We start from the raw sequence: 277,500 nt of genomic DNA, 5'->3' as shown, positions 1-277,500 counted from the left end.
CACAATCATAACTCTTTTCTTTTGGGTATAGCCATACTTTTATTAGACAATCAAAGGATTGTGGGGATGTAATAAATTATAATAGTTTTATAATTTTTGTCTAAATAGGCCTATATATTCCCCCCCCCCCCCTCTCAGTATTACCTTTGAAATGGTTCTAACTGGAGTCTTGCCGTCGTGTCAATTTAGTTAAAGGACCACTTCACCACTTTTCAACATCTCTTCATATAATTGGTCCTCACTAATGTTCATGATAAAACACCACCATTTTTTCCTACTCAGTCTGTGTCTCATAGGAGGGCTTTGGGCATTCGGACACCCGTCCACCAGTGACATCATCATTAGGTAGATTTTTTTTTTAAACAAGATTTGTTTTAAAATATATTTAGATTTGTATGATCGTGAGAACGATGGCTTCAACTTTTGCATTGCAACTTTTCAGGAAAAGAAAGCCTGCCGTTTCTATTAGCTTGGATTCACCATAGATGATGTCACTGGTGGACGGGTTTCTGAACTGCCCACAGCCTTCCTATGAGACACAGACTGAGTAGGAAAAAATGGTGGTATTTTATCATGAACATTAGTTAGGACCAATTATAGGAAGAGAAGTTGAAAAGTGGTGAAGTGGTCCTTTAAGTGCACCCAAAAATAATTATAGAGTTGAAATATAGTATACCTGCTGCCTAATGATGTGATTTATTGTTCTACAGTTGCCAGGGCAAACAAATCCCACGACACCCTTTTCACCCGGTGCCAATTGCCTAAATTGTAATCCTATGTGCTACTCTCCCTCTGCCAGCCTGAGGAGAGCCCCAAACTGAGGTAGGACGTAGCGCGTGGAAGGAACACGCTACAACCAGATCCTTTCCCCTCCATCAGGCTGACCAGGGTCAGGCAGTATAGAGACCAGGATTACTGCATGTTTTTTGTGAGGGTACTTACCGTAGGGGACACGGGGAGAACATACAAACTCCACACAGAAAGGCCCTTTCACCAACCCCACCGAGGGTATGGGGTATTTGCTATTTTCAATACTTTTGTGCGACGCTCTTGTATGATGAAGTAGGGCGTTCATTTAGGAAAATACAAAAGTTGAAATAGGGAGATACAAGGTACCTCCAATACCTCCAATTTGAATGATGATACAAACCTCGGGCCCTCCGTGGGTTCTATACCCAAACAGCTTTGAAAGCGAGACAAAGCTGTTTCGCAAAGCATAGACCCGCACCGGTGCGCTGTGAAGACATTACATTTGCCAGAAATCTTTCCCTTTTTTTTTTCTTCTTCCCTTTTTGCCATGTCAGCCTCAGGACAAAAATGTCTGTCTATACACAATGCTCAAAACTTATTTCACGCACTCCAGTAATCCTACTCGGTGCGACTGTGTTGCTTTTGATGCCAAGTTTAAGTTGTGTTAGTAAGAGCCTTGGGGTTCCCAGTGAGCCATAGTCTGCTTTTAGATGTCCGTCTAAAATCGGGTTATAACTGGTCTAAAAGTGAACGTTTTTTCAACGGCTAAGCTTTGCCTAGACGTTTATTAGCTGTTTTTAATCGTCTATATACACTGTCTATATCTTAGCTGTTTTTAAGTGTCTAATAGAGTATATAGCTGTTAAATTACATTGTTTCAACGTCTAGGCTTAGTCTAGCCGTTGAAAAAACGTTCACTTTTAGACCAGTTATAAATGGGTTTTAGACGGCCGTTTAGACACATTCTAGACTAGAGGTCCAATAGGCCGAAAAATGCTCAGTGGGTTGCATAACCAGCTGGGCATGACATTGTCCTTCTGTGCACTGAGGTCAGGAAACAAAAAGTAACAATACCATTCACTCATTTAATTGCATACTAAGTCTCAAACATTTTAGCCCATAAACCAGTGGAAACAAAGCATATTGGTGGCACAGTGGTTTAGCCTGGTACCAAGTGTTATTCACATTGTATTGTCATTCAGCAGACTGTGACGGGGATGGTTTACCCAACAGTGGTTAGCACTAAGGTCCTTGGTACCCGGAGTAACAGTTCGCAACTTTCCTCCGGGTAGACTCCTGTTTCCTTCCACACCAATACATACTCCTGTGTCCTTGAGCAAAGTACTGGTAATTCCATAGGCCTATATATTTTTTGTATCCGTAAATGAATGTCCTACGTGATCAGATCATACTACAGCATCACACAAAAGCATTACAAAAAGCAGATCTGCAAGCTCAAAACATGTCAGGAAACGACACGATTTCAGCTTGTGATCTGCTACTTTTGAACCCTGAAAAGTAACCGTTTTGAACACATGAGGTTTCCACCGAACAGAGATGATATGTTGAAACTACGTATATAAAACAAAATCAATGCCTTGTGGGTGGACTGTGGACCGTGGGTGGGTGCCACAAACATAACAAACCCATACATGATACCTCTTCAAACCAGATTTCCAGGCCTGAAAATCTGGTCTATCTAAAAATAATCTAATCTGATATCTGTGCTATATCTTTATTCTTGAGAACCATCGTTATCTTCTTCAAATTATTGGTGTGTGTGTGTGTGTGTGTGTGTGTGTGTGTGTGTGTGTGTGTGTGTGTGTGTGTGTGTGTGTGTGTGTGTGTGTGTGTGTGTGTGTGTGTGTGTGTGTGTGTGTGTGTAAGCAAAGCAAAGCAAAGTTACTATATTTACCCAGGGTATCTGGGCTAAGCTCAAGAACTTGTTTCCAGCCAGGCCCTGCTCATAGAACATTTCATGGTAGTGGTTCAATGCCTTGCTCAAGGGCACTTCAGCGGTGGTAATTTTAACGTGTCGGACCGCTGATTCGAACTGGCGACCTTCCGGTATCAAGACCGCTCCGCAGTGTGTGTGTGTGTGTGTGTGTGTGTGTGTGTGTGTGTGTGTGTGTGTGTGTGTGTGTATCACCGAGGACCCTCAGATGCCAAGTGAGAAGTCGGTACAACAGGTACAACGGGTACTCTGACAACGGGCACAATGGGAACAACAGGGGCTCTGACAGTGTACAAAAAAAAACTAACAAACTAACAAAAAAAACTAACATCACATACTTAAAATACTCTGATGACACTAGCCTGGAAACCAGACAAATCTTCCACAGAAAATATGTACATTTTACTCACTCCAGAGTTGTGGGTGACCAAACAGAGCCCACAATTCAAAGTGAGACTTTTTTTTCTGTGAAATTGGAATCCGTTTGTAACCGCCTCTCGGAAATGAATCTTCCACACCGAAGTTCTAGACTAATATCTACGCAGTGATATTAGTCTGGCCATGCCAGGCTATGATGACACTGCCATTCTCTGACTGTTTCCTGACAATAACTCTATTACGGACTACCAGAACAATATTTCATTTCACACAGTGGCTCAGTGACATGACAACTACCTACAGTAGAGTTGAATGTGGGTGGACAAAACAAAATAATTGGTCACTAGCACAACCCATAGTAGGACTGAAACTAGTCTTCTTCATTCATGGTAAAACAGTAGAACAGGTTGACAATTTCACATATTATCTTGGACTCACTTTGGATTAGATTCTGTTTTGATCAACACATTACATCTATGCACACACTTTCCCAGCAAAGACGAAACATGGCTCGTCTTAGTTCTACCACTGGATCTCTTCTCCACTAGTCCCTCCCATTTTAGTATAGTTTTTATTTGTTGACAAAAGTGTCAACATATTTAGTCATAGTTTTAATCAACATAGCATAGTTTTTCTTTAGTTTTTCTTTTGTTTTCATCAGTGAAAAAAGTTACATAATTAACACTGAACAACGACACTTACTCGGTGTCAGTGATGACGTAACCAAAGACATCGTCGTCGCTTTGAACGTCCAGCTGCAGCTCGGGGACGTGCATGGTCTTCTCGTGGGGCTGCTCGTACACCACCGCGGCAGGAGGGGGCGCCACCTCTTTAATCCAGCCCTCCACCTCAGACACCTCCTCCACCGTCTGGGTGGTGTCCTTCTTCTGCACAGTCACCTCCGCCTCGCTGGTTCGGCTCTGCACGTTCTCCAGGCCGACTGTGTGTCCTCTGGCGGTCGGGGTTTCGACCGCCGCCGCCGCTTCCTGGTTTCTGGGGTCGGGGGTCAGCGCGGTTTTGTCCAGGTACGCCAGGAGCTTGCTGAACAGGTTGTTGTTGTTCTGGGCCTGAAACAAAGGGGGAAAACAAATAGGTTTGAGGTGTGGTTTGAAGAATAGGTAATAGGCTCCAAGCACAGCAGCCATATCGGACAGTAATTGGGCCTCCTCCTTACTGTGTTGCCAATGATGCTAATGAAGGCTGGTATTGTGCATGTTGGCACATATGGAAACACTCTGCTACACTAGTGGGTCTCAAAGTGTGGCCCAGGTTCCCTCATGGTTCATTCCTTGAGGGGGTTCCAAATGGCCCATGACCGGTATGTTACTCTAAGAGTGTACAAAAACAAATGGAACCTTAAGGGTTGAAATGTTTGGGAACCACTGTACTACAGTATAACAGTAAAAGGACTAGAGCCTTCATTAGAATTATTGATGCACCTACATTATGAAGACAGTAAGGACCAATTCCTTTCCAGTAAGGCTGCTGTATGGAGCTGATGTATAGAGCCTATTTACAGTGGTGGACAATAATGAAGTGAATTTGCTTGGGGGACTGTACTTAAAAGACCACTTCAGCCATTTTCAACCTATCTTCATAATGGTCCACACAAATGCTCATTATAAGATGGCGTCTCATTGGTGGACTATGGACAATTCAGAAAGCTGGCTACCAGAGATATCACCGACAGGGATTCCAAGCTAATATAAAGTACAGCCATTCTTTCTCTATGGAAAGTTAGAATGCTGTAATAGAAGCCATGATCTTGCTGATCTTTTTTTTTTTTTTTTTTAAGCTTAATAACTTTCAGTTCACTACATTTCAAAGAGACATATTGCACATTTGACAACTACACTACATTTCTAGGAAGTGAAAAAGCAGCCTACATTATGAACACTACTATTTTACACGCTCACAACGTGGCACATTATTTTGACTTCGATTTCGGACCGGACAATCATTACTCAAATGATTATTTCCATTGTCTTTTGGGTACAGCCATACTTTTAATAGAAACAATTTAAAAGCTATATGGATGTAATAATTATGTTATCATCTGTCTAAAAAATGTTTTTCTTTTTTCATCAATATCATATTAACTGCAGCATCAGAGTGTTGCAATCTAAGTAAGTGCACCCGGAAATAATGATGTGGCTCATTGTTCTAGTGCTGCTGGCCACACAGATAATTGCTAGTCATGTCAGAGTATCAATGTAGTAACAATGCAGCATGTATTTAAAATGGCTAACCTATATAATAAAGATCTATTTTTAAAATGGCTAACCTTCCATATAATAAAGATCTATTTGTATAACATTTCATGTAATAAACATCTAGGCTATAGAACAGTGGTTCTATAGCCCCAGGCGTCAGGCGTCCCTTTAGGTTAGGGCAGGGTTCCCCAATTCATTTTCCTCAAGGGCCATATTTTGACTAGGGAACCAGGCTGGGGGCCGAGTCCGCACGCACGAAAAATTGGGTTTTTAATTTTTTCATTGGGGAACCCTGGGTTAGGGGCTCTGGGGGGATAGTTCACCACACGTGATGTCACACATGTGTATCACGTGACCGAAAAAACCCGAGTCTTCCCCTGCCTGTGGGGGCCAGTGGAAAACCCCCACACAATGGAATCCTATGCGACGACGCGTTTTTCTAACTTTTCTTCACAGATCTATCATGGATTATTTTCCGGCATTAGGACACTCGTGCACGCTATTCTAAGGCACCCGTGCGTGGAATGGAGCGATGTACAAAATTGGGTGATTCTTCAAAGGTTAGTGAAAAACACATACATGAATTGAATGGAATCAATTCCATTTGTGGACTCTCAGAGTTACAGTAGACACGCATGAGGGTCCCTTTGGTTCCTGACTACCAATCATCGAGGTAGATGATTGTGGACCCCTGGAACACTCCTTTAGGACCCTTGGGAGTCCCTGGACCCCACATTGAGAACCTTTTGGTATAAACAACAGTATAAAAATCATTGCAGCATCTCTATGGTGCAATATGATGAAATATCGCAACATCTTTGTCCTGGGAGTCAGTAGCCCTCTGCTGGGCTCTTCAGACGTTAAGACGGACTGGAGAGCCTACATGAAACGTGCCTGGATCTTCCGGCTCGGCAGCTCGATGGGGTGACATCAAACACCCCGCAATTCTTTTGAAAATTGTTTTTCTGGAGTGCAGTTTATCCTCCACACAGAGTATATTTACGTTGGTGGGTTCGAGCGGGCTTTGACACGTCTTTGAACCGCTTATCCGCATGGAGGTCAAGAGTCTGACGATGGAGGTCTTACCTTATCCTTAGAGTTTAGTTGCTCGGTGTCTGTGTGGCGCTCTGTTGACAGACAGACAGACAGACAGACAGACAGACAGACAGACAGACAGTTACATTTCCATATATTGGGTACAGTATAATCTGATCGCAATAAACAGTTCAGTGATACCACAGACAGAAGAAACAATGTTTTTATCTCGCCACTGTCTATATTGTAAGGAGCATTTCACAGGTCTATTAACACTGTAGATCGGATTTTGTAGATCGGCTACAGTACCTCCTAGGAATTGATGCACTCACTAGATTGGCCCGACCCCAGAATATGGATGCAGGGATTACATTATTATTTTTGTTTTAATGCAATTAAATATCTGAATGCGAATTTTATATATTCATTACTATCATTGTGCTTTGCCTAAAACCTAAAACCACGTCATATACCTTGAAGCTGTGGCTCCTCTGTGTTGGCTGTGGGAACACTCTTCACCTCCTCCTCCTCCTCCTCCTCCTCCTCCTCCTCATCTCTCACCACGTCCTCCTTCCCCTCCTTCTCCTCCTCTTCCAGGTTTCTGGCTCGGGGTCTGGCCTGCTCCTTTTCCACCACCTGCAGGGAGGGATGTAATGGGGATTGATGTGTGTGTGTGTGTGTGTGTGTGTGTGTGTGTGTGTGTGTGTGTGTGTGTATATATATATTAGTGGTGCGCGGGCCGGCCCGTTGCCCGCAGGTCCCGCGGGGCGGGAGGACGGGTCAAGATTTTCAGCGCAATTATTGCGCAGCGGGTAGGGCGGGTCACCCCCCCTTTCCCCCCAAAAAGGAGAAAAAAAGCATTCCGGTGCCTGCTCTCCTACTCCTCCTGCTGAAATCATCAGCTTGTGCTGTTGCTCATCTTGTGCTTATGAAAGTCTGAACCTGGTCAGCGCATCTGAATTAAATCTTTCTTAATTGAGCGCGTGACCGTGCAGGCGTGCACAGTGCGCACACACAGAATTATAGGATCTACAAGCTCACAATGCGTCGTAGGCGACGCGTTGTGAGCTAGTGGAGCGGCTATTTTGGGTGTGTGGTACCACCGCTGCACAACAAAGTCGAAGTATAGGCACAATCAAAACTAAAATGAGAACATGCAGAGATTCATTCATTTCGAGTGGAGAGCTACACTGCATGCTGAATGCTGAGTGAAGTGAACCGTTCCGAAACAGATAGGCGGCGGCCTATGTCATGTCACGTATGTGTATAAGTGTTGGGCTTAAGTTTGATATGTTCATCCGAGGGACCGTCATCCCTCTCCCTCTCCCTCTCCCTCCCTCTCTCTCTCTCTCTCTCTCTCAATCAAGCAAATGCGATTATGCATGCGATGTGAAACTTAATATTAAAGCGCAAATAACATGCATTTTAAAACTGCTTTTAATATTTAATATCATATTGTCTATGTCCCTCAAACTTATTTATAATGGTTTGAACCTCAATCACCACTCTGATATAACCAGGCCTTGTCATTTATTTCTGGACTTTGAAAGCAGTTTTAGCTGCAGTACCACAATGTCCTGAGGTGGTGGGGGTGCTGATATGCAGATTATTTAATATTTGAGTCATTATAATACTGATGCTAGATAAAACCAGGCTTGTTTCCATTCCATGCCAGCTTGGAAAATCAACAATGGTGGACATTGTAAACAAAGTGAAAATGCAAATTTGGAACGGAAGAGGAGGAATTATACAAAGTAGGGTGACATTGATGACATCACGATGAGGCCAAAATCAGTTGAGCTGTTCCTGAGAGCAATTTCCATTAAAACACCAATATGATATGAAAGCCTGATTGTTCAAAATTGGTTATTTGTGGGGATAGAAAACACATATGGGAGCCCCAAAAACACACAAGAAATTGAAAAAGTTGAATTTTATGTTATAGGTCCTTTAATAGCGCTTTTTTGTTTTTGCGGGCCACGGGGCGGGCGAGTTGTTGATTAATATATTGTTTTGCGGGTCAGGTTGGTGCAGGCTGGCTCCTGTGGCAGGACGGGACGGGCGGGTTATGCAAAAAAGCCGGCCCGCGCAACACTACATATATACATCTCGTTGCTGTCGGACAGAAACCTCACAAAAGGTCCATAAGCTCGAAATGTGGTGCAAAGCGATGCGTTTTGAGTTTGTAGATCTGCTACTTTTACTATTGTCTTTTACTAATCGTGAAAAGTAACATTTTTGGACATATTAGGTTAACCCGCCAGCAATGATCCGCCTTTTTTATTGCTTTTCGATTTCAGACAAGAATAGACTTATTAGTCATGTAAGACTTCTAGGACAAAAATGAACAAACACAAGCAATTTCAAACATTCAAGAGAAGCAAAGAAAATTTAAAAACAAATACAAAGCAGAACGAAAAGAAAAGAGAGACAAAAGCCATCCATCCATCCATCCATCCATCCATCCATCCATCCATCCATCCACCCTCTCATCCATCCACCCTCTCATCCACCCACCCATCCATCCATCCATCCATCCACCCTCTCATCCACCCACCCATCCATCCCCCCACCCATCCACCCACCCATCCATCCATCCATCCATCCACCCTCTCATCCACCCACCCATCCATCCCCCCACCCATCCACCCACCCATCCATCCATCCACTCACCCACTCACCCACCCATCCTACTGTATACCTGCAGGGCATCAGCGATGATGCTGGACAGCTGGTCCAGGTCGTGGGCCGTCAGGTCCTCCATTTTCACATGCTTTCTGCCCACATTCTGCACCACGGTCTGGATGAACCGCTCTGCAGGGAGGAGGAGGAGGAGGAAGGGTACACTTGAATTATTCACCCAGGTAATTATCCCTCTACTGTGTCTTCTTTGAGTTAGTTTTTAATGGAACTAAAGAGACAATGAAGACAGCACAGTCTCTATCAAATGAAACATATCAATGATAGTAGCAACACTGTTAATAGCCCCTACTGTAGCTGTCTTGTTTATTGTGCCGTGGCTCTGTGTCTGTGCACCATTTCAACAAGCACAAATACAACATGATAAAAGCATATCAAACCTAAGTAATTTCTAACCATGAGTGCTCCAATTTGTCAGTTAAAATGATCAACTCCAATGAGGGAAGCTAAATGATCAACAAATCATTTTTTCTAGCACATTTCAAGATAATGGCCGGTGTAGCAGAGCTGAAAGTGTATTCCCCAAATTAACATGTGTAAGACAGACATGTTCATGCTGTCTACAATGCTGTACCGAAACATAGAAAAATCACTTCAAAGTCTGTCTCCTGTCCTGTTAGAAGTATCTGTCAGTCAGATAGTTACAGCATTTAGGAGGGCTTTCTTCCTACCAAAATGTCCTTGAGAAAGATACTGAACTGCAGTTGGTGCCTTGCATTGTTCACTCCACGCTCAGTGTGCGTGCGTGCGTGCGTGCGGGCGAGTGCATGGCCACACGCGTGTGCGGTATGTGCGCACGTGTGTGTGTGTATGAATGAGAGAGAGAGAGCGAGAGAGAGAGAGAGAGAGAGAGTGTGACAGTGAATGTAAAATGCATTCTAAAGCAGTTTGGAGAAATGTCCTTCATAAATGCAGTCCATCTACAAATTACCAGCCTCCTAGGAATTTATTTCACTTAAAGTAAAATTACATTTTGATAGAGGTTTGGGCTGTAGTCACTTTGCCATGAAGTACCTCCAATTATTGTTGAGATGTCGTCAATAGTTTTTCTGTTGATAGTTGGATAGATATATTCCACAAATATTGCACAGTGAAACAGCTCTAAAAGTCCTTTTAGCACATAAATGAACACAAACAAAGCTGTTTCATATGTTTCATATTGATATGCGATTAAGCATGTGATTCATTTGTATTAATTCATTACAAAGCCTCTAATTAATTACATCATTTCGAGTCCCAGCCCGAATTGAAGCCAATTGAAGATATATCACCAATATATAGGTTACTTACAGATAGTGGCATCATGAATGATACACAACAACACAAACATCTACCAAAGCTTCATTTGACACCATCCAGATTCAGCCAAATAATGAAACAATAATCCACAGAATATAAACACCTACCATCCTCAGAATATAAACACCTACCATCCACAGAATATAAACACCTACCATCCACAGAATATAAACACCTACCATCCACACAGAATATAAACACCTACCATTCACAGAATATAAACACCTACCATCCACACAGAATATAAACACCTACCATCCACAGAATATAAACACCTACCATCCACAGAATATAAACACCTACCATCCACAGAATATAAACACCTACCATCCACAGAATATAAACACCTACCATCCACAGAATATAAACACCTACCATCCACAGAATATAAACACCTACCATCCACAGAATATAAACACCTCCCATCCACAGAATATAAACACCTACCATCCACAGAAGAGAGCGGCTGCTTGACAGTGGGACCTCGACTTGCTGGCACATTCTGAAGCATTAGTGTCTCTTTGGCAGGCCCAGAACCGTCAGGGCTGCTACCGTAGACCGGTCTGCTGCGAGGGGCCGGTGCGTCCTGGATCTCCGGGGTCTTCATACCCCCCTGCTGGAGGTCCAGCTGCCCCAAGAGGTACTGCCTCAGGGCAGCCACGAGCAGGTCCCCCTCGGCCTCCGCCCCCAGAGGACGAGGTCTGTCCTGGCGAGAAGACTGGGGTTGGAAGGAGGAGGACATGCCGGGGGAGAAGCTGAGGGAGGATGAGGACTTTTGACCCCCACCCGGGGCCTTGGACCAGGAGGGGTGGTAGTCTGCTCCAGCGCCTGACTGGAAGCGGTCACTCTGTAAAATGAAATGGATGTGAATCCATGTTAAAGCATAATGCTAGTAATAATTTCCACGTACCCAGGCTTTATTTGCCCTGGGTGATGGGAGTGATGAATGGGCAGGGAGGATGATAAGCCATTATCGGCCCTAGGGAGGATACCAATCAGTACAAGCAGAAGTACGGCATTGCTGAACTGTGCGTATATCTATTCTACGTCCGAGCATAGACATGGTAATGCCCCGCCTGCCTCTGATTGGCCTACCGACACTGCCCGTCTTGCCCCAATGGTCTCACCAGACTGTCCTCCGAGACGTGAGGTTACTCCGTGGTGGGAATAATTACAAGTACAAGAGAATGACAGCTTGGCACGCGCAACAGTATCTTGTAACTTATATTTTTGTAGAAGAGGCAAACTAATATTGTTTATGCCGTTTGCTTTGATTGAATGTTTGATTGAACATGTATTTGTATGATTTGATTTGGTGTGTTCTAAATTAAATGGCACACACACACACACACACACACACACACACACACACACACACACACACACACACACACACACACACACACACACACACACACACACACACACACACACACACACACACACACAGTAAGTAACACTGTGAGTGTGTAATATACAGTATGGTATATACACTAGACCATTAATTAACTATACTAAACATGCAATAATGGCAACACAAGCCCAACATTATCATAACAATACAGATAGAAAGCGCCCAGATTTCACATTAATCTTCCTCAGTGTTAATCATACCTCTAAATGACTCCCATGGAGAGCACACACCACACACACACACACACACACACACACACACACACACACACACACACACACACACACACACACACACACACACACACACACACCCCCCCCCCCCCCCCCACTGGTCCCATGAGCCTCCGCCACCTCTAACCCTCTATAGGGGGGTGGGGGGGTGGGCAGCCCCTCATTTTTTGCCCAACCCCTCTAACCGTACCTCCCCAATGGAAAATACTTTAATTATGAGGTACTTTTACTTTAATTGAGTATGTCCATTTTCCAATACGTTATAGTTCAACTCCACCACACCTTATAGGCAAATATTTTAAGCTACTTGTTACTTTGCCGACAACTTAACAAATGTTATAGCGATTTCTTTTTTTATTATTTACTATAGACCTACTAGATTCCAAGAAATTACATCTGGCCACAAAAGATCACAGGATCTACTGAATGTGTCAAACTGACATATTGAGCCTATGACACAGTGTGGCTTCCCCCCAGTAGGCTACCTTCACATTCAGTAGATTCCAATACTAAGAATACAGGCATTGTACTTGTAACACAGTATTTCTATATTGTGGTATTGCTACTTTAATGTAAGTAAAAAAATTAAAATCGGAGTACTTCTAACCCTCTCCATCTCCCCTTCCACATCAGCGGGGAGGGGGGTTGGGGCTTTCAGCCCGTCCCCTCTAGCCGCCCCCCCTCCGTGACGGACATGACAGGCGGCCAATCGGTGGCAGAGTTATTAATTAGGGGTGTGAACTCCTGAACCCTGGGCTGGTATAATTGGAGTCATAAGACCCCCGCTGGGAGAGACCATCAGTCACACACGCGCACACGCACACGCACACGCACACACACACACACACACACACACACACACACACACACACACACACACACACACACGATTGGAGAAACCATCAGTCCTCTGATCTGGATGTTATACCAACCGCTGTTCATGAAAACACACAATAGTGTGCGTGCGTGCGTGCGTGCGTGCGTGCGTGCGTGCGTGCGTGCGTGCGTGCGTGCGTGCGTGCGTGCGTGCGTGCGTGCGTGCGTGCGTGGGTGTGTGCGTGCGTGCGTGAGTGCGAGTGTATGTGCGTGCGTGCGTGCGTGCGTGCGTGCGTGCGTGCGTGCGTGCGTGCGTGCGTGCGTGCGTGCGTGCGAGTGTATGTGCGTGCGTGCGTGCGTGCGTGCGTGCGTGCGTGCGTGCGTGCGTGCGTGCGTGCGTGCGTGCGTGCGTGCGTGCGTGCGTGCGTGCGTGCGTGCGTGCGTGCGTGCGTGCGTGCGTGCGTGCGTGCGTGCGTGCGTGCTAGGCTGCAGGCTGTTTATTCAGACACCTGCTCTTCATTTATACAAAGTAGACAGTTACATCCTCGTCAGGCAGAAACCTTATATCTCCATGTTTCAACTGTTTAATGTTTTTTGCACAACATAATGCTAGTCTACTTGATCATACAAGAGTGCTCACATCTTGATTATTACCACTATTATTATTATATTGTTACTATCTATTATACATTTGAAAAGGTGTGCCCAATGCCCACACCAGGAAAATAAAGTCACCAGCTACTACGTCACTGACACGCTGCAACACGCTGCAACACACACTGCAACAACACACTAACACGACACAGTCTTACCCTCCGCGTCGATCCACGGCTATCTCCTCATGTCGCGCCGCACGGCCACACTCAACAACACCCGCGTAAAAACTGTCATTGCACTGCCACTACAGCCGCCTCCCGTCCACACTCACAAACAACAGCAATATCAATAATAAACACAAACACGCCACAAGCACCGACACCCCCGCCTAATTTGTTGCCACGTCTATGAAAACAAGCACAGAAAAAATGCCATTCAACACGCTACTTACAACTCGCTTACAATTCGCAGACCTGGCAACACTGCATCCCGTGATTCCACTCTTTTCATTGGCTGCGCCGCCAACATTGTCAAACATTGTTGCCACGTCTATGTAAACAAGGCCGCAAACCCTGACTTCCTACAGCCTACAGCCTATACTTTCACACACTACCACTCGCTTACAATACGTGGACCTGGCAACACTACATCACCCCTTCCCAATGGCTCAAAACCCCACCACGTGACCCACGTGTGTTTCGTGTTACCTTTCACACTTCCGGAAACACTACCGGGAGTTACACGGTACACACACACACACACGCACACACACACACACACACACACACACACACACACACACACACACACACACACACACACACACACACACACACACACACACACACACACACACACACACACACACACACACACACACACACACACACACACACACACGTGCGTGCGCGCGCGCACACACACACACACACACACACACACACACACACACACACACACACAGTGTACAGCCTGCCGGCAACCAAAAGTAGAAGAAGACGAAGAACAACAACACAGGTTCTACACTGATTCTAACTTGGATGGAGAGCGCCGCGATTACATACACAGTTACAATCATGCAAACACGACCGCGTCGACACCTGGCGAACCGAGGCGCATATATGGATAACAACAACAACACTACACGCACACGCTGCAACAACGCGCTGCAACACAAAACGTAAGTCACGTATGTAACTATGGTTCTATGAATCCTGGATGACTGCTTAACACTGGATGATTGGCGTCCAGTGTTAAGCACTGCCTCTGGCAGTCAGTAAGGATGAAATAGAACAGCTGTGTACAACGCAGTGTCACTGCAGACACGTGTGTGTGTGTGGTGTGTGCGTGCGTGCGTGCGCGGGGGGGGGGGGGATTTTGGATCGCCTCGCGATGCAGCTGAAATGGCACACACACACACATACACACACGCCACAAAACGCTAATAATAATAATACACAATTAGAACACTACACTAATCATAACAACAGTACAGCACAGTACAGTACACATGAGTACAGTACAGAAAGAAAGCTCACATCAGAATATTAATCCATGTAATAATAATAACAATAATAAAACATAATAACACAACACTAATAACTATAATATCAACAGTACAGAGAACAGTACAGTACATCAGAATATTAATCCATGTAATAATAATAATAACAATAAATAAGCACACAACACTAATAACAGTACAGAGAACAGTACAGTACACATGAGTACAGTACAGTACAGTACAGTACAGTATACTGTTCCTGCGCCTTGCCATGCTCTCTTTCAATCATAAGAATAATAATAAATAACAACACTACACTAATAACAACAATAATATCAACAATACAGCGAACACTACAGTACACATGAGTACAGTACAGTACCGAAAGCAAGCTCACATCAGAATATTAATCCATGTAATAATAATAATAATAATAATAATAAATAATAACACAACACTACTAACTATAATATCAACAGTACAGACAACAGTACAGTACAGTACATCAGAATATTAATCCATGTAATAATAATCATAATAAAAAAACACTAATACAACAGTACAGAGAACAGTACAGTACAGTACACATGACTACAGTACAGTACAAAGACTTACAGTACAGTACAGTACAGTATACTGTTCCTGCGCCTTGCCATGCTCGCTTTCATACGCACATACACAAAACCAAACAGGGCCACTCAGCCAGCTTGGCAACTTTGCGCTTTCCAAGCAAATGCATAAATGAAAACATCATGGGTTGCCATTGCCTTCTTCCCATTTGCGACGCATCGCGTTAGGATGAGCGGGCCGAAGGCCCGCGAAATTCTAGTTACTTACAATTACTTTTACATTTTTGCTGTTAAGGTGAGATTCACTTCATAAACCCTACGTGGTTATCTAAATCTCACCTGCAGAACTCAACATTATGTTGTTGTTACAACTTAGTTATTTTTTTAAAAATGCAAATAAAAATAAAATATATACTAGGGTATGTACACTCCACCAACACTCCGACAAGACCCACCAAAGCTCCCCAGGAATGGTCTCACCTTGCTGGGGGTTTTGGGGACGGCAGGGACGGCTGTCTTGGGGAGGAGACCCAGACGCTGGAGGTACATCTGGAGGTTTCTGTTCAGCTCCACCTCCACCGGCTTCACCCTCTGGTCAGCCGGGTCCACCGCCTCTGCTACCAGCCTGGAGGAGAGAGACGGGTGGAGGGAAGAGGGGCAGAGAAGCTCAAAGCTCTATATGTGACCAAACTTGACACACAGTAAGTCATTGGAGTTGTTTTGGTTTATTGGTTGTTCAGTTTGACCAACCACATATAACAAAAATAACAACAACACAAATACAACACCGTGCAGGAAGTATAAATATAAATATATTATATAAATACATACGCTGCTGTATCCTCTTACAGATATATTCAATATGAGAGGACCATGATAAGGTGGCGTCTATCATCACCCCCAGATATTTGTAAGATGGAACTTGTTCAATAGCTGAACCCTGGATTGTCACCGGTGGTGTCTTATCATGGAAGCAGGAATTAAGCTGCACGTGAGAGCACTCTACGGCCCCATCATGCTGGGCAAATCGGCTTTGGCAACAAACGTGTTCCAAAGATTCTCTCGGCGTCACATCAAGGCCTACACGTCTCCTTGCTACAATTACACACATGCACGCAGCCACGCACACACACCTGTCATTTAATATGCCAGGACTAATTTGCACCTGCTTTTAGAGGCATAATTCTCCACGCAACAACTGAACCCTAGCTGTGGTAAACCTTAATGAATAGTCAACCACACTCCTCAAATATCCCCCTGTTCTTTGAACACACACACACACACACACACACACACACACACACACACACACACACACACACACACACACACACACACACACACACACACACACACACACACACACACACACACACACCTGCTGTCAGTGTTGTAGATGCGTTGGTGGTCCTTTGGTCTGTATGGAATCCTCCTGAGTTTAGACAGCTCCCTGGATAGAACCTGCTGCGTGCGTTCATCCTCCCAGGTCAGCCCTGAAACACACACGCACACGCACACACGCACACACGCACACACACACACACACACACACACACACACACACACACACACACACACACACACACACACACACACACACACACACCATTGTTACACCCGGCCATGTCCAGAGCAGCAGGTTGTAACTGTCTGTCTGTCTGTCTGTCTGTCTGTCTGTCTGTAGATTGTAGAAATGCATTTTTTTTGGCAAATTTAGTCTTATAGTTAGTTTTAGAACGTAAAACATAATTTTGCACCTTTTGACCTACCTAAACTGGTGTATGTAATATGCCAAGGTTTACCTTGTATTGATCTACATTTTTATTATCCTGTATAAGTATAAGCATACGTTTTTCCCTCTCTCTTCATTTATTCTTTACTAAATGTATTATTAATATTATCTATGCTGCTGCATTGTCTGAAGGAAGCCAAACACAAATACGTTTTACTCGATACATGTACACAAGGTCAAGATATAACACTATAGCACAACCTTAAACCTTGAAACATAGCGAGGCCCTGATAGCAACAAAGACCTTTCACTTAATTGGCTAAAACATGTCTAGAAGAAACCAAAGTTCTTGCAGCCTTGCAGCCTTGTTTAGTTACAGAAAAGAACCGGAGTCTCTTTTGTTTCACTGTGATAATCTCAGAACACATCTGCAGAACGCTGTTCATGCTTCTGTCTTCAACTGTGAGGCTGTGAAACCAGCGGATGAAAGAACAGCACAGAAGACTCAACACACGCTTGATAAAAAGATTGCACGGAAAATAATGTTGTTTCTGTATAAGGTTATCTCTGCTGCCCTCACTTCACAATATATGGTCATCAAAACTATTTGTACCGTATGAGACAATTTCCACACTTTATTGTGTATGAAAGGTCACACATCACAATCATATTTCTTCGCTAAGCAGAAATAATTTCAGTAAATGAAGACAGCATTCACAGTGTGTATTCAGTCAGCAGAGACAGAACATCCTCTGAGAGGTAAGTAAGTAAGACGGAATTAAATGGCTTATTGTCGGCGTCTATCCGCTTTACAGCACTCTAGAACAGTGCTTTTACTATTTGTGCCCAAGGCAAAGCAAAGGGCAATTCAAAATCTCTATATCCTTACAAAATAGCTTCTATAACAGTGGTTCTCAAACATTTTATGTCAAGGAGCCCTAAATTGATATGTAGGCCTATTTGGTTTAGATTTATATAAAAAATGCAAATGTATTCGACATTTCTTTTCGATATTGTGACCTTCCGAGCTCGTAGTTCATCAATTTGGTGAGTATGTTATAGTTTTTTCATTAATATAAAAAATATGTATCTAAAGTTCTAATCTAAAGTTTAAAACAAATTGCAGTTTAGGAAAAAGTAATAGGCTATATTTGCCTCTAAAATGTAGTGAAGTGGAACCATTAAGTATCAAGACATGGAAATACTCAAGTACCTTGGAATTGTACTCAAGTAAATGTACTTAACTTTCTAACCACTGGCTACACCAGCCGTTGCATTATTACGCTGAGTCTGCAGTTCCCAGGACTGAACCCATGACCTCGTGATTTAAAGGCAAGTTTCTCTAGCGACTAAGCTACCTGGCACGAGCAGCCATATTATTAAGGATATCGACACTTCAATCTTTAGTCAATGTCAGCATTTGCTCTCCGAGTGGAAAATAAGTCTTGTGATTCAATATTTATTTTCAGTATTCAATATTTTGTCATGGATTTATTTGAGGGCGTTGCCTCAGTGCATGCATGTGTACAGTATTGGTGTGTTGTTGTGTATAATGCTTAGGTTTAGGTTGCTAGGTTTTTGGTTTACCTGGCATTCTAGTTTCTAGAGGAACTACACAGCACTCTCTGCGTTCTGTGTACAGTATATGTTTACCTTGTTTGCTGTAAGTGCCTCTGGAAGAGCGTCTGCTAAATGCCCACGTTGTAAATCATACTCATACATGTAGGTCCAAAAGTGTTACTTTTCAAGATTCAAATACAAATATATATTAATAGCAGCAGATGTTGTGGATCTGCTACTTTAGAATATCTTTGTGTGACACTAGTAATTTACAAAGAAAAACACAAAAAGTTAGAATATGGAGATCGAGGCTTCTGCCCGACTGCAATGAAATTGTATGTTGTGTCCTAAAACACCTTGGGCTCCATTTTCGTTACCGCTAAACCCCTTATCCCTAAACTTCTTTGCCTTTTTTGACTATTTTGTGAAACATTTTTGAATAGTTAAAATGGCCAGTCTACAAGCTCACAACATGTCAATGTAGAGGCTAGCTGAACTATTCAAAAATGTTTTTCAAAATATTAAAAAAGGGCAAAGAAGTGGAGCCCCTTGTGTAATCAAGTGACTGGGGGAAACATCCCATCCCGTCAGGCAGAAAACGGATCCCCATTTGCCAACATTTTAAATGCTCCTCTCTTCCCTGTCAATTAATGGTGTACATACGTTATGTTGGCATACTACAGTGTCACAAAAAGGTAGCAAAAATAGCAGATCTACAAGCTCAGAACGTTTTGCAATGTGACATGTTGTGAGCTTGTAGATCTAAGAATTTTAAGGGAAAAGGGTTAAGCGTGTGTGGGTTTTATAAATATTTAACCAATGCAAAGTATTAACACGATCTTGTGACTAATGATAACTTCATTGGATCCATTGGAACAGTGGATCCAGTGGAAAAGATGCTTTTTTATTCTTATTTTCCTTTAGCTGAACAGTAACCGTTTGGGATACAAGGTTTCCACCTGACAATATACAAATAAATGGATTTTCTGCAAATTGTGCTGAGCGTGCGCTGGTTTGCCTCCCACTGTGAACCCATTATGGTTCCTCAGTAGGGGAGAAGACGAGGCAACAGCAAAGTGTCCTTGGAAAGTCTGCGGTTTAGTGACTCTGACTCAGCAAAAAAATTAAAATAAATATACAATTCATCACAGGATGAGAGGCCTGATGAGCAATAGAGAATAATAAATGTGAATATACTCTCTTTTTTTTAACAAACTTTCCTTCTAGTGTTTGTGGTCCTTAAACATCTATGATCTACATGATTAGGTTGTGGGTTTGTCTCCACCCGCGCATTTTTTTTGTCACGTTTTATTTCTGAATACCAAAAAAATCATCTTCTTCAGTCCTAAGTTTAAAATGAGGAACAATGGAAGTCACCATAACATCATAATAATCACTACAGAGACAAAACATGCCAACAGACACAAAGTCACTGATTGTTTTTCTGTTTTATTATTATTATTACGCCAACTGTACTGCCTAATTCATGATTAGTCCTACAGTGTTGTCCCACACGGCCAAAAATGGCTGATCTACGAGATCGCAACACGTTGTGATCTTGTAGCCCGGCTACTTTCAGACTTATCAACAACTAGTAGAGCCAGAAGATCTCTCACGGGATGCTTTGCTTGGGGCATCACACGTCATGCTTTCCTATGTTTAACGTGCATCCAAACATGGCATTTTGGCAGGCAAATGGCGGAGCCGGCGCCAAAACGCCAGATGGGACAAGAGTGGAGGAGCTCCACAAGACGAGCAACCAAGACATTCGGCAGATGGGGGGCTGGCATCTGGGAAAAGATACAAGGCAATGAAGGCATGCACACTGTCTGTGTCTTCCAGATGAAAAGATACAAGCCATGCACACTGTCTGTGTCTTCCAGATGAAAAGATACAAGCTATGCACACTGTCTGTCCCTTCCATAGGTTATGATGTGACCGACGTAAAGACACTTAAGACACCACCCCTTCCCTCAAAAAATGCAAATCATTCATGGCTTCCTTTAAAACACGCCTGAAAATCCACCTTTCAGCAGGCCAAAGGGATCGCTCCTCTCTTAGACAAGTGACCACCCCCTACCTCTTTATAACCCCCTTCCTTTTTTCCTCAACCTGTAGGCCTACATTTTATTTCTTTGGTGAGGATTTGATTTTTGTTGTCATTTATGAATTGAATACCCAGGACCTGAATGCATATAAGACAGGAAGACTTTCTTTCCGGTGCTATCCTTTTAAACTTAAAAAATCACACCTGTGTGAACTGAGCGGTGCAACTATACATAGTTACTGTTATAGTTACTGTTCTGTACTGTGCTCTGTACTGTATTGTAGTGTATTGTGAGAACTAACAGAGGAACATCCAGACCCCAATGAACGCGCCTAGGGCGGCGGCCCGGTTCCGACGAGCCTTTCCGCGTCCGAAACGCTCGAGAAATAAAATCTGTGGTGTCTCAACCGGACTCTGGGCGCATGTAACCTTAAACCGTGGCTGGTCTCGCGAGATGCAGAAGGGAGAAGTCTCCCCTCGGCATTCCACTCATTTTCAACATTTTACTATTAATCATTAATATACCTTAGAGCTGTTGTGTGAAAATAATAAAAAAGTTCCCCCATTCTGTGTTTCCTAGAACTAGAGGTCTGAAAAAAATCATTAACATGGTGAAACACATCTTGATGATGTCATCAAGATGTGTTTCACCATGTTAATGATTTTTTTCATAATTACAGTTCTAGGAAAGACAGAATGGGGGGACTTTTTATTATTTCCACACAACAGCTCTAAGGTATATTAATGACAGTCAAATGTTGAAAATGGGTGGTTTTCCCCTTTAACTTCATCGCATGTCAGTGTCGCGAGCAAACGTGAGCCGATCGACAATACCACAATGCATTACTGATACAATGCGTTGTGGGCTTGTAGATTAGCTGTGTTTACTATGGTGACACGACATTCTAAATCCTACACGGCTTGTGCTTATAACCACTCCCCGCTTCTGTGGTCAACGTGGAAGTGCCTCTCGCCTACAACAACTGTGGACAGTTTTTTGGGTTTGAACTTGAGCCACGTGAGGCAACACCAACCGAGCAATAAGCAAATGAGTTGCCGTGACCGAATGTTGCAAACAGAATAGTAAAACATGTTCTCGCGAGAGCGTTTGCCCCGACTGACACTCAAAGTGGCTACTGGTCAACTTCCATAACAGCACGGGCTTGAATCTAAACCATACAACTTTATTAACATCCCCATCGCCCAGGACGAAGTTCTTTGTCCTTTCTATTAGTAACACCCGACACCCAAAATGAAGTTTTATCCAAAAGACGACGTCTATTGATATGAAAACGGATCGCATCGCTCCACAGCCCGGGAGCGCCTGTTGTGCAATCCTCGATGTTGCGCAACAGTGTGACGTCATCGAAAATGTTCCCCCCATGTTTAGCCGACGACAACGAAAATCTTAAAACGTTAATAACTCGTGATCTAAATCATCCCATCTAATTATCAAAAAAGCTTGTGTGTTAGACGGTCCTCCGCTGTCTAGTCGCTAGTCGCGATAGATTTATTCTTACCTCCCGTTGTTGTCGATCGCATCGAGAGTGCTTTGACTATATCTAGCTGCTACAGCCACATCCGGAACAACATCCGGTCCGTCGGTAAAAGTGCTCCGTTAATTTAATGGATTAAATAACCCCGGGCAATTAAGGTGTTAACAGTTTGACTGCGGATCACACTAAACCCGTCTTTTTTCCCCATTGTCTTTCCCTGCGGAATGTTTGTTTTGTGTATGTTTCGCATCGCCGCGGTGGTGGAATCCCCGATTCAAACACAAACAATGGGACTATTTTCAGGTGGATTTTCATGAAATGGAGTTTCATTTGCAACGCCGTGATTCTTCAAAGGTTAGTGTAAACACCGGCAGGGAATGGGAGTTAGATATTGATTTATAACGCAGTAAATGTGTTAAAATAAGGCTATAGAATAAACTAAACTAAAGTTAGATCGAGGGCAAATGAGATTGGAGAGTGGATGAACTTAAATGTTTGCTAAATTTTTCTTACAATACATTATTATTATTATAATATTATATATATTTTTGCATGACCCCCCCCCCCCCCCCGGTGGGCCGAGCCCCCACTTTGACAAGCTGTGCTCCAGACGTTAGCCAAATGCCATACAAGCATCATCGCTGCCAAAAAAAAAAGCATCCGAGTCAGAGCTATCAGAGACAGCTGCATGCACGCTGCGCTGTGCCAGCATCCTCCATCAAACCACCATAAAACCCTGGGCATTAATGGCCGCTGTGATGGCGAGGAACGCGCGCGTTAATGGCCACCGACAGATGATGAGTGACACGGCGGCTTGATAAACGCCAGGGCCCCTGCCAGGGTGTTCCACCAGCGGCTCCCAACCTGTGGGCCATGAGGATATCGTGACTGGAAAAACCAAAATTATGATAATATATGAATTTATATTGAAAATAATTTGTAAATAAAATGTGATATTTTTTTTATTTTTTTTAAGATATTTTTTGCGGCTTACGCCTTTTATTGTTTTCTTTTTGAAGAGACAGACAGTAGGCTGACAGGAAACGGGAGAGAGATGGGGGAAGACATGCAGTAAAGGCCGTGTCGGGCTCGGGAGTCGAACCCGCGGCACACTGCGACTGGATTACCAGTCGGGTGCCCAGACGGTTACGCCACCGCCTGGGCCAATAAATGTGATATTCTTCTTTAAAACATTGGAAAATAAACAGAGTTATAATCCTTATACGGATAAATTGGAACTATATATACCTATCTTTTTATGTATATCTATCTATTCACGTGTTGTTCTGAGAAATATGGATTGCCAGGGTTAATGTGTTACAATAAGACGGAGGCGTTTGGTTCCAGACAGAACTACTATATACTGTGGCTGTGCATGCTTCAGGGATGATCGCAACGCAACCTTGGTTTGGTTTCTACACTCGCAGACTTTAAGGCGACCCTCATCTCGTCTACAGGGAGGAGGAGGAAGATGGAGAGGAGAGGAGATGAGGATAAATATGCAGAGATGATGAGGAGGAGGAGAGAGGGAACGGGGTGGTGCATGTGTGGGCGGTTATGAGGCTCAGAACAGCGGCATGAGCCTGTTTGAATATTCTAAGGGCCATTAGTGTTCCGAGCGGTGTGTGTGTGTGTGTGTGTGTGTGTGTGTGTGTGTGTGTGTGTGTGTGTGTGTGTGTGTGTGTGTGTGTGTGTGTGTGTGTGTGTGTGTGTGTGTGTGTGTGTGTGCGTATATGTGAAGCTATAACAGACAGACAGACAGAAGTGAGTAAGCAAATTATGCAAGCACTAAAGATGGAAAAACAGACAGACAGAAAGAGAGCAAACTGTGTTATCTTTCTCCAGCTGTGTGTGTGTGTGTGTGTGTGTGTGTGTGTGTGTGTGTGTGTGTGTGTGTGTGTGTGTGTGTGTGTGTGTGTGTGTGTGTGTGTGTGTGAGTGAGTGTGCACGTCAGGGTTTTTAAATGCAGATGTGAGTTGTGCCCCTCTAATGGTCTCTCCAGACAGCCAGAGCCAACATCTCATTTGCATAATTCATTTCTCCTCACAACTGCTTGATAAATGCTCCTAAATTCATCTCACCTCTCTCTCTCTCTCTCTCACCCTCAATCTCTTTCTCCCCCCCCCCCGCCTCTCTCTGTGATATCCCAACATATCTCCCCCCTCTATCACCGAGCGCCTGCTTTGCCCAAATCAAATGGGAGGTGGTTTTGTCTTTCGGTTTCAATTGGTTTGTATATTTTTCACTGAAAGAGCATCAGAATTGGGTGCAAGCAGAGAACAGACAGGGAGAGACACGACCTGAAACAGCGTATACACAGGTGTATTGGTTAGTGGTTAAGGCACATATCACCTCTCTCTCTCTCTCTCTCTCTCTATCGAGGTGGTCTCCCTATCTTCCGTTGACACATTTAAACCCATAGGGCAGTATTATGCATGTCTTAAGTACCAGGTCTTATTACTTAACTTAAGACCTGGAGGCGTAATCAATGCCATTTGGCTATTCTGAGTGGCCAAACAGCATTGACCACGCCTCCAGGTCTTAAGTTAAGTAATAAGACCTGGTACTTAAGACACGCATAATACTGCCCATAGTGTCAGGTAGGACACCTACTGGTTGATAAGTAGTACTGCCTGAAGCTCATAGAGTAAATATTTGCTCTGGATAGCATGACCGCTTTCTTGGAAGAGCGGTAGAAGTCTCATGGCCTGCCACGTGGGAGACCTGGGTAGAAAGTCAAGCCCACAACACGTCACATAGCGAGCTTGTAGATAAGCTATTTTATACTTTTGCAAATGTTTGAAATTATCCTTTTTGTATTTTACTCGTGCTTTAAAGATTTTGCCTGAAGGAGAGAGCTTGTTGATCTGCCATTTGTTTTAATTTGTTTTTTGTTTATTAATTTTTCATTTCCTGAAATGTAAGCATTTTTGACATAAGAGTTTTCCACCTGACAGTAACGGAGTGTCTTCGGAGGAGCATGAAAGGAGTGTGGAGGCTTTTAGTAGCATTCTGTTCTAAGTAGGGTTGCCAACCGTTATATAAAATAAGGAATTGTCCCTAATTTGGAAACAATGGAGTTAAGAGGTTTAATTTGTCTGAAGCGCCTTTTACTTCTTTTCATTGGTTCAATATTTTTTTAACCAACACACAGACGTAAAGGGTGTTCAATAGCACTGATTTATGGAGGGAAAACAAATCTAAGACCTAAACAAATTGAGTTAGGTGCATGGTTTCTTCCCGACAGCAACAACTATATACAGGTTGTTAACAATTTACGTATAGACTGGACCTCTCTCTGTATGCTTTTATTTTTCTTTACAAAAAATATCTGCACTCACAAAAGCTTCACGTTGCGACGTATGTGTTGAGCTTGTAGATCTGCAATTTTAGAATTTTGGCTAAAGTGTCTCCGCCCAGAATATGGATACCGGGGTTCCAAGTGGTTAATATAATATACAAAAAACGGTGTAGAGTGAGATCGTATATTTCTCTGGGCGTCCCTTATTTGAATTGTTGCAGGTAGTTGGCAACCATGGTTGGAAGCACTGCAGAAGTGTGAGCTGACAGTTAAGTTACTGTGGAGAAACGGTAGCATTGGTATTTCTTGGGGGGGGGGGACTCATTGTCATTCACTGTAAAAAGCAGCATGATGTAACTTGCTGAAATCCCAGTCTGTCTTCAGCAGTATAGCTGGCAGGCCCGAAAGACGGGTGTCTGTCTCCCTCTGCAGGCCATAGCTGGTATAACTGCAGTACAACATGTCAGCACAGTTCCCCTAAAATGTTTGTTTTCCGACTCTGCCAAATTGCCAATGCAGAGACTCTGATTATGTCTGATACTCTGATTATGTCTGATACTAAGTGCACAGCCAGAGTCTTGGTACTGTAAATGTTTTTGATTTGGACATTTATTTATTTTCTTTTGTGTTAAAAGGTTAAAGCTTTCAATTATTTAAGTATTTTAATACCTACATTAACCACTTACAATTTTGGCCATTTGAAAATAGCTGATCTACAAGCTCACATGTTGGGAATCGCTGCTATAGTATGTGTGTGTGTGTGTGTGTGTGTGTGTGTGTGTGTGTGTGTGTGTGTGTGTGTGTGTGTGTGTGTGTGTGTGTGTGTTCAGTCACACGGGTCTTCCGGTCTCTCAAGCAGAAAATGCATTTCCAGGTGCGTAGCCAATTTCATCCAATCAGGAGAGAGAACCCGACGAAGAGTATTTACCAGCTTGCGTTCCATGCAGTTCCAATTTTGTCTGCCAAGGTTGTGTTTGTTTATTCGTTTCATCACTTCAGATTCCACTTATTTATGCTGTACGAGTTCTCTCTCCTGATTGGATGACAATGGGGAGACCCCTGTTACTAAGCAAACTCTATAGCAGTTATTACAATGGGAATATAGAGCTGTTTAAAGGTATACTTTACCCAATTTATTTGTTGCTTTTGTCACATTTCCCAAGCCAATAATCCAATATTTGACTAATTGAAGTCAAACATTCTCTTTGAACCTGGGTCATCAGTACGCCTCTCAGTGATTACACACAATTGTTTTAAAGCTGCTATAAGCAATAATATGTCAAATCTTTAATGACCTTTTTTTTTTTCAGACAGCCAGAAATGGGTAGAACGCTCCCAAAAATGTGTTTGTCTCTGTGACACATCTAGGGGCCACAATCTGCATTCAAAGATTTTCCTATAAGCTTTGTCATATTTGCCTGTCTGCTTCCTGATTGGTTAGTCATTGCGACCGTTTTTTTTTTCTTCGACCAATGACAAAGCTTCTAGGAACATCTTTGAATGCAGATTGCGGCCCCTAGATGTGTCACAGAGACTACATTTTTTTGGGAGCGTTCTACCCATTGCTGGCTGTCTGAATACCAAAAAGAAAAAAAAAGGTCATTAAGACATAGTATTGCTTATAGCAGCTTTAATATAATTTATATTATTATTTTATATAGTCTTGCATTGGTCTCCTAGCCACAGTGGAAAAAAGGTGAAGTCAAATGCTGAAGTATTCCTTTAACACAGATTCTAAGGCTTCAAACTGCTGCAAAGTGGGAGCGACGTTTGGTCTTCTGATAGCAAGTCACCAAGACATTTTTTGCTTGATGTTGTTCCATTTGTTTGCTTTCATGTATTCTGCAGGCCAGCCTGGCCAGGCAGATCCTTTTTGAATGCTTCCCCAGAAAACACTGATTGAATCTGCAGCCTCCAAAAGGCTTGCTAAACTTCACATTCGAACCGAAATATTATCAAATTAAATGTTGGCTAAAACTGACATATTTCTATCGTTTTGATACTGATGCATTTTAAAGGCCGATACAGATATGATGAAAATAATATAGACAAATAGACAAATTTGGAAATTATGTTAATAATAATAATAATAATATCTGGGATTTATATAGCGCTTTTCTTAACACTCAAAGACGCTTTACATGTGTTGGGGCCAGGGGGGGAACAAGAAAAAAGACAACTTTAATAGAAAAAAACAATTATAAGAATAAAACCAATAAAACAATGCATATAACAAGTTTTAAAAACACATCAGCGACCGAAGGTCACAGGTAATTATGAAACCTTGCGTCTTTGTCACCTAACCCACAATCCCCGTCACGACACTCGCAATTCCCGTCACTCACCCCAGGCAAGCCCCCGGGTCATCGTGACATCAGCCCCCTGTGTGTGTGTGTGTGTGTGTGTAAAGATTATCCAAATAGTGAGGTGTGAGTGTGTTTGGTCAACAGTTTGTGTGGGAGGTTGATTGGAGTGTGTACATGCATGCGTGCACATGCGCGTGAGTGTGCACGTGTGTGGTCAAAGGTTTGCGTGGGAGGTTGATTGATGTGTGTGTGTGTGTGTGTGTGTGTGTGTGTGTGTGTGTGTGTGTGTGTGTGTGTGTGCACATGTACCTCTGCTGGACAGCTTCTCCAGTAGGACTCTGAAGTGTTGGACCACAGCAGGGGACACATCATAGGTGACCGTGTCCTTCACTGGGGCAGAGTGACACCTCCCAAACATGCCATCTGCACACAGCAACATGGAGACACATGTCAATGCTACAGTACTGTACGCCTCATACTGTAGGAAACCACATTGACTCATGCACTGGATTTATACATTTAGGCTACATGTAAAGTTGTTGTTTTTGCCTCGTTTGCACTCTTCATTTCTATAATAACTTGTACGTATCTTGTTATCAATATTCTACTGTTGTCTTTGTCTATGCTGCTGCATTGTGGAAGCCAGACCAAAATAGGTTTCACTCTTGTATCTGTACACAACATGTAACACTTACAACCTTCAACCTTCTTTTTTCGTTTTTTTTTAAGCAATCATTTATAGACAGAGTGTTTGTTCAGTATCAGGGTCTCCTCTGTCTCTCCAGCTCTTTAGTGAACAGATTAACAGAACATGTATTATTCAGGTTGGGATACAAATTGTATCCAATCAGGTGAGAGAACTCATACAGGAACAGGATAAACTAGTGAGGGCCAAAATAAATGAGCAGACAAGTGGAACACTAAAACATTGAAGATGAATGGGTGCTTTTTTGTGCCCTAAAGACGTGGAGACCGTGTTACTGAGCAAAGATGATTATTATCAGCATATAGAGCTTTAACTTATTTAGAACGTTGTTTTTGTTTAACCAAAACATGTCACTTAGTACATATTTTAACAGCATTGACTCATTAATCTGTGTTTATAACATTGACTCACTTGCTGTATTTATATGAAACATATGAAAATGTTTCATCACAAATTCAGCAAATGAATGCATGCAAGCGTGCATGCGTGAGAGATATGTGGCCTACTCGTTTATTTTGGTTTGTTTCCGTAGACCTGCATGATTGATTATTTCTCTTCTCTCACTGTGACTGTGGCAACACTTAAAATTTCTAGTTTGTCTTTACTTTGAGTAGTTTGTGATCTCAGAGTGTGTGGAGCATCGTGGGATCGGAGCCACTCATATAACACAATATATTGTAATAAATAAATGGTTTAATCTTGTCGGGGGTTGAATTAAAGCAGTGGTTTCAACCCTTTTCATATCAAGGTCCATTATTTATTCAGCATATGAGCCACGGATTTGATGAGATTTAGCCTCAGACCCAAGACTTTTAGAATATCTTATTGTCGTTGGATAAGATTTTGTCCACATTTGTGGTACCATTAGGAGATATAACATTGATCAAAATAACAATTCTTCTACATTCTCATTGTGTAGACTTGTAAATTATCTAATGATAACAATAATTGAACTCTTGAGAGCGTGAAATTAAACCAAATAGACCCATAAGGGTCCATTTGATTTCATTTTACACTCTCAAGAGTTAAAGATCTACTGTATAAGGGTCACTGGTGGTCCCCAGACCAAGGGTTGAAAACCACTGAATTAAAGAAATCAATGTGTGGAATGTGGATAAAGATTTAAGGTTCAATGTTTTCATTATCACATGCACTAACAATGCAGCTGATAAAATATTGCAGGCAGGAACATTCAAGTTAGACATAACAAAAGCTAAACAGCAAACAGTTATAAAAAATAAAAGCATCACATGTTTGAATGATGGAAGGTGTTCACGGTTTGAATAATTTGAGTGTTAGTCCTTTAGCAATATGGACCTCCCTATCCTCCCTCTTGCATGCATGTGTGTGTGTGCAAAACAAACACTACCCCTTTAAAACAAACACACACACACACACACACACACACACACACACACACACACACACACACACACACACACACACACACACACACACACACACACACACACACACACACACACACACACACACACACACACACACACACACACATGGTTTCTCTGTAAATGAAACTACACTGCACTCAGTCTGTTTCTCAATCTCTCAGACAGTCAGTTGTAAAATGGCACAGCAAGGAGTTCAACTGCACCAGGAAAGGTTCTGCTGTTCTATCTGTTTGGATCTACTGAAGGATCCAGTGACTGTTCCCTGTGGACACAATTACTGCAGTAAGTGTATTGACGGATACTGGAATCAGGATGATCAAAGAGGGAGATTCAACTGTCCACAGTGCAGACAAATGTTCACCCCAAGACCTGTTCTGAAGAAAAACACCTTGCTGGCTGACATGATGGATGTACTGAAGAAGACAGGACTCCAAGATATTCCTCTTGATAGCTGCTATGCTGGACCTGGAGATGTAGCCTGTGATTTCTGCACTGGGAGAAAACTGAAAGCTGTGAAGACTTGTCTTCAGTGTCTGGTCTCTCACTATCAGTTTCCTGCCTTTAAGAATCACAAGCTGGTCACAGCCTCCAGCAAGCTTCAAGAGAACACTTGCTCTCTTCACGACGAGGTGAAGAAGGTTTTTTGCCGTACTGATCAGCAGTGTATCTGTTATCTGTGCTGTATGGAAGAACACAAAGGTCACGATACGATCTCAGTTGCAGCAGAAAGGACAGAGAGACAGAAAGAGCTTGATACGAGTCAGCAGAACATCCAGCAGAGAATCCAGGAGAGAGAGAAAGACGTGAAGGTGCTTCACCAGGAGGTTGGGTCTATCAATCACTCTGCTGATAGAGCAGTGGAGGACAGTGACACCATCTTTACTGAGCTCATCTCTTCCATTGAGAGAAAACAATCTGAGGTGAGGGAGCAGATCAGAGACAAGCAGAAACGTGAAGTGAGTCGTGTTGAAGAACTGAGGAAGGTTGTGGAGCAGGAGGTCACTGAACTAAGGAGCAGACATGCTGAGCTAGAGCAGATCTCACACACAGAGGATGACATCCATTTTGTGAACAGTCCCACCTCCCTCTCAAAGATCAGTGAATCTCCATACCCAATTAGCAGTAATATTCGTCATCTGAGATACTTTGAAGATGTGACTGTGGCTGTGTCAAAGATGAAGGACAAACTAGAAGACATTCTCAAAGAGGAAGGGACAAATGTCTCAGGGACGGTGAACAGAGTGGATGTATTATATTCAAGACTACCAGAATACAGGACCAGAGCTGAGTTCTTACAATATTCATGTCCAATCACACTCGATCCAAACACAGCAAATACAGAACTATCTCTGTCTAAGGGAAACAGAAAAGTACAACTCTCACAACAGAACAAACAATACTCATATCCATATCACCCAGATAGATTCAGTGCATGGAAACAGGTTCTGAGTAGAGAGGGTCTGACTGGACGCTGTTACTGTGAGGTAGAGCGGAGTGGGATCAGTGTTTATACATGTATAGCAGTCTCATATAAAGATATCAGCAGAACAGGGGGAAATGTTGACAGTGGATTTGGATACAATGATAAATCTTGGTCTTTACATACTTCAGATTATCATTCAACAGGAGATTGTGTTTTCAGACACAGAAACATTGTAACTAAAATCCCAGGCCGTGTGTCCTCCAGAGTAGGAGTGTACCTGGATCACAGTGCAGGTACTCTGTCCTTTTACAGTGTCTCTGACACCATGACTCTCCTCCACAGAGTCCAGACCACATTCACCCAGCCTCTCTATGCTGGATTTGGCCTGAATTCTGGTACTGCCGAGTTGTGTGATCTCCAGTAGATCATCATCGTGTTTGAATCTCACAACTCCTGAATATTTTCTTTATAATTCAATTAATCTTCTGTTTTTCTCAAGGGCAGCATTCTCAACTTCCAAACTTTTAACTCTGCCATTTATCATTATGCATATCTCCTCTATATCCACATGATATACATATTTGATGGAGGGATCTAGGCTTTCTTAATTGTTTGGAACTATATGTTCTTTTGTCTTTGTTGTTTTTCTCTTTTTTTATTTGATGTAATCATAGTGATGTACAATTAATGGTTGGTAGCAGCATCAACTAGAAGTTTAAAAAAAAAAAAGATAGATAGGGGCAGGTATCAATACGATTTAAGTACAAAGTAAAATGAATATAATCATGTAAAACCATAACTAAAATGAAATAAATAAATGAAATTGTATGGTTGTATGTGTATTGTGTTTGCATTATTCTTTCATGACAGTACTTGAATCTGCGCTTACATTCTTTACGGTTTTAACTGTTTTAAGTAGACAAGCTTGGACACTGTTATAATTGACAGTATCTTGGTTTGACCTGTATATGTTGTCAGTATGTGACTCTCTCTCATCTGCATTTTAGTCAACTCCAGAGTGTGTCATGCATGGCGCTGCCTGGTGTCATCTTGTTCTCTGACCTCACTACTTGCTTACAGAGGATCAGTGTTGGACAAAGTACTCAACCCAAAGTATACTCCTAGTATTGAAAAGTACAAATACAAAGAAATTTCCGTCATTTTAAAAATGTAAAAGAAAATAGTGAAAACAGCAGATCTTCACGCTCACAAGGTGCCACAATGTGATACATTGTGAGTTGTGAACTTCTCCACTGCACCTGATTATTGCAGTGAATGTGAATGTTGTGCACACTGCCGGTAGGCCAAGGAACTCAATCCAAGAATATGTTTCCAATCTGTCACCAGGGCAATGAATTCACTGTCCCATGCTATGTGAGATAAGTCTTCAAAGTGGAACTAATGAGGTGCAAGCAGTCTATCAGCTGTATGGGCTCTACTTCAGCACGTGTGTAATAACTTTTACATGTTCTCAGAAAGGGACAAACACTCACAAAGTAACAGCAACCACACAGCACACAGACAAAGACACAGACGAGACAAAGACACAGAGATAGACACTAAGAGATCGGGGGCACTGTTGATTTTCTGTACATACAGTATGTTACTATAGGTTATTGAGTGGTGCAAACCACTCCAACAACTGGCTTTGTACCCGTGTACCTGTGTACCCATGTTTGTTCGTACCAAAAAAACGAGCATGGTTGCTATGGTTAGTGTGTGACGTCACTGACATAGCTGATCAGACTATATAAGACCTAGCACCACTCAGTTCACACGGGTGTGATTTTTACAGTGTACTTGTGCTTAAATTAATACATAACTACACTGAACCTAGGCTATAACATGCACATGTTGATCCATATTACTGTTGATACTGGGCATAGGCTACAAACCTATACTGAATGCCCATGTACCTACAATCACATGTCTTTCCTGATAGTGATGACCCAGATAAAAGCAGATAAAAGCCTGCAGGCACTAAAGGCCGGTTCTTGGGTAACTGCCGCTCCAGGCTAGCTCTCTAGTAGCCTCGGATGCTAGGTTAATTCACTCAGGCAAACGAGTGATAGAATATTGATCATCATTCCTTTCACCACCAAAATATATATTTTTTCTTCTACTACATATTGCACACTGGTACCTCTAGAGCAGTGTGGGGGCTGATATATTTATGTGTTGTGTATCGATGTATGAGTGTTTGTTTTAAAGATTAAAGAGGGTGCTTTAGGAATTGTAAACATTTCCATGCACACAAGAATGTAACCAGAGAGCAGTGAATATCATCAGACATTAGCAAATAAAAAAACTGATGTTATAATCTTGACAGGACAGAGGAAATTCCAGGACTATTAAGAGCTATGTTGATCGGCTAAATTTGGCTTTGGGGATATAAATGTAAATATAAATTTGCGCTGTTGTGCCTTGTGCACATCCATCCATCAATCCATCTTCAACCGCTTATCCATAGTCAGGTCATGGGGGTAACAGCTCCATCAGAAAGCTCCAGACTTCCCTCTCCAGAGCAACATTAGTAACTTAATTTTGGGAGATCCCGAGGCGTTCCTAGACCATTTTGGAATTATAATCCCTCCATCTGATCCTTGGTCTGCCCGGGGGTCTCCTTCCAGTGGGACGTGCATCGAGGACCTGCCTAGTGCCCGAACCACCTAAGCTGGCTCCTTTCCAGGCGAAGAAGCAACTCTGAGTCTCTCTTGTGTGACTGAACTTCTCACCTTGTCTCTAAGGGAGATGCCAGCCACCCGTCTGAGAAAACTCATTTTGGCTGCTTGTATCCGTGACCTTATTCTTTCAGTCATGACTAACCCTAACCCACACTTCATGACCATAGGTGAGAGTAGGAACGAAGATTGCATGGTAGACAGAGAGCTTTGCCTTCTGGCTCAGCTCTCTTTTCGTCACAATAGTGCGGTACAGCGATTGAAATACCGCCCCTACCGCTCCGATTCTCCGGCTGATCTCCTCCTCCCTTCACTCGTGAACAAGACCCAGAGATACTTAAACTCCTTTTCTCCGTTTCCTGATATGAAGGCAGCCTAGTGGTCTGAACATCTATTCCTTAAAAATAGCCCATCTACAAGCTTGCGCTTGTGCGCTTGTTGATCGGCTGTTTTCAGCAAAGAGATTTGGTGTAGCGGGAAAAAGGAATGACCTAGTTTAGAGCCGTGGGGGACTCCAGGAGTATGGTAGCCTTGCGTAGCCATAGCCTTCATCTGCCTTTGCAAAGCATATTGCCGCAGGAGGATTAAGTCTGGCCCCTCTCAATTGTGAGAGGACTTCACGGCTGAAGTGGTGACGAGCAAACCAGAATTGTCTGGAACCAGGCTATAACAAACCAGGGCCCAGTATGCAAATATGGGGCGGAGCCGCGGGACATTGTGGAAAAAAATCTAATGCTGTGAGGGACGAGACTAATATCCACACACTCACATGCAGTGATATTAGTATCGCTACGAGAGGCTAGGAGTAAGGGTAAGGTACAAACATCTCAGAGACAGTGACAGTGCACCATCGATGCAACAGGGCCCAGCTGCATAATGGAACAATTTAGCCTGGTCCTCTTGCCTGTGGTCTGTTACCATGGTGACTTTCATCGTTCAGTGTTTGTGGCCATTGCAGCTAATCAGGGGGTAGTTCAGTAAGGTGTGTGTGTGTGTGTGTGTGTGTGTGTGTGTGTGTGTGTGTGTGTGTGTGTGTGTGTGTGTGTGTGTGTGTGTGTTCATCTTGGTTTGAAAAGAGCACCTGGTTCTTAAGCCACATGATGTTGCTTTTGTTTACTTTTCAGAATGATGTATGTAAAAGGTTACATGGAAATACCATGGACACAATATTTGATACATTTACTTCTTTTTTTAACCCATTTGTTCACTCTTTTTGTAATTGAGAATACAAGAGTCCCAGGTGACACCTAGAGGAAATGAAGAGCAACTTCTCACATTTTGTTTGTCATGAGCCTTAGATGCCAAAATCTTAGCTTACTAAAGTGAGACCATTAAAAAATGATACACTGTATGGCTTAAAGTGGCACTATGTAACTTTTTTAATTAATTTAATATACTGTCCAATATAAGTAAAACATTTTACCCAAATATGTAAAGTCATGTAATCATTCTCTTAAAATAAACTTACATTTATACAATGTTTTATGAATGAAAGTGAATAATATACAATAAAAAGACCCTTCAACTTTATCTTTCATTGACATTATAAGATGGGAAAAGGGCAGTGTTTCTAATGTTGTATGACCTTACTGCTGCCCAACTCTACACAGTGGACATGTGTGACTGATAGCTTATCACACGGCACAGCCAAGCCTAAAGCTACATCTGGGTTAAACAAATAGGTCAAGTACCAACCTGTTGATCCTTCCACTTATACTCAAGGTCATGGAAATTAATCAACTAAGTCAACCTTCGTTGACTTAGGACCAGAGTGCTTCTACATGTTTAATCCACCGAGTACAAATAAAATAAATAATTGTTGTCGGGCAGAACCTTAGTAGGTTCATAGTTCTTCTTTGTATTTTTCTCATAAATTAATGCCCGATTTTATACTTTTTATCACTCAGAAGTGGCAAAACATGTACGGTTTTGATATAAAATAGGTAAAACTATTAAATATATCTACATTTACAGTACATATATTTCTGCTGCTATTTTAAGTGCTTCATTGCCTTTCCTACTAACCATGCATCTTATGCAATTGTATATTATTTACTCTATTGCAAATTATGGGAAATTGTACAACAAATATTTCACCAAATGTTTTATGTTATTATTTTTTTACACTGAACCTATAAACCTGTGTGATGTTTATGTTTATGTTAAAGTCTCAGCAGTGACCAGCAGAGGGAGTAGAAGCAGATGGTTAAAGGGGTTAGTTCAGATTTTTGGACTTAAAGCTGTAGGAAATACTCCCGTGGTGGGAGTTCTGGTCTGGTTTTGGTGAATATTAAGTAGTTCTGGTCATTTGGTGGGGGGCAGTGGGGGGGGGGGGGGGCACTCATTAAAAATAAATTAATCCACAAAACGATATCGTCATTTATGAATGAAATTCAAACCAACCAATTTCTAAACAACTCCATAGATCAGATAGATAGATCATGAAAGCACTGCCTGCTGATCAATCCCTTCCTTGGATTCCCCGTGCACCAGATCACGGCACGGTAAAATCCTTTGGCTTTCCCTGATGATTAAAGTACCGTGTCTCACAACATTGACAAACGATCTGTATCAAAATACCACAAAGTCGATAAGACACCCGAGACCAGCCAAAACACAGACAGAGGGACCAGCACAACAGTCAGAGAAACAAGGTTGATACAGACCTCAGACCACCTTAACACTAGAACACTAAACTTAATTTTTGTCAAACCATCACTAAAGTCTAAACACGGGTACATTTTACTCAACGTAATATATTCCATACAAAATATTTTTCATCAAAATATATTGAAGTACTGAATCAGTGCCTCAAGTTGCCATGTATTGCTACATGGCAACTTGAGGCACTGATTCTTTAATATTTCAGCATGACTTTTCACAAAAAAACGAAAAATAGATCATGGGAGGGCCCTATCATATGGGGTCAAAACCGGTGAAAAAAGTGGGTATTATTTTAAAAATATTCCTAAAAAAAGAATAATGGAACTTCTCCTTTGGTGACGGCCCACCCTCTATCACTAAACATGGGTGAAATTCACCCGAACACCTGCGTGTAGAAAAAAACAGGGATGTGGGCAGGGAAACAAACCTACCTTCTATGATGTCACTGAGCATCATGAAGGTACTGAAAGACCCACCCACCTCAGACATCAGCAACATTATGAAAATTACAAAAATATAATTGTCCGGTTGAAAATCACCCACGTTTAGTGTTCTAGGGTTAAAACACAGATAGAGAGCCAAGCAGTCAGAAAACCGATGTCGAAACAGACCTCAGACCAGTCAAAACACAGACAGGGAGACCAGCAGTCAAAGAAACGAGCTTGATACAGACTTCAGATAAGCTTAAAACACAGAAAGAGCTCCACCTGAAATAAACAGACCTGTTGTGACCATGTTCTCACACCCCAGGATGACACACGCACGCACTCTGTCTTCCGTTGTTGACGTCTTGTCTCCAATCAGAATTAGATCAAGAGGGCATTTCAAAAAGGGCGTGGCATGAACAGGAAATTTCATCCAGGCTGAAACTAAACACACAGGAAGCGGGTTCGGAGGAACATGCGGCCAGTGGCGAAGTAGCTGTAATGTCACACTTTTCCTGCTTTCCGATTGGTTGCCCCGCTGTGTCCCCTATTGAACCACTAACACGCTTAACGCTTAAGTGGTCTGATTTGTTACATTAAAAGTATACACAATATACTATATAGACATGATCTGTTACAAGTAAAAGACCTGTATCCAAACTTTTACTTGAGTAGAATTATTGGCATCAAAATATACTTACTAAAGTAGAACTACTAAAATTAGACGCTCTGCAAGCTCACAATGCACAACATATGTTATCCAATAGCCGAATGGCTTTCCATTAATCTTATATTAAAATGTTCTAATGGTTGGGTGGGTCGGTCAGTGGACCCCCTGCGGCCCCCCATCCACCGTCAAGTGCACATACATGGATATCAACAGTGCGACATACTGTAGGTGTGAGGGATCCTCTAGTAATGTAAATCTGCAAAGTAACTAGTAACTAAAGCTGTCAAATAATGATGGAGTGGAAGGTATACAGTATGGGTAAATGGAAATAATACAGCAGGATACGTACAGTTGGGTGCCACCGATATTGACCCTTATCATTTGACCCATTTAGGCCTGACCTCAAAATTTTAAAAAAATCCTTCTAAATCCTCCAGTTTTCTGAAATAAATATTTTCACGATTTTTCAAAAATAGCAGACCTACAAGCTCGTAGCTTGTAGATCTGCTATTTTTCAATAGCTAAATTATAACATAATGTTTAAAACATCAAAAGGGGTTCCCGCCCAAAATGGGTTAACTGTCCTTTTGCACAGATCACGCAAAACTCAGCAAAAAGAAAAGGACAATATCGATGGCCTCCAACTGTATGTACTTTTCCATCATTGGATTACACCTTCAGTGCCTGCCTGTCCACTCTGACATCTCAGATGCTGGGAAGCGGTGATAACAGGGAACATTACCAGATGAGAACTCGCCAGTAAACCGATACGTATTGAGCGATTGACAGACAGAGGAGGGAGGGAAAAAAAGCTTTTCGGATTAGAAACAGTAGGGCTAAAAATAAACCTCATTATTCTCAATCAGAAATATTGGGGAGGGACGGAGAGAGAGACACACACAGACAGACAGACAGACAGACAGACAGACAGACAGACATATCAACGGTTTTAAGTCTAGGTTAGCTTCATACTGTACACGACCCCCACAGGCAGCAGTGTGTGTGTGTGTGTGTGTGTGTGTGTGTGTGTGTGTGTGTGTGTGTGTGTGTGTGTGTGTGTCCTGGGCATGACGTTAAACTGCTCCGTTGTAACTACCATCGTCAATGTAGTAGATGCATGGATGCATTTGCAATTTCTGTGGACTATGTAACTTGCATACAAGAAGGCACTATTCACCAGTGGAATCTACCAACAGTCAACGCTACCTGATGGCCCCTCCCATGAACAGCTTACTGGGAAGAGAGGCAATATACAGGCCTGACGGCCTTCCAGTGGTATGTCCGTCCGCTGTCGGACTAACCCCGGAATAGCAATGGGTGGACTTCCAGGCACATGCAGGAGAACAACTACAGAGAGCGCTTTAACACCAAGCAACAGTGCAAGACTAAGAACTTTGTTTCATATGGTGATCCAGCCTAGGACATACCCACAGACTGGTTGTCAGAGGCTTTCGACAACAAACAAAGTGTGCCATCTCTGCTGCCCTATATGGCGGAGCTGCCACTGCTTGTGCCCATGGAGTGATGAGTCATGTGTGTTGTATCATGAGGACATACATTGTGAATGTAACCTTTACTGCACCTAAAATATTTGTGTTCCTGTATGCTTTCCCTGTGTGTGGACATAAATAAATTGTTAAACTGTGTGTGTGTGTGTGTGTGTGTGTGTGTGTGTGTGTGTGTGTGTGTGTGTGTGTGTGTGTGTGTGTGTGTGTGTGTGTGTGTGTTCTTACCATTGACACAGATCTCGTACGGCATACACAAGTCGTTCTCAAACTGGCAGCCTGAAGAGAGGACAGAACAGCTCGTCAATGCAGGTTATCGGCCATTTCTATTCTATCTACCTATTTGAGTTTAAAATTAAAAGAGTACTGTTACCTTTTAGGCTGACACATGAGTAGCTATTCTTTAATCAAATGTATTCAGTCAGAATAAGAGTAAAGGTACCATGGGTCCTTTCATTTATTTCAATTGTATGTATTTTATTTAAACTAGAGTGGTGCCCGTTGGGCACTGGCCTACTTGGAACGATGCAAGTTGGAAATGCATGGCCCACCCAGTAATTATGTCTTTGTCCCTTGTTCCCTGTTTAAGATATTTGTATTGCTTTCACCTTTTTTCTTTTTATTGATAGAGGGATAGATGAAAGTAGGCTGACAGGAAATGGGGAGAGAGATGGCGGGTGACACGCAGTAAAGGCTGCCGTTTACATTTAACATTGAGTTTATTAGAAAAGATTAAGTACTAAGCAGAAAAGACAATGGAAATACATTGATTTAGACAAAGCAAAGTTTTGAAAACCTATACGATAGGATGCCTGATCTATTCTAGTTACCCATTTGGGTATTTAATTTACGGAAACACTCAAGAAAGTGAAGGTACCTCAAAGTTGTTTGAGAACTGCACTTTCCACCACCCTGTATTCATCCCTGCCTTCTGGTCATTACAAGCTGTGCTCTCTGAGAAAGGAACTACATTTCCCAGGATGGCATCTGTCTGTTCACATCAGGCACCAGCTCGTTCCTGATGAGGCCAGCCAATGAAGGAAGGGAAATCGGTCATCTTGGGTGGAGGAAGCGCTTGAAGGTTCAATTTGGAATTTCATTGCATAATGCCTTTGACTTGTTTCACTTTCTTAACTCACTTCAAAATACACCATGTGCCACGTCTACAGTACATCCTCCCAAATTCTTCTGTGTTAAGGGCGATGACTAATGCAAACACAGACTGAGAGACTAATCCTTAGGCCCACAGTAAACGCATAGATCTAGTGTCTAGTATAGGCTGGTATAGACTTAGGGATAGCTGTTGTTTAACAACAGAACTGGAATAAATGTTGTGTGCTCTGTGAACAGCATACGTATACTGGACGGACGGACGGACGGGCTCTGTAGCTCTGAATGTCACGGGAAGAGAAAGATAAGATGAAAGGGTGATAGGAAGAGAAGAGAGCGAATGATGACAGGCTGAGAGGGTGCTGAGCTGATAAAGGGGGATGGTTTACCATAGTGAGACAGAAGAGAAAAACATAAATGGAGGGAGAGATAAAACATAAAGGAGCACACACATAAAGCACACACACCTCTTTAATTGTGTTTGTGTGTGCGGCGTGCACTCACAACTCTACTCAAACCTTATTTATAAAGTCTAAAGTCAACGAACAAAGCAAAAAGGAAAGCGTAAATTAAAAACGATAGACAAAACATATTGCACAAATGAAATGCAAAAAACAAGGTATTGCGAAAACAGTACAAAACTCAACTTGAATTGAAGTCCAATGATATTTTTCATTATTTATTTTTACGATGGCAGTGGTTCTCAAAGTGTTGTCCAGGGACACTCTGGGTCACTTGAGGGGCTTCCAAATACTGTAGACCCTTACAGGTCTGTAACTTAGATGTCCCGATACCATTTTTTTTAGACCAAGTACAAGTACTTACTTTTTAGTACTCGCTGATACCGACTACCGATACGAGTACGTTTTGTTTTTGATGAGTAACCACTCATTTTACTCACTTTATCTCCAATTTCATTTCATAGTCATGCCTTGTACTTAAAATACTAATAATAAGTAATAATACTGTTACTACAATAATAATAGCCTGAAACGATTTAGAGAAAATATCTAATTCCAAAATGTTCTTATTTTTCCTTATTAGCAATAAAACGTTTTGTTCTATTCAGACACATTCTAGTATTGTCTACCTTTCATCGATTTCAAGGGAAAAAATTACCTTGTATAGCTGACTTTCTTTCATTATGCTTGAGGCAAAAAAAAGTATTGATCCGATAGTGTCGCCCGCCGCATATAAACATAGATACAGATGGATCTACACTTGTCAATTGTCATTTATGCTTGTAGATTGGCTGTTTTGGGCGATTTGCTCGAGTCAATCGAATGTTTTTGATTCCGAGTACTGTGTACGAGTACTTGAGTTGAGGGTGGTATCGGGCCCAAGTACCAATACTGGTATCGGTATCAGTACATCTCTATTCTCTAGAACCTTATAAGTCTGTAACTCTGAGAGTGTACGAATGGAACCAAATGGACCCTTGGCTATTCTGAGAGTTATGCAGGGTTCTTGAAATGAAAACAATTGAGGTTTATGCTGCTCTAAGGTCTGGGCATATTGAATATGGAGTTAGTTATTCCAGAGCCCATGGGCAGCCACCACAAAAGCTCAGTCACTTCTGAATTTCGTGCGTGCGCGCGCGCGCGCGCGCGCGCGTGCGCGCGCGCGCGCTCGCTCGCACGCCTAAATAGTGACCGCCTAAATAGTGACCGCCTAAATGAACGATTAGATTGAGGCTGTATGTGTTAACCTGTATGAGAATGAAGGGAGATGAGTGAGGTTGAAGGTGGAGAGACCGTGCGTGCGTGCGCGCGCACGCACGCACGCACGCACGCACGCACGCACGCACGCACGCACGCACGCACGCACGCACGCACGCACGCACGCACGCACGCACGCACGCACGCACGGTCTCTCCACCTTCAACCTCACTCATCTCCCTTCATTCTCATACAGGTTAACACATACAGCCTCAATCTAATCGTTCATTTAGGCGGTCACTATAGGTGGGAGGTCTTATACTGTATGCCGTTGCAGGGTTCATGCAATAACTTATGCTCGTATGCTTCTGGGGTTTGTGATCTCTGTCATGCTTGTGCAGATAATATGCAGTATTGTATAGGGGTGTGCCAAATTGCCAAATCGCACGCACGCACGTAATGTTATGGCAGATTCATGTGAGCACGCACGCACGTAATGTTATGGCTGATTCATGTGTTTGTGATCAGAAATGCTGTGCAACTTGTTGCTTCCTATTGTACAAGTTGGTATGGATTGGGCTCATGATTCACAATGCAACACGTTGCAACCTGCAACCACAGAATCAGAACTGCACCGCCCTCAATAAACTGATCACTCAAGAAGACTCTAAAAAAAGTGTAATCTGCCCTTTTTTTCTTCTTTCTAATTATTTGTTCGGCCCAAAAAATTGTGTTTATTGTCATAATTTGTCAGCTGCCGAGTTCGCTTTGTCCGAGGCTTAAAGGTCTTTAAATAAATACTTTCTGAAACGTCCATGGGAAAAAATGAATGGGAAATTCTGGTGCCCTGAAAGGGGGCGGGACTGCAACGCTCTATGGTACCCAAGTACCTTTGTGTAGGCCTACCTCTATTTGAGAAACACTGGTTTAAACGACGCTAAAGAAATCATGTAGCATGGACATCAAGGTTCCCCACTCCATAACTAGTCCAAACTAACCCAAAATAAGTCCTGTTCTCAAAATAAGTGAACGTAGTTTAACTCTTGATAGTGGAGCGCCCCCCCTCCTTTCTCTGCAAATATACCATTATGATTCTACTGTACTGTGCTGCATCCTAATATGTTTTGCATGTATTACCGATGAATTGAATGCAATGGACCACAACGGAAACAAAGCCCCTGGGGGTTTTTGTTTTATCATTTAACATAACATTTGACTGTACTAGACTGTACTGTTTAACAATACTGTTAATAAATCATCAATCATTCAGATATACTGCAGACTCAGGTACAGTAGCTGTTTAAACTACACTACATTAATTGCGTTAACGTTCAGATTCAGATATAGACCCAGGTTCAGTATCAGGGTCACGTGTTCAAGTTGATGCCTTCTCCCTCATCCAGCCTCACAGTCCCTGGTTCTATACAAACAGTCCACACTGCCAAAACACACATGGCATGGAGAGTGGAAAGCCAAAGCCATGATAGTGAGTGCTACAGGTACGCTCTAGTGGAAGTACACTTTAATCACATCACTAGGCCATCATACTATATCCACACACAGCACACGACCAAGGGCCAAGCAAGATCTCTGCAGTATACTGGTTTCTGGTACTCTTTCCGTAATGCTTTGCTTTTATATGATGGGGTAATAAAACAGCTAGCTGCAACAATGCAAAAAGTAATGGCACAGGTAACGACAGAAATTGTCACAAAAAATAGTCTGAAGAAGAGAATGAATGGGCTCAAAATGTCACCCTATAAATCAAGTGTAGTAGCGATAGTTCAGTTTGGCATGGAAAAGGCAGGAGGTGTACGCGATCAGCCCCACTCTTCGTCCCACATTCTAATTCGCTCTATACACACCCATGACGGTCAGAAGGTCTCTCCACCTTCAACCTCACTCATCTCCCTTCATTCTCATACACTTACAGGTTAACACATACAGCCTCAATCTAATCGTTCATTTAGGCGGTCACTATAGGTGGGAGGTCTTATACTGTATGCCGTTGCAGGGTTCATGCAATAACTTATGCTCGTATGCTTCTGGGGTTTGTGATCTCTGTCATGCTTGTGCAGATAATATGCAGTATTGTATAGGGGTGTGCCAAATTGCCAATATATCGATATTGCGATATATGGCGATACTTCCTCCGGCGTTAAATAATCGATACACAACACTGTTACATATATCGTGATAAATCGTTGATGAAATAAAAAGGGCCCAACTTTACAATACAAAACAAGTTGGTGATGAATACCTGAAATCGGTCGAGGTTCATTGCATGTTATTATGCTCAGCACTTTAATATGCCCATCTTATTTTATTTGTTTCTTGTCAATTACATTTTCACTACATATTTTAGTGATGGATTGATTAGGCAAGAATCTTGTACGTATTGTCCACAATAAGTATTATTATTGGTACTTATTGGTACTTATTGTGACACAACTAATCTTGTAAGATTTTGGAATAAACACCATTGCCATTATGGTTATTTATTCATTTGCAGTTACAGATAGTGTGATATATCATTAATGAAATCTCTTGTAATATATTGAAAATCGCAATATCGCAATATAGCGAATACCGTTATATTATTGTTATTGTTCGAGGGCCTAATATTGCCACAGATATCGTATTCTGAGGTACCCATATGGTCCCACCCCTAGTACCGAACCTATGAATCCGATGGGTGCGTACATTACCAGTCGGCTAAAAACCAGCACTGTATAGGTCCACAGACAAATTCATATTTTGGGGGGCCTTGATATTAAAAGGTTTGAGCACCACTGATATAGCAACATATGTTTTTTTTTTTGAAGGCATTTTGTAGAATCGCCCTCAGGTCTAATGGTTGAAGAGGTCTGATGTGTTGCTACTACTCTCTGATCTTGGCACACAAATATAATACCTGCACTATTTTTACAGAAATATAGTTGTTATGAATTGTCATCTATTGATTTTCATGTCAGTGGGAGTGTATATTACAGGGAATGCACCTGGGTAGAGTTACACCAGGCCAGCTGTTTTTAAATTACATGCATAACAAGTTCACACTACGGATTCTGAGTAATCAACTAGGCTACTATAGTAAGTAACCAACTAGCTACAAAATGTGGTTGCACTGATTGTCAGCTATCGGTATGCAACTATGCATGCGTATATTGACAGAAACATCTGAATAATTGCATTCCACAGTTATACTACAGACAACAGAATGCTACCATGTCAAATGCATCCTGCCCCTGTTGCCCCAAAACAATAAGCACAATCATGTCCATACATGTATGTGTCATACTTCTCAACAAAATACATTGGCATCCATATTTGAATGACTATGCCATCTAATGGGCCAAATTACTATTTTCTTAGAGTCTTAGAACACCAGCTAAAGCTATGCTGTGGTTGAAATATTGACTCTCTTATGTAATATAGGGGGCATACCCTATACTGTGCTCGCAGCGTACGTTCAGACGTGCCCAGGTAGAAATCGATGCAAAGTATGAGATTATGAATTTATTTATGGATCTGGGAGGATACAGGATGTATTAATATCACAGGGTCACATGTGTCTGTCTCCCACCATGCCATTCTCAATCAATAACTGTAGACTAATATGGAAAGCATTCAGCCTTATTGCTTTCTGGTTCAAGTACAAATGAGCTGATTTGCATAGAGCATCGATAATGTGTGTGTGTGTGGCGATCTGTTTACAAGTTGCCCAAGTGTAAACAAATGTCAGCCTTGGATACACATCCTGGTACAAATCCTTGGTGCATTTACCCATTTGACCTGTAGCCTAAATGTAACCTTACCAAATGGACCCATTTGTAGGCTACACTCTTGTGTCAAATTAATTAACACTGAGGATTTGACTGTGTACTATGCTACCATATTTGTAATAATAATAATAATAATAGCCTGCATATTAGGCTAGTGATAACAACAACAACAACAAATAAATAATAATAATAATACTAATAATAATAATAGGATACAGATGCAGCCAGCGCTGCAGTCAAAACACCGGCAGCTAATAAAATATTGACACGGCTCCAAATGATAGCAGCATGGCCTGATGTGCGCAACACGGTCCCATAATATTTACGAGAGATATCAACACGCGCGTCGTTTCGCTGTCGTTCCCCCGATTAGGGTAATTAATAATCCCGTATTGTTCATAACGCAGTTTAGAAGACCGACTCACCGATGGTCCTGTCCGCGGAGGCAGGGCAGCAGGACGGGGAAGAGAGAAGGAGGAGGACCACTGCCAAGAAAATAGCAAACGGATCCATGTTTTCTTGTCTCTGCGCTATTATCATCAATCCATCTCTTTACAAGTGATTGTTTTTCTTCCCTCGGTTCGTTTCGCAGATAAATAAATAAAGCCGGGAGGAGTGAAGCTACGACCAGATTGATGGGTGTTATTAAAAAGGGAATCCAGGCCGTTCCTGGCCGCTCCTGAAGCAGAATAGGCTAGTGTGCTTTCAGCACTACGAACCGACGAACAGCAACCTAACCCCGCCCCCTCTCTCCTCCCCACGGACCCCACCTCTCATCTTCTCCTCTCCTCCTTCCTCCCCTCTCTTCTACTTGGAATAGACTGTATGCTCCACTCCCCCCACACACACCCTCCCCTTCTTCTCCCTCGACCCTCATCTGTCTTCATCTCCTCTCGTCTCCCCTGATTATCTCCTCCTTTTTACCGCTCCTCTCCCATGGAAAGTCTCCCATGTTCAGTGAGAGGTGAAGCAAGGCTCAACCAACAGTGTTGGCCAATTCTACAATTTGATGCCTTCTAAATCAGTAGTAACCAACTTTCAAGATTTTTCAAAAAAATTCAAAAATAGCAGAGGTACAAGCTCTTCGTACCACCCTCCCACGCTGCAAGCTTGTCTGCTATTACAATGCAATTATGGCAATTATGGTTTGACCCTAAAAAATTTGCAACAGAAGGTTTCTCAACTGTTTTGTGTAGTATTAGGTGTCCTTAATAACATACTAAAAGTTTACCAAAGTTTGACCATGCGAAAGGTGTTATTTTAGCATAATATGCATAATATGCCCATAACATCCTATATAAGGCAAAAAAGTCCAAATTTCATCATTCTTTAAGTAACATGTGACATATGAAACTAGGGTGTTTGCATGATTCTGAATCCATTCCAAGCATTAGTTTTGCACAAAAAACACTCCTTGGGAGGAAAACGGCACATGGAAATAAAGGCAGATATATTTCTGAGCACATTTGGTCAACTGGATATGGCCTAATTTAGCCCAAGGAGTGTTTTTTGTGCAAAACTAATGCTTGGAATGGATTCAGAATCATGCAAACACCCTAGTTTCATATGTCACATGTTACTTAAAGAATGATGAAATTTGGACTTTTTTGCCTTATATAGGATGTTATGGGCATATTATGCATATTATGCTAAAATAACACCTTTCGCATGGTCAAACTTTGGTAAACTTTTAGTATGTTATTAAGGACACCTAATACTACACAAAACAGTTGAGAAACCTTCTGTTGCAATTTTTTTAGGGTAAGGTGCCTTTTTTTCATATATGCCCTCACCTAAGATGCTACCCCAGGTTTTAATGGGTTGACACTTAAACCTAAATCTATACTTAGTGAAATAGACCTGAGTTACAAGTGCAACTGCACTTGATCGTTTCACTCTACACCAAATCTCTTTCCCAAAAATAGCAGATAGACAACGTGTTGTGTTGTGATCCGTTGTGTTGCCGATCTACAAGCTCACAATGTGTCGCAAATTGTGATACACTGTGAGCTTATACCGGTATAGATGTGCCATTTTTGGCAAAACGTTCCCCCCCAGAACAGGGATGCTGGGGGTCAAGTGGTTAAAGTGTGTCAAGTCAACAGTGTCCACTGTCCATATAACAGGGTCAGAAGAAGGACAAACAAGTCTTCCATGTTCAGATATATACAATATCAACAGTGGCAGCCTATGTCATTCCTTCCGATACCATGCAATTAATCACATGATGATATCATTTAAATTTGATGTCAACTTTTTCTGGATCGGGGACCACTTGAAGATCTCAAAAACATTCTCGGCCCACCCATCTGACCACCCATATTATGGGTGGTCCGCATGTGCATTTTTAGAGAATGTTTATTTGAATGATGAATCAATTGTGTTCATTCATGGCTTGAATCAATGCAACTGACATTACTATATATTTGTAGCAAAATGACAATTTATCTTTCAGGGTTTTAAAGAAAAAATACCATTAGTATTTTTACATATACTTTTGTATTATCAATGAGTGTTTTGCCAGGTTGGGAACCGGTGACCGCTGTTCTATTCTACATGTTATTCCCACCGAAATGTACATTTCAGAATATATTATGAGCATTCCCCTCATACATACAGTACATATCTTCATGTATTATTGATAGTGGATGTAGTGTGTCTTCAGCCAGAGAGCAAACACTCAACATAATCACTTGTGACAGTCAACTTCTCTGAACATATCCTATATAGTATATACTGTACAATGTACATGCTTGGACCCTCTGCATGCCTGTCAAGGTGTGAGTTTCTCCACTTGGTCAAATACAATGTCAAAAATGAATAAATTACCAGTGAATAATTGTGTTTACTTTTTATTTATACCACCATCATGAATTTTTGCCTAAAAGACAAGTGCACGTATACAATTCACACAGTATAGCATTTCATGGTATCATATCACTAAATGAATGATCATCAACCATGTAGCGCTGCGTGATGCGGATAGTATCACTGTATCACCCATATTAACACTGCACTGCAAGCTGAAAAGCAGACATAACAGGCTGATATGAAGATATATGAGTTTCATTTTCAAACTTTTAACCAACCTTTAACAACTGGGAAACAGTGTTTCAAACTTTAACCAACCTTTAACAACTGGGAAACAGTGTTGTCCGTTTCTACCTGCATTTAGATGGCGTCCCTTTGTTGGGCATGTCATTATGGATGAAATGAAATGTATAAACGGTTTCAAAAATAGCAAATCTACGACTACAAGCTCACAACGTGGTGCATAGGTAAAGATTTCCCTATTTTCACTCTTTGTTTCACAACAAAGCTTATAGCACTGGTTCTTTCTTAACGTTGGACCAGGGGAGCCCCAGGGTCCTTGAGGGAGGAAGTTAAAACACCCATGCATGCCCCATTTAGGTTTTTTTAGCTACTCAAAAATTGCCACAACAGAAGATCTGCTATTTTTGAAAAATATTTTCTTCTTGGGGGTCCCTGCCAAACTATTTTCAAATTTGGGTCCGCAAGCCAATTGAGCCAAATACACAACAATGTGGGGGTCCTTGACATGAAGTTGTTTGAGAATCACTGGTACTGAAGGGCTTCAGCCATTTTCATCTTATCGACATATAATTGGTCTACACTAATGCTCATTACTGTATAAGTTGACTTCATGTCTGTGTCTCAGAGGTGGGCTGTGGACAGTGTGTGTGTGTGTGTGTGTGTGTGTGTGTGTGTGTGTGTGTGTGTGTGTGTGTGTGTGTGTGTGTGTGTGTGTGTGTGTGTAATTGCAAGCAGTAACTGGTTGCATACAATGCATAAACTGGGCTGTATACATTGAACCAAATGTGTACACTAAAAACTAGAAAAAGTGCCCTTCTGGGCACAGGTCTCCACCAGGAGGATAGGAGTGTGTGTGATGTTTGGCAAAATGTTTAGGAGCAATATAAACGTGTGTGTGTGTGTGTGTGTGTGTGTGTGTGTGTGTGTGTGTGTGTGTGTGTGTGTGTGTGTGTGTGTGTGTGTGTGTGTGTGTGTGTGTGTGTGTGTGTGTGTGTGAGACGCAGCTTGGCCTGTTGTAGCGCCACCATGAAGCTGATTTGAAAACTGTCAAGTGGCATTTCTTCCTCAGCCTAGTGGGAATATACATGCACAGTTTCACCACAATCGGACACTGCGTTGAGTAGTTGTGGCGATTTGTACAAAACGGGTACAAAGCGGGGTACTCCTGAAAAGTTTAGAAGCCAATCGTAGCCAATGAGGGTGGATTATGAGAAATCAAACAAACCCGTCTTGATCACATGACTATGGAGAGCATGTGTACCGATTTGCGTGACATCTGGATAAAATCTGAAGGAGTAATATTAGAAAATGTATTTTACATATGTCGGCCTCCTGGTGGCGCTATAAAGAGCAGATGTGAAACATTCCAGGCAAAGGTTTTTCCTTGGCCTATGGGAGTTGGCATACAAAGTTATCCACAGATCCGTGCAGTTAGAGGTAAAAACACTTTTCGGCCAGTATAGCGCCACCATGAGGCTGAGTTGAAAATGTTCATGTGGCATGTCTTCCTCGGCCTAGTGGGAATGTGCGTGCACAATTTCACGGAAATCACACGATGTGTTCATGATTTGCAGCATTTTGTTTGAAACTGAGCACTCCTGCGAACTTTGGAAGCCAATCTTAGCCAATCAGGATGGAGTCTGAGAAATCTGAAAGACCCGTTTCGTTGAATGGCTCTAGAGAGACTGTGTACCAATTTGCGTGATGTTTGGACAAAATCTGTAGGTGTACTGTCCAAAAACTAGTTTTGCACAAAGCGGCCTCCTGGTGGCGCTATAACAGGCCATTCTGGAAATTTTGGGGCAGAGGTTCATCGTTGGCATCCAGGGAGTGTGTGTGCAAAATTTGGCATCGACCGGGTTAACGGTGCCGGAGATTAGCTGTTCACAGACGGAAGGACGGACACACACACACGGACACATGGACGGACGGAGTGCAAAACATACTCTCTCCCCATGCCTTCGGCCTGGTGGAGACAACAACAACAAAACTACACTGTCAAGGGTTTCACAGTGTAGTATTGGTGTCCAAGATATTAGATAACAATTCCTATCAAACTGGACCCTTCAAAGCATCGGCGGAACTGTAACACACTTTCACCAGCAGGTGGCGGCAAATATCAAATAACCACAGTGGCGATCACCAAGACGAGCCCTGACGTAGGCTACGTCTCGGCTGACTCGGATGTTTACATTCTGAGGAGACAAAGGCACACAACAGGGGCTACCACTTAGCTGTTATTACTCTGTTTGAACTTAAAATAGAATCAAGGATTCTAATATGACTTTGCTGCAAACACTTAAGTCCTTGATCGACCAGCGGCTCTCTGTGGCTGCTGGAGAGATCTTTGTGATGGTTGAGAGCGTTCTAACAAAATTCGAGCAGCAGGCTTTCGGCTCCAAACAACACATCGAACACCATCGCACACTACTGGATATAAAACTACACAGAAACACTAGCTTAAACCCAGCAGGTTGGTACCGTACCGTACAGTCACACATCCCTACCTAGTACCTACCCTAGGTCTGGTCCATGGAGAAGTCCTTGGTTAGGACCAGAGCTATACATCCCCATTACCAGTCTGTAGTGTACAGACTCAGACTGTACACACGTCACACGCAGTTTAGTAATTTGGTTCCATTTCTCAGAGATTCGAGTTTGGGTTCCATGGCCTAATATTCATACAGTGAATATATCCTACCATCCTAGTGATACATACAACACTTCATGCTTCTCTGCTATATTCTTGTAGCTGCGTACTCACTCGAGGGCGTCCTTGAAAAAGAGCTTGCTCTAAATGGGCTTCCCTGATAAATAAAGGAAACAGAAAGAAAGACTCACCTAATGAATAGCTGCAACTTGTGTCAGCTCTGGTCATCTTGTTTCATATCCATTAGAAAGCTGGGGAAGAATAGAAAACCATGCATTTTGTCCAATATCTCCACTTCTCCATGAGATTCACATGGACAACAGAACATTCTCTGCATGTGTTACTGATTAATCACACCTGCTGTCTATAACAGCCATAGATGAGATAATGTGTTTTGTAAACAGGACAAATAGCTGGACATTGATATGAATTCACGATTCCTAATGATACAGAGCAGCTTTGTTTTGATTAATATTGAGATCAACCAGCTATTACTTTGCTGCAGGCTATTTATTCGTGAATTGTATTGCATCTTGATTCTTCCACATAAGCTGCACTGTAGCTCCAAATGTCTGTAAGCTGCATGGCTCTGCCACACTGCACTAGTCATCTAGTCTAGTAGTACAATGGCTCTCAAAGTGGGGTCGGGGGCCCTTGAGCAGGTTCCAGGGGCCGGGGTCACCAGCTAAATAATAAACATTTTCCGGTCAGGATACCAGTTTTATCCAATCAGGAGAGAGAACTCATACAGGATAAATAAGTGAAATTGTAAGTGATGACACTAAACTGAAACAAAATTGGTACTGGAAGTCTGAAACAGAATAACTGATAAATGAGTAGGCTACTCTCTCCTGTTTGGTTGAACATTTGCAACCCACCTGAAAATGTATTTTCTCTTAATAAAGAGCTGGAGAGACAGGGGGACCCCTGTTTTTGAACAAACACTCTATAGCTATGGATCCTATAGCCTATCTGAATATAATATTTAACATAAAAAAAAGTTTTGTTTTGACCAAAACATATCACTCTAACCTACCTTTTTTTCTTTCTTGTGTACACCCTGTGTATAAAGAGGTTTCCCCTGAAGAGGAGAGGAGCCATAGTCTGGTCCAGGAGAAAACAGAGCAACATAAGGAGCTACATCAAAGACCAGAGGAGACATTAATCGTTAGTAAGCCGTGGAGCTACATTCTCTCAGGTAAAACAAAAGGGAAAAAAGGTACCCATGTAAAACATATTTGGGTCGATTTCTGGTTTACCCGGGCTTGCCATGTGTGAGCTTAAACCGGTTTGATTTTATGTGAACTGTTTAAAGCACAGGCTTTACCTTACCATGATGTAACTCTTAATATTGGTAATAGACCGTATCTTCAATAGTTGTTCCGTTGATAGAAAATTGATAGTCCAAAATAATCTTCCCTTTGGGTTACATTGTGCAGATTTGTGCCATAAAACAGTCACTCATAAAAGTCAATATATTAGCACAGAAACGAATGCACACAAAGCTGATTCTGCCAACGTATAACATTACAAAATCCGGCACGGCATTTATTGCGACTGTAGGTCGCAGTTTACTATGAAAACCTGTATGTCAGTCATGTCACGCCTTGTGTCACGCCTCCATATATGGCCACGCCTCGTGACATCACGCCTCACGACATCACGCCTCGTGACACTGACGGCACTGAAGATCACGACACTGACCTCATAAAACCCTAGATAGCCATACATGGAGATCACCTAGATCTGTATGCAGATCACCTAGATCTGCATACAGTATATGGAGCCGGCCAGCAACTCTACATCTGACCTCAAACCTTAAACCCTTAGATCGCCATATATGGAGCTGACCTGTTCTGACATTCCATATGTTGACCCTCCCCACCCATCCTTCCTCTTCGATGTCTCCCTTTTGACTGATACCTGTCCATTCAAACTCTAGACGGGCCTGCCCCAAAGTTATTAGCAGAGTTCTCAACAGGCCCGAAAACTAAGGCCCAGCCCTACCTGGGCCCTCATCAAATCCTGTACACTCAAGACACTGCCCCCGCTGCCACCCTTAGATCTCCATATATGGAGCTGACCTGTTCTGACATTCCATTTGTTGATCTGACCTCATCAAACCCTGTACACTCACGACACGCTCCATATATGGCCAGTACACTACAGAATTCATTCCATATGTTGATATGAGCCCCCATGCCAAAGTGCCAGCGGCAGCGCTCACCCAGCAGTCTGCCGTCATCGGTCATCCACGCCCTCAGTGCGTCTGGTGTATTTATTCTTTAATAAAACTTTAAATGTGTTGCCTTGAATTAGGAAAATAGTTCAATTCTTCAAAATAGTATACCGTAATTTCCGGACTATAAGCCGCTACTTTTTCCCCATGCTTTGAACCCTGCGGCCTATACAACGGTGCGGCTAATCTATGGATTTTTACAGCTAACGGCCACTAGGGGACCTTCTAAATCTATCTCTATGGCCGGCTATGGCCTCTATGTGGCTTATAGTCCAGTGCGGCTTGTATATGTACACATTTGTTTTTGAGTGGTGTAAACCACTCCTACGACTGGCTTTGTTAGTTTACGTGTCTGTCTGTCTGTCTGTCCGTGCGGTCACCCAGTTCACACGGGTGTGATTTAATTACGTCAGACATTACGTCAGACCACAGCTGATCAGTCTATATAAGACCTTACACACTCTTTTTTTCCCCCTAAATTTAGCTGGTGTGGCTTATATTCAGGTGCGCTTTATAGTCCGGAAATTACGGTAATCAACAGGAAGTTCATAAAAAACAATATATGCCATGTCAGGTTATGTAATGTTACCCGTTTTGTTTGGTCCGTTTGTTTGTGTTTGCTAGAAACAGTGACTTTCAGATAGTGTGCCCGCTTTCAGAGTGGGCACACTATTTTGTTTATACATTTTCAATCAACGGAGCAACTTTTGAAGTTATCATGCTAATCTGTTATGTCATGGTAAAGTAACTACAAAGACAAGCCAACTGTAAACAGAATCAGTATCAGTTTTGTCACATCAAAGTGGGTGAAATTCATTTTCGTGCAAACTGGCCATTGCGTGAATATTACACCGTCACCTGCTGCTTCACAAGAACAATGTTGGCATGAGAGATTGACACATATTATGACTATAGGACTATACACTTCACTATATAGTTCACTATACAGTTCAAACATTCAATTGTTGGTTTCCTCTCATTTTCTTTGCTGTAGACTCCATGCTTTCCCCTGAGCAGCAGGAGAGGAGCTCCAGTCTGGTCCAGGAGGAACCAGAGCCACCACAGATTAAAGAGGAACAGATGGAGGAGCTTCTTCAAAGACCAGATGAGGCTAATGATTCAATATTGACATTCCCAGGAGTGACGAGTGAAGATGATGATGATGAAAACAGAAAGACAGAGCCTCTAGCCAGCACCTCAACTGAACACACGAACACGCAACCTTATGTAAAGGGATTTAATCTAAAGGACAATGCGGAGAAACATATTAGGACTCATACAGGGGAGACGCCCTTCACGTGTACAGTTTGTGGCAAAGGCTACAGTCAAAAGTATCTTCTAAACAGGCACATGAGGGTGCATACAGGGGAAAAACCCATTTGTTGTACAGTTTGTGGCAAAGTGTTTGCCTATATGGGGAATTTAGAAGTACACATGATTACTCATACGGGGGAACACCCCTTTAGTTGTCCAATTTGTGAACAAAAATTTAGCCGGAAAGATCATGTGAGGAAGCACATGAGTTCTCATACATGGGAACAGCCCTTTAGTTGTACAGTTTGTGAACAAAGATTCAGACGAAGAGAGAGTCTGAAGAGGCACATGAGGACTCATACAGGGGAAAACACCCTTTAGTTGTACAGTTTGTGAACAAAGATTCAGACGAAGAGAGAGTCTGAAGAGGCACATGAGGACTCATACAGGGGAAAACACCCTTTAGTTGTACAGTTTGTGAACAAAGATTCAGACGAAGAGAGAGTCTGAAGAGGCACATGAGGACTCATACAGGGGAAAACACCCTTTAGTTGTACAGTTTGTGAACAAAGATTCAGACGAAGAGAGAGTCTGAAGAGGCACATGAGGACTCATACAGGGGAAAACACCCTTTAGTTGTACAGTTTGTGGCTCTGAAGATATAAGGATTCATCTCTCTCTCTACACCAGGGGTTCTCAACATTTGTGTCTGGGGACCCCCGGAAATGCTTTGGCCATGTCTCGCGACCCCCCGCCCCGCACCAGATATAATCATTAAGGGAAGTTTATGCATGTACTATGTGTACTATGTAAACTCGTCATTTCCATTTTCCAGCCATTCAGTTTTTTTTTTTAAATAATTTGGGGACCCCCCAAAATAATTTGGCGAGCCCCCTAGGGGTCGCGACCCACGGGTTGAGAACCCCTGCTCTACACCATCCTCAGACAAGCCCTGCAGCTGCGTTTCCAGTCATCTTGATGAACCATAAATTTGGCCAGCTAGTTTTTCACACCAGCATTTTTCTTTAGCCCATCAAAGTAGTAATAGGTTGGGCGGTTTAGAAAAAATTAAACCCCAGTTTACTATCACCCAAAACTCTGCGGTACTCGGTTTTACTGTTTAATTCATTTTAACGTGGCCATGCGGCCCGCATTATTGACTGTAACTTTTTTTATATTTGTATCTGTCTATCACAAGATGGCCCCTTTCACCTGTCTAGAATAAAGAATTGGATCTCAGTGATTTCACGCATTACATACATATCTTGTATGGTGTCAGAAACAAGTCAAGAACTAACCTAAAATGAATGTGTGCATAAACAATGAACGACACTTGGGATGTCAGTCAAGAGCATGGCAGCAGAAAGACGCGTGTCATCTTGGCTGTTCATATTATGACCTGCCTCGCCCTCGACACAGTCACACAGTCAACCCTGCTCGCACTATACAGACAAATGTACTATACGAACTTGTCATAGGGCGGGGCCGTGCTCCGAAAATAGCATATCTACAAGCTTACAGCTTATGTCGCAGGCGCGCTTATAGATCTGCTATTCAATGCACACGGTACACACACAAACACAGACGGATGTATTAATGGTTGGAAACTATTTTTATATATCAACAAATGTAAAAATCACCTACCCAAAATATATTTATATAATATATTTTGTTGAATATAGTTTGATTGCCTCTTGCACCTGTGCAGACTGTATATAGACTATAAGTATAATTATTTCTAATCAGGATGATAATGGCATGTCATAGATCGTAATCCAGAGGAATCACATGACCTGACAATAGCAACACGTCAAAATCAAATAAGTCATTTGTTTCTGTTGATTCTCATTATTTTCTGTATGGAAACAATATTTTTGTTGCAGTCAGTGGATCTGTATGCTTCTATGCTCATTGCTCAGACATACATCCACCTTGATGCTTTTCGTCTGTCATTATTAACTGCAACTTACAAGGTTACTGGTAGAGAAATGTGAGCAACAGTGTGTCCTGATTTGTCAGAATCTGAAAAGGCATTTTCATTACTACAGAATATCCATTATATGGCATGCATGTAATAATATTGCAATAAAGTGCTGACAAGGTGCTTGCTGTGTGTTGTTTAGACTGTCACATTATAGTGCATATTTGAAATGTAGGTATCGGATTACTTTGATTACTTACATAGTTACATTATACATTGTACATTCTGTCTTTAAAATCTTCTGTAAAGGCAAAGATATCTTACGTTGGGGAGGGAAAAAACATACGGGTCCTTTATGTATACACTATCATTACTATATTATCGCTGTCGGGTGGAAACCTTGTATGCCTCCAAGGAAATGAAAAAAAAACGTTCTAAACGTTCTAAAAATAACGTTCTATTGATTCAACGTTATTGGTGCCATTGGTTTGACATTCATAAAACCCACAGACACACATAACATTCTAAAGTTGTACAAATGCACATTGCATGAGTTTGTAGATTGACTATTTTGAGAAAGCCTGATCGGGACCATTACAAGCAACCCAATGCTATATGTAAGTAGCATCTCGACTTGATCAATCATAAGCACTATATAAGACCAATTGGCGTGAATCTACGCGGGTAGAACAAACAAGCCCTAATACCACCACTTTTACAGAACTACACAACCCTTTGTAGAGGGTTTATTTGTCACTCACTGATACAGGTACAGTGAAATTATCATGATGGCACTGGCAGGATGGCAGCATACACAGACCTTTTTTTTTTTTTTACGGTCGCGGCCCACCGGGAATATGCCCGGTACGTCCTATGGCCAGTCCAGCCCTGTCTGCATGTTGGGGTGGGAGGAGGGGTAATTAAGATCTGCATGTTGGGGTGGGAGGGGGATATGATCGGCAGGTTGGCGTGGGAACCAGGGTACTGCTAAAATAAAACAGTAAACAATAGAACATTTCGGTAAATTATTTGGAACAGAATGTGACAGATTGTGACATAGGCTAAACTACATGGAAAATATAACATGTATTACAAACTCATATTATCAATAAATCTTATTGGAATAATTATTAACAAATGACGTCGGACAAGTTTGTTGAAATACTATCAGACATACTGTATCCAGATCAGCAAGCTTATGATGAGCATGGATGAATTAAGGGAACAGGTGATGATTCTGTTTACGTGTGACACCTGGTGGCAGAAAAAATAACAGCTGAATTTGTGCAAAGGGAAATAAACAATACACAGACAGACAGACAGACAGACAGACAGACACATAGATCACATGCCAAAAAGGAGTCTATGAAAGATTAGTGTTATTGTTGAAGTCATTTTGTTACCTGAACAGAACACCAACAGTCCTTGCTCGTCATCGCCCCAATGACTGGTTCCTCCTACTAACCTGACATCAGGTTCTACACAGACAAGAGAGTTGTATGTATATGTACGTACGCACGCACGCACGCACGCACGCACGCACGCACGCGCACACACGCACACACGCACACACACACACACACACACACAGTTTATGTACAGTAGCAGATACAAGATTGCTGTGTGTCTCACAGGCAGAAGAATCAGACAATGTTTCACATATTTATAGCTCATTGTGTATATTGCGTATAGCTTTTTTCTTTTTGGGCTTCATGTACCCCATCTGAGCTTCTGTTGTTTATTATATCAGATTAAATAGTGGGGGATTGACCCCCCCCCCCGGCCTGGAACTCATGACAGCTGCTCAAGGTTATCTATCTGTCAGTGGTGTGCAGTGTAGTGAGCAGGCCCCAAATGCACATAGTTCAACTTAAAGGGTTTATTTAAACAAGAACAATCCTGAAAAATGGCGCAGGAAAACACAAACTCCGGAGACAGATAAAAACATAAAAATATGCAAGACACAGGCCAAATGCTACCATTCAGAAGACAGACAAGGGAAAGGATACCATTCATTTTCAACTGAAGCCTGCAGCGACATGAAGATACAAACTGATGTTCAACACTTGACGAGCTATAAACGCTATAAAGCTGCACTGATATGAACGAAAGGGTGGATAAAGGATGGAGGAGGCCAGATTGCCACCAGAGGAACAGCAGGCTGTCTGTCTAGTAATGTGTCAAAACAAATGTAAACTATAAGGGCTTCCCAAAGAGTTATCCTAATAGCTGTCTCTTGCTGCTTAACACAAGGTGTTCCGAGCACTCATATGGCGGTTGATGGCTAGGATCGGTTTTAGTGGATGTCAGATGAGCTTACCTATCTGCCGGGTCCATGTTTGAGACTTTGACCCAATTAGGCTGATTGACTGGAGGTAAAGCAGCTCAAGAGCAAAGGTGTTTATTATGAGGCAAACAAGTTAAAAAGGCTTAGGAAAAAAATTAAACAAAGACAGGCACAAGGTCAAATACGATTACTAAAGCTATCAAATGCTGTAATTGTAGTGGGGTATAATAAATTAACACTACACCTACCATCAGTTCCCAGGACTTCCAGCAAACTTGCATCACCAAACCAAGCTAATCGTCATACACGGAGTTGGCAGTGCCCAGATTTGAACCCATGACCTTTTGTTCCAAAAGTGGTAGCTCTACTTACTGTGCTATTCAGACACAATCTGTTGTTCTATTGTTAACAGGTCCAAAGTTCACATGTAGAACTTTGTGCTTTTTTTTGGCATGGCCATTTTCTCAAATGCGAAGGCCATTCCACACCCGCAAGCTTGACACAAATGAAACATGGTTGAAAATTAGAACAGCATTGGTGCCCCCATATTAAGCAAGGCAGTGTGCCATATAGCAGTAAGGTCTTAATTTCAAGGACCCCCATAACTCTGCAAAACAGACCTTTTGCCTTTGACATCTTTGAAGTATTGACATCTTTTTGGGTTAATTATTAATCGAGAATAGCTTTATCGTACTTAGCTTCCCCGTTGCTAGGCAACGCTTGCTTCCGCTGTGGTTGGTCAATGAAATGTTTCCCCTCTGTCCACTTTCATTACAAGTGGACTGTTTGTCTCCACCAGGCCGAAGGCATGGGGACTTGTTGTCTCCACCAGGCCGAAGGCATGGGGAGAGAGTATGTTTTGCACTCCGTCCGTGTGTGTGTGTGTCCGTGTGTCCGTGTCCTTCCGTCCGTCTGTTACCAGCTAATCTCCGGCACCGTTAACCCGGTCGATGCCAAACTTTGCACACACACTCCCTGGATGCCAACGATGAACCTCTGCCCCACATTTTCCAGAACGGCCTGTTATAGCGCCACCAGGAGGCCGCTTTGTGAAAAACAAGTTTTTGGACAGTACACCTACAGATTTTGTCCAAACATCACACAAATTGGTACACAGTCTCTCTAGAGCCATTCAACGAAACAGGTCTTTCAGATTTCTCAGACTCCATCCTGATTGGCTAAGATTGGCTTCCAAAGTTCGCAGGAGTGCTCAGTTTCAAACAAAATGCTGCAAATCATGAACACATCGTGTGATTTCTGTGAAATTGTGCGCGCACATTCCCACTAGGCCGAGGAAGAAATGCCACATGAACATTTTCAACTCAGCCTCATGGTGGCGCTATAACTGGCCGAAAGGTGTTTTTACCTCTAACTGCATGGATCTGTGGATAACTTTGTATGCCAACTCCCTAGAGGCCAAGGAAAAACCTTTGCCTGGAATTTTTCACATCTGCTCTTTATAGCGCCACCAGGAGGCCGAAATAGGTAAAACACATTTTCTAATATTACTCCTTCAGATTTTATCCAAATTTCACGCAAATCAGTACACATGTTCTCCATAGTCATGTGATCAAGACGGGTTTGTTTGATTTCTCATAATCCACCCTCATTGGCTACGATTGGCTTCTAAACTTTTCAGGAGTAGCCCGCTTTGTACCCGTTTTGTACAAATCGCCACAACTACTCAACGCAGCGTCCGATTGCGGTGAAACTGTACATGCATATTCCCACTAGGCTGAGGAAGAAATGCCACTTGACAGTTTTCGAATCAGCCTCATGGTGGCGCTACAACAGGCCAAGCCGCGTCACACACACACACACACACACACACACACACACACACACACACACACACACACACACACACACACACACACACACACACACACACACACACACACACACACACACACACACACACACGTTTATATATTACTCCTACACATTTTGCCAAACATCACACACACTGGTGGAGACCTGTGCCCGGAAGGGCACTTTTTCTAGTTTTCTCTGAATTGAAGCTCAGATTGAGATGCCTACAGGACGTCGATGTGAGGAGCTCAATAAATAAATATGTGTTTACCTCACGCTTGCGGTAATGCTTCTGATGAAAGCAAAAGTATACAGCTGTAGATGAAAGCTGACTGCTGAAATGCTAGTCTCACAACATAATTGGTGACCAAAATACACAACCCAACCTGTTGTTTTTTAGCTCTAGTGAAGAAATGAAGGAAAAATTATTTCAGCTCATATCTTTTCACTCTTATGTTCTTATTAGTCAATATTTAGCCTGTTTAAAGCACAGGTTTTACCATTGGTAATAATACCGTATCTTCAATAGTTGTTCCGTTGATAGGGGAAAAAAAATCTTCCCTTTGAGTTACATTGTGCCATAAAACAGTCACTCAAAGTCACTCTTTTAGCACAGAAACTAATAATGCACACAAAGCTGATTCTGCCAATGTATAACATGCCATTCATATATTTATTCTTTAACCCATTTAGGACGATTCCCATTCTAAACTCGCCTTCTAAATCTGAAAATGTTCAAATATTAATTCAAAAATTACAAAAACAAATTATGCTGCCAATATTATGTCGCAATTGTAATGTGTTGACTAATTGCATTAGGAAGAAGATATTCAATTCTTCAATAGTTCAGTTCTTCAACTTAACGAAAAGGAGATGGGGTCTCCAGGGAATGTGGTTTAGAGTGGCGCAAGGTATGGAAGTGTGTCCCGTTTAGAGGACAGGGAAATAATCCAGACTTTCCCAGTTGAGGGTATTTATTACAGCTGTGGTCTGAAACATACAATATAAATGCATATAAATGCATCTCACTAAATATATAAAACAATAATAATAACTAACAAAAATCATACAAAAATGCTGTAAATGTAAGCATAGTACACAAAGGAAAATAAGGACTGTAGAACTAGCAACAATAATCACACATTGATATAAATAAGGTAACAATAACATCACATACGGTAGATTCCCATTAATATGGAAAACAAACAGCATATACTCTATGAGGTACTATAGAACAAACAGTTTGCTGGTAATAAAAACAAACAAATTGAATAAACTACATACGGTTTAAACAAAGACACAACATCGAACAAACTGCAATGTCTACTCTGTACTCTTGAAAACATACCTTTGTGCATCTACACACAGCAAATAATAGAAGACCGTAGCGTAGCACACGCCACACAGCAGAATTGGAATGAGAGCAGGAGCTACAGCTGGTATTTATAGATTTACTCAAATAAGGAGCACCTGTGATCAGAGTGACTAGCAATGAAAATGAACCAATCAGAATCGGGAGGCAATAAACACATTATTAGTTAAGGGCAATGCACACAATTAGGTCAGGGCCGTGTGGACTTTCTAACAAGGTAGTTCACATTGTAAAAAACAAAAAGAAAATATATGCCGTGTCGGATTATCCGTTGTCAGAATTGGTTGGTTTCTGTTTGCTTGTTTGCTAAAAACAGTGACTTTCAGACCTTGTTTTACCATGCAATGTAACACAGCAGGCACATTATTTTGGTTTATACATTTTTAATCAACAGAGCAACTTTTGAAGTTATCATGCTAATATGTGGAGTTATATCATGGCAAGGTAACTACAAAGACAAGCCAATTGCCAAACTAGAACTGAATATATAAACTGCTTCACAAGAACAATGTTGGTGTGAGAGATTGGCCACATATTATGGACTATACACTTCACTAAATGTACAGTTCAACATTCAATTGTAGGTTTACTCTCATTTTCTTTTGCCTAGACTCCATGCACCTCACTGTATGTTTCCTCTGAGCAGCAGTAGAGGAACTACAGTCTGGTCCAAGAGGAACCAGAGCCACCACAGATTAAAGAGGAACAGATGGAGGAGCTTCTTCAAAGACCAGATGAAAACTTGGACGAACTAAACTGTCTTTTACAATATTGAACATTTTGGAAATTAGAGAGAAAACTAATAATTAATACAATGCAGCTTTAGGCTACATGAAACAATATTTTCCAATGGACATCAATGTTGCAGTAGAGAGACCTCTATGTAAATGCTGTTTGACTTAAAGGAGATGCAAGTTGTTTTGTTTGTTTAATAATATTGTTTTGTTAAAATAAGTGTTAAATAGCTATATTCTGATACTCATTTGTTCAGTAACAGGGTTCTCCCAGTCTCCTGCTCTTTAGTAAAACAAAACATAAATGTTCAGGTGCCAATAGAATCTGTGAAGGATCTAGGATAGACGAGTGACATTGATAGTGATGCAACACAAAGAATGAGCAGACAGAAGTGTAATTGGACACTGAAGTTTATCCGATTAGATTTTAGGAAAAGCAAAACAAAATACATTACTGTTCTGATCTATAAATTAAGAACCACATACAGTAAGTGAGTTCCTTACGACTACTACATATTTTCTGTTATTACTCATTAAACTATTACAATATAAAAATGTGTCTTTTTCTTGCATAGATTTAATAGAAGCTGTACAGAAAAAGTTAAACCTAGACGTATTGTAAAGTAAACGTGATTTAAAAATGAAATAAAATACGAATGAAACATTCAAAACTATACAAACCTTGCGCCGAACAGTCACGTGATTTAAAAAAAAAGATATTTAAATTTATCATGAAAAGAAAATGTCCATCATACACTCAACCTGAGTTGGCTCTGAACTTGGACCTCTTTTTTATAGTAGGATCATTGTCATGGTCATCCTAGCTTAGAATGAATGTTCATACATTTTTGTGATATCATGTGTCAGATCAGTTGTCTTGTTTGTCAGTTTCCTGTTCAATTGCCACATTGCATTTGCCACAAACTTAAACAAAATGTTTCCCCCAGTATGAGTCCTAGTGTCTTTTCAGGTGATCATTCCAAACATTCTGTAAAAAGGCTTTCACCCTCTATGAGTTGAGTCCTCATGATTTTTCAGAACACCTATGTGAGTACAGCCTTTGCCACACAGTGTACAAGTAAAGGGTTTTTCCCCTCTGTGAGTCATGTGTTGTTAAGCGCTCCAATTTGACTAAAGCCTTTGCCACAAACTTCACAACTAAAAGGCTTTTCACCAGTGAGTCCTTGTGTCTTTTCAGATTACCTTCGTTGCTACAGCCTTTCCCACACTTGTTTACAAGTAAAGGGCTTTTCCGTCATCATGTGTTAAAGCCCTCTTATTTGAATACAAGTAAATGGTGTTTCTCATGCATGACTCATTGTGTGTTGCGGTAGAAGGGTTTTTCCCGTGTGAGTCATCATGTGTTGTTTAAGCCCTCCCATTTGACTAAAGCCTTTGCCACAAATTTCACAATTAAAAGTGTGAGTCCTTGGGCTGTATTTTGCGTGTCTCAAGTACCAGGTCTTATTACTTAACTTAAGACCTGGAGGTGTGATCAATGCCATTTGGCTATTCTGAGTGGCCAAAGAGCATTGACCACGCCTCCAGGTCTTAAGTTAAGTAATAAGACCTGGTACTTAAGACACACAAAATACAGCCCCTTGTGTCTTCACAAGCTTTGTTGCTACAGCCTTTGCCATAATTGCTACAAGTAAAGGGCTTTTCCACTGTATGTGTCCACATGTGTTCTTAGTTCACCCATTTGACTGCAGCCTTTTTCACAATTAAACGGTTTCCCCCCTGTGTGAGTGATCATGTTTTGTTTTAACCAATTTAGGACTGAGAATTTAGCAACAAGAACCCGTTCTGAATGGACACAAGGTTTTTTCCCCCCTGTATGTGTCCTTATGTGTATTTTTAGTACAGCCTTTGCCACACATTGTACAAGTAAAATTCCCCCCTGTTCCCCTGTATTCCCTGTATGACTCCTTATGTAAGATTGTAGTGCATCCTCCCGGCCACAGCCTTTGCCACAAACTTTCCAAGTTAACGTTTCCCTGTATGAATCCTCATGTGTGATTTTAGATTACCCAATTGGCCGTAACCTTTCCCACAGACTTTACAACTAAAGGGCTTTTCCCCTGTGTGAATCTTTGAATGCATTTCCAGATGCCCCTTTCGATTAAACATTTTGCCACACACTGTACAAGCAAAATGTTTCTTCCCTGTGTGACTCCTCTTGGAGTGAGTTTGTTCTGATGATTTCAAGTCCTGGGACAGCTCGTTACTCGTCTCCTTACTGTCATCACTGTCATCAGTATCGGATTCAGAACAGGATGAAGAGGAGGAGTCCTCTACGTCAAGTTGTGTTTTCATGTTATCAGTTGAGGTGCTGGCTTGATACTCTGTCTCTCCATTTTCATCATCTTCACTCTTTACTGCAAGTAATGTCATCATTGACACCTGAGCCTCTCCTGGTCTTCGCGGTAACTCCTCCTGTTCCCCACTAACCTGTGGCATCTGTGGCTCCTTCTGGACCTGACAGATGGAAAGCTCTTCCTTACACACAGCAAGGTCTAGGAAAAATATGAAAAGCATTGAATGTTTTCTTTTTCTCTTTCCAAGTTGTTCTCCTTCACAATCTTAATTATTTTCAACACAGCAGCTTGACCAAATGATCTCTCAAGCCAGACTGTTGACTCACACAATCTTCAAATGCTTCCGTCATGCAGTATGTGCAAAAGAAGCACTGAAAATGATTAGGGAGTAACGCTTGCTCGAGATCTGGGAGGATGGTAATGATGAGCTGATGTGTTTTTTCTAAGGCTGTCAAAGTTAACGCGTTAATCGTGAGTTAACGCAAATGTCTTTTAACGGCGTTAATATTTTTAACGCGCGATTAACGCGGGTGAAGTTTGAACCTTTCTGCACTCCGTAGTTTGGGGCAGCTGCTGTGTGTTGTGTGTGCGAGCACGCGTGTGCATGCCCGCCACGCCGGTCGCATGCATGCAGCACTGCTTTAAACAACACAAGTTTATCTCCAGATTTTGAGGAAGCAATGTACTGGACTGACGTCGAAGCCACAAGTCAACAAACCCCCGTTTGCCACAAAATGGATATTAAAAACACTATTTCGAATCGCAAGTTCAGCTTCAAAGCCCTGCGATGTGGTTATCGACAGGACAAACGTAATCTACTGTTGATGAGTTGACTTGACTACGTCTAGTTTATCACTTGTCGGGTCAACTGCAGCACACAGCCACACACTGACACAGCCGCCTGCTCGCTTAGTAGCCACGCTGCGGCTGGTTAGTTTGTTGAGGAGACTGGATAACTCGAAACTTTCATCAGCAGTTGATTGATTGATTGATTGAAATATTTATTAACAGTTTGCAGAATTACAGTACAATTCAAGCACAACTCAATACAAAGACTGTTAACTGTGAGTGGACGACCCAATAAAGCATTACACTTGTTTACAAGAGGGTCCAGAGACATACAAATATACACTTCTATAGAGCCAAAGAGCAGAACGGGAATTCATCATAAAGGAGGTAAAAAGGGAAAAGAAACATATACAGTGAGGGGAAAAGGGGTGGGTGGGTGGGGGAGCGATTCAGATTTTACGGGGGCCAGTTTCAAATTGCAGCCGTCCGTAGGTGCCCTTTGAGAGCGTATTTGAAGGAGTCAAGGGATTCGCATGTCTTAATGACTGTTGGTAGGGCGTTCCACATTTTGGTGGCATAGGAGCGAAAATAATTTAGTCCCTTGTTTGTGCCGAATCTGGGTTGCACATGGTTTGTTGCACTCCCTCTGGTGTTGTGGGTGTGGACTTCGTTAACATTAAGGAAGTATTTGGACAGGTACATGGGTATCTTGGTGGTGTATCGAATCTTGTGGACCAGACCCATTGCAAGATGCTGTACTCTGTCTTCGACCCTAAGCCATTCCAGTCTGTCAAAATTGGCAGGGGTGAGGTGGGTTCGGGGGGGTGAGGCCAAGTAGGAGCCTGACAAGTTTGTTTTGGGAAGTCTGGAGCCTTGTTTTAAGGGCCTTTGAGGTGCTGTGGTACCAAGAGGTGCATGCATAGTCGAAGAAACCTTGTACGAGGGCTCCTGTTGTGTTTTTGTTGACCAGTGAGGAGATCCTGTAAAGGAATCTTGTTCTTTGGTTGACTTTTTTTATTACGTTGGTGGCCATTTTATCACCGGAAAGATTAGCCTCCAGGATGGAACCTAGGTAGGTAATTTCATCTTTACGTGTGATAATATTGTCACCCACTCTAACCAAGAAGCCATCTGCCTTGCTGAGATTACTATTGGATCCAAAGAGAATTGATTCAGTTTTTCCCAGGTGTGAAGATAGTTTGTTGTCAGCGAGCCAGGTGCAGATTCTACCGCGTTCAGAGCTGAGGGCCTTTTCAACCTGCAGTTTGTTCCTGTCCGAGACCAGCAGTGCTGAGTCATCTGCGAACAGGAACAAGTTGCAGTCACAAGCTGATGTCATGTCGTTTTGTATATATTATGAACAGTAAAGGCCCTAGTATGCTTCCTTGTGGAACGCCACAGCTCACTGGGAGGGGACAGTGTTCCGTTCACCTCCACCATCTGTTCTCTCCCCTCCAGGTAGGATTGCATCCAGCTCACTGATGTGCTATCAAAACCAATTGCTTTTAGCTTGTTAACCAGTATGGAGTGGTTCACGGTGTCAAAAGCCTTTTGGAGGTCCAGCATGACCATGCCGCAGTATTTGCCAGCATCCACCTCATGTTTGATGTGGTCGCTCAAATAGAGAAGGCATGTGTCAGTGGAGTGGGATGTTATGAAACCAGATTGGAACTCGTACATTAATTTATTTGTGGCAAGATACTTTTCAACCTGTTCATAGACTATTTTTTCCATCACTTTCGAGATGGAGCTTAGAATAGAAATAGGGCGGTAGTTGCCGGGGTCTTTCTTGTGCAGGGGGGTTACTTTGGCCAGTTTGAAATCTTGGGGGACCTGTCCCTGTTTGATGGAGAGGTTTACTATGTGGGTGATGATTGGAGCTATAGAGATGGCTGAGTCTCTGAGAAATTTGGACGGAATGTTGTCACGGCCAGTGGCCTTGTGGGGTTGGAGGGCACTCAGTTTTTTAAGTACCTCCTCAGTTGTTACCATTGCCATTTTAAAATCATCTTTACAAACACCTAGGTTTTTGTAGAAGGCAGTGATGTTCTACACCATTCTACACCAAAACGCCCAGAGTGGGAGGGCAGTTTGTTAATCAGCGTTGTTGCAATGTTTGTAAAGAAGATGTAGCCAGTAGAAGTAGTAGAAGTAGTTGGCTACATCAAGCTTGTCAGTGATGAGGGTGTCGTCCGATTTGATGTTGATGTTTGTAAACCTGGTTTTTAGTTTCTGACCGCAGCCTAGTTGGTTGTTTAGTAGCTTCCAGAGCTCCCGATGATTGTTTTTGTGACTCCCATGTGACTCCCATTGGAATTGCATTGTGGCAGCCATTAATCACAGACGGAACACAGAACATTAGTTTGATACATGTATGAGGCCTGAGGGGGTTAGTAATGGGGCGAGTCGGTGCTGTCAGAATAATGAGCCGGGCCCTGCAGCAGCTGCTGCTGGCTGTGGTGGCTAATGATTCAGCCTCGTTCGTTGTTTGTTTACAGTGGAAGTGGATTTATTTTTTTTAGAGAGAAATAAGCGACAAGCTCTATGAAAATTGAAAACAAGCCCAAAAGAAGCCAATCCACAGAACGACCAGTTTAAATCTAACATTCATCAAGCTATATTCTAAAAAAAAAAACGTGACATTCTTTGAATATTAAAACAAAACAAAAAAAACCATTTTAACACATAATCTGGTATAAATGCATATTAATGCGAGGGTCCTTGACATGAAAATAGTTGAGAACCACTGGTTTAAATAACAGTAGGAAACAAGTCAAAATCAAAATTAATCAAATGAATTATGCCGCTGCATGCCTGAGAGTCCCCCCTAGCCTCCCCTTAGTAGGCAAAGCCTGTTGCCTACTAGGGGAAACACTGAACATGAATCAAGCATCAACATGCTGCTCAATGTACATGTCACCAACCTGGATCGGCCAGTGGCAGCTGTCTCCGCTGCAGCATCAGCTTCTCCCTCTTCACGTTCAACATCTCCTGTTGGAGGTCGTTCGCCCTCTGAAGGTGGGCCTCCATCTTCCGCAGCACCCCAAGCTTTTCCCTCTCAGAGGCCACCAGGGCCTCGCTGCAGGTGCAGCGCACCAGTGATGGCCGTCTGACGCCTGCCCGCATGACGATGGTCCGGCCTGCTGCCGCGGGTTGGCGCCTGGGGCGTGGCGGCGGTGGGGTGCTGTCTGGACCCGGCATGCTGCTGTTGCTGGGGGCCGGGGAGGTGTCCCGCGCTGCTTTGGCCCCGCTCGCGGATGGTTGTTCATCATCCTGCTCTGCCTCCTGGTCGTCCATCTCCCCAAACGCATCTATACCGCCATCAACCCACCCGACTTCTGTTTTGCCGATGATGGCGATGACCCTCTCCTCGTCGGCGGTGAGTTCACCACCAGCGGCCCGGCCATCTCTCGCCTTCTTTTTTGCGTGGCTGGATAAATCCTGCCACTTCTTTCTTACCCCCTTCCAGGGCCGCAGGCCACAGGGACTGGAGGGGGCCATGGATTTGGCTATATCCTGCCATAGGCAACGCTTGGTGTAGGTGTCGTCCTTGCCTTTGCTGCCGCCAAATAATTTGGCCCGGTGCTGTAGGACCTCCTCCAGCAGGACGGCAACTTCTTGTTGCGTGAACGCTGCTGTCCGTGCCTTCTTGGTGTGACCCAGGCTTGGACTGTTCCAGTCTGGATTTAAAATAGTTCATGGAATAAAAATGATTAAGTTAATTTCAGTTCATTCCTGAAGCGTTACAAATGATTAAAAAGTGCCTTTTAAAATAACATTAATTTAAGTCATGTGAAATCCTACTATAAATGCGCCACGTCTCTGTGTGTCTGTCTTTCTGTCTGCGTGTGTGTACGGTAGAGCCCTGCACAGGCCCAAAATATGGGCCCTGGCCCAGCCCGGGCCCGCGGAGTTAAGGCCCGGCCCAGGCCCGTTGTGGTACCGCCGTTTTAAAGCCCGGCCCGAAGCCCGACACTTTTTTCTAGTGAGTCGCTGGCCGTGCATTCACAGTGCGCGCAGCACAGCAAGCAACAGCTGAACTGTCAATCAGCAGCGCTCTGCATGCTCTCGCGCTGCATGATAAAAAAATACTTATAACTGAAGAACACTTACATTTTCTGCACTGTAGGCTACTCCCTGCACTATTTAAATTGTGACTGCTTGTTGATCAGAACGGCATTATAGCCGATCTACAAGCTCACAACGCGTCGCCGTCTCAGGGTGTGTGTGTGTGTGTGTGTGTGTACGCAGCTGCAGTCAGTGCAGTGCATAACTAATTAGAAGGATTAATTAGAGGATGAGTGCACAGCACCGTAGCACGGACACTCTAACAGACGGAGAAGGGAGTATAAATGTTTTATGTCCGAAGAGAATTCAACGCGTTTGTTAAAAGTCTTTACCAGATTTTTGTGTGCTAACTGTGAATCTAACGGCACGTGGGCCCGGCCCTGGGCCCGTTGGTCAGGGACAGAGGCGCTTTCTTTAACTGATGATTTCCTTTCTTTCATAGAAGTGTATACCTTGATGTAAGTTATGTAACCAAGTCTTGGTCCTTTGTCTGGATTTATCCTGGTAGCACTTTCGTTTGAAATGTACCTAATAGGGATGTGCCGATGAGACATTTTGGCCGATATCGATATCCGATATAATGAATTGCTGTTATGGCCGATAACATAATACCGATGTCGATATGATCTCATTCTGTATTAAAAAATTATAATAATTGTGTCCATTCTGAAAAATACATGTAACAGGGTATCTGCACTGCAGCAAGTCAGATTTAACTTAAATACCTTTATATTGTGAGCTTGTAGATCTGTTCAAGCTGTTACTTTGGGCTTGTTTATATGTAAAGACAGACCGATTAATCGGATTGATTCATTAATCGGTCTGATTGATTAATCTAACCGATGCCGATTAATCTAAAAACAACTAAATCGTCCGATACCGATGTGTTTGCCGATTAATCTCCCATCGCTAGTACCTAATTCTACAAACTGTGAATAAAAATTTCAATCAATCAATCATCGATCAATTATATGCCGAGATATAATATGCTACATACATTTTCATTGTTATATCATATTTGAGGGATGATAACACACAGTCAGCTACTATTATGACATTGCATACAAATTCATGAATGCAGACATTGCAGTATTGATACTTATAATTAGTAAAACATGTGAGTACTCCACTTGAAACATTCCTAAATCACAAAAAACATCTTATTCTCATCCTGATTAGATAAAGAACAAGCTACAACTTGATTTGAATCCCAAAAAGACAACCTCTGAGTTTAATAGATATATGCATCTCTATGGGCAGCAGACGGTTAGCTGAGTGGTTAGGGACCGTCTACAAAGTGCATCACCGAATAGCCGACTTTACGTTTTGGCCTATAACTCTTGAACCGTAGGTCGTAGAATAAAAAAATCGGTAACACTTGCTGACTATACAAATAATGATTAACTAACCTTTAAAGGGATAGTTCACCATTTTTTAACTTAAGTTGTATGAAATACTTGCCATTAACCCATTTAGACCGTAGGACGTGTGGAGCCGTCCTAGCTAATCCAACCGCTGGATTGCGAGGACGTGTACACACGTCCTAGCGCATTTTCATTGATTATCAAAAATTCACCAAAATTAAATAAATTGATATTTTACCAGGGGAAGCCTCCTAGTGGTGATGGGGATGTAATCACGAGATGTGACCATATATGGAGGTGTGAACCGACGGACGGACAGAAAGGTTTTGCAGGTTTTCACAGTACGGTCGCAGTTACACTAATTACACCATTACACTTATTACACTATTACACTAATTACACTATAACACTATTATACTATTACACTAATTACACTATTACCCTAATTACACTAAAGGTGACTCCAGACAGAGGAAACTTGTCCAGACCAGTCAAAGACTACTTAAAACTATCATATTGCAACAGACTAGCATTTTTTATCTGCACAAAGACAGTCTGCCGAGTCTGCCGACGAAAGATTATTTTCCACCCCTACCCGCCTTTGAGCACTCATCGTGGGCATAGATTTGGCTGATAAAAGTAGATCTATAAATTAAACCATGAAAGCCGAAACATGTTTAAATGCTTAACTAATGCTTAACTAATTACTTAAGGGTGCTCCCCCCCCCTCCCCCCCCCCCCACCCCCTTTTCCCTCACTGGATATGTTTCTTTTCCCTTTTTACCTCCCTTATGATGAATCCTGTTCTGTTCTTTGACTATATAGAAGTGTTTATTTGTACGTCTCTAAATGTTTTGATGAATTGAACAAGGTGGAGCTGGTGGACCCTCTTGTAAACAAGTGTAATGCTTAATTGGGTCGTCCACTCACAGTTAACAGTCTTTGTATTGAGTTTGTGCTTGAAATGTACTGTAATTCTGCAAACTGTTAATAAATATTTCAATCAATCAATCAATCAATAAGGGTTAGTTAATCATTATTTCCGTATAGTCAGCAAGTGTTAGACATTTTTTATTCTGACCTACGGTTTAAGAGTTATAGGCCAAAGAAAGTCGGCTATTATAGCGCCACCATGAGGCCAACTTGTGTAATTATTTTTTGTTGTGTAGGCCTCTGGACTGTAGGCCATACGAATTCCGAGAGAAAGTACCTGAAATGGAGTTTTAGATTTTCCTATTCAAGTCAATGGGGAAAATGTATTCACTAATAAATGTATATAAATTAAACGTTTTATTTCACAAATGAATGCTGTATGTAGTACAATCATAAGTACACCATTGATGTGTGATGTAAATATCGCGGTAATACACTGCATATAAATAAAGTTATTGAATATTTTCACTTTCGGAAGTTTCGGTGATGCACTTTGTAGACGGTCCCTAACCGCTCAGCTGCACGATGCATTTAATCTATTAAACTCGGAGGTTGGCTTTTGGGGATTCAAATCAAGTTGTAGTTTATTCTTTATCTAATCAGGATAAGAATGAAATGTTTTTTGTGATTTAGGAATGTTACGTTCCTGAGCTATTGAGCCCGGAAGAGCGAATCTGTGAATCTCTTTCCATCTTCACTCAAGCGTAGCGTAGCCTATATGATATACTCTCGTCGTGTTGGGGATTCAAATCAAGTTGTAGTTTGTTCTTTATCTAATCGGGATAAGAATGAGATGTTTTTTGTGATTTAGGAATGTTTCGTTCCTGAGCTATTGAGTCCGGAAAAGCGAATCTCTTGCGAATCTGAATCTCTTTCCATCTTTACTCAAGCGTAGCATATGATTTAGACTCTCGTAGATGTATTTACTATTTATCGATTCTGACATTTTCTTAGGCCATCTCTGCTGCACAATAATCTTATATCTAACCATCTTCTCTAGGTAACTTACTTGTCACAGCAGCATCATGTGCAGATCGGTGTTCATCTCGTAAAGGCCTACGAGACATTTTTTTCCTTTAATGCTCTTTGTTCCACACCACGCTGAAGAAGCTGTTTCAAGCCGAATCGCCTATAACGCTATTGTAGTAAACACACACCAGTGTCAACGTCAAGGGAGCCAGGATAGGGGAGCAAGGATAAGACTTCCGGTGGCCGAGCTCTTCAGAATAAAAGTGTCCACTAAAGTAAACAAAAACGATTAATTTTTAATAATTAACGGCTCTTTGGGGTTGTGACATACGCACAAGTTCGGAGAGATGTCCTCTACACACCACACTATCCGGCGAACACATGTGTGTCTCACAACAGCTGCCCCGAAAAGCCTTTTGTTCAGCGTCCACTATAGTGTGGAAACGTAATTTTCACTCACTGGAAGGCCTGCCACCTTTTCTGTTAAAGTTAAAATCTCTCTTTTTATGATTTAGACAATATTTCTAAATTCTTCAAATTACATAGATAAGAATGTAATCAAATACAAATAAAAACCTAGGCCTATATTTAAATCAAATCAATCATCAAATCATGACATGTAGTCCTACAACATGAACACAGTATAAATATTTTAGTAGATTTGTATTTTTGTTAAATAGGTTAGATTGTTCTATAAACCCCACACCCCACAGTACGTAGGCTACAGTAGGCTATGTGCTAACTGCTAAGTGCCAAATCAGTAAAAACCTGTTAGGACACATATATAAGTACTCTAGTACTCATTAATACAAATAATAAAAAATACAAAATAAAATTAACCTCTCTTATTCTGAGGGCCTCATCCTTGCTATCTCACAACACGGACGTAAACAGGAAGTCTAATCCTTGTTTACTTTACGGAGCTCTATGAGCAAACCGCGATAGAATCAGTCCTCAAATATTTGGAATCACCACTAGATGGCGTAGCGGTAGTGCTGCCGGCATCACTCCAATATGGCGGTAACAGGCAACGCTTTGTGAGAGGCTGTAAGGGCTCCAAATTGTTGTAAAAGGAATGGGACAGCACTTTGAAGATGAGTCCGCCATTCATGACACTATTCATGACACTAAACTGTCCTTATTCACAGCCAGTGCTTTAAACATGTAACCAAAAAGGTGTAGGCTGAAGCCGAGGCTTTATGCCTACCCTATTTGAAGAGTAACTTTACAAAACTACATAGAGCTTAGTTCAACAAAAATAAAATCAATATGCATCAGCAGATTTTAGCATGAGATAACCCAGAATACAGAAAGTGTTCATGTCCATCTGCTTGGCCTATTAATATGATGGCCTATTTTAGTATTTAAGCTGATCTTTTTATTATTAGTTTTGTAAATACACTTTCCTGTGTGATAGGGGTTGTAATGTTGATTATAAATTGCATTTCCATATTCTTTTACTTTGCTCATTAGTAATTTCTCATCATGTTTCCCTTATTATTATTATTATTATTATTATTATTCAATATACAGTATCCTAGTATCCTTCCATTTCGTCTCCTTTTGAGAACAGTGAGAATGCACTATTGTTTGTTGACATTCTAACCGCGATTCATAACTAATTTGCATATTTAAATGATTGACTTTTGGAGGCTTCCTCTCATTCCCCTGGTAACACTATGAACTGTGGGTAATTCTTTTGCCAAAGTCAGCCAAAGTCACCCTTACATTCTGAATGTTACTAATTTCTGCTTTGATCCATTCATAAATATGATAAATGGGTAAATAAATATAAAGTAGAATAGGATTAAAACAAGTTCTTGTTTTGTACAGCATGACCTTTTAATGTTTTTTAAAGCAACCGGAACTTACGTCATCACTGGAGGCACTGTGGGTCTGGGCACACCTAAGATTCCATGCGCGGACAAAAGAAGCTGCTTTTGCGTCATTTCCGGGTTTTTAGACGGCTGGTGGATGGAAATGAAGCTCCACCCACGCGGCAGATTGCCGCGTCGGCCAGAATCCGGAAGACTGCTGGAAGACTGCTGGGCGAGGCATGGGGATCAACATAATGGAATGAATTCTGTACTGGCCATATATGGAGCGTGTCTTGAGTGTACAGGGTTTGATTAGGTCAGATCAACATATGGAATGTCAGAACAGGTCAGCTCCATATATGGAGATCTATGGGTGGCAGCGGGGGCAGTGTCTTGAGTGTACAGGGTTTGATTAGGTCAGATCAACATATGGAATGTCAGAACAGGTCAGCTCCATATATGGAGATCTATGGGTGGCAGCGGGGGCAGTGTCTTGAGTGTACAGGGTTTGATGAGGGCCCAGGTAGGGCAGGGCCTTAATTTTCGTGCCTGGGCGCAAAACAGTAAACAAATAAAGCAACCTAACCTTGCTTTTAAACCTCTAACTATACCTAACCCAAGACCAAATCAAAATAGCAATAACTATAATCTAATCTAACTGTGGTTGTGGTTGGAATCAAGGTGAGTCAAACTGCTTGCTACCAGTCTTCACCAGGCACATGCAGAACAACTGATGATGATAAAGATGAAGTGAAGTGACCCTCTTAAAGGGTCACTTCACCCCTTTTGCAACCAGATCTTATTTTAATGATGTTTGGGAGACAAGAAACACTTTCCTGGGGTTTTTATGTGGGTAATATGTGTTTTTAGATATTTCAGTATTTCAAAGTGTCCGTGGGCTCCCTGATGTCATGGACACTGGGCTCACTTATTTCCTGGACTACATGTTGTGTCAGTAAGACAGCCCTCCCCCTATCCACAAGGAGGAGCAGTGGACCAAAGCATTATGGGAATTGTAGTCCAGGAAGGAAGTGAGCCCAATGTCCATGACATCATGGAGCCCATGGACACTTTGAAATACTAAAATATCTAAAAACACATATTACCCACGTAAAAACCCCAGGAAAGTGTTTCTTGTCTCCAAAACATAATAAAATAAGATTTGGTTGCAAAAGGGGTGAAGTGGCCCTTTAATATGCATTAGCGAAGACCAATTATACAAAGATAAGGTCGAAAATGTGTCCAGTGGCTGGACACTTTTAATGACTGGACTCCAGTCATTCTTTCAACCCTTTTACTTTGCCACCAGGAAGCTGCAGCTTCCTTTTAATGCTCTCGAAGTTGCCCTGGTTGAGCCTAGGCTGGATTTAAATGCAAGTAAAACGAAATTCATGTTGTTCATTCGGGCTAGTCCGACCTTAGAAAACGTCATCAAGTGGCTCTACAAAAGAGAGGGTCTCAGAATTAAATTACCTTGGCATCTGGCTTGATGAGAAACAAACTGACTTTTAAATTTCACATTGATTACGTTATCTCCAAACTGAGACAAAAAATAAATGGTTTTCTCTACAGAAATAAATCATGCTTTCCTGCATCCAGTAGAAAAACTATTATTGAAGCCATTTTTCGCTCAGTTTTAGTTGGAGACATTATTTATAGAATTGCTGCAATCAATTTAAAGCACCTCAACACTGTATACCATTCCACCCTATGGGTCACTGCTCACTGGCAATGTTAGCTGTGGTACGCATCATTGAACACCTTATGAGAACGCAGGCTTATCCATATGAGAGGCATGATAAGCAGTGGTATCTGTTTATTTTTAAAGCCCTCTCAGTAATGCTCCCTCCTTGTATTTGTTATATGTTAGATCAGAACCAGCTAGTAGATAAAGTAACTGCTTTATGTAATTATTACATTTTTGGGTGTGTGTGTGTGTGTGTGTGTGTGTGTGTGTGTGTGTGTGTGTGTGTGTGTGTGTGTGTGTGTGTGTGTGTGTGTGTGTGGTGAATTCCCTCAGAGCATGCCATTTCGAATAAATGGGTAATAATAACACAAGCGAAAGTAAAGTGTAAATGCTGAGTGTGTGTGTGTGTGTGTGTGTGTGTGTGTGTGTGTGCGTGTGTGCGTGCGTGCGTGCGTGCGTGCGTGCGTGAATTACCTCAGAGCATGCCATTTCGAATAAATGGGTAATAACACAAGTGAAAGTAAAGTATAAATGCTGTGTGTGTGTGTGTGTGTGTGTGTGTGTGTGTGTGTGTGTGTGTGTGTGTGTGTGCGTGCGTGCGTGCGTGCGTGCGTGCGTGCGTGCGTGCGTGCGTGCGTGCGTGCGTGCGTGCGTGCGTGCGTGCGTGGTGAATTCCCTCAGAGCATGCCTGTTGGAAATATTTAAGATAAGGGAAGACTCGAAGACCAATTTGTTACATATAAAATGCAGAAGGGACAATTAATGATTCACTAATGATAAAAAGGACTGTATAATACTGTAAAAATACTTTTAAGAAATAAATACTCTGCACCACAAATCTAGGCAGAGAGCCTCTAACAATTGGCAAAAATGGTTATTAAACCATTTCAGATGACAAAGTTAAGAATTAGCTTTAACAGGAATACTATCCATATCCAAATGTTACCTTAAGCAGGAAATACTCTTTAGAAAAAATACCTTTAAATACCCAACAGGGAGACCAAATACCGTGCTGTATTTACCTTACAAATGAGTGGATAGCCCTTTAAATCTTGAATGACAGCCACGGTACCATAAAAAATAGAAGGATACCTTAAAAACGAATTGGAGACAGATGAAACTAGAAAAAGTGCCCTTCCGGGCACAGGTCTCCACCAGGAGGATAGGAGTGTGTGTGATGTTTGGCAAAATGTTTAGGAGGATGTTTTTTTTTATTTGTTTTTGCAACAATTTTCTTCATTTTGTTGAGGAAATGCAGAGCCAGATCACTCATAGCATCTCTAAGGATAGAATTCTGGATGAGCAGGACATGTGCAGCATTTTGTACAAAACGGGCCACTCCTGAAAACTTTGGAAGGCAATCTTAGCCAATCAGTGTACAATCTGAGAAATCCAACAGACTCGTCTTGATCCCATGACTACAGAGATCATGTGTACCGTTTGCCATTTCTTCATACGCCTTTGATGGCAATTGGATGATTTGAGGCATTTTGTTCCAAAAATGTGTTTTGCAAAAATCAACCTGTTGGTGGCGCTATAACAGGCCAATGTGAAAAGGGTGGGATATATTCCTCAGCCTAGTAAGAAAATGTGTGAAAGATTTCACGTAAATTGCATGCTGCGTTCATGATTTGAGGCTTTTGTTCAAAACGGGGCAATCTTGCAAACTGTGAAAGCCAATTATAACCAATTAGGATGGAATATGAAATATGGGACAGATCCAACTTGAGCACATGACCATAGAGATACTGTGTAACGATTTGTGAGATTTTTGAACAGAATCTGGAGGAGTAATATCAAAAAATGTGTTTTACAAGAGTCGGCCTCCTGGTGGCGCTATAAAAGGCAGATGCGGAAAATGCAGGTCAAAGGTTTGTCCTCGGCCTCTGGGGAGTGTGCATGCAACATTTCACGCAGATCGGTGCAGTTTTAGGTAACAAATGTGAAAAGCTGCCTCATGGTGGCGCTATAACAGGCCGTTCTGGAAAATGTGGGGCAGAGGTTCATCGTTGGCATCCAGGGAGTGTGTGTGCAAAGTTTGGCATCGACCGGGTTAGCGGTGCCGGAGATTAGCTGTTCACAGACGGACGGAAGGACGGAAGGAAGGACGGAAGGAAGGACGGACACACGGACGGAGTGCAAAACATACTCTCTCCCCATGCCTTCGGCCTGGTGGAGACAATAAAGTTCTGAGAGGAAGTTTAAGGTTTTAACTGTAATTTTTAGTAGGTAATAAAGTCAATTTACATAGAGAATGTGCTACATGGTTCAGATAATAATAATAATAGTACAATACATCACTATAATTTAGAGTATTCAATTGTTCCAATATGGATCCGAACTGAACCTGAACCCCCCTTCACAGTATGTCCCAGGCATTGATACTGTAGATCACGTCAGTTGTTGATAAACGTTCATTGGCTGAATAGATAGTTCATTTCCGCAATATCCCACGGTGGTGCTGGTTGTCGAGCACTCATTGGACCAGCAATGGATGATGAGACTGGTAACATTCTTTCCCTGCTAGCTGTAAACTTTCGACAGAGAGAAATACTCCTATCTACTTTCTCACTAGGCACCACGGTCAAATACATGTCTCAAATCAAAATAGGCCTCTCAGTATGCGAGTTAACTTGCCTGGGGACAGACAGTATGGAGACCGAATAAGGAGTCAACAAGATATAAGATATAAAATCTGAATGTGGCGTCAGGAAATCCATAATATAAGTATGATAAAATAATATAAAGGATAAGATGAACCACCCTGTGTAAACAGGCAGTAGGCTATGAGTAAAATGATGATATGAAGAATAAGGTGACAATATGACCTATATGAAACACGGTCTGGGCCAATGTTCTATCCAAGTGGTCAACTTGACATGATGTGTAAACAACATGTCAGAATTTATCTAACAATGCCATTTTTTATAAATGGGTAATAACACAAGTGAAAGTAAAGTATAAATGCTGTGTGTGTGTGTATGTGTGTGTGTGTGAGTGTGTGTGTGTGTGTGTGTGTGTGTGTGTGTGTGTGTGTGTGTGTGTGTGTGTGTGTGTGTGTGTGTGTGTGTGTGTGTGTGTGTGTGTGTGTGTGTGTGTGTGTGTGTGTGTGGGTGGGTGTGTGTGTGAGTGAGTCAGATATCATCAGAGAGGGGCTTGATCAGGGATGTATTGCATCACTATACTGTATAAAAGAAGTGTAATAAAGGGCTTGTGGAGAACAGCACTCGTCTCTTCTTCCATCACAGAATACAGTAAGTCACCAGTGGTGAAAAGTAACTATAAGTACATTTACTACAGTTTTGAGGTATTTCCAAATGTCTGTATCTCAGAGCCAAAACTCGTACTTTTACTCCACTATTGTTTGAAAAGTTTAGTTATATAGTTACTTTGGAGATTTTAATTTTGATTAGAAAACATACATGATTAACCACTTCAACCCTACATAATGGCCATTTGAAAATGAGCTTGTAGATCGGCTATTTTTTTAAGATTGTGTACACATTTTGAACTTGTGAAATGGAACATTCTGCAATATGATTACTTTTAGTACTTATAAGCCTTATATACTCAAGTATATTTTGTATTTGTATTTTATTTATTTTATTTTTTATTTAAGTAAAACATTTGAGTACTTCTTCCACCACTGTAAGTCATCATACAGTAGAAAGTTCCTGTAATCGTCGATCTGCAGGGAGACTCTTCTCTGAGGAGTAATAATTTCTTTAATGTGTATTTTATTTGAAAGTCTATTATCCCTTTAACCGTTTAACAAAGATCTTGTTGTTTTAACCAAAACATATCACATAGCTGATCTACAAGCCAATGTGAGGCATTGTGGGCTTGTAGATCATCAGCTATAAATCACATAGCTGATGTACAGTATACAGGGTTAGTGATTAAACAGATTTTGACGACATAGATTACCGGTAACTCATTTCGCTGCATGGGGACCCCCTGGAACCCCTCAAGGAGCCCCCGGACCCCACTTTGAGAACTACTGACTTAAATAACTAAATCTACCCCATGCTGCTTATAGGGCCTTAAGTCATGAAGTCTGCCACTAGGTCTATATTTGAGTAGTCTGCATGCACTGGGTCTATATTTGAGTAGTCTGCATGCACTGGGTCTATATTTGAGTAGTCTGCCACTGGGTCTATATTTGAGTAGTCTGCATGCACTGGGTCTATATTTGAGTAGTCTGCATGCACTGGGTCTATATTTGAGTAGTCTGCATGCACTGGGTCTATATTTGAGTAGTCTGCCACTAGGTCTATATTTGAGTAGTCTGCCACTAGGTCAATGTATGAGTAGTCTGCCACTGGGTCTATATTTGAGTGACCATTTTTCGTAATTTTGCAGGCCTGCACTGGCCACTTGGCGTACAGGGCATATGCCCAGTGGGCTGCCCAATGAATGGGCCGGCCCCTCCAGATTTTCTTTTCTTTTTTTTCCTTTTGCTTTATATTTTGTGCACATGGAGGGATGTTTTTCTGTATACAAGTGGTGGTATTAGGGCTTGTTTGTTTGTGGGTGCCTCGACAGAGCGGGGCGGTAGAGATCTGCTATCTGTGCCAGTTGTGGTGTGCCGGTCTGGGCCAAATGTCAGGGCCGAAATCTTTTACCCAGTCCAGCCCTGGAATTTTGTCATTTAAGCTTCCTTTCATTGTATAAGATTGCAGTCAAGTAAGGTGTGGTTTGTGAATCAATGGCGGTTGGTGTTTATCTATATGTCTCTGTGGGGTAATTATAGTACATGGTTATCAAAAGGTGGACAGCACACCGGTCCTGTGAGGTGCCAGCAGCCAACAGGAAAATACTAATAATAATGAAATAAACGTATAGCCTTAGCCGCACACTCATCAGGCCCGAGGGAAGTACTTTACACTGGCAGGGGCTGAGCGTCTAGTAGGGGGTGCGCGTGCGGTAGCGCGCGCCGCAAGTTTTCGCGCATTTTCACATGGAATTTCATGGATTTCCACACGCAAGTTATATGAACAAACTCATCATAAAAAGGCATAAGCCTATTTAGGCTACACATGGCAAGGCGCCGATATCAAAACAAAATATATCAATTATAGCCCTATTATACAACAGACGAGCTGACAGCGCAGCGCGCTTGGGCTCGGCGACCCAGGTGTTGTATCGTCATCATTCATCATAGATTCCTCCCCGTTAGCCCCTCTTGGAACCCTCGCAAAAGGTTTCTGACATTTGGAAAGGTAAACATCCAAATGTCAGAAACCTTTTACGAGGGTTCCTAGAGGGGCTACCTCCCCGTCAGAATCTAATATCTAACATTAAATTGCAGCAGCATTCAGCATCAGCAGTTCAGTTGGCACGGCGGCCATAGTAATTAGTAAATACTATATTATTTCTCACTGCAATAGTGACTATTAGAGAAATAATATAGTTAAATAGTAAATGCTTTACCTTAAACCCCAAATGTGCTCTTGCGCTCCGGGGTGGTTAATTCCCTCATCATGGCATTTACTGTATATCCAACGTGTGTTACGTGTCCAGAATGTCATTATGTACGTGAGGGTAATAGGCCTACTAATAACGGTAGTCGCCTGGCTCATGGCTGCAGGGGCATGGCTGAACACTGCTGCAGGTGCTGCTGCTGCTGCTGCTGTTGTTTTTATTATTGTCCTCCGACAACTCCACGACAATGTCCTCTTCAACGTTAGCACTCGTCCCCTGCTGAACACTGCTACTGGTGCTCATGAAGGGTTCGTGAACTAGACTTGATTTGGGCTTGGACCCACCAAAGAAATCACTCATTCTCTTCTGAGCCATGTTGACAACAACAACACACACAGTCAGGCTAACCGGAGAAATTCAAATCCGTGCGCCCCGTGCGTAAAGGTAACCGGAAATAGCGTCAGCAGGAGAGCAGAGACGATGATAAAAAAAGTCACAAGTGTAGTTTAAGAATACTATTTATTTTATCCTCCAACCAGTCCACTTTTTATTTATATAAATAATAACGTGACAATGTGACATTTCTATTATTCAAATATATCTTTTTTTTTTTTCTCCTGTTCGAGGGGGGGCTGTGCCTGGGGGGAGGGGGTGCTTCAGCCCCCGCAGCACCCCTACTTCCCTCAGCCATGACACTCATAGCTATCTACCAATGCAAACGTTTTATTGTGGACACAAAGATAAGACCAACGTTTCGGACTGGTTGTGTGTGTGTGTGTGTGTGTGTGTGTGTGTGTGTGTGTGTGTGTGTGTGTGTGTGTGTGTGTGTGTGTGTGAAGACAAATTTAATCAAATAAATGCAATTAACAAGTGAAAATAACAGATACTGCTATTCTATGAGGCAGTGGTGGCCGAACGGTTTGCGGAGCGGTCTTGATACCGGAAGGTCGCCAGTTCGAATCCCCAGACCGGCATGTTAAAATTACCACCGCTGAAGTGCCCTTGAGCAAGGCATTGAACCCCAACCATGAAATGTTCTATGAGCAGGGCGTGGCTGTAAACAAGCATCTCGAGCTTAGTCCACTTACCCTGGGTAAACAAAGAACTTTGCTTTACTTTGCTTTTTAGCTCCCGATGTGTCACATTGACGCATTGTGAGCTTGTAGATAGGCTATTTTAACTAATTCAGCTCCCAGGAAGACAGGAAAATTATCTTTTGGGTCTCGAGCTAAAACATTTGAGAACCACTGCTTTAACATTTGACAGTAATATAGGCACTATTGCATGTGTATAACTGAAGTGTCTCTCTTTTCTGTTCAGGTGACTTTTCATCATTCATCAATCATTCAGCACTTCATTCACCACCAGCTCTACGTTGAATGCGATCGAGTAAGTACCAGTCATACCTATCCACCTTGGTAGAAATAAACACATTACTTAAAACAAATAACAGAGCAATTCATAAAATGTAGGGACAAAATCACATCCGTGTGAAGTGAGGGGCGCTCTTATCATTATACATCATCATTCATCATCTCATTCTGGCCAATCACAATTTACACAAACCCAGAAAGCTGGGCATAGGAGGGGCTAGCGCCCCTCAAAAATATACACATAACACTAGCATACATGAAACTTGTATTATGGCTTTATCTTCCCTTTTTGGTGTGTGGGTGGGGGCAGCCGGGAACTGTGTGTCTTCCTTAAAAACATGTTTTAAACGGAGTAGCTGTGGCGACTGTGGCTCAGGAGGTAAGAGCAATGATCCATGGGTCGTCCAATGATCCATGGGTCAGCGGTTCGAATCCCGGCTCCTCCTGTCTACATGTCGAAGTGTCCTTGGGCAAGACACTGAACCCCAAATTGCTCCCGATGTGCTGGTTGGCTTGCATGGCTTCCGCCGCAATCGGTGTATGAATGGGTGAATGTAATGCACAATCTATGTAAAGCGCCTTGGATAAAGGCGCTATATATAAATGCACCATTTACCTTTTAGCTGCAGCAACAGTTAGGTTTTAAAAGAGCAATGACCCCCTTCCCAGCTTATACAGATACAATAGGCAAACAACAAATGGCCTAAAATAGGTTCAAAGAGTGGAATAGGGGATGTGAAATATATTTTTAACTAGAAAGTAAGGTCCCTGTGTTGATAGGTATGTAGTTAGATAGGGTTAACTGTTAAGTATCAACGTAGAGTAGGCTCAGGGGATTCAGGATTTCCCAATGGCCTGCCTGCATGTGTATACTGATTTAAGGCATGATTTGAGGCATTTTGTTCAAAAACAGGCCACTCCTGCCAATCTTAGCCAATCAGGTTGGAATATGAAAAATGAATCATAAAACCCAGTACTTTCTTTTTAAGATAAACGCCAACTTCAGGTTGATTTCGTTAGGCTTGGACTGGATCTGTGGCTCCGGATCCACAGATCCTGAAACAGTGACATCAACAGGAAATACCCCCCCCCCCCCCCCCCCCCAAAGACAAAAAATAATAATTAAATTATGAAAAGTTGTAGGCCTACTAGGTTGTGTGATGTAATATAATGAAACAATCTGCATTGATAAGTAGAAGATAAAAATAAATAATAATAACCATGTTGTGCCATCTTCTCTCTCACTTTCCCCTCCGACCCTCCCCAATGTTTATTATCAGGAATCTTCAGGATGGCCCTTAAAGATTACCCAATTCCAGATCTGGATGTGACCATGCAGGAGGCAGGCCGTGTCCTCCAGCTCACTCTGCATCCTGACCTTTACCCCCAGTTCATAAACACACTGGGTCAACAGGGAGATGTCCTCCAGGAGGTCCAGCAGAAACTGCAAGTCTCAAACTCAGGCAGGGAAAACTGGGTGACCGAACAATTCAAGAGTGGGATCCTGTCATCGACTGCACCCCTGCCAACCTCCACAGCCCTCCCTCTGGTCTTGTCCCCCTCTAGGGCAAGGAAAGAGTGTACTCAACTGGAGCGGGCGACCACTCTGCTCTGGGCAGTGGCGAAACTGATCAGCAAGCCCTCGATGGTGGAGAGCAATGTGTCAACTGAGCGCACGCAGCAGTTTGAGGTGTTCGCTGCGAGCCGCATTCCTGGCAAAAAACAAGATGAGATTAAGGTATGTTTTTGTCTTTTTGTTTGTGTTTGTTTGTTTGTTTGTTTTCATTGTTCTAAGCTAATATTCACATTGATATACATGTTGTTAATCACCTTATTTTTTATAAAACACAATTTCCAGGTGTACCCAGACAGCCTCCATGCCATCGTCATCTGCGCTGGAGGGGTGTTCCCTATCGACATACTCTGCCGGAGCAGTGCTGAGGGGCCGATGTCAGCTCTACCATTCCATGATATCTACAACCAGGTTGCCTGCGTGATCAATCAACCCAGAGAGGAGAATGGGAGCAACACCTCAGCCATCTGCAACCTTTCTGCCCTGGAGCGCAAAGCCTGGGCTGCACTCAGGGATGAGATCTTGGAGCAAGGAGGGGCCGCCGCAGCATCTCTTGGGGTGATGGAGAGCGCTGTTGTGGCTCTTTCCCTTGAGGACTGTAACTCGCCGACCGGACTGGCCGATACTCTGAACACTGTCAGACTGGGAGGAGGAGATGGGCACTGTCTGAGATACTATGACAAGGTATATGATGAGACCTTATTGCTCTCTCTCGCTCTCTCTCTCTCTCTCTCTCTCTCTCTCTCTCTCTCTCTCTCTCTCTCTCTCTCTCTCTCTCCCACGCACACTCACACAGAATCTGAATTATTTGTATTATTAGGAGGCATGTTTGGACATACAAGGGATGAGCAGCAACGGAGACACGCTAACCTGTTTACTGTTCTCATGACAGGTGGTGAACCTGGTGGTGTTCAAGGACAGCACTGCAGGCATGGTGTTTGAGCACAGCGCTGTGGATGGAGTGGTGGCTGCGCTCGTCTCTGAGTGCATTTACCATCTCTCAGAGACTATTGACCTGAACCTCATCCATGCTGACACAGGGAACAGCGGCGGGTCTGTTGTTATAAATAAGTGTAATCCTATTTTCCCTTCTCCTCTAGCCTTCCCGTTAAAAGGCATTAGCATCCCCAACCCGAGCCCTGCCTTAAAAGTGAGCAATCCAATTGTTACTTTCGATCTTAATTCTTTCCCTGACGTCTTTTCCACGATCCGTGGACAGAGAGGCCTGTATGAAGCCTGGATCAACTTCTCTTTGCAACTGTCCTTGAGGCAGACTCTTGGGGATGCCAACAGTCATATTCTTATCACGCCCACCCACATGCGCCACTACAAACATGGCCGCTGTGATCCGACATATTCTGTCACCATGTGTTCCCGTCAGCTTGTCGATGCTTTAGCGTCCTGTGTAGGCACCGATAATATGCCTCACTATACCACTGACCTCCTGTGCTTGTTCCACGCTGCCTTCCTGGAGCATAAGAAGCTCATCAAAGCCACCAAAAGTGGACATGGAGTTGGTCCTCACCTTGCTGCCCTGCGTTCGTCCATCACCTCTGACAACCCACTGAAGAAGTTCCTGGAGCCGTTTAGCTGCCCTTCTGTTTACCTCACAGGTAAAGACTTGGTGGAAGGTGCCGACTGTGGAGTGGGGAATGTCTATGCTAAAGACCAGCTGGCCGTAATGTACATAGGGAGGAAAGACAAGGTGCGGATGGTTCTTAATGCAAAAGGAAGCTTTGCCATGATTCTAGAGAAGCTTCAAGAAAGCCTGGAGATAAACCTGAAGCTAGTGATGCTCCTTGCCGTTAGGTACGCCATTGCATGCGAGATGGGGGCCCTAGAGTGTCTACTCCAACAAGTCCAAGAAGGGCCAATAAACAGAGACAAAGACCATCCTCTAGTAGGCCAAAGACCAGCTGAAGCAACAGCCAATACTGATACTGCCTCCACCATGAACCCAAAATATACTCTGATGATCCATGGTGGGGCTGGAGAGGAGATGATGCTGAATGCCAAAGTGGTAGGCATTATTGAATTTGCTCTTCAGACAGCACTGGCCCTTGGGGCACAAGTCCTTCAGAAAGGTGGCAGCAGCCTGGATGCAGTCCAGAGGTCAGTGGAAGCCTTGGAGGACTGTTTCCTCTTCAACGCTGGAAAAGGCTCTGTATTCAACAAAGATGGCAAACATGAGATGGAAGCAACCATAGTAGATGGCAATGGCATGAATTCTGGATCTGTGGCTTGTATGCAGAGTGTCAAGAACCCTATAAAAGCAGCCAGGCAGGTAATGGAGAAAAGCACACACTCACTCATAGTAGGAGATGGTGCTGAGAAGTTTTTGCACGGCTTAGAGGAGATGGGGAATCCTATGGAGCCTGACTATTTCCACACTGATGTGCGTCACAGGCAGTTAACTGCAAAGCTCAGTGGTAGCAGTACTTCAAAAAACAACCATCCTCAGACAGTTGGAGCTGTGGCCTTGGATTGCTATGGCAAATTGGCTGCCGCCTCATCTACAGGTGGGTTAGTCGGGAAGCTGAAAGGGCGAGTTGGGGATACAGCAGTGGTTGGGGCAGGGATATTTGCTGATGACAAGCTAGCTATTACCTGCTCTGGAGATGGAGATGTGTTTCTGAGGCACACGGTTGCACAGAAAGTGGCTAGTCTCTACCACCACAAAGGCTATGGTCTTAGGCAGGCGTGCAAAGAAGTAATGACTGAAAATCTGACAGGGAGCTGTGGAGGAATCATTGCTGTGGATGCCAAAGGTGATGCCGTGATTGAAACCAATGCCAGTGTGATGTTTGTGGCCTCCATGATTGATGGCATTTCACGAGTGGAAGTGCTGAGGCCCAGGACAACCTTCTCTGACGTGATCTGGGAGAATGATGATCTAGTAGCCTACCTACATGCCAACCCTTGGACACCAGGAGCTACCATTTTGACTAGAAAGACTCTTAATGGGCCAAACAGTATCTTCCAGTTGGCAGCACCTGATTTTGTGGCCATGCTCAAAGGAGCAAGAGTTGTCTCAAACCTGCTATGCGAGCGACTGGGAGTACAGCGCTGTGCACTAGTTTTCAATCCAACGCCTGACCAGCCAGCCCAGATTAGAGTGCTCCCACTTCATGGCCTTGAACCCAGTTGGCGTCCCCTTCTGGCTGGAGAGGAAGATTTTAAGGCACATGACCCTGGCTTCTGCAGCTCAAAGAGTGGACCTCGCTGGGATGATGACGTACTGGACCAAGTTCAGGCCAGGATGAAGAGCAAACTGCCAACTCCAAAGGCATCGCCTTGCTATGATTTCTTAGGAGATGCTTCCCACGACGGCCTGTTTGCTCGAATTATACGTGGAGAGGAGCAACAGTGGCGAGTGTGGGAGGACAATGAGCATGTTGCGTTCCTCACTCCCTACCCTAACACCCCTGGCCTGACTGTCCTAGTGCCACGCACGCCACTAACCAGTGACGTCTTCAGACTGGAACAAGAAGACTACGTCGCACTGATCCTTGCCGCTCATAAAGTGGCCCGGCTACTCGAGGAGGGGATGAGGGCTCGAGGTGTTGCAATGATCTTTGAGGGCTTAGAAATTGACCATGCTCATGCAAAACTCATCCCTCTGGCACCTTGCCCAGATGGAACTAAGCCAACTCCATTGCAAACGGAATACTTTGAAAACTACCCTGGTTATGTGTCATCCCTGGATGGCCCTGCAGCTGATCCTGAAGCCCTTAAGGAGATCCACTCTAAGATCACCCAATGCAGAGCTCCTCGATCATGGGAAGACCCTCAGACCCATTCCATGCTTGCCATCAAGAGCCAGTGGTACCGCAACTTGTTCCAGATTCAGAATACTCTCTTCCACAGCACAGTGGAATATTTCCACAACATCTGCCACTTCTCCTATGCTCTGACTCCTCTCACCACTGATACTATCTCCTCCCCTATGGGTTTGGGATCTGACTCAGAGCCTGTGTTAGTAAACATGCTGGGCCAGGATGTCTACCTAGCTGACTCCATGCAGTTTGTGCTAGAGTACTTCCTTCGCTTCCAGGAAAACCTGCCAGGGACCTACTACATATCTCCAAGCTTCAGAGGGGAAGACCCTGACGCCACGCACCTGAACCAGTTCTATCACGTTGAGTGTGAGCTGCTGGGTGACATGAACAACGCCATGCAAATTGCAGAGGGATACGTGACTCATCTTACCACTGTCATGTTGAAGAAACACTCTGATATCATCCTCAACACTGCCGGAACTCTGACGCATGTCACAGACATGCTGGGTAACCTGGATGGGAAGACACCGCTACCAAGAGTCACTCTGGACCAGGCTATTCCTATGATGCCCTCTGCTGACTGTGTGGAGTGGGTGCAGGAAGGCCAGCCCCGATTTGGCAGGAAGCTAACCCGTAAAGGTGAGCGTGTGCTCATAGAGAAGTACGGGGGCGCAGTTTGGCTGACAGAGATGTACCACCTGGGAGTTCCATTCTACCAGGCATATGTGGAAGGCACAGAACGATGCAAGGCCAAAGCGGCTGACCTTCTGCTGGGACTGGGAGAGACTCTGGGTCTTGGCGAGCGCCATTCCTCTCCACAGATGGTGCAGGAGGCCCTCAGACATCATGCAGTTCCAGAAGAGACTTACAAGTGGTACATTGACATGCGCCAGGTCATACCACTCGTTACCAGCGGCTGGGGCATGGGCACAGAGCGCTACCTGTGTTGGCTGCTTCAGCATGATGACATCAGAGACATTCATATCATTCCCAGGATGAAGGCAGTGAAGTATTTGCCCTGAGCCACAATACTTTGGGCAATCCCATGTGTCCCCCAAATACAGTGACAATGGGAGATGAATGAGTTGGCCTTTGAGTGCTTCCATGTGATTATGTGATTACTCACTTTTATTCTCCACATGTCCAGAAGATGCTTCAAAATCAATATACAATTGTCCACGTTAATCCCACGGAGTCGTTCATTTGTTTTGATTTGAACTATCATTGTTTTTAGATTTTCATTGATTTGAGCAGCAATTTCATTAACTTTATTTTTATATTTGAGGGGAGCTGGCCCCTCCTATGTCCAGCTTTGATTGTCCTAACACTAAATGCCATTGACAATGAATGGCCAGGTTTGAGTGTTTGTGCAAACACATTACTTTTTCTACCATATGTTATGAATGTAACACCTATATGTCCTTTGATAAACATCTGATCATTATAACCTGGCCAAAATTAAATCATTTCTATCCACCCCTGACCTGACAAAAGTCATACATGCATTTATCTTTTCACGCTTAGACTACTGCAACTCCTGTATACCTGCCTTACAAAAACATATATTCACCGTCTTCAATTAGTACAGAATGCTGCTGCTCGCCTGTTAACTGGCTCCAGGAAATTCTACCATATCACCCCCATTTTAGCGTCCCTGCACTGGCTCCCAATCTCCTTCAGAATCTCCCCCTATGTCCCAACTTGCTCCCTGAGATCCTCAACCAAAGAGCTTCTTGATCCTCAAACTTGTCGGCTAAAGTCCAAAGGAGATCAGGCTTTTAGCACCATCTAAACTTTGGAACACACTGCCCTTAGAGATCAAGCGCGCTGAATCAGTTTCCTCTTTTAAATCCCTTTTGAAAACACACTTTTATAGATTAGCCTTCACTGCCAATCTAATACTTTAGTATTTTTATTTTCTTCCCTGCTGCTTATTATATTTTGTTTATTGAAATGTCTTCTGCTGCATATTTTGCTGTTTGTCTAGATATAAAGCACTTTGTAATGCAAATTTGAAAGGTGCTATATAAATAAAGTTTTATTATTACGTATATAAATCATTGTAATCAGTGCAATAAAATGTTATCATACTAATTAAATAAATTTATGTTAAAAATACACCTAGTCTCATTTTTAAAGGTCATGGAAAACATCTTCAAGTTATATTTGAGAATGTCATCTCTGGCGGGTAAAAACCTCATATGTCCAAAACACTTTTCAGGATTCAGCAAAAAGCTGAGGTCATAGATCTGCTATTTTTGTGTTGATCTGCTATGTTTGCTACTTTTGCATAACAGAGATTTTAGTAATAAATAAATAAATAAATAAATAAGGAGAAACAAGGTTTACTTGTATTATAAGGATAAGCAAGAAAGAATACTTTAAGAATAAATTAGATAAGAACAAAAACAATATTAAAGAGATATGGAAAATATTAAACAGTATTATAAGAGATGGTGCCAAACAAAACAGCTTACCTAAATATTTTGTTGAGAATGACATTGAAAACTACAATATGGAGGAGGCGGCAGATCGCTTCAACCATTTTTTTGTTAATGTGGGCCCTGATCTAGGCAGAAAAATTCAGGATCGAGGATCAGATGGTGAACATGTGGGGGGAATGGTTGATAGAAATCCTTGCTCAATGTTCTTGAGTGAAGTGAAGGAAATTGAAATTTTGGACATAGTCCAAAACAGTAAAAACAAAACATCTACAGACTATAATGATATTGACATGTCACTGGTCAAACAGGTCATTGGGGGGATTTCTAGGCCATTTACACACATATGTAATTTATCATTCCAAACAGGTTCATTTCCAGACCAAATGAAAATAGCAAAGGTCATTCCTCTATATAAAAATGGGAGCAAACATCACTTCACAAACTACAGACCTGTCTCATTACTGCCACAATTCTCAAAGATATTGGAGAAACTTTTTAATAGCAGACTAGATTCATTCTTGGACAGATTTAATATACTCTCAGAGAGTCAATATGGTTTCAGAAAGAACAGATCAACATCTCAGGCATTGATGGAATCCATAGAAAAAATCACAGACGCAATTGATAATCGGCAGTATGCAATAGGAATATTCATTGACCTCAAAAAAGCTTTTGACACTATCCATCACAACACATTAGTAAAAAAACTGGAGAAAATTGGTATCAGAGGCATTGCAATAAAATGGATTAAAAGTTACTTGGACAGACGGCAACAATTTGTGAAGCTGGGCACCTATTGCTCAAATTGTCTGGAAATTACCTGTGGTGTCCCCCAGGGGTCAGTACTGGGGCCCAAACTCTTCATTCTTTATATCAATGATATCTGCAAAGTATCAAAGCTGCTGTCACTAGTACTTTTTGCAGACGACACTAATGTATTTTGCTCTGGTGATAATCTGGATAAACTACAGGTTGACATCAATGAAGAATTAAGTAAATTAAAGTTATGGTTTGATTACAATAAATTATCTTTAAATGTGAGCAAGACGAAGTTTATGCTATTTGGTAATCACAGGACAAATACACAGGTACATATAAATATTGATGGGATAGCTATTGACCGGGTCCATGAAAATAAATTTCTGGGAGTGACAATAGATGACCGGCTTAGCTGGAAACCACACATTACTAATGTTAAGTACAAAGTTGCTAGAAGTATAGCAGTCATAAATAAGGCAAAGCAGGTTCTCGATCTCAAGTCACTTCACACTCTCTACTGTTCATTAGTATTACCATATTTTAATTATTGTGCTGAGGTTTGGGGAAATAATTATAAAAATTCAGTTCAGTCGCTAGTCATACTACAAAAAAGAGCATTAAGAACCATTCACAAGGTCAGCTATCTGGAACATACAAATTCTCTATTTTTACAGTCAAAACTGCTAAAATTCACTGACATAGTAGCTTATCAAACAGCAATAATAATGTATAAGGCTAGGAACCACAATTTACCAGCAAACATTCAGAATTTGTTTCAAGATAGGGAGGGGGGTTATAATTTGAGGGATAATTTTAATTTCAAAACGTTAAACAGAAATACCACAATGAAAAGTTTTTGTGTTTCGATTAGGGGTGTAACACTGTGGAACAATTTGAGGGATGAGCAAAAACAATGTTCTAGCATCAATCTGTTTAAAGTAAGGTATAAAAATATGGTTTTCACAAGATACAGGGAGGAGGAAAATGGATAATTCAGGTGCTTATGTGTTTAAAATGGATATTTTTGATATGTATGATGGATATGTGTATTCAATTTATGTTTATACTATGTATTCGTATGTACATATACAGTTTTCATATACAGTTTTCTTTTCGTATATAAAAATTAACATATTAATTTTGATATTGAGTTGAAGCACAGAAGTCAGCGAGTAATTATTAAATTACAGAGGGGTGGGAGTTTATAAGTTTTTAACTTCTTCTCACTCCTTTTCGGATATGCTTTTTTTGTCTTTTTCTTTGTTTTGTTTTCTTATATTTTAAGCTATTTATTTTAAGTGTTTTTCCTTGTAATTAGGAAATACAAAACTGTTCTGTTTTATTTATTTTATTGCATATTCGAAATAAACATGACAAACAAACAAACAAACAAAGGTTTGCACTGAAGACAGGAGTCTCAGAAGACCATTGGGCATGGACCATGCAGAAGTCTGACTTCAGATTAAAGTGGATGAGGACAAAGAGAATGATCGATGTTCCTATTACTTGATCAAACAAAATATTCCTATTGTTCCAGATGTAGCATTTATTGGGGGAAAAATATGTTTATCTTTTTATGACATTGACAGAATTGTTTCTCTATTTTAAAGTCACATAAAAGTACAAGTTTAAGACCTCCAATCTTAGTTACTGTAGGTATAAAGTTCCAAACTGAAGTAGGGTTATTAAGGAACTGCTTAATCCAATTAGCTTTGAAGGTATTATTAACCCCACCAGTATCATAAGTATTAATTACACCAGAGTTCTTCACATAATGAGTCTTATTCTTCCATATAAAATTGAACAGTAATTTGTCAATTTGTCAAACGGGATCTGATGTAAATCACAGTTTACATTACGGTCATTCCTATAGTATCTGATGCCATTTGTGTCCCCATGACATAATACAGCATGCAATAATTCCAAAAAGCGTATCTTACACTATTAAAGCTTCCCTAGCATATACACAATGATTTGTAGTGTGATGCTAAAATCATGTTTTTTAAATATAACTAATCAAATTCAATTCTTATTTTATAGTCTCACCAAATGTTAATGGGGGGACAAAATAGCATATATTTTTGAGAAGTATACTGTAAGTATCACTGTTTAATTTGCCTTTTTATCAATGTTTGTTGCGTTACTGATGTGGTAAAGCAGTGACATTTCCACCCTAACTATAGAGGAAATTGATACATTTTTGAAAATGGTTGATAAATATATAAAAATTCTTACTCTGTGTTCTGTTCACAATGTGCTACCATATGCTAGTGGCCATCTTTAGCTTAATGTCTCCCCTGTTATATGCAGTGTTCATGGGCAATATTACTCAAGAGTAATGTTACTTATGACATGAGGAAAGGAGGCAGCAACTCAGACAGTTTAAGCCCTTATATTATCAGGGTGCAAGTCAAAAAGCGACAAAGTTTCGATGTATCAGTCACATCTTCGTCAAGTCATAGCCCGATATTTAAGAATAAGTGTCACCAATCAGCCAATAGAGGGTATGCGCATGACATCAACAAACCAGGAAGTTATGCAGGAACGCCTATCGAGTGGCAAAAACTACTTTCTGGCCTTGACAGCCCATACATCCAAACAGAAAAGTCCTATCTGATTGCAGTAAACATCATTAAACAATGTTAAACTCAGTTTGCATGTTGCTTTGCCACTCGATGGGCCATTCACTTTAAGCATGCGCATACCCTCTATAGGGTATGCGTGAGCCAAATATAGGCTACTTTATATTCAAAACCTATTATTTTTCAATCGATTCAATGGTGAGCTGGTGTGCACAAAACAAAATAAAACTAAACACAATTAAATAAATTAAATAACCAAGGTCAGCACTCGTTCCCTGGAGGCCATGGCATGGAGAGGCCACGCAGTCAGTACTCCTATAGCTGGTCCATGGGGCAGCTAAATCCACTAAACGATCAGGAGCCAACAAACAGCATTTGATTGATTGGATTGAAATGTTTATTAACAGTTTGCAGAATTACAGTACATTTCAAGCACAAACTCAATACAAAGGCTGTTAACTGTGAGTGGACGACCCAATTAAGCATTACACTTGTTTACAAGAGGGTCCAACCTTGTTCAATTCATCAAAACATTTGGAGACGTACAAATAGACACTTCTATATAGACAAAGAACAGAACAGGAATTCATCATAATGAATGCTCCGCATGAGAGTCATACGAAGCTATATAGTATACCGGTAGCCTACAACAGGTGGGGGGAAACAAAGCAGCCTATCCCAGGGTGGGATTCCCACTGTCAGATATACCTGCAAAATAAGAAACAACTTAGATTGGCTCATAACTTTGACTCATAACTTTACAATTACAAAAACACATTAGACCATATACTGCATACCGTCAATGACACTCTTGCACCTACAACCCCAACGCACCACCAGACAAACCTAAGCCAGCCAGCTACTCTGATGGCTGGGTGTGGCTCCCTTTTATTCAGTCAGCAGCCAGGTGTCTCAGCTGTCCTGAATATGGGCGATTGCATGGAATGTCACATGACTAGGAAAGCTCAACCCACTACATATAGTTACTGCCCAACACTGTTTATATGTCCAAAATGTGTCCCCATGAACTTCCCCCCTGTTACAGTACTGTGTAGCCTAAATATTGGCTATGGAATTGGAATAATGCATGGATTAAGCTGTTTTTTCCGACAGCTGAACATTTCAGAAAAAAATTAAAATATTTTGTTTTGAGTAGTTACAAACAAAAACGGGTAAGTAAGTTTTATTTAGTTTAGGAATATTGAGCAGTGAGCACAGTGAACACACACACACACACACACACACACACACACACACACACACACACATACATCAGGCACGTGCAGAGGGGGGGGGGGGGGGCTAGGGGGGCTTGAGCACCTGCCCTTTCTCAAAAAATAAATAAAAAATAAATAAATAAATAAAAGAAACGTTTTTTTTTGCCACATAAGGACATGTGGTGTGGGGGGCCAATACGATCTTATGTGGGGGCCAATAAGGGCTTGTGGGGGGCCAATAAGGGATTATGTGGGGGACCAATAAGGGCTTGTGGGGGAAAACAAGGGCTTATTTGGGGGCAAATAAGGGCTTGTGTGGGGGGGCAATAAGGGCTTATGTGGGGGTCAAAAAGGGCTTGTGTCGGGGGCCAATAAGGGCTTGTGTGGGGCCAATAAGGGCTTGTGTGGGGGCCAATAAGGGCTTGTGTGGGGGGGAAAATAAGGGCTTGTGTGGGGGGCAAATAAGGGCTTATGTGGGGGGGGGGGGGGGGGGCAAAACAAGCTTATGTGGGGGGGCAATAAGGGCTTGTGTGGGGGGAAATAAGGGCTTATGTGGGGGGGGGGGGGGGCAAAACAAGCTTATGTGGGGGGCCAATAAGGGCTTGTGTGGGGGGAAATAAGGGCTTATGTGTGGGGGCAAATAAGTGCTATTGGCCCTTCAAGACGAACATTTGACAAGTAATGATAAATTCCACTATCATAATGAATTATCTTTTAATCTAACTAATTTTTGTTTCAGACTAATGAGAACATATTGCTTATTTTACTGTCCAATGACATGAAATGGCACAAGGGAAGGACTCCACAAAAAGACCACTCCACAAAAAGACACGCTACGCGCGCGCAGCCGCGCACACATGTGCCCTTTTCTGAAGTTTGAGCCCCTGCCCCCCCAGTGCTCTCTGCACGGCCCTGACATACACACACACACACACACACAGACACACAGACACACGCACACACACACACGCACGCACGCACGCACGCACGCACGCATGCACGCACGCACACACACACACACACACATACACCATTTTGTCAGAAATGTATAGGCCTATAGGCTATGTGTTGTAATAATAATCAACATCTAATCTCATTGCCTCTGAGATATAGTGCAGTAGAAGTAAAATTATTGAAAATTGCGTGCGTGCGTGCGTGCGTGCGTGCGTGCGTGCGTGCGTGCATGTGTGTGTGTGTGTGTGTGACGTCTGTTCATCACTGTCACAGCTTTTATTTGGCGTGTTAGTGCGGCGGTTAAGCTCTTATATGGAAGGTATTGTGCATTTTATGACTAAAGCATGAAACTTTCAGAATATCATCTACACACCCCAAGGTTTGATTTCAGACGTGGAACCACTTTCTGACTGACCTCTGGTGACCTTGAGGGGTCATTGACCTCAGAATTGCATTTTTGCACGTTTTGCTCCATTATTTTCCACTATAATAATTATTTATGTTTGTTAAATGGAAGTTTTGTTCTAATGAATGACAACTTAAACCTCAATAGTCTACAGAGATGGTGAAGCATGTCAACCTTTATGATATAAATGCTATGACATTGTAATAACATTAAAAACATCTAGGAGAGCCGTTAAGCTCATATATGGAAGGTATTGTGCATTTTACGACTAAAGCATGACACTTTCTACAGTGCTAGCCCAATAAAATAAAGATGCAGCTCTTCACACAGCTACAAAAAGGACTGTATGAAGAGGTATAAGGAATTGGTGGAGATGGTCAAAGCCAAGAAAGCTGCACAGGAGCTTTTGGCAGCGAAGAGTAAAAAATGACAAGAACCACAGAAGAGATAGTTGTCGTTATTTTAACATTATTGTATTGGTTTTTAATGAAGTTATGGAAGAAAAAAATACAGAAAGACTTGATTGATGAGTTTGCTTGGTTTTTATATCCAATGAATATCGTTACAGTATATTCAAAGGTGCTATAGGGCATAGCAGTGGTGGTCATTTTCTGGTTCCATCGCTCTGGATTAAGAGCGTCTGCTAAATGCCTAAATTGTAAATTGTAATCCAGACTCCATTCATGTTCTGGTTCCATCCATCCAGACCCCATTCATTTTTCACATTTCCAAACATTTCCAAACAATATATATATCAATCATTCTAAGCCTATGTAATCAAGCCATCCAGGATCCTGGTAATTAATGACCATAAATTCAGTGAAAAACAAATGAAAAAACCTCAAAACAAATGCTATTATAAAGGCTAATAGTATATTATATAATTACATATTTAAAAATAAATCACAGAATCAAATGTTTTATCGTCATGATTCAGTAGGGTCCTGGATGGCTTGATTCTATAGGCTTATTCATTTTTTATATAAATATTCGTAGAAATCTCTATGGGAAAAAAACAATGGGGTCTGGAACGATGGAACCCGAAAATGGCTGCCAATGCTACTGTACGCCCTATTCATCTCATGATTTTGGTTTTGGGGGCAGTATATGGCGAGCGTTCAGGGTTCATATGTTTTGGGGGAAGTAACTGTTGGATACTCTTAAACCTCCTACCAGGTGGCAGGAATTTAAGGAGATGTTTGGAGATTATATGGTACCATTTCTGTCATAACACTTGCTACCAGTGACATCGATGGAGAATCCAAGCTAATATAAACTGAAGACTTTAATTTTTGGAAAGTTAGCTATTATAGAAGTCATTGTTCTCACATTAATACAAAATCAAATTAAAACATTTAAATGTTCGAAATGAACAAACCTGCCTACCGACAATGTCACCGGTAGGCAAGTCTCTGAACTGTCCACAGCCCTACTCTGAGACACAGACTGAGTGGACACAAATTGTACCATAATGAGCACTAGTGAGTTCACTTAGAACCACAACCTCACACTCAATGGTCTTTTACCACCATCTTCATCATCTCTCTCCTCATTTCCTTCAGCCTCTTTATCTTTGTGTATTAGACCTTATATTAATCATATTGGAAAATTCTGTTTTCTGCTTCAATTAGGTTATTGCTGCTCAAGGCCGTCAGACCTTTGAGGTCAGGGGGTAGTTGGGGATTAAGGGTCTTGCTTATGTATACCTCGACACATTGCCGGGGCCTGGAATTGAACCTGGGACCTTCTGTTTCCCAGGTGGCTCATTCAGCTATGGCCATCCTTCTTGTGAATGGGTTGTAGAAGTTCCAACAGGAACTGTATTGAGAGACTATAGGCATGGTACTTTCTCACGGGGTAGGAGAGTAAGGAGACAGTATCACATTGACATCCTAACAGGAAGGAGGACAAGCACAAGCATCTGATAACACTCAATGCCTGCTTTTATCACAGACATGCATGACATCAGAGTGTGCATCATGCCTTGCTTTCAGATTCCAAGACGTCCGATCTACCTCATGAGCCACTGCTGCCCTGTCACATTAGACATGTCATAAAATAGGCTGAAAGACGAATTATTATATACTTTATGCAAATTATGCAAATGAGGAACAATTTCATAATTTAGTTATGGCAAGAGATTAATAACATAATATAGATGTAGACTCTAAAACAACCTTGATATGTTGACTAAAAGCAGTAACACTGATAGCTAATTCCTAATTTGTACCTATGTTTTACATAATTTATGCCAATTATGCTAATGAAGAAAGGGTGTATGACTTCACCATAATAACAGATTAATTTCTGGATATCACAAACATAGACTTTGACTCTTAAGTCATCTTTCAAAGTTAAATGGATGCAAAATGATAGCCATTTCCAGTTAATTTGCTCATTAAGCAATTGATTTGCTCATTATGCTAATTACTCAAATTGTCCAACATATAACTTTTTGCAAACAATCATCTGCTAGCCTATAGATGACATTTTAATCATAAAAGGAAACAACATTTATGGGTTTAACATGGGCCCTATGGCCCATGTTAAACCCATAAATGTTTACAGCATGGTTTGACAGCCCAAAATGTGTACAGCCTCTGACAAGTTCCAGATGTAAATTCAGAAGTGTTTCCATGTCTAAAAACAAACTTCATGGTATATAGAAACACTGTAGAAAGTGTCATGCTTTAGTCATAACATGCACAATACCTTCCATATATGAGCTTAACCGCCGCACTCTCTCTCTCCGCACTCTCTCTCTCCTAGATGTTTTTAATGTTATAACAATGTCATAACATTTATATCATAAAAGTTGACATGATTCACCATTTCTGTAGACTATTGGGGTTTAAGTTGTCATTCATTAGAACAAAACTTCCATTTAACAAACATAAATAATTATTATAGTGGAAAATAATGGAGCAAAACATGCAAAAATGCAATTTTGAGGTCAATGACTCCTCAAGGTCACCAGATGTCAGTCAGAAAGTGGTTCCACGTCTGAAATCAAACCTTGGGGTGTGTAGATGATATTCTGAAAGTTTCATGCTTTAGTCATAAAATGCACAATTGGTTTGGTTATCCGCCGCACTATGTGTCCGATTCTTCCCAGAAATGGTTATCCATATTACACAAGTGAAAGTAAAAGTGTTGGATGACTGGACATGTAGGCTACGTGTGTGTTTGTGTGCGTACGTAGTGATTTGAATTCCCTCAGAGTATGCCATTTCCAATAAATGGGTCCTCACACAAGTGAAAGTAAAGTATTGTGCGTGCGTGCATGCGTGCGTGTGTCAGATATCGTCAGAGAGGGGCTTGATCAGTGATGCTATTAATAGCATCTCTATACTGTATAAAAGCAGCTGTTTCATAAAGGGCTTGTGGAGAACAACACCCTCGTCTCTTCTTCCATCACAGAATACAGTAAGTCACCATACAGTAGGAAGTTCCTGTAATTGATTTGTAGGGAGCGAGTACTTTGAAAATACCACCGACATTACTCATAACGGTAGCAAATTAAATTTCACATTCACTATGTCTAATAGGACAACAATATGAATACGCTTTTTGATTTATTTTTCTTGTCATCCTTTGACCAATGTGTAGGCCTATAATCTATCACCATTTATTGATGATTTTAACATCAGTTTGGTGTAGGCTATCCATCCTTTTTTGGATTGTTTTGAATTTTTGTTTTTTTCATGTCATATGAAAGCAGGGAATCATGACATATTGGTTGTTCAGTTTGACCCACCAGTTTTGGAGATGTGGCTTATAGAGTAATGTCTTGCAGAAAACAGCGCGTTGAGAAAACAGGCTTGAAAGGTTAACTTCTGTGGACTCTAACATTACACCTAGTTACATGATTAAGCATTTATTTCATATTTACATGTCGATTTCAGCTCTGATATTTATTTCAGACATGCTCTAGAACCGTATATGAAGAGTCTGCCTGTGCTATTAACTCATTTTGGATAAAATTACCCTCTCAGGTGACAAAACTGAATACTAATACCTGTAGGCTTTGGAATATGACATTGGTTTAAGATTGCAGTTATTGAACTCTGCGTTCCAAATATTATTCACATGTCCGTGTTTTTCTGTTCATCACTGTCACAGCTTTGGCCAAGCGTCTTCTGCTCAATATTACAAGCTCACCTTTGGCTGATAGCTCACAAGCATGGATGTAAGTCACCTTCAGTGGTGGACAATAATATAACTTCTGGTAAAATATATGTAATATAGTATACACACATGTATATACATTTTGGACAGTCACTTACCCAAACAGGTGTATTTCTGTACTTAAACATTAAACATTTTGAATGTATTCATTTAACACATCAAGGTCACTGTTGGCCATTCTCTGAACGAGGTAGAGGAGCAGCACATCACCAGTAGAAGAGTCATAGTTCAACAATGCCTGAAGGAGAACAACATCACCACCTGCACGCTGGTATGAGCCTTTCAGCCATAACCTTCATTTCAACTCAGAGGACAGAGGGGCAAGCCCTCATTTACAACAATGTTGAAAGGTCACAATAATGGAACACAATCCAAACCCATTAGAGATGAGAATGTGAATCAGGGTAAAATTACAGTGTACAGTACTAGGCTAGTACCTATAACAGTTCACCTAAAACAAAATAAATAAATTGAAACAGGTGTAAAAGTGGACCATTGCTCTGAACTGACCAAAGGATGACAAGGACATGATTTTTAAAGTATTTTGAGGCTCATTCAAGAGGTTGGGCTATTACTGACAGAATGTGTCTGTTCGAGCATGAAGAACCTTGAGCAAAGGTCACTGGAGTGGGTCAAATCAGTCGTTCACAAACATTTTTGCTTAATTTAGCTGTTTAGGGGAAAGAAAATCCCCTTTACCCAAACTAGAGAACATAGACAAGCTCAAGAAAGAAAGAATAGAAAGAAAAAAATGTATTTGGCTACAATGTGTCTGTTGTCTTTACAGGATGAGGTTCCTAACATTGCTTTAATAGCCTCTGGAGGGGGCCAAAGAGCCATGGTGGGACAGCTGGGATCACTGCTTCAACTGGGAAGAGAAGGACTGTTAGACTGCATGCTGTACCTGAGCGCTGTCTCTGGATCTACCTGGTACAGAGAGAGAGAGAGAGAGAGAGAGAGAGAGAGAGAGAGAGAGAGAGAGAGAGAGAGAGAGAGAGAGAGAGAGAGAGAGAGAGAGAGAGAGATTATGTTGCTCGATTGCTTTTTGCTTTTTGCTTTCTTCTGCCACAAGGATTTCATTAGGCTAAATCATGTAGTAGTATTTCCTCTCTTCTCCTCTGCCAGGTGTATGGCCTCCTTATACAAGCACTCCAACTGGTCCTCCCAGCAGGAGGCTGTGACAGGTGCCATCGTTGAAAGGCTGGGCCATTCCAGCAGCGTGTCTCTGGAGGAGACGTTTGCAAAACTGAATAAATACTTCAGCCAAAGTGACAACTACTCCTTGACACATCTGTGGTCTGCGTTAGTGGTCCCCAAGTATGTGAAAGAGGTCAGCCAATCAACTACAACAGGAATTTAATTGAAACATTAGTTTGTATGTGCTGTAAGGCCTGTGTAACATGAGTTCAGCTACAATGTTGCAGTTTATTGCATAACTTGTATGTCCAAACGGTTCCTTTTTTGAAAGGAACAGTGAAAATAGCCAATCTACAAGCAATCATGTTACCTTGTAGATTTCCTATTTTTTTAAAAGAAACTAGGAGGAAGTCACATGAAGAGGCCCCAGGAAGCAGCCCTGGACCCTACTCTACCCACTAGAATACTGTCAGGTTCACCTTTGTTTGTCAAACCACAACCTCTGGTTTCGCCTGAAACCTTATGCTGTTTAACCGTTTGGTTAAACTAGACCATGTGCCCGTCCTATAGGCCTACATGGGAACAGATCTGTCTGCCTACAGTATGTGTCTGAAGAATGCAAACTGACTGTGAAAAATGGACTGGTTAAGTAATCAAATGGCAGGTGTGGGGTTGCCATGTTGTCAATTGGCTGAGGCGGCGGCTGATAATTAGCCCTTCTATTCGCTAAGTCCCTCCCCAACCCGTCCTTGTCCAATAGGTACGTTAGCAGCGAGGAGACAGGGCAAGCTGTCCTTAAGCAACAAAAACATGGTAATACATCATATACATACAAATCGTCATCATGAATCATATGTAAGCTAAGAACCAGTGGAAACAGTGGAATATCTATATAATTAAACTATAGTGCTATGTCTACATAAAATATGTAAATGCCATCTAAATAGTAAATACATACAGTTTGAGAACTCATTGGTTTAATTACAGTACATATTGATTAACGCTACACTGACAGGACAATGTTATTTCCGTTCCCAAAACCTAAAACCACACATATCTACCATTTATCGACTATTACGTTGCTTGCTCAAAGGTAAGCTACACTTAGCTACAGTTTGTTTTCTGTTTAACAATGTTAATGTGATACTAATCTCTCATAAATCTTTGAATGCTATAGTACAGAGATTCTCTAGCTCCACTTTGCAAAAGTTGTACACAGGAAGCTGTCATCTCTTTGTCATTTCCGTGAAAAAAAGAAAAACAAATAATAATTACATTGTTTTACTATTATTTTTATTTTCCATTTCTGCTGAGCAGCAAGCTATGTAGGTTTTGACTGATTTGGTTTCCACTTTCCGGTAGGATTTATTCATGCGACTGCAAAGGCTTGGAAGTGGGGGAGGCAAGATAATCTGCTGTATTTTCTGCACATTTTCAGCCTGTATATTATTTTTAACAGATGTAGAGGTGAAAAAAAGTGCACTACTTGGGGACCCCAGGTAACTAAGTAGGGTTTAAGGATTAAGTAGTAAACGTGGCTAAAGTAACAAATGTATTCTATCATAATTACATGATTGGATGTGTGTGTGTGTGTGTGTGTGTGTGTGTGTGTGTGTGTGTGTGTGTGTGTGTGTGTGTGTGTGTGTGTGCGCGCGGGCGCGTGCGTGCGTGCATGCAGTGTGGTCCGTGCGTGCCTGCATGTGTGTGTGCGTGCGTGCATGCAGTGTGGTGTGGTCCGTGCGTGCGTGCATGTGTGTGTGTAATACTTTGATGTAATACTTTGATGCACAATGTGTTGATTGATATCCTCTATGTACAGCAGAGAGTACTTTTCTGCAACTCCAATAATGCCATGAAGTGTTCAGCCACTTGTGTTGTTTCTCTAGATGGATGAGCATGTTCTGTCAGCCCAGAGAGGACAGCACAACATGGATCCTTATCCTATCTATACTATTATTGACAAGAAGATCAAACAAGAACAACGACAGTTACAAGGTAAAGTATCATTGCTCTATTCCCTGTTTGTGTGTGTGTGTGTGTGTGTGTGTGTGTGTGTGTGTGTGTGTGTGTGTGTCTGATAGATTCAGAGGTTCTTTTTTCAGACCTCTGGTTTGAGCTGAGTCCTGGTGCGGCGGGGTATTCCATCGCTGGGTTCTTTGTGGACCAGGCCCACTTCGGGAGCCAGTTTGACAACGGGAGCCTGATAAAGAAGCAGCCAGAGATGGACATGCTCTATGTGCAAGGTCACTCCTCGTATACACAAATAATTGCGGGTTGATGATACAATTGTGTTTTTTGGCATTGAACATTGGCACATGTAATTATAAGGGTAATAATAATAATAATAATAATGACAAAAAACAATGACAAACAAAATGACAAATAACTTTAATATAGAAATGACTGACATAAAATAACTTTGTACTTTCTAAAGCAGAAATAAGCGATCTAAGCTTGTAGATCGGCTATTTTCCTTTTCTTTCTTTTTTTCATATTGGAAAATGAATAGAAACGATTAGGCTATATGCATTTTGATTATCTCAAATAATTGCGATCAGGCGATTATGAAAGGTTGTGCCTAACAAGAGACACTCCACCATGGTCGACTTGATTTTTTTGCTTCTTTTAGGAATAATGATGTCTCTATCTATTATTGGCAGGAATGTGCAGCAGCTGCTATGCCGATGAGGTGGAAACATGGAAAGACATAAACGAGTGGCTCATCTCCTTATGGCACTCTTCCACATGTATGAAATTATTCTCTCAGTAATTTGGTTAATTTGTTAAATTTGAGCATTTTACTCACTCTTTCTCTCTCTCTCTCACACACACACACACACACACACACACACACACACACACACACACACACACACACACACACACACACACACACACACACACACACACACACACACACACACACACTTTTTCATCTAGACGAAGAGTGCAGCTGCCAGAAGTGTGAAGCGCTCCAGACGCTGGTGGAACTGAATATTCGAGCCTTAGGAGAGAAAGATCTTTCAGATGTAGCCCAAAAAATGAACAAGTTGCTTGAAGGTAGGCTACTGTACTCCATGCAGGCTTATAAGGCTCACTGAAAGCCTTCTGTGATTTACAAACTATTTCCATGCGGTAGTGCACAGCTAAAAATGTCAATTTATTTTTAAGGAAAAAATAAAATGAAATAAAAAACGTGAACACAGTGTTTAAAACCACAGGGCAAGAGGAGGTGGTCACAATATTTTAGACATATAAATCATATTAAACGTATAAAACAGATTATTCATAGATTTCATATCGCTGGCTTCATTGACAGCACTATCATCAGTGTTGTAGGCCTATAGGCCTACATTTTCTTTTTATTTGTTAAATTTGTTAACATTATTATTATTATTTAACAGTTAACCTTTTAAAACCTTTTAACCGTTGGCTGCCTATCTACTTGGTCTGCTCTTTTTTTCCCATGTACAATTCTCTGAAAATAGCTGATCTGCTATTATCAGCTAATGTGCCCCATCTCACAAAGACATGGCAGACCCCCTGTAGTTCCCGAGAACCCCCTAGGGGTCCCGGACCCCTTATTGAAGACTCCTAGGGGCTCCATCTTGCGGCAGGGGCCCTTTTTCCTTAATTTGGGGATTTAGTATTGTGTGAGAGGTGTGGCCCCGTAAAAATTGTTATCTTGTGCCACAGCCTAAGTCCCTAAAACACCTCCATTACCCCTTACGTTATGCATAGGTGTGGTTTGGGCGTTACAATGATTAAACCAATCACTGTGCCACCTGCCATTGCCTTTAAGAGATCCATTATTCATTTAACATTATGCCCAGTGATTTACACTATGGCCGATGGCCATGAAAGAGCGACACGTTGCTGCCTTGAAATATAGCCTATTTATATTTGATACAGCGGCCGGGTTGTTTTGTGTCCAGTAGCTCCAACACAGCCTCACTCGTGCAAATCTAATAACTTCTTTGACTAGACAATTAAACACAATAAGCACAAGGAATTGACACTGCTGATTATAGTAAAATTCCAATCACAGAGATTTGTGGAGAATTAAGACAGAACGAGACCTCTGAGCTGTGAATGTTGTGCAACATGACTCAAGCCGAGGCAGCTCCAACTCATGTCTCACAGTCTCAGATTCAGGAGCGCATTCTTTTATCAAACAGAATTCGCATTATGGGTGGTTTGAAGAGGCACTTTCCATTGTCCTAAACCTGTGTGCATAAGATAGCAAATATAGGAAAGCGCATCAACACGCCTACAGACACACCCCCACCCGCAAATATAGGAGTCGGCAAAATGAATAGTGGGTTGTGTGGCCGCAAGATAATGGTTATGCATAGTGGAAGCTCCTAAATGCATAATTCATGGAAAATGTTTATTACTTTAGGATAACGCATGGCATAAGATGGAGCCCCTAGTGTAATATGGTTGTACTCGATCCACCAACCCGATCCACAGCCAGGGGGTCCAACCGTAATCACAGTCCATGGAAACCTGTGAAATGGGAGGCACAGAAACTTTCCATTTCCACTCATATTAGGTGTGTGTGTGCATTTCTCTCTGTAGGCCAGGTGGACAGGAAGGTCAATGCAGCGTTTTTAGACCCAAACAATATGCTGACATTGAAAAGACTGAAGGACAAGCTGAAGGAATACACAATGGAGGTGTGTGAAGGTTTCTCCAGCTGGAACAACTCATACGAGAACTGTAACATTCCTGCCAGTGAGTTGTTCTCCCTTGCCTTTTTAAACACTTGAACACTTTTACTTGGAGATTAATTATTGTCATACAAATAATTTTAGTTTAATAATTTAATTGTGTTTTTTGTTTGTTTGTTTGTTTGTTTGTTTGTTTGTGGCAACATTTTGAATATCTACGTATTTCTTTAAAAGCCAGCGCTATAACTCTTTTAACTTTCACTTGTAGTTGAGTAATATTTGACCATGGAGTATCTACAGTATACTTTGACTCAAGTACTGCAGTTGAACTGGTATCCATGTGATTGTAATTTCAGGCTGGTGGGCTGTAATCACAAGCACCATAGCATGTGCAGCACAGTGGAAGTGGGGAACCCAATACAACTTCCTCTACAACATGACAGGTGAGACAATTAAGAGAAAGAGTATTACAGTTTAGAATTAACATTAATATTTTTTAAACTTTTTGACCTTTTATTTATTTATTTTATTTATAGGACATCATTTTTATTCCACGATTTTGTAACCATTTTTTCACCCCTGTGCCAATTATCTAATGTGATCCTGGGCTCTACACACCCTCCACCAACCTAGTCCCCATATATGGGGGACATGGGGAGAGCAACGGACTTGAACTCATGCTTCCTTCATGCCTGAGTGTCCAAGTTGCTCCTTTACACCTGACAGGGGGGAGTTTCCCTGGTTGGACGTAGCGCGTGGAAGGAACACGTTATTCCAACCAGTTTATCTCCCCTCCATCAGGCGCCCCGGCTGGCCAGGGGGAGGCAGTTTAGAGACCAGGATTACTGCATGTTTTTTGTGAGGGTACCTACCCTAGGGGACACGGGAGAACATGCAAACTCCACAAAGACAGGCCCTTTCGCCAACCCTGCCTTCGGGTATGGGCACTGATGACGCTGAGGAGGAAACACGCCGCCAGCACCCACAGCGTCCTGAGCGGAAATCGAACCCAGGACCTTCTAGCTTCTAGCTAACCTTTTGTTTTGATTGGTTTTTAAAGTGGTAGTTTAGTTTTTGAGTGGTGCAACCACTCCAAGGAACAGCAATGTCCGTGTTAACCTATGTGACTATGTTTCTGTGTGACTCATGTGTGACTATGAGTACCAGTAGGGGCAAAAGTGGAGCTGTTGTGCCAGAAACAGAGAGAGAGAGATAGTGCTGCACTGTTGCCTGTAAGCTTTAGTTTAGTTTGTATTCGTTTTAGTTATATAAATGCACCATTTATTTAATTTGCGTTTTGGGGATTTTTCTTTCCCTATTCTAGTTTCAGCTATTTTGTTAGTTTTAGTTAACTATAATTACCCCACTGGAAAGAGCACAGAGAACAACCATACACATGCAAGCAGGTTTGGTCATTCCCATTGTGCTCATTAACACAAAGGAATCCCCCTGTTCAACCGGTAACAAGACAACTCACCCCTTTTCCGTTTTCCTCCCGGAATTTTCCCCAGTGAGGGGTGGGAGAGGCTGGACAGTAGACGGCTGGACTTTGAATTTCTCTAACTATAAACATTCACGACAGCAGACAGCCTAAGTACAAATATATTTATGAAAAGCTACTACAGAAGTTGTTGTAGGCTATGTGGGTATTAAAGTAGATAAGACGCGTCAAATGGAGTCTGTACGGCTGGAGATAAACGGACACATGACGTCGGTGGGAGAGCAGATTTTGTGTGTTTCTCTAACTATAAACATTCACGACAGCAGACAGCCTAAGTACAAATATATTTATGAAAAGCTACTACAGTGAAGTCTGTTCACAGAAGTTGTTGTAGGCTATGTGGGTATTATCTGACGAGGTACCATTTGAGTGGGAAAAACCTTACATATACTAAATAATACTAAATTGTTTATAGGGTCAATATAAGTAAAATAATATAGCCTTTCCACAGGAGTATCTTTTTATATTTTTCCAAAAAGAATACAAACAGCCAATAGCATATTACAAAGTTATCCCCCTCACTGGGGAAAATTCCGGGAGGAAAAACGGGCAGGCACCGGGGTGAGTTGTCCAGTATTCGTTCAACCCAGAGATAAAGGAGAATAATAACTAGATTAGACTAAGACTATACTATTTCAGATTACTAAAATAGGACTGAAACTAAATGGTGTGTTATTCAAAAGACTAAATAAATCAAAACCTTCGTGAAGGAAGGGTGGAATTTAGAGACTCACCATGCCTCTCAGCCATTATAAAATACCTGGTAACCTGAGACCTCTTGTGGCTTATTGCTTTAATACATTGAACTCTAAGAAACTACAGCTGTCGAAGTAGAGCCCAGCATCCTGGCAGCAGAAACCAGGGACTATATGGATGCTGGACTGATGCTGGACTCTCCCTACTTCTCTGTCCTTCGACCAGAGAGGAACATTGACCTCATCATTTCCCTCGACTTTAGTGAGGACCCCATGGAGGTAACACACACAGTCAGTTACAAAGTGCATGTACGTAACATTGTCAGTCACATACAGTTTATATCACATACTTGTTGTGGCAGCGGTGGCCGAACGGTTTGCGGAGCGGTCTTGATACCGGAAGGTCACCAGTTCGTATACCCCGGACCGGCACGTTCAAATTACCACCGCTGAAGTGCCCTTGAGCAAGGCATTGAACCACTACCATGAAATGTTCTATGAGCAGGGCCTGGCTGTAAACAAGTATCTGATGCTTAGTCCAGTTACCCTGGGTAAATATAGTAACTTTGCTTTGCTTTGTCAGACACAGCAGACATAGATAACGGAAACTGCTTGGCCAATGGCCCTAAACTGCTAAAACGTCTTGGCCCTCCTTTTGGAGAGGCCGGCCATTTGTAAGCCCCTCACAACTAACTTTATTATGTGGGACATAGTTTGTTTAAGCTATTTATTCATGACACAGTTAGCACATAGTTATTTTGAATAACATATTGATATCTTTAATTAACTAAGTTAGGCTACGTTTTCATTCTGTTGCTTATACAGTCGGTGAAAGGAGCGGTTGAGATGTCCAAGGAGATGGGTATAGCTTTCCCACATGTTGTTATACCCAAAGACGCCAGTTCAAGGCCAGAGGACTTCTATGTGTTTCCGGGAGACAGAAAATCACCAACTGTGGTCCATATGCCCCTGTTCAACATCATTAACTGTGGCGGTAAGTTGGTAACACTTGCATTTCTATTTGTACATATTAGGGATATCACAATCGTGGAATTTTACTTATTTCTGTCTTCGTAAAAAACGAATTAATTTCTGTTATTTATTTAATATTATTTATTATATTATTTATTTTTACGTTTATTTAACAGGGACAATACAAAAAACAATGTATCAAGTTGTAAAAACATGAAACTGTTGCATTGTACAAAGGGTTTGTAGCCAAGGCTAATTTGCAACCCCAGTCCCCATTTTCAAAACATAATCCCGCAATAAAAATATCCATAAAATAATTTAAGAAATTCTGAAAATATCAGATCTACAGTACAACGTGCCACGCCTCGTTCTACTGTAGGTTGGCTACAGTATAATCACTATTGAATAGTGCTAAAGTTGTTCATTCATAATAGATTGTGGAAATGTGGGTCCCGGGGAGACACCAAATGTAGAGGTTTGGGAACGAAAGCATTAGATCAACCAGTGTAAAATATTTTTTCTTCAACCTTCTCCTCATGTCTGTCTCTCAGATGATCTTGAGGAGTGGAAAAAGAAATACACCACCAATCAAGGAGCCTACAGTCCTGAATTAATCACTGGACTGATGGAAAAGGCAGCTGTGAATGTGAAAAACACCAAGGACAAGCTGTTGGAGCAGATTGAGCGGGCCGTGCATGAAAAGGTCCAAAAACATGGACAGACATAGGCCTAGTGAAATGTGTCTTGCCTTCATCCACAGTTGTTTAATTTCCTATTTTAATTGACTCTCACTATGTAATCAATGAAAATCGTGCTATGCCAAATCTAGCTCTAAATCAATATTCCTTTGTGGTAAAAAATGTACTAACTGCTAAAGCATTCCTGACAACCACAACAGTGAATATCTCTTAACCAGGACCCAGAGGCTCTCCATCTCAACTGGGTTCTCCTCTGTACCCACTTACCAGTTGGATCAAACAACCATGCTTGTGCAAAGTCCTCTATCACACAAGCCCATTTCCAGAGCGCTGTGTGTGCGTGTGTGTGTGTGTGCGCGTGCTTGTGCGGTACCTCTCATTCGATTCGGGTCGGTGTGGTAGATAGGAACAGTCTCCCAACATTATGAAATGAAGTTGTGGTCAAATGTACATACATTAGACATTAATGAAGGATTTGTTTCATGCTTGAACATACTATATAACTTTCACCTTGGAAGAAGTATTTACTTTAGTCACATACTTTCATTTTTGTCCAAATATGCACATTTTGCATGAGCATTTTTCCTTAAGTTCCTGTGTACAACACAAAGATGACCTAGACTTTGTAACTTTGGGATAAAACCCTCCCTCATCCTGGGTGAGTGTTTTCTTTCAAGAACAGGGACGAGATCGTCAGACTGGCTTCAATTTATTGGGCCCTGGTAGAGCCACTGAAGATCCAACAACTGAAATTCAAACTATATTACGAATCAATAAATAAACACTACATTTTCTTCATGGACATTTAAAACAAAACTGCCTACATATTTGGCTTAAATATAAGGAGCCTCTCCCCAAAGTAGAAACAAACAAAAGAAATATTTTGACACGAAATAAAGATCATGGATTCTCTACCATGATCTACACTAAAGTTGTTAACAGGCATTTTGTAATTGTAACAGGCAAATCTTGACACAATGGAGAAAAAAAAATAAGAGGAAAGTTTGACTTTTGACACAAAAATGATTCTCTGCTCAACAAATGCAGATTAAAAGGCTAGTGTGTGTTAAAAAGATTCTACCAACTAAAATGACACCGTTGAAAGAAAACGATCTATACATTTGGCAGGATAGTGATGATTAACTTTCCTTTTCTTCTCCCAGTTTCACTTTTTAAGCATACAGCAGCTGTACTTCAATTACATTTCTGTCCTTTAGGTTGGTACTTTTATCCAGATTAATTTATAGACTTATTAGTCAGATTCTTCAGCTCTCAAGGTCTCTTTGAACCATTCATTTTAGGATTACAGACACGCCTCTGTCCCCACTACAAGTCAGCTGTAGGGAAAAGTAATGTAATTGTCACTAATCAGTCATTTAAAGGGATGAGTTCTTCATAAGACGAACATGTTCATTGAATGGGGGTGTGGTTATGTCCAGTTGCTTTTCTGAGCCATGCATCCTGGTTCAACTGGTAGAGAATCTATTATCTTTGGTTTCCCACTGTAACACTGGTCCTGCACACACATGCGTGGACACACACACTCCGAGTAACAAACATGGCAGAACATGACCTTTCTGAATGACAAGTGTAACTGACCATTTAACATGCTGCATCAGACACAGACAGAACACATGGTAACACTAGACCTCTGGAATGTGTTGTATAGAGCTTTGGTCCAAGAAGAATAGACCCTCCTCTCTCTCTCTCTCTTAACATGTTATTGGACCTGTAGTTTGAGGGGACAGCGATCACAAAGATGACACTTACAGTTTGACACTTGGGACAAACAAGCAGCAATAAATTAATTGATCAAGTGCGGGGATTCGATAGATTTGCGTAGCCAGAAGATCAAAGATTTAACCCGACCGACGTCTGGGGAAATCAATTGCTGTCAGGCAGAAACCTTATCTCCATATTATTTGTTTTTTCGTAAATTAACGCCCTACTTGATCATACAAGTGTCATACAAAAGCATAAAAAGTAGCAGATCTGCAAGCTCAGAACGTGCAGTGAAGTGGCACATTTTGAGCTTGTAGATCTGCTACTTTATTTTATTTTTAGAGGTTTCCAGCCAACAGAGATGATTATTGAAGTGGTTTGGAAGCCAGAGTAAACCAGCAACAACAAACCAATGCTTACCGATTTGAAAACCAATCCTACCAATTGCCCACAAATCCAAGTCATTGTATTGGTTCTGCGATGCAGCTATTCTTCTTTAAATTTCCAAATTCAGTAGCCGGAGATCTGATCACCTGGCTACGCTAGACCGGGGCATTTGATTATTTTGTGACACACGTTGACAGGATATGGGAAGGGTGGTTCGGTTGCTGGAGAGTAACAAATGAAGAATTTTCCTGGGAGCTACAATTCAGTGTGCGGACATCCCTTCCTTTTTCGGTTGCTGGAGAGCACAGTACATGTAGTGCCGGATTTATACTTAGTTGCACACACTGACAATAGCTGATCTAAGAGCTGACAACACATTGTTGCAACGCGTTATGTACTGTAGATCTGTTATTACCAGACTCCGACATCCATGCGCACGCAACTATGTACCGCATAGTTCAGGCTTATAGCAGCTAGTTTGTTCAGAAGTTAAGCGAGCATGGGACAGGGATTCCATGACTTGTGATACACACGTTGACAGGACTTGCCTTGGGGTGGGGAGAGGGATAGAGGTGGATTAGGAGACAGAGAGTACCGGAGTCCTGGCATCACTCCCGCTGCTCCCTGGTTCACGGAGGTAGTTTCTCTATTGAAAATCCCCATGGAGAAATCTCAGATCGTGGCATAAAAGAACTGTGTTCCAAAAATAAACAAATCAGCCGGGTGATTCTGTCAGGTATGTGACTACCGGTATGTGTCGTTAATGATATTGAGTTACATTTGATAAAGACTGTGTGGATAAATTAGTACTTCTAACACTGTCAGCTGATTCTTCATGTTCATATTAGTAAAATTGCCCCGGCTGATTTGTTTAATTTTTGTAACAGTTCTTATCTGATGCAATATATTGTATCTCTAGAAAAAAGATCTGTGACCCAGGGGGATTGAGGCCTCTATCGACAGTGATGTATGTCAATTTTGGGTGCTAGCATCATGCTTCTTCAGTAGCCCAGGTCCAGTTGGACATGGGGTGGGGGCAGTGGGGGTTTAGGGGACAGTCATTCTGAGGAGCTAGCGTTACGCCTGCTCAGTAGCCCAGGTCCAGCTGTATTCTGTGTTCAAAGACGGCGATGAGCAGCATGATGCAGAAACCCAGCAGGATGCCGGCGTTCTGGAGCAGGAAGAAGCCACAGTGACTGAAGCCATGGTCGCCCGCGTCGTTGTGTAACATCTCTGGTACCTGCACGGCAACACACAATATCACACACTGATTATATCTGTGTAACATCTCTGGTACCTGCACGGCAACACACAATATCACACACTCATTATATCCCTGCTGTCGGCCAGAAACCCATTATCTCTATATTGAAACTGTTGTGTTTTTCCATAAGTTAACCCATTTAGGCCCGACCTCAAAATTAAAAAAAAATCTTCTAAATCCTCCTTCTTTTAAGTTGTGTTCGCGAAATATTTCGCTCTAAGGGAGGTTTTCCCTTCAAAAACCTCCCATAGAGCGAAATATTTCGCTCAACTTACTTAAACCATGGTTACTAAAGTAACCTTCATGTTTTCTGAAATAAATATTTTCACGATTTTTCAAAAATAGCAGACCTACAAGCTCGTAGCGCGCCACTCGGTGGCGCGCTATGAGCTTGTAGATCTGCTATTTTTCCAATAGCAAAATTATAACATGTTTAAAGGAGCATTCAGTGATTTGGGTGATTTGGAAAACCACCCAGTCCGCCCCGGTAACAAAATGTGCACATGCACACGCTCTGCAGTGGGGGGAAGTGCAACAACATGTGCAACAAGGCCCGCCCCCACACATGATTGGAGGAAGGCCCCTCTCATCCTGATTGGATGAAGGCTTTGCCACCCGCCACCAAAACTGAAACTAGGGTTTTTTGACCCCAGGGGCTCACTGGGGACAGGGAGGAACTCCTTATATGGTCAGCACATTCTATAGTAGGAAGGATTATCCAAATAAAATAAATAAATAAGTGATATTTGAATGAAGTGAAATCACTGAATATACCTTTAAAACACCAAAAGGGGTTCCCGCCCAAAATGGGTTAACTGCCTACTTCATCATCCCACAGCATCATACAAAAGCATATAAAGTAGCAAATTCACAGGCTTGACACACGGCACGAAGCGATGCGTTTTGACCTTGTAGATCTGCTGCTTTTGCTACTTTTGAATTTGCATCCAGAAAAGTATCAGTTTTGGACATAACTGGTTTCCACCTGACAATATGCTATAAACATACTAATTATATGAATTACTAATTATTATGAATGATTCATTACTAATTATTACTTTAATCAGTAATTAAAAGGTTAAAAACAAAAGGTTTGGGTAGTGATCATTGCTATAGAATGTTCTCAGGTGGGTCACCATGAATGCTGTTGCAAGAAATACAGTAAAATGCAAGTGATATGAAATAAAAAATATATATATTCTACTTAATGGCACTATGTTTCTTAATAAACAACATGGGTTTTGACTTTTGCATCATATCTTTTGACCATCACTGTTGTGAATGTTTGATAGTAGTAGGCCTACAGCTGAGCAGGCTCTGGTAGGATCTGATCCTAAGGTCCCCATGCGTTACTATCAACCACCACAAGAGGTCAGACTTTGACAACTTTTGTGTCAATCTCAGTAACAGACTCCACTTTGTTGATGTACTTAGACACTCAGCTTGTAGATCAGTGATTTTTGCATACATCTTTGCAATAAAAATAAAAAACTGTATACGGTTTATGTCTAATCCTTCCATTTGTATTTATGATCTAATCTCTGCTTCAGTTTTGGTGGAATCACAGGTTTCAGTTCCTGGCAGCTCAGCAGCTGTATAAAGGCTGAACACACGTGCGTGCGTGTGAAGTGTCCAGGTGCATTTGAAGGCCACAGGCTGAGATAAGTACTGTCATACTTGTACAGTAAGCGTGAAGGGTTAGAGTTAGACAAAGCAAAACATGCTATCAAAACTGGTTCTGATGACTCAACACTTTATACTGTGAGTGTGAGTTCAAGTAAAGGCTATTAGACTCAGATTCAACTAAAGACTATAATATAAGACCATTTTAATACTGGCTAGAATGCTCCCTTTATTCAGGCATGTCTGAAGGTCTCGTACCAAAACGTTGCTAATTAAATAAAACCATTTCTGTATTGAGCAAGTGAGGCAGTTTTATTCAGAATTTAAATACAAAGTGGTTCAAATAATAATGTATATATAACATATAATTAAAGTGTGCTCACCATATCCACCAGGGCCACATACAAGAAGAGCCCTGCGGTGAGTGCAAAGATCCACGTGGCGATGTTCTCGGCGTAGTGACCAATCAGGATGCCCGTCACCAAGCCCAGGTACGCCATCATGGCCGACAGCACGTTGTACAGGATGGCCTGACGCACAGTCATACCCGCCTTCAACAGCACCGCAAAGTCACCTGGGAAATGGAGTCCAAGCGTCAACCTCAACATGTCACTCTGGACAGTCAAAGTGTCATCAGGTTATGGTTATCACAAGGCAGACAGTCCGTCTTTAGCCAAAATCGACCAGTCGGGGCAAAACGTTAATGGTCGCGGGTCTTGGGTTGAAATTAAACACTTGCAACTGTTTTGGACATGTCATTATAGGCGAAGATGTTACAAAATAGCCTAGATTGGTCAAGGTCAACACATTGTGAGCTTGTAGACCAGCTATGACTTATCTACTATATATATATATATATATATATAAATTCTACACTCTACACTAGTGTTCAACGTAAGAAAGATACTAATTGATGTATGATTACTGTATATTAATTACTAATTGATGTATAACCAAAAACAATATGGCATGCAGAGCTCCTCTTCTTAAGTGACTCATGTAGCCTACCTACTATTCAAGGCAAGAGAAAGACACGTTAAAAGCAATGTGGAACCAAAGCTAACGAGCGAGCAGAGCTGCACTTCCGTATAGAAACCACAGAAGCAGTGACTCACCCAGTTCATGGGGTAGCTCGTGACAGAAGACGGCCACAGACGTACTGAGACCACTGGACAAACCTTCAGTGAATGCAGCGCCTGGGGAGAAACCACATGTCACCGTCATTGTCTTTTCTTTCTGTAGTGCAGGTGATAGTTTTTTGGTTAAAACAATACATTTTGCGTAAGGGAGTTAAAGCTCTATAATATATTGTGATATCATTGCAACAGTGTTCCAACCGGAAAATGTATTGTGTTGACATTAGCGCTGGAGACTGAGAAACCTCTGTTACTGAACAAACACTATTAGCAGTGTAGTGTAGTGTAGTGGTTCAGACGGACCTATGTCCAGGTCGTAGACTGTCACTGATCTAAGATCAGACTTTAAAGCATTGCTGTGGTTCATATACAGACCTATGGCCAGGCCGTCGCTGAAGTTGTGCAGTCCGTCTCCCATGATGACCATCCAGGCCAGCGTGGCGACTCCGGCCTGCTGGAAGTGCTGCTGGTTGTACTGCTGGTTGTGGCTGTGGCTGTGAGGGTGGTGGTTCTGGGAGGGGTTACCACAAGGTTAGTATGGTTAAATACAACTAACCGCAGAACCAAAACTACAATATAAACTGTATATAACTAATAAAACATTTGAACTGAATACATGCATCTGTATTGTGTTACATTAATTTGTTTTTGTCAATATTTCATACATAGATAACATTGTTGTCAATATTTCATACATAGATACCAAGCCTAAGATTTTGGGTGGATATGAATGTTTTAACTCAATCTGAGCCACCATTGACTCCAGCGCTAGCCCTCCCGTGCTGACCGGCTGCTTGTATTTTGAAGACCCCCCGAGACCTCCAAAATGAACCGGAAGGAAAATCACCTATACTCAAATCTGCGACCGTCATTTCTTAAGTCATCCGAAGCATTAATACTGTAACCGCGAAGTAGCGACGATTTATAAATGTGGACATCCTGGTTTAGATCAAGCACCTCAATCTGACAAAAGACTCCGAGAAAAGGGTGTACAAAAAACAAAATCACTTTCAAAGCAAAAAGAAAATAAAAGAAAAAAAGAAAACTAATAAATAAAACTAGGAATACAAATTAATGAAAAATGCTAAACTATAAGCACCTGGGAGTGGTGATGGTGCAGGATGTGGTGGTAGTCGTGGTGATGGTGGTGGGCGGGCCCCGCCGCCGGCCCCACCGTGTCGTGGAAGTGGGAGTGGCACTTGTTCTCGCAGTCATCGCCCGTGTAGGCGGGGCCGCCGCTCGCCCCGCCTGCGGCGCCGGACGAACCCGCCCCTGGCGGAGCCAGCATCACCTGCTCCTCCTCGGCCACGCTCGCTCCGTCGGCGTCGTGGAGGCAGGCCACCGAGGCGTCACCGTTGAGCTCCACGTCTGGGAGGACGGGTCAATTACAACACATTAGGTCCAGGATCAACGTCATTAGTACAGTTTAACCACTTTGAACCTGGCTTTTTTGAGATGTGTCTCTGCAGAGAGGTAATTGCAATAACGTCAAAACTACAATTTAAGAATGTGGCGTCCAATCTCTAAACCAGGGATCTTCAACAGGGGGTCCGGGACCCCTAGGTGGTCCTCCACATCATTGTGTGATAGGATTCTGGGGGGAGTGAGGGGAACATTAGCCAAAAATAGCCAATCTACAAGCTCACAATTATTTTTGGTAAAGAGGTTAGGTGTAGAAGGGAAAAAGCGCATGCCAAGTATAGAACCAATGGTCCAAGTTTACCAAGTATTGAGGCTTTAAGAGGTTAAATAATGTCTGAAAATACACATTAACATTAATTACTACAACGATGATAGTGCTGTCAAACAAGTCATTAAATCTATGAAAAAGTTTAATCTGCAACATAATTATATACAATAAGTAGTGGGGGGTCCCTGCTTCATCTCTCTCTCAGCTATGGGGTCGGCTGAAAAAAGACCCCAAGTTGAAGACCCTTGCTCTAAAACCGTCATCATTATTAATACGGTATCATGATACCTTCAGTGTGCTTGAGGTCATTCTCCTCCAGCGCTGGAAGCTTCTCCAGATCTCCTTTGTCATGCTTCTAAAATGGAAGACAATTATGCTTCATGAACACCTCGATCTCGCATCATCTTATGCTCACATTTACAGAATATTTAGTTTATATCAAAAACGATATTGAGAACCAATAACAGACTTAAAACCAAATATTTGAGAATCCTTTTTTATAATAGACTACATAATCGACTACATTGATTAGCCTGATTAGGTAACCCTGTATTACATTTCATTGAAAATCTACAAGCTGTGAACTTGTAGATCTGCTACACAATACATCCTTTATAATTTGTTCATGAATCGGAATTGAGGCAAAAGTTTTTTTTACAATGCAACTTATGTATAATATATCGTCTGTCAGGTGGAAAATTCATAAGTACAAAACTGATACTTAAAGATTGAAAAACAAGTAAAAGTAGCAGATCGATAAGTTCAAAATGCGTTTCGAGCTTGTAGATCTGCTAATTTTGATGCTTTCGTGAGCCGCTGTAGTATGATCAAGTAGGGCATTTATTTTAGATACAAAACAAATGCATGGAGAATGGAGATAAGGCCCGAGAGCAACGATATAGTCACTCTACTCATTATTAGGAATATCTACACGCTCACATGTGACATGTTGATGCTTGTAAACGGACTATTCGTCACACAGCAAAGCACATGGAAGTGCTAAGTGTTTAACATGACCGTGAGCAGCGCAGACTGACCTTGTGTTTCTTGTCCTTGTACATCTTGCCCAGCGTCAGGAAGTGTTCAATGAGGAACATGACGTAGACCCCCGACAGCGCCGTCAGACCCTTCCACACACCGTCCAGATTCTCCTCATGTTCTTCATGCGCCGCCAGCTCTATCCCAGAATCCTCCTGGTGGTGGTGGTGGTGACCACCCTGAGACTGAGCCTTTGTGGGGACAAAAAGAAGATTCTTAAAAACAGCGTTAAAGGAGCCTCAGTGTCAATTGTCTAGTGAAATCCTGGGAGCTACACTCCCTCTGCCAACCTGGGGAGAGCAACGGACTGACCTCATGCTTCCTTCAGTGCATGAGAAGTCCAAGCCGCTTCTTTTCACCTGACAGGGGAGAGTTTCCCCGGTAGGAGGTAGCATGTGGAAGGAGCACGTTATTCTAACCAGTTCCTTTCCCCTCCATCAGGCACCCCAGCTGACCAGGGCCCCCATGCTAGCGTAAGCTTAACCAAAACAAGATAGATAACAGGTTTCTGCCCAACGACATCGATTTATATTTCTCGTTAACCGTGCTTGGTGTGAACCACGCTTAATGAAGAGGGAACTCACGTGGGGGATGAGGTGAAGGAAGGCGTCTCCACTGAGCGTGCCCACCGCCAACGCCACCAGGAAGCTGACCAGGAACTTGAAGAAGACGCGGTTCATCAGAGGGATGAGGACCACACCCAGCAAGGACAGCAGACTGATCACTGTGATGGACAAGAAGCCCCCCGCCCATGCTGCAACACACACACACACACACAACACACCACACACAAACTTAACTTAGCCAGCTAGTAGGCATGTAGAGAAGTGTTTCTCATTTATTTTTGATTTCAAGCACCCCAGTGTGATGTAAATCAGGTAACACATCTCCATTTGATACCATCAATCTACATTGTAAAATCCTCAGTGTTAATTTAACTCGGTGTACAAATTGAACCAAATGGACCCTGGTTTCTAAATATTGGCCATTTTGATCCTGCCAACTAAATGTAACCAAATGGACCCGTTATGGACTGTTGGTGTCAGGTAGGACACCTAGTGGTTGAACGGTCCAGTATATCTCCGCTGGACAAGCAGGGGTTCCCTCTTGGATCAGCAGTAGAGGTTTGGACGCCACAGGAGACCTGTGTTTGTATCCCTCCGAGTAAAACTTACAGATTGTAGCTTTACATTTCACCCAAATACAGTAAAGGCGGGTCTTACCGATGCCGATGTTTTTACTTCCGTCAACACCGAGGTGGTCACTGGTGTTGTCATGGTGATCCGAGTGGTCGTGGTTACCGTGGAGGCTGTGATTGTGGTGATGATGTGTATGGTCTGCGTGGGGACGAGAACAACAGAAAGGATATGACACATACTTAAACGTTTAAGTAAAAAAAATAAAGTAAAACACACAATTTGGGGGCATCTTTGTGAACTCAAGTTGGGTGGACAGACCTTTCCCTGTGCGTTCAGGCTTCTCTCCTGTGCGTTCAGGCTTCTCTCCGTGCACCAGACACGACTTGGTGTCTATCTGGTTGAGGAGGGCTGGACACAGGAAGCTGAAGTCACTGAGGGACAGAACAGTCTCCTTGGACATGCCGTGAGACGTCAGGATAGTGGACGCATTCATGCACTGGGGAGGAGAGACAAAATAAACCATGCATCACATTAGTCCATTTGTTGCTGTCCGACAGAAGCCTAGATGTTACATTTTTCACCTTTTTTGTTTTTGATTTTCCGTAAACCAATTCCCCACACTGTACAAGAGTGTTGCACACAAGTAGAGAAAATAACCAATCTGCAGTCTACTGCCAGTCTACTGCCTACTGCCATTTTACACATATTTAACCAATGGAGATTAATATTAACACGAGCTTGTGACTAATAATTATTACACCGGATCCAAAAGGAACGCAGGTTTTTCCCTGAAAGTAACGGTTTTGAACATGCACTGTATTTTGCCTTTTGGGGTAAAAAGGAGTACAGTTTCATGGAATTATAAATGTTTACCTCTGTGACGTTCAGCTCGTGGTCATGGGCTTCATGGTCAGCGTGGTCGTGATGATGTCCGTGGTCGTCGTGGAAACTGTCCAAGTCTCCGTCCCCCAAGGCCGCCCCTCTGCCTCCCCCTCCCGTCACATCCAGTCCAGAGGTTCCAGCCGTGCCACTGTCCTGCTCAGCCGCCAGGGCGCCCCTGCGGCGGCGGTGCTGATGGGGCGGGTGTGGTTGGGGGAGGGTGGAGTAGCCGGGGGTGGTGCCGAGCTCCTGGGCCTCTGTGGTGCTGCTGGTCCTCTTGTCGTACAGGTTGTAGCGGACGTCGGGGTTCTCCGCCTTCTTCCCCGGAGCCACAGCGTCCTCCTGCGTGGGCACCTGAGCCGTCGTTAACGGTTGAGAACCATGAAATTAAGCTTGATTTCACTACAGGGGGATGGAAGCATGTTTTCAGCAAGACATTTCAAGTACTGAATACTACTAGATTTTCTGGCCACTAGCAGCCTGAAAATCAAGTCCTGCATTGTGCTGATCAGAGCAATAATCACAGAGAGACATGGCCATTTGTAGCGTTAAACACTGCTCTAACACTGACCCCTGGGCTGGGGGCGGGGTGCATGTGGCGCCACCGGGGTCCTCTGAACAGTGTTTGTGCCAAGTTTGCTGTGAATCGGAGCAACAAAACAGTTGCCCCAAGAAAATCGCTAAGAAAACAATCGACAGTTGTAGCCCTAATTAAAAGGTGTTGAACTGGCCATGGTGATTAAATGGGGTGTAAAGAAGCACCTTGGGGGTCTTGGGGGAGAACTTCCCGGGCTCCGAGGCGTTGTCGCGGCTGTGTTTCTGGCGGTGCGTGTCGTTGCTGCCATTGTGATGCTGGTGATGATAGGCGTGATGGTGGTGATGGTGGTGGTGGTGATGAAGGTGGTGGTCGTGGGGCGTTTCCTGGCTGGGCTGCTCGTGGTGTTGAACCATGACCTTCCTGATGCGGTCCAGACCCACACTGTGCAGCAGCCTCTTCAGACCCTCCAGAGAGATGGTGCCGTTCTCACCGTACCTGTTGGGAGGTCAGTGATTGGTTAGCCTAGGGGACCACAGGCTTTTTGTTTTCCAAAGAAAAACCAAGAGCCTGGGCGAATGAGCCAAATCTGGTCTAGGAGGGCAGGAATCTTGTATTTCGCTAACCAATAAGCAAACTTGGTGACGTCATTGTTCTCCGCTATGTTCGACCGGGAGGGGGAGGGGAGGAGGAGGGGGCGGCACACAGATCGGTGAACCAATAGTTCACCGATCTGTGTATTCGAGGTCGAGTCAAAGTCAAAGTATAAAATAATGCTTTCCCGGTTTTAACATCAAATAAAAAAAGCCAAAGGTTTGTTTACAGTACGCTGTGGAACTCAAACATTCAAACAACTGGACAAACAGTGCAACAAACCACGACAAAAAATTGAAAATATCAAAATAGATGATAAATAGGAGGTGTGGGGCCAGGGATACGAACACATGGCATTGTCTCACAAGAGACAAACTCGCCAAAGGAGTGAGCCGTGTGCAATGCTAGGGGCAGGCCAGACTTATTTGAATTTAGGTGGAGACATGATTTTAGCTCAACTTTATATGGGGCCATTATCCACAAGCTCACACACAGCTATTTAAGTATAAAACAGGGCTTGAGAAGTCAATCCATTCGTTGATTTTAATAATCGTTTAATAACTTTTCCTCTTCTACTGTATGAATATGTGATGTTTGTCTGTATGTCTGTTTTTAGAGCACTGAAACAAATTCCAATCAACTCTGTTGACATGGCAATAAAGTATTGAATCTTTATCCGAGGCAAAACTTTGAAATAATAGCAGCCCCTTCTCCTTGTTTCTCCACCGCAGTCAGACACCAACCTACCGGTTGAATAACTCCTCCAGGTGTTGTCGCTGAGTGTTTTCGGCTTTCTGGCTGTCCTCCACAGCGGAAGCCATCTGCACTGCCCCCATCCCCGCCTCGGATGGGGAAGGAAGTATACAAGTGCTACAGGCGGTGGTCCTCAGGGTTGTAGCAGTAGTAGAATCACTACCAGTACTACTGTTCAGGCATGCTAAGAAAAGTGCAAAGAGGTACAGCAGGACAGATCTCCTTGTCCTCTCCATCATCCTTTGGATAAAGAAACAAACACAAAATTAATTTCAGGTCTCAGTTTAATCAGTAGGATTGTCACGATTATGGCATTTTACTTTTATTTGTTGTTGAAAATTGGATCATTGTGAATAAAAAATACATTCGTTTGGCTTTTAGGCTTCGTAAAAAAAAGAAAGTTGTACCAGGGAGATATTGACAAATAAACTTGAATATACAATCATAATAGTGGAAATAGCCATCACAAACTCACGCTGTGAGCTTGTAGATCTGCTATAGAGGCTATGGGTGTGACATCATCGTACCCGGATGTCCACCGTAGACATGTTATGAGCTACTTTCTGTCAAGAAATTCCGTGCTGTTGGGAGTGTCAAGAGTCTCAGATCAGTGAACCAATATTCTCTAGCGGTTGCTCAAGTTGTTTTTATTTTGTTGTTACCTCTGTAAAGCCCCCCCCATGTAAAGGGTACTCAGAAAAGCGCTATATAAGTTTGAGATATTATTAGACCAGAAAGCAGGCTGGTCAGTGGCTAGGCCAGGCTATGGTTCACCCAAAATATTATGTATTGTCTCCACCAGAGGCCAAAGGCATGGGGAGAGAGAGTACGTTTTGCACTCCGTCTGTGTGTGTGTGGGTGCAAATTTTGCACGCACACTCCCTGGATGCCAACGATGAACCTCTGCCCCAAATCTTCCAGAATGGCCTGTTATAGCGCCACCAGGAGGCCACATCCTGACCAGGTGCCCCGAGGGGCACTTTATCTAGTTTTCTATCAATTACACACCCCATGAAGCCTTGAATTCATAGATATTGTTTTTGTTTTTGTAGCATTCCTAAGCCAATAATTTCATGACCCTCAAATGGAGGCTCCGCCGGTCATCAAATAGCTCAAGAATGCAACATATACTAAAATCAGGGGTGCCCAAAAGGTAGATTGTGATACAATAATCTCCATGAATTCAAGGCTTCATAGGGTTAGGAATTGATAGAAAATAAGTAATGTTTTGGGTGAACTACCAGTACTCCTTTAAGAGCAGAAAAGACAATTTAATCACAGTTCCAGACAATATCATCTAGTCTTGTATCAATGTCACAATATTATCCATATTACTGTATATCCACACTAAGTGTAGGCTATATCCACACTAACTCTATCAGTTGTTAGTGGGCCACAAGTTTGTCCTCAATAAATTAATCAATGAATATTGAATACCCAGTAACTCGCGGTCGGCTGTGTTATGGTGTCAAGAACTTGAGTTCATATTTTAACAGTATTCATGTCACTCACTGTAAATATTTTACCAACCACCTGTTTCTTTTTTTCTAACCCAACCTCCTGAAATGATGACCGGTAAAATGTCACAGTGTACAGTACAGCAGATAAGCCTAGCAAGCAGCTGCAGCAGTACACATAATCGTCAGCATTTTGGCAGGTGGTGATTATAATAATTTTTCACAAAGTTCAGTCCAGCCAGGTTGTTTACAGTTCTGTTGAGCACTTATAAAGGCCGACAGATCATGTTTTGTGCAATAAAAATAGACAATCTACAAACTTGTGAGCTTGTAGATCTGCTATTTTCACTATTGCTTTTGAAAAAATACAAATAAGAAAATGTACTATATTATAGGAAATTTGGGGCATGTTCAATTCAATTAGCCTTTGTCTTCGAGGAGAAATTTGTCTTGGGCACCAAGAGACAGCATTATACATTACATACATACATACATAGATACAAACAGTTCATAGTACAAAAAATAATTATCCTACCCACACTGTGCAAATATATCAAGAGGTTCAAGTATTACAGTATTGCACTCTCCCATCATAAGGTCTTCCCTGTTACCCCAGTAGTTAGTTATCTGTTATTGAGTGCTTTGATTGACAGTGGAACAAAGGAGAATTTATATCTGTTGAGCTTACAGTATGGTGATCTGTACCGTCTGCCAGACGGCATCAAATCAGGAGGATGTGGTTTGGGTCTCGGGTGATTTTGAGGCCCTGCTTCCTCACTGTACTCTCAAATATCTCTTGAAGAGAACATGGGTGCTGCATACCTATCATTTTCCAGCCCTCTTGACTAGGTTTTGAAGTTGGGATTTGAGTTTGACGTACAGGTTACCAAACCATGTGGTGATGCCATAACGGATGATGGATTCTATGTTTGCCCTATAGAACAGTAGCATGATGTGTGTTGCCACGTCAAGGACCCTGAGCCTTCTCAGAAAGTGCATGCACTGGTTAATTCGGGAATAAACGGAGTCAACTTGGTTGGCCCAGTTTAACTGAGAGTCAAAAGAAATACCCAAGTACTTATATGAGGTCACCTGTTCCACACTCTCCTCGTGAATGAGGATCGGGCTGTGATCCCCCACAGACCTTGGATCGAAGACGATGTCCTTTGTTTTTTTAACGTTTAAAATAAGGTTTTGCTCCTCACACCACCTTACGGACCCTGCTATCTCTTGTTTATATAAGTCAATGTTGGAGGATTTTTTTAATAAGCTAACTATGAACAGAAATGGCAAACTTACACAGCCTTGGGGGGCTCCCGTGCTTATGGCCTGTAGGTCAGAGAGTAGAGTTGATCTTGACCTGCTGTTGCCTCTCTATAAGAAAATCACAGTACCATTTAATTATATAAGGGTTGACATCCATTTGTTTCAGCCTGTGTAACAGGGTCTGAGGGAGAATAGTATTGAATGCCGAGCTAAAATCCATAAACAATAATCTAGCATACGCTGAGGGATCCTCAAGGTGTTTTAAGAGCAGATGAGTAGTGGAGTGCAAAGCGTCATCAGTACTTCTACCTCTATTGTAGGCAAATTGGTGAGGCTCTAAAAGCCAAGGTGTTCTGCCATCTCACATAATTTACCTACCATGATACGTTCTAATGATTTCATTACTATTGATGTCAATGCTACTGGTCGGAAATCATTATTTTCCTTCGGACCGGATTTTTTAGCAACAGGAATAATAATAACAGCTTTTTTCCAGATAGCAGGAATGCTGCCTGAGTCTACTGACAGCTGAACTAGAGGGCTCCACGCTGGAGTTAGCTCCTCAGCAAACATTTTAAGGAGAAAGGCAGAGATACAATCGGGCCCACTAGACTTCTTAATGTGCAGTTTTTTAAAAACCATTTACCACATCCCTCGGCTCAATTTCTATTCTATGCTTAATCGGGTCACACACTACTGTAGTTAGCAGCTCTCTACATTCTGTAACATTCTTTGTAGGATCAGAGTCAAAACGTTTATAAAAGCAGTTGAATTCATTGGCCTTTTCTAATTCATTATAACATGTCCTTTTTTGCAGAGTTTAAATTGGTCATTTCTTTGGCAGAGTCCCACAATTCTTTCGAGCTTTTATTAGAGAAAGCCTCTCGGACACGTATGCTGTGCTGTTCTCTAGCTTCCCCATTCTTTTTGTACTAGCTTTAATTCCATCTTGTTGTTATTCCGAAAGGCTTGCTTCTTCCTCCTGATGCAGTTCTTAATATCAGGGGCAGTGTTGGGATAGTTCACTTTTTTTATGAACTAGTTCAGTTCAAAGTTCAAAATTTTAAAAAGGAACTAGTTCCGTTCATAGTTCATAATTCAACATTTTGAACTAAAGTTCATGGTTCCAAAAAGTGAACTATTAGTTCTTTTTTTAGTTCTTTTTTTTTTCTTCAATACATTGCTGCAAGCTATTTGTCAAAAAATATTGCCACAGCCCATACAGAACCACAGACAGCAATTATTGTATCCGTTTTAACGTGAGTCTAAGGAGGAGCCGTCCTCCTCCGGCTCTTCTTCCATTGACTCCATGCTGCTGCTTGTTTGTTGTGATGACGCATTTGTTAGTGCGACTGTGCGAGTGCGACACGGGTGACAGGCAGTCGCTGTGCGGTTGCCAGGTTGGTTGGTTTTTTAGCAGGATTTTCGAATGGAAGGCTCTAAGAAAATCTGGCACCCTCTTTAAATGAAATGAAATGAAATCTATATTTACCCAGGGTATCTGGGCTAAGCTCAAGAACTTGTTTCCAGCCAGGCCCTGCTCATAGAACACATTTCATCGTAGTGGTTGATGCCTTGTTCAAGGGCATTTCAGCGGTGGTAATTTTAACGTGTCGGACGGCTGGTTCGAACTGGGAACCTTCCGGTATCTAGACCGCGCCGCTATCCGTTCGGCCACCGCTGCCACTTAAGACTTGAACGGTGTTATGAACGTGACAAGCTGCGTTCACAAACACCCAGAATGAACGCGTTCACAACAACGTTCAAAATGCGGAAATGCAGTACGTTCCGTTCACGTTCTCCCATAAAACGAACGCGTTCGTGAACTTTCGTTCTTTGAACGCGTTCGGGTACATCACTGATCAGGGGTGATGTAGTCCTTGTTATTAGGGTTTTGATTGATTGATTTATTAACAGTTTGCAGAATTACAGTACATTTCAAGTACAACTCGATACAAAAACTGTTAACAGTGAGTGGACGACACCATAAAGCATTACACTTGTTTACAATAGGGCCCACCATTTTCAATTCATCAAAGGGTATACCTTGATGGTCTTTTTTGGAAGGATCAGTTGACAAAAGTGAATATACACCCTGTGATTGCCTCTGCAGTACTACTGTCGATGTTATTTTCCTGAAAAACCTCCCAGTCTGTGGCAAAGAAGCAGCCGCTCAGCTCCTCATTGTTGTTCTCCTTTTTGGGCATGTTAAACAAATACCTCAATGTGCTATATTGAATTGAATATTCTCACCTTTTAACTTCTGAACTTGATATATGTTTGACCAAAGCAGTGAGCAAGCATATCTCTCGCTCTCTAAAATATGTATATAATACAAAAGAGAAATGTTCCAAGTGCTATACGCACTGTAAATGTATATGCCTAAAAGAAAAGAAATGTAAGAGTTGATAAAGATTTTTTTTTAAATCCCTTGAAAATGCAAACATCTGGTGCATCTGCTCCTGTTAAAGAAAAGCTTAGTATAAGTCGGCCTATGCATGTCGTAGACATAGGTATAGAGACTAGTAGAGATTACTTAAAAACACTGTAGTCTAGCGCAATACAGATCTCTACTCTGCATCTTCATAACAGAACAGACAGCAGGGCTTTGGGCCTATAGTGTGGCCATGACACAGGCCTGCCTGGCGCTTATTAACCATTTTATCATGAACAACGTTAAGTAACACCGTTAAAAACAACCATAGCAAGAAGACAACAAACAGGACATGTTTGTGTTTATAAACAGCGCATGTGGAGCGACAGCAGCACGCTGCTTCGGTGCACTCTGCACTAGGAGTTAATGTGCCGTGTGCATAAGAGAGGGAAGCTTCAAACACACCCGGTGTAACGAGCACATTGGTGACCTGTCGAAATCCGTGACTTGAGTGTCGCCGTTTGCCCGTTCCCGCACATTCGCGATTTCCCAGTAGCACAGCCACAGAAGAGTACGAAGATTCACGATAAAAAAGGTGGAAAATGTGAGTAATTCTGAAATAAGAAATATGTTCAGCAGACAAAGAGCTTTTGATGACAAATACAATTCTGAGGATTGGCCCAATGCTTTATGGTGTCGTCCACTCACAGTTAACAGTTTTGTGTAGTGAGTTGTACTTGAAATGTACTGTAATTCTGCAAACTGTTAATAAATCAATCAATCAATCGCTCACCTTAAGCAGCCATCTGACAAAATGGCATTTAAAGACCAAACAATAAACATGGTTGATGGTTACCGAGGCTTAGAAGACAAATACAAAGAAATAACTCCAAAGAAACAGTGCCCCCTGGCCAAAGAAACAGAAAAACCGTGCCCCCTGGGCCTGGCATCACGGAATTCGATAGGTCTTGACATTCGGTGCAACTGCTGCCACTGCCGGGCAGACGGTGGCGTGCTATCCCCGGGACTGTTGCACTGTTCATTAAACAGCGGTGAGCATTAAAATGAAAGCAGGTGAAATAACGTGAAAACAACGTCCAGTGGACACTCACGTGCTGTCGTGTTCCTCTTCTATTCCCACGGAACAGCGTTATAACGCCGTTAATGTTCACTCCAGTTCACTCCCTGTCTGCCAATGCAGGCTAACTGCTACAGCTAAGCTTCCTTGAAGAAGGGAAGGGCTCGCATCCCATTGTCCGGACGGATGCTGACGCTGTGATTGGCTGGCTGGTGGTTCTCACACTGATGTATTTGAAGACCATGGACCTATACTATTAGTTCTCTGCTAGGGAGCACCGTTTGAATTGATTCTAAAATGTTAGTATTTTCAAATGTTGCACTGTTTTTAGCTGTGTGTGTGTGTGTGTGTGTGTGTGTGTGTGTGTGTGTGTGTGTGTGTGTGTGTGTGTGTGTGTGTGTGTGTGTGTGTGTGTGTGTGTGTGTGTGTGTGTGTGTGTGTGTGTGTGTGTGTGTGTGTGTGTGTGTGTGACGGCAAAACAACTTCAAATGGAGTTTTCCAAGATTTTCCCAGAGAACAAAATGATGAATGCGTCTCAAGGCTACTCATCTTCAGGCTTGCCACTTGCAGACGTAATACTTTCAGTTATTGATTAATAAGCTATATTGTATTATCGATAATACATTTTCAATTCTCTTATTTGTGATGTTTTAGCTCTATTTTCTAGAAGCTATGCTACTACTGTTAACTCTTAATTTCATGTATTTTGCTCTTTGACTTTGTCTTAAAGTGAAAACTTAGAGTAAATGTCAATTAACCTAATTACCCACCCTACCTTGAACCAACACCAGGGTAGCCTACGGGCAAGTAAATAGAGTGCAAAGAAACAATTATGTGTGCCTCAAAGAAACACCGCAGGTACCACATCAAACCTAGCCTCTGTGTAAACAACATAATGAATGTTCTCAATGTGTTGTGTAAAGCACTTTGAATTACCTTTTTGAAATGTGCTCTAGTACAAATACACTTATCACTTCAAATGTTATTGGATTAGCTTTTTTTGGTCACACTGTCATGCTATTCTTTTTTTCTGCACCATCCAGCAACCGGCCAATCACAGCAAACCAGCGAACCCCCTGGCTATGGGATCTAGATTCTACCTTGAAGGAGATGCTGGGATGCTGATGATGAGAGAGAGGCACGTGATAGAGCTTCATTGCCAACCATGTGACTGGTCAGGTAGCTGTTGCCTACATACATTAGCATTATGTAAAGGACCCCTTCGCCAATTTTCAACATAATCTTACATTACATTTTAGTTTAGTTTAGTTTATTTGCACATACATTGAAACCATATAATGAAACAAAATGGAAAAAGATGGAGCCATACATTTAAATGGAAACATGGGTCAACATTGCCATGTCAAAACTCAAAAAAAATATATTTTTTGCCACTGACATATAATAAATATTACCAGACATAATATTACCAGAAACACATAATAGAGAAAATACGTTTTAACCATAAAACACACATTTCACTTTTGAGGAACAGTGGGAAAGGAGAGACACCCGCACACTGCCACTTGCTGCGTTCAGAGCATTTTATTAAAGCAACGTTTCGGTCTTGCGACCTTCCTCAGGCTTAATTCAAGAATGGGCTGACATTGTCATTAAATACATTTCAGACAGTATAAACAACCAATCAAAATGCATGTAACTTTTGAGGAACAGGAAAATTGTCCTCACAATATGTCTATTTCCCAAATTACTTTACTATACTTCTGCACGTACGCATGCATGCATGCACGCACGCACGCACGCACACACACGCACACATATGGACAAGCAGAATGTAATTCTTCAAGCTCTGCTCACTCCACCCGTAAAGACAACAGAAGGGTCAGATCAGGGTGGGGTGGTTGTTTGTTTTGGATGTTTGGAGACTAGATAAGATAACCTTTTGAAACAAGCAGTGGTGGAAGAAGTATTCAGATTTATTTTATGTATTTTTGCTTTTCGACCCCTTTTCTCCCCAAATTAGTCATTATGACTATTATTGATCTCCTCTTCACACATATTGTTGTGTTGTCACTGCTTGTGCTAATGAGGAGCCCCCACCGGGAGGACCTAGAGCCTCCATCCCAGTCCTCCCGCCCAACACTCCCTGCTGATAGGGTCCGCCCCAGCCTGTATAGAGTATGCAGTAACAAATAATATCACCCTCCCCGCCCGCGGCTTAAATTCTCTCCCCCGAACACGGGCCAATTGTGTTCGTATCTATGGATGCTGGCGCTTAGTGGTTAAAGGACAAATAGTAAAAGTACTTGTTATGCAGAACGTTTTCCAAATGTGACCAAAAGATCTACAAGCTCACAACGCATCGTGATGCAACTCGTAAGCTTGTACTGTACATTGGCTATTTCCCAATAGCTGCAGTATTTAAGTGGTTAATGTATGTTTTGTTTGTTACTTTATAGCGCCTTACATTTGTCGTTACTTTATAGCACCTTACATTATGTTACGAGGCAAATTTGACATTATCAGTTTCCATCAGAAGAGATTGAAAATAAGTTTATACTTGAACTTTTGGCAAAAATAGAGAACTGCGAACGTTGTTAGACTCCATGCCTAAACCATCTACGTAGAGGACTTCTTTCCATTGAGTCCCCAGACTCCCCAAGCAGTTGGCAAGTTGTCCCCTGCTAATACAATGTGGGTAGCAGTTCCACACTTCACATCCCTAATATGGTTGGTGCTTAAACCACTGAAGCTCCTGGCTATAGTACTTGGAAGGAGAATCAGGAAATGGTAGGCAGCCTTACCCCCCAACGACAGGCAGCTTGTGTGCAAGGCTGGTGGGGTCGTTTTTTCTAGTATCCATAGACCAATTATTTGTTTACAAACATTGGGACTGGGCGCACGGGTGACTGTTTCATGTAATCAATTCCCAACAGATCTCCAAACCTGTTGTTTTGGGGAGCGCTGGTTTCAGTCCATTCAACCTCTTGTGAGTTGGCTAGTGAGGTGCACCCTAGGAGACATTTATACTTCAAAGCCCAACAGTATTGCGCACAGAGAACAGCTGATATACAAGCTCACATCACATCGCAGATGCGACTGTTGTGAGCGTAGAGGTCTGCGTGCGCGACACCATTGCGGGACGAAGCATAAATTATACTTGATGGGCTGCAGGTGCGCGTGCAGCCGTGCACAAATAGGCTCTGCTGCCGTGATCATGAGCGCACCTCCCGTTCTTATGACAGCGACTGGAGGTGTGGTTTTGAGGACAACTGTTTTGAATTGCTATTATTGTTCAAACACAACATAAACCAAGGATTATATATTTCAAGGGCGAGAGATCACAATAAAAATCCTAATCATTCTTCCTGCACACAAAATAACAGCATCTGAAAGTTTGATGGGGCATACACGTGAGTGCAGTTAGAACTTTTCCATTGCATCTTATGAGAGGTGGTGTTCTTCTGCTGCCTTTATGCGCGCGCATGCTGTTTCTTATCAGTGTGAAGTCTTCTGATAAGGCGTCTATAGCCCTGCTCTGCCTGGCCCACCTTGACAAGTCACCAGTGATATGGCGCACACGCCTCCTGGTGTCCAGCAGAGAGAACTGCATGGCTGAACTGGTGGTCATGTATAAGGTGTACAGTATATGTTGGAACATGCAGGGCTGCTGCTACCAGAAGGGAGATCGCAAGCCAGTTAAGTGGAAAGCGTGCCATCCCAGAGTGGCTGTCCACACACCCCTCACACAGGAGCAGAGCTGCTCAGCTGGAGCACCTCGTAAAACCGGGTGAGGGAGAGCTGTGCCTGTCCTGCTCTCCCCGCCACAGACTCACCTCGCGCCGCCTTCCCCAAGAGTTTCCACCTGTTGAGTGGGTTGAGTCCAAGTCGACTCAGAGGTAGCCTACTTGAACAGGTCAAGTCCCCATCCCAATGTTTTTTTCTTCAAATCAACTAGTCTCTTGGTTAATGCCATGCAAATAATGATCACGCATTGCCATGCATGCATACAATTGTTTCTTACTTTCTTCTCTCTATGGCTCTGCCTGCCGCAGTGTGTGCGTTTAAGTGCAGACATGCAGTAATCCAGTCTTGAACACTGATCAATACGGATGTTACAATTAATGAACAGGAGGTAATTTCAGTCTTCCAGCAGGTTAACCCTCACAAAGCCACCGGGCCAGATGGGCTCAAGGGAAGGGCCCTGAAAGAATGTGCCATCCAATTGGGACCCATGTTTACCAAACTATTCCAAATGTTTCTCAATATCAGCTTTGTCCCCCAGGCTAGTTTTTTATTCCTAGGATAGCTCAGGTTTAGGAGCGCTCGTTTTACCACTCTTTTACTACCGCGGATTTTTTAATAGTTTTTGGATTAAGGTTGGTGAGGGGTACGTTAATAGTTTTTGGATTAAGGTTGGTGAGGGGTGCGTTGCTCCCCTGCTTGCGGTTATGTTTAGGTTAGAGTTAGAGATAGGGTTAGTACTAGTCATAGAGAGTACTAGTAGGCATAAACACTTGTGTGCGGTCCAAAACACAGCCCAGCGCTTCCTACTCCACTGACAACCAATCACAGCGCTCCAAATTCCCTCCCATCATAGGAATAAAAAACTCGCGTCCCCCAGGCCTGGAAAACGGCAACCATTGTCCCTGTGCCAAAAACGGCACGAGCAAAAGTGCCAAATGATTTTAGACCGATCGCCCTCACTCCTCTATTAAGCAAATGCATGGAGCGTGTAGTGAGTAAGGAGCTCTCACTGCAAACAGCTAAGTGCATGGACCCCATGCAGTTTGCTTATAGAGCCAGTCGAGGTGTAGAGGATGCCACTCTAACTTTATTGGACAAAATACATAGTCATTTAGACAAACCCAAAACATACGTCCGTGTCCTTTTTATGGACTTCTCGTCTGCTTTTAATACGGTCCAACCCCATTTTCTCCTAAAACGCCTGTGTGACCTGAACGTCAGTAGCAATCTCATTTTGTGGATTAGGGAGTTCCTGAGAGAGAGACCCCAGCGAGTCTGTATTAATAACACTCTGTCTGACTGCCTTGTCTTAAACACTGGCGTGCCACAGGGGTGCGTTTTATCCCCTCTGTTATTCTCCCTATACACAAATGAGTTGAAATATAACAACAAAGACTTCTCTCTCATAAAGTACGCTGACGACATGGCCCTGGTTGCCTGCCTGCAGGACGTTTCCAGTCCCTCTTACTCCCAGCACATCGACCGTATTGCCACCTGGTTTGACAGCAGCTTCCTTGACCTTAATGTCACTAAGACCAAGGAGCTGTGTTTGGGAGGGGGGTCAAGAGCAGAGGGCTCAGGGTCCATCTTTAGGCCTGTTACTATGAGTGGGGAGGAAGTGGAGCAGGTCAGTGACTTTAAATATCTGGGAACGACCATAGACAATAAACTCACCTTTCAGACCAATGCAGATAACATCTACAAAAAGGCAAGGCAGCGGCTTTATCTTCTCAGGAAACTGAGAAGTTTTAATGCCAGTAAACACACCCTGACCATGGTCTATAGATCACTCACTGAGAGTGTTCTCACTTTTAATATCGTGTCCTGGTTTGGGAATCTCTCAGTTAAAGATAAAAACAAGCTCACCCAGGTAGTCAACCAGGCAAGTAAGATCATTGGAGATAAACAATTGCAACTTCAGGACATATACAACCGCTCCATAACCAAAAAAGCAATTCAGATTTACAATGATTTTACCCATCCTCTTCACTCTGAATTTGACTTGTTGCCATCGGGCAGGAGGCTTAGGGCAAAATTAGCAAAAAAGAAGGGTTACAAAACTTCGTTTGTGCCAACTGCTGTGGACATTTTAAATAAGAAAATGTTTAAATAGTCTAATCGCCACTGCTCATGATCACTGTTGTTATGTTAATGTGAATGCATTTTTATATAGTATCTTAATGCACCTGTGTACTTTTTGTAATGTTTTATTGTTGTAACTGACTGCCGGTGTGCCAAAGACAAATTTCCATTTTATGTAAATTTAATGGACAATAAAGTTTTCTTTATCTTTATCTTAAAGCTATGGTGACACCTCTGTGTGGCCCTTAATTCCCATCATGATGGCCATGATGATGGCTGTTTTTAGCCCAAGGAGTGTTTTTTGTGCAAAACTAACACTTGGAATGGATTCAGAATCGTGAAAACCCCCTAGTTTGACATGTCGCATGCTACTTAAAGCATAATTAAACTTAAAACATTTTGCCTTATATTGGTTGTTGATGGTACCCCAACTTTCAGCAGCTGTCAAAAAGTCCCCTAGGGTGATTGAATAGAAACCAATGTGGGATATGTTAGTAGACAAACACATTGGTGAAGAAAGTACTTGGTAAGAAATGTATTCCCAGATTTGACATTATTCTGATAATATTCCCTGACTACAAGAAGAAACGGAAGAGATAGAAAAGAGACATAGAACAGTGGTGGACAAAGTATATGCAACCCATCAAGAATCAAGAAGGTTCTATTTGTCACTAAAGTACCAAGCAAACAGTGAGCATGTTGTTGGAACTAATATACGGTAGGCCTAAGGTGGCACCGGCACTATGTAATTTTCTATGTAGAGTAGATTATACTCTATACAATATAACATTTACAATTGTGATGGTTATAATTCTATTGAGACATTTAGATTGTGTCAAAGGTCATGTCGCTTAGTACTGTGCAGGATCTGACATGGACTTTGACATGAAGGTCAAGATTCAACATAGTTACTAGAGATGGGATTTATGGCTCTTTGAAGGGAGCCGGATCTCTGGGATCCGTTCCTTTCAAAGAGTCGTTCAAAAGACTGGCTCTTTTGAACGACGTTCCCGATGGGGGGGGGGGGGGGGGGGGGGTGTGGGGAGGGGTGGGGGGGGAAGGGGGGCAAAAAAACAAAACTGTCTGCCCAGTGTCCCCCCCAGTGCCTCCCCAGTACCTCCCCAATATCTGCCCAGGGCCTCCCTAGGGACTCCCCACTCCCCAGTGCCTCCCCAGTGTCTCCCCAGTGCCCCCCCCCCCCAGTTGAAACCCCCCTGCCCCCCTCCTCCTCTAAAAAGGAACGGCTCCCTACTGTGAACCGGATCCCATCGTTCCTTTCAAAGAGCCGTTCAAAAGATCCGACTCGTTCACGAACGTCACATCTCTAATAGTTACATAGTTACATAGTTCAGCTTTAAGTAAGAGAGAAGACATATAATAATATAAAATCACACTCATGTGAAGTGAGGGGCGCAAGATGTATTTATATTGGCCACATCTTGCGTCATAATAAACAATTTACGTGTGCTCTAAACAAAAAATCCCATAAACTTGGCGGCCATATGATGTAATCTTCACACACACACACACACACACACACACACACACACACACACACACACACACACACACACACACACACACACACACACACACACACACACACACACACACACACACACACACACACACACACACACACACACACACACACACACACACACACACACACACACACACACACTCTCTCTCTCTCTCTCTCTCTCTCTCTCTCTCTCTCTCTCTCTCTCTCTCTCTCTCTCTCTCTCTCTCTCTCTCTCTCTCTCTCTCTCTGAAAAACATAAGATCATGTCTTAGACAGGTACATTAGCTTCTCAATATGCAGCAGTTCCAGAAGTGTACAGGTGATCTACATACTGTATTCAACTGTGCATGTATCTAACCACATCACAACACAGTGTGTGCATGTAGATCATCATTTTCAAAAATGTTAGACAACTTCTGAACAATGTTAGTACTACTAATGTTAATTTATTTGGTACAGTATGTATATTTTGATGCCAACACTTTTGCACGTTTAAGTCCAATCTTAAATACAGGCCTTTTACTTGTACTTCTTCCACCACTGCTGAAAAGTGATTCAGTGTGAGTTGGTTGGTGTCTGTCTGGTGGAGATATGGCATTGAACCCGAGCCGTCTCTCTGTGACACTATAATCGCAGTGCCACCCTGCCACTCGGTTGGGTGGCACTGCTGAAAACAGTAATTATCTCTGGGATTTTGTTTCTGCTGTGTGGTGCCAAGTAAGACAGCAGAACAATAGGGTAACTGTCGAGTGTTGTGCTGTTGAGAAGAGAGGGCCTTCTTCATTGAAGGCCGGCGCCACTTCACAGGGTTTTATTAATTACCAGGCCAGCTAGTTTATTTACACTGATTAACTCAACTATTCACCCATCTACAGTATCTGTCCCTGTGTCCATCTTTCAGTCGTTCTGTCTACCAATTTATCAGTCCTTCTAATTTCTATCCTCCTCATATTCTAGTTATCTGTCCTCCCATCAACCCAAGTGTCATTCATCTTCTTCAACTGCTTACAATTTCAGTCGCTCGAGATCTTGTATTGTTTGAGTAACTAGTGAGTTAATAGTTATTTTATAATTAGCTGTGGCAACCTACAAAAATGACACATTTTCAACATAAAAACGTTCACAGAATTAAGAGAATAACAACAGACTTTAATTGACGACTGCTTACTGTACTGTATGTCAACACTGCTAAGTATTGTGCTCTGACGCTATAGTTGAATTCAGTTTGGTTTTATTATAGTGCCAAATTTACAATTTAGGCATTAAAGGTAATATACATCAAATGCAAACTGTGTATGCCTCAGTAATCTAGGGTCATAGGTAAACCAATAATCTATAATCTATCTATACGTACACATATGTACATACAAAACTCCCCTTTAAAGAAACATTGAGCAGAACCTGCAGGCTCTACAGTGGGCAGACATCTGCCTTGACCATGTTGGGGGGCTAAAGCTATAATCCGAGTCATTGAGGGGTTTCCAGGGGGTACCCAGTTAGATGATTGATCATTAGGAATAGGAACTAAATAGCCATGGTACCCAGGCATAGGAACCAAATACTGTACTGTAGGTCGGTGACTCTGAGTGTACCAATTGAACCAATGGATCCTTTACTTACAGATCCATGTGGTCCCATTAAAGTGAGCCATGTCTGGTTGGAGGTAGTTCAAAATGTTCAAACATGTTGTGTATTTCTGTAATGTCAATGCAGCAATGCATTGATATTAAAAAGAAAGTGTACTTTGTACTTTTGAGCACAAATGTTTGAGTAATATTTGACCAGGCGTACCTATACTTTTACTCAAGTACTGGTGTTGAGTACTTCATCCACCACTGCTGAATACACAAACAGGCAGCATTCATGTACACCACAAGGCGGCGGTGCATCACAACAGAAAACCTCTACAGGGCATATGTTGCAATATGACAGAATCTTAATACATGCATTTCATTCACACGCCAAAGACATACAGCAGTTAAGGACAGGTTACAGGACAAGGAAAAACAAAAGTACAGTTGATAGATACAGCATCCATCCATCCATCTTCAACCGCTTATCAACGGCTCCAGACTTCCTTCTCCAGAGTAACATTAGTAACTTCATCCTGGGGGATCCAGAGGTAGTCCTGGCAAATATCGGAGATATATAAACCCTCCAACTCTTCCTTGGTCCCCCCAGCGGTACGTGCATGGAGGATCTCCCTAATGAGATGCATCCCCTAATCAGATGCCTGAACCACCTAAGCTGACTCCTTTCCAAGAGAAGAAGCAGCAACATATACTCAGAGTCTCTCCCGCATAGAACATAGATACAGCATAATACATCATGTTCAGGGCAACAAAGAAATGTTTACCATCAAGAAAAAAAATATATACTGTACGTACGTATCTCTTTAAGAATGTAGCTATATACTGCTGTAGATTGGCAGACAGACTCAGCTGTATTGTAAGTGCAGTGTATGTGCAAGGTTCAAGCTAGCTTATGCTATTAAAAAATATATATCTTTGGTTAAGAAATGTAACACAGATATTATGTATGGGGTCGCTGCAGCACAATTGCACAACATATTAAAAGTATTAATTTGGGAGTCCTTGACATGAAAGTTTGAGAACCCGCTGTTGCCCAGCAGTATTGGGTGAGGAGGGGCTTTCAGGTATACTGCATAAAAACAAATATAGCAACCAAACAAACAAACAAATCTTTACTCATGGCTCATACAAATGTGTCTGCGCCCATTGTTTGGGAAACACTGAGCTCCGTACATTTTGTCTGGAGCAGGGTTAATCTGCCATGGGTGCCGATGTATTCATTGCTGCTGGTTGTAGTGGATGCTGATAAAACAGTGACCAGTGATGTCTTGGTTGTCTCGTTGTACGTGTCTTGGTCAGTCAAATGCAAGGAGCTTCTGACAGTTCTTAGTGAAATAGTCACTTAAAGGGACACTTCACCCCTTTTGCAACCAGATCTTATTTTAATGATGTTTGGGAGATGAGAAACACTTTACTGGGGTTTTTATGTGGGTAATGTGTGTTTTTAGATATTTTAGTATTTCCATGATGTCATGGACACTGGGCTCACTTACTTCCTGGACTACATGTTGCCTCAGTAAGACAGCCCTCCTCCTATCCACAAGGAGGAGTAGTGCACCAAGGCATTATGGGAAATGAGATCATGGACACTTTGAAATACTAAAATATCTAAAAACACTACATTACCCGCATACAAACCCCAGTAAAGTGTTTCTTGTCTCCCAAACATCATTCAAACAGGATCTGGTTGCAAAATGGGTGAAGTGTCCCTTTAAAATTAAATAAAAACACGTGGAATACTGTACATCTAAGCTATTGTCCCAAATCTCTCAACCCATAGTCACTTAAAATAAAAACGTGTGGAATACGCTAGTTCTAGCTCCAATCGGAACCTCTCCCTCCGCTGTAAAGCAAAGCAAAGCAAAGTTCTTTGTTTACCCAGGGAAGTGGACTAAGCTCGAGATGCTTGTTTACAGCCACACCCTGCTCATAGAACATTTCATGGTAGGGGTTCAATGCCTTGCTCAAGGGCACTTCAGCGGTGGTAATTTTAACGTGCCGGTCTGGGGATTTGAACTGGCGACCTTCCGGTATCAAGACCGCTCCGCAAACCGTTCGGCCACTGCTGCCCCAATAGCAGAGAGGTTCCAAATGGGGCTAAAATAGTCCCAAATCTCTCAACCCATAGTCACTTAAAATAAAAATGTGTGGAATACTGTATATCCAAGCTAATCCCAAATCTCGCCATCTCTCCAAATCTCTCAAAACATTCACTCAAAATAAAACCTGTAGAATACTGTACATCCCAGCAATAGCCAAATCTGTCAAACCATAGTCATTCGAAATAAAAATCTTTATACTTCCTGGCAAGTCTCAAGTCTCCCCTTAATGGTCAACACTCAACAGACATTGATGCGACAATCAGCTAAATATGGGGAGCTTGCTTGGAAAGCCTCTCATCAAGTTTCATGTTAGGCTCTCAAAAATAAAATGTATTAAATAAAAACACTATATGTAGTGCAATAGGCTATATGTAGTAGAGGTCCCTGTTTCATGTCGCTCCGCTAAGATGATCCTTAAGAACATTGAATGTCCCTGCCTTCTTGTTGAGCTTGAAAGATCCAGAAGCAATGATGAGTTTGGTTTGGATCAGGGGTCCTTTCTCACGAGGGTCTTATCAGCGATCCTGACACGGCTGTCATTCTTCTCAGTGTTACTGTATGGATTAGGGTTGCAACAGTTAATTGAACCAATCGATTGATTGTTTAAAAAAAATGTAATTGACCTATTCTAAGTGAAACATTTCAAAGAAACAAAAGGAATAAAATCTACAACCTTACACACAATAACAATTATAAGTGAAAAGTGTTATTAAAAAAAAGTTAAAACAAAATATCTAAGTAGTGTAAAGTGTAAAAAAAGAAAATAGCTGATCTACAGGCCCACAGGTTGTGAGCTTCTAGTTTCACTATTTTTGCACGCCGCCGCTGTGCAACAAAGTATTAAAATAATGCTTGGTTAATCGCTTCGTTGATTCTAATTCTATTTTCAAAACTGATGGGTCAATCGAACTAAAAGTTTGCTATGATTCTCTGCTTTCATGTGAAATTGAGAAACACAAATGCTTAAGGACTGTCTGTTCATTAAATCCAGTCACATACAAAAAATTATAATAATGAATCCAACAAAGTAATCGATGATACAAATCTAAAGAAAATGATCCATAGTTGTTGCAGCCCTAACTATTTGGAAGCCAGCATCACATTTCTGGGGGGAACATTAGCCAAACATATCCAATCTAAAAGCTCAGGTTTGTAGATCGGATTTGGTGTAGATGGAAAACGTGGTAAAAGTCCAGTTGCATAAACTCAAGTCCAGTTGTAAGTGGATTATACTTACTCAGCCGATACGGCCCGCCTTCGTCTCCTTCTCCTCACTTGCTTCTTTGCTGCGGTCCTTCTTGCGGGTCTCCTGCGACGCCTGATGGACTTTCTGCGTCTGCGGGTGGTTTTGGCTGCAGCTGCGCGTCTCCTCCTCCTCCTGGGCCTCACGGACGCAGCACGTCTGGTCCTCCTCCTCCTGCGTCTGACCGTTCTCTTGGGACCCGCCGCCTTCACGGTTCTCCTCCTCCTCCTCCTTGCTTCTGCCTTCGCTGGGAAAGCAGCAGCGTAAACTGGAACCACATCCATTATTCTCTCTGACGCTTAAATACTTACTAAATTAATTGGAATTAAATTAATTAGTGTTGCAGCTATCAAATTAAGCAATTGGTTACTTCAGAAGCAGAACTGTGATAATGATCAGACTTGGCACATTGCCCTTAATATAGTACCTGGAGGCCACTCTATGACGTCACATATTTAAGTTTGAGTTGGTTTTACAATTAAAAGATTCAAATTGGGGTTAGACTCCAATTAAGCACATACGTATGAGGTTAGTTTTAGAGGTTGGGGTTACGATTAGACATTTAGATGTTAGGTTTAAGGGTTGAGATTATATTAGACATAGAAGGTTATGTTTAGTGCACTGGTTAGGCATGTCGAGGTTAGGTCACATTCTAATTGTCACATTCTAGCTGCTGAAATAAACTTCCCACGTGGATCATTGTTCACACGTGGGGCTCTATTTTGCGTGTCTTAAGTACCAGGTCTCTGGCTTTGGCCACGCCTCCCGGTCTTAAGTTAAGTCATAAGACCTAGGGCCCACGAATTCAGAACATGGATGTTTTAAAAAGGATTATATTTCTTGTCCATCAGAGCAGTGAGGTCACAGTCAGCTTCTCTCTACTTTTGTATGATATTGATAGCAATTTACAACCAGAATTTAGGGCCAGACGCTCTTAGTAAAGAACAAAAAAACATGGTAATACATCAAATACATAAAAATAGTCATCATGAATCATATGTAAGCTTAAGAACCTAAAAGTGTAATGAAACTATATGTGTATACAGTACACTATAGAGTGCTATGTCTACATAAAGTGCTACATAAAGTGCTATTTAAGTTACATACGTTGAGCCTATGCATACGCCCCTGTAGCTGGTCGAGACTAGGGCAAGTACTACGGCAACTGCTATGGGCTAAGATGGAGTCTGAAGAGGTGGGTTTTCAGACTACGGCGGAAGATTGGGAATGAGTCTGCAGTTTTGATTGCAATGGGAAGTGCATTCCATAGTTTTGGAGCCAGAAGGAAGAAGAGTTTGGGGCATCCCAGTGTTTTTAGCGAAGGTACTTCCAGCTTCCCTGCGTCGGCTGATCTGAGCGCACGGGAGGGTTTGTAGGGTCCGATCGGACTTGCAAGATATGGAGGTGCCATACCTTTGGTTGCTTTGAATGCCATGAGCATCAGAGTTTTGTACTCTGTGCGGGCAGCGACTGGGAGCCAATGGAGAGAGCGGGGGTTACGATTAGACATTTAGATGTTAGGTTTAAGGGTTGAGATTATATTAGACATAGAAGGTTATGTTTAGTGCACTGGTTAGGCATGTCGAGGTTAGGTCACATTCTAATTGTCACATTCTAGCTGCTGAAATAAACTTCCCACGTGGATCAGTGTTCACACGTGGGGCTCTATTTTGCGTGTCTTAAGTACCAGGTCTCTGGCTTTGGCCACGCCTCCCGGTCTTAAGTTAAGTCATAAGACCTAGGGCCCACGAATTCAGAACATGGATGTTTTAAAAAGGATTATATTTCTTGTCCATCAGAGCAGTGAGGTCACAGTCAGCTTCTCTCTACTTTTGTATGATATTGATAGCAATTTACAACCAGAATTTAGGGCCAGACGCTCTTAGTAAAGAACAAAAAAACATGGTAATACATCAAATACATAAAAATAGTCATCATGAATCATATGTAAGCTTAAGAACCTAAAAGTGTAATGAAACTATATGTGTATACAGTACACTATAGAGTGCTATGTCTACATAAAGTGCTACATAAAGTGCTATTTAAGTTACATAAGTTGAGCCTATGCATACGCCCCTGTAGCTGGTCGAGACTAGGGCAAGTACTACGGCAACTGCTATGGGCTAAGATGGAGTCTGAAGAGGTGGGTTTTCAGACTACGGCGGAAGATTGGGAATGAGTCTGCAGTTTTGATTGCAATGGGAAGTGCATTCCATAGTTTTGGAGCCAGAAGGAAGAAGAGTTTGGGGCATCCCAGTGTTTTTAGCGAAGGTACTTCCAGCTTCCCTGCGTCGGCTGATCTGAGCGCACGGGAGGGTTTGTAGGGTCCGATCGGACTTGCAAGATATGGAGGTGCCATACCTTTGGTTGCTTTGAATGCCATGAGCATCAGAGTTTTGTACTCTGTGCGGGCAGCGACTGGGAGCCAATGGAGAGAGCGGAGAAGGGGAGTGACAGGCGAGCTGCAGCATTTTGGATCAATAGGAGAGGCTTAAGTGCGCATGTCGGTAGGCTAGTAAGGAGGGAGTTAGAATAGTCAAGTTTTGACATGACTGATGTCTGGATAAGGAGCTGTTCTGACTCCTGGGTGATCAGGAGCATCAGGTTTTGCACTGTGATTTGATGTGCACACCAGTGCTTATTTCATGCTGGAGCTTGGCTCTGGAACCTCTCTCATGCGCTCCGGTAGGCCTACCTATAGACCGATTCAGAAACGGGTCTCATGGTCGCAGGCAACGTATTTCCTGTAGGCGGAGATGACATATCTGCGGTTTCCCCGCACCTCCTTCTACTACAGTGAATGGAAAAGTGACTGATGTTAGTCTGCCTCAAACGTTACTCTTTTACCTGCTTTTTACTAACACTAACATTACAAAGATGCCCAGAACATCGGGATGAACCTGTGTAGTTTAAACTGAATGTCAAAATGTCTACCGCGGTGGCTGAGACCAGAGCCACAAGGCTGCTGTACTTTAGACCTCATACTAAGCATTAAAGTATGAGGTATAAAGTACAGCAGCCTTGTGTTCCTAAAACAGAAAGATTGGGTATTGGGTAAGACTGACGTTATGTATCTTTCAGGACCTTTCACTGCTTTGTCTCAACCATTACTATATGGCTTACTATACGGCATGTAACCACCCAGAACATTGGATGAACCTGTGTAGTGTATGGCTGCTCCAACAGTAGTGGCAACATTCAACTTTGGAGAAAAACGGAATGTCAAAAAATACACCGCGGTGGCTGAGACCAGAGCCATAGAGTAATGTTTGAGACGAAGCAGTTTAACGTCAGTCTTACCCAATACCCAATATTTCTGAACACAAGGCTGCTGTACTTTATACCAATATTCGGAGGGGGTAAATCCCCTCCAAATTACTTACACATGATCACAGGTGACGTGACATTGTAATTGGCTAGCAAAATTAGTGGGAGGGGCCTATATAAACAATTGCGGCAACCACACTGCAATTTTTCTAGTTTAGTTCCTTTTAAAGTCAACTAGGCTTCTTCCTGGTCATAGCTATTTCCAGTACGATTCCAAAATAACAATGGGCCTCATGCGCCAACCGTTCTTAAGAAGTTCTTAAGAGGAAATTTGTTCTTAGACCCACTTAGGAAGTTTTTAAGAAGGTTTTGGGATCCCTCAATCTTTTCTTAGCTGTGATTTGTTCGTAGGTAAGAACAGAATCTACGCACACTGTGGAGCACTCTTAGGGTGCCTTTTTCGTTCTTAAGTGCAATCTGAAAACATAAAGGAAAAACAGCGCCATCTGCATGATGCTCAAAGTTTGGTCTGAGGACCTCAAGGGGTCCTTGAGGAAGTTCCAGGCAGTCCACAGCAAAATATGGAACATTTACCACTTTAATCCCATTTTATACTTTGAAAATAGCCAATCTACAAGCTCACAAACGCGTCCCATTACTGCCCATTTTGAGCTTGTAGATCGGCTATTTTCGAAACATTTTGATAAATCTTCAAAACATTTCCCTAGCAGAAAATATTTTCATATGGGGGTCTGCAGAATGCATGTCAATTTGGGGGTCCTTGACATGAAAATGTTTGAGAACCACTGGTTTAGAGTTTACACCCCAACCCAACGCACCATACCCAGTTACCCACCACATAACCCCCACCCCATGCACCCACCATCACCCCCCCCCCCCCCAAGTTGACTATTGTGAGATAAATAATGAAATACATTCATGATTATTGAAAATATTGAAATATTGAAATATTGAAATTTTTCTGTTCACTTCAGTACCTCCACAGTATTATTGGAGTCTGGTGTTCCACCATATTTAGACTTTAGTTTAGGTATTCTTGACTTCACTCAACTTTATTTCTATGTGTGAGGTCCTGTGATTTCTGTGTGCTGCAATCACACACAGGTGTGACTGCAGGCAAGGCCATGGAGTCATGCAAAACCACTCCCACCTGGGTGAACACAGGTAGGAAAGTGAATTCCCAATGCCTTATATGGGATTGGTGGGGCGGTTCCCTATGGTAATTAGGATGTTAATTAGGATATGTGGGGCGTCTACCTATGATCATTTGAATGAACTGGCACACCCCTTCAAGTTACGAGGATTTGGATTCATCATCATAAGAACATGCTTACGAACAATTCTGCCTACTTAAGAACGTTTCATGAATCTGACTGGACTTCTCTTAGGAATTCACTTAGGAAGAAATGTAAGAGGAAAAGTTAGGAACTTATTGGCGCATAAGGCCCATTGTGTCCAATACCAGACAACTGGTGGTGTCTACCATATTGATTGACAGGAAAATAGCTGAGGAGAAACCAGCTGGGGCAGTGGGAAGGCATCCTTTGGTTAGACATTGGTTAGACATAAGGTTGGTGAGGGGTGCGTTAAGACGACTGGATTAACGTTGGTGAGGGGTGCGTGGACACGACCGGATTAAGGTTGGTGAGGGGTGCGTTAACACGACCGGATTAAGGTTGGTGAGGGGTGCGTTAAGGGTTGGAATAGGCAACGTGGGCCATGGCCGGTGTGAAATTCCTGCCCTGGTCCAAGGAAGATTACAGAAGGAAGTGTCATGGTCACGTGACTGCTGCGCCATGACACTTTCATGGGAGCCAAACCTCGCACCGGAAGTTACATGAATACAAAGCAGTGAATGGAGCAAGCTTGGCCAGCTCATAACAAACATTATTTATGAACCATTGAGACCTGTGTCATATAATCGGTTCAGGGATATAAAAGAAGACATATCGCAGTTTGTTTTGTAATCACTTGCTTTTCGATGTGCACAGTGTATACATCACGGGTGCCCACACATTTTTGACGTGAGAGCTACTTTCAAAATGACCAGCTCAACAATATCTACCCACCGGAAAAAAAATGATACCATTGCTGAAAATAGTTTAAATATAAATATGTAATGTACCTGAGGGGGCTTTGGAATATAGCGGAGCTATAAGACAAATGCACTTGGAATGGGGAAATAGAGGGGGAAGAAATGGAATAAGTAGGGGTTTTTTGTATTTAATTTGTAATGCTTCCAACGTTTTTGTGCACAGCAACACTCTTTAATACTGTCCAATAGGATGGGGTGAAATTATGACAGGCAGTTGCTGCTGTCAAATTATGACCAGTCAAAAACACTTTGTTTGAAATAGATACTCATGCTTTCTAAGGTGTGATTTGGGGCTCTGACGATGAATACAAAATTAATATCAACATCCTAATACTGTCCAATCTTTAGATATCAACCACCCATCTTTAGAACAGAAATTCTCATTCTTCTACTGCCACCAAAATGTGGAATGCCCTGACACCCTCCCTTAAAAATGTGGATCACAGGCTTCTTTCAAAATAGCTGGGGTCGCACTTGGAAAGATTCGGCTTTTGGCGACTAGTTTTTTAATTTTGGCGTGGTGTTAGGTATGGGTATAATTATTTCAAAAAGCTGTGCAAACGTATTGGGAGCGCCCCCTAGTGGTCTGTTTACATAGACTCAAATATTAGACACTCATACGTATGGTTGAAAACCAAAATAGCAGCAGAGAATGGAGCAAGCTTGGCCAGCTCATAACAAACATTATTTATGAACCATTGAGACCTGTGTCATATAATTGATACAAGAGATTTTAGGAAAAGCAAATGAGCTTGCGATTCTCATAATTTTAATAATAAGCATCAACAAACTATTCCACATGAACAATGTTGGTAAAACTAATTGAGGGGAAATACATATATTCATATGCATAAATAAAATATATTTTTGAAACTATTCCACAATATTGGTTAAACTAATATATGAGGGGAAATATAATGTGACCAGTCGGTCACAGCACTTCGTTCAGGGTCTGAAGTCGTTCAGACTCGGCAACTTGCAGCGTTTCCGCGTGGGTGGAGCTTCATTTCTATCCACCAGCTGTCTAAAAACCAGGAAGCATCTTCGTGAATCTACTGTGTGGATGCACCCATACACACAAAGCTGTGCATAGCTCAAAAAATAAATAAAACAAAATTAGTTAGCAAGAAATTGTCAAGAAATTTTGATTTTGGTGCTGTTTTTTGTTCTTACGTTTCCAGAAGCTGCTCCTCTAGTGTTGTAACCGACCGACATACAGACAGCCAATTTGCTCAGACACTATGATGTAAATTCTCCATTCATTGTTAGTTTCATTTATTCATTGGTTCGTTTGTGTTAAGACAGAATCTACACTAAAGCCGTTTATAGAAGGGGACAAGGCTTCAAGCACACTCTAGCAAGGATTAATTTAAAAAGCCATTATTAGGCCTACTCAACAGGCTCTACATTTTAAAAGCGTGGCTGGACAGACACAGCTAGTTCAGGTCCTCTTATTTCCCCTGTGACCAAAAGGGACCAATCAAGTGGTTACAACACCATTGGGGCTCTGTGCAAAAAAGAAATACACCATAATATATGGCCACATATTGTGACAACTTTACATACAGGCCTACACTGTAACATTGCATTTTTGAGTGGTGCAAACCACTCCAACAACCAGCTTTGTCCGTATGTGTCTATGTGTGTGTGTACCTGTACGTGGGACCCAAAAAAATGAGCATGGTTACTAATATGGTCACTGACATTACGTCAGACCACAGCTGATCAGTCACTGATAGTAAGCCATATAGTAACTCACCTAGAATGTCATGAGATCTAGATCATACATCATGAATGATACATCATCACATTCCGGCCAATCACAATTGGTGTCCTCAATACATACATTGCTCAGCCAATCAAATCATCGCTATGGGGTACACACAGACACACAAAGCTGGGCATAGGAGGGACTAGCGCCCCCTCAAAAAAGGTTTAAAAAAAACATTCAAAAAGTGTGAAAATATCCAATCTACAACACGTCGCAATTTCAAGTGAAAAGTGTAAAAAAAAAGTGTGAATAAAAAATAGTGAAAACAGCTGAACTATAAGCTCACAACAAGCTCACAAGTTGTGAGCTTCTAGATCGTCCATTGTCACTATTATTGCATGCCGCCGCTGTGCAAAGTATAAAATAATAAATAAATAGATGGTTAATTGATTCGCTGATATAATAAAACAATTTCAATTAATTAATCAAACAAATTAATCAATGGGATTAGTCCAATCCATAGTTGCAGCCTCTAATATGGATGCTTACTCCTCAGCCGATACGGCCCGCCTTCTTCTCCTTCTCCTCGCTTGCCTCTTTGGCGCGGTCCTTCTTGCGGGCCTCCTGCGACGCCTGGTGGACTTTCTGCGTCTCCTGGTGGTTTTGGCTGCAGTTGCGCGTCTCCTCCGCCTCCTGGGCCTCACGGACGCAGCGCGTCTGGTCCTCCTCCTGCGTCTCTTGGGTCCCGCCGCCTTCACGGCTCTCCTCCTCCTCCTCCTTGCTTCTGCCTTCGCTAGGGAAGCGGCAGCGTAAACTGGGACCACATCCATTATTCTCTGATGCTTAAAGACTTAATTAATTTAAACTGAATTAATTAATGTCGCAGTTATCAAATTCAACAACTAAACACTTCAAAAGCAGAACTGTAATACGACTAGACTCAGTGCAGTGCCCATTAATATAGTACCTGGAGGCCGGTCTATGACGTCACACATTTTATTTTTGTGAAAGGCTTACAAAGTTGGGGTTTGAGTTGGAGCACAGAGGTTAGTTGTAGAGGTTAGGATTAGACATTTATGGTTAGGTTTTGATTAGGATTAGTTGTTGCATGTGTAGCCCCCAGCCAAGACCCAGCCCATAACAGCCCTGTCAATCGGGCTCAGCCCTATTGGCACGGTAGGTTGCGCGTTGGTCTGGCGTAGTCGGCAGGACGTGGAGCGTGATATCCTCGCGTGAGGAACATGAGGGACATCGTGTGTGGCGGTCCGCGTGTAAAGTGAGAAGCGCAAGGACGCACTTCAAATACTGGGGGGGGGGGGGGGGGGGGTGATTGTAGCCCCCAGCCAAGACCCAGCCCGCAACAGCCCTGCCAATCAGGCTCAGCCCTATTGGCATGACAGGTTGTGCGTTACGCATGCATCACGTGTTTGTGTTTTCACGTGTTTCTACTGAATATACTGTATCTATAATATGTACACGTGTGTGTGAACACACTGTCAGCTGATTCCAGTGTTTTAGCAGTGTGTAGCTGACAGTATGACACGCAGGTGTGAAAATGACACCGTTTTATTACAGGCGTTACATTACAGGGAAGGAGCAGTGAAGTGTGGAGAGGCCAGCTGTCTCTTCTATAAAAAATCACACGCGTGTGAAGTCAGGGGCGCTCTTATCATCGTACATCATCCTGCATCATCTCATACTGGCCAATCAGAATGCCTGTTGCCACAAATGTACGTCATATTTGGCGGACATTTGACCTAATTTCCCCTTTCATTGTCGATGGCAAATATGAGACGTGTGGGGACAAGATGGCGTAAATTGTCCCTTCATTGTCAATGGCATTTAATGTTTGTGTTGCGGACATTTGGTGTGGACAAAAGCTGTATATAGCGCCCCTCAAAAGATCATACCTGTGTGAAGTGAGGGGCGCTTTTATCATTATACATCATCATACATCATCTCATGAACAACTGAATTCATGTGATTGGTTAGCCGATTTGCTCGTCCACATATGACGTAAATTTTCCCTTGATTGTCAATGGCATTTAATGTTTGTGTTGCCACAAATATACGTCATATTTGGCAGACATTTGACCTACTTTCTCCTTTCATTGTCAATGGCAAATATGAGACGTGTGGGGACAACATTTACATCATATTTGAGGCACATATGACCTAATCTCCCTTTTCATTGAACTGAATTGAACTGAATTTATGTGATGGTTTTCTCGTCTACATGACATATATTGTCCCTTCATTGTCAATGGCAAATATTGAGACGTGTGAGGACTAAAGCTGTATATAGGAGGGTCTAGCGCCCCTCAAAAAAGGTTAAAAAAACCTGCCAAGTTTGTTTCAAAATCAACATATATTGATGAGACAATCAGCTAAATATGGTGACCTAGCTTTGAAAGCCTTTTGTTGCATGCATGGAAGGCTTTCTCAAAAATACAAAAGAGAAATAATAAAAATCACACCCATGTGAATACTAATAGCTTTCCTGCGGATCTAGTACAAATTGATTGGTTTTGTATTCCCCTTATACCGCCTGTGGACGATGCTTTCCGTTTCTTTCATGAATCATGACCATTTCCTTTGATTAACAAACACGCTCACCTTAAGAAGGTCCGATTGAATACCGGTAAGAACAGTCTAATATTTGGTTCCCCAGGGATCTTGCCGACTCAATTCATGACAGAAATAGGCAATGGTTATTTGCCAGAAGGTCTAGGTCCAAGTCCTCGCATGATTGGCTTCTTTTTCGTATTCTCAGAAATATGTGTTAAGCTCTCACAAAGAAATTGAAGGCAGAGTACTATTTATTTCTCACCTGATATTTCCGGAAATCACTAAAATATTTGGAAACAGTACTGTATATCTCTGCAGCAGAGGGGAGTTGCTGGCCCCCCGCCAAAGTTGCGGAATCTATTATGTGACAAAAGGTTGAGCTGGGCACAAAATGCCCCCTCCTCGCATCAAGGTGCTCAGGAGGCGTCATCTTCAACTCCAGAACCTGACGTGAATTTTGATTGAAATTGTTCCCCTATTCTGGGCTCTGATATTATTATTATTATAATTATATATATATATATTATATTATATTAGGATTTAAAACGCCATGCAGTCAGGGTTCAGATCCTGTATTGTCACAGCATGCCTTTCTTTCTTAGATGACACTAAGACTGCCTGAGATAAGTAATTTCTTGCCGCGGCCGTGATTATTGGCGAGTCTGAGTCAAGACTCATTCGATAGGTACAGACAATACTGCGAGAGCAGGCAGGCACATCAGCTGCACTCCGTTACTTAACAACATAGCTGACTATAAGCGCCAGACAGCTCTCTTATAATGTTAATGTGAATGGGCTCCTCATAATATACATATCATACATTTATTTCATTGCATGGTAGTGAGTCGTGACTCCTGAGTGGATGGGGAGAAGAGTCCCGAGTCCCTTCGTCCGAGACCAAGTCAAGACCAAGTCAAAAAAAAGAAAAAGTGCCCTTCTGGGCACAGGTCTCCACCAGGAGAATAGGAGTGTGTGTGTGATGTTTGGCAAAATGTTTAGGAGCAATATAAACGTGTGTGTGTGTGTGACGCGGCTTGGCCTGTTGTAGCGCCACCATGAGGATGATTTGAAAACTGTCAAAAAGTGGCATTTCTTCCAAAACCTAGTGGGAATATGCATGCACAGTTTCACCACAACCGGACGCTGCGTTGAGTAGTTGTGGCGATTTGTACAAAACGGGTACAAAGCGGGCTACTCCTGAAAAGTTTTGAAGCCAATCGTAGCCAATGAGGGTGGATTATGAGAAATCAAACAAACCCGTCTTGATCACATGACTATGAAGAGCATGTGTACCGATTTGCGTGAAATTTGGATAAAATCTGAAGGAGTAATATTAGAAAATGTGTTTTACATATGTCGGCCTCCTGGTGGCGCTATAAAGAGCAGATGTGAAAAATTCCAGGCAAAGGTTTTTCCTTGGCCTCTAGGGAGTTGGCATACAAAGTTATCCACAGATCCGTGCAGTTAGAGGTAAAAACACTTTTCGGCCAGTTATAGCGCCACCATGAGGCTGAGTTGAAAATGTTCATGTGGCATTTCTTCCTCGGCCTAGTCACTAGGCACGCACATTCCCACTAGGCCCTAGTGGGAATGTGCGTGCACAATTTCACGGAAATCACACGATGTGTTCATGATTTGCGGCATTTTGTTTGAAACTGAGCGAACTTTGGAAGCCAATCTTAGCCAATCAGGATGGAGTCTGAGAAATCTGAAAGACCCGTTTCGTTGAATGGCTTTAGAGAGACTGTGTACCAATTTGCGTGATGTTTGGACAAAATCTGTAGGTGTACTGTGCACAAACTTGTTTTGCACAAAGCGGCCTCCTGGTGGCGCTATAACAGGCCGTTCTGGAAATTTTGGAGCAGAGGTTCATCGTTGGCATCCAGGGAGTGTGTGTGCAAAATTTGGCATCGACCGGGTTAACGGTGCCGGAGATTAGCAGACGGACGGACACACACACACACGGACGGACACACGGACGGACGGACGGACGGAGTGCAAAACATACTCTCTCCCCATGCCTTCGGCCTGGTGGAGACAATTACGTGCAAGACCGAGACGAGACCCAGTAAATTCAAATGTGGACGAGACCGGACTAGAGTACTACAACACTACAGTTTACGTAGCGCAATATATGTAATGGTCGCTGTTTCATATTTCTCCCAGCTAAAGAGGTCCATGGTTTGAAGAACATTGAAGGTCCCTGCGTTAGCCTTCGAGTTGAGCTCAAATGATCCAGAAACTCATGATATGTTTGGTCTGGAGCAGGGGTGCTTTCAGGGGTCTTATAACAGTGATCTTAAAGAAAAATAGCAGTTATTTTAGTCTAGACTTGTCCTTTAACGTTGTTCTGCTCAGAACGTTGTTCTACTCAGCGTTGTACTGTATAGAGTTGGGGTGCAACAGTTGATCAAACTAATCAATGTAATTGATTATTTAAAAAAAGATTATTGATAATATAATAAAATAATTAACAGTCAATCCCTGTTTTGAGCATTTCATTCTAGGGGAAAAGTAAATTTACAAAATAAACCATTACAAAAGGGTGAAAATAGGGTGAAAATATATCTACAACCTCACTACATGTCGCAATAATAAGTGAAAAGTGTAAAACTAAAAAGGTTCAAATAAAAAATAAACATAGTGAAAATAGCCAATCTACAAGCTCACAACAAGCTCACAAGTTGTGAGATTCTAGATTGCGTATTTTCACTATTTCTGCTCGCCGCCGCTGTGCATAAAAGTATAAAATAATGCTTAAATGGTTTATCGATTTGCTGACATAAGAATTTTAATTCATTCATCAAACAAAGTATAATGGATGGAAAGTAATCGATGGGATTATCGAAGAAAGAAAATAGTCCATAGATCTGCCATTTTCACTATTATTGCATGCTGCCGCTGTGCAACAAAGTATAAAATAAAAAATAAATAGATGGATAATCGATTCACTGATATATATATATAATTTAAATAAAAATAATCAAACAAAGTAATCGATGGGATTATCGAAGAAATAATCCATAGTTGCAGCGTCCAATATGGAAGCTTACTCCTCAGCCGATACGGCCCGCCTTCTTCTCCTTCTCCTCGCTTGCCTCTTTGGCGCGGTCCTTCTTGCGGGCCTCCTGCGACGCCTGGTGGACTTTCTGCGTCTCCGGGTGGTTTTGCCTGCAGCTGCGCGTCTCCTTCTCCTCCTGGGCCTCACGGATGCAGCGCGTCTGGTCCTCCTCCTCCTGCGTCTGACCGTTCTCTTTGGACCCGCCGCCTTCACGGTTCTCCTTCTCCTCCTCCTCCTGACTTCCGCCTTCGCTGGGGACAATCCAGCGGAAACTGGGACCACATCTGCCATTATTCTCTTATGGATAAACAATTAATTAATTTAAATCGAAGTAATTTGAACTGGTTGAGGAAATAACTATGTCTGAAACACAACTGTAAGAATTACCAGACGTTGCGTGCGTGTAGTTATATAGTACTCGGAGGCCACTCTATGACGTCACAAACATTTTAAGGGCCTATTGTATTTGTCTGTTTTTACGGGGCCAGGCCCGAAGGACCTATGATCCCTTGTCTGTTTTTTCTTCTTCTTCTCTTCTTCTCCCTTTTCTTCTTTCTTCTTCTTCTTCCGCCAAATTGTAGTTGTGGCTTAACCGTGCAGTCGGTTTTCACAAAACTTGGTAAAGGGCTATATGCCAAACGGTGAGGACGCAAAGCCCACAACCATTGACCAAAGGGTGGCCCTATAGCACTCAATTGAAAACTTTGAACAGGCATAGCTCTGTGAACCGTTTGACCGTCAGCAATAACCCTAACCCCCAGAGCAGAGAATAAGACATTACATGAACAACATAACTTTCAATGCATGCCATATACCACATAGATACTATAATCACAGAACCACCCAAACAGAACTAGATACCACTCATAGTACAATCCATAAATCACGTTATTATAATCACAGAATCACCCATTCCAGAACTAAATGCCACAGGGAGGAGGCAGCGGAGGTGGAGGGAATTTGAACGCTGACATCTGAACAACCTCTGGACACAGTGGCATGCTAGCGGACACATGTCGAGTGAACACAGCGTAGTGACTGCTTAAAAGGACCACCTGATTGTATTGTGGGCATGAGTGAGTTTGCTTGCAGCGAATGAGAAACAGACAGACTGATTAGTGGGAGTATATATGAATCAACTAATAGCGACTGAATGGGGAGAGATAATTAGAAGTAACCTCCATGTCTTAATGAACTATCGATGCGCTGGATTTTCTATGGCTTATTGTGTTTTTGGAGACTGGCCGCGTCTGTCTGTCTGTCTGTCTGTCTGTCTGTCTGTCTGTCTGTCTGTCTAAGTACAAACAGCTGCAATACCACTGGGTGACCTAAAGTGGCAGCCTAAAAGGGCCATTCACACTGCGCACTATAACTATAACTGCAGCTAGCCAGTGGTGTTGTTGAGCAGCCTGCACTGCTCAGTTCATGCACACAGGTATGATCTTTTTCTCATTGCTTGGCCCCGTCTTATCGCTGCTTGCAACTATATTACTTTATTGTATTGATTTATGGTTAACAGGGCTTGACATTAAGGCTTGTCCTGTTGTCCAGGACAACTAATACATATTTACAAGTGCATTCAAAATGGACTTGTCTGATGGACAAGTGACTCTTGGTTTCACTTCTTCTGTGAAGCTCCTAGCAGCCAACAATATTGTCTGACATTATTGTCTGGCTTTCCTAATAATCACCTTTCCAATATTGTTGTCCACCATTCAGTTTCAGGAAAACCGAACCTCGTGTTATTCTGTGGCATATTTCTTTACTTTCAATGGGAAAAAAACGACACTGTAACTTATTTATTTTAAAAGGATACTTCCCATCATCACGCCTTTATTTGTGCTAAACGAGCAATCATTATGGCTCTATGATTACATGAAACATTTAAAAATGTAAAATCAAATCAAGAATATGAAAACGATTTTCTCAAACGATACGCCATTGAGTAATAGACTGCCCCCGGTCTATTGAGAAACCTCAGAATGTATGTGATCTTATCTCCCCCAATGTATGTGATCGCATCTCATCCCAACTCCACCGACCCGGTGGGGAGTTGGGGAGATACGAAGGTACTAGGTGGCCGTTCGCGTCGCCCTGTTTGCGCAGCTTCTCGTTTTTGCATTGACTTTGTATGTAATTGCGCCGCTCTAACTATCCAAGTCTGAACGCACCTTCAGTCAAATCACTTCAGAATTAATTAGGGGAAATTGGTAATCAGCACAGGTGCAAATAATGTTCCTAATAAGTAGCTGTTCCTTCACATAAAATACACTCTATTACAATATAGGCCTACTTATCCAAAACCAGGCCTGGACTGACCACTTGACACAACGTGGTGACCAATGAATGGATGGCCAACCAATTGAAATCTACCCGTGACCCATCCGTGGGTCCCGGGTGGGTCACGACCCAACATTGCTCTATAGAGGGTATGCGCATGCATAAAGTGAATGGCAAATCGAGTGGCAAAGTGAGTTTAATGTCATTTAATGCAATCAAATAGGACTTTTTTTGTTTGGATGTATGGGCTGTCAAGGCAAGAAAATCGTTTTTTGCCACTCAGTAGGCGTTCCTGCATAACTTCCGGGTATGATGATGATGTCAAGCGCATACCCTCTATAGCAGGAGTTCTCAACGGTTTTGTCGACCAAAAAAAGAAATACTTTGGCCATGTATCGCGACCCATGCCATAGGTCTGTTGTTGTAGCTGTGTATTTGGAATACATGACTTGTACGTAAGATAAGACATTCTAGGGGTATTAACTTGTAAACTGAGACTATTCATCTAATATTCTCTGTATTCACCAAAACCAACTTAGAGTTAGTTGATTTAGTATGTGTGTGTGTGTGTGTGTGTGTGTGTGTGTGTGTGTGTGCTTGTGCTCCGGACAAGTGACCTTTGTGCCCAGACAAGTGAGTGGGAAATTGACTTGTCTGAAGGACTGAGTGCCTCAAAAGGTAATGTCAAGCCCTGGTTAAAATATTTATAGGGGTTAGGATTAAACATTTATAGCCTGGGTTTAGGGGTTAGAGTTATGATCAGGCAATGTATAGGTTAGGTTAAGAGTTAGACTTTAGAGGTTAGGTTTAGGGGCTTGGAGTTATGCCTGGTTTATACTCAGTTACATGTTGGTGTCACACACCAAACATAGCAGATAGTTTAACACATTTAGGAAATCGGTACTTAGCTGGGTGGGCAAATTCTTCTTGACTGGTAGCTTTATTAGTATTCATCACCTCTTAAAGTAATAGCCTGCTGTCAAACGGGAAAGCGCCTTCCCTGGAGATCATCTTTATTTAATCTCTCCCCTCTCCCTGGGGTGTCTGCACCAGTGGCCACCCATAGATACTTCATCTTTATTTAATCTCTCCCCTCTCCCTGGGGTGTCTGCACCAGTGGCCACCCATAGATACTTCATCTTTATTTAATCTCTCCCCTCTCCCTGGGGTGTCTGCACCAGTGGCCACCCATAGATACTTCAAGCGCCTATGTCGTGTTTGAAGTAATAAATACAGTGGTATTTAAGACACTATTGGTAGATTTTCAGGTTTAAATAATTGCATTCAACATACTTATAATGCATTATAAACTCATAAAAACTCAACGCTTTATAACAACAATAAAAAACAAACAAAGCATGTTACAATTACTTATCAAGGTCAAATATTATAATACTTAATACTGGGCACGTTTTTGGCAAGGATCAAAGTGTATAATAATTCTCATATAGTTGTAAAACATTTACACATCCAATAGTTCTTTCTTTCTTTCTTTCTTTCTTTCTTTCTTTCTTTCTTTCATTATACTGACTGTTATAATGCATTATAGAGTGAATACCTACTGTACATAAATGGATGCCCCCTTAGTCAGCTGGTCCAGGGACATGAAACGCAAGCACAACTACCAGACGGAAAACCCACTGGACTTAACCAGATTATACGAAAACAAAAAGAAAGATACCTGACATACTGGAAAGAGAAAATTAAAGCAAAATGGAATTCTATCTAGCACTAAAAAGAGAATATACATTGGCTGAATACAGGTCTGACTGTGAATGGTAAACTGTCCAAATCAAGGAAAGCCTTGACGAGGTACAGACTCGGGCCTCTTTCACACGTACCAAACACCAATCAAGCAAATGTTTGGTCGTTTTTTTAGGCCACCACAATGCTTTTACAATGGGAGTCACATGGTTTGACCAAACATTTGTGTTTGATTGCTGATTGCTGGCGGTGTTCTGCCCCTCCCCCCTCATCAAACAAAAATGTTTGATCAAACAATGTGACTCCCATTGGAAAAGCATTGTGGTGGCCTAAAACACAAAAGAACTACCAAACATTTGCTTGATTGGTGTTTGATACGTGTGAATGAGGCCTGTGAACACAGCTGTTTGGATAATTATGGGTGTGCGAGATTTGTACTCATAATGAGAAATTATATATTGGGTCAGATTGATTGGAGATTAAGAAGCTCCTCTAGGGTGAGAGAGCCAGTCCCCACATTCCATTCCACATTCCATTGGGGGTTTTACAGCCCTTCTCCTGTTGGAAGACAGGCCATTATTGACTCCTCTCCACAGGGAAAGTCAACCCATTTAGAACATACAGTAATGAAGTAACCTAATTCCTCTTCAATTGTTTAAATGTGTTCTAATAACCTATGTTATATTGGGTTGGTAAAAAGGCTAAATGATAAATACCTGTAATAATCTAAGCAGTTTAAAGTAGTTAGACATTACAGGGACTGTAATAGGAGCTGCTGTAGCCAGAGGTGCAAGCTGGATGGTCTGTGGGATCTGATTGGCTGAAAGTGTCAGTATGGAGGTGGGATCAGTCAGAGGGCTGCATTGACTATTCTGTATGGCACAAAGTGTAAATTAGATTCACCATACCATCGAACGTGAACATGTCTAGGCAGAGACCAGCGGTAATTATATGCTATAATGTATTATGCGATTATATAATTGTACATTATTAATAATTGATGTAATATGATGTTTAGATGGTAACCAAATGTCATCTGTGTTCTTGTCTCCCCATCGTTGATCAATTACCATCTGATTAACGATAAGGTAGAATTAAAACCACATGATTAACTAAGTCTGAGAAACAACCATGACAAGCTAAACTGTACTATAATCTGGGAGATTAGAGTGCTCAAATGATAGTAAACCCTACCGACAGAGTTAGGATAGAACTACAGACCAATAGGACCTGTAATCCAGATTCCGGGGTTACTGTGTTCATCTTGAGTTGGGGGGAAGTGTGAACAGATCGTGTGAATGTATGATTGTAAGTGTTTAATTAATATGAATTAATAAAAACCCTATAAAATGCACGTTTGAGTTCATCGAATATAAGCTATCATTGGGAGCATTTAGTTCAACTGTGCGTGTTAGTCCTTTAACTCTGCCTAGTACCAGGGCTGGTCGGAGCCTCGGCCCAACAACGCCAAATAACCGAACAGTTTTAATTCGCTGTGCACTAAAGTGCACATCGTATGGCCACTAAAGGGCCTAATTTATACCGATTTAAGAGTTTTGTACCGTGCGCTGGGATCAGCGCACAGTTTTAAATCGGGGTAGGTCACTGACGTGACTTGATTTAAAAGAAAGTACCGTGCGCTGGGATCAGCGCACAGTTTGGAATCGCGGCCGGGCGGTTTGACTAGTAATAGCCTATAATCTAGACATATTGCTAGTGTAAATCGCTGCGTGCAGCGACAAGATCTGTACCGTGCGCATCAGCGCACGGCTTAGATCACGGCCGGGCGGTTGGAAGCATAATATAGCCTAAACTGAGACCGTTTGGACATATTATGGTTTCAATCGCTACCGCGTTTAAAGAACTTTAAATTAGTGGTCACTAAAGTGACCGCAATTTAAAGGCAGTTGTGCTGTGCATTGGGATCAGTGCACAGTAATTCGCCGCCGAGCGAAAGTTAATTCGCCGCCGAGCGAACTGTTTGAACCATAGAGCCACTAAAGTGCCTGGTTTGAACAGAGAGAAAGTGCCGCTGGGACCAGCGTGCAGCTGTACACGCGCCCGGGCATATTTAAGATATAATATAGTCTGAACCGAAACCGTTTGACATATTACAGTTTAAATTGCTACCGCGTTGTAAAGGGCTTTAAATAGCAGTCCCTAAAGGGATCTGCAATTTAAAGTTGTTGTAATTCAGAATATAGTTCAACTGAGACGGTTTGACTTTATTCAGTTGCCGTGCTGTTAAATTAAACAGCGTAGATCGGTGTATAGTCACTAAAGTGACCACAATATAACAAAGATAAATTACAGTGTGTTGGGATCAGCACACAGAGTTGAATCGTGCCACACTGATAACCACAGGATTAAATCAGACAGAATTGGGGCCGAAGGACGGCACCCCGTTTGATTGTGGTTGTCTGGTGTGACGTGTATTCAACTGAAATTCAAGCCGTGCGTTGATAGCAGCGCACGTGAATGCGAGGCCGCAGATGTTAGTATCCATAGGTTTAAATCAAACTATAAATGCTGCCGTGACGGCATGCCGTTTTGATTTGTGCTACTAACTGAGCGGCACCGTTAAACTGTTTTCATGTGGTTATGGGGCCATGGGAAAAACAGCTGTTAAAACCGTAAGCCACAAGTGACTGCGGGTTTAACAATAGTTTGGGAGTCATTGTTCGATAAGGCAGAGTTCTAATCGACGGTCAGTTTAGGAAACTGATTATTAAAGACTATTTGTAACCAAACATAAAGTTTAATTGAGACCGGATAAGACACCGGTCGTTTAAACCAAGAGAGGTGCTTTCTATAGTAACCACAATAAAAGTGTTTTCCTGCTGGGTGTTGGGCACCAAGGAGAACGGCAGTTTAGTGCATGTGAGGGGGGGGGGAATTCCTCTTTCTGTCATGCAATGTCCCAATGTGCTGAGACAGTGCAGGGGGACTGGTAATTACTGTCATGCGGTATAATCTACCAAAGTAGTAATTAATAGCGGTGATAAATGTTTAGAACAAAATAGGGTTCTAAACTCAGCATTAAAGGCGATGTAATAATCTTACAAGTCAATAATGTTTAACGCTGAAAGCATGCTTTGAAGTGCGCATAAAGGAAGGGCGTGTCTATAATAACTGTTGCGTGACGCATCTAGCAAAACCTGTAATCCAGGTTTAACGGAAGGCTAAGAGTTTGACCGCCCACGGCCAATATAAATCTATATACTTATATTATATATAATCTATATAATATAAAAGGGTTATAGTATAAAAAGGTTTATTTGGTGAAGGTATTTAACAGGGAAGTATGGGCTTCTCTGAGTACAGAGTCCGCTAATTAAAGCTGGGCAAAAAACTAACCATTTACTTGAGTGAATGAATGATTTGTGAAGTCAACTAAACCACTAACCCAGTCCAATTAGTTCCTGTACTGTTTGTTAAAGGGAGGGACAGAGGGGGTGGAAAAATGGCTTCTTTAAATGGGCTACAGTTACAGAGCTCACAGGCTCAAGCTATGTTTGATAGCACAACCTATAGGGTGGATCTTTGTATGGACAGGGGTTCATCCAGTGAGATAACTGAAAGTTTTGCTGAGCTGGACAGGGTGATGGACGCTGTAATAGACGCGTCGGTAGATTACGAGATGATCCTTCAGGAACAAAACGAAGATAGACTCGCACACATAGAAAATGAATTACTGAATTTATATGTTAAACAGTACAACAGTGAAAGATACCGTTTGATCAGGGCTGCTATCTGTCAGGAGAATGACAGGGTAGCCAGAGGTGTCGTCACAGCAGGCCTCTGTGAGTGTCCTGCAGAGAGCAGGAACATAGGAGCCCCAGAAGAGAGGGGCATCCAGCCCGCAGACGCAGCACCAGACGTCACGAGACGTGACATCACGGACCCTTTCGCCGGCGCAGAGACGGGCGGAGCGGAGACGGTGCCAGCGGGGACCGGGACCGCCCCAGAGGGGCGAAGAGACAGGGCTGCCAGTCATCCGGGCTGGGAGCAGATGGAGCCTGTCACAACGGAAGAGCCTGGTGCCTGCAGTATCCATGCAGGGAAGCCAGAGCCCTCTACCGTGGGCAACGAACCCACGACAGGACAAGCCCTCAGTCAGCACCGTAGCAGGCCAAGAGCAGCTACGGGCAGAGCTGAGGGAAACCAACGGGCGGCAGACGTCGCACCTGTGAACCACGCAGTTCCGCAGCCTTCGACAGAGGAGGAATGGCCGAACATCGAAGTGGGACCGACAGCAGCAGCAGAGCTGTCAACGGGAGCGGAACAGGCGAGCGGCCTTCCGGAGCTGGAGGCTGCCTACGCCTCACCGTTCATCATCAGAGCCATGCCCGCAAACGTTGTGGGCAAGGCCGACGGGTCGTCGATCCTTCTCACCACAGAAACGCCGAGCGTGATTGGTGGCATTGCCATCATATGTCCACGCGTTCAAGAGGCGGTGGGGGAGGTGCATGACACACACGCCAAGCACCCTGGGGTGACTTTCGTGAGGGGTCACCCGAAGATTGCCCCCGTGAAGGGTGGCAAACCAGGAATGGCAAAGTCCAGTCTGGTACAGAAAACCGCAGTGTCGACACATTTGTTGTGTCGAGTGTGTAAAGCGGCTGGAAAGGCCACAATGGCTCCTGTCCTTTTAGATCCTAGCAAAGGAAAAAGATGGGGGTGGGTGGGCGCTTTCATGCCAGCGAGATCAGAACTGGGTCAGAAAGAGTAGCATGTGAAATGCTTCTCTACCCATTTTGTTCCTACAGCAGGGAACAATGACAACAAGATGTCACACAGCACACACACACACACACACACGCACACGCACGCACACACACACTCAAACACGAGATGTGTGTCTACCAGTGCATATAAATGTGATGATGTATGTGGGTTCATTATATCTGTACTAGACAACAAGTTAGCAGATAGGTGGATTTAATTTGTGCCAATTAAGTCCCCAATGGACAAATGTGAAAGAATGCTGGTAAAATGATTATGTTTCCTTCGATTGGGAGGGGGGAACACTGTCTATCAAAGTGCAAGTGGGTTTTGTGCGTGAACGCGTGGGCGCGCGCGCACAAACTATCACACACACAGGCACAAAGACTGCATGTGTGAAAGACACATAATGTGGTTAAAATGTTGCAAGGGTTTGCAATTTTCAATTGGGTTGCTTTTGTTAAAGTCAAATTAAAAAATCCAAAGAAGTAAATGACACCAAGTTGTTATTTTGTTAAAATCACAATTTGAAGTTCCTAACAGGAAACTACCAGGGGTAATAAACTGCTTTGTTTGAACATGTGTTTACCAACTGGGCCCCATTCTGCAACCAAAAGAGTCGTTTCAGGTGGGGGGAGCGCAGGAAGAATGTTTTCTTAAAGATAAGGAACCAGTCTTGTGTGGAAAATAAACTGTCCTTCTTCCTCAAACCAAGGGGGTTGTTTAGATAAGTCTGAAGCTTTGTCCAGGCAAACAGCCATAAGGTTAAACGGACAGAGGTGACCAAAAGTTCATGTCAGTTAGGTAACCCCTAACTGACATGACATGAAAAAGCTTCTCTCCTACAAAGTGGAGATGCACTGCACCACATTAATAGAAGTATACATAAGTTTGATTAGCTGTAACTGAATTTAATACTTAAGGGTGCGTTGGGATAATTACAAAAAATGTCCACAATATCGACGCATGTAAACCTTTTATTATTTTCATTGTTTTATTGATTTATGCAGTTAATGGGTTGTGTTTTATTTTAATGTGTTTTTCAAAGTTGTATAATGTTATAACTTCAGTATGTGGATCCCGTATTATTTAACAGGTTCCGAAATTACTAAAAATGGCATGCGCCCAAATATCAAAAAATAATATTTCCGAAAAAAATTAATACCAAAAATAATCTTTCAGTTTATGGAAAATGAATAACCATATCAATTTTCATAACTGAAACGTGAGGGGTGTTTGGATAATTATGGGTGTGCGAGATTTGTACTCATAATGAGAAATTATATATTGGGTCAGATTGATTGGAGATTAAGAAGCTCCTCTAGGGTGAGAGAGCCAGTCCCCACATTCCATTCCACATTCCATTGGGGGTTTTACAGCCCTTCTCCTGTTGGAAGACAGGCCATTATTGACTCCTCTCCACAGGGAAAGTCAACCCATTTAGAACATACAGTAATGAAGTAACCTAATTCCTCTTCAATTGTTTAAATGTGTTCTAATAACCTATGTTATATTGGGTTGGTAAAAAGGCTAAATGATAAATACCTGTAATAATCTAAGCAGTTTAAAGTAGTTAGACATTACAGGGACTGTAATAGGAGCTGCTGTAGCCAGAGGTGCAAGCTGGATGGTCTGTGGGATCTGATTGGCTGAAAGTGTCAGTATGGAGGTGGGATCAGTCAGAGGGCTGCATTGACTATTCTGTATGGCACAAAGTGTAAATTAGATTCACCATACCATCGAACGTGAACATGTCTAGGCAGAGACCAGCGGTAATTATATGCTATAATGTATTATGCGATTATATAATTGTACATTATTAATAATTGATGTAATATGATGTTTAGATGGTAACCAAATGTCATCTGTGTTCTTGTCTCCCCATCGTTGATCAATTACCATCTGATTAACGATAAGGTAGAATTAAAACCACATGATTAACTAAGTCTGAGAAACAACCATGACAAGCTAAACTGTACTATAATCTGGGAGATTAGAGTGCTCAAATGATAGTAAACCCTACCGACAGAGTTAGGATAGAACTACAGACCAATAGGACCTGTAATCCAGATTCCGGGGTTACTGTGTTCATCTTGAGTTGGGGGGAAGTGTGAACAGATCGTGTGAATGTATGATTGTAAGTGTTTAATTAATATGAATTAATAAAAACCCTATAAAATGCACGTTTGAGTTCATCGAATATAAGCTATCATTGGGAGCATTTAGTTCAACTGTGCGTGTTAGTCCTTTAACTCTGCCTAGTACCAGGGCTGGTCGGAGCCTCGGCCCAACAACGCCAAATAACCGAACAACAGCCTTGCAATAGAGAAAGGCTGCCACAGACAGACTATGTACCCACTGCACAAAAAATGTGGTGGAAACCGACTTTTTAACCACCTGCACACTATACCAAGACATCAGAGACACCTGCACACTATACCAAGACATCAGAGACACCTGCACACTATACCAAGACATCAGAGACACATACTTCCCCTTCCCACCACCTGCACACTATACCAAGACATCAGAGACACATACTTCCCACAGACTAGCCGGGCTGGATCACGTATCCAACAACGATAATTAGCACACACCCAAAGTGAGTTTGAAAACATGAGCAACGACATGTTTCATACAGGAAGGTTAGCCAATGGAATACAACCACCCTAAGGACTACTTTCTGTACCGAGTAGCCCTAGACCTACTGTACTGTGAGCTTCGAGATCTGCTGTTTTCGGCCGTTCTCTGCACACAACACCTTCACACAAGCTGCCGTGGTCATGGGACTGGAGGTGGGGTTTGGGGGAGAAATGCTTTGAGAATCTCTATTATTGTTTACACGCAAGTTGACACAACATAAACCAAGGTATATATTTCAAGAGGAACAGATCACAGTAAACAGCCACCCCAAACCTTCTTCTTACACACTGGGATGAAAACAGTATCTGAAAGTTTGATGGGATGCATTTATAGACGTCAGTGCAGTGACCACTTTTACTTTGCACCTAATGAGCGATTTGGTTTATTTTGCCCTAACTCTGAGCATACAAATGGAACCAAATGGACCCGTAATTTGTTTCCATTTGTACACTCTCAGAGTTATGGGGGTACTTGAAATTAAAAAGTTTGGGAAACACTGTGCTACACAAATAGAATAGAGTATAGTATATACTATATATAGTATATACTATAGAATACTATAATTAATTGGTAAGACCTGTGTGAACAAAGTAAGGAAGAGGCCCAATTTCTTTCCAATATGGCTGCTATATACAACACGGTGTACACCCAAAGTTGTACATCGTGTTGATAAATGAGGGCCTATATGTTTTAAGTGGTTAAACTGATTTAGATCCAATAATAACTATACTTTAGCTGCATGGGGACCCCTACAACCTCTTCAAGGACCCATGGGGGTCCCTGAACCTCATTGAAAACCACTGCTCTAAGCCAGTCATTCTCAACCTGCGAGCCGTGGGCACCAAATAAATAGGGAAAACCACTTACTTTGGATTCATAAGATAATATAAGAAAAAACGTTAAAATAATAAAGAAAAAAAAAGTTCAATTGATCAAAGCCAGCACACAATCGATATAGGTTAATAAGTAAAATAAAAATGCTCTGAAAGGGCACTCTTGGGAGTTTTAAGTGGGGCCCTGATCCAGAAAAGGTTGAGAACCCCTGCTCTAAGCCAATAAAAAGCTAGAGTCTAAACGTAACTGTGCCCTCTACTTCCATGTTGGGAAATTCTTAAGGCCAGTCACACCAATGCTTGTAACTCCTTGGAACAAAACAGTTTCAAGGCCAGTCCAAACCAATGCAATGCCTTGCAACTGCCATTGGGGATAATGGCTGCAAGTAGTTGCAAGTAAATTGCATGTTGCAAGGAGTTGCAATGGTATGGACTGCCCATAGCACAGCACACATGAAACAGAGAAAGTTAAACAAAAATAACTAGAAAGATGTTCTCCTCAGAGCAAATATCGCCCCCCTGGTGGGGCATTAACAGGGCAATCTGAATTTTCAAGGGAATCGGACGCTGCGTCCATATGAGATTTGAGGCATTTGTTCAAAACGGACCATTTCTGCAAACTTTAGATGGCTCTCTTTAGATGCCAATCAGGATGGCATATGAAAAATCTGTCCAATTTGCTTCATGTTTGGACAAAAAGGAGTAATATCAAAAAATGTGTTTTGCCAAAATTGGCCTGCTGGTGCTGTTATAATAGGCAGATATGAAAGGGTTGGCATGTCTTCCTAAGTTCCTGGGCGTAGTAGGAATGCTTGTGCAAAGTTTCACGGCAATCGAATGCTGCGCTCATCATGAGACATTTTGCCACTCCTGCAAACTTTAGATGGAAATCTTACCCAGTCAGGATGAAGTATGAAAAATCTACAGATCTTTATCTTTATCTTTGTCTTTATCACGTGACAATAGAGATGATCTGTACCGTTTTGCACGACGTTTGGACAGTCTATGTGAGTTACATTAAAAAAAAAGTTGGCAAAAAAAACGCCTCCTGCTGCTATAACAGGTTGATGTGAAAATGTGGGGCAGAGGTTTTGCTCTGGCATTCAGGGAGTGTGTGTGCAGTTTCACTGCGATTGGCCCAACGGTTCCGGAGATTTAGCTGTCCAGAGTAACGGACAGGGGGCAAAACATAACACAATTATCAAGTTAAAACGTAGACTTTTGTGGTTAAAGTTACAACTTAAAGTAAGAGTTTAAAACTAAAGATGAATCTGCTTATTCACCATTTTGGAAGTAATTGAGGGGGTTTACTGAAGATAAATCACTAGTGAGCCTCGACATGAAATTCTCACCGGATTCATTGAATTGGTCAGGATGTGTGGACCCATCCATTGTCTCCCTGGATAGTGATCCCTGGCGGCTCATCTCCTTCCTTGACATCCTTGACACCCTTCTCCTTCTCACTTGCTTTTTTGCCGCTGTCCTTCTTGTGGGCTTCCTCATGGGCTTCCTGGCGGCCTTCTTGCGACGCACAGTGGACCTTCTGCGTCTCCTGGTGGTTGTTTTGGCTGCAGCTGCGCGTCTCCTCCTCCTCCTGGGCCTCACGGACGCAGCGCGTCTCTTGACGGTGGTCCTCCTCCTCCTGCGTCTGACCGTTCTCTTGGGACTCACCGCCTTCACGGTTCTCCTCCTCCTCCTCCTTGCTTCTGCTTTCGGTGGGGTAGCAGGGGTAACTGGTGACAAATCTGCCATTATTCTCTTATTAAAATTGGAGCTAAAGAATGAATGAAATTATCACCTCTTAACACACTGAACTATATAACTATGACAAGAGACTCAGCGCAGTGTCCTTTAATATAGTGCTTGGAGGCCACTCTATGACGTCACACTAATTAATTTCTTTCATTGTTTTGGGGTTAGGATCAGACATGTAGAGGCTAGGTTTAGGGGTTAGGATTTGGCTTTCATATGTTTAGGGGTTAGTGTCAGGAATAGGCATTTATAGGCTAGGTTTACGGGATGGACATGGAGTTATGCATGATTTCTGACTCAGTTGCATGCAGATCTACTGTACAAGCCTACAATGCCTAACAGCATGACCCGTTGGTTGTCGTGTTGGTTAGACATACTAACAGTCCGACAGGCATTAGCCTGACAACACCGTTGCTGAGTCCCAACATGCATGGCCAGTTACAACTAACCCATGGCCCGGTTAAAACTCACTTGTGGCTCCCGACATGTGTGGCAGGTTAAAACTAACCTGTGGTTTCCTGTGAGGTTAGGTTTAGGGTTGGGTTTTGGGTAGGGTGTCGGACATTATATTGCCTGTCGGACTGTTAGTACGTCGGACCAAACACATGCAACCGTTGAATGTAGATCAAGTTTCAGTTCAGGACAAAAATCACAACCATCATCATTCAACATCATACATTATCTCATTCTGGCCAATCACAATTTGCGTCCTCACTTTTGTCTTCAATGTTTGTAACCCTGAAAGTTGGACAAATTGCCCTCAAAGCTGAGCACTTTGCGTCCTCACTTTTGTCTTCAATGTTTGTGTTTACACAAGCCCTCAAAGCTGGACATAGAAGGGGCTATAGTGCCCCTCAAAAACTGATTTGCAAACTTTTCAGGAGAGTTGTACAGTATGAAAGAGTCTCAAATCACAGCAGGTGCATTTATTGACTGACAAATACATACATACAGTCATACACCTGTACACAGTTAATCACTGCTACCATGACTGGTGCATGTAACCCAGATAAAATGAGTGTTTATCACACACTTTTTTTCCCTGCTAGGGCCGCCACCCTGGTATCGTCCCTTCTCGTTCGAAGGATGGTGCCCCATGCATATTTGGAGAAAATCTTTTGTTGTCCCGTTACCTTATAAATACGATCCAGTTCCAAAATAGAGCTGCGAGACTAGCATTCAGCTTGGATTTTGATTTGACGTCATGTGGCAGCCAAGTCTATGGACTTTTTATATTTGCTTTTAGACATTCACTGCCAGGTATTAATTACTTCATTAATTATTCCGCCACTGCCAGTGTTTTTTCGGTTGAAGACGCTTATTTTGAAGGCCCACGGTTCCGGAGACCAGAGGATATGAGCAGAGTGGGGAGTGGAACGGAGAGATTTCGAATTGAGCACTGAGTGGGTTTTAAAATGCGTCTGAGTGGCTTTGAACATCATCAAACAGAATACCATCAAACACAAATGTTTGGTCAAACCATGTGATTCCTATTGGAAAAGCATTGTGGCGGCCATTACAAAATAAATACGACCAAACATTTTGTTGGATGGTGTTTGTGTGTATGAGGCCTGGGGGAGCCCAGGTTAGAACTGGGAACCTTGACGTTCCCATCCGGTCACTCTATCCCTTATTTTTGTTTAAATAAAATACTAGATTTGTCAGTGTGTTGACCAAGTGTAGCAAAGTTGTGGGCCATTTCAAGTACAGCCCAGCAAAACATAACGGAGCTGAATGCAGAGGATCTGTCACTCGGACCGAACCAGGAACCACTTCTCCAGGATGTTCCAACGAGGTGCAATTCCACGTTGGAAATGGCCAAGCGCTTGATACGCAATCAAGCTGCAATAATAGCCACCCTAGATAAACAGAAGCATACAGTAAACGTGTTATGCTGACACCACCAGAATGGGGCCCTGCCGGTAACCCTGTCATCATATATATATATATATATATATATATATATATATATATACTGGGGACCTCAGGCAGGCAAACTCAGTGTCCTCTTTTAAATCTCTTCTAAAAACTCAATCGCACAGCCTTTTTTATAAACTGTTGCACTGTTTATACATGCTTTGTGATTGTTACTGTATCTTTTATTGTTGTTTTTATTATTACTGTTAAGCACTTTGTAAACTTGTTTTTGAAAAGGTGCTATATAATTAAAGTTATTAATACCTTATTATTATTATATTACATACGCCTTGACCCCAGAAATGATGCAAACCAATTTGTGTGAGTTTTGGACAAGAAAGTTTGAAGAAAACAAACAAATGGCAGAAAATATATTTACTTGTGTTGAGCACCATCTTGGCATTGCAGAAGGTGTACACATAAAACGGAGAGAAAAACTAAGAATGAACAGAAAAAGCAAACATTGCAAATTACATTCATTTTGGAAATACTTGTATATATAATAACGCTACAAGGGTTAAATAACTCTCATAAACTGTGATTAGCACTGATCTGGTCATTGGGTAGATTCTAGCCCCATATGTGCCCTCTCCATGAGCGTAGTGCTGAGGGAACATACTGGGGCTAGGTAGATTCATGTCTAGCATTTGTTTCAAGGCAAGTATTGATCTCTCTCTCTCTCTCTCTCGCTCTCTCTCTCTCTCTCTCTCTCAGGTTTGAAGCTCGAAGAGATAAGACAAACAGCTAAAATGATTAAAACTCACGAAGCAAATATGGAAGCCTATAATAACTTTGACTTTGAGGTCACAATCCAAACGCCATATAAAATAATTCTAGATGGATTCTCCACCAACTGTCAGCAGTGCAACACATCATGCTGCTATCCCTGTCCTTATGGCAATAATGATAAAGATAAGAGAAAATGCCCTGCAATGGACCCAAATGGGTACTGCAAAAAGTGCCCAAATAAATGCCACTGGACTGTACATTTTAATCAGAAGTATGTTTGGGAATACAAATCTGTCAGAGAAAAGCGAACAGTGACAGAGTTCAAAGAAAAATATGACAATGCTAAAAAGGAAAAGAATTCTGCTAAGGTCAGTATGGCTAAATTACAATCTGAATATGATGACCTGAAGAGGCAAAGTGTTTAACCCTAAAACCAAGTCCATTTACTCACTTACTTAAAAAAAAAAAAAAACGATTTGTTTTTATTTTTTCTGAATATTGAGATGTAATAAAGTAAAAATGAATATAAACGAATCATTCATCATAAAGCATATTCCTGTTGTATTTTTATGTTAGCAGGACAAAACGGAAAGTGTTTCTGAACATATCACATGGTCAAGTCGACCCTGTATCTGTCTGTCTGTCTACTTTTATTTTGTCAATATAATTGTAACATAGGCTTACTAGTTTTTTGTAACTTTCCGTGGTTTCCATGGGGGAAAATACAATTTTAATACAGAAATGCATTGATATTGGGGGGGACAAAAATGAATTTTGTACTTCAACTCAACATTAACTGAGCAACTTTCACTTATAGTTGAGTAATATTTGACCAGGAGTATCTTTACTTTGACTAAAGTACTGTACTGGACTGGTGTAGAGTAGTTTGTCCGCCAGACCGCCACAGTCACCACTGCTGAATACACAGACATGCAGCATTAATGTAAACCACCACTAGGGGGCGGTGCATCACAACAGAAAACCTCTGGTGTCCAAATTGTGCCGTCAGTCAGGATTGATTGAGTGATTTATTGACAGTTTGCAGAATTACAATATATTTCAAGTACAACTCAATACAAAAACTGTTAACTGTGAGTGGACGACACCAAAGCATTACACTTGTTTACAATAGCGCCCACCATTTTCAATTCAAGTACGAATATGCACAACTATATAGATAGAGCGTCGCAGTCTGGAGCCTTGTTTTAAGGGCCTTAGACAAGGCACTCAAAACGGTAACAAGACAACTCACCCCTAAAGCCACTTTTGGTGAGTTGTCCAAACAACTCACCCCTAAACGTGAAGACATCTCACCCCTGCTTTTTTAGGGGTGAGATGTCTTCACTTTCCGGGGTGAGATGTCTTCACTTTTGGCCACTTTCGGGGTGAGATGTCTTCACGTTTAGGGGTGAGTTGTCAGGACAACTCACCAAAAGTCTGACTGAATATGTAGCCTTTGAGCTATACTTTACTGAATATTTCACAAGAATATAACACAAGAGTCAAATGTACGGTCAAATGTAATGTAGTTTATTTAAATATAGAAACATTGTAAACAAAGTTCAAACAGCAGTTTGTACAAAAAATATAAAAAAAAGGTAAACATCAAAAGTTTAGAAAAACATCAGTTTGTACAAAAAAATATAGAAAAAAGTTAAGTATAGAAAAAATGTAAACTAAAAAATATAGTAAAAAGTTGTCATAAAAAAAAAAAACATCAGTTTGCTACAAAAACACTAAAAAGTTGTCATATCTACAAAAAGAAAGAAAAAAGGTGTGCAGTGCAGTGTGCAGTGCATCTTAAATTGTTGAAAATGTCTTTAAACAAAAGATCACCATGAATTCAAGGCTTGTGTGTGTGTGTGTGTGTGTGTGTGTGTGTGTGTGTGTGTGTGTGTGTGTGTGTGTGTGTGTGTGTGTGTGTGTGTGTGTGTGTGTGTGTGTGTGTGTGTGTGTGTGTGTGTGTGTGTGTGTGTGTGTGTGTGTGTGTGTGTGTGTCACCGTGTGTGTGTGTGCAAACTTCTGAAGAAATGTGAACTGAACCCCTCTCAATTTGGTTACTCCAGATGGCTGTCACTTTTCTCACATGCTAATGTAACTAGCAGTAGCTGCGCATTGTCCGAAAGTTCGCTTCGTTTGGCAGGTGTGAAGGCTCATTCGAATCCTAATGCGCAGCAAAGAACCGCATTCTACTCCTCCCAAAAACGGGGGTTTCACTTCGCTTCCAAGCGCACTTGATTTCGATTCGGTGCAGGTGGGAATGCAATCCGTAGCAAATAAAGGAAATGAAGCAAACTATCATGTGGCGGATAAGGAGCTAAACACAGTTGGAGACGGAGAAGGGATATTCATTTTACGCAGTGCAAAGATGTCCCGTTATCATGTGACGTGGTCAAATAAGGAGACCGAATTAAGCCCTCATCGAAATATGAGGACGAGCACATTAATCTATTGCTTAAGGAAACACATAAAAAACACTGCAGTGTACTGTCTGTCTGTCTGTCGTGCGTGTCTGTCTGTCACTGTGTGGGGATCCGAGTGGAGACTTTCTTCATCTTGTTTAAATATAAATACTTCAAAATTAAAACACATGTTTAGCTCAGCATGATCTATAAACTGTATAGCTAACATGGAATATGCATAATAATTGTGATCGGATCATCAATGGGACTCTGGGAGTAGGCTATCTATACTATTGTAAACTTCGGATCATTTTGCGCTCCCGTCTCCGCTGTGCCTCGTTCATGTGCCCAAAAAAAAGAACAGTGGCGCGCACACACACACACACACACAGTAAGTCTCCGACGACACACTGCATCCGTTACTCTCACTTTACGTGAAAAGTCTATTTTTTAACATCGGCTTCTGAACACATTGATAAAATTCCCTGCTACGTTTCCTTGCTGCGCCTGACACAGCCAGTGTGAAGGCAAACCGCATCAAATTAAATATGCAAGAATCCAAATTCTCCGCCCATACGCATTTGAGTCTACCGAAGTATTAGGTGAGAATGTGACCTAATTAGCAACTTTGTACAGCCGTCAGACTCTGCCTTTGAAACGCAAACATTATCCACAAACGACCCCCCCCCCCCCCCCCCCTCAATGCTGCATAGAGAGAGAGAGAGAGAGACGCTCTACTCCTTACAAGTGTTTCACCGGATTTTACTGTTAAATAAATAAATAATTAGCCGTGACTGCGCACGTCTGTAGGAACCGATAGTTAGATCCGAAATTGAATTATGCCTACTGTAATGGGTGCCACGGAAAGTACAGACAACTCACCCCGCAATGTCAGAAAGTGAAGACAGCTCACCCCGGAAAGTAAAGACATCTCACCGGGGTGAGATGTCTTCACTTTCCGGGGTGAGCTGTCTTCACTTTCCGGGGTGAGCTGTCCGGGGTGAGCTGTCCGGACAACTCACCCCGACATGTCAAAAAGTGAAGACAACTCACCGGGGTGAGATGTCTCGTATTCCTTAAAACAAGGCTCCAGACTTCCCAAAACAAACTGGTCAGGCTATTACTTGGCCTCACTCCCCGAACCCATCTCACCTCTAAGGCTTAGAGGTGCTGTGGTACCAGGAGGTGCATGCATAGTCGAAGAAACCTTTTACCTCGTTTACATATTAGGAACAGTAAAGACCCTAGTATGCTTCCTTGTGGAATGCTACAGCTCACTGGGAGGGGGAGGGGGGGGGGGGGGGCAGTGTTCCGTTCACCTCCACCATATCTCTCCCCTCCAGGTAGGATTGCATGAGGAACGGTGAGGAACCTTATATAGAGGGGCACCAACCACATATAGCTCTAAAGCAGCGCCTGACAGCGTGTCGCAGGTTCAATTCCCGAGCCCGGCGACAACCTTTGCTGCGTGTCATGCAAGCCCTGACTCTCTCCCCTAGTCCTGTCACTCTCCACTACCACTATACAAATATAGACAGAAAAAGACTAAACTAATCTTAACCCTTGAACATTTTTTGAGTGGTGTAAACCACTCCTACTGGCTTTGTTAGTTTACGTGTCTGTCCGTACCAAAAAATAAATGAGCATGGTTGCTATGGTCACCCAGTTCACCCGGGTGTGATTTCAGCTTTGTTAGTTTACGTGTCTGTTCGTACCAAAAAATGAGCATGGTTGCTATGGTCACCCAGTTCACACGGGTGTGATTTCATTACGTCAGACATTACGTCAGACCACAGCTGATCAGTCTATATAAGACCTTACACCACTCAGTTCACACGGGTGTGATTTTTTTGTTACACCATCACTAAACACGGGTATAACACGCACATGCACACGAACATGCACACGCACACACACACACACGCACACTACTTGCATTCCAATGAGCTGCAGGTCTTTGTGGATAAAATGTCATCAATCAACATGCCACAGAGGCAGTGACACAGCAGTTAGTGTCCTCACACGTGACTGTTGAATTCATAAAAACTTTACTGGAGGAACTGTACAGTATATGTACTGTAATGTCAGCAATGTCTTATTACTTTGAAAGTAGGCATTGGGTTTATCAAATGGCGTGAATTTTATGGTGTGGATTTCATTGGAATAAAAAAATCGAATTGTGTAGATGTATCCACATGGGAATGTTGTGGCTCAAATATGGATCTTCAACCTGGGACATCATGTGTGATTCTATGACATCAGTGACCTACAGTATGACATATCCACTTAAACCTGCATTATGTTGTTTTTTGTCTGTTTTTGTGGGGCACTAGCCCCTCCAATGCATGGCTTTCGGGAATTTCGTTGTAGGCCAGCCACATTTGGAATTTTAATGTTTGTTTAGAGCCTAATTATAAATATAAATTCCCTGTCCCCAGCCAAGTCTATGGACTTTAATGTTTGTTTAGAGTAAATTATGATGTGATTTGTGCCAGCCAAGTCTACTTTAATGTTTGTTTAGGGTGAATAAATTATGATTTAATTTGTTTGTGCCAACCTTAGTCTATAGAATGTTTGTGTGTGTGTCTCGCATGAAAACATCAACATGCCCCCAGGAATCTGGGCGCCCCTCACTTCACACAAGTGTGATTTTGCTCTTCATTACATAGTGTAAGAGCCATGCATTGAGCCATCTTGTTGTTTTGCTGACATCACTGCAGTCAATCAAGGCCAAGGTTGGCAGGGTTACAGGGTATCAGGCGCAGGTGTTTCCAGTGGCAGAGGCAAACCAGTTTTTGTCCAAGGATACAGATCTTAAGAACACAGTCAAAAAACGGTTTGCCTCTGCCAGTGGCAAGAACCTTGGCCTTGATTGACAATGCCCTGCAGTGAAGTCACCAAAAGAACAAGATAGCTCAAATGGCTCAAATAGCTTATACACAAGTCACTGATACGGGGATCAAACGTGCGACCTTGGCGTCCACACAGCGTGCATTTCAATGTAGTTTTGTGTTGCCAGACTGTATTTTCAAATGCAGATTGTGGAATAGTTGTCTGGCTATGCGAGACTAATTTCAACTAGAAAAGTAGTAATTTTGAAAAATTGCAAAGTCAATTAGCCAATTAGCTACTACAAACGTTATGCAAAGCTTGGCCAATCACAGCGGAAGTTAGGTAGGTTACTCCGGAAGAATAATAAAGTGTGACCAATAACTATAGTCTGGTTGACTAAGACATCCACTGTAACAAAGGCTTACTCACCTTCACATTATATGGTTGCACAAGTACTGTAATCGGCTGCGTATGTCGGTGGTGTCCTTCGGCCAATCAGGGACCAAGTATGTATTGGTGGCGTAGCTCGGCCAATCGGGGACCAAGAACAGCGATCGCTGGGTATGTATGTCGGTACATTCCACCAGCCAATGAGAAACCACTGTTCTCGATGACGTAACTAAAGTATGTTTTCAAATGTCAATAGGGTGTATGTATCGGCTGGGTATGTGTGTATGTCGGTGTACTCCCCCGGGCAATGAGGGACCACTGACCACTGCTGTATTTCAAACCTAGACAGCAGCAGAGAGCTTTAGGACTCAGAGCAGCAGTCGTACCAGCAGTGGTGAGCGCACCTCATGGCACGCTCTGCTTGCGCACAAGTAGGCCATACATGGCCTACTTGTGTGCAATGCGCAAGTTGTCAGCTCGACAACTGCATTTCTAGTTTGATAGGTCGTCAGAGTTACCCACCATATATGGAGCTATCCGACGTATCTTACTAACCATATGTATGTATGACATCACAATCTCCATATTCGGACACCGAGCTGTTCTAGAGCTTCATATACAGTATGGAGACGACAGAGACATCTAGTGCTGAGATCAGGCCAATGGCTCTGGATCAGGCTAATGCAGAACTCCATTATGGAGACGACAGACATCTAGTGCTGAGATCAGGCTAATGGCTCTGGATCAGGCTAATGCAGAACTCCATATATGGATATAGACGACTGGCATCGCCATCGTGACAAGCCTCCAGCTGACTGGCATTGTCATCGTGACAAGCATTCAGCCGAATCCCTTTTTAAAGAGTGGTTATTATTAGCATTGAGGTTAGAGGCAAGCAGTAGTAGTTTCCTTCAACCTTCCGTCACCTCGAGCAACCTTGATTCCATCACTTTTCGTACTATAGCTAGGATATTTGGCCAGGGTGTCAGGGATCAGACGTCCCGGTTAGGTTCTTACCAGTGCAGACACCAGTGAGGCGGGTTCTAAACTCGGACAACCTTTCCCCCATTTGAGTAGTATATTTATATCATCGGTTTATCTTTCATGATAAATAAAGAATATAACTACAACAATGTCGTTGACCTTTGTTTTTAGATCATTCAAAACTGGAGTTTCAAAGGTGGGAGTTTGCCAGTATGTGCAATCCTTACACACAGGCTGTCACCTCCTGGCTGCTGAGAAAGCCCCCCTGATGAAGCTGAGGAAGAGCACGGGATATCCCTTCATAAACTGCAAGAAAGCACTGGAGAAGTTTGACAATGACATAACGCAGGCTGAGAATTGGTTACACGATCAAGCTCAGAAAGAAGGTTGGAGCAGAGCAAACAAGCTGGCGGGTCGGAAAGCAAAAGAGGGTCTGATTGGTCTTTTTGTAGGAGACAAAGCTGCAGTTATAGTGGAGGTAAACTGTGAGACAGACTTTGTTGCACGTAATGAGAAGTTCCAGCAACTGGTTAAGGATGTGGCATTTGGCGCCATGGATCACCACCGGACGAAAGCTCGAGGTGAGGCAGGATATGTAAAGAATATGTTAGCAGCTGATCAACTGAGTAAACTTAGTGTCACTGAAGGAGCTTCACTGGCTGACCAGGTGGCTCTCACAATAGGTAGTCTGGGTGAGAACATGGCAATGAAGCGGGCTGTGACAGTGGGGGTCCCTGCTGGATGGCACATTGGCTCTTATGTGCACGCCAGTGTGACTGGCCAGAGTGACATGGCCATGGGCCGCTATGGCGCCCTGGTGATGTTCCGTGGTGGAAAGGAGGGCTCCCAGGAGGCCCTGGGGCATAAGTTGGGTCAACATGTGGTGGGGGAGTCACCTCTGTCCCTGGGCAACATGGACGATCTGCCTCGTGGTGAGCGCGAGACTCGCCTGCTGGCCCAGACCTTCCTCCTAGACCCCAGCAGGACAGTGGCACAGTTCCTCAAAGGACAGGAGGCACGAGTCCTGGACTTTGTCCGATTTCAATGTGGCGAGGCGGCCGCAGGTGAAGGAGCAGAATGAAAGGATGCAATGATGTGTGTGCAGTGATTTGTTGTAACTTATTATTATTATTATTATTATTATTATGATACAGTATGCAGATGACCAGAATCTTTCATACTAATATGTACCAACACTTGCTGGATTAAATCAATCAGAGGCAAACTGTGTTCTTAAGATCTGTATCCTTGTGCGTTTGACAGTTTATTAATGCTGATGTATAGGACAACGGCTACAGAGAGAATCAATGATTCTTTAATATCAACTCTATGGAAACGTTTTGGATATCAGTTATTGAGCACACGTCTGAACTTCCTGGGCAAACAGTAGCACCTAAAGTATTAGCCCCATATGGAACCTCTCCCTCTATATGTAGCTCCGATCTACTGACATTGGTCGTGACCGGCGAATATTTTCCACTTTTTCCTCCCCCAGGGGTCCTTGAGGGAGTTCCAGGGGGTCCCCAGCTAAATGATAGTTTGGAACCAAATGGACCCTCATGGGTCTGTAACTCTGAGAATGTACACTCTCACATTTGTACACTCTCAGAGTTAAATTAACATTGATTTTACAATTATAAATTGGGGGTCCCACTCCCAGAGATAGAAATGTCTGTAGACTAATGCATGTCAAACTGGGGGTCCTTGAAATTAAACGGGTTGAGAATCCCTGCTATAGAGCCGTAAAATTCTTCTCTTATATGGGGGTCCCTGGCATAAGAAGGTAACTTTTCTCTCCCCTCTCCTCACATTCACCCAGGGTCATTTCATTGAAGCACGCTGCAGTGAATGCACTTCATGTGGTATTGTAGTTGAAGTAAAGCACGTGGTTGGTCCACGGCTATACAAATACCAGGAGCGCCTCCGCTCTTCTGTTGGGAGAAGATCCAGCACAACTCTCTATGTTGTTTCAGATGGAGACCATGATGACTCAATGCTGCTTGATGCATCCAGGGAGGTTTTTGGACCGATGGGTTGCTGTTTTTGCATTTATTTTTATTTACAGGGACAGCTTAGAGCAGCAGCACTCTCCACAGGGGCTGACAGACAAAGGGCTTGAAAGGGGACAAAGGCGTTGCCAGGAAATTGAGGGCAGGCACTACCGGACCCAATTACTAATTAAGCAATATTACACGAGAGTGTTACTGTCATTAATGGCACGCCTGCTTTGCTGAAGGAACGGGCCGAAGCGAGTTCCGTAAGCAGCGCAGAAGTACCATTGAGTTCCGTAAGTAGCGCAGAAGTACCATTAATGACCCTTGAGTGTAATATTGCGATTATACAACAGTTACCCTTAAAACTAAGACTAACAACTAACAAATCTTATTTTTTTAATGACAGATGTAGCCACTACGACCAAAAATGTCCCAAGAAACTAACTAGCCTAGCAACACATTCGGCTGCACTCTGGGAGAGCAGCACAGCTGATGTCTTTGTTTTGATTAGATGTTCCATGATGCTGGTTTAAAGCACAGCTAAAAGGCAGTTTCAACCAATCAGATTGCTTCCTCGAAGCGATCTGTTGTATAAATAAGTTTCCATTGGGTAGATCTCATTTGACACACAGAAAGCGAAAGAGAGACAAAGAAAAAAAGGTTGCATGGAGACAGTTTGGCTTGGGACTGTGATATTGCTTTAACACATTTTTCTCACTCCCCCTGCCCCACCATTTTGAATAAAGACAGACTTTCTGTTGACTGTCAACCTGTTCTTTTCACACCTAGGCAAGCCTCTTGCAAGCCAGGCTGAATTCTTACTGTTACTACAGTAGGCTGCCACATTTGTGTGTGATACAAATATTTTGTCCAGAGAATTGGAGCAGGATGCAGGAGCGCTGTTGCAGTCGCTGTACCCCACAAAAAGAGCGCTGCAGAGCCCAAAGGCAAAGTTCTCAACCTACCGGTCAATCTTCCAACTCTCTCACCTATGGTCATGAAATGCGGGTCATGACCAAAATAACACAATCAAAGATGCAAGCTGCTGAAATTGGTTTCATTCCGGGAAGGCGTGTCCTACCCATCCATTGCATCATGATGAAGTCAGTCATGGCCAAATAGAAAGGGATGGGGGGACAATGGATGTGAGATAACAAATTAACAAAATGTGAAAGATATTCACACAATGAAATAGATGCACAATAGTGTGAATGGATTTGCTTAGCCTACGGCCAAACAAGGAATGTGGCAAAGTCGAGTGCTTTGAGAGATTAGCCACAGACACAGAAAGAGAGGCAGACAGGCAGGCAGGTCACCGACCGACCCACCCTAACCCAACATCCAAATCTGTCTCACCCAGATGTGCTGAATCCATATAGGTTAGCATGGGTAACGTCCCCTAAACACTGTATTGAAGATCCGGATCGGTGGATGGTCTTCTTGCTAATTGAAAAGAGGGAAGCACCCACAACTCCACTGTCACATTCTCTTGGAACATTTTATCGGGTGCACGGTCAGGAAACACTTTTAGAAGAAGGAGAATACCAGCACTCACGGAGTCCTTTATAAGGCACTTTATTGTTTCATTTTTAACAGGGAAAGGTAAGCTGCAAGCAGCAACACAACGACACTTCTTGCTAATTGCTAAGAACTTAAATACTATAATATCAACATGAAGTTGACATTTTTCTTTTTGAAATGCCCTACTGGATTATATTGTCAGAATCTTCTTTGTGAATTCAATGAGGAGACCATTTTAAGATAACTTTCTGATCAATGTTGAAGAACTATATCTTCTATATCCCAAAATGTTACCCTATACTGTTGTGATAGTAGAATTTTTATTATTTATTTTATAGTATTGACACTAGGGATATCAAAAACCCAGCAATTTGTGATGCTGTAATGCTTTAAGCCTAAATTATGCTCCATTGTGCAACTATTTTGTGTGGTGAAAATTTCCGACCTACAAGCTCCCAGCACATCACATCTGCAACTGAGCTTGTGGATTGGCAATTGTTACTGCTCAACACCATTGTGTGCTGAGGTAGAAATCAGGCATCAGCCTAGAGGCCACGTAACTGAAATTAAAAAGGAACTGAACGCATGCAACATCCTCCAGGGTCATATAGTTATAATTGGGATCAATCGATCAATATTGTTTTTTAGCCCATGTCTTCTAGCATTGTACAAAACGTTTGTGTGAACTGTGTTTTTTCTTATCCCAGTGAGAGTGCTCTCAGCCACTCTTAAAACATCAGAAAAGCAAGAAAACTGCTGAATCCCAGATAAGAACACAACTCCAAAATTGCCCTGAGGGGCACAGGTCTCCACCAGGCCAGATCAGGTTGTGGCCTCCTGGTGGCACTATAATAGGCCAATGTGAAAAGGGTGCCATTTGTTCTTACACCATTGATGGCAATTGGAGGCTTTGAGGCAAAATGTGTTTTGCAAAAATCCACCTGTTGGTGGCGCTATAACAGGCCAATGTGAAAAGGGTGGGATATATTCCTCAGCCTAGTAAGGAATGTCTGAAATATTTCACGTAAATTGCACGCTGCGTTCATGATTTGAGGCTTTTTGTTTCAAAAGGGCCAATCCTGCAAACTTTGAAAGCCAATGTTAGCCAATTAGGATGGAATATGAAATATGGGACAGATCCGTATTGAACATATGACTATAGAGATAGTGTATAACGATTTGCGGAATATTTGGACAGAATCTGGAGGAGTAATATCAAAAAAATGTGTTTTTCAAAAGTCGGCCTCCTGGTGGCCGAGATAACAGGCCATTCTGGAAATTTTGGAGCAGAGGTTCATCGTTGGCATCCAGGGTTAGCGGTGCTGGAGATTAGCTGTTCACAGGCGGACACACGGACGGACGGACGGACGGAGTGCAAAACAGACTCTCCCCATGCCTTCGGCCTGGTGGAGACAACAAGCAACAAAATAATAGAAAATCTGTTCTTATATGGATTATATTATATTGTTCTTTTCTTAGAGGAATAGACAGATTCTTTATAGTCTGCAGTTGCCTTGTTTTTGATCTTTCCTTCAAAATATTTTTCTTTGTCATGTTCACCTAGCCATCAAACAAAGACACTCACTGCTTTTGTTTTATCTGCTGTTGCAAAATGAACCTCACATGTCATTTGTAATGTTTGTAGTTAGCCTGAGCAGGCTAAATTAACTGCATGAGCATAACTCTCAATTATGATAAAGATAATTCAACTTGTGTGTGGAGTTTAGTGGGGGGGGGGCATGTGGGCTTCAAACAGGAACTAATTTCCCCGGGGCGCTGTTCTCCTTTAAAGCTTTGCTCCTGTGCCGAAAAAAAAGGGAAATACGTTTCCGTCCATCTGTCGCGGTGCTGTAATGCTAATTGAAAAAGCTGAAAGCTCTGCTTTCGCATTCAAACACAGCCCTGTCGACATTTGCGGCCAGCCTGTTCAAAATGAGACGCTACATTAATCTGGTTAATAATATGATGGCAACGCAGTCGGTCACTGTCTAGGCTGAGAGCAGTGATGGACAAAGTATACTGACAAGTATTCCAAAGTACAAATGACATTTTCTTTTTCATTATTATGAATGCATTGCTGTACTGAAATGTAGAACCTTTCCAAAAGAAGGAGGGACAAAATACATTTTCAGAAATCTTCCAATATACTGAAAATGGTTGATCTAAGCCTTGTGAGCTTGTCGGAGTGCTATTTTCACTCTATTTGGATTATATTATTTTGTATGTTTGGGTCCCAAGAATCCCGTCCTAGAAATGTGTAGTGGAGTCAAAAGTACAATATTTCTATTCGAAATAGACAGCAGAAGACTCAAGGCGCTATAACTGATCCTGATGAGCAGGTGCGTGCCTTGCATGGTGTCCTCCACGGGTGTGTGTGTGTGTGTGTGTGTGTTCGTGTGCGTGTGAAGGCGCGAAGGCGCTATAGAAATACAAATATTTAAAATACCCTGGATTTGATTCTGTAATAATACTTTTGTTGAACCCAGTGTCGCTAATATTGCTATTGTGGGGAGAACATTCGGCAAAAATGACTTGTAGATAACTTGTAGCTATTATCGCCAAAGAGACTCAGGCCCTCATTAATCAACATGATTTACACCCAAAAAGGGTCGTATGCCGGAATCGCCACAATTTTCTGCATTTATCATTTGATCGTGACTTTGGACTTTGACGTAAGCCACGCTAAAATTCACGCTGTCGTTGCCTTTTCTGCACCTGTTTTCTTACGTATAGACAAGCAAAGCAGCATTGTCTGAAATGCTGACAGGGATCTAAAGTTATGTATTCACTCCTAATAGCTATACAACTAATAAATAATACATGTGAAGAAAAAAAATTTGTAAGGCATACATTGATGATGTGTAATATGAAATTGGTAGCATATTTCCAACTGTACAAGCAATTAAAACTGCTCAATTGAAAACAATGTTAAGTTAGATGCTTAATCAAACAGCTGCTTTACTGGTTCTGTTAAAACATGCGAGCGCATATGTAATCGAGATTCTATATTTGTAGGGAATCGTCAGTGAAGCCTTATATAGCTTAAGGATCTGTATCTCTCCTTAAGGGCTGGGGAGGGGAGCTGCTGGTCATGCTTGAGTCTAAATAAAGTCTATCTTTAGATACCTCCTTTCTTATATTTCTAATGATTACTAGTTAGTACTAACGCTAGGTCTTCTATTCTCTACACCTCATATAAGGGTTATATGCAAGCCCCCAGTGAGGCTCTTCAACGTTGAGGGGGGGGCTGCAGGCGGACCTGTGGAGTTATGACGAGGAAACCCCGTGCAGCTGGGGGTTAACATTGCCGTTTGCCGTTTGCACTTCCGCATATTGGACACCAAATTTTGGTGCAGTCTCTATCCTTTTAATACTCTATGGTTATATGACGTCATGCTGTGACGTCATGCTATCATCCGTTCCCGTGGCAACAGCATAATGCATATGTGTGAGATGATTTCGCCCACTGGACAGCAGCGGGAGATCAGACGCCTAGAAGTAATCCCTGTGATAAAATTGTATTTAGATTTTGGCATAAATGGACGCTCACGCCTATCTTATTTCCAAGTGACAACAATGACATGCATATAGCCTGCCTATTTGCAATGATATAGGCTAAGTTAGGTACTTAATCGTTCACCTATTTAAATAAGTGCTTTAACAGTCACTCAGATAAATTGCAGGTCCAGATCATCAGACCTACAGTAGGCTGAGCGCTTATGCGAGAGCATTTCCGGGAGGTGGGACCCAGCGGGGGCGATGCCTCTGTTTATATATCTTATCATGGACAGTGAGGTCTCCAAACGTATATACAGTACGTCTGGTGTTATACTGTATGTAGGTCTGCGGTAATGATAGAAACCACACGCTCTAAACCTTTGCGCAGTGCAGGTGATATCTTCACACTGTGGATTTGGCCACCAGGAGATCGGAGATATAAACATCCACGGCACCCAGCACACACCAGCCTTCATCATCCTCATCCATATGTTTATGTATTCATTCATCAATCAGTAATTACGCCCTAAATGTTGATTATGAGTGTCTGGCTGCCTTGTCACTGTTGCCAGCTAGCTATCTGTTATTAACGTGGCGTCACTCACAGTCACAGCAGTCCGACTCACGGGGGTCGCTTTAACGTGCAGCTTGTGCACTGCGCACTTCTTAATAAAGAGCTGGAGAGACTTGGAGACTCCTGTTTCTGAACAAATACTCTCTATAGCAATGAGGTCTATCGGAATAATGGAGCTATTTAACACTTATTTTAACCAAAGAAAATCACTTACCCTAATAGTAAAGAAAATGTGTAAAACATTTAATTGACACTGATGAAAGTGCTGTCAAGCAAGTCAATGAAGCCCTATGAAATCTATGAGAAAGTTGAACCTGCAACACAGTCATTAGTCTGACACCCTATACCCAAATACTAACCTAACCCTAACCGCACGCGGACGCCACGGGTGATTTGTAACCCACAGCACGGGCGATTTGTAACCAGCAACGCATGTCGGGAGGGTGATTTGTAACGGGCCACGGGTGATTTGTAACCCGCAGCACAGGTGACTTTTAATCCGCAGCACGTCCCTGCTTCACCTCTCTCAGCTAAGGGGCCCTTTGCCTGAAAAAAAAAAAGGTCATTGTGCTTTCAGAACACGATGCCTTGGCCTGGTGTTGCCCTCAGGGTAAATCCAAGGAGCAGCTGGCTGTCTGACAGTTTGACCTTCAGACGAGTTTGACAGTGATATGCCTCCATGTGAGGAGAGGATTTAACCCATTCTTAAGCCATTCTTAACACTTCCAGTGCGCCAGAATCTTTCAAAATGAAGGCGCTACAGTGCCCAGCAGATGAGGCAGATTTTACTCCCGCCTTCCATTACCCCCCCACACTGGGAGGTATAATGTTCCATTACCTCGTGCTGTCACATCTGATTCGCGTTTATATTCCAAACGAGATGCTTGGTTAAGTCAGAAATGAGGACAGAACATCGCCGTTCTGATCAAAACCATGGACAGCGACGTAGAATAGACCGGTTTGTGGGGCCGTAAACAAGGAAGTGAACGGTGATCCGGTTTTATAGAAGACCCTAAGACGTCCCCACACGTCTTGAGCACTTAAGCTGCTCATTTACTGTCAGATTGTTTCAGTCTGTGTCCCTTCCCTCAACCTGAAACTGTTCTTGATTGTCATTATGGGAACCCATCGGCAAAAAACAGCGCCCTATGCCCACATTTGGAAATTGTATGAGTCAACAGTCTGTCTCGAGAGACTACTTGATTGTAAACCCGAAGCTCTCGCCCCTATCCCGTGCATGCAAGGTCTAATAAAGCAACCATGTCTCTCAAAAAATCTGTTTTTCAAATTATACTATAAAGTAGGCCTACTTGGGGGGACACTTGGGTTTCATAACAACAATAATAATAATACTAAGCACTAAGCGCAAGCACGCACACGTGGCGGTCACAATCGATCGTGCCGCTGTGTTGTTCAAAAGATCAAAGCTTACCAATGCAACTTTTATTGATCTGACCTCATACACGTTATGGAGTCAATTCACTGCTGAGCCATCAGAACCCACTTCATTTGCTGTACATCATCATAAAACAAACAACCTGTGTGTGTGTGTGTGTGTGTGTGTGTGTGTGTGTGTGTGTGTGTGTGTGTGTGTGTGTGTGTGTGTGTGTGTGTGTGTGTGTGTGTGTGTGTGTGTGTGTGCGCGCACGCGTGTGAAAGAACTAAATAACCACAACTTAAGTGTAGTAGAATTTGAAGAATTGACATTGTGACAATTGTGTGAGGGTTGTGACAGAAGTGTGAGGGTTGTGAACTGGGTGAGACACACCCGGACTGTCGTTGGTTAATGTGTCAAGTGGTGATGGCAAGCAACTGTCTGTCATTGACAATAAGTAGTGAGCTGTCCATCAGAGGCTGCCAATGAGACAGCATGGTGAAATTCACAACATGTGGATGTGAGGGTGCCTGCACTAACAATGATGGCGAATAACCTAGTTGTGAGGTAGTGGCCTACATGGGGATATGCGTAATGAGTCAAGGAAGGGCGACTGTGGCTCAAGCGGTAGAGCAGGTCGTCCAATGATCCATGGGTCGGCGGTTCGAATCCCGGCTCCTCCTGGCTACATGTCGAAGTGTCCTTGGGCAAGACACTGAACCCCAAATTGCTCCCGATGTGCTGGTTGGTACCTTGCATGGCTTCCGCCGCAATCGGTGTATGAATGTGTGTGTGAATGGGTGAATGTAATGCACAATCTATGTAAAGCGCCTTGGATAAAGGCGCTATATAAATGCACCATTTACCATTTAAGGAATCCAAAGAAAAGAGATTTTTATTTTACAACCTACGATTCAAGAGTTATAGGGCGAAACATAATGTGGGCTGTTATAGCGCCACCATGAGGCCGGCTGATGTAATTCTATAATTTCTATTGTAATTAATTATTGTAATTATTATGAACCTCCCCTACAAGTGTTGTAACTTTAGCCCTTACAGTTTCCGAGAAAAAACTTCAATGTGAGTTTTTGCATTTTCCCATTATAAGTCAATGGGAAAATTTGCCTGCTTAAAATGGAAGTTTGGATTGCTCTGTTTCATTAATGTGCACAAATCAAAGCTGGAAACATTTGTTACAGTACTTATGAGGATTGTATTTGAGGATTGTGTTTATCTGTGAAAAAATCACACCCGTGTGAACTGAGTGGTGTAAGGTCTTATATAGCCTGTCTGACGTAATGAAATCATGTCTGACGTAATGAAATCACACCCGGGTGAACAGGGTGAACATAGCAACCATGCTCACTTTTTTCTGCACAGACTAACAAAGCCAGTTGTAGGAGTGGTTTACACCACTCAAAAAATAATGCAGTTCCCAAGTTGTGACCTACAGTATGAAAGTCACGATAACAGCCTATGGCCCACCGTGTAATATGATGGAAATTCTCCATTCATTGTCAATGGGAATTTAATGTTTGTGTAGGACGAAAATAGACGATTTGCTCAGACACATATGACGTAAATTCTCTGTTCATTGTCAATGGGAATTTAATGTTTGTGTAAGACGAAAATCTACACTAATAGCTGAATGTAGGAGGGGCTAGCGGCCCTCAACAATAAATGAAAAAATCACACCCGTGTGAAGTGAGGGGCGCTCTAATCATTGTACATCATCATACATCTTCTCATTCCGGCCAATCAGAATTTGTGTCCTCACCTTCGTCTTCAATGTTTGTGTTTACACAAACACTCAAAATTGTCCATTCATTGTCAATGGCATGTAATGTTTGTGTTTTTTTGTGTTTACAATGAATCTACATGGTTAGAATGGAGTTTGAAGTTACAATGGGTCTTTTTGTATAGGAAGGGGGTGGGGCAGCTAAAATGAATATCCAGTATCTAAATGATGTATCAAGCAACTGACATAAGCCTGAGTAGACTATAACATTACCAAAACAAAAGTTTTTTTTAATGTAAAATATCCCTTTAAGTATGTCCATGGGTTTTATGGATAATGAACCAATGAAAAGTACCAAGAGCTTGAGACTAAGCCTACATTGGATCCATTCCTTCCAGTTCCTATAAAGTAATGGTTTTGGACATACCGGTACAAGGTTTCCACACGACAGCAACAATCCTAATAACCAAATCCCCTGCAGTTACTGAACCTATACGAGACTGAACTTCCAATGTCACAACTTTATCGTTCTGTCTAATATCACGTTTACGAGCTGACATTTTCGATTGCCACATTAAACTGATTAACGTGGCATTTATGCATTTTTTATGGCTGGTACATTTTATGAACTTTCATGTCTCTATTCATTTTTATAAATTCTTTTCACAGTGCATCGGCTGCAAGGACAAGCGATGCACAGGGGTGTGTGTGTGTGTGTGTGTGTGTGCGTGCGTGCGTGCGTGCGTGCGTGCGTGCGTGCGTGCGTGCGTGCGTGCGTGCGTGCGTGCGTGCGTGCGCGGTGTGCGTGCACATGCACTGTGGGGTTGGGGTTGCGTGTGCCTGGGTTATTAAAACATTATTACAGTCATTTGTCTATGTCAACTGTACGTATATAAAATGACCCCCTCACCACTGCACTGCAGTTTCCAATAGAGCAATATTATTGGATATTTACACAGTAGTGTAAAGTACATTCGCTCAAGTAAAGAAGTGCAATTTCAAGGTACCTTTTACTTTACTTGAGTATTTACATTATGTTTTGCTTCACATCTCGGAGGCAAGTTTTACTTTTTACTCAAATTTATTTGACAGCTATAGATGATTAATTTCTATCTTACCACACTAATTAAAGCTGCACGCTCCCGTTTATACACGCGTCTTTGTTCGTCTTCTCCTACCAAACCTCAACGTTTGCACATCTCACCATGCACAACACCTACAGCATGCCTGTCCAGACATAACACACTATGTTGCATCCATGCAACTGTCATAATTACAGTACAGTTTGCATTTGCATGAAATACCCTGTTCTTGCGCAACATTTCACAGTGATGCAAATAACATCACATTTTAGGCCACACCCGTTACACTGCACACACACACACACACACACACACACACACACACACAGCGCAGCAGGACAGTATGGTACAGTACAGCACAGTATGGTACGGTACGGTACAGTACAGTATGGTACAATACAGTACGGTATGGTACAGTATCGGTATAGTACCATACAGTACAGTACAGTACAGTACAGTACAGTACAGTACAGTACAGTACAGTACAGTACAGTACAGTGGCCACCTGGATGGCGTGGCGCTAGAGTGAGACCGGCCGAAGGCCGGTCGAATTCTAGTTGAGATAATTCAATCTTCAAAATTATTTGAAAGTAGCAGATTTACAAGCTCACGTGTTGTGAGCTTGTAGATCAGCTCTATTCAAATACCTGAAGCATGAAATAGGCGATTGTATGAATATCAAACGGGATAAGTGCCAAGGCGCAGCCCTGGCAGAGATCAACCCCCACAAAGACAAATCTGTTTTTACTGCCGAGCAGAGATTGGATGGCCCTCTTTTAAGGTCTCCTTCACCCCATACTCCTGTCCTTTGGCACCTCGCACAGTATCTCCCTGGGGACCTGGTCATATGCCTTATCCTTATAGTACATAGTCTGCCCATCGTTCCACGGCCAGGACAAACCCTGCATTGTTCCTCCTGATCGTGGATCTGAGCTTAGACTCCAATACCTTGGCATAGACATTCCCAGGGAGCCTGCGTAATGCGATGCCTCTATAACTGGCACACACCCTCTGGTCCCACTAACCCAACTCACCACCCTATGGTGATCCGTTTTTCAGTTGAGCTCTCTTCACTGGGGTGTCCAAAACGTGTGGCTTCAAATCATCAGATGATGCAAATCATCAGATGATGCAATTACACAACCGATCATTGACCTTTGGCGCTCTGGTACTAGGCACACTTGTGAGCATCCTTACATTTGAACATGGTGTTGTTGGTACATGTAGTAGAAATTCCTCTGAATATTCCTCAGTATTAGTTGTTCAATTAACAGAACAGTGTACTTTTTGGAAGCTGAGAATGTTGTCCTTGAGAAAAAAAATTAACAAAAAAACACACTAATCGTCACATTATTGTGGAGTCATGAGACGAAGAAACCCAAAGTCACACAACTCAGCAGTGCTATCATAACCTAACCAAAATGCAGCATAGACGGTCTGGGTGAAGGTGGTCTGGACTCTGTGGAGGAGAGTCATGGTGTCAGAGACACTGTAGAAGGACAGAGTACCTGCACTGTGATCCAGGTACACTCCTACTCTGGAGGACACACGGCCTGGGATTTTAGTTTCAATGCCGCCGTGTCTGAAAACATAATACCCATTACAACACTGCAAAGACCAAGACTTATCGTTGTATCCAAATCTAATGTCATTGCTCATCCCTGTTCTGCTGATATCTTTATATGAGACAGCTATGTCAACATGGTGTCCACTCCACTCCACCTCCCAGTAACAGCGTCCAGTCAGACTCTCTCTACTCATAACCTGATGAGATGCAGTGAATCTCTCTAGGTGACGAGGATACGAGTGTGGTTTGTCTATCCACGTTACTTTTCTGTTCCACTTAGACAGAGACAGGTATTCATGTGCTGTGTTTGGATCCAGTGTGATTGGACATGATGAATATTGTAAGAAGTCAGCTCTGGTCTTGGGTTCTGGTAGTGCTGATAGTAAAACATCCATTCTATTCACTTTCTCTGAAATGTTTTCACCTTCCTCTTTAAGAATGACCTCTAGTTTGTCCCTCATCTTTGACACAGTCACAGCCACATCTTCAAAGTATCTCAGAGGACGGACATTGTTGCTGACTGGATGCGTAGATTCAGTGATCCTTGAGAGTGAGGTGGAACTGTGTAGAAAATGGATGTGTTCCTCTATGTTTGAGAGCTTCTCCTGCCTCCTCCTCAGGTCAGTAACCTCCTGCTCCACACACTTCCTCAGTTCTTCAGCACGATTCACTTTACGTTTCTGCTGGTCTCTGATCAGCTCCCTCAACTCAGATCGTCTTCTCTCAATGGAAGTGATAAGCTCTGTAAAGATGGTGTCACTGGCCTCCACTGCTCTATCAGCACAGTTATTGATAGACCCGACCTCCTGGTGAAGAACCCTCACGTCTTTCTCTCTCTCATGGATTCTCTGCTGGATGGAAATGTTCTCCTGAAGCTCGTTGGAGGCTTTAACCAGCTTGTGATTCTTGAAGGCAGGAGATTGATAGTGGGGCTGGATGTGAGTGTCACAGTAAGAGACCAGACACTGAAGACAAGTCTTCGCAGATTTCTGTTTTCTCCCAGTGCAGAAATCACAGGCCACATCTCCAGGTCCAGCATAGCACTGATCAGTTGGAACGAGTTGTAGCTCTGTCTTCTTCAGGCTCTCCACCACCTCGACCAACATGTTGTTTTTGGTCAGGACAGGTCTTGGGTTGAACACTTGTCTGCACTGTGGACAGCTGAATCTCCCTCTTTGATCATCCTGATTCCAGTATCCCTCAATACACTTACTGCAGTAGTTGTGTCCACAGGGAACACTCACTGGCTCCTTGAGTAGATCCAGACAGATAGAACAACAGAAATGTTCCTGGTCCAGTTGAACCCCTTGCTGTGCAATTTTACAACTGACTTTGCCTGGCATATTGCGTACTAAATTAAACCTAATTTAGTTTTTTGGACGATTTAAAGGACAATTTGGTTGTGATGACATTGCTTGATGATGTCATTAAGTCATATCCTTCCATAAATTATGCAAATATTTGCATCTGCTTAGTTTTACTGTACATATGCGTGCGAGTAAGTGGGCGAGCGTGCGTACAATATGCGTATCTTCAGAACAATTGGACCGATAGTCTTCAGACTATAGCCGTGTGTAAACCAGAGGGAATGTGATGCCTGGTGGGAAGTCAGTTGGATCAGCGGTTCTCAAAAATGATCTAGAATCTAATCCTCATCAATATGATGTCATAGTGCTAACGTCATATCATGGCCTCCAAGTATACCGCAGTAAGCACTCTGACAACAGGTACAACGGGTATTGCGAACTTGCGAAGGGGTATGCATCACAAATGGGCATTGCACTATGATGATTCAAGTGTGTGTGTGTGTGTGTGTGTGTGTGTGTGTGTGTGTGTGTGTGTGTGTGTGTGTGAGTGTGTGTGTTTGTGTGTTTGTGTGTACACAAGCGTGCGCGCTTGTTCTACACGTTGTTTCTATACATTCCACAAATCTTTGTGTTTTTGTTTGTCTGTGCTTTGCTCTTGCTTAACTTTCCGTCCGTATAGCACTTGCCCTAGCCTCGACGACCTTACAGGCATGCGCATATGTTCAACTTATATGTAGCTTGATAGCATTGTTCATGTAGACATATAGCACTCTATAGTGTATACACATAGTTTCATTATATACAGTAGATAATATTCCACTGTTGTGTTATTAACTTGCGTATGATTCACGATGACTATTTTTATGTTTTATGTTTTTGTCCTTGCTTACTGTAAATAGCTCTGGATTAAGAGCGTCTGCTAAATGCCTAACATTGTAACTATGCCCTGATGTAATCAAGGTGACATCATTCTTGATCAAACATGGATTTCAGACACTTTCATCAAGATAAAGCTTTGTTTTAATATATTGCATTCAGTTTGGTGGCATGAACTGTCACAGAGTTATTATGAAGGTATATGTTAGGATGCAGATACAATCCACAGAATTCTTCATCTAACATACTGAAGAATTAACTGCCACAAGGACAAGGGTGAGGAGGTGGAGAGTCTATGAGCATGAATCATTAAGTGAGCTGCTTTATATTTTGCATTCAAATAATGAGAAAGTGTACTTGAACACTAGAAGGTTCAAGGTCTCTGTTGTTATTGTTGTGTACAGGAAGGAACCTAAGAGTTCCTCGGACATTGTAGCATTATTAGTACTATTATGATTTAAATCAACATAGCAGTTTAGAAGCTGAGAATGTAACAATTCTCCTTGTGGGAAAAAAAGAAAAGCACTAATCATAAAGAAATTATTGTGGAGTAGAGACGGACAAAAGTCCCAAAGTCGGATCTACTTTATGACAAGCAACTCAACAGTGCTATCATAACCTAACCAAAATCCAGCATAGACGGTCTGGGGGAATGTGGTCTGGACGCTGTGAAGGAGAGTCATGGGGTCAACGATGCTGTAGAAGGACAGAGTACCTGCACTCTGATCCAGGTACACACCTATTCTGGAGGACACACGACCTGGGATTATAGTATTAATGTTTCTGTGATTGAAAACATAATATCCTTTACAGCACCGTAAAGACCAAGATGTATCATTGTGTCCAAATCTACTGTTGTTTCCTGTCCTGCTGATTTCTCTATATGAGACTGCTATATCAACACTATAACCTCCCCACTCTACCTCCCAGTAACAGCGTCCAGTCAGACCCTCTCTACTCAGAACCTGATGAAATGTAATGAATCTCTCTGGGTGATGAGGATATGATTCTTGTTTGTTCATCCATGATATATTTCTGTTCTCTTTAGACAGAGCCAGGTGTTGATGTACTGTGTTTGGATCCAGTGTGATTTGACATGAATATGTTACGAACTCAGCTCTGGTCTTGGGTTCTGGTGTTGATGATAGCAAAACATCCACTCTGTTCACTGTCTCAGAGATGTGTGTGCCTTCCTCTTTAAGAATGACCTCTAGTTTGTCCCTCATCTTTGACACAGAAACAGTCACATTTTCAAAGTATTTCGGGGGACGGACGTTGTGTGTAGAATCACTGATCCTTGAGAGGGAGTTGTAACGCTGTAGAAAATGGACGTGATCCTCTGTGTATGAGAGCTTCTCCAGCTCAGTAAGTCTCTTCTTCAGTTTATTAACCTCCTGCTCCACTTGCTTCCTCTGTTCTTCAGCTCGATTCACTTCACGTTTCTGCTGGTCTCTGATCAGATCCCTCACCCCAGATCGTCTTCTCTCCATGGAGGAGTTGAGCTCAATAAAGATGGTGTCACTGTCATTCACTGCTCTATCAGCACACTGATTGATGGACTCCACCTCCTGGTGAAGCACCTTCATGTCTTGCTCTCTCTCCTGTATTTTCTGCTGTATGCAGAGATTCTCCTGAAGCTCTGTGGATGCTGTGACCAGCTTGTGGTTCTTAAATGCGGTTGATTGATAGTGAGGCTGGAGGTGAGTGTTACAGTAAGAGACCAGACACTGAAGACAAGTCTTCACAGCTTTACCTTTTTTCCCAGTGCAGAAATCACAGGGTACATCTCCAACTTGGAGCCCTGTCTTCTTCAGGCTCTCCACCACCTCATCCAATACAATATTTTTCTTCAGATCAGGTCTTGGGCTAAATGTCTGGCTGCATTGTGGACAGCTAAATATCTCTGTTCGATCCTCCTCATCCCAGTATTTCTCAATACACCCACGGCAGTAGTTGTGACCACAAGGAACAGTCACTGGATCCTTCAGGAGATCCAGACAGATAGAACAGTTGAAATGTTCCTGGTCCAGTTGAACTGTTTGCTGCGCCATTTTGCAGCAGACTGTGTGGCAAAGTGTTACTGAACAACTTTCATCAAAATACAAAGTTCATGACATGCTAAATGACATTTTGTTAATTTGACGATTCACTTTAAAGGGCAATTTGATTGTGATGATGATATCACATTGTGATATCATTGCGTGATGACGTCATTAATGGAGATATCTGTATCTGTCAATCATCATCCCTCTTCTTCTATCTATTATTACAAGAAGTCCATGCCCACAAAGCGTACAATTTTGTGCACCAGTTCAGTTGGCCAAGTCATAGACTGTGACGTATGCTGAGTATGTTCACGTCTGTGCTTTCTGGCCGTGATACGTCACTGACGTTACCTCTGCACCTTCAGCTCAGCCGAGTGGGTCTGCGACTACGCGACTCGCGAACTGTTCACTGATTTCTCTGTCCCCTATATGAGGAGATCCCTCATGTCATCAATATGATTTCATAGTACTTGATGTCATAGACTTTCCTTCAGGTATGGTAATGGGTACTGCACTGTCAACAGGTACAATTATTGCAAGTGATTCTCAAACATTTTAATGTCATTACTTGCGCAAGCAGAGTGCGCAAGTACTAGTTTCGCCCGACGATGCGTATGCACCGTCCTAGCAAATGACGTAATGACTACAGACTACTGAGCTAGCTATATCAGATATACCCTGACGTCATTTGCTGGGACGGTGCATACTTATCAAGAGTAACCACAGTATACCGCTAATCAACTTACAAATTACATATACATAGGAACATTACCTCTAATCCTCCCGACACTAAAACATATCGTCATTACGTCACCATCAAAAACCAATTACATTCTGGCATGGGCTAGTTATCATTGAGAGCTAGCTATACCAGTTATACCCTCTTCGACTTCTTCTATTATGATACTAGGAGATTTAAATGATGACCTGTATAGCGAGAAAGATGGAAGTATAAAGACCTTCATGTCCAGATTAGGCTTTAAACAATTGATCATAAATCCAACTACAGATTACGGAAGTATTTTAGATCATGTATATTTTAACAAATGTGAAAATATTATTACAGAAATTGAAATTAGAGACACCTATTACTCTGACCATGATTTAGTATTAATATCACTACAGTCCAAGATTAAGTAAATTTAATTATTAATTAATTATACTGTATACGTGATAACATATTTTATTTCAGTTTATATACCTTTTTTTTTTTCATCGGATATCTGTTATGATTTGAACATGAATTACAATACATTCAGGAATGACAGAGAATATGATACAGGTGGGGGAGTGATGTTTGTTATAAAAGATTATTAAAATAATAATTTTAATAATAATTATTCCATTAAAATAATTCAAAATGAAATCAAGATATTAGAAAGAGTAGAACACGTATGCATATATGTAAAAGATAAAGATCTATATATCATTCTTATGTACAGATCACCTAAAACAGACCTTTCGAAATTAAAGACATTTCTTCGAAAACTTGATAAAGTATCTACCCTCTTCGACTTCTTCTATTATGATACTAGGAGATTTAAATGATGACCTGTATAGCGAGAAAGAAGTATATCTGTTATGATTTATTTTTCTTTGAGAAACTAAAAAGAGATCCAGGACAATTCTAAATCGATAGAACTGTATTTTTTTTATAGATAGAAAGTTCTACACTACTTCATAATACTACTTTTTTACGTGCAAAAAGTAGGTACGTAGCAAATAACTAAACCTAATAATTCAATATTTCAATCGTTCTTTCAAAGAGAAGCTGAGATTTGACAGTTTGTAGCGGTCGACAGTACTTGCGTGCTCTGCTTGCGCACTGTGCAACAAGCAAGTAGGCACTCGACAGAGTGCAGTTCTAGTTTATTTTGTTTTTATTTTATACCGTTATCTGGGACTTATTAAACTCTGTCTCTTAGTTCCAGACCTGTGGGTCCATTTGGTTTCATCAGTTAGGGACCAGCTGAAACCCCCTCATTGGCCACCAGGGGTCCCCACGTGAGTAGCCTACCAGTGATCTGTGATTAAATGTATGCGTGTTATAGTCCGTGAGCCAGGGGGGTTGGTCTGTACCATCTGGCTGAATAAGGCTCATAGTGATTTTTGTGAAGGTATACATGTCTAGAGTTAGAAAATATGTGATAGCATTGCACCCGTGGTAGCTTTATGAGTGCTATCATGCATTTTATTTTATAACACTAGGTGAAAATTGCATGGATCAATATGAAAATAAAATAGTAATACACCCCCCAAAAATGAAGGTTTTTGCAATTGGTTCTGGTACCTCTAGGCATGCTTAAGAATATACTGAAAATATATGTTCTGGAAAGGCGTCATTTTCAAGATGGCGTCCAATATGGCTGCCAGGAGCTTAACATGGCTATAACTAATACTAATTCATCATTATTTGGGGGTTTAGGACTAAAGGAATGTGGCTGAATCAGTGAAAGTGATCAGTTAATTATAGGGATGTGCCGATGAGACATTTTGGCCGATATCGATATCCGATATAATTAATTGCTGTTATGGCCGATAACCAATATTACCAATGTCGATCATTTTGTCCATTCTGAAAAATCCATGTAACAGGGTGTCTGCACTGCAGGCTTAGGCAAGTCACATCTAACTTAAACCTTTATAATATTGTGAGCTTGTAGATCTGTTCAAACTGTTACTTTGGGCTTGTTTATCTGTAAAGACAGACCGATTCATTAATTTCATTTCATTTTTTTCATTTTTATTTATTCCAAACATGTTAAAATATAAATGAGAAAAGACAAAGGAAATAAACGTCCAAAAATAATAATAATAATGATCTTTCATAATCCTTAACTTATGTTTATGTTCGAAAGTCGGGCAGATACTGGCACTGAGGAGGATATTGGAAGGGGTATGGGAGCGCAACCTGTCAGCGGTGATCACATTCATTGACTTCCAAAAGGCTTTCGACACCATCCACCGGGGGAAACTCATGCGTATTCTACGTGCCTACGGAGTTCCAGAAAAGTTGGTCCAGATGATAGAGTCAAGCTACAGCCAGACTCGAGCCAAGGTCCAAGTTCGGCCTCAAGCTCAATACCAAGAAAACAAAGGTAATGACAGTCAACACAGAGGACAAAACCATTGCCACTGCAGACGGGACGGTGCTCGAGCGAGTCGAGGACTTCAAGTACCTCGGGGCCTGGACTGCCTCAACTGAAAAGGATCTGAAGGTTCGGAGAGCACTTGCCTGGAAAGCCTTGCACAGGATGAGGAGAGTGTGGAAATCAGACATGGGAGAAGACCTTAAGAGGCGGCTGTTCATAGATACTGTCGAGACATGGACCCTCACAGTACAACAGGAAAAATCCCTGGATGGAGTCTACACAAGAATGCTACGAATGGCACTAGGTGTCACATCAGAAATGTGGACCTCTTCTATGGGGACCTACCACGGGTCACGGACAAAGTCAGAGAGAGAAGGATGAGGCTGGCAGGGCACTGCGTCAGGTACCCAGAACTTGAGGCAAGTAAATTGACTATGGGAGCCAAACCCAGGGCAAAGCCAAGGGGGGGAAAGAAGCGTACCACCTATGTAGACATGCTGCGGCGCGACAGCTTTGCTAACAACACTGCAGAGCTCAATAACCTGATGTTGGATAGGACATTGTGGAGGGCAGCGATCCAGGAATCCTGAGTTGGTGTTGGCTAGACCTCACTCTCGCAGTTACTATGTTCGAAAAAGGAGTAGGGAAAGGTTTATTGAAAAACGTAATCGGTCTGATTAATCAAACCGATGCCGATTAATCTAAAAACAACTCAAATCGTCCGATACCGATGTGTTTGCCGATTAATCTCCCATCACTAGTTAATTATGTATTGCCAAATCCAAAATGGTGTCCATACCACACCCAAAGTGATGTTCTATTGTACTGCATTATGTAAAAACAATACAATTACAAAATTAACAGAATAACTGTCACATAAAATCAATTTCTTATAAGTAGGTCAATCTTATGTGCTAAAGGTCAGGTCAATGTCTGTCTCATAAGCAGGTGTGTCCAAGCATGCAGCAGATACAGTATGGTCACTGGTTGACATGCACAGTATTCACCTTACCATTGATATGCAGCTGTTTGTTGTTGTAACCTACAGCAGGGGTATTCAACTAGATTGAACTGTAGAATGATGGTGTGTGGGGGGCCGCACAGCGTGCACGCTTTACTGAAAATGTGGGGGTTCTCAAAATGCATTTGTGCTCAAACACAAAGATGTATACATTTGTGCACAGTAATGAGCAGGATAATATGACTATACAGCTATATGTTACCATAGAATAGATGTAGACCTATTTGACAGTGCATAAACATAATTGCCATGACATTAACGACCTTCAATGGGACAGTCCTGTGCAACCTCATATCCATGTGCAAAGGCAAGATCAGAGCACAAAATACTTTGCTGGCAGGGAACTTCCCAGACTACCCTGATGTGCTGGGTGAGTTGGGTGTCACAATGTAACAATCTGTTGCTGCTGTTGTACCACGACAGTTGTACTCATATACAAGTGGAATGTGGCAGACCACCAAGCTCAATTTGAAAGTTCAGGTGATGTCACACAATTTGGATGGGAGATCCACATTTTGCTAAGGGTGACCTGACACCTGATGAGATGTTGAAGCTACAAATGAGAAGTGATGTTGATAATAAAGAGGATATACTTTTGACAATGAGGTAGATCAAGATTTGGGTAAGATATTGCTGCCAATCAGGAGGGCTAGGGGGATGTGGTAGGTTGATTTTATGTTCCTGATTATGAGTTGAAGCTTACAGATATTGAATGTAGTTGCAAAAGATAAATATTATCATATTTTCTTATGCTATTATTACAAATGTATAAGTATAAGTTGTTATAGAAATATAAATAGTTGTTTCTGTTTCATTGACCAGACCTTTAACATGTGAGATTGACCTGATATAAAGGCCTTTTTTGATTATGCCAATTACCAAAGTTTGGGCAACCAAGCTAAAATTGTCCCCAAATACAAATCAACAACAAAAACGTAATATGAAACAGCATTATTAGGTTTGGTATTGAACAGATAGAAGTGTCAAATGGACTAAAAGGTGATGTAATGGTGAACGGAAAGTTATCTTATGCATTACTTACACTGTACACTTACACTATATTTAGTTTATTGAATTTCATAAAACATTTCATTAGAATTTATGTTCTAAGATGGTTTTAAATATTTACAGTTATTTACAGATCCGGGAACCTTTGTGCTGCATCTTTCATGAAAACAGAAGTACGTCTCATGTAATATATAGTCCCTATATGTTGTCTCTCCTGTAATAGATAACATTTCTAGATGTGCTAATTTTAACAACTTTTCAGAGAAATATATAGTATGAGCTGTATCCCAACCATTCTTCAAAGATATATGATCAATAATAGGAGAGAACCATCAGTTTGAAGTAGAATGTTCCATTCGGATTTTGAAAATTGAGTTTTGGCATGTGGTTATAAATGGAGTGATAACACACAGAAAGCTACCACAGATGCAATGCTATCACATTTTTCCTAGCACTAGGGATGTAAACCTTCCCAAAAATCACTATGAGACTTATTCACCCCATCGGTACAGATGACCCCAGATTTGGGGTCCTGGCTCACGGCCTATTAGTGCATGCATACTGTGTGTGCCAACGTCACAACCAAAAGTGAAACTGAGTTGTGGGTTTTGTGAATCATGACACCCTCAACAGTATCGTTGTACAGGCCAATGGGGGTCAGAGGAGTGTCACCCATTGTCAACCAATCATATAATTGGTGCCATTTTTGTCTACTCGGTCTGTGTCAGAGGTGGGCTGTGGACAGTTCAGAAACCCTACCAGTGACACCATCGATGGAGAATCCAAGCTAATAGAAACGGAAAACGTTCTATTCCTGGAAAGATAGCAACTGATAATGCAACCCATTGTTCCAAAATTGAAAGAATAAAGTCTGAATCACACCATTGTCCACCACTGGGAAACAGGGTTCAATGTCGGGTTCAAGGACCGGCACCATGGGCTCCAAATGGACCCTTATGCCTCAACCTTTTTGGCTTTTTGTAAAACACATGAGATTGAAAAACATCCTAAAATAATTAAAATAGCTGTTTGACAAGTTGTGAGTTGAGACTTGAGAGTAGATCTTTTAGAGTAAAAAAAATAAGTTTGAGCATAAGGGGTAAGGTGAGGAGGTGAGAGTATACCAAATGTACCCAGCTTTTCTGCAACCTTTATTGTGAAGTTTCTGTGAAACAGAGGCTGGTTGTGTTTATACACTGTGGATTGTGCAGTGTGCATTGGGATACAAGAGATTAAAAGGAATACAGGATCCATGGCCTAATGCAATTCAAACAGGGGTTGCTTGAAATTCAGAGGGTTGTGAAACACTGTTCTACTAGCGCATCCTGTATTCGGAGGTCTTGGACACCTCACAAAGCCGGCCCTTGAAGTCGATGTCTATGGTGAAGTCCAAGTCCCTGTTGTTATTGACGTTTGGCTTCATATTGAAGGTGCCAAAGATCTCCTCCCCAGTCCTGACCGGCAGGTAGTCATCCAGGTAGAAGACCGTCTGCTTCCAGTGGGTGTAGGGAGATTCGGGACCGGTGGAGAAGCCTGTCCTCTTGTGGCAGAGCGTGAACTCCATGTTGAAGTACGCGACTAGGGCGTGAATGTAGTCGCTCCTCTTCACCTGCAAGCAAAATGGCGCGGTGAAGGACAGGTCGTCGATTGTCACGGCATAAATGTCCACCTCCTTGATGAGACACGCGCTGCTGACCAGCTGTTTGGGGTCCACCATGTCCACCAGGGGCTCCTTGATGGCCACCTCCTTGATGCAGGACATGTCGAAGCCGTACACGTTCTCCCACCAGTTGAATTTGTAGTCCTTGTACTGTCTGTCCTCGATGGCCGTGATGTAGAGTGTAGCCCTGTCGGGGAAAATCAGGCCGCCCGGCTTCAGCCACTTGTCACGGGCGTAGATGACGGTGTTGAGCATGGACTCGTAGAAGAGGCAGTAGCCCATCCACTCCGAAATGATGACATCGACACTCTCCACCGGCAGGTCCACCTCCTCCACCTTGCCCTTGATGATCGTCACGACATCGTCCAGCTGGTTGGCCTTGACGATCCTCACGGCGTAGTCGGAGATGCTGCTGCACTCGACTCCTATGACCTTCTTGGCACCGGCCTTGGCGGCAAACATGCAGAGGATGCCTGTGCCGCTGCCCACGTCCAGCACCACTTTGTCCTTGAACAGGTGCTTGTTGTGAAACATGGCGTTGCGGTAGGTCAAGGTGCGCACCTCGTCCTTCAGCATCTCCTCGTGGATGCCAAAGTGAGCGTAGGAATCAAAGTAATAGTCCTTTGATGTCATGTCCTCAGCAGCCGGCACGGCCGAGCTCTCCCCATGAGAAACCTCACACGCACCAGACCGAAATGGCAGAGTCAACGGGCATAAGAGTGTTGTCTCCGCCGTTTCAGTCCGCTGTGTGAGCTGTGTGTGTGCTCGCTTGTGTGTCTGCTTAGAGGCAGGACATTTATAGTGAGGCTGGAGGTGAGTGTCGCAGTAAGAGACCAGACAGTGAAGACAAGTCTTCACAGGTTTTCGTTTTTTTCTGATGCAGACATCGCAGGCCACATCTCCAGGTCCAGCATCGGGAGGAACAGCTTGGGGTCCTTTCTTCCTCAGGCTGTCCACCACCTCAGCCAACATGTTGTTTCTCTTTAGAGCAGGTCTTGGGTTAAACGTGTCCCTGCACTGTGGACAACCGTATCGGCCTCGTTGATCATCCTGATCCCAGTATCCATCAATACACCTACTGCAGTAGTTGTGTCCACAGGGAATAGTCACCGGATCCCTCAGTAGGTCCAGACAGATAGAACAGCAGAACTTTTCCTGGGCCAGTTGAACTTGTTGTGCCATACCTCCGCTGATCTTTGTCTGACAAACAGTGTTGTTAACTAATTATCATAGATTAACATAGAAACATGACAGGCAGGGCTAAATTGTGTTTTGTTAAATGGACGATTCATTCACTTTAAAGGACAATTCAGGTTTTGGTAATGACTTTGTGATGTCATTTGTGTGATGATGTCAATAAGTCAAATTTCACTTTGAAGTACAGAATGGCGGTATTACAAGATACCATACAATCTGTATATTTAAATTGCTTGCAGATAGATGGTAGACAGGTGGACAGGTGGTGGGCATTAAAAATATAACATCTGTATTTGATTGGCCAACAAATGTCACAAACCGTAACATCCAGATTTGATTGGCCAAGCTTCGCCAGATCAGTAGTGCTGCGTATCAGACTGAACATCTAGTAGGCTATAGAAAAAGTATGAAGAAAGTATAGTTACAATAGGAAACAATAATCCATGTGAGAATGGCAAATATAACTTGCATAATGCAACCTTAAATAGGACAATGACCCCTTCTTTCAAATGCTCAGTCAGCAGATTATAAGAAACACCTTGGTAGCAATTCCTCATTCAAACCTTTGGGGTATTGGGACTGTAAGGAATGCTTTCACAAAGCTTGTCTCTGTAAAAGTGCTCCATCTCTGTCACCAGCTCTGCTTAAAGGCCATAACATCTCTACGCTGGAACCTCAAGGAACACTCATCATGCCCTGCTCTATTAAAGTGACTCCACTGGGGATGTCTCCACCTTCTTTCTTAACTTTCTTAACTTTTATTGTTCAGATTCTCCATGTATTACTTGCGCAAGCAGAGTGTGCAAGTACTGTAATCGGCTGGGTATGTCGGTGTTGTCCATCGGCCAATCAGGGACCACCATTCTTGATGACATAACTAAGGTACGTTTGGTGATCGGCTGGGTATGTATGTATGTATGTAAGTACAGTATGTATGTATGTCGGGGTAAGAATGGTGGTCCCTTATTGGCTGTTGATGGTGACGTAACAAAAGTATGTTTCAAGGTTTTAGAACATGCAGTTGTAATAGACATTAGTTAATAGCAGTACGTGTGCGCTCTGCTTGCGCACAATTAGGCCATGTATGGCCTACTTACAGTACTGTATGTGTGCATTCTGTGCAAGGCGCAAGTTGGCACCTCGACAGAGTGCATTTCTAGTTATGTTTATTATGTCGGTGGTTCTCAAAGTGGGGTCCGGGGAACCCCAGGGGTCCTCGAGGGGGTTCCAGGGGGTCCCCGATAAATGTATAGTTGAACAAAATGGACCCTTATGTTACTGTAACTCTGAGACTATATAAATCCATTAATTTTGGTTTCATTTGTACACTCAGAGTTATGGTGGTCCGTGGTCTAATGCATGGGGTTCGCAAAGTGGGGTCTGGGGCCAAATGTGGCCAACTACCAATTAATTTAGGGGACCCTGACATGAAAAGGTTTGAGAACCAGTATTATGTATCATCATTTTATACAACATAATGTTGGTTCCTGTTTTGTCTCGTTCACAGCTCCCGGGTCCCTGGCCTGAAAATCATTGCAAACCCCTGCATTGGGATGGGGCCTGAAAGTGAGTGACAGACATGTGGTTGGCTTGCAACATCATTCAAGGTGAGCAGGTTTCTGCAAGCTGCATGCTCTGCTTTTTAGAGTGCACAGGAAAGGAAAGTGGAAAGGCACAGGAGCACATTGTGTGTGTGTCGTGTGGTCGGGAGAGCATTGGGATGACAAACGCATTGCTGCAGGACCATATAGATTACCGAAGTCCTGACGTCACTCCCACTATATACCCCTGGGTTATATTTTCTTTTCAAAATCCCACAGAGAAATCTTATAGATTGTGACATATAAGAACTGTGTTCCAAAAACGAGAAAACAAACCACCCCCGGAAATGTTGACAGGTATATGTGACTGTCGTTTATGATATTGAGTTACATTAAATAATCTGTGTTTGGAGGGGCGAAAAACCTTTTCTTACCCTTTGGATAATGGATAAATTAGTATTTTTTGTCATCAGTTGATGCTTCATATCCATATGAATAAAATCGCCCGGCTGATTTGTTTATTTCAGGAACACAGTTCTTATATGACACAACCTAAGATTCCCCTATGAAGGAAAAAAGAATAATGCCATGCCACGGGCATCCAGGGGGATAGCGCCATCTACTGGCAGTGATGTCAGACTTTGGTGCTCTATATAAAGAGAGATCCCACATTCTATATACAAACTCCACACATCTGCATTTATCTCCTGTCGAGACTATCTTTAAGACCCCCTATTTCCTTTTAGTCTTTTACATATACTATACTGTCACAGATGAGGTCCCTGGACAAGATGCCCACATCGAACAAATTCCGTTCTTTGTTTTTGGACAAGCCAAAGACGTTAAAGCACAAGGGGCACGGTGACGGTAACAACCTGCAATACGGTATGAGCAGCATGCAGGGCTGGAGGTCAGAGATGGAGGACACGCACACGGCCGTAATCGGCCTGCCTCGCGGCCTCAACCGCTGGTCCTTCTTTGCGGTTTACGATGGCCATGGCGGGTCCATGGTGGCCGAGTACTGCTGTGAGCACCTGCTGGAGCACATCACCAGCAACCCAGACTTCCAGAACGCTCTGAGAGAGGAGGAACACTCCGTGGATAGTGTGAAGAACGGCATCCGCGCTGGCTTCCTGCACTTCGACGAACACCTGCGGACCGTTTCCGAGAAGAAGCACAGCGTTGTGGACCGCAGCGGCTCCACCGCAGTAGGGGTTATGATTTCTCCCAGCCACATCTACTTCATCAACTGCGGAGACTCGCGGGGCGTCCTCGCGCGAGGTGGAAATGTGCACTTCTCCACGCAAGATCACAAGCCCAGCAACCCGCTGGAGAAAACGAGGATCCAAAACGCACGTGGCTCGGTCACATTCCAGCGAGTCAACGCGTCTCTAGCCGTGTCCCGTGCCCTGGGAGACTTCCACTACAAGTGTGCACCTGGGAAGGACGCCACGGAGCAGCTGGTCTCCCCAGAGCCCGAGGTGAATGCACTAGAGAGATCTGTGGTGGAGGATGAGTTCATCGTGCTAGCTTGTGACGGAATCTGGGATGTCATGGCCAACGAGGAGTTGGACCAGTTTGTCAGGGCCAGGCTGGAGGTGACGGGCGACCTCGAAAGAGTATGCAGTGAAATTGTTGACACCTGCTTGTACAAGGGAAGTCGGGACAATATGAGTGTGGCGCTGATCCGATTCACAGGGGCACCAACGGTTTCTCCCGGGGCCGTGAAACGTGAGGCAGAGCTGGATAAATACCTGGAAAGCAGAGTAGCAGAGATCCTAAATAAGCAAGGGGATGAAGGGGTTCCGGATTTGGTCCATGTGTTGCAGACACTGACGTCTGAGAGCATCCCAAACCTCCCTCCTGGAGGAGGGCTGGCAAGCAAACAAAGCGTTATCGAAGCAGTGTACAACCAACTGAAGCCCATACAGAAGTGATAACAGACTCTCCGTCCACAGATGACATGTGGTAACACAAAGAACAACATTCTTTACCAACTAAGGCTGGGAGATTTGCGAGGCAGAGTAAGGCCCCATTCAATTTCACAGGGCACGGTAACACGACAGGAAAACAGGAGAAGGATACTGTTCTTCTCTAATTAGAAGCACTAGACCTGTACGTGCCCGTCGGTCACCGGCCTACAGTACTTGGGAACGATGCAACTTGGGAACCTAATAATACCCATTGTCATAGCACCCGTTTTAACTATCTGTCTGTGTCCCTTTTGTGCCCATACTGTATATGGAGATCTCTGTAGTATGCAATACCCATTGTCATAGCACCCATTTTAAACAGTATTTCTGTCCCACATGGAGATCTGTATCTGTCTGTCTGCCTGTGTCTGAAGAGTGCAAACTGTGAAAAGTGGACTGGTTAAGTAATCAATTGGCAGGTGTGGGGTTGCAATGGCAATCAATTGGCTGAGGCAGAAGCTGTAAATTGCACAGGTGAGAGGAGTTGGCCTCATTAGGCCCAATGGCAGAGCCTGACCAGAGTCTTTTGTGGTGTTTCTGGACAACGGTGTATGCCACCGACTCGAGGCCGGGCACTGCACTCCCTGCGGTGGTGTGGAAAACGTGTGTCAAATGTTTGAAGTCGTGGGGCAAACGGTTCTCGAGTTACGTGCATTTACAACCGCACACACACACGCACACACGCACGCAGAGACGTAATTATAGTTAGATTGACGCCTTTGACGGAGACGCATTTATAGTTAGATTGGATGAATCGTTCCTCTCCTTAAGAAGAGGGCCTTGCATGGAACATGGAAGGGGGTGAGGGAGGAGCTGCAAATAGCCTGAGTACAGGCTATTCCAATAATGTATAACACCAGGGAGTTGTGAGGGCGTGTAGGAGCCGAGGTGTGTAAGGGGATTACTGGGTACAGTTCGGCATGCACAGCAGTGACAGTCAGTGTTGTGCAATATGACTTAGGAGAGTAATATGTTACTCCTTAGTTAAAGTAATAATATTATACTACTTATTAATTGGAATCAAGAGTAATATTATTACATATTACATTATATTACATTACATATTACTTTTCCACCCGTCCCACCCGCAAAAGAATACAATCTGTTTAGCCAGCTCCTATTAGAACTGAATCCATTTCATTGGAATAATAAGTCTCCAATCAGCCAAACTTTATAATTGCAAGGATATAAAACAAAATAGTCAACAGTCTCTCATCAGTCTTTTTCTGCTGCATATTCCACATTTGGAATACAACATCATTGTTATTGGAGGAGGCAGAAGGGGTATGTCATCATCGTTTCAGTAAACAGTAAAGATGCGTATATTTGTACACAGGGAGGAGATGCAAGGGTTACGTCTTCAGATTTCTTCACTCTGGGACTCGGTTTAAAAGATGAGCGTATTCAGTAACCCAAAATGCCGGCTCCGTGTGGACAAAATGGCAATACAATTAAAATCTCCGTCTGGACTGGACCTAAGACAAGTTACGGTAGCTGTTACTGGTCGGTTCACAGATTGTGTGCGTGCGTGCGTGCGTGCGTGCGTGCGTGCGTGCGTGCGTGCGTGCGTGCGTGTGTGCGTGTGCATGCGTGTGTGCGACCCTGGGTAAATAATATACTGTACGGCAGGGTCCAATCAGTAGCAGCAGCTGTGTTAATAGCAGTAGCGACAGACACAGACATCTCCTCCAGATGTGCTACTTTTAACACTGAACAGCAGCGACGGAGTTGAACACCAGAGGGTTGGTTGCCCCCAAAACTGCAAAAGGTTTTCCATCGCTGATCCTTACTGCCAGCCAGGTCCTCGAGGGGTATGCCGTCACAATTATCACATAATCGACTACTACTCACAATCATTTTTTGTATTATCATCATCATAATTGTTTCCTTGTTGAAAGATATTAGAAAATAAATAGCGGAAATAGAAGATCTACAAGCTCATAAGATGTTGACTGTGACCAGGGTGTGTGTGTGTGTGTGTGTGTGTGTGTGTGTGTGTGTGTGTGTGTGTGTGTGTGTGTGCGCGCGCGTGCATGCACACAAATTGGTTTGCATTCATGTACGGTAATTTATTGTACTGGGTTCGATCCCTGGTCCAGGATAACATTATATTATACTTATTGTCTCACTGTATTTTGTCCTTATGGCCGGCTCAGGCCAAGCTGTGCTGTGCCAGTTGCTGCTTAAATGTTACCTATATGTCTATTTGATTGTGTTGTATATTGTGTTCAGGGACGTTCGCACCCACGGGGGACACAACAAATGATGTGTCCCTCGTGGGGGTTAATCCGGCCCTGACTGTGACGCACGCATTGTGAGCTTGTCGTCGATCCAAAGTATGAAGTTACTAAGATGTGTCATGTCCTTCCTTTGTAGGTTATAGTTGTCATATCTGACTTTTGTCTGGCTTTATTTGCCTAAATATCAGAGCTAGATCGACTATTTTCACTTCTTTCTTTTTATTAGGTTTATTCATAATGGACCTCTCCGCTCCAGTTCTGCTTATGATGGAAACAAAACAAGACAAAACAAAACAAGAAGCGATCACAGAACTTAACAGGTTGGAGAAAGTTCCAGGTTATTATGGAAGACTATGGGTTCAAGACAAAAACAGTGCAGCTTCAAGTGCTTAAGACATGGAAGCAAAGCAGCCAAAGCCATGTGGCTGTACGCCGCAGTGAACCCAAGTAAACACTATTATCCTATTTGTTGCTCACGAGTCCAATTGATTCGTTACGCTGGACTTTTTCTGCAGTGTAAGAGGGGGTTGATGAGAGACATGAGGTGATTAACGAGGGCACACACACACACACACACACACACACACACACACACACACACACACACACTCACACAGCCCTCCAGCTGTGTGGTGTGTGTGTGTGTGTGTGTGTGTGTGTGTGTGTGTGTGTGTGTGTGTGTGTGTGTGTGTGTGTGTGTGTGTGTGTGTGTGTGTGTGTGTGTGTGTGTGTGTGTGTGTGTGTGTGTGTGTGTGTGCGCGCGCGCGCGCGTCCGTGCGTGCGTGCGTACAGATGGCGTGGTGAATTAGTGCCCCAGTACGCTATGAAGATAGATATGACACATATGTCCTGCTCACCCGCCCCCCCTCCTCTCTCGCTCTGTCTGTCTGTCTGTCTGTCTGTCTTTTTCTTTCTGCAGTTCAAAGATGAAAGTGTGAAACAAAGACACAAATATCTGTACAGTTATATCTGTACATGTATACATTTACAGATACAGGCCTACAGGAATAAAGAAATGAGCAAACATAAACGTTGATGGTGATGGATGGTGTATTTAATGCTGTGTGCTATACATTATACCTATAACTGATCTATTTTAATTATTATACTACTCCTTTTCGGTTTATTTTCTTTTTCTTTTACTACTATTTATTTTTACCTATGCTACTGCATTGTCTGAAGGAAGCTGAACAAAAATAAGACTCTTATACCTTAGACTCTTGTACCTGCAGCCCCAGTGGTTCTCAAACTGGGGGTCTGGGGACCCCAGGGGTCCCTGAAGAGGTAGCCTACGCCGGTACTGTAATTCCGATACAAATGTTTCATTTGGTTACATTTGTACACTCTCAGAATTAGGATTTTATAGTAGCCTATATAGATTGCGGTCCCAGAGATAGAAAATTGTTTCAAATGGGATTCCGATGCCTAATGCATATTATCAAGCTATAGGGGGTCCTTGAAATTAAAACGTTTGAGAACCACTGCTGTATAGGCTACAATAAAAAAACAACCATGAAACCTTGAACATGTTGGAACATTGTTGGGCTTCACCTATAGGGAGTTTTCTTGTTTTTAGTCATGTACTCAAACACTTTCTGTGTATTATACCTCTCCTCTCCTCTCCTCTCCTCTCCTCTCCTCTCCTCTCCTCCTCTCCTCTCCTCTCCCTGCCACCAGCATTGTGGACAAAACAACACATCAATATTAATTACACTGGGTCATATATTCCTGCTAACGAGGACGATGGTCCTGATTAGAAAGATTATCAGATCCTGATTGGCAAAGACTTTGTTATGCTGCCGCATCCCTTTTAGGGATTCACAGTGCATCTTCGAAACCTCTGTATTGGCCAGGAATTACCATATCGGTGCATCTCTAATGGTAAGTCAAACATTATCGGGCAGAGATGCATTTAAAGTGTCATGTCACACCTCCATATATGGTCACTCTTCGTGACATCACACCTCCATATATGGTCATGCCTATGACATCACGCCTCGTGACATCACGCCTCCATATATGGTTACGCCTCGTGACATTACGCCTCCATATATGGTCACGCCTTGTGACATCACACCTCGTGACACGTCACGCCACCAGCCATCTCCATATGAAGATCACGACACTGACCTCATCTTCTAACCCTGGATAACCATGGAGAAGACTGGATCATCACCTAGATCTGCATGTATGGGGCCGGCCAGCAACTCTACATCTGACCTCAAACTTCAAACCCTTAGATCTCCATATATGGAGCTGACCTGTTCTGACATTCCATATGTTGATCCTCTCCCACCCATCCCTCCTGTTCTGACATTCCATATGTTGATCTGACCTCATCAAACCCTGTACACTCAAGACATGCTCCATATATGGCTAGTACAGAATTCATTCCATATGTTGATCTAACCCCCCATGCAAAAGCACTAGCGCTCGCCCAGCAGTCTGCTGTCACCCAGGGTGAGGTCGCTTGTCAATATCTAAATGTAATATTAAATGATGAGAATCACAATGTTGTGCACTGAAGATTAGATATCTTTAGCCTAATAGCAATTGCACTTAAATAGAAAGACAGAAAATTACTTTTACATTTATAGTCTGTATCCAGAGAGCTCTTTACAATAAATTATTTATAACATTACAAATAACACACGTCCTTATTGTAGTTACTTAAACACAGGGGTCCATTTGGTTACATTATTTTGAGCTGTATAGGGTGCATCCACACACCCTGGATTCACGAAGATGCTTCTTGCCACGAGCGACAGGAGTCTCTTCCTGGTTTTTAGACAGATGGTGGATGGAAATGAAGCTCCACCTACGCGGCAACTTGCAGCGTCGGCCAGAAAACCGGAAACGCTTTGCCGACGCTGCAAGTTGCCGCATGTAGGAGCTTGATTTCCATCCACCAGCTGTCTAAAAACCAGGAAGAGACTCCTGCCGGTCGCGTCAACTGGCATCTTCGTGATTGTGTGGAAGCACCCTCACATCCTGTGAATCACAGCCTGACCACTCCCACCTTGTGGCAACGCCCACATTAAGGACCCCCCATGTATTTTCCAGGCAGGCTCCAGTGTGGTATACCGTCTGAAAAAACCTAGACTACAGCACTGCCCTGGAGCCCCCCCCCCCCCCCCCCCCCCCCTGATGTAATGCATAGCTAGCATGTTGCATGTTACATGATTCTCCCTGATTAACTCCCAATAACATTGCTGTCATTTGAAGATGACAGACTCCCGGAGGCCCCGCCAATCCACGGCGAACCCGGTATAAGCCAATTACACGGAAGCTATCATTGAACATAATGGAATTAGCATTAGCTGATTTCAACATCTCTCTCCATCTCTGTCCCTACCGGCCCTTTAGAATTCAGCATGAAATCCTCTCCTCTCCTCTCCTCTGTGTGTGTGTGTGTGTGTGTGTGTGTGTGTGTGTGTGTGTGTGTGTGTGTGTGTGTGTGTGTGTGTGTGTGTGTGTGTGTGTGTGTGTGTGTGTGTGTGTGTGTGTGTGTGTGTGCGCGCGCGCGCGCGGACACCCCTCTCATCCCGTACCCCAATCGATGGCGGTCGCCATGGTTACAATACCTCTGAGGGTTGTGTGTGTACGCTGTACAGCGATATGTTGTTTAGTATTTCGCATTGTTCCACTGCCAGAGACAACAGAAATATATTCTCAGTACCAACGTAAAAGTAGCTATAGTCAAATCTGTCACATGTCTGATCGAATAGCCGAAGTATAATGGTCTTACAGTACATGGTTAATAATGTCTATTTTGCATAAAGCTGACAAATAGCCCAATTGTTGGAGTAAAAAGTACAATATTTGCATCTGAGATGTATTGAGTAAAAAGTACAATATTTGCATCTGAGATGTATTGGAGACAGTAGAAGAAAAATATCTATAATCATCAGGTCAACCAGCTGTGTTATTATGTTAGCAAATAGCATCCATGCTGAGTAAGCAAGAATGAAATGTGATTGATGCTTGTGCCTGCAGGGGGCATCGGTGAGTGACTTTAAAAGACTTTGCTTAGGGCTGTTTTACTTTAAAACACTTCAGGGGTCATTTAACGTCTACTTACAGGCTTCTTTCTGTATGCACCGTTTTTTAAGATGCTTGATTTGATATTTCCACATTTGATATTCATTTTATGAGACACCTTTATGAACTATGAAGTCATTGTAAATGCAAACTCCATGAACACACATGTTTATTACAATTACCCCAGAAGTGTTTTAAAGTGAAATACCCCTTTAATTTAGATTGAATTGATAATTCAATTCAATTCAATTCAGCTTTATTGGCATATCGAAACATATGCTTACAATTGCCACAGCAAAAGTGCGACATGATAAAAACAATTTAAGGGCAAAGGAAATGGGGAAAGTAAGTACATTTTATTTTGGAGGGTACTGTGTTATACTTTGCAACATTATTGTAACTGCTGCAATTATTCTAATTTATTTTGTATTTAAGTTAATTATTGCTCGCATAATGCCTTTCATTGCATGTCTAAGTCGGGCCGGAAGTGCCATTGTTGGCTAATGCAGAACCCTTTATAGGGCAGTCTGGTGTCAGTGAGACAGGTAAACAAGGTTTGACAGCGTGATGCAGACAGAAGTTCACGTTTGTGCATCGCTGTGCTCATGGCATGGGCACTAGCGATCCTCTCATTCCCTTTTTGCTTATAGAGCAGCCAGTAAGGTATGTTAATGTTGTTATTTTGCATGTTATTTGGAGTGTATTTTCTTTATTTCATGATTATGTGCTGTTATGTTTATGTGTTATTCTAAGCATCTGTGTATTTTTATGTTGTTTACCAGTTCAACATTGGTTTGAGTTGGTTTCAATAAATCCAGCAGCATGCAGAACACTGACTCATTTTTGGACAAGAGCAGAGGGAGTGATAGTTATACTGTGGCATGGGTTTAAAGCTTCTTGAAATAAAAAGCAGCAATCTCTCAAGATTTTGCAGTCACTTTAGGGACAACTCAACATTTTCCCCAAAACTATTTAAAAATAGTATACAAAAAGCCTCAGATTTCAAATGTGTTCAAAGGTATATTTGTTTATATTATGTGCAGTAGGTCTATGTCAGAGATTCACTCGGTACAGATACACACAAGAAACACAATGGTTAGTAGTCCAGGGTGGTTGTATTCCATTCTGTGTGCATATTTTGCATTCACATTACCCAATTAACCGGAGCACTTTTCAACCTACAGTAATTGGTCATCACTAGTGCTCAAAGATGGCGCCATTTCTGTCGACTAGCTGTGTCAGAAACCTGCCTACCAGTGGCATCATCGGTAAGCAGGTTTGGTCACATTTCAAACAACATTTCAAACTTTTTCTTTGCTTTGCTTTGCTTTGCTTTGCTTTTCCTCACTTTTCTTTTTATTGGTGCAAGAACAATGGCTTTATTGTTCTATGATATCATTGGATCCATTGGCACATAGGTTATCTTTTTTCCCCCATTTCCTGACAAGAAAGTGTTCTGGACATACAAGGTTTCCACCTGACATAATATATTATAATTTATATTATATTGTTGTTATCAAGCAGAAAACCCTTATCTCCAAATTAAGTGGAAGGACGGGTTTTGAGCTTGTAGATCTGCTATTTTTGCTATTTTTGAATTTGAGTTCTGAAAAGTAACAGTTTTGGACATATAAGGTTTCCACCTGACAGAGACAATATTATTTATGGCATATGTGTGCCACATTATTATTAGTGGAACTGAGAAAACAAATGCCTCCAATATCTCCCTGTCCTCCAATCTATCAACACACACAGAGAGCTGTTGATACAGACCTGGATACTATACTATACGTTTATTGCACTACCGGTATATCATTTACGGGTATCGTTTATTTTATGGTATGAAATTGCTGTCAGGACTGACCTTGAATGCACACAGCACCTCCGGTGGGGTTTGTCTTTGTAGGACAGTGGTCCCCACAGACTAATGCTTTGTACCCATATAGACATATACATAGATACCTCAATGGCCCAATCATTGATTCGAGCAATGCGTCAACTTTGGCCGCCAGTAGGTTCTCAAAGTGCGGTCCAGCTAAATTTGTTAATATCACGTCACAATCATTTTAACCACTTTAACCATGTCTTATACTATGGCTATTCACAAATAACACATATTATATAGCTCATAGTGCGTCACTTTGTGCCACACTATGCGCTTGTAGACTTTTTGAAAGGTTGTGAACATTGTGCAAATCTTTGAACATATACATTTTCTAAAGTGAATATTTTAACACAAATCTTTGCTTCTGGGGGTCCCTGCTGGCACAACATAATTATTTTGGAGATGGTGATCCGCAACCAAATAGCCTACATTTGGCACGGAAAGGTTTGAGAATTACTGTTACAGGATACGTCATGCATACGTCATTACATTACAACATGTGGTAGTGACAGTGTGGGCTACCAATGCCATTGTGGCCTCAGGGCTTAGAATGTATGGAAGGGCATAAGCCCAAACTGAGGGGCCAATTTGACCTTCATGGCCTCCATGAAATTCCTGCCCTGGTTCTGGGTCTATAGGAATGGGATTTAACACCAAATGAAGAATCAAGAGGAATCAATAATGGTTTAATTGTCTCTCAATCGTTCAGGTACAGGGAAGCATGCAGCCTTTTATTTTTCCTTTTCATTGATTCATATCTTTATTAACCCACCATACTCTGGGATAAAAATAAATACCGGTAAATAAAGTTTTATTATTATTATTATTATTATTAGTAGTAGTAGTAGTAGTAGTAGTAGTAGTAGTAGTAGTAGTATGAGATCGCAGCTGTATGGGGTCTAGTGGGTGTTGGTGACAGACTGACAGCTAGTGATAACCTACTACTTTCGGATCCACAGAACGCAGCGGGGGGGGGGGGGGGGGGGGAACACACCAGTGTGCAACCACCTGAGCCGACTAAATATCAAAAACCTTAGTCTTTTAGTCTTAGTCAGCAGTCAACAATGAATTAACACTGGTGGGGAGGGGGATAGCTAGACATTACATACAGTAGGATACAGATATTGCTCCTGATATACTGTGGTCTCTCTCTATCTAACCTTGTTGGGTGGCCAATCAGAGGAGATGCTGTTGTTGTGGGTGATTTAGAACGGGCCAGAGATCTCAGCAGGGCAGCATGGCTGTGAAAGCCCCCCGGAGAGCACTCGCACTCACCAGCCTGGAACCAAGCATGTGAAACTGCCGAGACGACTGTAGTCACTGCGGACACCGACACGCACGCACGCACGCACGCACGCACACGCACACGCACGCACACGCACACACAAACACAAACACAAACAAACTATAATTGTGAGAACATTAACTTTTTTTAAAGATGTTTTTGGCTTTTGTGCCTTTATTGATAGTTACAGTGAAGACGGACAGGAAAGATGAAGAGAGAGAAGGGGAGAGATATGTGCTATTTCTCAATGCATGATACTGCCACACAACTAAGCATAAGTCATGTGTAACTCTAATTCCAATTAACCCTACACCTGACCTCTGAATGTCTGAACCTAATCCTGACCCCAACCTGAACCTTTTTCTAGTTGTAAACCTATCTCTAAACATCTATTTTCAACCATAAAACAACCATTCTTCGTTCTTGTGAGGACCAGGAAAACGGTCCTCACAACATCTATTTTCTATAATGCACGCACGCACACACGCACGCGCACGCACGCACGCACACACACACACACACACACACACACACACACACACACACACACACACACACACACACACACACACACACACACACACACACACACTCACACACACAGGATGGTGGTGTTCCAGGCTGTATGAGATGGTGGCATGTCAGCCTGTGTGTTGGTGCAGGGCCAGGCAGGCGGTGGTCTTCGTCACAGCAGGGTGATGTGACTCATGTTGTGACCCGTGCTGGAGCTTGTGTGTGTGCTGTAGATGCTACAGTGGCTTGGACTAAGGCCTCTGGAGCCCCAAATGGCCTTGGATTGAACGCTGCCAACGTCCCAACGTCTTCCCATCTGTCCCCTTTCATGTGTCTCATTTTTCTCCTGAGTCCCCCCCCCCCTCTCTCCTTCTGTCTCTCTCACAGCTATCCTGTTTGTCTCTTCTCACACAGTGCCTATATGGACTCAGACGCCTCAAATCATCAGATCCTCCTATCGAGGGACAATTTGAGTGTTTTTTGAGGGGCGCCTAACATTGGTAGTGATGATTTGATTGGCTGAGCAAATTACATATTGAAGATAAAAGTGCAGAGGGCAGAAAAGTGAAGACGCCAAAAGTGATTGGCCGGAATGACATTTGTGATGATTTGATGATGATGATGATGTATGATGATAAGGGCACACAAGTGTGATTTTATCAGCTTCACCAGCTGGTACAGGAGTTGCCCAGTCAGAGACCATAAAGCACTGGGAGAGGTGGTACGCAGCCAAGTGGATCACTGGTTGTGAACTGCATGGCCAGTTTGGAGGATCTGTATGTCACAGCTCTGTCTCAGGAAATCCCTGATGCTGCATTCACACTGGCAGCGACAATGCGCTCGTTGATGTCTTGAAGCATGCGTCTGAAGGACGCACGCACACATTCTTACTCTGAATTTATTTGTGTGTTATGGCAGTGGTTCCCAAACACCCAGTTTTGGGACCCATTTCTTTCACAATACAATTATTATTTCAAAAGATTTTCATTTTTTTTTAAATAATATAAAATACAATTTGGCAAGAAAAGAAAATCGAAATAATTTCTGAAAATGTAAATAAAACATTTTTTTTAGTGAAATTGTCTCTCTAGTCCCTCTCAGGTTTTCTACTGGCTGTCTCTCCTACACTATATCTCTCTCTCACCTCACTACTGTAGCCTGTAACAGCCGATTCGACTGGTATCCTCGCTCGGCGGTGCCTAACGTAGCTCATGGCCACCAGACACGGCGCGCCTCCGTCAGGACATCAGTGATAATGACAATGCTACAATCGCTGATAATGACATACTGAACAGTGAGGATGCCAGTATGGACATTTTGGCCCCATTCAAACGGGCTGATAACAGATGATTTCGCCGATTATATGGGGTGATACCAGTCGAATGGGGTGTGTGTGTGTGTGATACACACACACGTACGCATGCACGCACGCACGCACGCACGCACCCACACGCACACGCACACACACGTGCACGCACACACACACACACACACACACACACACACACACACACACACACACACACACAACCAGGAAGAACCGCCCATGTCAGTCCAGTCCATTCACACGGCCCATCCTCCCCGGATTTTGGGTTTGTGACGACGCCACCATGGAGATGTCATGACATCATCAAGTAAATCCAGAGAAGTAACTAAATACATATGTATTCAAGTACAGTACTTAAGTCAAATTTGGAGGTTTGTTTTACTCTACTTGAGTATTTCCATGTTTTATATACTTTTACTTCTACTCCACATCTCAGAGGCAAATAATGTATTTTTCACTCCAGTACAGTTATTTGAAAACTGTAGCTACTGTAGGCTACTACTGTTGCAGGTTTTTATTGTGTATACTTATTAAGCTTGTAGACATTTTGAAATGTGTACATTTCTGTTTTTTTGCTTGTAATTTTGATTCCAATACTTTTACTCAAGTAAAATTGTGAACATGATTTGGTTGTAATATTTCTACATTGTATTATTGCTCACAAACCTTCTTCCATTACGGAGTAAATCAGATTTTGTCTGTTGAGAGGATATTGCATATTTATGTCATTCTGTTTTGATATTTTGTTCTGTTCTTGTATTTATGAATAATTGTGGAATTAGGTTTTGTTTTTTGCCTGGTAACCAGACAAATTGTCGTTATGAATTAATCATAATTTTGTGGGTTTGATATTCAATGTTAAATAACATTCAGAAATTCAACAATTACTGTATATGATGAAATTATAAAATGTAAGGTAATACATAGTAACCAACATAATTTATTTAAATAAATGTTTGTGTACATTATGTGTACATTATGTGTATTGTGTTGTCTGTAAAGTGGACTGGGACAGATGTCCAGCTTAATGTCATGCAGCCACACCCTTGTTTCAGGTCCCACATCAAAGAGGCTGGCCTCTGGCGGTGGTCTGTACAGGGGACAGGTGGTGATTATGTGTTGTGAAGGTGGTCTGTACAGGGGACAGTTGGTCTGGGACTGGGACAATGTAGTGTAAAATAGAGTGTAAGTGATTAATGTGATGTGTTTTGTGGAGGGTTGATGTGTTGATGTGTTCACAAGTCACAGTAGTGACTTGTGAACACATCAACTGACATTTGAGGTGAACAAACCAAACTGATCTATGATCAGTTATTTGATGTTACGTTTTACGTATAACATTGTCTCTGTCGGGTGGAAACGTATTATATCATTTTCTGGATTCAAATTCAAAATGAGCAAAAGTAGCAGATGTACAAGCTCAAAACGCAAGTAGGGTGTTAATTTATGAAAAAAATACAAAGTTAGAATATGGAGATGAGAGGTTTCTGCCCGACAGCAACGATAATATTGTATAGTGCAGGGCTGCTGAAATGAAATGAAATTAAATTAAATTAAATCTATATTTACCCAGGGTATCTGGGCTAAGCTCAAGAACTTGTTTCCAGCCAGGCCCTGCTCATAGAACACATTTCATCGTAGTGGTTCAATGCCTTGTTCAAGGGCACTTCAGCGGTGGTAATTTTAACGTGTCGGACGGCTGATTCGAACTAGGAACCTTCCGGTATCACTATCAAGACCGCGCCGCTATCCGTTCGGCCACCGCTGCCACCGCGGCCACTGCTCAGCTTAACGTTGCTCACGGGACACACTGCAAAATGCAGCCGTGTCCAAGGGCCTTGTATTTTTGTTTCAAGACACATTCTATTAGGGATTGTGCACAGAAACACATTTTCATTGTTTTTTTAAATTATTATTTTAACCCGCCAGTAAAAGCCACATTGAGACTAAAGTCTCTTTTACAAGTGTGAACTGGCCAGGAGAAGAGGAAAATAATGTTACACAGCTCTGCCAGTAACAACAAATACAAGACAATAACATTCGTAAACACATGCAGTATCTAGTAGGCTACGTAACGTACCCACTACGCCCCACCTAATAAGCTCGAGGAGAAACAGGAAAGTCTAATAATGTGACCAAATGAAGGATACATAAAACAGCCACAATTTGATCTACCATGCAAGGCTAAACCTTAAAAAAAGAAGATTGTTATGATATTAAATGATTATGGTAAGTTACAAAACGAGTAGGGTTTTATTCACAAATGTGAACACAAACAGAATTTGGACAGATTGAAGTTGCAATAAACTGCTTTCTCTGGCCAAGATGGCACATAGTTACCTTCATAAAAGCTAATTATTCCTCCCATGTTTGTGGAAATGTCCTTTACTCATAAATATTAAGGATTGTCTAAGTCTTTGTATTAATATGATTTGTCCTCAGTGATAGGAGAATAATTACATTTTGTATTCACTATGACAAGAAAAGACAAAATTACCTACCTAGATTCCATCCTGGAGGTAAATCTTTCCTGTGATAAAATGGCTACCAATGTAGGCCTAATCAAAAAGGTCAAAGAACAAGATTCCTCCTCTCTGGTCAGCAAAAATATTTTGAAGACCCTAACAGGAGCCCTCATTCAAGGTTTCTTCGACTATGAATGCACCTCATGGTACCACAGGACCTCAATCAGTGAACCAATATTCTCCAGCGCTTGCTCCATGCGCGCCCACCCCTCTAGACCAGAAATCACGCTGGCTGGGCCAGGCTAAGAGTATAGCAACTTGCAATGGGCCTGGTCTAAATGATTCGCTACACCTCTAAGATACCCATGTACCTGTCAAAATACTTCCTTAATGCATGTCAACAAAGTCCATCACAACACCAGAGCTCCAACAAGGGTTAAATTCAGTGGGCGGTGGTGGCTCAGGTGGTGGCCGGATGGTAACCACAAGTTTGCTAGTTCGAACCTGGGCTCCCCCAGAGTTAGTGTCGAAGTGTCCTTGAGCAAGACACTGAACGCTACATTTCTGATGTGCTGGTTGGTGCCTTGCATGGTTTCCGCTGCCATCTGTGTATGGATGGGTGAATGTAATACACAATCTATGTAAAGCGCCATGCACCATTTACCATGTGGAATTCCTTACCAACAGTCGTTAAGAAATGTGAATCCCGGCTAGACTCCTTCAAATCCGCTCTCGAGAGTGCACTTACGGGAGGCTACAATTCAACCACACACACACACACACACACACACACACACACACACACACACACACACACACACACACACACACACACACTCTTGTTGTTCTTGCAACTTGTTTTTTAAAGTTTCTACTTTCTATAGCTTACAATCAAAGTTATGTAGCCTCATATTATATAAAACTTAAAAAATAGCTCTCGCTCTCTCAATTCAATTAAATGCAATTCAAAGGAGCTTTATTGGCATGAGAAAACATATGTTTACATTGCCAAAGCAAAAGTGGAACAAACGATCAAGATAAAACAATAAAATAAACGTGTAAACAGAGCTGTATTACATTAACACTTTGAGTAATACAATCTTGTGAAACTATTTTCTGCATTTTCTGTCAGATAGTTGTACATCCATATAGGAGACGCTTGCTTTACACTTTTGAAAGTTGACAGCAGTATTTAAATGTTTTTGCATTAATTTGGATATAAACATTTGGGTGATTTTCAAACTCTCCTTGGGTGATTGTAATCCGTGGGAAGTGTAGCTCACTCTCGTCCTCGTTGTGTGTGCAGTGGCCCGTGGGTGCGCCTATACTCTCTCTCTCCAGTGTCTCCACACAGAACCTCAGAAAAGGAAACTCTATAAAAAACGTGAATTATGGAAAACTTAGTTTCAGGCCAAGGATTTCACAAGACATTTTTGTGCTCGCGCGCGTGTGTCTTGGACTCTTGCGTGTGTGTGTGTGTGTGTGGTGCGTCCTTTTAGTCACGTGACCATCCCTGTGGCTCCAGTCAACATCTCTTTGTTGTCGCCCGTCAGATACTGCAGCGAGCGAGCGAGCGAGAGAGAGAGAGAACCGCTGCTGCCGAGAGTCACTGCCTGGTTCCTCCAGTCCGGCTCCGTTCTACCGCTGCTCTGTGCCCGGGATTCCTTGGCTGGTTCCTCCGGCTCCTCCTAGTCTCCGGGTTTATTCAACCCTCCAGGATATTTGCTTCGGCGAAGCGGGAATAAAACACTCTACCTACCGGCTAGTGGGTCGGTTGGTTCCAGCGGTTCACGGACGGAGCCACGGCGCGGAGGTTGTTGTTGGAGTCACAAGTTGAACAGATTGATTGCTCTCTGCGGGGGGTCGGTTCGGTTGGGGGGGGGGCCGCCGGGCTAATTACCAATAACGTCAGCCCGGTGCTGACAAGGAGATAATTAAGTAGCCCAATTAAGACCCGCTCGCGCGGACGGCGAGGATGAAGAATAGAAGATGAAGATTCCTCACACGACCAGCGGCACACACACCGCCGCTCCACCGTCATCACAGGAGGACTAAAGTAGTCGCCATTCGGAATTGTACTTGACATTTTCTTTTTTACAAATATTTTTTTATAATCTTGCCCGTTCACGTTCACGGACAATTCGCCAGTGCGTGCTTTGCGAGCCTGCGTGCATGCGTGTGCGCCCCCGGGCGTGGATGTAGTGAACCCCCGACCGCGTTCATTCAAGCGGCCAATCTAATCCCCGCCCACATTAATAAACGCGGTGAAGAAGTGCGTGCATGCAGCAGCCGCGCTAGTTTGTTTGTTTTCTTGTTTTGTTGTTGTGTTGCCTGCACCACCACCACCGCCATGCGTCCCTCTGCCAGGCCGTGCTCAGGTTACTGCTCTCCCTGGCCGATGTGGTCCGTGTGTGTGCTGCTGCTGCTGCTGGAGCTGCCGGCCACCCTGCACGCCTCCTACCAGCACAGCTCTGGTGAATGTAAAGGCAAGAAGGACTGCACAGGTAAGGACTGGAATGGAGCCCCTATGCCTCGTGTGTGTGTGTGTGTGTGTGTGTGTGTGTGTGCGCGCGCGTGCGTGTGTGTGTGTGTGTGTGTGTGGGGGGGGGGGGGGTTATGCAAGGAAGGAGTGTGTATCTATCTATCTATCTATCTATCTATCTATCTATCTATCTATCTATCTATCTATCTATCTATCTATCCAATTAATTTATTTTTCAGGGATTTTTTCAGGAGTCCCACATATTGGTTTCTACTTTCTAGCTAAGGCTATTTTGCAAACCCTGTCCCTGGTTATTAGGGCCTTTCTACAACAGATGAGAGTCAGATGTGTTATAACTACACGTTGTGTTGACATTCCATTGATATCAGTGTATTTTGTTGAGGTCATAACAACACAGTGATTGTATTTGCTCATGCGTACTAGAGCGTGATACCGTATTGATCCTGTGCTATGTTGTCCTTATTTCTCCACTGTGCAGGTTTACTGTATAGGGCAGGCAAAGTATGAACTGCTCATTGTTGATTGAATGTTTTTGTTTAAGTTATGATGTGACGCCTGCCTGCCACCCTTGCTCACCCTTGCTCACCCTTGATCTTACAGCTCTTCTCTCACCCTGTATCTGTACGTTAACCGCTGTCCTGCCTCTTGGCGACTGAATTTCCCCCACGGATCAATGAAGCTATGCTTATAGTTGTATTAACATGAAGGCTACTAGTTAGTAAACATAATCTGCCATACAGATTCATTGAAATTAGTTTGAGCTGATTCATGTCAATCATTCAAGTCACCTTAATTCAAGTGGCAGATGCGAAAAATATGTTTAGTATCTATTAGGGCAAGTCATGTGGTCTACCGGGCGTACCGGCACAGCTTTTTTGTTCCTTTTGGGCCAGGGGTGCCCGTATGTACAGTATATTGAGTTGACCAGAAATTGGTAACGGCATGAAAAAACTGAAAGTATTAGTCAACTAAAACCAAACTGACAGATTAATCGACTAACTGACTGTGTGGGAACAGGCCTAGGTTGCGTGTTGCCAGAATGTAAGGTACAATGACTCAGGTGTCTAGTCTGACCCTTTCAGTCCTATCTCTCAGTCTCCGGTCCCTTTGAGCTTCCGTGTGCTGTCACGTTGTTAGAGCTTCCACTATCTCTTGAGTCAGAATTGGCTGTATTGTCACATCACAGGTTTACCGGTGTGAAGTGGGTGAATTTTTTTTTTCCCGTACTTGTAAGCTTCCATCTATTTGGAGTTTTCATGAAAGGTAAGACGAGGCAAAGATATAAAGACAGAACAGAACAAGGACAACAAGGATATAAAATATGTCAGATATTCAAATATTGCCCACAAATCTGTCTTAGAACACATACAGTACAGTCAGCGCTTAAACAAAACAATATTGCTTTTTTTTTTCTTCAGTTAAATATGCTGTATCATTATGATGAACAGGAAAGTGCACAAACCAAATGCAAATTATACAAGCTCGCAGCGGCGGCAAAAAGAAGTGTCGTGCCGTGAGCTTGTATATCTGCTATTTTTGAATAGCCAACACTTAAAGCTAAGATGACACAGATGTTTTCCCGGTTCAAGTGAAGATTGAAAATACTGCTGCAATACATACGTATGCATATCATACAGGACGGTCAGCTCTGTGGCTGTAAACATGGCCATTTAGCGTTGTGTGCTTTGCATTCATTCTTGAAATGAGCCCAGTTTTGTTATATTGTCAGAAATCGCTGACAAACAATCTAATTAGAATGTTGTCCTCCACCCTTTTTAGACTGCCAATACAAGTCTACCTGTCGTATACAGTGCATTTCTGGACTGCTACTTGGATAACAGAAACATCATGTCTGGGGTGTGTGAAAAGGGTAGTTCTAGGGCTATTAAACATTTAAACCCCATGTTTACTTGGTTGACCGGGGTCTCTCAGGGCTCTATACGTCTGCTCCTTCTTTCCCCTCTATACCAAAACTCTTCTTAGAACAAAAATAGCCAGTCTACATACAAGCTCATGACGTGCTGCATTTCGTCAGCTTGTAAGATTGGCTATTGTCGCCGAATGTTCATCCCAGAATAGGGACGCTGCTAGGGGGGCTCAAGTGATTAAACATTTAAACAAGAAAAACAGACGTTTCTCACATTTTAAATGAGCATCTACTTTCTGCCACCCGGCAGTGTTGAAATAACCTGCTTATCCATATTTAATTTGTGGTTATCACTCAGAATTGCCTTTTTTCCACGTTGCTGCACCGTGTTTGCATTAAAAATTGAACATCTATCTCCATCTCAGATCTATGCTCCGGGAGCCTAGTCTTCACATGGCCTTGCTACAGCCCTGCGAACACAGTGCAGCATAATGCACTGTGCACTGTGAGCAAATGGAAGTGTTACAGTTCGCCGAGCAATGCAAATACCCTCATTTTCAGCAGCGAGGTTTAATCCAGAAAGCTTGCCTGTCCGTGTATTATAATCACCTTGATTGAAAAACAGGTGGTGGATGTGATTTTTCTGCCCTCAAAACGGTACTCTTACCACTTCATTAAAAGGCAAGGCTGTTTTTTATCTTTAAAACAGCAGTCTTCAATGTTTTTCAGGCCAAGGATGCCTGATCCGAGAGAGCGAGAGACACTACATAATCGTCTCTGTCAGGTAGAAACCTCATATGTCCAAAACTGTTACTTTTCAGGATTGATATTGAAAAATGTACAAAGTAACAGACAAGCTTGAAATGTGTCTGTTATAGTGCCATGTTTAGAGCTTGTGGATCTGCTACGTTTGAGCCTTTAGTGTGACCCTGTAATGTAATAGAGCATTAATCTACCTAATCGATAAGAGGTTTCTGCCCGACAGCAACAGTGTATAAAATTGTGTTCGCCTTTCATGAAACTTGATATACCAATATTTAGCCGATTCTCTTATCAAAGTCTGTTTGATCAGCGATTTGAGATTAGCTTGGAAGTATTCCACAGGTTTGGCTGTCTGCAAGTGATGCTGCAGGTCTGATGGCTTCATGTTTACAAGTTATCATTACTAATGTGCTGAAATACATATTTTCTGACATTTAGATGTAGTAACTCTGAGGACCGTGGACCCCTTTTGAAGACTAGAAGTCAGCTACGGTAAATGGATTTAACATAACAAAAAAATATCGAAACCACAGACAGCAGACAGCAGCAGAGGATTAATTTGCTCCACGCTATGGAAAAATAGATAATGTAAAATCTTGTTCAAGGCCACCGATGTTGTGTCACTTCTCACTGACACATCACTGTAAAATAAATGAAAACATGAAACTTAGTGCGGCTGCAGAGCGCTGCGTGTGCGTGCATGTGTGCTCGCATGCGCATGTGTGTAGGCAGGCGTACGCCTATTTTTCTGTATCTCAGCCCGGCCTCTTGTGAGCCATCTGTGTGCATGTGTGTGTACGTACGTACGTGTGTGTGTGTGCGTGCATTGTGTCACTCATTGCTGTGAGCCTGTGACATTTCTGACATCCAAATGTTGAGGGAGCGTTTCTTGTGTGTGCTTGTGTGCATGCACGTGTGTGTGCTTCTTGTGATCTGGCCTCAGAGCCCTACTGGGTTGTAATTTGGTGGACTCCACTCCAGACCTTCACACGAGGGAACATCTGCTCCTTAAAGTACAGAGCGGTTGTCCTCCTCTGAGGTCCTGAGGTTCTCCTCACATGCCTGCAGGCTTGAGGTTTGTGGACGGCATCAAAGCGGAGCTGGAGCTCAGCTGGGTCAAACGTTTGGCTTTTTTTTCGCCCTTCTCCCCGACATGCTGTGGTTTATTCCAGTGGTTCGCAACCTGTGGTCCGCGGCCCAATGGTGGGCTTCCATTCTGGTCAAACAGAGTCAGGGTTGTTGGCCCACTGGCAACACTCTGTTACACCACTAGTGGGTCTAAAATTGGAGTCCAGGTACCCTCATGGTTCCTTGAGGGATTTCCAAATGTCCCCTTACTGGTGTGTAACTCCGAGTGTGTACAAATGGAACGGGTCCGGGTCCAGCCAGATGCCAAATGTCTTTCCAATATGGCTGCTGACATAGAGCCTATTGCAATATGGCTGCTGACATAGAGCCTATTGCAGTTTAGGATTTCTCCCCTCACATTTTATTAATATTCATGTTGTGCTTTAATCGCTGTATCATATGCCATTTCCTTTGCAAATCTCAGGCTTTAACCGTTTCTTAATTAGGGTACTTTTCTTTGGTACAGATATGACCTTGGAACGCACCACAGCTTTTACCACATGTGAGAACATTGCAGTAATTTATTTTGCCTTTGATGCAAAAATACTTAATAAAATACACTTAACGACTTAAGCCAAGTCAAGTTTATAGCCCTTAATTACTGCTCCAGCATCAAAGGGCTTTACAGGCCCACAGTTATAACAAAGGAAACCAAATGACAACCCCTCTCCTTAGACCCCCAATCAGGCAAGACAAAACGCCCAAGAAAAAACAAGTGTATTAATTACCAAGTACCTACAGTATTGAGTATTCACATGCACACCGGCACACTGTATTTGCTTCAGGATCAAACTGTAATATCTAGACCTGATACAATTATTACATAATCGTCGAATCGCAATAATTTCAATTATTGCGATTATAATTGTTATAATTGTTTGTGCCGATACGTCATGCTTCTCATTTGACGTGTCTCGGTTTTTAACCACTTTGAACCTGCCATCCACTATTTTGGGAATGTGATTACAGCCAAGTTAAAAAAATTATTAAAAAGTTTAAGTTTAGCATTTGTGCGGGTGTGTTCTTCCTTCTACAGTGTTCAGGTCCAATACTTAGCCGTATTGGAGTGTGGTGATGATGAGAGCCAATCATACTGTTTAACACCTGGCCCCAGGGGACAAGATGGGATTTCTAAAACACTCCTACCTCTCGCCAGCGCCGATGCTGGTGCGGTTGTGTGTGCTTGTGTTACTATATACGTGTGAGGGCCTGATGTGAAGAAATAGCCTTTGCGAGGACAATTTCCCTGGTCCTCCTTAAGACAAACTTTATCTTAAGGAGCCGGACCAGGGAAATGATCTGATAAAGTGTTGTTTTTATGTTTATAAAAGACTTGTTCGGTTAGGCTTATAATTAGGAAAGGATTCAGGTTTGGTTTAGGGTGAGGATTAGGCATTAGGTTTGCGGAGTTAAGAGTTTGGAGTTGTGCCTGAATACTTAGTTGTGCGCTAGTGTCACATGCTGAAAATAGCAGATCTACAAACCACGCGTTGTGAGCTTGTATATAGATAGGCTACTTTTGTACTTTAGGGCTAGGATTAGAAATGGTATTTATACATTTTTGATGTCCTCTCAAGTATAGTAAAACGTGTGTGTGTGTGTGTGTGTGTGTGTGTGTGTGTGTGTGTGTGTGTGTGTGTGTGTGTGTGTGTGTGTGTGTGTGTGTGTGTGTGTGTGTGTGTGTGTGTGTGTGTGTGTGTGTGTGTGTGTGTGTGTGTGTGTGTGTGTGTTCATTATCCTGTGCCGTCGTTGGTGGCTGATTGAATCCGGGGCGGGGGGTTACGCAAGCGTATTCCGATATTCTAGGACGCAGCGGGTGGCTCCAATCAGGTCCTCCAAAAGTAATATGATTGCATTAAAATTTGATGGCGTGGGGAACGCTGACATTAGCTGAGCCTTTATGGCTCGGCATGAACCTGGGGGTGAGTTGAGACGTTTTGCAAGCACACGCTGTGTGGTGAGTGTGTGTATGCAGTGGTGAAAGAATTACGCGGTTTTGTTTTACTTAAAGACAGTGGTGGAAAGTAACTAAGTACATTTACTTAAGTACTGTACTTAAGTACAATTCTGAGGTAATTGTACTTGAATTGAGTATTTACAATTTCCAGTAATTAAGTTCTACTCCACTACATCTCGGATCCAAATATTATACTTTTACTCCACTACATTTATTTGAAAGCTTTTGTTACTAGTGATTTTGTAGATTGTCCTTATTATTAGGTTACAAAACATAGCCCTATGTACATTTTGGCCAATTTCGAAAAATGCGACATTCTTTATAATGAGTACTTTACTTTTGGTACTTTAAGTACATTTTGATGCCAATACTTTTGTACTGTTACTCAAGAAGTACATTTTGACTTCCAGGCCTTACTTGTAACAACACAACTGTCACAACCAATCCCCCAGAGCGGCTGGGAAACGTTGAAGCCGCCAAACATAGTGATCAAAGCTGGTACTGCAGGCGGGCGAAATACATGCACAAGCAAGAGAGCGCGCGGCTGGGTCTTTGCTTTGTGAACGCGTGAGGTCACATGACATAGAGCAGGGGTTCTCATGGGTCTTTGCTTTGTGAACGCGTGAGGTGACATGACATAGAGCAGGGGTTCTCATGGGTCTTTGCTTTGTGAACGTGTGAGGTGACATGACATAGAGCAGGGGTTCTCATGGGTCTTTGCTTTGTGAACGCGTGAGGTGACATGACATAGAGCAGGGGTCTATGCTTTGTGAACGCGTGAGGTGACATCATGACATAGAGCAGGGGTCTTTGCTTTGTGAACGCGTGAGCGACATTAGGGCTGGGCGATATGACGATATATATCGTATAGACGATAGAAAATGTCTATCGTGAAAAATGTTCTCTATCGTTTATATCGCTGTGTCGCAAAACAAGCGGTACGGCAGTATTTTACGTCGCAGCGCCCAGCCACGCTGTGCTGTTATTTCATAACAAACATGAAGGGAGATGATGGCTGACGAGATTCAGAGCGGAGTAACACTAAAGTAACCGGCCATTCACTGTTATAAATGCAGGTTTCATGTTGGGTCAAATTGATAAACTGCGTGAGCCACGCATCAGACGCATGTTTTACACAGTTGAACAATTGAGCTTGTCCGTCGGGTGCAAAATTCTTCTACTTCTTTCCTCTTACCTGTCTTGTTTTATTGTTCCAAATAAATTATTCCATTTGAAAAGTCCTTAATTCAGCAACAGCTTCCAACAACAACAACAACACAAGACGCTAACTTAAGTTGTGATCATCAAAAAAAAAAGGAAAAGAAAAACATCCACTCCCATACGCACAGCTGGGCATTGGAGAGTTGACGACGCGGTCGCGTTGTCTCTCACTCTATCGCCTGTAGTCAATTAAACATCGTTAAGCTTCCCAACGTCTTTAACAAACTACACTACAGAGACTACAACTACAACAGAACATTTTGATTCCCTATACAGAGCTTAAAATTAACTGAAACAACTGTGTGGCAGTGAGTGAGTGACGAGGTATTTATTTTTTCCATAAGACAATTTAATGCAGACACAGGCCTGTACTTCTGTGTCTGAATGGGAAAGTCTTATTTCTTTATTTTAGCTTTTTAATTGTCATAATAATAATAATAATTATTATTATTATTATTATTATTATTATATATATTTTATTTTGTATTATTTTTGTACTTGCTTTAGGCCTGTCTGTGCATGGGCAGGGCATCAGTATTATATTCATATAATTAGATTGGATATTGTGATTTTACATATTGTAATTGGCATAAGTTTGATATTGGCATAAGTGTTCTTTTCCTGTTTTTTGAGTGGTGCAACCACTATAGACGGTTATGTGTGTGTCCCTGTGTCCCTGTATCCGAGCACGGAAATAGCATAATTATTGTCACCACCAAGTGTCACTGTTGTGCAGCCTAACACACAGACAGAGGCCAGGGAGGAGAGCTTGTACAGTACAGTACAGTACAGTACAGTACAGTACAGTACAGTACAGTACAGTACAGTACAGTACAGTACAGTACAGTACAGTACAGTACTCGGCCTGAACAAAAAAATATTTTTTTAGATTAAAAAAATCGGTATCGTAAAAAATATGCTATATCGTGAGTATATCGTTATCGTGATAAAAAAAATTCTATATCGTGATATGAGATTTTGTCATATCGCCCAGCCCTAGGTGACATGACATAGAGCAGGGGTTCTCATGGGTCTTTGCTTTGTGAACGCGTGAGGTGACATGACAGAGCAGGGGTCTATGCTTTGTGAACGCGTGAGGTGACATCATGACACAGAGCAGGGGTTCTCATGGGTCTTTGCTTTGTGAACGCGTGAGGTGACATGACATAGAGCAGGGGTCTTTGCTTTGTGAACGCGTGAGGTCACATGACATAGAGCAGGGGTCTTTGCTTTGTGAACGCGTGAGGTCACATGACATAGAGCAGGGGTCTTTGCTTTGTGAACGCGTGAGGTGACATCATGACATAGAGCAGGAGTTCTCAACGTTTTAGGCTGGGGACCTCCGGGAGGTGACATGACATAGAGCAGGGGTTCTCAATGTTGTGAACGTGTGAGGTGACATGACATAGAGCAGGGGTTCTCAACGTGTGAGGTGACATGACATAGAGCAGGGGTTCTCAACGTGTGAGGTGACATGACATAGAGCAGGGGTTCTCAACGTGAGGTGACATGACATAGAGCAGGGGTTCTCAACGTTTAGGCTGGGGACCTCCGGAAATGCTTTCTTTAGCCATGTCTCGTGATTCTCTCATAGGGGGTTCTCTCATAGGAGCCAACCAATCATATCGACAGCGTACTACCCGGAAGACTTCAACCCGCCCCCCGAATAGCGGGGGGCGGGGCTGTCACTCCCGGTCTGCTCTCTAGTATTATATATGATTCTATGGTCACAACACACTGTGGTGCTGAGTGAAGGCTCATAGTCTGGATTTTCGGTGGTGAGGTGCCCACCGAACTACAACATGACGTCACGAGCCGCGGTGAAGAGCAAACCACCACCACCGCCCCAGCCCTTCTCTCTGTTTTTACTCACCACCGCTCAACGTTATTTCAGCTCCGGTGGTCAGCTCACCACCGGAGTGGTGGTCACTGGTCACCTCACCACCGACAATCCAGACTATGAATGAGCCTTGAGTTAGCCACCCATCCACTCTGAACAGCTTGATCTGGGGGAGAAACCCAATTATCGTCACCGCTGTAGGGTGACAAGTAATTAGATTTTTTTTTCATGGGGCGTTAAACAGTGTTTGTCAACCGGACCAGGATTGGATTTTTAAAATGTGCTGTGAGTTTAATTAAAGCCCTGAGGAACCAAAAGTACAGGTGATTCCAAGGTGTTTTCTCTAGCGCAGACGGTAGCGTATAAGCGGCTGTTTTTATCAACACAGATCTCCTCGTAAAGGTGCTGTACAATAAGTGCTATTTTTTAGGTTAAGTTACAGCTCTATATTCTGATAGTAATTGTTGCTATTAGATCAGTGGTTCGCTTAAAAATGTCAAAAGACTGCCGTGTAAAGTAGTTAGATGTGTGGGCCCATGTGCATTTTCAGAGCATATTTATTTCAATGATCAATCCGCCTCAGATCAAGGAAACTAACATAGTATACTTTATAAGCATGTAACGATTCCTTCAACTCACGATACGATACGTAGGCCTAACATGATATGAGGTTCACGTCACGATACGAATTTTCATGATATTTTAAACACAAAATTATTTTCCAGACAAATGACGGAAAAATCTTTTTTTATGATTTATCTTTCCCCCCGAGCTTTTTTCACAATGTTTATTTAACTACATTGCAAAAGTAGCATTCATTTTCATGTAAACGTACTTTACGCACTTTCTGTGCAACAACTAGCTCGAGTTAACATGTAAAAAAAGCTTTCTTTGATGACATCTTAGGATACACCTATTTGACAGTGCAGAAACATAATTGCCTTCCTGTATTAATGAGCATCAACGACCATCACCTGGGCACAGTCACAGACACACACCTCCCCTCTGCAGGCTTCTAATACTGAAAGTGACTGCATGGAGTCTGTCTCATCTCTCCAAAAGCACTTGAATATGATGGAATATGATTAAAGCTCACATTTCATATCACACACACCATAATTTACTAGCCCGGCTAATATATATATATATATATGCGTATAGTGCGTAAAGTACGTTTACATGAAAAGTAATGCTACTTTTGCAATGTAGTTAAATAAACATTGTGAAAAAAGCTCGGGGGAAAAGATAAATCATAAAAAAAAGATTTTTCAGTCATTTGTCTGGAAAATAATTTTGTGTTTAAAATATCGTGAAAATTCGTATCGTGACGTGAACCTCATATCATGATAGGCCTTAAAAAATCGAATCGATTATTATCGTCGAGATTCACGACGATATTAATAGATTTAATAAAATCTAATTTTTGGGAATCACATTTATTATCTTTGAAATCTTTAGCATTACTCAAGTCAAATGTACTTAGTTGCCATCCACCACTGGTAGTAGGCCACAGCCCAGTGTTGCCAGGTCTGCTTAAGTTATTATACTCAACTTCAGGCTTGTTTTTCCCTTAAAGTCACTTATAAATGTTGGTAGTTGCGGGTCGCAGTTTCTTGGGGTTTGTTTCCAAAGTGTAGTTGCTTATTTGGGCTTCCATCCTAATGTTTACAGTTCCAGTGGTTTCGTATCAGCGACCCACCATACATGATTTGCACATTTAAAATGTTTCAAAAACATTTCACATTCACGTGTGTGTGTGTGTGTGTGTGTGTGCGTGTGCGTGCGTGCATTTGTGCATGGGTGCGTGACATGCATGCAGCCTATAGTCACTTCTTTGGGGCTTGCTTTCAGAGTCCCGGTGGCATCAGGCATGTTTCTCTCGAAAACATTGCTTCCTCACCGTGAGGTCAGTCAGGGTTCCGTTTATGTGGACTCGCATTACAGGACACCGGAGCTTGTTAATTCTCGTAGAGGGGGAACGCCCGCTGAGATCAGCGAGGGAGCGCTGCAGAGGTCTCACCGTCCCTCCCTCCAAGGTTTTGATAAACTGCAACGTCAATGAAAGGTCAACGGTCTGATCTCCGCCAGAGCCTTGTGTCACATGCTGAAGTGTCCTTGATAAAGCTGTGAAACACTAACTACTCGTTCACTGAAAAGGGAATTGTCCCCAGGGTTCTAAAAGTGGATGCCGCGGTCCAGGGGTGCTGCAGAATACTTGGATAATATTTGGAATTCATCAGAATCCCTATAGTTTAACCACTTGAACCGTCTAGTCTATACTTTAATGGACCCGAGTTGCGCTGCACATTCTTTTTCAACCAAATCTCTTTGCCAAAAAAAGCAGATCTATAAGCTAAGCTCAGAGAGCCCCCCCCCCCCTGGGGTTTAAGTGTTTAATTTAAATGTCAAGTATAAAGTTATTTTACACAAGTTTTACTTGTGACATAGTTTATCTTAGGGGGAAACATTGGTATATTTAAGGGCTGTAATATAACATACATAGGCTAGAGGGAATAAAACACTCAACCTACTGAATCAACAATTTGACTGGCACAAGGCAGGAATTAACAATCAGACTTTTCCTCTGTCCTTGACATTTAAAAGTACGAGAGTCACTTAGATACGTTCACTGGTTCTCAAAGTTTTCAAGTTGCCAAGGACCGTCAAAACTATATGTATTTGGCCGAGGACCCCCATCTCAAAAATGATTTTCTGCCAGCCTGCCAGGGACTCCCAGAAGCAAATATTTGCATACATGTTCAAGGCTTTCCAAAAATAGCAGATCTACAAGCTCATATCTGCTATTTCTGAATATCCCAAGTATAGCATATACAGTACTTAAAGTGGTTAAAGTGACCCCATGTGGGTCCCCAGACCCCACTTTGAGAACCACTGACAGATGCTGGGTCTAGTGACTTTGTAGCCTGGAGGACTTGAAACGACCTTTGAGCGGCTCTCTGTTGTCTGGTGACAGAACAGCCTTGTAATGTAACATCTATCCTGTTGACTCCATGTGCCCTTGAGCAAGGATGCTCTGAGTTGTTAGGAAAATACCAACCAGTGCACTTTATGCTGCCATGTACTGTAGATAGATGCCATGTACTGTAGATACTAGATAGATGCCATGTACTGTAGATACTAGATAGATGCCATGTACTGTAGATACTAGATAGATGCCATGTACTGTAGATAGATGCCATGTACTGTAGATAGATGTCATGTACTGTAGATACTAGATAGATGCCATGTACTGTAGATACTAGATAGATGTCATGTACTGTAGATACTAGATAGATGTCATGTACTGTAGATAGATGCCATGTACTGTAGATACTAGATAGATGCCATGTACTGTAGATATTAGATACTAGATGTCATGTACTGTAGATAGATGTCATGTACTGTAGATATTAGATAGATGCCATGTACTGTAGATACTAGATAGATGCCATGTACTGTAGATAGATGCCATGTACTGTAGATAGATGTCATGTACTGTAGATAGATGTCATGTACTGTAGATAGATGCCATGTACTGTAGATAGATGCCATGTACTGTAGATAGATGCCATGTACTGTAGATAGATGTCATGTACGGTAGATAGATGCCATGTACTGTAGATAGATGTCATGTACTGTAGATAGATGTCATGTACTGTAGATAGATGCCATGTACTGTAGATAGATGCCATGTACTGTAGATAGATGTCATGTACTGTAGATAGATGTAATGTACTGTAGATACTAGATAGATGTCATGTACTGTAGATAGATGTCATGTACTGTAGATAGATGTCATGTACTGTAGATAGATGTCATGTACTGTAGATACTAGATAGATGCCATGTACTGTAGATAGATGTCATGTACTGTAGATAGATGTCATGTACTGTAGATAGATGTCATGTACTGTAGATAGATGTCATGTACTGTAGATAGATGTCATGTACTGTAGATACTAGATAGATGTCATGTACTGTAGATAGATGTCATGTACTGTAGATAGATGTCATGTACTGTAGATAGATGTCATGTACTGTAGATAGATGTCATGTACTGTAGATAGATGTCATGTACTGTAGATAGATGCCATGTACTGTAGATAGATGCCATGTACTGTAGATAGATGTCATGTACTGTAGATAGATGTCATGTACTGTAGATACTAGATAGATGTCATGTACTGTAGATAGATGTCATGTACTGTAGATACTAGATAGATGTCATGTACTGTAGATAGATGTCATGTACTGTAGATACTAGATAGATGCCATGTACTGTAGATAGATGCCATGTACTGTAGATACTAGATAGATGCCATGTACTGTAGATAGATGCCATGTACTGTAGATAGATGCACTGTCCATAGACTCCATACACCATGTTCATTGCTGTTGGGCAGAAACCTAGCCTGGGTTCCAGCCTGATTTGCTGCGTTCTGCGGATCTGAAAATGTCACTTCACTACTCAAGTGACATTTTCAGATCCGCGGAATGCAGCGAATAGCCAGGCTAGAAAATATGGAGATACCTTGTATCTCCATATTTCTACCAATTTCTTTTTTTACCACAGCGTCACATAAAAGTAGCAAAAATAGCAGATCTACAAGCTCACAGGTGATGTGACACGTAAACTTGTAGATCTCTGAAGTGATATTGACTCTAACACACACACACACACGCGCACGCATGCATGCACGCACGCACGCAATTCTGATGTGACATTTAACAGAATATGTTCCATCCTAAATGCATTTTAAAACCTCACATGTTTTGTATAAAGTTTTTCAGCTGTGTTTACGTTGTCTCGATCGGGACTCTCAAAGACACAAGACAACAATGTTACATTTTGTATACTCTCGGAGTTCAATTCATACTGTATATATAGTATGAGTTATATTGTTCGTCCTCAAATAATACACTACTACAGTAACCAGGGTGCAGGGTTTTCAACATGTGGCTTAGTTGGGACACAAACGATGGTCATTCAGACAAGTCTGCGGGATCACATGCTAAGATACTATAGGAGCAACTATGGATGTGGGAACATCATGAGGTAATCAAGAATGTCAAGTGTAGCCTCCGCTACACTAGTGCGTGCGTGTGTGCGTGCGTGCATGTGGTATAGTGTAATGAAATGGCATTCTTTCTGTCTTCCGTTGCAGTGGAGTGTGAACATGCAGACTGTGATTACATTGCTCTGCATCGGTCGGGCCTCCCTGTCTGTGGCTTTATACACGACAAACTACAGCATACTGTATATGAGTCATACTATGTACATAATCCTCTGTGTTCGTTTAACTCAGAGATTGTACAAATGTAACCAAATGGACCTGCAAGGGTCTATTTGATTACATTTGCACACTCTCTGAGTTACAAAGGGTTAAGGATTTATTTTTACTTTGTAGCGTACAGTATCAGAATTGAATGTCACATCACAGCTGTTAACAGTGGGTGGAATTAGGTTTTGTGCAAGCTCCATCGTTTGTGTTATAGACATAAAGGAGCAAGGGGAACAAATCAACAAAAATATATTTATTTATAATAGCATATCAATCCGGTACAGTATGCACATGAGGTTAGACATACAGTTTAAGGTGCATCAACATAGCAGAAAGTAGGTAGACATTAAGATGAATGAAGAGAGAGAGGACGTGAGAGGACGCTGGCGTGTCTGTCGCCGCTTCTCCGTTCCTTAGACTTTAGACTTTCTTTTTTTATAACAGCAGTGAATAGTTGATTAGTTTAGTTTAGTGTTCTTTTGTACCTTTTATTTCCTTGTGTCCCTTTGCTGAGTTGTGATCGTTCCTCCTGGTTGTGATTATTCCAACACTGCCGGTAGCCTCCCTGGCTATCCGTTTGCCTCCACCGGACAAGGACAATCCACTCCTTCACCCCCGCTAAGGAGGTTCCCCACCCGGACAGCTCTCCTTGTTGTCTGCGGTGCAGTTACCCTCTGTCGCTGGAGAGACCTACTCGGCGATCTAACTGTCTGCGCTAGCCTGCTACCAGTACTTGTTGGCGTAGTTGGCCCTGGCTGCCTTCACTCGTTGCTTGGCTGGTGTTACAGCAGACTACCTGTTTTTGAGCAAGATCAAGGCTACAGTGTGCCCGGCATGCTCTGTCCGTGGGAGCTCTGCCTGCGTACACAAGATTAAGGTGCAAAGCGCAATGTCAGGTTCAACCACATGGGCCACAAAATGGTTACTTTCACTAGTAGTAGGGGAGCCTATCACTTTCCGTGATTTTGGAATGTTAATTTTTGGAGACAGGTATATCTTGATTCTTGGGGTTACCAGAATGCCAAAAAAACATGTCTCCAATTTTTTATGTCAGGTTTAGCATGTTTAATTAGCATAATTAGCTAATAAATTGTCAAAAACGGAAATGGCAATAACTTTGCTTCTAGGTAACTTATAAAGGTGATCTAAGAGTCTGAGTCCATGTTTGTGATGTCCAGAAATGCATCTGTTACCATTGTGAAGTCATACAAGCTTTCCTAATTAGCATAATTCCCATAAATTATGCAAAAACGAGGTGAACATCAGCAAATTGCTGCATGTTTTACTTTTAGTCAACTTTGAAAGCTTCTCACAGACTCCATGTGTATGTTTACAACTCCAGGAATAATTATCATCCTATGAATAAATCATGCAACCTTTTGTCTATGTAATAATTATGTAATAATCACACCAAAACCAGAAATAGCTATATTTCGTTGCTTTAAGTTAATTAATAAATGTGATCTTACAGATAGTAAGTCTGTTTGCATGTCTAGAAAATATTCTCTTTCCATAACTAGGATATGCAACCTTTCCATTATTAGCTTTATATATATATATATATATATATATATCCCTCATAAAATAAAGAACAATATGAGAAATGGTCACAGAATTATCACATGATTTTTATTCTAATATTTACAGAAAGTTTTGAAAACACATTTAATTGAAGGGTCTTCGTCATCGTCAATCCCCAACAGATGTGCCTTGTTTACATTACCACACACCTCTAATCATCGGCCCTACACATGCACATCTCAGAGCAGTTCAAATTTTGAGATCAACAAGAACAATGTGATATGCACTGTGATTTCTTGCAGACACATTTTATCAGTTGGGTAATGGTGGCTGGGCCGTGGGTATCCCGTGTTGTGACTGGCACCAGTTGATCTCCTTCAGCCTCCCATCCATTTTTAGTTTCTGGTGGCATCTGTGGGTTAGGTACGTGGTCCTGATCCCATACCATTGCCTGATAATATGCATGGGTAATGGCTTGATTTAATGCTGCTTGTGTAGGTGGCAGCTTCTCTGCTTCTAATTGTTTCTTTGTGAATAACCTCCACCTGAGCTCATCAACATCCACAGGATTTGTACCGGGCTCGTACAGCTGGCAAACAAATGCTTCAATCTTTTTTGACAGTTGTACCCTTCCAGCTAAGAGTGTAACTGTCATAGATGGAATGGCATTGGTACAGGCAATGGGAAAGCCACCATGGATCAAGACATGTTCCCAGTAAGCTGACCACTCCATAGCCACACTGGACAGGAAGACCAAAGAACATAGTGAGATCCATGTAGTATTTGACCGACGCCAGGGTGGAAAGCCCCGGGCCCCTACCACTTATCATGTGGAAGACAACACACCGATAGGGAAGTGTCAGAAAAACAGTTCTTGTCAGGTATCAGCACCAAAGATGAGCTGACTGTCTTATCTTGCTAAGAAAGCCCTCCAACACTTCCAGGTGAAACCCAATGTTTTTATAATCACGTCAAGCTGTCCACTCAAACTCTATCGATGTAAAACATCTCCACAGCGTACAGGAAGAGGCTGACACAAGGATAATCCTGCACAGCCTGGATGCTGTCCGAAGAGGGGCAACACAGCTCTACATTGAGTCCCCTGACACTGATGTCTTTGTTCTTACAATACGACGGTACCATCAGCTGTGCAAGGACATCTATTTCATCACCGGTGTGGGGAACAAAAAACGTATCATCGCTGGAGCCAGTAGTGCAGGCACTGGGTAAAACGAGGACTTCAGCCTTACCAGGGTTCCATGCCGTCTCTGGAGCTGATCAGACAGCTCCAGGGAATTTAACCTGTTGGCCAGGTCTAAACAGGTGTCCTGTGGAGGTGGTATCTGCAGTTGCTACTGTATATACTATGAGCTACAAAAAGGCTCAGTTCTGACGCAGCACGTACCTAACCCACAGATGCCACCAGCAACTGAATATGGATGGGAGGCTGAGGGAGCTCAACTGGTGCCAGTCACAACACGGGATACCCACGGGCCAGCCACCATTACCCAACTGATCAAATGTGTCTGCAAGAAATCACAGTGCATATCACATTGTTCTTGTCGATCTAAAATTTGAACTGCTCTGAGATGTGCATGTGTGGGGCAGATGATTAGAGGTGTGTGGTAAGCAAGGCACATCTGTTGGGGATTGACGATGACGACGAAGATGGAGACCCTTCAATTTTCAAAACTTTCTGTAAATATTAGAATAAACAATCTGATAATTCTGTGACCATTTCCCATATTGTTCTTTCTTGCGACTGCAGGTCGCCTTTAGGAAATTATGGACGGGCCTGCCCCAAAGTTATTAGTTCTCAACAGGCCCGAAAATTCAATTAGATCTCTATATGGAGCTGACCTGTTCTGACATTCCATATGTTGATCTGACCTCATCAAACCCTGTACACTCAAGACACGCTCCATATATGGCCAGTTCAGAATACATTCCATATGTTGATCTGACCCCCCATGCCAAAGCACCAGCACTCGCCCAGCAGTCTGTCATGACCCAGGCAGATATGTTGATCTGACCCCCCATTCCAAAGCACCAGCACTCGCCCAGCCCTTTAGTGCGAGGTCGCTTCTAATATTTTCTAGACATGCAAACAGACTTACACTGTCTGTAAGATCATGCGTATTAATTAACTTAAAGCAAAGAAATACAGCTATTTCTGGTTTTGGTGTGATTATTACATAATTATTACATAGACAAAAGGTTGCATGATTTATTCATAGGATGATAATTATTCCTGGAGTTGTAAACATACACTTGAAGTCTGTGAGAAGCTTTCAAAGTTGACTAAAAGTAAAACATGCAGCAATTTGCTGATGTTCACCTCGTTTTTGCATAATTTATGGGAATTATGCTAATTAGGAAAGCTTGTATGACTTCACAATGGTAACAGATGCATTTCTGGACATCACAAACATGGACTCAGACTCTTAGATCACCTTTATAAGTTACCTAGAAGCAAAGTTATTGCCATTTCCGTTTTTGACAATTTATTAGCTAATTATGCTAATTAAACATGCTAAACCTGACATAAAAAATTGGAGACATGTTTTTTTGGCATTCTGGTAACCCCAAGAATCAAGATATACCTGTCTCCAAAAATTAACATTCCAAAATCACGGGCATCAAAATTTGATTGATAGGCTCCCCTACTATAGGTACAATTCACATGGTAAACAAAAGTACGTGACTGACGTTAGATTTAGAGGTCCTAAAGAAAATGTGCCCGGCCTCTAAATCGGCCACCGATATGGCCTCATTTGGCCTCATCGGTGAAATGTCTACCGATATGTTTTGGTATTACAGCGATGCAACTCAGTCAGGGCTCCCTGTCTCTTGTTTGGAAGTTAATTTGAAATACAGCCTATTTTGTCTGTGCCAAATTGGGATGGTAATGGTGCTCTTAGTAGTGTAGTCACTGTAGTGTGTCTGTGTCACTCCAAACTACTAAACTATACGTCTTGACTAAAGTCATTGGTATAAAAAAGCAGCTGTCTACTGTGTACTACTGTCACTGTACCTTTACATAATCATAATCGGTAAAGTTCTTTGAACAATAGACACAAAATACCTGTTTTTATTCCAGCTAAAACATTCACTATATTGGTTATCGGTGATTGTCAGCTCTCTAAAGTCGGTTATCGGTATCGGTCACAAAAATATGGGTGAGATATCTTCAATAGTTCCTCTGTTGATCAGAAATGGAAAATAGTGTCCTCGTTGACTTACATTGCAGAGTGGAACAGCTCTCAAAGTCAAGTTGTTTTTTATTCATTCACTATTATTTATTTGTTATGTAACACCTGCACATCTGGATGTCCGGATCCAGTCCGGATCTGCTTAAGTCAAAAAGTAGAATCAACTGGAAGTTAACATTTTTAGAACGGCTACCAAATAAATTGTGCAATGTTATATATATATATTGCAGAATCTGGTTTGTTTGCATGTGTTCATGGTATGTTCTAAAAGCTCTTTCACTGTGCAATGAGTCACAGAGGAGGAGACCATTTTCGATCATCAATTTCTAATCAACAAACTAGTAAAGATATCTCACCAATATCTGGAGTGACATCATAGTAACCCACACCTGTACTAAAGTGTCATTGTGCTTCAGGGTGAAAGGAGTCAGGCTACATATGGGTGTAACACCAAAATGAGTTAATTACACCCTCACCCTGCCTTGTTCAGAATTGATCTGACCACAAGTGGTGTAAAGTAACTGCACCTGAGTACAATTCCAAGGTACTTTTACTTTGCTTGAGTATCTCTATTTGTTGCTAGTTTATAATGTACTTTTTACTCCACTACATTTATTTGGACACATGTACAGTAGTTAGTAGTTACTAGTTAATTTGCAGATGTAATTATTGATAATCAATCAAATTATGAAACCTCTACTGTTTTTAAATAGCAGATCCAAAAGCTTTCAATACATATAATCCAACAGTATATGATTCTGAAAAATGCAGAGTACTTTTACTTTTACTACTTTAACAAAGTATTTTTGTGGTATTGCTACTGTTACTCCTAGTAATTCTTTCATCACCAGATCTGTACCTGGTGACGTCTACAGTATCAGTTTATATGACAGGATCAGATGAGATCACTTTTTATTAATTCCATTGTTTTGGGTGTCGCCCTGGATGGATACATTACATTGTTTCCTATACCTGTGTACCTGACTGTTGTGTTCCTGAATATGACTCATAGTATAAAATGAATGATGGAAGATATATTGTGTCGCTATAAAAATGACTAATGCATACATAGTGGTGGAAAGTATATTTATTCAAGTAGACTGCACTTGTATGTATTGTAAGAGGTATTTTATTTGATTAAAACTAAAAGTTTTTTTGTTAAGTTAAATCTCAATATTGTGATAGTCATTGCTATAGTAGCTCTCAGAGCCATAGAGTAAGACAGAGTTACGGTATTGAGGGGGCAGAAAACAGCCCGGTCACGTGGTTCATGTAACTCGTTGGTCACCAAACCTATATACTCCATTCCGTAAACTTCCGGTTCAGGCCTTTGTCACTATTCGCCAATAGGAGTCTATGTAGAAGAGCCGCCATTGGACTGGCCCCATGAAATGAACAGAGTTGTCGTAACTCTGTCTTACTCTATAGCTCTGCTAGCTCTATAGCCAGAGAAGGTGCAAAGCCAGAGAATAAACAGAGAATACATGTTCAGATCGGGATGCCAAGTTTAAACAATACAGGACACACAATAAACAAGCAGAATTTGAAGTGATGAGACAAACAAAACATACAGACAACAACAGTGGAATTGAAACACCATAAAAATGAAGCTGATGAATCTCTACTGATTGGATGAAATTGGTGACCCACTGTGAATATACATTTATATTATTATATTTTCTTAATTAAAGAGCTAGAGAAACATGGAGACCCCTGTTACTGAACAAACACTATAGCAATGTTTAGTATGATCACAAACACTATAACAATGTTTAGTATGATCACAAATTAGTTTAAACCTTAAAAAATAAAGAAAAAAATCACTTAACACAGTAAAAAGGAAATGCGAGTTACTTCCACTGCTGACATTGCATGGCTGCTTTGCACGCCGTTGACCTCATCTAACTGTTTGTTTTATGGGACCGGTGGATGAGTCATGGTAAAGTGATACTACTCAAGAATACGCTGCAAGGATCCTGTTCCACCCTGTGGACTGTCAGGTGTGTGTGAGAGAGAGAGAGAGAGAGAGAGAGAGAGAGAGAGAGGGTGGGGGGGTGGGGGGGGGGGGTGGAGAGAGACTGTGCGTGTGTCACATGATTTAGCTGCTAACGTAGAAGATTGCTTTATTAACCGTCCCGATAAGAAATGTCTGCCATGTGGCTGACTCTTCCTGCCTTGTGTATATCACTTCTCTACCTTGACAATGTTACCTCTGCAGATCTTTAAGAGACGTTCTGGTTCCTCTGTCTATGTCTACGACCTTTAGCTCATAGACAGAGATGATGATGTTGAATTATTGTGATTAATTGTTTTGTGTGTATAGTATTCGAGGGGTATGGGCTTAGACACAATTTATAGTGACCAAGAAAGATTCAGGAACTTATTTAATCTTTGGAGAGAATGTGTGACTGTTTTATTCCATTCACACATTCATTCTCTCTAAAAAAGAAAAGAAAAAAACAACCATAAAACAATGTTTTTTTTTCTCGTGAAGAACAGGAAATGAATTGCATTTTTATAGCGCTTTTCCAAGTGCTCAAAGCGCTTTACAATGGTTCATTCATTCATACATTGGGAGGTGAAGCGGCGAACAGTCGACGCCAGCGTCCTCCCTTCCCACATTCACACACCAATGGTGGCAAGCTCACACCGACCAACTCATTGGAGGGTTCAGTGTCTTGCCCAAAGACACTTCGACATGTGGACAGGAGGAGCCGGGATTCAAACCGCCGACCTAGGGATCATTGGATGACCTGCTCTACCTCCTGAGCCACAGCCGATGTTGTGAGGAAAGTTCTCACAACATCTATTTCTCATATTCTACTATACTTGTGGGGACACTTTATCTTCACAAGTATAGTAATACACACATACAGTATATTAACTATATGAACACACGCATATTTTACTATTATACTATATCTTATACTTAAGAGGGCTAAATGTCCACACAAGTATACCAGAAAGACGATTAGATTATTAGATTTATACATAGTTGTGTGACGGACGTTACACACCAAAAATAGCAGATCTAAAAACAGCACGACACCTTGTGTTGTGAGCTTGTAGATCTGCTATCTTTGTCTTTGGGTTTCTGGTTAAAATTGCATTCATAAAATTGCCGTCCCAATATATCAATGTCCTAACAAGTATAGTAATACAAACTTGTGTGTGTGTGTGCGTGTGAAGTTCAGACAACAGCGTGTGATTCCCCCCCCCCCCCCCCCACACACACACACACACACACACACACACACACACACACACACACACACACACACACACACACACACACACACACACACACACACACACACGCACGCACACAAAGCCCTCAAGTGAAGCACCACAATGAATGGGCAGAGCACTTCAAAGACGTAACCTTAACCCCACCGCCTTAGATCAGGTTCTGGAACGTAAAATAAAGATTCTACTCCTCGTTTCACGAGAGCTCTCAGCCTGCACCGGGGAAGAAGTTGTTTTCCTCCTTCTGAATATTGCGTATTGTGTGTATAATCTATAGAATTCAATCGATAGTTCCAGCCTTACAAGAAAGACTTGACACGAACCCAAACACTCCAGATGAGTCTCAACGCCTCTCTGACAGCCTTCGTTACAGTTAAGAGTTATGACATGCTTCTAATTATAGCTCTTAATGTTTTGCAGACCTGCCCGCTCGCCATCGAAACCCTCCCCTCTGTACACACAGAGGAAGTCATTAAGATCTGGGAGCAAAACACGGCACAGGAAATGAGGGTGATTTTTATATGAGCGTTAATGTGCGCTGTGTGAATCACACACTGTGGCGTACTTGCTGCGGGTGGATGCTTCCCTAGATTACTGGTGAAGAGTTTGAAGACGTTATTTATCTCCGTCTCATCACAATGTACTGTATATTGCCTGGTATAGGTCCTTTAACTTCAACCTAATTTGTTTTGTTGTATCACAGGTTTGTATGTGTAAAGAAGCTAGAAGTGGCTGACATTATTTTCTGACACAAGCTCCAATCATTTGCAGTTTTCAGGAAAGGGAAGACGAACAAGGAAAACAGACCAGATATTCAAACATTCTGCATGAGTAAAGTAAAATATACAGTATATACATACTGTAGACAGACAGACAGACAGACAGACAGACACCTTTATTGGCTCTGCAAGGTCAAGCACAATAGTTATCACCCCAATCGCCCAGGACGAAGTTCATCGTCCTTTCAATTAGTAACACCCAGCGCCCAGGACAAAGTTTTATCCAAAATACAAAGCTTGATATCAAAGCCGATCGCATCGCTCCACAGCCTAGGAGCGCCTGTTGCGCAATACTCGATGTTGCGTAACAGTGGGACGTCATCGAAAATGTTCCCCCCCTGTTTAGCCGACGAGACCAAAAATCTTAAAACGTTAATAACTCTTGATCTAAATCATCCCGTCCAAATGCTCTATGTGTTAGACCAGGGGTTCTCAACCCGTGGGTCGCGACCCCTCGGGGGGTCGCCAAATTATTTTAGGGGGTCCCCAAAAAAGATTTTTTTTTAAATTTTATTTTCACGATTTTTCTAAAATAACAGACCTACAAGCTCGTAGCTTGTAGCTACGAGCTTGTAGATCTGCTATTTTTCAATAGCTAAATTATAACAATGCTTAAAAAAACAAAAGGGGTTCCCGCCCAAAATGGTTTAAGGTTATTGTAGCAGTCAATTTATATTGGGAGGGGGCGGGGCGGGGGTCCCGAGACATTGCCAAAGCATTTCCGGGGGTCCCCGGCCAAAAACGTTGAGAACCCCTGTGTTAGACGGCCCACTACAGTCCCGTCGCTAGTCGCGTTAGATTTAATCATACCTCTCGTTGTTGTCGATCGGCTCTAGAGTGTTTTGGCTACATTTAGCTACTACATCCACATCCGGGATAATATCCGGTCCGTCTGTAAAAGTCACAGATTAAGGAAATTGCTGTCAGATAGAGAGCAATACAAAGGGTTAGGATTAGTAAAAGTAAGACATAACAATAAGAAGCACCATCAATAACAGTTTTCTAAAGTATATGCCTATACATTAACTAGCCTGAAGAAAAACTACAACACCGGGTTACAGTGACCTGACCGTATCCCGCCCAGAACAATAGAGTCTGTGACAAACAGTGCAATCTGTACAATCAGTGCAATGCAAAGACAGGTGACAGTGTCAACAGTAGTACAATAACCACACCCTGAAGTGTCATTAGAGGTCACAGTCCTTGGACATCTGACACTAGCCCTGGCAGAGCGACCAACCTGTGTCACGTTGTAAATCCTCAGAGCTACCTGTAGATACTTAGGGTTAGAAGAAATGGCAGTGGTATGAGACAGTTAAAATAGAAGCATATAGTAACATATATACTGTACATGAGGTTACAATAGCAGCATATAGTAACATATATACTGTACATGAGGTTACAATAGCAGCATATAGTAACATATATACTGTACATGAGGTTAAAATAGCAGCATATAGTAATAGATATACTGTACATGAGGTTAAATAAAATAGCAGCATATAGTAACATAGATACTGTACATGAGGTTAAAATAGCAGATATAGTAACATATATACTGTACATGAGGTTAAAATAGCAGCATATAGTAACATATATACTGTTCATGAGGTTAAAATAGCAGCATATAGTAACATATATACTGTACATGAGGTTAAAATAGCAGCATATAGTAACATATATACTGTTCATGAGGTTAAAATAGCAGCATATAGTAACATATATACTGTACATGAGGTTAAAATAGCAGCATATAGTAACATATATACTGTACATGAGGTTAAAATAGCAGCATATAGTAACATATATACTGTTCATGAGGTTAAAATAGCAGCATATAGTAACATATATACTGTACATGAGGTTAAAATAGCAGCATATAGTAACATATATACTGTACATGAGGTTAAAATAGCAGCATATAGTAACATATATACTGTTCATGAGGTTAAAATAGCAGCATATAGTAACATATATACTGTACACGAGGTTAAAATAGCAGCATATAGTAACATATATACTGTACATGAGGTTAAAATAGCAGCATATAGTAACATATATACTGTACATGAGGTTAAAATAGCAGCATATAGTAATATATATACTGTACATGAGGTTAAAATAGCAGCAGATAAACTACATGCATTGAGGTGCAGCATCAGAATAGTACCAGCTATAGAACATCGACTTCAGGTGCAGGTGCAGGTTAGCCATCATTTAGCAGCATACATCAGCATATATCAGCATATATTTGCATATAACAGGCATTTGAATGCAAACATAGCGTACATCAGATATAGAACATAGTCCTTTATGCATAATTGCATTTGCATATAGTTTATAGCAGGATAGGAATAATTGACCAGCATATACTGTATCAGGCAAGCCAATGTAAACATAGGGGGGACAGTTCAAGTACAGCATGCCTTAATATACAACCAATTCCCTTCAGGGCATTGACTCTATATCAACTGATGATTTGTGAAGTGTTGTTACATAGCTCTATACTCCGACAGTGATCATTGAGTGTTCTGTAACAGGAGTCTCCCTGTCTCTCCAGCTCATTAGTAATGGCCCGTACACACGGTAGGACTTTTAAAGTCGTCGGGGAGTCATCAGTTAAGTCTCTTTTTGAAATCGGTTGTCATTACATGTTCATGGTTTTCCCAGTAAATGATTGATCACAGACAAGGGATCACACACTGCAAGAGTTCACCAAGATGCGAACCAGACCCGGCCGATATAGGCCACATTTGTTTTTATTTCCGATTCGTTTTGACGTCTCACGTACGTGCATGCTCCCGTGCTGCGTGAGACTGGCACACACACAGAGCGCACCCCGCACGTGATCCAAATGTTTCCATAATAACCGTTGTTAAGTGGTCACATGGGTGGGCCGCGTGCGTTTTCAGATCAATCAATCGACTGTGTTCCAGCTCGGATCAAAGGAATTAACATAGTACACTTTAAGTTCCTATTTATTGGCATCACTATGAAAAAATTTTTCATTTTAATTTGGGGGGCCCACTTACAATGCCCTCACTGCCCAGCAGTGGGCCCTGGCCCACATGTTGAGAATCGCTGGCCTATTTAACAGTAAGACGTAGTATAGTAATAGTAACCTATATAATAGTAGTAGCAGTGTACATTAATGCATAGTAGCCTATTAGTGTATAGTTGAGTGGAATGCACAGTGTTTGTGAAAGATAAATAAATCATGCGCTTCCTGCAGTACAGTAAGTACAGTTCTAGCAGCAGTCTCTGGGGAGAGACCTACACAGTCCTGTACGCATGGCTGACCTCAGAACTGTACGGTTTGAACAACAAGGGTATTAGCTGCATGGCTGCCGTCCAGCACTACATTTACTGTACATAGTACATACAGTACCGAGACACATTAGTCAGCCACGCCCTCCAGCTGTTTGCATACAGTGTCCAAGTCCATCTTATTGTTTCAGGATTCAAGATTCAAAAAGCTTTATTGTCCATCAAATACAGTAGTGATAGAAAATGTCCTAGTGGTTACGCGAGCTCCCGAAACATCAGAGGCATGGAGTTCCATATGCTGGCATGGCCAGCATATGGAACTCCAACCTCCCCTGTCAAACCAAACTCAGCTTCTTCTATGCAACGGTAGAGTCTGTTCTCATATATGTCAGTGAATGCTGCACCCTGAAGCCAACCCTGCAGAAGTCTCTAGATGGGTGCTACACCAGAATGCTGCGTGCAGTACTTAACATCAGCAAGAGTACACATGTTACCAATGGGAAAATGTATGATGGAATGCCATGGGTGAGCCAGAAAATAGCAGCCAGGAGAATGAGATTAGCAGGACACTGCCAAAGACGCCAAGAGCGACCCAGCCAGCAAAGTAGTGCTGTGGGAACCAACATCGTACCACCACCGTACACGAGCACGAGCACATTAACATGTGGACGTGCTGAAGAAAGACACAGGAGTGCAAAGCACCAACTTATGATAAATATGATAAAATACTTGATGAATTGAAGTAAATTCTGTAGGAGGCCAAGATGAACAAAAGCAAAGTGATATTTCTTGGTTAAAATTAATGTTAAATAGAGTGTTTGTTCAAGAGTCTCCCGTCTCTCCAGCTCTTTTAGGAAACAGAAAACAACTGTTCAGGTCGGGGCACACAATCTCATCCAGTCAGGAGAGATAATTCACACAGGATACCGGATAAACAAGTGGAATTGGGAGTGATGAAACAAATTAACGAGTAGACAAAATTGGAAGTGGAACACAGGCTGACAAATGGTCTTTGTGGGGTTCTCCCTCCTGATTGGATTATATTTGCAACCCACCTGAATAGTATGTGTGTCGTTGTGGTGAGTCCCACGGAATCAACAGCAATACGGAGCAACACCTTTCATTCTGCAGTACATTAACCTAATTAGACTGTGTGTGTGTGTGTGTGTGTGTGTGTGTGTGTGTGTGTGTGTGTGTGTGTGTGTGTGTGTGTGTGTGTGTGTGTGTGTGTGTGTGTGTGTGTGTACTTGCTTTTTAGAGAGTGCGAGAACATAAATGAACTGGTATCCGCCGGCTGATTGTAAGTCTGTGGACGACAGAGTAAAAGTGTGGAATATCAATGAAGCCGTGGCGTGTGATCTATGAGACATTCATTCACTCAGACACACTCTGTTTCCGCTGTGACTTGATGCCTGCAACAATCTGTCTGTGTTCTTTTGTTTTTTGGGGGGGTGTTCAAATTTCTATACAGTAATGCATTGATAAAAATAAATCGTTGTAATGTATACTTTTTAAATTTTAAAGTATTGAATAAGTATGCCGGCCCGTTTGAATGTCACTGAACGGCTCTTTATTAAACAGAAAATACATTTATAGGTCAGGAAATGTTATCCAATCAGGAGAGAGAACTCATACAGGACAAATAAGGGAAATTGGAAATGATGACACAAATCAATGAACTGACACAATTGGAACTAGAAAAAGTGCCCTTCTGGGCACAGGTCTCCACCAGGAGGATAGGAGTGTGTGTGATGTTTGGCAAAATGTTTAGGAGTGATATAAACATGTTTGTTTGTTTTTTGCAACAATTTTCTTCATTGTGTTGAGGAAATGCAGAGTCAGATCACTCATAGCATCTCTGAGGATAGAATTCTGGATGAGCAGGACATGTGCAGCATTTTGTACAAAACGGGCCACTCCTGAAGACTTTGGAAGGCAATCTTAGCCAATCAGTGTAGAATCTGAGAAATCAAAAAGACTCGTCTTGATCACATGACTACAGAGATCATGTATACCGATTTGCATGAGATTTGGATGAAATCTGTGCGACTAATATAAACAATGTGTTTTGCAGAAATCGGCCTCATGGTGGCGCTATAACCGGCAGATGTGGAGGGATGCAGGGAAAATGTTTTTCCATGCCTCTAGGGAGTGCGCATACAAAGTTGTACACAGAACGATGCAGTTATAGGTAAAAACAGGAATTGCCCTGTTATAGCGCCACCATGAGGCTGGTTTGGAAAATAAATTGTGTCATGTCGTCCTCAGCCTAGTGGAAATGTGCGTGTATAATTTCACGGAAATTGCACACTGTGTTTGTGATTTGTGGCATTTTGTTCGAAACGGACCAATCATGTGAGCTTTGGAAGCGAATCTTAGCCAATCAGGAAGGAAGATTGGAAATGGTGCAGATCCGTGTTGATCACATGACTATGGAGATAGTGTATACCGAATTGTGTGATGTATGGATAAAATGTGTACGAGTAATCTACAGAAATGTGTTTTGCCTAAATCGGCCTCATGGTGGCGCTATAACAGGCCGTTGAGGAATATTTGGGGCATCCAGGGAGTGTGTGTGCAAAGTTTGGCATGGATCGGGCCAACGGTGCCGGAGATTAGCTGGTAACAGACGGACGGAAGGAAGGAAGGACGGACGGACGCACACACACACACACACACACACACACACACACACACACACACACACACACACACACACACACACACACACACACACACACACACACACACACACACACACACACACACACACACACACACATACGGACGGAGTGCAAAACATACTCTCTCCCCATGCCTTCGGCCTGGTGGAGACAACCAGAACACTAACATTGAAGCTGATCAATCAATGGTTTCTCTCCCTTGGTTTCTGAACAATACTGGAGCAATGATTACTATCAGAATATACTGTACAGCATTAACCGTTTTGTTTGTTTGCTTGTTTTTTCCTAGCATTGTTACATTTGTTAACCACCTAATTTGTCCTTATTTTGTTCATCAAAATTTTAATGAAATAACAAAATAGCCAAAATAACAGATCAAGCATCATTTTCTCAACTGAAAAAAATTGTAAAACGTTGGCAATTTGGCTGCAGTCTAACTTTCATGTCCAACCTGGGATTCGAAGCGGTCTGCTTACGGAAAGCACAACTTAGTGAGCTTGTTGATCGAGTATAAAAAAACCCTTTTCATTTGTATATTGTGGTATTGCTACGCCGCAGCATATGCCATACAAATGAGCAGAGGTCACATACAACCAATTAAAAACATGAGAGAGAAGGAGACATTCAATTAGGCTGTTGGAATTCAATTAAACCTTTTATTTTACCATGTGGAAAACCATTAGTGCCTTTCCCCCTAGGTTTACTGCCTTGGGGGGATTGACAAGCTCACAACATGATGGTTGTTCCTGCGATTAATGTCACCAAAGTACCCTACATTTTTACAGCAGTGGTTCTCAAAGTGGACCCCCAGCGGTCCTTGAAGGGGTTCCAGGGTGTCCCCAGCAAAGCATCAAAATCTGTTTAACCTTATTTGATACTTGGATGGGTGTTTTGCTTTGTACGATACAAAGTCAAACGATACAATACGATATTTGCTGTTTACATATCGATATACTTTACATTTACTATTGTTACACCCCTAAAACAAAGCCATGTGTGTAACTTATAGCTAGCACAACATGATTTAGCATGCAGTCGGTGTACCTTAATAACCAACCTGGTCGGTTGGCCTAACGACGAACCTGCCAATCGCTGCCAAAGCAATCGTCCCTCCGGGCTGTGGGATTTGCAGAGAGAAAGGCTGTGTAGCCTGTGTGTGTGTGTGTGTGTGTGTGTGTGTGTGTGTGTGTGTGTGTGTGTGTGTGTGTGTGTGTGTGTGTGTGTGTGTGTGCGTGTGCATGTGCGTGTGCGTGTGCGTGTGTGCACGTGTGTGGAAAGAGAGAGAGAGAGACCATGAGACAGAGAGAAAGAGACGGAGACGGAGAGAGACGGAGAGAGATTACTTGCAGGCACATCACGTATACAATACATGCACTTATTATTTTTGTACGCCGTGTGGAATGCAGTTGATTTTCTGCATGTATCAGTTTGCATGTAAGGCAGAACGGCAGCACAGAAAGATGCTGTTGTGGCATTAATGCGCCCACTGCAATATGGAAGCATTTAGACAAGCCTGAAATACAGCAGTGACTCAATGCTTTTCATATCAACGACCCCCTAGTTTGATATGGATAGGCCACATACCCCCATTTTTTTTAAATCTCTGCGATTCTAGTCTACAGAGTAAAATCCTTTCTGTAAATTGAACTCTGAGATATATATATATATATATATATATATATATATATATACACTCTGGATCAAATTGATTGGTTTCCCAGTCTCATATTAAAATAGAATATCGTCAGATTCCAATTCGAGGCACCAGTTTTTTCTTCACAAATGTGTTTCTCGTTTACACAGACAGACTGAACTAATGTTGTGAATAGTGTGCTTGTGTTTGTACCCAGGGATAAAGAACAGCCCTATCGTGTCAAGAGTGATGCATTGGAAAAGCACAGTAGATAACCTACAAAGACCAGCATGCATTTGCTTATTTTCCTCAGAGGAATTGACTATGATTGGTTCACTGTCGGGTGGAAACGTTGTATGTGCAAAGAATAATCCTTTAGGATTTAAACGATTCCGGTTCCTTGACGTTTCCGACTTTCGAAACATATGATTCCTATGCGGGTTAAAAGTTACAGACCTCTGAGAGTTATTATGGTGGTCCTTGAAATAAATAAAAAGTTGGAGAACCACTGGTATTCCAATTGTATTGCAGACGTGAAGTTCACATACTGTACCAGGCCAGCTCTGACAGTGTGATCAAAACGGCTCCTAATGTGATGCAACTGATTCTGGTTTCTCAATGTTGGAACCTATTTCTCACACAATGTGTACCTGTAGTTTAGGACGACAAAATAGCGTGTTAAAAAACATCCCGGAAGGATTACAATCTGGAGATACAAGGCTTCCGCCTGATATGACAGCGACAATTTGTTTGTTGTCCTACGGGGATGAAGTCGGGTCTATGTTCTATCACAGGGGTGTGTGTGTGTGTGTGTGTGTGTGTGTACACTGCTGTTTTAATTTCCCCCCTATAGTCATATATCATGGGATTTATCGCTGTGTGTGTGTGTGTGTGTGTGTGTGTGTGTGTGTGTGTGTGTGTGTGTGTGTGTGTGTGTGTGTGTGTGTGTGTGTGTGTGTGTGTGTGTGTGAAGTGTATATTTTCGTGTGCTTTGCACAGCCTTTGCTTTTAAGTTCTCAGCTGTCGTTGTATTCTCGCCTTGACGTTAAGGCGTCTTACTGGTCAATATGCAGCAGTGTTGGGTTAGGATTAGACATGTAGAGTTTAGAGATTTGAGTTATACCTGGCCGATCAACAAGCTGTGTGCGTGTGTGCGTTCCCCTGCTCATCTGTAGCCATCTGAGGCAGGCTGGTCTTTATTGGGCCCAGTTGTGGAAGAAGTCACTGGTTCTTCTCAAATTATTTCATGTCTAAATGAATGTGCGTTTGGCTGCGAACCTCTCATCTGCTGAAAATATTTTTGTGACAATTACCAAAGACAATTATCAAAGAATGTCAATATTTTTTTTGTTGTTGTAATATCTGATGTGTATATATGAGTAAATGTACTTGTACTCTAGAATATCAAGCTTTGATAGCTCTTGATGTCTCATGTATGCGTGTGTATGTGTGCGCGTGTGTGCGTCTATGTGCACGCATGTGCGTGCCTCTGGGTGTGTTGTGTTCTCATTAGCCGCTGCTGGGCCCATTCCTTCCTGTTGCCATTGATTGTGGACAGACAAAGGAGCTGTGTGTGTGTGTGTGTGTGTGTGTGTGTGTGTGTGTGTGTGTGTGTGTGTGTGTGTGTGTGTGTGTGTGTGTGTGTGTGTGTGTGTGTGTGTGTGTGTGTGTGTGTGTGTGTGTGTGTGTGTGTGTGTGTGTGTGTGTGTGTGTGTGTGTGTGTGTGTGTGTGTGTGTGTGTGTGTGTGTGTCTCCATTTACCATCCTGACCACAGTGCTGCAGCAGCACCCATGGTTGTGTTTCATAATCAGCCAAGCCTAGGATTTATTAATTCATGTCTTTTGTTGTGAAAGGATTAGTGGATTTTCCATGACTATGAATTTAAAAACGATTATGAAGCGAGTTCTGCCTCATGAGAGGCAACGTATAGTTGCAATTTACATTGTATTAATTTAGCCGACAGTGCTGTCCAGCGCGACTTACACGTGTAAGATCAAAATAAGCAGAGTAAACATGAACTCTAGCCAATAAACAACAAGGTAAATAGTCAGCGTAAATAGAGTGCAGAGAGTACAATGTACTGCCTCAAAGAAACTAGGATACCAGGGGTAAACAGTGAAGAACCTACTGTAGCATATCTGTCTAAACTACATGCTAAAGACCATTCTACTAAAGACTACATATCTAAAGACCATTCTACTAAAGACTACATATCTAAAGACTACATATCTAAAGACCATTCTACTAAATACTACATATTTAAAGACCATTCTACTAAAGACTATATATCTAAAGACCATTCTACTAAAGACGACATATCTAAAGACCATTCTACTAAAGACTACATATCTATTCTAAAGACCATTCTACTAAAGACTACATATCTAAAGACAATTCTACTAAAGGCTACATATCTAAAGACCATTCTACTAAAGACTACATATCTATTCTAAAGACCATTCTACTAAAGACGACATATCTAAAGACCATTCTACTAAAGACGACATATCTAAAGACCATTCTACTAAAGACTACATATCTAAAGACCATTCTACTAAAGACTACATATCTATTCTAAAGACCATTCTACTAAAGACTACATATCTAAAGACCATTCTACTAAAGACGACATATCTAAAGACCATTCTACTAAAGACTACATATCTAAAGACCATTCTACTAAAGACGACATATCTAAAGACCATTCTACTAAAGACTACATATCTAAAGACCATTCTACTAAAGACTACATATCTAAACACCATTCTACTAAAGACGACATATCTAAAGACCATTCTACTAAAGACTACATATCTAAAGACCATTCTACTAAAGACGACATATCTAAAGACCATTCTGAACGTTTAAAACTATAGGATACCACTGGGTAAACACTAAGCTAGCATCTCTCTAAATAACATGCTCTCTGAGAATAAGGCACTTCCTACAAAATAAAGAGAGACAATTTGATAAGGTTTGGCTGCCCCTCGGCCGCTAGCTGAATAGAAGCACCTAATGGACAGGATACCATTGATGTGGTTGACTGCCATCATCATTTCAAGTGTTGTTTTTGTTTTCCATGTCACTGCGCAGTATGGGTGGGAGGGATTGAGGGTTTTCTTTCCTTTTGTCTTATTTGTTCTTTCTTGCTTTCTTGCTTTCTTTCTTTCTTTAAAAATGTATAGCCTACTTACTAGGGGTGTAACGATACATTTTAACAGCGATACGATACTTATCACGATACATGCATGACGATATACGATACATGGCCTATATTGGTTCATTATGGCGATCCGATCCGATATGATTCAATGATTTGAAATCGATACCTATTTAAAATACATTGACATTATTTTAAACTAAGTAATTAAACCCCTTTTTTTCTTTTTTCTTCTAAAAATTGCTAAATAAAATACCATGCACAAAATGTAGTATTGATACAATCGATTATTTGCATAGCAAAACGATTCGATACCGATTATTTGCATTGCAAAACGATACGATACATAGTCAATGTTGCTGTTTTCATTTCGATATACTTCGATTCTCGAAATTAAAATCGATCTTTCGATGCAGTTACTATATTGTTACACCCCTACTACTTAGTTATACTATGGTAAACTAGCATCTATTTAATATGTAGCATGTCTATATCTATACACATTCCATATTGAATCGTTCTGTTGAATATCATCCAGACAGCGTCTGTGGACAGACAGTTCTTGAATCCGGTCATATTGCAGGTCGATGCACATCAGTGCAGTCTCTCTCTAACTAGCGTCCGGGTTGCCTGGCCTGGCCCATGCCAATTAAAATGCATGGCGTCCAGCTGACCCGCGCTGGCTGTTTGGAGCTGTGAGAGCGAGGACCTGGCTGCACGGCCGGCCTCCTGTGTGCCTGGAATAGGAATAGGGACCTGATTAGTCTCGCATCGCTGAACTTCCTCAGTGCCAATTCATTCTACGCCCAGTCAACAATACACACACACACACACACACACACACACACACACACACACACACACACACACACACACACACACACACACACACACACACACACACACTTTTGTATCACTATACTTGCAAGGACATTAACATTGTTATGATTGTTAACCATAAGCGGTCCTGCGTACCACCTGTTTCTAAGTTGCACATAATGCAGGAGGCAGCAGGATATTGAAAACGAGCGCTTCAAACACTGACACTCTTCTTAACACAAAATAATCACCAGTACGGAATGTATTGACAGAAAGTAGCTCATAACATGATGTATGGTGGCGTTTTATTAAACAAAAGCTTTGCAGATAGAGGATAATGCAATGTTTTCCATACAGCTTCAATGTTGGTGAGTTTATCGTATATAATACAATCAGTTCAATACACACATGCTGCTGAGAGCAGGCGACGAGGGCTGAGCTCTAGCCGGTCGCACGCACACGCATGCACGCACTCATTCATTCATGAACAGCTCTATAATCTGATAGTAACCATCGCTATAAACACAGTGTTTGTTCAGTAACAGGGGTTTGCCAATCTTTCCAGCTCTTTAAAAGGAACACTGGGTGATAAGACTTATATGGTTTTAAACATTATACTTGCCCTCTATAACTAAAATTTTAAATGTAAAACACATGCGACATCTTATTCACTTTAAAAATAGTTAATATTTTAATCCTAAGGGGGGCGCCATTTTACAGTGTCTGGCGCATGTATGAAGTCACTCGCCTCGTTGACCAAACAAATAGCATAGCGATAGCGTGTCTGTCTGTTCAGCCTTTAGATTAGCGTTTGAGTGGTTTTGGCAGAGCGCAGACAAAGACATTGCTGCAACATGGTGGTAAAACGAGAAGGACAGCGAGTGAGAACCGCAAGCACTGCAGACGAAAGATGCGCTCCTCTCAGGCTCCTGGCTGGTAGCCTACTACTGGTCAACCCGCAGGCAGCCTCAGGCTCCTGGCTGGTAGCCTACTACTGGTCAACCCTCAGGCTCCTGGCTGGTAGCCTACTACTGGTCAACCCGCAGGCAGCCTCAGGCTCCTGGCTGGTAGCCTACTACTGGTCAACCCGCAGGCAGCCTCAGGCTCCTGGCTGGTAGCCTACTACTGGTCAACCCTCAGGCTCCTGGCTGGTAGCCTACTGCTGGTCAACCCGCAGGCAGCCTCAGGCTCCTGGCTGGTAGCCTACTACTGGTCAACCCGCAGGCAGCCTCAGGCTCCTGGCTGGTAGCCTACTACTGGTCAACCCGCAGGCAGCCTCAGGCTCCTGGCTGGTAGCCTACTACTGGTCAACCCGCAGGCAGCCTCAGGCTCCTGGCTGGTAGCCTACTACTGGTCAACCCGCAGGCAGCCTCAGGCTCCTGGCTGGTAGCCTACTACTGGTCAACCCGCAGGCAGCCTCAGGCTCCTGGCTGGTAGCCTACTACTGGTCAACCCGCAGGCAGCCTCAGGCTCCTGGCTGGTAGCCTACTACTGGTCAACCCGCAGGCAGCCTCAGGTTCCTGGCTGGTAGCCTACTGCTGGTTAGCCTCGGAAACCCAGACGTTTATTTTTTCCAGGGAGAACAAAAAAGTCTGGGTCCGAGTCCACTTCCATTCGGCATAGAGTAGCGCAAACATCTCTCACTCTCTGCTGATTTCTGATCGTCTGCACCTTTGTTAAATTGATGCACACATGCACACATGTACACACAAACACACTCCTCTCTCGCTCTGTCGCTCTAAGTAATTAGTCTCATGTCCAGCAGCTGCGCATAGTTTCTCCCGGCGGATCCTGCCAGGAGCTGCCTATGCCATAAAAAGCATAGGTGAGTTCCAGGCTAACTGCTGGTCAACCCGCAGGCAGCCTCAGGCTCCTGGCTGGTAGCCTACTACTGGTCAACCCGCAGGCAGCCTCAGGCTCCTGGCTGGTAGCCTACTACTGGTCAACCCGCAGGCAGCCTCAGGCTCCTGGCTGGTAGCCTACTACTGGTCAACCCGCAGGCAGCCTCAGGCTCCTGGCTGGTAGCCTACTGCTGGTCAACCCGCAGGCAGCCTCAGGCTCCTGGCTGGTAGCCTACTACTGGTCAACCCACAGGCAGCCTCAGGCTCCTGGCTGGTAGCCTACTACTGGTCAACCCACAGGCAGCCTCAGGCTCCTGGCTGGTAGCCTACTACTGGTCAACCCACAGGCAGCCTCAGGCTCCTGGCTGGTAGCCTACTACTGGTCAAGCCTCAGGCTCCTGGCTGGTAGCCTACTGCTGGTTAGCCTCGGAAACCCAGATGGTTTTTTTTTCCAGGGAGAAAAAAAAAGTCTGGGTCCGAGTCCACTTCAATTCGGCATAGAGTAGCGCAAACATCTCTCACTCTCTGCTGATTTCTGATCGTTAAATTGACGCACACATGCACACATGTACACACACACTCCTCTCTCTCTCTGTCGCTCTAAGTAATTAGTCTCATGTCCAGCAGCTACGCATAGTTTCTCCCGGCGGATCCTGCCGGGAGCTGCCTATGCCATAAAAAGCATAGGTGAGTTCTAGGCTAACTGCTGGTCAACCCGCAGGCAGCCTCAGGCTCCTGGCTGGTAGCCTACTACTGGTCAACCCGCAGGCAGCCGGTGTCTTCCCGGTTCTCACTCGCTGTCCAGTGTCCACCACCCACCAGCAGCACCAAGCTCAGTCTTGTCCAAGTCCACCACCTGTCTGCGCTCGGCCAAAACCACTCAAACGCTAATCTAAAGGCTGAACAGACAGACACGCTATCGCTATGCTATTTGTTGACAAGTCAACGAGGCGAGTGACGTCATACATGCGCCAGACACTGTAAAATTGCGCCCCCCTTAGGATTAAAATATTAACTATTGATTGAATAAGATGTTGCATGTGTTTTACATTTAAAATGTTAGTTATAGAGGGCAAGTATAATGTTTAAAGCCATATAAGTCTTATCACCCAGGGTTCCTTTTAATAAACAGAACATTTGGAACTGATGATATTTGCAACCCAACCTGAAAATGTTTTCTGTTTATTAAAAAGCTGGAGTGCAAAAGACAAATAAATAAATAAACAAACAAACAAACCATTAATTTTACACCCGAGAGGTTTTCACTAGCAGACGTGTGAGTGTGGGCGTCAGTCGACCCTCTGTGCTCTTTCCTCCACACATTCATTTCAGAGTCTGTAGCGTTTTGTAGCGGCTGACTGATGATCGGTTATCACTGCTAGAAGCAGTTCCCTGGAACAGACTGAATCTGGGTGGGGGGCAGGGGAGTTCCCGGGAACAGACTGAATCTGGGTGGGGGGTGCAGGGGACTTTATGTTTTCAATGATTACTGCAATTATTAGAGTGAATCCATTAAGACCTGAGACCAGATTCTACAAATGTCTTCTAAATCCTGACAGTTTTCTGAAAAACCTACGTTTCTATATCAGTGGTGCTCAAACCTTTTCATGCCATGGCACATGTGACAAATCAACATACAGTATGCGAGTGTATGTACAGGCTTTCTGCACAAAGTGACTTTTAATATCTTTAAGAAGAAATAAAGGAATAAAAAATGATCATATAGAATGAGACCATTACGGAGGCAAAAGTAATCAACAAACTATACTATAACCAGTAAGACGCCCTGAGGGCGAGAACAAGCGACCTAGCCCTTTACGCTTCTCGCCCTCAGGGCACGCAGGGCATGCATCCGTCTGGGTGACGGCAGACTGCTGGACGAGGTCTGGCGCTTCGGCATGGGGGGGTCAGATCGGGGGCTGCCCTAAGGTTCGACCTCCCGTTAGTTCGACGGGAGGTCGGTGAGGGATGCGTTAAAACGACCGGATTAAGGTTGGTGTCACGAGGCATAACCATATATGGAGATGTGATGTCACGAGGCGTGGCGATATATGGAGGCGTGGGTGACTTAACGGACGGACGGAATATGCAGGTTTTCATAGTAAATGTGACCTACAGTCGCAACCAAAAATTGGCAATTTATTTTTTTAGTCTACTCTACAGTATGCTATGCTCTACATGCATGTAGATCTAATTTGCACAATATGCATCTGTGGAACCTAATCAAGCTCAATTTAATGCCTCAACAGCTACAATTTCAAGTTCTTGTCAGGGTGGGTGAGAGGGTCCCCAGTTCAAATATGATTATTTTGGGGGGTTGCGGCCTGAGAAGTTTGAGAACCACTGAGTGCTCTACAGTATGTTATCAAGCAGTGCACTTTCTGACACATGCTTTGAGTAGCCATAAGCTACAAGTCACAGAGGTTATTGAAGACAAGGCACAAATATAGATACAATGTTGTGGCCTGTGTGTGTGTGTGTGTGTGTGTGTGTGTGTGTGTGTGTGTGTGTGTGTGTGTGTGTGTGTGTGTGTGTGTGTGTGTGTGTGTGTGTGTGTGTGTGTGTGTGTGTGTGTGTGTGTGTGTGTGTGTGTGAGAGAGGGAGAAAACGTTTCTAATTATCTTTGCAGACAGTACAAATAGTTGTGGGTCTTTTAACCTCTTCCAAGTGATGATTTAATAATTTGCAATTTAATTGCTCAAAAACAACGCCAACAGAAAACGTTGTGATTGTGTACAGCTGGTTCATTGATATCTGCAGCATGGAACGCTGTCACGGTGTAATTTTTCACACGCATTCATGCACGCGCGCACGCACGCACGCACGCACGCACGCACGCACACATACGCACACACACATCCTTCCGGTGCCCCTGACTGAATCCACCACAGAGAAGAGAGAAGAGACAGAGTTTACCCGTATGATGGATCTAAGCTTAGAAAAAAAACCCAAAAAAAACATAATTTGTTCCGAAGTCTTTTTGCCTAACGGAGTAGAACGGCCACTCTGTGAAGCTCAGCAGTAGAAATGAAATTGAACACAGCAGTGTGTGATCGGTTGTGCTTTTCTCTGGCTTCAAAATCAATGACAACTGTCTCCCCCCCACCCCACCATTCCTGTGTGACCCGCCAGCTGTGAGATTGATGGAATCTCACATTGCGCACACAAAGACACTGGTTGAAGAAAAGTACTCTGATGATGATGATTAGTATTAGTATTAGTAGTAGTAGTAGTAGTAGTAGTAGTAGTAGTAGTAGTAGTAGTATTAGTAGTAGTAGTAGTAGTAGTAGTATTTACGTTTTATGACATTCATTTTCATTTATTTACATTTTTTGTTAGGTTTTATTACCTCAATTACCAAAAAACCTTACCTTTCTGTATTTTGGATGGCGGTACCCTATAGGGTCCCTTACAAGTTAATAATACTCTCTATAGGACGCAGCTGTACCAATGGTCACGGACACATCCAGCGTCGCTTGAGTATTGATGAGATGTTTCAAAGATGCATAGAGTAGCAGTATAGGAGACTGCGGAAACATGTGCGAAGCAGCGTTAATCGGCATTGCCGTTAAGTATTTTTAATCTATTTTTTTAAGTTTTGGCTTCTCTGAAATTCTCTCTTCCTCACATCCCATGTCCCGACTGGCTAGCAGCACGTTGCTGTATCTGGGCTCAGACATTAAATGTCTGAGCCCAGATACAGCAAAATACATACAGCAAAATGTATCTCCCAAAGCCTCAGTATGGCTATCAGGTTCTAGTTATCAACTAGTCTTACTGAACAGTGTGCCAGCAGCAGTGGGCTCGGCATGTCATACTGTATACGTGCTTTCATCATTAGATCTATAAGACCACACCTCAGATCACAGCCATGTCATCTTCTCAGCTTACCAGCAACGTCTAAATAAAGAAACAACTCATCTCCTCTCAAACAATCCACACACACACACACACACACACACACACACACACACACACACACACACACACACACACACACACACACACACACACACACACACACACACACACACACACACACGATGCATTATGTGTCTAATCTCACTGCAGAGCTTTAATTATGCAAATTGCGCACCCATTTGCATTGCCTGAAGATGTGAAGAGCTTGATGAGACAGACAGACAGACAGACAGACAGACAGACAGACAGACAGACAGACAGACAGACAGACAGACAGACAGACAGACAGACAGACAGACAACATAGCCTCTTAATAAGGCACAGTTGAGAAGCAGGAGTTAAACTATTGGTGTCAGTGAGGTCAGATGTACTGTAGAGTTGCTGGCCGGCTCCATACATGTATATGCAGATCTAGTATGTCAAACCATGTATGGCTATCCAGGGTTTGATGAGGTCAGTGTCGTGATCGTCATATATGGAGATCCAGCTGATGATAGTCAGCTCCACATATGGAGATCCATGTGTTGTACCAACTTGGTTCATTTGCAAGTGTGACTCGCATCGTGGCAACCATGCACACTGGTTATCATGAGACTGTCACAATATGGCCATATATTGACAATGACATTCCCATATATGGGCTTAATATTGATGACATCTGGGATCTCCATATATGGGCATAACAGGGATTGTCAGGGAATGCCCATATATACTGTAGACCGCGTGATGTCACAAGGCGTAGACTGACAGCCATATATGAAGGCGTTACCTGACTGACGGACTGATGGGTTTTGCAGGTTTTCATAGTAATCTGCAACCTATGGTCGCAATAAACAACCTAAAATAGCAACACTTATTTAAAGGTATGTGCTGATTGTACAGCAGTTGTATGTCAGTCTTTCCCCTAGCCAGAACCTCATTGTGTGGGGGGAGGTTTGCACACCTACTGTATCCGGCATCTCAGCGTTTCCGCTTCCATTTTAATTTCACGCCAAGTGAGCAAAAAGAGACCAGTACGATACAGAAAGTAGCCTTTCATATTGATAGAAAGTTCATTTTGTGTATGCAGTGCCAGTGAGTGCTGTGATGTTAACTCCATAGACACATATACAAAACAGAAAAAGTACAAAACTATGGCACTCTATCTTTACAGAAAACAATAAAGTCTGCACACTTCTAATATGCTCCCACTGTTTTAATATTGCGAGTGGACCTTCATTAGGAATGCGTACAGTTTGTCTTCTGTTGGCAGCCAGGTCTGCCTGTAGAGAGTATAGACCTCTCCATCTGTGTTCACTTCAGACTGTACTCTGTACATAGTCAAGGATTTCCTTCGTTTCGGATTCGGATCAGTAACAGTGCTCAGGCATTCTGCCACTGTGTATTCTCTGTTTGCGTCCAAATAACATTGTTGGTTTGCTCTGATCTTGGGGTTCATTCTTTCTAATGTGTCAAGTATTTTCGTGTTTTCCCAGAACCAGCTGACCGAGGCGGGCATCTCTCTGGAGTCTCTCTGTAAGTGAGGGCTCTGATATGGAGTGCGTCTGGGTCACTTTATTTTAGGTGGTAAAAACTTTTAAATGCTCCCCTTTGAATTTTCACTGGATGCATTCTCAATTTGGTCTCGCTCTCTCGCTCTCTCTCTCTCTCTCTCTCTCTCTCTCTCTCTCTCTCTCTCTCTCTCTCTCTCTCTCTCTACCTTATCTTCAGTGCATTTAGAGGAGTCCATTGTCTGGAAGAGTAATTGTAGCATTCTTCACTTCTCAGCCTTCACAACAGCAAGCCTCTCATGATCAGAGGACCCTCAGTCCTTTATCAGTCAGCTGTTTCTGAGACCACTGATGGACACGAGTACTTGAGTACTATACTTAACCACTCCACATGTATGTTGTTGAGCAGAGTCCCTCAGGGCTCTTTACTAGTGAATTTTCTGTTTTGTGTTTTTGCTCTTTTCACCAGAAAACTGATGCTGGGGTTTAAGTGCTTAAGTATATGTTAATTGAAAATACAAAATAATTTAAAATCAGCCATTATGATGCCATCAAGGTCAAAATACATTTTGGTCAACAAAATCAACTGTAGATTTAGTCAACTGAAATCTTGTGATAGTATCAACTAAAACTAGACTAAAACCATTCAGGTGACTAAAATATAACTGAAACTAAATGGCATTTTATTCTAAAGGCTATGACTAAACTAAATCATGCTGGAAATCAGAGACAAACTGCTACCGCCCTCTTTTACTGTTCTCCATTACTCTGATGGGTGGGTGGGTGGGTGTGTGTGTGTGTGTGTGTGTGTGTGTGTGTGTGTGTGTGTGTGTGTGTGTGTGTGTGTGTGTGTGTGTGACTGTGTTAGTGTGTGTGTACACGCATGTACATGTATGCATGCACTGTTGGCTTGCTACTCGCTCTCCTGTAATGAAAGTATTGTCCAAAGTTGTCCAAACATCCTGTAACTCTCCCCCGCCACACACACACACCACACATATCTATCTATCTATCTATCTATCTATCTATCTATCTATCTATCTATCTATCTATCTATCTATCTATCTATCTATCTATCTATCTATCTATCTATCTATCTATCTATCTATCTCCAATAATATTATGGGCATGAAAGGGACACAGACAGATGGGTGGAACGGGAACTCTGACACGGGTACAACGGGTATTGCATAGCTGGGTGAGGCATGGATCTCCAACTTCCATCGTTACCGACTTGGTGCTCTACAGCCGGGCACCGGTCTATAGTTGTTTAAACCAGTGGTCACTGGTCTCAAACATTTTCATGTCCAGGACTCCCACATGAATATGTATTTGTCTGCGGAACCCCCATCTGAAAATATTTTTGTGCCGTACCAGATTTGTGTTGCTGAATTGTTTAAAAAATATTCGACATTTTACACGTTTTTCCCCCAAGATCTGTTTTTGAAAATGTGGCATACTCAACATGCTTTATGCATTTGGTGTCGACGCCCACACAAACCTGAGGTTACGGGTACTATTCTAGCGCAGGGGTTCTCAACCCGTGGGTCGCGACCCCTCGGGGGGTCGCCAAATTATTTTAGGGGGTCCCCAAATTATTTTCAAAAAGAAAAAGTTTTTTTTTTTTTTTTTTTTTAAGATTTTTCAAAAATAGCAGACCTACAAGCTCGTAGTGTCTATGGGGGAGAACATGTATGTCTATGGGGGAGAACATGTATGTCTATGGGGTGGAACATGTATGTCTATGGGGGAGAACATGTATGTCTATGGGGGAGAACATGTATGTCTATGGGGGAGAACATGTATGTCTATGGGGGAGAACATGTATGTCTATGGGGGATACAACATCCACACATTCCCTCACTGTAGGAATAGGATACACACCAATGACATGTACAAGTTGGACACTGCCACAATGGTCTGGCCTTCAATTAACCCCAGAGGCAGTCCACAACTTGCTTCAAAAAGAAGCTCTGCCACAATCATCGGGACAAAGATGTTTGTATTTGGGAGCAAAGGGATCTGGCATTACAATGTAATCAGAGTGTTTGACACAGAGACCAACTTCTGGTTGAAAACGCCTTCGGCACAGCTTCTTCCAGACGAATGATGGTCATTCAGCCTTTGCATACAAAGGAGAGCTGTACATATTGCGTGGCTACAACAGGAGCGAACTGTGGAAATTCAAACCAGAGACCTTCTTCTGTAAGAAGGTTGCACAAAGTGAATGCCCGCATTCACTTTGTGAGATCTGTTTCATGGTGGGAGATCGTATCATCTTGGGAAAATACAGATCGCATGATTATAACCTGTACATCTAAGGTGACATTCACACCAGAAAGCTTTACTGCGATTAAAACGAATCCTGCTGCGCATTGTCCGAAAGTTCGCTTCGTTTGGCAGGTGTGAAGGCTCAATCGAATCCTAATGCGCAGCAAAGAATTCTACTCCGCCCAAAAACGGGGGTTTCGCTTTGCTTCCAATCGCACTTGATTTCGATTCGGTGCAGGTGGGAATGCAATCCGTAGCAAATAAAGGAAATGAAGCAAACTATCATGTGGTGGATAAGGAGCTAAACACAGTTGGAGACGGAGAAGGGATATTCATTTTACGCAGTGCAAAGATGTCCCGTTATCATGTGACGTGGTCAAATAAGGAGACCGAATTAAGCCCTCATCGAAATATGAGGATGAGCACATTAATCTATTGCTTAAGGAAACACATAAAACACTGCAGTGTACAGAATATTCTGTCTGTCTGTCGTGCGTAAACATGTAGGGCTGTCACTGTGTGGGGATCCGAGTGGAGAGTGGAGACTTTCTTCATCTTGTTTAAATATAAATACTTCAAAATTAAAACACATGTTTAGCTCAGCATGATCTATAAACTATAGCTAACATGGCATATGCATAATAATTGTGATCGGATCATCAATGGGACTCTGGGAGTAGGCTATAGTATACTATTGTAAACTTCGGATCATTTTGCGCTCCCGTCTCCGCTGTGCCTCGTTCATGTGCCCAAAAGAACACACACACACACACACACACACACACACACACACATTGACAGTAAGTCCCCGACGACACACTGCATCCGTTACCCTCACTTCACGTGAAAAGTCCTAACTATTACTCAAAGTATATTTTTTAACGGCTTTCTGAACACATTGATAAAATTCCCTGCTACGTTTCCTTGCTGCGCCTGACACAGCCAGTGCAAACCGCAGCAAATGAAATATGCAATAATCCAAATTCTCCGCCCATTCGCATTCAAGTCTACCGAAGTATTAGGTGAGAATGTGACCTTAGACTTAGGTCCTACTGTGAAGACGTTATGCAAGCTAGCCGTCATTCAGCACGTTCTGGAACAGTCTGGACACCCACACAACATCAGGTGGGAACTGCCAACTGCGAAAGCTTTCCCCAAAATAAGGATGCTGGATTTATCATAGAGCTATAATATATCTAGAGAACGGATTGAGGAGTGACAGCCCCGCCCCCCGCTATTCACTTCAATGGAAGTTGCACAGTGGCGTTTTGAACCACCCGGAAGAACGACAAAGTCTTCCCGGTAGTACCCCTTGAGCGTTGATATGATTGGTTGGCTCCTATCATAGTACCCCTTGAACGTTGATATGATTGGTTGGCTCCTATCATAGTACCCCTCGCGCTGTTCTGGTGGTACCTCTACGTCACGTCCTATGTCACGATTCATTCATATATCTTTAAATCTGCTTGCTTTAAACAAATCTTTAAAGCAAATAAACAACGTTGACTGGCTGAGTCACACGCACGCACGTATGCACGCTCGCGCACACACACACACATACACACACTAAACTATGTTAATAATTTAGTAGTAGGCTTTATCTTGATTTGGACGCTGAACTCTAGAATAGCTGAGCTGAAACGCCGGAAGATATATATAATATATATATTAAAAGAAATATATATATATATATATATTTTTTTTTAACTGGAATCTTTAAAGCAAATAAACAAGGCTGACTGGCTGAGTCACACGCACGTACGCACGCTCGCACACACACGCACGCACGCACGCGCGCGCACACACACACACACACACACACACACTACGAGCTGTATATCAAAAGCTGATGTCCTTCCGGACTGAACCACTTATGAATAAAACATTTAAACATTCATCTTTCATGACAATACTCCCCCAATCTCTCTCTCTCTCTCTCTCTCTCTCTCTCTCTCTCTCTCTCTCTCTCTCTCTCTCTCTCTCTCTCTCATCCCCCTGTAGTTTCAGCATGAAGTGAGGATGAAGTGAGGAAGGCAGTGGTAGTCATCCTCAGTGAGGAAGACAGCGGTAGTCATCCTCAGTGAGGAAGGCAGCGGTAGTCATCCTCAGTGAGGAAGGCAGTGGTAGTCCTCCTCAGTGAGGAAGGCAGCGGTAGTCCTCCTCAGTGAGGAAGGCAGTGGTAGTCATCCTCAGTGGTAGTCATCCTCAGTGAGGAAGGCAGCGGTAGTCATCCTCAGTGAGGAAGGCAGTGGTAGTCATCCTCAGTGAGGAAGGCAGTGGTAGTCATCCTCAGTGGTAGTCATCCTCAGTGAGGAAGGCAGTGGTAGTCATCCTCAGTGGTAGTCATCCTCAGTGAGGAAGGCAGTGGTAGTCATCCTCAGTGAGGAAGGCAGTGGTAGTCATCCTCAGTGAGGAAGGCAGTGGTAGTCATCCTCAGTGAGGAAGGCAGCGGTAGTCATCCTCAGTGAGGAAGGCAGTGGTAGTCATCCTCAGTGAGGAAGGCAGTGGTAGTCATCCTCAGTGAGGAAGGCAGTGGTAGTCATCCTCAGTGAGGAAGGCAGTGGTAGTCATCCTCAGTGAGGAAGGCAGTGGTAGTCATCCTCAGTGAGGGAGGCAGCGGTAGTCATCCTCAGTGAGGAAGGCAGTGGTAGTCATCCTCAGTGAGGAAGGCAGTGGTAGTCATCCTCAGTGAGGAAGGCAGTGGTAGTCATCCTCAGTGAGGAAGGCAGCGGTAGTCATCCTCAGTGAGGAAGGCAGCGGTAGTCATCCTCAGTGAGGAAGGCAGCGGTAGTCATCCTCAGTGCGTGGAGCATTTACCACTTGAGACCCAGCATCCCTATTCTCCACGACGCGTATTGAGTAGAGTACTTTTACTTTTGATACTTGATAAGCATATTTTAATGCCCATACTTGAGACAATTAAGGGTTGCCTTGCCCCTGGCAGGTAAATAAAACTTTCGGCAGGTGGCGTTTGCTTTCAGGTTTTCCGACCGCGCAAGTGCTCATTTGAGAAACACAACACTATAGATATCTGTCAAAACATAAACAAACGTGGCCAGAAAGCCAGAATGTGTGTGGAATGTAAAATAAGAGCACATTACCTTCACTGTGCTGTTTTTCACTGTTGGTACACTTAAAAATATACGATAATTGTGAAACCATCATAGATCTGTAGGTATTTCGCCTGAAAACTTAGCTATGATTTTGTTTTATCGTACAGCCCCAGAAAGTTAAAAAACAATTAAACAACCGTAATTCAAATTTTACCTATCGATTTACTTTTTGGGCAAGAGGGCATGACCTCTAGGCAAGCCTGTACTTGCCCGACAGGCAAGTGCCTCTGAGACCTTAGTGTCAAGTTCTGTCAACCCCTAAACCTATAGAATTGGGGTGGTTTTATTTGGTCTCCCATCTCTTCTATTGAGACATTTAGATTATGTGTCTAGGTTGGAAACAGCTTTTGTCACAACACTGTTTCTGGTTTATGTTATCTTCAGGTCAATTATTCAATTTCTCCCCTGAACAAGCCGGCATGCAGCTCTATTAGCTCAGTGCTAAAAAATAAATAATGTCATGAGTCAGGACTTGTGCATGAGACCCAGGGTTCAAATACGGGATAAATCAGGAAAGTGACATACCGTAGTGCAGTTTTAAGTAAGAAATAAATAAACCTCCCCCCACGACAACCATAAAACCTGTATCTCCATATCTCAACCTTTTATGTTTTTTTCATAAATGTATGTCCTACTTCATCTAAGAGTGTCTCACTAAGGAGATTGCTGGGGTATAGCTTGCAGATGTGCTATTTTCAAATGGTTTAAAAAATAACAGTAATAAAAAGGAACGCTTTGGGACAATCACGGTTTGCCCCCGACACCAACGATATGCATACATTCATGCATGCATGCGTATACGTACACGCGTGCAAATATTCCCTATAGTCCGTTGCCTGCAGCTCAGCCTGGGGTCGTGTTTTATCAGTGTGTCTCGTCTCATACATATTACAACGGAGACGGCTTTGAAAATGCACATAATTTGTGTCTCTTCTCCAGTCGATCCAAGGGGAGGAGGAGAGATCATGACGTGAACGGGTGCCGGTGGAGCCCCCCCCCTGTCTTATAATGATAATCCAAATCTGCAAAGTAACCAGTAACTAAAATTCCCAAATCACTTTAGCGGGGGAAAGCGGAAAGTACATTATTTGCCTCTGACATGGAGTGGAGTATTCCATTCTGTTTGATACATTATCAAACAGAATGGAAAGTAAAGGGAAAAAAAGAAGAAAATAAAGTCTTGACCTGTTGGGACCCTCCATCCAACTCCCCCCAAAATCCTCCAGGTTCTCCTGAGCGCTCATGCCCACCTAGCCTGTCTGTCTCTAGGGGGTTTAAATCCACTCCCCCTCCCTTCCCAGCAGCCTCTTATTGTCTCCAAGCAGGCTAGCACACATCAATAGCTCATCCTCTGTCACAGACAGAGAGAGAGAGAGAGAGAGGACAGCTTAACCCTTCCATGACCGGTAATGTAACTGTGTGTGTGTGTGTGTGTGTGTGTGTGTGTGTGTGTGTGTGTGTGTGTGTGTGTGTGTGTGTGTGTGTGTGTGTGTGTGTGTGTGTGTGTGTGTGCGCGCGTCCGCGAGCACGTGTGTGTGACGTGTGATGTCTATACCAGTAAGACGCCTTCAGGGCGAGAAGCAGGTCGCGCTGAAACAACAGAGCTTCTGAATACGGCACAGTTGCAGAGATTAAAATAGGGTGCATTTCGCATCCCAAAACGCAAGACTGTCCGCAGGAGACTCCCCGACGAGAAGCTCCCGTCGCTTGCCGTCCCTAGCGCCTTATCGACGCGTCGGAACCCGTTGATGAAGAACCGAACATGTCCGATCGGTTGCGACGCTATCCATGTTGTAGTGATGAGGGGGGTAAATTATTCCACTGTAGAGTGGACTTCTAGTCTGCTCGTCATGTTTCAGGGCTGACTATACTGTTGTAGTGTGTGAACTAGATACCATATTCTCAATATCAACTATTTGATTTGCGTACAATAAATACAAGTAAGCACAATATAACTTAAACCCAGGATATAAACATAACAGTGTAATGAAACACTTGTTTACAATTTGGTCCTGCAACACATCACCAATTCAAAGCCTTTATTCTGTAATCTTTTGTCGAGAAAATCAAAGATTAAAACAATTACAATTAAATGAAATGGAAAAAAGTTATTATAAAAGCATGGTTGAAATGGAGTTTCAACTCGGGGTGCTCACAAAAGCCTGAGTACTAGTAGACGTTAAAATGACCCCCAACATGTTTGAAAGTGAAATATCCCTTTAAGGTAAACCTCAGTGGTAAGAGTCAGCAGCAGGTTGGGAACTGATGTGAGTGTGAATGGCGTTCCTGTGGAGCAGCTTTACACGGCGCACATGTGGCAGCTTGCCTTCAGCCAAACACTGCTGAAGGAAGTGGACGTCACAAACGTAACATTCGCGTGTGTGTGTGTGTGTGTGTGTGTGTGTGTGTGTGTGTGTGTGTGTGTGTGTGTGTGTGTGTGTGTGTGTGTGTGTGTGTGTGTGTGTGTGTGTGTGTGTGTGTGTGTGTGTGTGTGTGTGTGTGTGTGTGTGTGTGTGTGTGTGAGAGAGAGAGAGAGAGAGAGAGAGAGAGAGAGAGAGAGAGAGAGAGAGAGAGAGAGAGAGAGAGAGAGAGAGAGAGAGAGAGAGAGAGAGAGAGAGAGAGAGAGAGAGAGAGAGAGAGAGAGAGAGAGAGAGAGAGAGAGAGAGAGAGAGAGAGAGAGAGAGAGAGAGAGTGTGTGTGTGTGTGTTGCTCAGTTCAACAGAGGCAGGTGGGATCAGCCCGCAGGCCTCGACCTGTTATTCAAATGAGGCAATTAAGAAACCCACCAGGGTGCCTGCAACACACACACATTTACACACACACGTTGCGCTCGCAAACACACACACACACACACACACACACCCCATGGCCATTAGGACAAGAGGAAGCTGCTACAGAAGTGGTTTGGAGAGGTTCAAAACTGCTGTTTAGTGTTTATTTGTTTAACCAAGTACATATTTGAGGTTATCTCCATATTCTAACTTTATTTCTCGTAAATGTACGCCCTACTTGATCATACTACACTACAGCGATGATGATTGATCTGCTACTTTTGCTGATTTTGAATTTGAACCCTAAAAAGATACAGTTAGGCCTACTGTCAGGAGGTTTCCAGTTTCCACCCGACAGTCGACAGAGACCATATATCAATTTGTCAATACTTCATACTTCTACTCAATCTCAGTGTCCATTTGGTTCCATTTGTACACTGCAATGGGCTCCTTGAAATTAAAACGTTTGAGAACCACTGTACTATACTAAATGGAACACAGCCTTCATTAGTATCATTGGACTGGTAACACCTGCGAAGGAATTAAGGAAGATGCTCAATTTCTGGCCAATATGGCTGCTGTGCGCAGTAGAGCCCATGCATTTCTTTTTTGGGGGGAGGGGGCGGGAGGTGAATATTGTCATGCCAGACCCCCAAACGGTGTTTGTGCTAAGAGCTGCTATGGCCGTCCTTTCCTTTCTTCTGCAACTGTTGTCCCTGTTCCTACAACGCACCGGACTGGCCGTTTGTTTCAATCTGAGGCGTGTTGGTAGACTCCCTTTATTCTCAGTGTTTGTGCTAAGTTTGATTTGGGTTGGAGCATCGGTGCACCTGTGGTCCCTCGTCACTATTCTCATGCCAGAGCCCTGAACAGTGTTGGGAGAGGATCGTCCACTATCCACCCACACTCTTAGTACATTTTAATTTAGGGTTATTTCAAGACGTGCCTTAACCAATATTAAGCTATATATTTTATATATTTTCTGTTTGTAAATAGCCAAGTGAAATATGACATTTTGTGCTTTTTCTTTTGGTACTTCAACTATTATTTTCATGCTAATACTTTTGTACTTTTAGTTCTTCCCCCACTATTGCCTTTTAGTGATTATAATAATGTCTCCACTATTCTCCATTTCCTCATTAAACCTCCGTTGGGGTATAAAGTCTTTCCCATAATGCATTTGTGACAGCGGTTGGTTTGACATGAATGGCGCGCCTGCCTTCCTGCCTGCCTGCCCCGCCCCGCCTGGCGTCCTTCTCCTGTTTCTCTGCTCTCTCTTCAAAGAGAGATCGATACGCCATGGAAGCTCCTCTCTATGAAATGAGAACTTTCACGCTAAGCCACTCCTGTGTGTGTGTGTGTGTGTGTGTGTGTGTGTGTGTGTGCGTGTGCGCACGCCAAAGTCTCTCAAACAAAACCCCACAAAAAAAAACACAAACATCTAGACTTTCACATGTCGCGTCACGTCAGACCACAGCATTGACACGCGCGCAGCCGGAGGCATACCGCTGAGTTTCCTGTCCGCAGGGCGTTTCCTGTCCACAGGGCGTCCCGATGATTTCTCTCCCGTCATGTGTCAGAAAATGGAAGCCTATATATTTATGTATTTTCTTTACAGAGATTAACTGAGGTTATGATGGTATGATCCTCTTTCTTACATACCATTGGTATGTAAGAAAGAGGACAATGCATTTGTATTGGTGCTCAGGGGTGAAGGGGTAGAGTAAAGGACATATTCATATTGCAAGGGCCCCCTTGAACTCAGACAGTAGACAAATGGAACCAAATGGATGTCTTGAAGGCGTTGATAGATGGATTAAATGAAACAGGAACCATGCCTGTTTGAATGCCTTCAGTTCATTCTCTGTGTAGGAAGGTTGTTTTTTTACTCCCCTTGCTCCCGAGGAACATTTCATCTATTGCATTTCAATTCAATTCAATTTTACCATAGTGCCGAATCACAACACAGTTGTCTCAAGACACTTTACATATACCCGAAGAGCAGAGACCCGACTTTGTCCCACCCTGAGCAGGCAATTTATGCGACAATGGCAACCCAGACCCAGGCTCTAGGATGCAGCCGGTCATCTGTGTTGCAGGTAAAGAGACAGACAGACAGACAGACAGACAGACAGACAGACAGACAGACAGACAGACAGACAGACAGACAGACAGACAGACTTGCAGACAGACTTGCCGGTATAGTCCGAGTCGAAATATAGAAATATTCTACCAAGTGTATACTCATTTTATAGTATATCCTAGAGCAATACATTCCACCGTTTCCCTCTCTCTCTCTCTCTCTCTCTCACACACACACACACACACACACACACACAACTCCCAGCATGCATTGCTGCTCAGACGCCACCCTGCCCTGTGGCCCTGTGGCCGCTGATTGATGAGGTTAATGACTCACTTAATTAGCCATGAAAGACACTTCAACCTGGAAGGATGAAGATAAAGGGAAAAAAGAAAAAAAACACAAAGCCAAAGGGAGACAAATAATATCACTAGTGTCAGTGATTTACAGCAGTGTCTCTCCCCCCAAAAAACCATGTCACGGACCACCATAACTCTGAGAGTGCACAGATATGCACCATCTGCGCACACTCAGAGTTACAGACCTGTAAGGGTCCATTTAGAACACCCTCAAGGAGGAACACTGATTTAGAGTACTTACTGCATAGCAAATATCCCAGGTTCAATCCCCGCACACTTTGCTTGTAACCTCGAGCAAGGCACTCCACCCATGCCGGCTCGTTCTGTAATGTTATAATGTAGAGGCACGGAGGGGTGGGCATGCAGGCGGTGGGGGTCTGGTGTTGTGCTCAGTACATACTTAAACGACTAACCTGCCTCTATACTTGCAACTAGGGGCGGCAGAGGGGTGGGCAGCAGAGGGGTGGGCATGCAGGCGGTGGGGTCTGGTGTTGTGCTCAGTACATATGCAGTACTTAAACGACTAACCTGCCTCTATACTTGCAACTAGGGGCGGCAGAGGGGTGGGCAGCAGAGGGGTGGGCATGCAGGCGGTGGGGGTCTGGTGTTGTGCTCAGTACATAGAGGGGTGGGAATGCAGGCGGTGGGGGTCTGGTGTTGTGCTCAGTACATAGAGGGGTGGGCATGCAGGTGGTGGGGGTCTGGTGTTGTGCTCAGTACATAGAGGGGTGGGCATGCAGGTGGTGGGGGTCTGGTGTTGTGCTCAGTACATAGAGGGGTGGGCATGCAGGCGGTGGGGGTCTGGTGTTGTGCTCAGTACATAGAGGGGTGGGCATGCAGGTGGTGGGGGTCTGGTGTTGTGCTCAGTACATAGAGGGGTGGGCATGCAGGTGGTGGGGGTCTGGTGTTGTGCTCAGTACATAGAGGGGTGGGCATGCAGGTGGTGGGGGTCTGGTGTTGTGCTCAGTACATAGAGGGGTGGGCATGCAGGCGGTGGGGGTCTGGTGTTGTGCTCAGTACATAGAGGGGTGGGCATGCAGGTGGTGGGGGTCTGGTGTTGTGCTCAGTACATAGAGGGGTGGGCATGCAGGTGGTGGGGGTCTGGTGTTGTGCTCAGTACATAGAGGGGTGGGCATGCAGGTGGTGGGGGTCTGGTGTTGTGCTCAGTACATAGAGGGGTGGGAATGCAGGCGGTGGGGGTCTGGTGTTGTGCTCAGTACATAGAGGGGTGGGCATGCAGGCGGTGGGGGTCTGGTGTTGT

General features: G+C 42.5%; 10 protein-coding genes and 1 long non-coding RNA gene across 14 annotated transcripts in view; 6 read left to right on the top strand and 5 right to left on the bottom strand.

Annotated features, from left to right (window-relative positions):
* Positions 1–51,970, bottom strand: part of LOC306943084 (receptor-type tyrosine-protein phosphatase N2-like) — a 196,020-nt gene extending 144,050 nt beyond the window's left edge. The window contains exons 1-10 of the mRNA XM_079529287.1: positions 51,836–51,970; positions 39,616–39,666; positions 28,214–28,327; positions 16,841–16,955; positions 15,943–16,087; positions 10,777–11,176; positions 9,032–9,144; positions 6,804–6,966; positions 6,382–6,422; positions 3,785–4,149 (exon numbers count right to left, since the gene is read on the bottom strand). Coding sequence (XP_079385413.1) covers positions 3,785–4,149; positions 6,382–6,422; positions 6,804–6,966; positions 9,032–9,144; positions 10,777–11,176; positions 15,943–16,087; positions 16,841–16,955; positions 28,214–28,327; positions 39,616–39,666; positions 51,836–51,872 — 1,544 coding nt within the window. The 5' untranslated portion in view covers positions 51,873–51,970. The remainder of the gene's footprint in view (positions 1–3,784; positions 4,150–6,381; positions 6,423–6,803; positions 6,967–9,031; positions 9,145–10,776; positions 11,177–15,942; positions 16,088–16,840; positions 16,956–28,213; positions 28,328–39,615; positions 39,667–51,835) is intronic.
* On the top strand, positions 30,196–31,866 carry LOC306943741 (tripartite motif-containing protein 16-like; the record flags this gene model as incomplete). Its single annotated transcript, XM_079530272.1, has 1 exon — positions 30,196–31,866. The coding sequence occupies one exon, from the start codon at positions 30,196–30,198 to the stop codon at positions 31,864–31,866; it is 1,671 nt and encodes a 556-aa protein (XP_079386398.1).
* Positions 51,971–65,184: 13,214 nt separating the features above from the next.
* On the bottom strand, positions 65,185–73,873 carry LOC306912468 (uncharacterized protein). 2 transcript variants are annotated; one of them, XM_079488717.1, is made up of 3 exons: positions 73,745–73,873; positions 69,295–70,050; positions 65,185–65,779 (listed from the first exon to the last, which is right to left on the bottom strand). In XM_079488717.1, the coding sequence occupies exons 1-3, from the start codon at positions 73,800–73,802 to the stop codon at positions 65,250–65,252; spliced, it is 1,344 nt and encodes a 447-aa protein (XP_079344843.1). In that variant the 5' UTR covers positions 73,803–73,873; the 3' UTR covers positions 65,185–65,249. The 2 variants fall into 2 exon arrangements, with proteins under 2 accessions (XP_079344843.1, XP_079344844.1); XM_079488718.1 differs by lacking the exon at positions 65,185–65,779 and having other exon boundaries at positions 69,072–70,050.
* Positions 73,874–101,113: 27,240 nt separating this feature from the next.
* Positions 101,114–111,623, top strand: LOC306912462 (cytosolic phospholipase A2 gamma-like). Its single transcript, XM_079488707.1, has 14 exons — positions 101,114–101,145; positions 101,842–101,908; positions 102,071–102,178; positions 102,695–102,837; positions 103,033–103,237; positions 104,931–105,039; positions 105,147–105,287; positions 105,705–105,791; positions 105,985–106,104; positions 107,626–107,781; positions 108,074–108,160; positions 110,041–110,192; positions 110,739–110,907; positions 111,437–111,623. The coding sequence occupies exons 2-14, from the start codon at positions 101,903–101,905 to the stop codon at positions 111,610–111,612; spliced, it is 1,659 nt and encodes a 552-aa protein (XP_079344833.1). The 5' UTR covers positions 101,114–101,145; positions 101,842–101,902; the 3' UTR covers positions 111,613–111,623.
* Positions 111,624–112,275: 652 nt separating this feature from the next.
* Positions 112,276–130,693, bottom strand: slc39a6 (solute carrier family 39 member 6). 2 transcript variants are annotated; one of them, XM_079488702.1, is made up of 15 exons: positions 130,553–130,693; positions 127,100–127,174; positions 124,338–124,583; positions 123,224–123,494; positions 122,456–122,815; positions 121,901–122,078; positions 121,667–121,780; positions 121,028–121,197; positions 120,443–120,634; positions 119,694–119,760; positions 118,815–119,083; positions 118,091–118,226; positions 117,695–117,775; positions 116,963–117,153; positions 112,276–114,932 (listed from the first exon to the last, which is right to left on the bottom strand). In XM_079488702.1, the coding sequence occupies exons 3-15, from the start codon at positions 124,580–124,582 to the stop codon at positions 114,780–114,782; spliced, it is 2,427 nt and encodes an 808-aa protein (XP_079344828.1). In that variant the 5' UTR covers position 124,583; positions 127,100–127,174; positions 130,553–130,693; the 3' UTR covers positions 112,276–114,779. The 2 variants fall into 2 exon arrangements, with proteins under 2 accessions (XP_079344828.1, XP_079344829.1); XM_079488703.1 differs by lacking the exon at positions 127,100–127,174 and having other exon boundaries at positions 130,553–130,691.
* Positions 130,676–210,603, top strand: LOC306912475. The gene is made up of 4 exons (XR_013788387.1): positions 130,676–130,817; positions 131,562–131,697; positions 205,747–205,846; positions 210,220–210,603. It is a non-coding gene; the product is annotated as an uncharacterized lncRNA (long non-coding RNA).
* LOC306943740 (elongation factor Ts, mitochondrial-like) lies at positions 178,865–179,765 on the top strand (the record flags this gene model as incomplete). The annotated part of the gene is made up of 1 exon (XM_079530271.1): positions 178,865–179,765. The coding sequence occupies exon 1, from the start codon at positions 178,953–178,955 to the stop codon at positions 179,763–179,765; it is 813 nt and encodes a 270-aa protein (XP_079386397.1). The 5' UTR covers positions 178,865–178,952.
* On the bottom strand, positions 191,817–204,224 carry LOC306943738 (E3 ubiquitin/ISG15 ligase TRIM25-like; the record flags this gene model as incomplete). The annotated part of the gene is made up of 2 exons (XM_079530269.1): positions 191,817–193,127; positions 204,003–204,224. 2 exons carry the CDS (start codon positions 204,222–204,224, stop codon positions 191,817–191,819), a joined length of 1,533 nt encoding a protein of 510 aa, XP_079386395.1.
* LOC306943739 (protein arginine N-methyltransferase 1-like) lies at positions 202,698–203,956 on the bottom strand (the record flags this gene model as incomplete). Its single annotated transcript, XM_079530270.1, has 2 exons — positions 202,698–203,717; positions 203,933–203,956. 2 exons carry the CDS (start codon positions 203,954–203,956, stop codon positions 202,698–202,700), a joined length of 1,044 nt encoding a protein of 347 aa, XP_079386396.1.
* On the top strand, positions 206,668–207,717 carry LOC306912471 (protein phosphatase 1A-like; the record flags this gene model as incomplete). The annotated part of the gene is made up of 1 exon (XM_079488722.1): positions 206,668–207,717. One exon carries the CDS (start codon positions 206,668–206,670, stop codon positions 207,715–207,717), a length of 1,050 nt encoding a protein of 349 aa, XP_079344848.1.
* A 12,587-nt stretch (positions 210,604–223,190) lies between the features above and the next one.
* Positions 223,191–277,500, top strand: part of tmeff1a (transmembrane protein with EGF-like and two follistatin-like domains 1a) — a 95,531-nt gene continuing 41,221 nt past the window's right edge. For both annotated transcript variants that reach the window (XM_079488721.1, XM_079488720.1), the window contains exon 1: positions 223,191–224,013. In XM_079488721.1, coding sequence (XP_079344847.1) covers positions 223,860–224,013 — 154 coding nt within the window. In that variant the 5' untranslated portion in view covers positions 223,191–223,859. The remainder of the gene's footprint in view (positions 224,014–277,500) is intronic.

The sequence above is a fragment of the Electrona antarctica genome, assembly GCF_951216825.1.
Source record: "Electrona antarctica genome assembly, chromosome: 19".
In the NCBI taxonomy this organism is placed as follows: domain Eukaryota; kingdom Metazoa; phylum Chordata; class Actinopteri; order Myctophiformes; family Myctophidae; genus Electrona; species Electrona antarctica.
The sequence above is the reverse complement of the archived record's forward strand: the minus strand, read 5'-3'. Positions and strand labels throughout refer to the sequence as shown.

Coding starts and splice junctions, on each gene's coding strand:
- LOC306912468 (XM_079488717.1), bottom strand. CDS start 73,802: ATGTCTCGTAGGCCTTTACGAGATGAACACCGATCTGCACATGATGCT. Junction 70,051..73,744: donor ACATGATGCTGCTGTGACAA/GTAAGTTACCTA, acceptor TTTTAAATCCAG/ACTGGAACAGTCCAAGCCTG. Junction 65,780..69,294: donor GCTGCCACTGGCCGATCCAG/GTTGGTGACATG, acceptor TATTTTTCCTAG/ACCTTGCTGTGTGTAAGGAA.
- LOC306912462 (XM_079488707.1), top strand. Junction 102,179..102,694: donor ACATCACCACCTGCACGCTG/GTATGAGCCTTT, acceptor TTGTCTTTACAG/GATGAGGTTCCTAACATTGC. Junction 105,792..105,984: donor CTTATGGCACTCTTCCACAT/GTATGAAATTAT, acceptor TTTTTCATCTAG/ACGAAGAGTGCAGCTGCCAG.
- slc39a6 (XM_079488702.1), bottom strand. CDS start 124,582: ATGATGGAGAGGACAAGGAGATCTGTCCTGCTGTACCTCTTTGCACTT. Junction 120,635..121,027: donor TCCTTCACCTCATCCCCCAC/GTGAGTTCCCTC, acceptor GTCCCCACAAAG/GCTCAGTCTCAGGGTGGTCA. Junction 117,776..118,090: donor CAGCGACGGCCTGGCCATAG/GTCTGTATATGA, acceptor GTTTCTCCCCAG/GCGCTGCATTCACTGAAGGT.